The sequence below is a fragment of the Vicugna pacos genome, chromosome 3 (genome assembly GCF_048564905.1).
Source record: "Vicugna pacos chromosome 3, VicPac4, whole genome shotgun sequence".
Taxonomy (NCBI): Eukaryota; Metazoa; Chordata; class Mammalia; order Artiodactyla; family Camelidae; genus Vicugna; species Vicugna pacos.
The window spans coordinates 57,501,880-57,790,237 of NC_132989.1; the positions used below are offsets into that span (position 1 = coordinate 57,501,880).

At 38.1% G+C, this 288,358-nt stretch overlaps 3 protein-coding genes and 1 long non-coding RNA gene across 7 annotated transcripts in view; 3 read left to right on the forward strand and 1 right to left on the reverse strand.

Annotated features, from left to right (window-relative positions):
- ARB2A (ARB2 cotranscriptional regulator A) overlaps positions 1–55,268 on the forward strand; it is a 366,466-nt gene extending 311,198 nt beyond the window's left edge. For all 4 annotated transcript variants that reach the window (XM_072958400.1, XM_072958398.1, XM_072958401.1 and 1 more), the window contains one exon: positions 49,263–55,268. In XM_072958400.1, coding sequence (XP_072814501.1) covers positions 49,263–49,405 — 143 coding nt within the window. In that variant the 3' untranslated portion in view covers positions 49,406–55,268. The remainder of the gene's footprint in view (positions 1–49,262) is intronic.
- A 20,795-nt stretch (positions 55,269–76,063) lies between these two features.
- On the reverse strand, positions 76,064–85,473 carry NR2F1 (nuclear receptor subfamily 2 group F member 1). The gene is made up of 3 exons (XM_072958397.1): positions 84,583–85,473; positions 81,645–82,172; positions 76,064–76,589 (listed from the first exon to the last, which is right to left on the reverse strand). Exons 1-3 carry the CDS (start codon positions 85,040–85,042, stop codon positions 76,309–76,311), a joined length of 1,269 nt encoding a protein of 422 aa, XP_072814498.1. The 5' UTR covers positions 85,043–85,473; the 3' UTR covers positions 76,064–76,308.
- Positions 82,081–84,055, forward strand: LOC140695628 (uncharacterized). Its single transcript, XR_012071326.1, has 2 exons — positions 82,081–83,003; positions 83,365–84,055. It is a non-coding gene; the product is annotated as an uncharacterized lncRNA (long non-coding RNA).
- Positions 85,474–86,893: 1,420 nt separating the features above from the next.
- LOC102545999 (uncharacterized) lies at positions 86,894–208,907 on the forward strand. The gene is given in 8 exon segments (XM_072958931.1): positions 86,894–86,978; positions 88,446–88,611; positions 88,844–89,035; positions 89,071–89,110; positions 89,113–89,335; positions 112,467–112,587; positions 113,598–113,699; positions 208,581–208,907. Coding segments are annotated over 7 exon segments (828 nt in total). The 3' UTR covers positions 113,599–113,699; positions 208,581–208,907.
- The last annotated feature ends 79,451 nt before the right edge of the window (positions 208,908–288,358 follow it).

A 288,358-nucleotide genomic window follows, 5' to 3' on the forward strand; every position in this document is an offset into this window, starting at 1 on the left:
AAATTGAGTTATGCATCTTAGAGTTAAATACGTAATCAGGAATACTTGATGTGAAATACAGTTTAAATTACAACATATTAAGCTTTTTCTTTGAATTTTGGGCAATAAAATTGTGCATGTAAATCATGCAATATCACATTTTTTGTATGTGCCCTTAAGGCTTTTTTATGTTTTCTTCACATAGTCCCCTCATTTACAACTTTATCTTGCTGTGGACTAACCATATGGGAAATCCACTATTTTAAACTTAAGCTATTTTTGTGGTGTTACTGCATAAGAAAATGCCTTTAAAGTAGAAAAATTATATGTATATATTTTTTACCAGATTATATAAATAAAAATTAATTTTTTTCTAGTGGTCATTTCTTGGTTCAATTCAAAGTATGTGATTTTCAATCCCTAATTATCTCTAGAAAGTCTTCATTGCCATGGCCAAGTGAAAATGGAAGATAATAAAGAAGTGCCATGAGACCTGGCCATTTTCAACATGTTGAAGATTTAAAATTATGTGTAATTTACATGAGACATATAAATGAAAGGATAGACTTCAGCAGGATTTTTTTTTTTTTGCTTTAAAAATAGGGTATTTCTCTCCTGCAGCAGCATCTCACATCTCATACATATGTGCATATTTAGTTTTCTGTGTGGCATTCGGTCCCAAGAACACTAATTATAATTTTAAATTATCAATAAGATACAGGCTTAAAGTACAGTAGATGTTAAATTTCATATCTCTTGTAAGATTTCCTATCTAAAAGCAACTATGTTTTGCCTTTATTTTCATTTTTTAAAAATTCTTGTGAACTCTATAGTCACATACTTTTCCTTTTAAAAGTTAAAAATGCTCATTGAATTTGTAGTGTGCAAATAGGTAGACTTTTTTTTTTCATGTCTAAGAAAGCTATCACTGATGTAATCATCAGTACATCAGGGGACAAGTGAAAAACTAACACATAGCCCTCAGTTCACATTGACCCACCTACAGGTATTTCCCTGAGGCCCCTCTTGGAAGTACTCACAAAATGATTTGCCACCAATTTGTTGGTATGCCTGCTTCTATTGTTTACCAAAAAGCTTTGGTTACACTGCGTTTAGGTTTTTGCTTGTTTGTCTGTTGTCTTTGAAATAGTTTCTCTGCCCACCTTGATTATGGTTGCCACTGCAAAAGTTTACCACACCGTAGTTCCCCAGGAATTCTGCAGTTGTCCTCTTAAAAATCTCCACCCTGACATTTATATTTTTGTCCTATGGGAAGGCTAACTATATTCTGTAATTTCAATGTCTTTTATATACAGTACAACACAGGCAATCATGATGAAACTTCTCAGAAACGAGAATGTAATTTCTAGAGCAGGTTGGGAACCATATACAAATGTAACACTTGTCTATAGAGTATCATTGTCTGGGGTTTGGTGCCGTATTAGAACCATCTACATCAGCCAGCTTCCCAAAGAATATTCTGCTCTTTTTGCATAATGGGATTATTTCTGGAAATAACTCTCTTGGCCCAAGATGTGCCACCCTCTCAAATCATATTTGGGTCCTTTAAGCGTTTTCAGTGCACTCTGCAGTCATTTTCATTCATTATCCACTCAGTTGTTCCATCATCACTCTCTGATGTACACAGACATTTGGCTACACAGTGGTTAAGAAGTAGAGGTAGGACTGAAAACCCTGGGGCAGGGAGCAAGGCCCAGTTGGGTCTCTCCTTGGCTACATTCCATTTTGAACAGCTCATTGTTTCTCTTTGATGTGGGGGGCATAATTGCTTATCTCTAAACATAAGGCTCAATTGGTGGGGCTTGTGTGGGGAGAGCCATTTGCACTTTCCTGAATTACAAGACTAAGTAAGCATCATTAATAGTTTGTTTTCCATAGAGAACCGTGCTGTAAGTGTGGAATAAAAAATGTTATTTTTGACCACACAGTTTTGCCCAGGCTAGTCTCTGATTTATGTCATGACCTCAGCATCTCCTCTCGTGCCCGCCTGGCCACAAAGCTTGATTATTTTGTAATTTGATCTTAGTGGGGATTCCAGCCGTGCTTCCGTGCTCGTGGGCAGCAGAATGTGGCAGCAAGCCTGCTCACTTGCCTGAGCTGTGATCAGATTATGCCTGCTCAGCATTTCTTACATTGGCTGCCTCCCCTGAAGTTCAGAGAAGCTTGAAGTCAGCCCACTTGAGTTTCACAGCCCTTAGCAGAGACAGAATAGAAACTACTCGAGTGCTCGTGGAATCTCAGCCTCACGTGTGTCTACTGTTAAAAGAGAGTCAGAAAGTCACTCCACACTGAGTATCTCTATCGGCAAATTTTTTTTAAGTGAACTTTTTTCATCATGCAATTTCCGGGGACCATTTTTCCAACGTTAATGTTATTTTTAGAGCTATCAGTTGGGTTTTAACTTTCAGCTTTTTACACATTTCCATAACATGGGAAGGATCTTCAGAAAAGACAGGAAAATTCTAATTTTTGTTATTTGTTGTTAATAGCACATCATTACAAGACATCATAATTAGCAAAGCTCTCTCCTCTCTGTATTATTCTGGCAGCCAAGTATTTATAGAATGATGATATTTGTCAACATCTATATGAGATAACATGACTGCATCCTGCCGAGGTTACAGAAGGAGAACACAGTGCCCAACCTGGCACAGTGACATGACATGGAAAATTCAGAACCCATACTGCTTCCATTTCCTTCATCCAAAATAGTAATTGGGCACCACGGATATGGAGGCCTTCCGTGAGGCTCCGGAGATACAGTGCTAAGATAGATATGGGTCCCTGCCCTGCTGAGTTTACAATTTAGTCTTGAAAAGAGAAGCTTTTATATAGTAGATGCATTTAGAAGCTTTTAAAAATTACACCGTAAAATGTATTACTCCAGATTTTGTAAAATGTGAACAGAAAGCGAGCAGTGGAAAGGACTTTGGAGCTAATTTTACAGAACCTCCTTCCTCATACAATGCAAAAGCCCCTCTGTGGTGTTTGTTCATAGGAGTGAACAAAATATGCAGTGCATGTTTCGTTGTTCACAAATGAAGAAATCATGATTATTGGTTAAGATATAATCTAAACTCCAGCCAAAGCTCGATTAAAACAGTTTTGTTTTCTGACATTATCATTCATACGTTCAGTGGACCAGCAAGAAAGCTTGGAAAATGAAGCATAAACAATGTGGTGCCAGTTTGCTTTAAAATCCCTAATATATGTTTTGTCAACAAAGCTTATAAAACTTACTACTTTACTAATTAAATAACAAGAAAGATTTTATGAATACATGAAAAGCCAGAATTTAAAATGCCTTCGGGGGAACAGGTGCTGTAATGACATCACTGTGTGTCACACAGATTTTTTTTTTCCTTGATACTTACATTTGGTCATAATGGAAAGAAATTGATTCCAAATGTGTTTTCTTGACCTCCTTCTCCATTCATGTTAGTGCCTAACCTTAAATGATGTTTCTACAATCTCGGTTGTATTTACAGTAATTATATGCATAATGTAGCATATTATTGTCCGGACTTCCTGTTTAATCAGTACAGAGCTTCTTACAAGTGCAGCTGAAAAGGGCAAACAAAATTAAAGCTTTATATACCAAAACAAGTTTGATTTGCTAAGCTCCCAGCATTCCAAAGTACACAAATTTGTTCCACTAAGTTTTCCGATGGCTTGCAGATGGGCAATGATTAATCAGAGAGCTAACTGTGAAGTAGTTTGCAATTAAACTGGAAAGCTCTGAAGCATGCTAATTGAATCAGAAAATTAGAGACACTGAACAGTAATTGGCTATTTCTCATGCAGCAGGTGCCAGGCCACTCATCTGTGGAACAAGGTATTTAAGGCACATTAGCACTAGTAAAAATACTTCTTGATATGGAACAGTTAGATTTTCTGCTCATTTTCACCACGGATGTCAAAACATACAGCTGTGCTATCTGGTACTTGCAATTCATGTTTGAAGAATTTAAGTTAGGTAAACATATGGGAGAGAAATGCCGGGCAACCTCTGAGTGCACAGGAAACATTTTAAGAAGTGAAACCGAAAATGAGGGGCTGAGGTTTTGTTTTTTCAACTCAATCACTTTTGCTTGCTTATCGTACAGATTTAGAAGCTGAATTTTCTGTTTAGTGTTAGTTTAAAGCAACAACAGTATAAATCTCACACTGCTGTGAGCTTAGTAGATACATAAAGCCGATTCATATCATGTCTCAGCATGAGTTTATCTCTTCTAATTAGTACCACCATTTTATAGAGTGAGCACATGCTATGAAAGTTTGTTTGCCATGCCAACAGGGACCAGGACAAGCAGTTTTTCTTTAGTGGAACGATCTGCCGTAGGATCGTGAACAACTGTAACCTAACCAGTGGGTAACCAGGCAAGAATGGGGTTTAATAATTTCAATTGTAGATATGTTTTTAATAATAAGCATTTTCGTATTACCAGGGGTGGGGCAGATGACTTCTGTTTCCCATTGCTTTAATTAGAGTTCAGTGTTGTTATTAGAAAGTGAAAAGTACAAAAGAAAATTAAAATATACTAAATTCTACCATGTCGGGAAGCAGAATATTACAATATTCACATGCTAATCTTATTACTTAGCAGATGACTGCAGAAAATAGTGAGTTTGAACCAAGAGACATAAATTATAAATTATAAAGTGTAAATAGTACATGGGGGATATGTTATAACTGTGTCTCATTTAAATTGAGGCAGGGAGTTTGCTCTGCACAAATAATGTTCCTTCATTAAGTTGTAAAGTCTCTTTTATAATGTTTTATTAAGAACACTTGGCAACATGTTACCAAAAAAGGCTTTAAGTGGAACACAGGTTTTTAAACGTACAGCACACTGCAAACATATACTTTATGTCTCCAAGCTACAGATTTTTTTTTAAGTTAAAGCAAATGCTCCTTTTTGGTTGGCCCCCTTCCCCACCCCCAATAAGCCATGTACCTTTGGCATTCTTTAGCTTGAAAGCAGTTCTGAAACATTTACATGATCAATGTCTTTTGCTTGAGGGATAAAGTTTGCTCTTCCATGGACAAGTGAGAACATATTGATCATTTTATTCTATTTGCTATTTCTAAATTCAATATACCTCTTGAGTCGATAAGCGAGATCGAGAGCATATTCTTTTTTTGTGTGTGCCTGGTTGTAGCTTGTTCTCAAGATCCAAGATACATTTTTGATTAATCACGAATGCTCTGAGGTCATGGAGAGCAAATGTGTTTGTGGAGTGTCAGCTGATGCTGTCAGATAAATGTCTTAAGCTTAGCCAGGGTTCATGCCCCAGCTTTAGGCTGTGCCAAATGTCTCCCCTTGTTGAGGAAGATAACAGCCACACTGGAGGCGACTGAGCTGTTTGTTCACTGAAAGGGCTGACCTTGCCATATGGGGCTACAATCAGGTGAAAGAAAGAGTGTAGATGTTTTAATTGAAACTTTACAAATTTAAACTTTTCATTTGATTCAGACAATCTTGGTATCCACTAATTTACATTCTAGACCTTCTATCTGGTCTGATTATAACCACATTTCCTCAGTGTTTCTGATTAGCCTCCTTGGGATGAATAATTTCTCCAATATTGTTCTTGGTGTATTCTGAGAGTATTTTGGCACCAGCAGTGTGTTATTAAAATACTGCAAAAGCATGAAAATGCTTATTGGGATAAAAGAGATCTGTCTCTCTTTGGATATATGTAGTAGAAATTATTTGTGCTCTGTAGTTTGTATTGTTTTGTGTTTTTTTTTTCCAAATCCACAAAATAAAAATATGATCTGGGCAAAGAAAGGTCACCTGTGTTAATGACCCTTGTCCATGTACCCTCTTATCTTTAGAGGACTCATTTAATCACATTTACCCCCACTTACAGTAATTTGTCTTCTTTTACTAGACAGAGTCTATAAATAGGAAATAATGACAAACCTAAGCTAACACCTGGAGAGTGCTTTGCTCTGTTCCAAGGTTTTCTCTGTTTGAGACTAAAGGCAATTGGATTGATCATACGGTGATGCATCAATAAGTGAACTTTCTGAGCCGTTTGTGGGCATTTGCCACAAAATACTTGGTAAAAAATAAATAAATAAGTGCCTTCCACCTGATCCCAGTTTATTCTTTTCTCTAAAGAAGCTGGTCTACTTTTCTTTCCTCGCAGTAAGTTCATACTGCCATGGGTAACTCATCAGTGCTAATTAGACAAAATAATGCTGTTAAAAAAAAAGAAAGGGAGAAATAACACATCTATCATGAACTCCCACCAGAACTCTTGGAAATGAGACATTTTAAATATTTTATGGTGAACACAAAATATCTTGAGGAAATGGCTTTATATTCAGTATCCAAAAACAAAATATCAGTGTCAGAGAGCAGTGCCGCTTAAAAACAATCCATTTTAAATTATTGTATTTAAAATACCCTCACACTTGAAATGTCAGTTCTACTGGCTATGTATAAAAATCCAGACTATAAAGTAGAAAAACTTAATGGAACTAGAAGAAAATGAAAGATATTCTTTTAATTTTGAAAACCTTGCCTTTATCAAGTGATAGAAAAATGTTACACTTCAGTATCTGGAGACAGCTATTTTTCGTATGTATTTGTATTACTGAATAAAATGAAGTTTGGTTTGGTTTGCTTTCTGCTGTGGCTAAAATGACAAAGACCATGTAGAAATGAAGGAGACTGAGGTAATGTACATAGTCACACATTAAGCTTCTTGTAGTGTGACTAAAAGAGTCAAATCAGATTGTGATTTTCTGTAGGTTTATATTGAAGATTAGTAATAGCTAATGCCCAACGTCATACACGCAAATTATAGTTTACTTGTAAATAAGGAGATTTTTAAATTCTCTTCTTCAAAGTTAAGCCCAGTTTAATCCTAGACTAAATTTTGTGGTTATTATTGTGTGAAGTATTCCTGAGCCATCATCCTTGTTTTTTCTTCTTTTCCTTATTATCTTGAGAAATGTTTTATACGCACTAGAATATCAATGATGCATAACCACATTTTTGTCACACCTTTTGCCAAAACTACTGTGCAAACGTGGTTAACCCTTTAGTTCATATTGTTCTGAGTTCCATCATTTAAAAAAATTGAATGTTGTCATGCCCAATCCAGATCTGGAAAATAGCTTGGAACTATTAGATTTTTCGTATGCATGTTTGTAATTTAGAACCAATAGTTAATAATGCCATAATGAAATACTTCCTTAAGATTCAGAGATTATTTTCAACAGGACTTAGACCCACCTGTGCAAGAGAATAATAAAATAAACTGAGCTTCAGCAAGCCTCACTCAGCTCTTCCTCAAAGTGACTGTCTCCTTGGTCAATGTTTATTACTGTGCCTGCATACTTACCATTTCTATTCTATCCACTGAAATAAATACGATTTAGTACATCTGTAACATTTCTACTTTTTTCACACTGCCTTCTCCTTGACCCTTTTCCAAACTAGTTCTTTTCTTTCTTCCCTTTTAGAGTTTACCTTTAAATGATCATTTGTTTCAGCTACCAACCAACCAATCACTTTAAAAATTAAAAAAAGGAGTCCAGGCATTAAAGTGGTATCTTTCCTGAGCTTTGAGTCTCTTATTCAGTATAAGAGCTTGTTTGAAAAGTTATGGAAAATTCTGAGAAGAAACAGCTACTACAAGTCCACATTTTTTTTCTATAAACCAAATTTTACTTAATTTTTTAATAGCATATAAAGTCTAATGGTATTTTCAGTTTCTGATTAGAGTTGTAATTCATCCTTTTTATTGATCAAATGTTGGAGATAGTTTTAATTATACATAAAGGTTTCTACAGAGATGAGTCCTCAGCTCCTACTATTTGCCATTTGGAACAAATTCTCAAGTAACATTCTAATTCTACGGTAGTTCACTTTATCGTCCAAAATTACTTTTTTACATTTAAAGTTTTGTCTTTATTCTTTACTTCACATAGCGAAAATTTAATTTGCTGGGGTTTTTTATTTCTCTATTATGATTCTTTATATTCTGTACTTTTTAGTTGATTAAAAAACTATAATAAAATTGTTATTGACAGTTATTACCCAGTAACAATTGATACAACAGTAATAATGACAGTCTATATTCATTTTCTTAGACTAGTTCGGCTTCTTCAAGATTCTAGAGGGTTTGAAATTATCAGTATCCTGTCAGATAAAATCTATGCAAAATACCTTATTTTAAGGGTTTATAATGCTTCCCATACTAATAAGGAAAACAGTTCATCATTTTCAAGTGTATAATCAATGTCAGCATTTTGTGTATCACAATGAAAGTCCTGAAACACTGGCATTCCGGATGCTCCCATAAGGAGCCAAAAGAAAGTCACTTTCCTCTTATAAAGCACTTTTCTAAAATTCCAAGTAAGAAAAATATTTAGTACAATTATTTAAAATAGTACAATTATAAATGAAAGTAATGCGGATCTTTTCAGCCTTATAAGGTGTACAGTCACCCTTGTATTTATATAAACAGAAGTCTTACTGTAGTTCTTGAGAAAGTCTGTCCCTTTCTAAACTCATAATTTTTACATATTTAGAAATGTACAAAACACATGTTTACAGTCTTCCATTATTTATTTTATATATCTGAATACAACCAATAAAGAATGAAATTGGGCTTAAAATTGTTCTAGTGTGAATATTCATTTTGTGGGAATTAAAATAATCTGCTGTTTTTGTAATGACACTGAGGGCGTTTCTAAGTGGAACTAACAGGTCCTGAATTATGCTAAGTATATTGCCTTTACCCTGAGAAAAGGCTGCTGAATTTACTTCAGCCTTGAAGATCCAGATTTACTCTACACAGACCAAGGAAACAGAAGGAAGGCAAGTGCTCCTAAAGCATGTAGAGCAAGGAGGAGATAAAGGCAAGGGCCAGGTTGTTCAGGGACACATAGACCTGGAGCCCATATTTCTGTTTTGCTTTGAGTACAGTGGGACGCCACTGGAGGTTCTCAAGTTGGAGAGTGATAGTATCTGACTATAGAAAGAAAATGGATTGGTAGGGAAGCAAGAATGTAAGCAGCTGACTGCTTAGGGAGCTATTACTATAGCCAAGGCAGAAGACTGTGGTGACTTGAATGATCATAGTAGTGGAATTGGGAAGTGTCTGATATGTCTTAATCCTTTGGATGTGGGAAGTGAGGGGATAAAGGCTGATTCCTAGATTTTTACCTTGAACATCAGAGTGGTGTCATTTACTAACATGAAGAAAGTTAAGAAAGGAATAGGAATCCAAACTTTTATCTCTTTGAGGACACTGAAAGTGACATTTGATGCTCTTATGTCTAATTGTCATGTAATTCATCTCTGAGTGTGAAATAAGTGTTATATGAATTTACCTGTAAATTTGCTCAATAAGCCAGTGAATATCAATAGCAAAACTGTGGCTTGACTTTTGAAAATGCATTAAGAGTCCTCAACAGTAGACCTTTCTCAAGAATATTCTTTCTTTTTTGTATCCTTTTACCAACCCCTCCCTCTCCCCCCACCCAGCCCCCAGCCCCTAGCAACTCACCCATTTCTTCTTTTTTAAGATTGGTTAATTTCACTCAGCATAGTGTCCTCCTGGTTCATCCATATTGTCACAAATGACAGGATTTTCCTCTTTTTTGAGGCTGCATAATATTTCATTGAGTATGTATAACCATTTTGATGGACACTTAAGTTGTTTCTATGCCTTAGCTATTGTCCATAATGCTGCAGTAAACATGGGAGTACAGATATCTCTTCAAGATAATGGTTTCCATTTTTCCCAACACTGTTTGTTAAAGAGATTATTTTTCCCCATTGTGTATTCTTGGCTGCTTTGTCAAAAATTAATTGACCCTCTATACACGGGTTTACTTCTGAACTCTGTTCTGTTCTATTGATCTATGTGTTTGTTTTTATCCCAATACTGTACTATTTTGATTATTATAGGTTTGTAATATATTTTGAAATCAGAAAGTGTGATTCCTCCAGCTTTGTTCTTCTCTCTCCTCAAGATTGCTTTGACTATTCAGAGTCTTGTAACTCCACACAAATTTTAGGGTTGTTTGTTGTATTTCTATGAAAAGTGCCATTGGAATTTTGTTAGAGGTTGTGTTGAATCTGTAGATCGCTTTGGGTACTATGGATGTTTTAACAATAGAAATTCTTCCAATCCATGAACACAGAATATATTTTTCATTTTTTTGTGCCTTCAGTTTCTTTCATCAATGTCTCATAGTTTTTAATGTATAGATCTTTCACCTCCCTGGTTAAATTTATTCCTAAGTGTTTCATTCTCTTGGATGCTACTGTAAATGAGGTTTTTTTCATAATTTCTCTTTCTGATAGCTTATTGTTAGCATATGAAAAGGCAACTGATTATTGTGTTTTGGTTTTGTATCTTGCAGTTTTACTGAATTCATTGATTTGATTCTAACAATTTTTTGCTGAAATCTTTGGAGTTTTCTATATATAGTATGTCATCTGAAAATAGGGACAGTTTTACTTCTTTTCCAGTTTGGATGTCTTTCATTTCTTCTCTTGCCTAATAGCTCTGACTACGTCTTCAAGTACTCTATTAACTTAAAGTGTCCAGAATGGGAATCCTTGTCTTGTTCCTGATCTTAGAGGAAAGGGTTTCAGCATTTCACCGTTCAGTATGATGTTATCTGTGTGCTTTCTTATGTTGAGTACATCCCCCCATACCCAGTTGATTGCGAGTTCTCAAGAATATTCTGAATGGTTAACGCTGTCTTAGGCACTATAAAGGGTTATAGATTTGTGGAAATGGTAGGTATGATTCTCACCCGTTGGGAGCTTACAGTTTAAGGAAAATTCTAATGTTGACTTCAAAAACTACTAAATACCCAGAAGCTAGGGAAATAAATAGGCTACTGGGAAGAGAGATAGAGCAAAAGAGAGTTTCAACCAAAAGGAAGAAGACAGAATGAGAAAAGAGCAAAGGGAAGCAGTTGAAAGGGTAAAAAAACTAAAAAATAAAAAATAAAAAACTAACGCTGTAACAAGTAGAGAGAAACAAATAGTATCAAAAACCTGTTCCCTGCCAGTTCTATACAAGTAGCTCATCCCCAAGGACTGATATGACTTAATCCCATAACTTATGTTATTTGGGGCATTGTCTCAGAGGACAGATTGTGGTATGGAGTTTTCAGATCGTATCTGGACTCTAAAGGAATAAGAATTCAAATTTTCCTTTTATGAACCACAAATTATACCACATTTCCTATGTTCGCAACTCATGAATAAACTTTATTTTAAAGATTGTGGCCCACCATTGTGCATTGGCAGTCCATGTACATAATTAGCAGCATTACTGATGGTCTTCAATTTCTAAGCACCACACCGCAACTGGAGCTTTAAGGGAAAGCCTACTGAATAGTGAGCTTTGAACCACATTTGAAAGAAAGCAGAGAGACATGTTGTTGAGTAGGAAGGTAAGCATTCCAGGAGGCAGACGGAATATGGCAGGCACAAAACTATAGAAGTGATGAGGGGAATGAATTTTATTGGTTTAGTCAGTACCTGTCATTTGTTAGAAGATCTCGTAATCATCTTTGGAATGGCCTATTAGCACAAATTTAATAATAAATCTCCTTTCCTCCGTTAAATGAGCCAGAGCAAGTATTGTTTATTATGTGTTCTTGTAAGAGAGGTTACAGCAATATTTTGATAGTTAAATGAATTTGTAAAAGTTGACCTAAGTACCATGGGTTCTGGGTTGAAGAAAAATATACTGTATACATTGTTTTTTCCTTTATAAGTTTCGTGGTATAAACTGTGCACCCAGTTTTTCATGAAAAAGCCTTTTTTAATCTAAAGCATTTAATTTAAATGATGGATTTCTATCTCATTATCAAAGTGGGCACTGTGCCCTCCACACGTCATTTCGACGTTCACGTGGCTTAACTGTAGGTCCTCTGCATATGATCTGGGTGCAGAGGATCCATGTGTCTACATGTATTCAAATAAAGGTTGAAGTCTTTAAAGATACCCGCCCTGGCATCTTGTGTAATCTTCTATCGGGATTGTATCTCCATTTCAGTTTGTATGACACTCCCTGTTTTGAATAGGATAAAGACTCATGGTTACTGTCAGGCCTGTTTTCAGACTCAATATTCATCTGGTCCTCTGTGGCTGCCATTTTTATCATGCATCCAGAGCAGCTTCCCTTTGCTGATCTGCCATTTTCCCACAAAGCCCTGTTTCACTTGTGCGATTGCTAGCGAGACAAGCTTGGGCCTGGCCGCCTTTTTCTCAGCAGCAGAGAAGAAACGTCTCTGGTGCCTGCGCTGCGAAGAAAGTTGATTCATGTGTAAATCATCGTTTGGCCTTTGTTTGCTTGGCCTGTGGAGAGCGCACACGCAGATAAAGGCGCGGGGGTCAGAGCTCAGGACGCGCAGGCTTCTCCCGCCGCTGCAGGGACGGTGTTCAGTTGTTGTCATAGATTATCAGACACGCCGTGATCTCTTATCAGTATTTATTTGCAGTTTTCTGAGTAAAATAAACTCTAACACAGAAGATGCTTCTGTAGTAATAGGATACCATGTACCTGCCCCTGTTTGTTCTCTCAGCTCACACTGTAAATAATAAAAAGTGGTTTGTGTTTCCTTGACATTAGAACTGATATCTGTGTATTTCTGCCATCCATGTTTCGTTTCCAGCGTACCTCCCTCACTTTCTTCTATGAGTGCTTTCATGTATTCAGACTTGGTTGTTGTCCAAGTTTGTTGTGAACCATAGATATTATCTCAGTGACATTGTCTGTTATTCAAGGTAGATGTAAAATGCTGTTGGGATATGTATAGCGATGTCTGAGCACTCTGCGGAATTTAGATAAACTGCAGAGTCTGTTATCTGTGAGTCAGTTGGTTTTCTTTAAAGTGGAGTTACTTAACATGCATTCATTATATCTACATTACTAAAAGAGCTAGACAAAGGTTTAGCCCTCTTTTTAGTAGATTACATCCACTATTTAGTTGTATAGCTAAGTTTAAATTTATAAGGTAATTCTCTGTATCATGCCACTAAGAGGTGCATCCCAAAATGATATGATGCCTTCAGTCTACTTTTATTGTGAAGGTTTTATAGTATGTGTCATAGGGGTAGAGCTGATATATCTATTTGTGCAACTTCTGTTTACTTATTTGTATAATTCATATTATGTGTATGTATTTTCATCTTGTGATCCGTGTTATTTTTCAAAGCATGTTAGAAACCCGAGAATGTATTTTATAACACCTACTTTACTGAATTGATGTTTATAAGAACACTCTTGATTCATGACCCCTTTGGTAATCTTTCCTCTTACTATAGTAAAATTAAATGAGTTTTAAATAATGCAGTTAGTATTATAAAATACTATCATTTCTTTCAAAAAGTTTTCTTTGCTATTGAAATTATGTCTGGAAACAAATTCCTTTCACTTGAACAAAAAGGTATAATTTTTCATTGCAATGTTTGCTTTTCCATTGGGAAAGCAACCCACTGTTTATTTTGAGTGCACTTGTAATTACCCACATGTAAATTACCTTTAGTTCATTGTCACCAAGGCCTGAACTTTCACTCTCTGCTCCATATCCTACCATTGAAGCCCAGCTGTGATCTGAAAGGAAGACAGTACCCCTCTTTTGTCGTGAGTGCCCTTAGACAAGTTTTTTCTTGCACAGTCCATCCTTTTGCATGAAACAAGAGAGAAGAAGCTGGTCCTGGTCTCTATCCCCTTACCAGTTAAAATCACTTCTTTACTCATTTTCTCCTGTTTCTTTCTCATCTCCTCCTAGGCTGAAGCAATTTACTGAGTTTAGCCCAAATGGAAAAGGAAAAACCAGGAGGAAACATCTCCCTTTCCTTACAGGGGAAGGGGAACGCTAGTTCAGCTACCTTACCCTGAGTCCCAAATAATAACTTTATAGAAAAGTTCATATTTTTAGCCTATATAGATTGTTTGGCATAGATAAACTAATTGTTTTATCACTTGATTGTTCATAGTTTGGTCTCAACCAGGTAAAGGACTGGAGAAAGCACAGTTGAGGGAAATAGAGGAGACTGGCTGACAGAGTAAGAAGAGAGTACAAGTAAGATTCAAAAGATGAAGTTATCAAGAGCCGACTTGTGTAATCCCACCCAAATCTACCCAGTGAGACACTCGGGAGGCAGTCGGGGAAGAGACAGTAATTATATTGGAGATCCTCATCTCAGTGCTCCTGGCACGCATGCAGGATTGTGAGGAAGTCAGGTAATTCTGTTTGCACAGTTGTGTAATTGATGTCTTACCAAGGACATTAGTGAGGTGTGTATAAATATATTTCGTGTATATGTGGATGGTATACAGCATACAAATATAACACTTGAGTATAAGTATCAACAGTTGTGGCAGTTTTCCTAAGAATATATCATATGCATCTGTGTTGAGAAAGGCATGCTATAATTATGACAATTAGAGACATTTAAAGGTAGCAGACAGATTTGTTTTTATATATAATAATGTATTTACCCTGGTAGCTGAACTCAATACAGTACCTCCTTTTTAGTTTACTTTTATCCATGAAGGGATGATGTGTTTTAATTAAGCCCTTTTTGTCTATAAGCAATAGAGACCCACTCAGCTAACTTGGATTGAATTTCTAGTTTGTCTCCTAAAGAAGATTCTTATAGAAAATATGAACGAACTGAACCCTATGCTGAAAATTCAATTTAAGCCATTTAGACTTTATAATGCTGCTCTAATGTGAAATGAATCCAGTAAGGGTTATTGTGAGGGTACTCATCATCTTGTGATTGAAACATCATTTACAAATAATATTTCTGTGTCAAACAGCTACTCTTGCCAGTTGCCTCTCATAAGGCATATTTCTCTGGAGGAGTCTCTGTTTGTCTCTGTAATTCCTCTGTTCACTCTTTTTTTTTTTTTTTCCAAGCTTCTTCCTCTTACTTACTCTGTCTGCCCATTCAGAACTTTGGCAAATGTGTGGCCTCCGGTTCTCTCCAGTTCTCACTATACTTCAGCTGCAATCCCCCACCAAACTCTTGGTTCCTTCCATTCAGAAATTTTTTTTTTCTCATCTCTTCGCTTCAGACTGTAAATGATGGTCCTGTGAGTTGGATGCACTTAGATTAGTAGCCATTCCTGGCTCACTCAACTATGGATGGGGAGGTGCCAGGTCAGGTGGTACAAAAGATAACCCCTACTGCTGTCCCTTGAAACAGGTCTATAAGTAATGTCATTTCACTAAAAAGAGTGGTTGGTGAGCAGGTATTAAGATTGGCACTATCTCTGATATGGGACACCAAACTCTTAACATGATCTGTTGCTTAAATGTCACTTCCTCATGGAAGTCCCAGACTAGACTGTATATATGCTCCCAGGACATATTTCCATAACACTCTGTATTTGATCATCATCATAAACCTCATCGCTGTTACTGTAATTACTTATGTGATGCCTGTCTGCTCTCTGTGAAAACAGTGACTGTATCTTTCTTGCTCACCATTCTGTCACCTGTACCTGCCCAGTTCCTGGCTTGTAACAGCATCCAAATGTTCATTAAGTTATTTGATTACTAAATGCCTTAAACCTATAGGAATCAAATGTTTTAAATTATAAGTTACTAGTCTTCCAGGTACCAACTCTCCTTCCTAAATATCCCCATTTCTGACAGTGACATTATCAGCATCTGACACACAGAGACCCTCTCTCCATCATCAAGGTAGTCATGTTTGTTGGTTCTTTCTTTCTCTTTCATCTGTACCTTCTGCTTTCCTGCTTCCACCATCCTAGTCCAGCTCTTCTTCACCCCCACCTAACTGGGCATGTGGTCCCCACCCTTTATTGTATCCTGCACATCTTTCTAAAAAGCAGCTTTTCACACCTCTTTCTCTATGGAAAAAATGAAAAACTTTGTTGGCTTCTCTTCTGCATAAGGAATGAAATCCAAACTCTTAAGTTCTTCACTTTCTTATTCCTGGTAAATCTCTAATTAGGTTTTCTACTACCATCCTGCGTGAACTCTTCTATTCCATCCAAACAAGTCCAATTCTGACCTCCAAATACATTATTAGCATTTCTACCTACTTTTTTTGCTCACCTATCTTCTTACTTCCTCAGTACTCAGCTATTCCTATTCTACTTTGAAAACCCACTTCAAGTTCCACTTTCTTCATGGAGCTGTCCCTACTGCCCAGTCCTCAGTAGTCACTTCTTAATCTAACGTTAGAAGACTTACTATCACTGTCATTCAGCTGGCCTGTAACATATGCTGCCTTATAATGTTTATTTTTCTTGAATGTACATTACGATACAGTGTGAACTGTTCAGATCCTGCCTCTACAAGTTGCTCTGAGTGACTAACCTCATTACTTAACCCCTGTAAACTTTAGCTATGTCATCTCTAAGATGGGGACAGTAACCATGCATCCATATCATGAGAATTCAATGTAGTAAATGCATCTAAATTTAGCATAGTGAGTGCTCCATAAATGTTTTCTATAAAATTATTTGCACATTATTGATTAACTGACTATTTGCAGATACCTGTTATGGGCTATACACTGTGCTAGACAGAAGCAGTGTAAAGAGGTTAGTATAAAAACCTCTGATAGCGAGAAAGCCACCTGTGTTCTGTCTCCCTGTTAGACCGTAAGCCCCTTGCAGTCTCATTCATAAAAAACCATACGTATTTACTGAGTATCTGCTATCTTCAGAAACCCCATGCCAGGCAAAGAAATTTCAAGGAGGCAGAATATAAAGTCTGTGACCTTCAAGACCGTAATAACCAAAGCCCCTGTTACTGCACTTTGCACATGGTGAGAGCTGAATAAATGTTTATTGGCATCAGTGAGCATGGCAGTGATGATGAGGACTCCAGAGCACCACAATTTCTAGCCTCTCTTTAGAGCTGTTAACTTCGTTTGGCTTCTTCGTGTCTTCATTTTCCACTGAATGAATGCCAGAAAGTCTTTTTCAATTTTTTTTTTCTCTCTGATCAAGACTTAGATAATGTCTGCTTCTTTTGGTAGCTAAATATCCCCCAAACTCAGTTTCATGCTTCAGTGAGAAGATATTATGGTATTGCCAATGGAAACCACTTCACATTTGGGCAACATCATGATGTCTAAGTGGCTCAGATTCAAGTTTCAGTATAGATTCTGGTTCCTGCACATTTGCTGTCAAAAACCACTTTGTAGGAGCCAAACTGTGGAATCCTTCCAAGTGTTAGGCACTATTAGAAGTACCATTAAAGTACTGCAGAGTCTCAAAAGATTATGAAATTCTGGTTTCTTAATGTAGTGTCTTCTATGGTACTTCCATGAAATTTTAATCAGTCCCTTGTTTCTGTCATGGGGCTAAAGGGGATTAATATCCCTATTTTTTTGTAGCATCACAGGTTTTAGAGACAACTCCAAAGTGGAGACTTCTAAAATAATTTTATACTGTTTTATACAATATGGATATGTAGAACAATTCTGATTTTCAAATAGAGCTGTGAAATAAAACTTTAAGAAGACATAATTGTTTTTTACTTATGCTCTATAGCTGTGTTCCCTCCCCATACTCTGTTCCTATTTCCTTGGTCAGCCTACAGGAAATAGGATATATAAGACTCAATAGTGAAAGATTTTTACAAGATAAGAAACTGTTTAGAGATAAAGATACTTGTCCACCAGCCTATGATGTGATTAATTTATCATAAAAATTTATGTCTAGCTTCCTTACAGTCAGGGAAGAAAAGTAAATAATAGCTGACAATATCTTTCTCACTTGAAAAGCAAAAAGCATAAACATTCATCTGAAGAGATATTTGCCTTGTATAAATACCAAAGAAATCATCGCATATTGTTTATTTGTAACCAAGCAATTATTAGTAAAATTATTTGTTTAATGTGTACTTCTCCCATTATATTGTGTACTCCTTGAAGTCAGTGACCACATCTGTTGGAATAACCACCATGTGCCCTGCTCCTAGCAAAAAAAGTTGGTTGAAATCAAAGTGAAATGAAATCACATGGATTCTTATTATAAAACACTAACTGCATAATAGACTGTATATTCCATGGAAGTATTGTATAAAATAGTTAACATTTCTTATACTGTTAATTTTATAATGTTTTATTTTTTCAATTTTATTAAGTTATAATTGACAAATAAAATTGTAAGCTCTTTAAAGTGCACACTATGATGATTTGATATACATACACATAGTGAAAGGATTCTTCCCATCTAGTTAATTAACATATCTATCACTTTATCTTTTTTCTCTTTTTCTTTTTTTTTTTTGGTTATACTCTCTTAGCAAATTTCAATTACACAATACAGTGTTATCAACTATAGTCACCATATTATACATCCTACCTTACTCATCCTAAAAGTCTGTACTCTTTTACCAACCTCTCCCTATTTCCTCTACCCTCCAGGCCCTGGCAACCACTTTTCTTCTGTTTTTATGAGATGAGTTTTTTAGATTCCACGTGTGATACCAGGCAGTATTTGTTGTTCTCTGTCTGGCTTTTTTCACTTAGCATAATGCCCTAAAGATCCATCCGTGTTGTTACAAATGGCAGGATTTCCTTTTTTCTCATGACTTAAATGGTATTCTGTTGTGTGTGTATATGTATATATATACATATATATGTATATATATATATATAAACAGATACACATCTTCTTTACTCATTCATTTGCTCATAGATGTTTAGATTATTTCCGTATCTCGGTTATTGTGAACAATGCTGCCAGTGATCATGGAAATACAAATAACTCTTCGATACCCTGTTTGCATTTCCTTGGCTATATACCCAGAATTGGAATTGTTGGATCACTTGTAGTTCTCTTTTTAGAACTGTTAGATAGCCATTCTAACAGGTGTGAGGTGGTATCTCATTGTTATTTTGATTTGCATTTCCACAATGATTAGTAATGTTGAGCACCTTTTCATGTACTTGTTGACCATCTGTATGTCTGCTTGGGAAAAATGTCTATTCAGTTCCTCTGCCCATTTTTTTAATCAGATTGGGTTTTTTTATTTTGTTTTTTCTGAGTTGTATAAAGTTCTTTATGCATTTGGAATATTAACCCCTTATCAGATACATGATTTGCAAATATTTTTCCCCCATTCCATAGGTTGCCTTTTCATTTTGTTGGTGGTTTCCTTTGCTGTGCAGATGCTTTTCAGTTTGGTGTAGTCCCATTTCTTGATTGCTTTTGTGATTTTGCTTTTGGTATCAAATCCAAAAAATCATTGCCAAGACCAGTATCAAGGTATTTACTCCCTGTGTTTTCTTCCAGAATTTTTACAGCTTCGGGGCTTACGGTCAACTCTTTTTTTCTTTTTCTTTTTCTTTTTTTTTTTTTAATTGAAGCATACTCAGTTTACAATGTTGTGTCAATTTCTGGTGTACAGCATAATGTTTCAGTCATACATATACATACATATATTTGTTTTCATATTCATTTTCATTATAGGTTACTATAAGATATTAAATATAGTTCCCTGTGCTACACAGAAGAAATCTGGTTTTTTATCTATTTTATATATAGTAGTTAATATCTACAAATCTTGAAGTCCCAATTTATCTGTTCCCACCTACTTTCCCCCATAACCATAAGTTTCTTTTCTATGTCTGTGAGTCTGTTTCTATTTTGAAGGTAAGTTCATTAATGTCTTCTTTTTTTTTTTTTTTTGCAGTCAAGTCTAATCCATTATGAGTTGATTTTTATGTATGGTGTAAGATAGAGGACCAGTCTCATTCCTTTCCTTGTGAATGTCCAGTTTTCCCAACACTGTTTATTGAAGAGACTATTCTTTCCCCATTGTATGTTCTTGGCTCCTTTGTTGAAAAAAACTTTTATGATAAATGCATGGATTTATTTCTGGGTTCTCTGTTCTATTCTACTGATCTATGTATCTGTTATTATGCCAGTACCATACTGTTTTGATAAGTATAGGTTTGTAATATATTTTGAAATCAGGAAGTATGATGCCTCCAGCTTTGTTCTTTTTTCTCAAGATTGTTTTGGCTATTCAGAGCCTTTAGTGATTCCATACAAACTTTAGGATTGTTTGCTGTATTTCTGTGAAAAGTGCCATTGAAATTTTGATAGGTATCTCATTGAATCCATAGATTGTGTTGGGTGATATGGATATTTTAGCAATATTAATTCTTCCAGTCCTTGAGCATGGAATATCTTCCTATTTATTTGTGTCTTCTTCGTTTCTTTCATCAGTGTCTTATAGTTTTAAGTGTATAAGTCTTTTACCACCTTGGTTAAATTTATTACTAAGTATTTTATCCTTTTAGATGGGATTTTCTTCACTTCTTTTTTTTATATTGTTAACTTTTTTACTGATGATCAATAAAAGCCTGTAAGCAGGGAGAAGAGAAAAGAGATACAATACAATAAAACTCTAAGATAACATTAAATCATGACTCAGGAGAGTCCTACAGAAGATCACATTAATTTATACCATAACTTACTATAACTTTACTATAACCAAAGATGGAAAACTCTAGAAAGTGGACCATTTAAATGTGCCTTAAACATAGCTCCTAAATGTCATTGTCTCAAACACATTCATGGCAGGAAGTGAATGTTAGAGAATTCAAAGCTAAAACCTCTGATGAGAGTCTTTTAAGTGGCCGTTTTTATGTTATTGACTAAAAGAGATACCAGACAAGCTACCATACAGTTGATATTCCACTGGAAACATGAAGAAATCTAACTTAAGATTGTATAGAAGAATGTTCAACCTTCACAGAGAAAAAAGGTATATGGAGCCTTATACTTACCTAATGTAGATACTAGCCATTTATTACTAAAACTCTGAAAAAATAAGCATTGTTTTAAAGAAAACAGTACGCATGTAGCAAATGCAGTTACTATTGTTTTTAGCAGAAGAGTATCTATATTAGTTTACTTTGCTAAAGGTAGAATATAGTGGAAATAGTCTGTCAGTTCCACTGGAAAGTTTGTAATGCAGTGTCATTTTCATTATAAGCAGAATTTATGTATCTGACTATGACCTCTCACATAACATTGGCATTTTATTTTAAGGCCATTTACTCTAAAGTACAATTTGGAATAAGGCAGGTGTGTCTGAGATTTCTCTCCCGGGGGGCGTCAGTAGTGTAACCTCAGGGATGAGCCCTGAGTCGTGTTTTTCTTTGTGGGCTCACTGCCCATCAGTGTCTGGTGTATACAGAGCACTTAGGAAGTGTTTGGACTAAAATGAACCGAACCCTTATGAGGTCATTCCTCAGCCTGTTTTCTTCAAGACAGTGTTATATTTAGACTACAAGGCACTAATTTGTTTTTAATTTAACATCTCTGTCTTGGCAAGTAATCATCATTTCTATTTGTATTATATTTTTTTTGTTGATTGCTGACAAAGTATAAGACATGTCATGAAAGATCAAATATGACACATCTAGAAGAAAGGCAGTAAGGCCCAAGGAAACTTAACATCCAGCTTCCTTCATACGTGGTTAGTAGCCTAATGTATTGATCCTGCTAACAATAACTATCCCCCAGTTTTCCCACTTCTAGCACATTCTTTCAGAGAGTAGTAGCAGGCTCCCAACATATTCAGAAAGATGCAGATTGGTTGGGAATTGCTACTATTAACTGTGGTCAGAGAGAGGCCACAGTTTCTAGGGTATCAATATTCCATTTATCTTATCTCAGATCTACAGATATTGGAGAGTGTTAACTTACTCCTGTATCCAATTCTCAGGCTTCTCCCTGACATATGGAAGTCACACCTTTTACAGAAGCTCATCTTCCAGATCCGTAGTTCACACTTACTGAGACATGACGTGTGCAAATAGTCAGCAACTAACCCCTGGCTGGGGGTAGGGACAGCTTAAAAAAATGAAAAAAGACATCCATGGTCCCAGACTTTAAGAAGCTTTAACTAACCAAACATATAGCCCTGGTAAGCTTTATTGAAACACAGGGTCCCCTCAAAATTAGGGTTTTTTTTTTTCCTACCATGTAAATGATTATGCAAGGGCCTAAAGCTGCATCCCTGAACAAATTTCAAAAAATCTGCTGTATAGTGTTGTGGATAGTTTTGGTCTTCCTTTTTTGGGTGGGAAACAAAAATATGTACAGTGTTGCATTTTGTGTTTGTTTCTTTTAAAATTTATTTAGATGTGAAAATATGTTGAAAATCAAAATAATGAACAGTGTCTTATTTCTTCTTTTTACTATACTTTTCCAAAATGAATGTGAATTGTACATGAGTCCTGAAAATTATTTCTGTGGAATAGAAACAGCTCTTTTTAGTGAGAATCCTGTTAATACCAAAGCTGTAAAGTGGTATTGAATTCCGTTTTTAACCAAATCCACAGTTTAAATTATGTGTCTTGTATTTCCAGAAGCTTTTACAATCATGTTTTTTATGATCATTTTACTCAAATGATTAGGATACTGAGAGTAACAGGCACATCAGCAGGTTAGAACCAAAACGTGCATTATCTTGTCATTTTTAGTATTTGGAACTTAGCACCAATAGTTTTTGAAAAGCATTTTTGAATTTTTGAATTTTTTCATAATAGTATATTCCTTTCTGTGGAAAACATTTGATGTTAAGTACTTAGCTAAGAAAATATCTGTATTTCACCTTTAAAAATTCAGTTCAACATTTACTGAGTTCCCACTATTCAGAAGACTTTACCAGTCAGTCATTCCCAGGGCTTTATCTCATGCCTGATGTGGGCTAGGCACCCTTCCAGGCAACAGATACAGCCGCAGATGGAGCAAAGTTCCTGCCTTGAAGGAGCTTACGTTTTTGTCAGAGCAGATGGGCAATTAACAATCTAGTAAATAAAGAAACAAATAAATCATTTCAGATGCTACTGAGTGTTAGGACAAACACTTAACAAGATGAAGGGTTAGAGAGTGACTGGGCCGGGAGTGAGGGGAGTTCTCCTTTAACTAATTTTTCTTCACACTTTGCCTAGCCTTGCTATGGCTACTCCTTAAACTACTTGAAGACAACGTGCTCTTTTTGTACCACAGAACAATGTGACATCACTGACTGAGTTGTTTTCTCTAGGAGAAGTGATGCAAATATACTTGTCCAACCACATTCCTTGCCCCTTTCCTTGTGCATTACTAACTGGTTGTAAAAGGTGAAACTTCCCACCCATCCCCCCACTACCACCTACGCACCATGGTATTCGCAAAGGCATGGAAGGAGAACCAGATGCTGGGCAGCAAAAAAACAACCACAAGTGTCCACTTTAAGTGTTAAGTAGAGAATATCTGATGGTGTTACCAGATTTAAAGACTCACAAACTTCAAATGATAGAGTCACTGAACATAAGAAAAGTGAGGAAAATGGATGGATACGAGGCAAAGCGGTAAGTTTTCCTTTGCTAGTGTATTGTAACTAAAGCTGTCCTATAAATTGGTTCAAGCCAGGCTCCACTTTATATATATACACACAGTCATTTATATGCAAATGATAATATAACTAAAAAACAAGCTCTTAGAGAGAATGTATCTAGAGAGTAAAGAACACAAAAATCCCATATATCTGAAACTGGCAAATGATACTTCCATTTAGAAGTCACTTCAAAATGTATAAAGTACTTTCACACATAACATCTCATAGAGTCGTCAAGAACAGTGATGTAAAGTAGGTACTATTATTATCTGCATTTTATCCATGATCATACTGAGGCTCAGCAAGATGATTTACACAGAATCATAAAGGTAGAAAGTGTTAGAACCAGACATCTCACCCAGGGGTTCCGTCTCTATGTCCGATGTGTTCTCCACTCCACTGCAGCTACAAATAGATGTTTTCAAGAGGAAGCAGACACAAAAAGAAGTAGTCATAGAGATGACAGGATTGTGAATCTGTAGCTACGGCTAACATATCAACAGTGTCTTTTAGCAACAGAAGACTGCAGGGATAAGAACAGGAAATGGATCTCAGGTTCAGCCAGAGAACTAATCAATGATTTCTAAAAGGAAATTTTCTAAACAACAGAGTGGTGACGATAAAAGTTTTGCAGTTATTAAGTAGGAATTTGATTTTTTTTTAATAGAAGGTTCTTAACCGAGAGTGTATTCAAATAATTCTATGAACAAACAAGCATCAACAGTCAATATATAGTCCAGATACATAACACATTTGAAAAAACATGACCATGCTAAAAGGAATGAGGACAATAGAATAGAAATATAAAGATATCAAAAAAGGAAAAATACATTTTTATGTGGTGGTCTTACAACTAGACATTCTAAAGTAGAAAATGCATTTTGGTGATATGTTGAGAGAAGAAGTATAGACACAAAGAAAGGAGGGTATTTCAAGCTGAAAATTTAGAGAAACCATACTGAATGCTTCCACAGCATTCTCTGTACCATTCTCTGCATAGAGAGGACCCCAGGCCTCACTGTCATTGAAGGAATTCTTCAAATTTTCCTTCTTACACAAAGCCCTGCTATGGCCACCATGAAATCTCTCCTGGTGGCCTCTGGGGAACTAGATGCTGTTAAGCATTTCAACGTCATTACCACAGAAAACTGCTCACCTGTTTTCTTTTTTCCTTTCTGTATTCTGATTTTCTGAATACCATTAGATTATAAGCTTTTCAAGGACAAAGACAAAAATGTCTCATTCATTTTTGTGTCCTCACACCTAACAGTGTCTCACATGTAGGAGCAACTCAATAAATATTTATTGAATGGAACTAAATTATTTTAAAATGCAAAATCAGGGCAAGGGGAATGGGGCTGTGGCCCATCTGAGTCATTCATTCATTCATTCAGATATTCAACATACTGACACTGAAGCCAAAAACTTGAATTTGAGTCCACACACTGCCACTTGCCAATTCTGTGACTTTGGATAGTTCATAGCTTACCCAATCTGGGCCTCAGTTTTCATATCTGTGACTTAGGGATAATAATTTCTGCCAGCCTCACTGGTTTATTGTAAAGACAGAATCTGATAATACATTTGAAGATAAACCAGAAGTTATCAAGTGCTATACAAAAAAAAAAAAGGTATTTTTCTGTGGCACTAGTAGTGCCAAGATGCTCTAATGGGAAAAAGGCTTCGTATGAGCAGGTCTTCTCAGGACCTTTCACTTGGAAATTAATTTTGTGAAAGTACAAGAACGGGCTAGAATGGGAAGGAACGTCTTCTTTTTCTGTATGACTGAAAGCATCCAGTTCATACAAGCTGTATCAGAATACTCAAATAATAATAATTGCTCCTACTGTTCCAGCAGGGCCACGTGCTGGACACTATACTTGCACTTTACATACGTCAGCTTAAGTTCTCAGCACAAACTGCAATGCACGTATTAATGCTGTTCGTCTTATTTTTACAGATATAAAAGGAGAGGGATTAAGGTTACAGCTAGGAAATAGCATTTTACATTTAAGGAAACTAGCACTGAGAAATAAGTGACTTAAGCAACATTTACTCTTTCTCACTTTTATTCTACAACTCTGGTTCATATCTATATTACCTCTAGACCAAAATACTCCAAAAAGTATTTTGTGAAATAAAATCCATGAAATTCTCCCAAGAGAAACCACTGGTCAGAGATGTTTGGGAGGTGGGACACATTGAAATCGTCCATTCTTGTGTCGCAGTGCACATTAGCACATTGGAGCCTCTGGGAAAAGCTGCAGTAACAAACTTTGCTAAACTTTGAACAGAACCTAAAATCAGCAGCTCTCAACATCCCACAAAGCCAGAGGTCCATGGGGTGAACTTTAGGAAAGGTTGACAGTTGAATAAGTTAACCAGCAAATGCAGTAATCATTATGTCAGTTCCTACCAACAGCCATGGAGCACCATCTCACCATAAAATATATGTTAAGTTGTTGGAAATGTACAATTGATCTGATAATTTTCCTAAATGTGCTTGACCAATTCCCTAAAGATTCTTTAAAGTAATTTTTTCCTAACTCTGATGGCAACTGAGACTATAACAAAACACAACATAAACTCAGATCATTTTTTCATGTGAGAAACTGTACGCTAATAGACGGTTGGATTTATGTGTTGCTGAAAATTATTATCCTGATTATTAAACATTAGTTTAAATCAGCAATTTTAAGCCAGCGTAGTAAACATTTCAAACTGGAGGAGAAGCCAGTGATAGTCAGAACTCTTTCTTCCCATTCCCTCTTCTAACACCAGGAGAAAAATGAACAACATGAATTTATTTAGTCCTGTCAGACCAGGATCCTCCAATTACTTTGGAGTCATTTAAAACTTCTTTTGAGTGAGGAGAGCTTGATATCAGACTTTATTTGAACTTCAAATACTTTTTGAATCAACTCAAATAAAAAATACTTTTGTCTCTTTTTATTCTTGGAAAACATTAGGTACATTGCCTGTTTGTGTTACTTCATTGTCATATATTTTGTTAAAATGTCATAGATTTTAAATTACTATTCTGTGCCCATTAGTTCTGCTGCCTTGGGATGTAATGACTCATATTAGTAGTCTATGTAATAAAAAGGGTTGGTGAATTTTTACTGAACTGTCCTTTTGGGACTATAATTTTTAACATTCTCTGGAAGCTTTGCACATCCTTTAGTGACAAAGTGCTCTTACACTGTCTTTATCATTGGCAATTTCATAAGGACCAGAACTGTCTGTTACGCGTAAATGTTGAACCCAGCACCGTGTTGATCTGACAAGTTCCTTACTTGGAGAGTCACCAAGGATACATGATTAGAATGTCACCATCTTATAGGCAAATAAGGTGATTTTGAAAGTCTCGTTAGCAATAATTTTGGGGGTCTCTGCAATTTAGTGGATGAGTTCATCTTTTTGAAGTGGAGTTACCAAACACATCTAATTACTATAGATATATTCTTTTGCTAAATGTTAAATCATAGAGGACTACGGAAGAACAAGGACTGATATAGACTGACTAGCTCAGTTGCTAGTACTTTCAGGAGGATTTAATCCCTGGGTGGGCCAATGATTTTACACAGAGATGAAAAAATATGTCCCTGGGCAATAAGTTTGATTCAGTGATGTAAATTAAATATTATTATGTTTGTATATGAAGTATGGTACCTTTATTATTGTTGTCTATGAAGTATGTTTTGAAGTATATTTAATTTTATTTTGATTTCTTTTCTTAATTGTAAATTTTGCATATAGTGAAATGATCAGATCTTCAGTGTACAAATTGTTGCGTTTTGAAGTGTTTATATGCATTGTAACCACTACCCTTATAAAGATATAGAACATTTCCATCATCTCCAAAATTTTCTTCTTATATCCTTCCATTCAATTTTCCTTGCCCTCCCCTCCTCACCCCTATACCCTCTGTTCTAATTTATATTTCCAGAGTCTTTTTTTTTTTTAACCTGTTTGTAAATGTCACATAAATGGCATACAGAGCATGTACTCTTTTGTGTTTGGCTTCTTTCACCTAACATAATTTTTTTTAAGATTCCTCTAAATTGTTACGTGTATCACTAGTTCATTCTTTTTAATTGCTAAGTAGTATCCACTTTTTGACTATATCACAATTTGTGTATCCATTCTCCTGTTGGTGGACATCTGGGCTGTATCTGATTTTTGGCTGTTCTAAATAAAACTTCTATGAATATTTTCTTACGCACATTTTTATAGATATGTGTTTTCTTTTCTGTTGGATCAATGGCTAGTAGTAGGAGAGCTGAGATGTGAGGTAGAGATACATGTTTTATTACAAACCACAGTTTTCCAAAGTGATTTTTTACACTCCTGTGAGTAATATATGAGAGTTTTAGTTGAGTTGCTGCACATTCTCACCATTTGTGTTGTCATGTTTTTCATTTTAGTTTTAATTGGAGTGACTAGTCCTTTTAAACTTCATATAATTATTAATATGATTATATTTATATCTACCATTATGTTATTTGCTTTCTGTCGGTCCAGGATTTTTTGTTGTTCTTCTGTTTCTCCTTTTCTGCCTTCTTTTGAGTCATTTTTTAAATTGCTCTAAAGTCACTTAAGTATATATTTTTGTATTATTATTTTTTAGTGGTTGCTGTAGGGATTAAGGATTGATGGATGCCTTCTAATCAGAGTCTACTCAGAGTTAATATTGTACAATTTCATACAAAATGTAAGGAGCTTACAGCATTGTAATTCCATTTACCCTCCTGTCCTTTGTGTTATTGTCATAGATCTTAAATTCACATACCCTAAAACTACATACACAATACACTGTTACAGTTTTGGTGTTAAAGATTCATTTGGGTTTTTTGTTTGTTTTTTAATTAGCAGAAGAAAAAAATGGTCTTTATTTTTGCCCTTATGTTTAAGGGCATTTTCAGTGTTGTGCATGTCTTTTTTTTTTTTTTCCCATGGGCGTGTCTTCTTATAGACTCAAGCTTCATCTGATACCATTTCCCTTCAGCATAGAGAACTTTCTCCTAGCATGTCTTCTAGTGCATGTCTGCTGATAACAAATTCTCTCAGTTTTTGTTTATCTGAAAATATCTTTATTTCACCTTAATTTTTAGAAGGCATTTTTTTCTGATTGGAAATAGAGTTCTGGATTGATGAGTTTTTTTCCCTTTTTCGTTTTTTAAGATTGTCATTTCATTGTCTTCTGGCCTCCACTGTTTATAATGAGAAGTTGACTGTCATCTCTATCATTGTTCTGCTGTATGTATTATGTCCTTTTTTCCCATGGCTACTTTCAAGATTGTTTCTTTGTCTTTGGATTTAGTAGTCTTACCATGATGTGCCTAGTATGCTTTTCTTTGTATCTATCCTGTTCAGCATTTGCTGAACTTCTTTGATTCATAAGTTAGTGTTTTTCACCAAATTTGGGATTCATGGATATTTTATTCAAGTATTTTTGCTGCCATATTCTCTTTTTTTTCTCCTCTGGGACTCCAATTACACATAAATTAAATGGTTTATATTGTCTCACAGGTCACTCAAACGTCTTTCGTTTTTTTCCCAATCTTTCTTCTCTCTGTTAGTTAGGATGATTCCTGTTGATCAGTTTACAGATTCACTGAGCTTTCATCGGCCATCTCCAGTTGGCTATTACGTCCATCCAGTGAATTTTCATTTCAGGTATTATACTATATATAGTTTTAGCTTTTCCACTTAGTCCTTTTTTAAGGTTTCAGTTTGTCTGCTAAAACACTCGTTCACTCAGTATGGACATCTTGTTAAGTCCTTAAACATATTTATAATGGTTGATTTAAAGTTTTGGTTTGTTAATTTCAACATCTAGTTCATCTCTAAGTCTCTCTGTTGTTTTCTTCCCCCCACCCCACACTTCACTTTGGATCACATTTTCCTATTTCTCTGCATATGTAGTAAGTTTTTATTGTTATGTTGGATATTGTGGATGACGAGTCGTTGTCTCTGGATTTTGTCTTACTCTTCTAATGAGTGTTGGCTTTTCTTCTAGTGGACATTTAAATTACTGGCAGATGACCTTAAATTTGTTCAGATTTTATTTTACACTTTGTGATGTTGAGTTTTGCCCTTATTTTTAAGGTAAATCCTTAGACCTGAGACATCATCTTTACTCCTAAGGAATAATTCTTCTGGGTTTCAGTGGAAAGGAATTTATATACATATTTGGAACTTTCCCCCTCTGTGAGTGGCTACTTCTTTTCACAAATTTTACTTCCTAGTTTTCAGCTGTTCTGGCATCCCTGAACTCCATCTTTTGACACTTCAAGCCAGTAATTACAGCCTTTGGGTTCTAGCCACTCTGCACTTGTAAAAAGGAGAATTTTCTCAAGTGAAGAACCACACAGTGCAGATCTTTTCTTTGGGTTTAATCTCCTATGGTTCATACCTTCTCCAGAGCCATCAAATAGCTGTATGTTATATTTCGTCCAGAGTTTATTACTGCTACCAGAGCAGGGTTACCTGATTATCAGAATAAGAACCCTCAGGATAGTATGTTTTTAATTGCATTTGAATTGAAATATGGTTAATTTTTCCGTTCTTAAAATAATGCATTTTTATAAATGAAAAAGTATATGTCTATGTATAAGGAAAAAAGTCTGAAAAAAATATATTTCAGGTTATTTCTGATTAGAAGAATTATTGGTGACTTTAACTTTTTTCTTTTTACTTATCTACATTTTCTACTTTTCTGTACAACAACTGTAGATTGAGCATTAAGTCCTTTCTTTGCTTTCCTAGGCAAACTGTTTATGATGACTCTTTATAATAATATGTGTTTGTGCTTCTTTGATGTATTTTGTATTATAATTTCTCTAGGTTAACTGTCTAATAAAATCCTGTATGGTAAACAATACTCTTTCTGCTTTTAGGAATAGATAATTTGAGACAAATCAAAGTTAAACAGCTTACCCAGAATTTCATGCATATTGATAAACTATCCAGAAATAGATCTTAAATTTTAAGTCCCTCAATTCAGCTGTGTAAACTATTTCTAAGCCATCAGCAACAGTGTATGCAGTTGATTCTACATTTTCTAATGGGTATGGAAGAAAATTATCATAGTTAAATATAAGCCTCAAATATTTTAGAAACTTCTCTGTAGTCACTGATTTTAATCTCTTCTTCGAATCTTTTACTAGAACTCCTAGCAAACTGAAAACTTGACTGATTTTAATTTTAAATCAGATAACCTTCCAGGGGCTAGCAAGAAAATGGCAGGAAGGTACACACTGAGATAGTCAGGAATTTTCTTCTTACTCGAATTGCAAGTTTAAGAAATAGAATCAAGTGGATATCTGTTACTCACTCTTAGATATGTAAGCTTAACCAGGAGTATTTAAATCACTTTCTTATGTTTTTACTAAGAGTTCACTAAAAATGTGATAGAACTTCGTGTTGTCATTCTGAAGTTTCAACCTGAAGATGAAACCAAATAAAATTACCTTATAAAAGATACCAAATGAAACTATCTTTTAAACATCCACAAAAATGGGTGAAAATAAAAAGAAATAATTGTTAAATATTAATAGTTTTCCCTATGTGATCCTGGATTGGATTCTGTACTGGAAAGAAAAAATGCTGTAAGGACAGCTGGCAAAATTAGCATACAAATGGTAGAGTTAAAAAGTATCCTATCAATGTAAAATCTTCTGAATTTGATTCCTACAGTTACATAACAGAATTTCTTTGTGATTAGGAAATATATTCTAAAGGGCATGATATTTGTAACCTACCCTCAAATAGTTCAGAAAAAAATAACACGTGTGTGTGTATTTTTTTTTAAATGAGCGTGTACAGAAAGTGAAAGAGTAAATGATATAATAAATGTGACGTATGTTTTTAAAAGCTGGTGAATCTGGATAAAAAGATATTCAGGATTTAAATATATTATTCTTGTCGTTTCTTTGTAAGTCTGAAGTTATTTTTAGAAGAAATTTTATTTTTATTTTTTTAACATTTTTTATTGATTTATAATCATTTTACAATGTTGTGTCAAATTCCAGTGTTCAGCACAATTTTTCAGTCATTCATGGACATATACACACTCATTGTCACATTTTTTTCTCTGTGATTTATCATAACATTTTGTGTATATTTCCCCGTGCTATACGGTGTAATCTTGTTTATCTATTCTACAATTTTGAAATCCCAGTCTATGCCTTCCCACCCTCTACCCCCCTGGTAACCACAAGTCTGTATTCTCTGTCCATGAGTCTATTTCTGTCCTGTATTTATGCTTTGTTTTTGTTTGTTTGTTTGTTTTTGTTTTTTAGATTCCACATATGAGCGATCTCATATGGTATTTTTCTTTCTCTTTCTGGCTTACTTCACTTAGAATGACATTCTCCAGGAGCATCCATGTTGCTGCAGATGGCATTATGTTGTCGGTTTTTATGGCTGAGTAGTATTCCATTGTATAAATATACCACATCTTCTTTATCCAGTCACCTGTTGATGGACATTTAGGCTGTTTCCATGTTTTGGCTATTGTAAATAGTGCTGCTATGAACATTGGGGTGCAGGTGTCATACTGAAGTAGGGTTCCTTCTGGATACAAGCCCAGGAGTGGGATTCCTGGGTCATATGGTAAGTCTATTCCTAGTCTTTTGAGGAATCTCCACACTGTTTTCCATAGTGGCTGCACCAAACTGCATTCCCACCAGCAGTGTAGGAGGGTTCCCCTTTCTCCACAGCCTCTCCAGCATTTGTCATTTGTGGATTTTTGAATGACAGCCATTCTGACTGGTGTGAGGTGATACCTCATTGTAGCTTTGTTTTGCATTTCTCTGATAATTAGTGATATTGAACATTTTTTCATGTGCTTTTTGATCATTTGTATGTCTTCCTTGGAGAATTGCTTGTTTAGGTCTTCTGCCCATTTTTGGATTGGGTTGTTTGTTTTTTTCTTATTGAGTCATATGAGCTGCTTATATATTTTGGAGATCAAGCCTTTGTCGGTTTCACTTGCAAACATTTTCTCCCATTCCGTAGGTTTTCTTCTTGTTTTATTTCTGGTTTCCTTTGCTCTGCAGAAGCTTGTAAGTTTCATTAAGTCCCATTTGTTTATTCTTGCTTTTATTTCTTCTAGGAGAAAATTTTGAAATGTATGTCAGATAATGTTTTGCCTATGTTTTCCTCTAGGCGGTTTATTGTATCTTGTCTTATGTTTAAGTCTTTAATCCATTTTGAGTTGATTTTTGTATATGGTGTAAGGGTGTGTTCTAGCTTCATTGTTTTACATGCTGCTGTCCAGTTTTCCCAACACCATTTGCTGAAGAGACTGTCTTTATTCCATTGTATATTCTTGCCTCCTTTGTCGAAGATGAGTTGACCAAAAGTTTGTGGGTTTATTTCTGGGCTCTCTATTCTGTTCCATTGGTCTATATGTCTGTTTTGGTACCAATACCATGCTGTCTTGATGATTGTAGCTCTATAGTATTGTCTGAGGTCTGGGAGAGTTATTCCTCCAGCCTCTTTCTTTCTCTTCAGCAATGCTTTAGCAATTCTAGGTCTTTGATGGTTCCATATAAATTTTATTATGATTTGTTCTAGTTCTGTGAAATATGTCCTGGGTAATTGGATAGGGATTGCATTAAATCTGTAGATTGCCTTGGGTGTGACCATTTTAACAATATTGATTCTTCCAATCCAAGAGCACAGAATATCTTTCCATTTTTTAAAGTCTTCTTTAATTTCCTTCGTCAATGGTTTATAGTTTTCTGTGTATAATTCTTTCACCTCCTTGGTTAGATTTATTCCCAGATATTTTATTACTTTGGGTGCTATTTTAAAGGGGATTGTTTCTTTACTTTCTTTTTCTGTTGATTTATCGTTAGTGTAAAGAAATGCAACTGATTTTTGAACATTAATTTTGTAACCTGCTACCTTGCTGAATTCTTCAATCAGCTCTAGTAGCTTTTGTGTGGACCTTTTAGGGTTTTCTATATATAGTAACATGTCATCAGCATATAATGACACTTTTACCTCTTCTTTTCCAATTTGGATCCCTTTTATTTCTTTCTCTTGCCTGATTGCTGTGGCTAGGACTTCCAGGACTATGTTGAATAGGAGTGGTGATAGTGGGCATCCTTGTCTTGTCCCAGATTTTAGTGGGAAGCTTTTGAGTTTTTCACCGTTGAGAACTATGCTGGCTGTAGGTTTGTCATATATAGCTTTTATTATGTTGAGATATGTTCCCTCTATACCCACTTTGGCGAGAGTTTTTATCATAAATGGGTGTTGAATTTTATCAAATGCTTTTTCTGCATCGATTGAGATGATCATGTGGTTTTTGTCCTTTTGCTTGTTGATGTGATGTATTACATTGATTGATTTGCATATGTTGAACCAGCCTTGTGTCCCTGGGATGAACCCCACTTGGTCATGATGTATAATCTTTTTTATGTGTTGTTGGATTCTATTTGCTAAAATTTTGGTGAGGATTTTGGTGTCTATGTTCATCAGTGATATTGGCCTATAATTCTCTTTTTTTGTAGTGTCTTTGCCTGGTTTTGGTATCAGGGTGATGGTGGCTTCATAGAATGAGTTTGGGAGTATTCCCTCCTTTTCAGTCGTCTGGAAGAGTTTGAGAACGACTGGTATGAGTTCTTCTTTGTATGTTTGGTAGAATTCCCCGGTGAAGCCATCCGGTCCTGGACTTTCATTTGTAGGGAGGTTTTTAATTGCTATTTCTATTTCCTTTCTAGTGATCAGATTGTTCAAGTGTTCAGTTTCTTCTTGATTCAGTTTTGGTGGACAGTATGTAAAACAAATTATATTTTTAAATTTAATACTTCTGGGTTCATTTTCTTAGAATACACTTAAATCAGCATTTTCCATATTTCAGTCTGAAACATCAAAATCACATCACTATACACGATTTACCACTAAATTTTTTGATATTTTAAAAAAGAAAATTTGGAACTTGAGCTACTAACCAAAAGAAAATCTTCATGTTTGAATTCATTTGCAAGAATTGTGATGACCTTAGATAAGAAGAATTGTAGGAAAAAATACTGAATAAACAGAACAATTTTATTAGAGAATGACATAGTTACAAATGAATTTTATTTCCAAAGTTGTTTTAAATGATAATTGTTCATAAAAATATCCACTCACAATGTATATGTTTTGCCACCATATGTAACACTGTAATTAGGCATCTGTCAACATTTCTAGGGGTGTTAAATTTGTAGAATCTTGCTCTGGGGCCTAAAACTTTAGCACTTAGAAGGTTTTACCAGAGACCTCCTTTAAAAAGCAGGATTTTTTCTTTCTTTTTTCTTTTTTTTTTTCTTTTTTTGGCATGATAGGTTATTGAATAATACAAGAGTGACTGTAGCTGTACACATTAAAGGATGTGTAGATTTTTATTTTTCTACTTGTGAAAATCTAAAATAGTTTTCATCTGAAATTTTTTATTTGTCTTGTGAGATTATTCCAGTCCCTTTTAGAGATTTTTTTTCAACTGAAGAGTTACTGATACTTGTAATAATGCACCTTCTTTGCCTTATTATAAAACTTAAGTATATAATACTCTTTTTAACTATATAGTTAGGCACTATTATGACTGTCCGTGAGGCTGCTCTGAACTCTGTGGTATGAGAAAAAAAACTTTAAGTCCAAAGTTATGAATACTAAAACTCACTTTCCCATGAAATCCTTTTTTCTAAAACTTCTTTCTCCAGTTATAATTTTAGTTTTTAAGAGACTCACTTTTCTTAGTAAGTTAGATATTTCCTCTCTAGTCTTAAAACTTGAACTGCTATATATATTTGGGTCAAATGCAATTCTGAAATAAAGTGTGAAATATTATCAATTAGAAAGTAAATACAGTGCTTTTACTTGCACATATAAAATATGTTTAAATTTCAAGCAAAAATTATTCCCAAAATTTCAAAGAACGTTCTCTAAAAATTATGGTAGGTACTACATTTCAGTGTCATGGGGTTGCATCATACCAGATTTTTAACATCTTCTCTATTTCACTTTTAAAGATAAGAAACAAGATTTTTACAGTCCAGCGTATTTCACTGAGACCCCAGCCTCCCCTCATCCTGTTGGCTTTTCTTTCATGTCAGGAAGAGATGTGCGTTATATAAAAGTGAGAGTGTTGCTTTCTACGTTAAAGTCTACAACAAGCTTATTGCACTGTGTTGGAAAAAAATCTTCTTTTTATTAAAATACTGATCTGGAATGGTTACACAGAAACCTCATGTTTAGGAAATGACCTATTGACTGGCTATCTAAAGTTAGAAGCATTGACTTTGAGGCTCTTTTTTCCAGTATGTTTGTGTTCATGGCTTATGAAAGATGGTATCTTTTGTCAGCTGAGAACAAATACTCATCTTCCCACACTCAAGACACATTCAGGGTGCTGTTTTAGCAAAAATAATGGTCTGGATATAAAGAACGAATATGCAGATTTTTTAGAAGTATCATGTTAATTTATGATCTTAATAGTTATTTTCTGTATTGCATTAGTTGCTTCCATATCATGCCACTGTGGCATGGGTCATCATTTTATCTGGGGACATGACTACTGTGCAGAACTTCTGTTTAGTGTTTAGTGCCCACCTTTAATATGGGTCTAATTGGAGACCTCTGTAATCTATTCACATATCCAAGTGAAGTCAAAATGATTTTTTTTTTTTTACAAAATTGTGGCCCTTCCTCCCCTAGGCACTCCGTTTGTCCCCCGTTTTGTCAGTAGAGGAGCCAGCTCTTGGGGCACATACACATCCTGCCTAGGCGTCATAATTTCTAGCGCAAATGTTAAAGCACACTGATGACCTCAAAATAGCAAATAATCTGTCATCCAAGTTCTTGCCAGAGAAGGTAACCTCACACTTTCTGTTGCTCAGTTCTTACGGGGCAAAAATAAAAAATAATACAATCGTCTAAAATAATATAATTGTCTAAAGGAGATGAAGACCATCCATTCCTTTAGACGTGCTTGTCTCTTGAGCAGACCAGAATATCACAGACTGTCGGGTCACCTGAAACACATTATCTTACTGTCCCCTGAGTTACTTTTCCCAAGCGCAGCATGTCATAAGTCTACACTAAAGACACAAGTCTAAAAAACAACTGCTCTCCATGACTGGTTTGCTCTTTATCCCCTAGATGCAGTGACCCATAATCAGCTGTGTTGTCCTCTTTGTCAATAGGAAGCTCGGTCAAATTTTTGGCCATCATCTGGCAATTGTACAGTCCTTTGTATTAGTCATCCTTATGTGTTCATCTTACCCTATCCCTGCCTTTATCCTATTTCTCTGCTCCTTTTACTCTTCATTTATTTCTCTTAATGTATGCATAAGCCATCTCAAATGCTTTTTTCATTGACGATTATAAGTAAATATTAAACAAGCAAAAATAACTGCTACTATATTCTTAATGATAGAATTAAAATTTTCACTATTAAATCACTGTAGTGTTTATATAATTTTTAGCCCTCTTTTTCACATTTTGTAAATATATCTTTTCTAGTAAATGAGTTATAGCACTCTACTATTGGGATTCTTGAAGTAATTTTGTCTTGATATGGGTTTTCTTTCATTTATAACTTTTCTTAGGAAAGTTTTCAACGATCGATGTATCTACTAATAGTTATAAACGGTTGCCCCCAGAGCATTGAAGTCTGACTAACTGAAGGCGCCTTATTTTCAGTAACCAACATCTTCGTTTTTCACTGTGCAAATTAATCCTCCACCTTAGTTAACCTTGCAAGTAGATTCAGTGGCTTTCCCATCAGTATGACTTTTTAAATTTTCTCTGTGGAATAGAAATAAAATAATAGATGCCATTCACCTATAGTGATGCCCAAAGGATATATTTAAGATTCTTTGGGAAATAATTCCCATCCATTGCTTCTTTAACAAGATCCAAGTAATAATTCTCTGGTTTTAAAATCCTTAGGGAAAAGGGGGACCTTTTTGGCTCTATAATTAAAATGTTTCTTAGAGCTGATATACCAAGCAAGGAAGTGGGAATAATATGTAGTTGCCAAATTTTGTAACACATGTAAAATATACTTTACATTCATTACAGTATCTCACACTCCAGAATTGCAACTATTTACAAACTCAGAAGTAAATTTAATTCCAGAGAGGAAAATTTAAGTCCTTGAGCAATAATGAAAGATTGTGACTTTTCTGGACAGGTGCAGAAAAGCCTATATGGAAAATCCAGTTAGAGTTTTGAAATGTCTTTTTGGGACAAAGCTTGGTACAGATGCAGTAAAGATTATAATTGTAAATAATTTTCATAACCCTTTCTCGTAATTGTTTAGCCTCACCTGGTTCTGCTCAATCTTTATGGTAAATCAGTCCTTAGTGGAACTTAGTTAATTTAAGTGCTCATGAATTTTATCTGTCCTCATACTATAAAATATTATCTAGTATTGAAGTAATCAGTTATATCTAATATGTTCCCTGTCATTTTCTAAGCTAGTCAATAGTAGGAATTTACGTTTACATGACATACTTGTGAATATATGCATTTAATTTAAAATCAGTCCATTATTATCTTAACGGCAGATGTTATTCTATATGTATTAATGGTGTTATATAAATAAGTTCAGGATCCTTTAAGGATTCTTCCCATTTAGAAGGCAGTTGCATTATGGGATTTTTTTTTTTTTTTAAGAAAAGACCATTCAGAGAGGAACTGCTTTGGGAAAGAGAACTGGGAATAAAATTAAAGTAGTACCAGACAGGTGAGGGCAGCTCTAGACTTGGAGACTGAATGTGATAAAAATTGTCTCTTTCTGCATTACCTTAACTAGGATGAAAAGAAATCACGGTGTTAGTAGCATAAGTGATACTCTAGAAGCTGTCAGTGTCTGTCATAAAGTGACAGGGAGCTTTCATGACCAGTAGTCAGCAACTATATTGACAGTACCTGACAGAACTTTTTTGTTCTTTTCTTTTTCTTTTTCAAGTGCATCATCAAGAAATCAATCAAAATAGAAAATGTGGCAACTTTATGCCAGATTTATGTTATTCATAATAATTTGCTTTACATGATATTTTATTTATTTCAAGAATAAATGGTATGAATACATTTGAGGCTGTTTTGTTTATACTTTAAAGTTTTCTTAAATTTATGGCTAGAAGAAATAAAAGCTGTAAGAATTAGAACAGAGAAAAATAGAAATTATTCACATATGATATGACTGCTTATGTAGAAAAATCAAAATCTACAGACAAATTTTTAGGATGAAAAGGATAATTTTGCAAGGTTGCTGGATACAAAATCATTATACAAAAATCAGTTGCATTTCTATATACCAACAATAAGCAGTTAAAGATCCATTTATAGTAGCATCAACAAACATGTCATACTAGAAAAAAAATTAAAAACTAAGAGACATATCGTGCTCGCAGATTCAGTCACTCAACATAGTAAAGATGTCAGTTCTCCCCAAATTGATACACAAGTGTAACATAATCCCTGTCAAATTCCTGGCAAGGTTTTTCTTGCAGATATAACTTTCTGAGGTCTCCAAGACTATCCTCACTTCTAATACCAACTGCAAGTAGGTGTCCCTAAGACCATCTTCAGGTTTGATCACTTTCCCAAAGGACTCACAGAACTTACTGAAAGCTGTTAAATTCTTGGTGACAGTCTAGAGCAGCAAAAGAGTGTAGATTAAAATCAGCCAAGGAAAAGCACAGAGGGCAGGGTCCAGGAAAGCTCCAAGGATGAATTTCCAGTTGTCCTCTTCCAATCAAGTCATGGACAGTGCTGCCTTCTCCCAGCAATAATGTAGACAAGTTTCTTCTAAAATTTATATAAAAAGGCAAAGAAACTAGAATACTTAAAACAATTTTGAAACAGAGGAAGAAAGTGGGAAGAATCAGTCTCCCCAGTTTCAGTACATTACTGGCAGAGATACAGAGAAACTAGATCACTCACACATTGCTGGGAGAAGCATAAAATTGTACGATGACTTCGGGAAACAGTATGGCAGTTTCTTGACAAACAAAACATGCAAGTAATATACAGCCCAGGATTTACACTCTCGGGCATTTACCCCAGAAAAATGAAGATTATTTTACACAAAAATTTGTACATGAATGTTTAGAGCAGCTTCATTTATGGTAGCCAAAAAAACTAGAAACAACCCAGATATCCTTTAAGATGGGAATGTTAAACTGTGGTACATCCATATCATAGAATACTATTCAGCAATGAAAAAGAACAAACTATTGATACACAACAACCAGGATAAATCTCCAGAGAATTAAGCTGAATGAAGAAGGCCAATCCCATGAAGTTACACACTGTGTGATTCCCTTTATATAACATTCTTGAAGTGACAAAAAACACAGAAATGAAGAACAGATTAGTGGTTGCCAGGGATTAAGGAGGGCCTGGAAGGGAAGTGGCTGTAGCTATAAAAGGGAAACATGAGTGATCTTTGTGGTGATGGAAATGTCCTGTATCTTAACAGTAGCATATCAATATCCTGATTGTCATATTGTACTATGGTTTTACAAGGTGTTCCTCTTGAGAAAAATTATAAATGGGACGCAGGATCCATCTGTGTTACTTCTTACAACTGCATATAATCTATAATTATCTCAAAAGAAAAAGTTTAATTATAAATTAGTGAATAAATGAATGAATCTCAAAACTGCAGTGCAAATCCTCTGTAGAGAAAGTGATAAAACTTTATTAAGAGGCATTAAAGGTGATCTAAAAAAATGGCAAGATATATCACATTCATTGATTGTAAGACTCAGTATTGTAAATATATCACTTCTCCCCAAACTGGTCTACATAAGCTTCAGTTCTTTAACAATTGTAATCCATTTCTTCTCCAGCTGGACTTCAGAATCACCAGAATCACAGATGTCCAGCCCCTGAGATTTTGAAAAAGTTTTAAAATTGTTAATTGGCCAGGGCCTGGGAGAATAAGGGATACTTCTAGAAGAAGAGTTGAGGGATTAAACCCAGAAAAGAAGGTTGGGTTCAGGGAATGGAGGGCTTTAAACCATATTAAGGAATTTCTACTTAATTTGATAGATTATGGAGCCCATTGGATATGTCTGAGCAGAGAAAGAGGCCTATGACACAAATTGTACTTTAGAATTTTCCATCTGGTAGCAGAGTACAAGATAGAAGAGAAGAGGCTGAAGGCAATGAAATGAGATAGGAGGAAGTTTCTGGATTCTAAATGATAGGTCATTAAATCTAGAGTGGCAACAGGAGAATGGAGAGGAAGAAAGAGACTGGAAAAACTTCGCTGAGTTGTAATTGTCAGGATTGGGCCACTGATTAGATCAAGAGATGGCAAACGAGGGAAGAGGAAAATCAAAGATGACTGAGAGGCTTTGAGCTGGTGAGTAGCTAAGAAAATATTGTGTCGATTCCAGAAATAATGAACTCAGTGGAGAAGCCTGCCTGGAGAGTAAGTGCACCAGTTCCCTGGGTGGCTTGTAGAAATCAAATGCTATGACAGCAGGGTCCCCATCCCAATACCTTCGCACTACACACACCAGTCATTCTTAGGGCTGAGAAACTGGAGGTATCAGCATATATAACAAGAGCAGGATTGTTAGGAAAATGCTGTTTCTAGTTCAACTCCATTTTTTTTATTCACTACTTTGAAATGTCTTTTTTTTTTAGGTGCTCTTTCAACTCTTACTGCATATTACTATTACTCACTTTTATTTATTTGTGTGAACTAGCAGGGGATAGGTTTTTTAGAGAATGGTTTATAGAGGTGGGAGGAGTTAGTAAATGCTGTCAGGAAGAGTTAAATCCATCATTCCACTCCTCCATCATGTACTCACCATTTACCATTTACCATGTACCAACTAGTATACTCTTCTAAAATGCAAGTCAGATTATATTTCTCCTCTGCTGGAAACTCTGCAAACAGCTCTTCTATTGCGCCTGGAATAAAATTCAAACCTTTCACTGAGGCCTGAGAGACTTCATGTGGCTTGGAAGCCGCCCACCTCTCTGAATCACCTTGTACCACTTTTCCCCCCTCCCCCACCTCGCTCCAGGCATCCAGCTCTTTAGCTCCCTGATGGCAACCAGCTCGTTCCTCCTCAGAGCCCCTCCTTCCCTTTGTTCTTCCAGAACTCTGCCTGCAGGGCTCTCTCCAGACCTTCATCTGGCTCCCTCTTGGCACTCTGGTCTCAGGTCAGAAGTCTTCTCCACCCAGTCTAACTGACAGCCACCGCTCCTAGACCCGCCTCCTCCTCCTCCTCCTCCTCCTCCTCCTCATTCTCTTCACATCCCCCTGTTGTGTTTTCTTCACAGTGCTTCTGACTCTGAAATGATCATGTTCATTGGTTTGTTTGTTTATTGTCTCTCATCCCCACTAGCACTTGTGCACCAAGAGCAGAGTCTTTATATATTTTTTCTCGCCACCGCATCCCCAGCCCAAGGAAATAGCGGGCCTGCCGTACAATAAATACACACATGAATGTATAAATTAATCGCTCACAGGACCTCTGGAAAAACTGCCCACAAAATCTGTCCTTTAGAATAGAATCCACAATTGAGCGAGGAGGACCACAGAAGATTCAGATATTTGAACTAGTAAATGGTTTTGTCTTGTTTTGAAATAAGGAGAGTATTTTGCAATTCATTCTCTCATCTCTTCCCTTTCAGACTTTCTCATTCTCTCTCCCTCCCTCCCCACCTCTCTCTCTCTGCCCCCTCCTGTCTGTCTGTCTCTCTCTCTCTCTCTCTCTCTCTCACACACACACACACACACACACACACACACACACACACACGTGTCAAACTGGCAGCCATAAGCCATAGGTACTAGCTAGGAACACAGAGAAGCTGGGAGAAAAGGGGAGCCTGACGAGGTATCTGCAAAGCTGCAGCAGCCCTCTCAGTCAGTGTTAACGTTAGAATGGGGCCCAGTAAAGCTCGTTGCTGGTTGTGTTGGGAATGGTAGGATCAGAAACCTGTACTTATGGAAGTAACTTGTTTAGTGCTTTGTGCTCTTAAGATCTACTGGTAATGTTACTTTTGAAACTGACAAAAGGAAACTGGAAAAAGAGAACTTTTGCCCACATCTGGGCTCAAATTTTAAAGGGAATATCCCTGGAGGCCAACCCTTGTGGCAACAATAAGAGTAGTTGTGAAACAAAAATTAAAACCAAAGAAAGCACTTCTACACCAGCTGTCTGGGTTTGTTAGGCAACTGAAGCAATAAAAATGTGTCCATTTTTTACTAGTTGGAAGAAGGTTGATTGGAGAGGTCTGCCAGGTTCAATGTCAGAGACCCAACAGCTACTGCAGGCTCTCTACTCTGCCGAAGTTTACCTCCCAGAGATGTCTCTTGGGTCGTAAGCTGCCCAGTGCCCCAGCCACCCCCTCACTCACCTCCCATAGATGAGAGATATAGAAAAGAAGCTAGAGGAAAGGACAGCCTTCCCCAGAAGCTGCAAATGACCCAGAAGTTTCTACCACTGATTTTCTGTCTTTGTTTCAGCCTCTTATCTCTGGTCAAGCTTGATGACTTGCCTTTGGGGTCTCAACACAATCTCAGCTTTAATGGGTTTGCAGCAGTGTTAACAATGGAAAGAGACTTGCCTGTATGTTACACAAGTAATTGAACCAGGCCCTGCAACCTTGGCACTTCCCTCATGCAGTCCCGATGAACACCCCACCCTACTCCGCTTACTACCCTCAGTGTGGCTGAGTCTCACCCTTGTGCTTCTAACTTGGAGCGTCTCCATTAGGAGCGCTTCTTCGTTCAAATGTTACTAAGTTTATATTTTTGTTAATGATGTTCTCCTTAGAAGCTCTGGAATTCACTTTAAAATGAATTTTAGTAGTTATATTTTCTTTCTTTTAGAAGGCACATTATTTTTCTGTGCCCTATTATGTCTCTAATTCTTTATAACTTTCTAAAAATAACTGCTAGTGAGCTCATAAATTCATTAGTTAATCCCACTGGGACTCAGTAATGCATATTACAGACCTCCTGATTTTTATATATTAGATTTTCTCAAGAATTCCCTTACCTGTTATTATCAACATAGCTATATTGACAGGGTCCTCATTATTTCTTAATTGCCCATATTTCTTTTTCTTGTTAAAGATCAATTTTTAAAATCAAGCTTTGTCATTTTGAAAGTACCATAGACATGTTATCCTGTTAATAGTAATGTGTTTCAGATCTTTCTAGTTTTTCTTCTTTCCCCTTTATCCTAGGAAACTTATAAAATTTATCCATTACCTTTTTCTTTCAAAACAAAGTCTTTTGTTGCAGGGGAAGGGAGTTTTAGTGAGAGGGTAGGGGCACGTGCTAGTTTTTTCCCCCAGAAATAAAATTAAAAAAATTTCTCATTCACAAAGTCAAAAGGTGACTTTGTGAACAGTTATATTCCCTATTCTAAATCAGACCCCAAAATGTAGTAAATTATGCATAGATTGTCAAAATTATTCCATGACCTTTTGGTCTAGGACCATGTAAAATAAGATGACTAGCAATAATTAGAATAGTAAATGACTGACCAAGAAATTCCTCTAAATTATCTTTTTAGTGAGACCTTACTCAGACTGTCTATCATGTTGTACTAGTAAACCTCATCTTGACAAATCTGATTATGTGTATGAGAGAGAGAGAGAGAGAGCGTGTGTGTGCGTATAATATCATTTGAAGAATGATTATTTGCTTTCCTAGGGAATTCTTCACTCTGTTAAAAGATGCATTGAAGAAGTAAATAACTCACTTTTTCCCTTAAAATTACCCTATTTACAGAAATTATATTTACCTATACTTTTTAAGGCATCTACTGCATAAAATGAGGTACAGCTTCAGAGTAGTCTACATCTACCAAAGTAAACATCAGGATTTTGGCTGCTAACTCAATAGCATATTTTGGCATAGTTTTTGACAGAAAAAAAAAAAAAAAACCTAAGCACTAAGATCAAGTGAAGGGGAGTATGGACCAAGTAGACTTGTAAGAGACATTTGGATTAAAGTCATCACAGGAAGAAGTAAGGGGAATAGACAAGACAGAAGATACAGCAATGTTTTTGTCTCTCTTATCTTTTTCTTTGAGCATTCTACTCTCAGAGCTATTTCCAGCCATTTTTTGTTTAATTTCTAAATGCTATTACATAAATGTAGCCTCCCTCTTTCTCAGTTCCATTACAAGACACTTTTTTCTTAAATACATAGTCTTTTGGGAAAACACATGATACATTTTAGCAATTTATTCTTTCTCACATGATTTATAGTCTCATCCTTTATACTTAAATTTTCTAATCTTTTTGACCATTTGTGCTGTCTCCCCTTTAAAATTTGCTAGAGTTCATTTTTTTAAAACAAATGAACTATAAAGGATAAATATTCATTCAGTGTAGTATTTTTATTGGAAGATCCCCTGTCCACTGCCTTTTAGTTATTTCACAATGAAGAAAGAACATCGTTGACAAACAGTATTTGTGGAAGAAACATTAAGAGAAGCAAAAGGCACCTTCTACTCTGCATAAGGATAGAAGAGATAGCTATAGTAGGTTTCAGATTATAGGGAAAATTAATCTCTAATGTAATAAAAAAAAAGAATTAACTTCATTTTTATTTAAGCTGACCCTTGATCATCTAAATACCTCCCGTTACAACAAATACTCCTCAGTGCTTTTACTATCTTGAAATAAATTCTAGAGATAACATAATTCACCTACTTACAAGATTGCTAAATTATTGTCTTGCTCTAGTTAACAGACAGAAAGAATAAAAGAAAAATAACCTTAATAAAAATCATACACATATGAATATTTAAAGCACTCAGGAAAAATCTATGTGGGTCCTGCACATAGAATCACCATGAATTCCACATCTACAAATGCAGGCTGATGCATGTGTGCTTTTTGGTGGCTCAAGCACTGTGGGCAGGGAGGCCATCAGTGATGAGATTTTCTCATACGGTAAACTACTCTCGGTAATATTTTGAGCAACATAAAGTACAAAATTCCTTCAATTTACATGGTAGTTGGATTCCTAGAAAATTCCACGTATATTAAAGTCATGCCAAAAGTACTTTGAGATTATTTGTTAAACAGATCTAAATTCTAAGTGCATATAATTATAAACAGGTTTTTCAACTATGTGAATAGCTGGTGAAACATTTGAAAACCATGTGGGATGCAGAACAATTCTTCATCATGCTGTAATAGCACTGCAAATTGGTGAATGTCCATATCCGTGGCCCTTTCGCATTAAATGCCAATAGCGCCTTCCAATCATCTTGACCTCCAGAATTTCTCTACAAATTTCCAAAATGCTCCAGAGGCCTCTTCCTTGATCATTAAGAACCACTGATTAAGACTGAGCAAAGGTACTTTTATGTAATAAAGAACTGAGATCCTGCACATTTATTTTGAAACTGAATTTATTTTATGAGTTAGGAAACTGAATTTGCCCCAAAGGTGAATTATCTAGTAAAAACAAGCCTGACAAGCCAAAAGAATATGAAAATCATTCCCTGAGAACATGGCAGATATTTAGCATGGAAAAGCCCTTTGCTTTATTTCCTATATTGTGGAAACCACTTAGATTAGGAAAATAGGGGTTTGAAAAATGGAGTGAGTTCACAGGCCCTAAAAAAAACAGCTTCTGATATGGATGAAGTAGTGGTAGAGGAAACACCAGGCCCTGATTATAAAACCGTGTTTATCTCCTTCAAATAACATAGTGCTAAATGGACTGGTTTCCATGTTACCTGCACATCATTGCAACTTATTAATAAATGGCTACTTTTTTGACTGGCCTAAACGTTCCTCTTTCAAATCCTTTTATGAATAGAGAATGTAATGGCCTAGTGTTTCCATTCTGATGGAATCATTTCCCCTAAAGTGGTATATTTTTTAAATACTGGAAAGCTGCTGTCAAAAGTTCCCGTCTCTAAGCATTGCCATGGGTGGGTATTTATATTAATATGTGAATATTTTCATTTAACTTTGGTCCTGAATTTTCAAAAATGTGTATATGAAGCCCCAGATGGACATGCAACTACCTAACTTCCAAATGCTACTTTAAATATCTACTTTCAAAGATTTAGAAAAGAAAGCCATTTTTGTATGATTTTCCTGTTAACACACCTTACTTCAGGGAGAATTCTTCCTCCCCCACTCCATTCTCTATAATTGTTTCTAACCCACCTTGCTTATTACTTTACTCCTAGCAATTTCCCTCCTCTGAGCACATATTCTCATTATTTATACTCTTAAATTGGAAGGATAAATGTTGAGAGCCGATGCAGCTCCTCAGTTATCTCAGGGACTTTGGTCTTTTCAGCCCAGGACTAATCAAGCAGAGACTCATCATAAGCTAAAACTAAAAAGCCTTTGTAGTGATTTTTATCACCAGGGAAATTTGTTCATCCTTCAGAAAGATTGTCACAAAGAAAGAAAAAATAAAGGAGTTAAAATTGCGTCAGATCATTGACTCCTTAGGTCCCTCTAGATTCATAGATTGAATTGGGGTGGGATTTGTTTTCAAAGGCTGGGAGGAATTATGAGAAGAGTTTCCTGAGAAAGCTTACAAATTGATCATAGCCTTGGTAACACTAGTAAGTGTTAAGTGTGATCACTATGGAGGAAATGCCAAATGAGCCTGGAAGCATGGGAAATGAGAAGGAAAAGATACAATTAACACCTTTTTTTCCCCATTGTGTTTGGGAATGGGTGTTTCCATGTAGTATGCATCTGAGAATAGTCAATACAGTTGACTTTATTTTATCATTATAAGTGTGCAATTAGTAGTTATTACTGAAATGAAACTAGAGTTGCAAGCACTATAGAATCAGGTATAGGCATTCCATAAACCTATCCGGAAACTAGGCCCCTTCTAGATATACCAACAAAATATTATTTAAAGTAGGTATGTCTGATCATATCGAGAACTGCTCACAAACTTATTTTGTGTTTGGAGAATATAAATGCCTCCCTATTCAAAAGAATTTTTTAAGGTTGTTACCTGAATAAATCGGTGAAAATTATGTAATAAAAATGAATATGTGAATGTCACATATATTTTAAAGAACTTGAAATTGTACACACTTATCAGTGCAGGCAAGTGTGTGTATGTATGTGTGTGTGTGTGTGTGTATGTGTGTGTGTGTGTGTGTGTGTATGTGTATATATATATATATATGTTTTTTCCCAGGAATTCTGTTGACACTGGTCAAAAATCCAGTAAGGCACTTGAGGATTTGCCAGGATAAACCTACATTCATCTCTCTCTTCTAGTGAATAACATTGAATTTTGCCCAAAATGAGTAAGCAAACAGAAATGACCTTATTTTTCAGTCTGAACACAGTAGTGTTGGGGGATATTTCTCAAGGATATGACTTTAATACTAGTTCCAGATGCAGGTTCATAAGGCCAGTCTGCAGAGGAGAAGAGGATAGAGAGCCTCCTTCTGAGGGCACCTATTAAAAGAAGGGGGTTCTCTCTCTAGTAAGGCCAGCTCCCACAGCTAAGTCACATGCACGGACTGTAGCTTTCTGCTCTCTGGTCGACGGCAGCCATAGCATCCTTATTGTTGTAACTCCCAGATTGTGATACTGTCACAAAACTGTTGCTAGGCAACAAATGTGGTTACCAGGTCTCAGCGAATAGCTGAAGGGGAAAGCAAAGTGTTGCACCATTGTAGAGTAACCATAGCAATGACCTACTATTACAGACTAAAGAATTATCATTAACAATGTTAAAGTATCAGACAGAGGCCCTCAATCCAGAGACTTCCAGGCAGTGTCTCTCTGCATAATAGAGTGATCTAGGGAGAGATTTCAACTCTTTCAAGGCTATTCACTCATTATTTCTATGGGAGAGGCTTTGTAATTTTTCTTATTTTTTCGTTAAAAAAATGGTTCCGTTTGAAACTATTAGTAAAATGATATAAACTATCACAAGAAGTCAAAAACAGATTAATGTCCTCATCTGTTCTTACGTCTATATCAATGTTATTTCTTGCCTGGCTTAAACAGAAGATAGATTTTATTTGAAAAATAGTGTACATCAGTATTAAATTGAAGCCACAGAAAGAAGCTGTAATAAAATAAAATAACCCCATAAACTGACAACTAAACCTGCAAATTGGATTCCTCCTAGGTGCTCTTGTAGTAGTCACTGCTTTGAAACATTTTAGTTTTTCTAAAACTGTTCCCTTAAAATCTGCTTTTTAAAAAAAGATGTAGCCTGCTAGGACACTCCTAGGTTTCGTCTCTTTTGAACCTGGCCTTCCATTAAACATCCCGTATAATTGGGTCCCAGTGACCTCGCTGAGGCAGTCGGGTCTCACGGCACAGCTTCTGAGAGAAGCAAAAGAAATCCGATTTGTTTGTTTCTCGGGAAGCAAAGAAACGCGGGTGCTCCGCGCCGGGTGCAGAAGCCGGAGTCCGCGCACAGGGGAAACCAATCCCCGCGCGCGCGCCGAGCCTGGGTAAGTGGGTGGTTTGGAGGCGGGAGAGGGAGTGGCCCTTCCCGCCGTGCGCCTCGATTGGCCCGGAGGGGCTGAGGCCCCGGGGGCCGCCGGCCGCGCCTCGGGCGGCCGCGGGGGAGTCCGGGCCGCGGCCGCGCGTCGAGGGCGGGCTGGGGGCTCTGGCCGGAGGCGGCGGGCGGCAGCCTCCCTCGGAGCCCCGGGGGCAGAGTGGACCGTCAGGTACAGGTGTGGTGCGCCGAGGCGTGCCCGGCCGGGGGACGCGCGCCCTGGGCCGGTGGGGGCTGGGCTCCGAGGCGGGAGCGCGGGCGGCCGGGGCCTCCGAAGAACCCGGCGGTCCTGTCCCACCTGCGCGGGACCGCGCGAGGCCACCTCGTAACCGAATCTGTGCTTTTTTGCAGGCACCGACCGTCACGAGCTAACTTCCTGGAAGAGCTTCCCGTCTATTTTCAAATTCTTTACCGAAGCCTCTGAGGCCAAGACCAGTTCCCTCAAGCCGGCTCTGACGCGGCGCTCCCACCGAGTAAAGCACGAGGAGCTGTAAGGGGAGAGCGAGCGAGACGGGGGAGGGGAAGCCGAGGAAGCGCTCTCGAGCATGCATCCACACGTCTCCCCACCGCTGGTTGTCGGCGAGCAGACTCCCAGCCCCTCATTAGATTGTTTTCTTCCTAGAGCACAGGGTCGTGATATATACATCTAAATAGCGTTTTGCATTATTTCTAGATGAGTGCAACTGTCAAAGCAATATGGGTTCACTGGTCGTGCTTCCTGCGGGCTGAGCTCGGGCTTCGCGCTGCCCGTCAGCGCGCAGATTAAGGCTGACAGCGCCCTGCCCGGCGTGGCCGGCGCGCCTCTAATTGCCCGGACGGAGCCCGCGCCGGCGCTGCGGGGTGAGCGGCGTCCGCGCGGTCCTACCGCCCGCAGCCGCCGCTCCCCCTGCCCCGGTCCTCCTCCCCTCGGAATAATGGCCTTTTCTTCCCCCCTTCTCCGAACAGAAGCAAAGTTTTATTCTAGGCTTCAAACTTCCATTTTAAGTAGGTTTTTCCCTAAGGGTGTCTTATGCCTTTTTTTTTTTTAAGGAAGTTTCGCCTCCCCCACCCCAAAAGCCAAATTTAAATTCAGAACATGAATGCCATAATGTGCTCTGTAGTTTGGGGAGGGCAAGTTGTTCTCTCCCTAAAGATCTGTTTTCATTTCGAGACCAGAAGAAAAACTTCGCATAAAAATCTATAAAGTACGGGTCCAGGTTATCTTTGAAAATCCTTGCCAGTTGAATTTGAGATTTTACCAAAGTCTCTAATTTCAGAAGAGGTTGTTTAAACCAAACCATAACAATGAGCAAATCTTTTAAGTGCTAAAGATTTCATTGTCAGTGGAATTTCCGACTTTATCATTAGAATTAACTTTACTTTTTAAATACGTAATGTGTATTGAGTGGTATTGTAATTTAGATAGCATACTTCAGCTTTGCTTTTTAAATCTTATGTGGAGGAAGTTTGTTGTTAATCCTAACTAGAATGGTCAATTCTGAGCTTTCATGGAGTTAGACCTTTTTAGGGATAGAATTTTTTTATTGTCATCAGGAAAATGAACCTGTGTGCTCTTGAGCCTTTTCCTTCTAAAAGGCTAGGTGGGGCTAAAATGATTATTTTAGTTTTCTGCTCCAACAGAAAGAGAAAAGACCTGGTGTGAAAGACATTCTCTCAATCCAGTGGTGTAATTTGTAGTTGTCCACTTTCTCTAAGGTTTTGCTCTACAGTTTTAACAGTTAAGTGTTTTAATCCAGCTAAGATCTGGCCAACACTGTGAAATATGAGGTAAAATAAGTTAAGATTTTACTGATTTTTAAATTCAAATATTAAATCTTAACATTACCAATTTTTAATTACTGGTAGCATTTAATTACTTAGTGACGATTCTAATAGATGAGGTTCTGGATTTAATATTTTTTCATCATTTTTTAGTGTATGCAACAATTTGCCTGCCTTATTTGAGGACATGCTAAAGTGTACCCAAAACGACTCGGAACTGTCTGACTCCTCAGAAAAATAACTTAAAATAACCACCTCATGGGTAAAATGTTTTTATATTATGAACCAATTTCAGCAAGTTTTAAAACTGATAATATATGTTTGGTACACAAATCCCTTAATCAGCTCTCATAGTTTTAATGATGGTAAATTGAAGTGATCTTTTTTCAGTAGTCTTATATGCTTATCTTTTGATGTTATTTTAGCAAAAACAACATAGGAGGAAAAATCAGAACATCATTTTTTCGAACTCGTTGAGTGGCTTACCTTGCACAACCCCAACAACGTCAAGCATGTTGGTCTGCGGCTTTTCTAGCTTAGAAGCAATAGTGAGCTGTGTAAAATAATGGTACCTTCCATTGAGAGGATATGAGAATCGGTGTGGATTGAATATATTTTTCAAAGTGTTACAAATCATGTGGTGTTTTCAGTATATGAAAATGTTCGCAGGAAACTAATTTTAGTGCATTTTTTTAAAATCAGCACTTGTACAGTGCTCAACTTGTGAAGCTTCTGCAGCTGAATTAGAGCAAAGTAAATATGCTCAGCTTATAAACCAGATTACTCCCCTCCTTCTTCTCTTCAATTTCTCACCTCTCTTCTTAAAAACCTTTACTTGTAACTAAAGTAAATCACTGTTTAATTGTCTTTAATGCTTAAACTACTGGATTGTTAGGCCTTGTCTAACTATCTATGGAGAGCTATTTGCAAACTTAAGTTGTGTAAATGTAATTTCTACTTGTGGATCTGCGCTGTAGCAACCGGGAGAGAACTAGGCAAACCATCCCAGACCTCCAACTGATAACCGATAAGATTCCTTATAATGTAGAATATTTAACCTGTTGATTATGGGTTTGTGATATAGTGTAATATTATCCTATTCACCTCAATTTTCCTGGAGTAACCACAATCAACTGGTAGTAGCCTACCTGTTTGGACACAAGTGTTAATAATATTTCTGCTCTGATCATCTCCCATTTTGGTTTTTTTAAACAGGTTTTCAGGAGAGTAAAGGTGTAAAGTTAGGAAGTGGGCTTTTTTAAAGTATATAGTGAGCTCTTAGAGCAATTAGAATGGGAAGCAAGGAGCTGTTGATAAATCTACAGTTCAAAATAGTCCTGTTCAAACTTAAAAGCCAGATACTGGCTTTGGAACTTTCCAAAGGTACCTACACAAGCAGCCCTTAAAAGTTTTCATGGATATTTGCATGGGGCAGGGGGACATCTACTTGTAATCATTGTTCTTTTTTCAAGTTTCTGCTTTGTGCTTCAACTTGGATTGCGTTATTGTTTATACCAAAAGAAAAGAAAAAACTAAAAGCAGAGGAGTTTCCTATATATTACATATTTCTGTTTACTATTTTAAAATAAAAATGTTTTCCCCAACAAGCGGCAGCATATGATTCTTGCTCAGAAGTTTAATCATATATAGAGGCTAATGAAAGCAGAAACTTAAAAAGAATCATAGGATAGCATTTATCAATACTTTAAACCTTATAGCTGCTTATTACGATGATTGTTGCTGTAAGGCAGTATCCTAACATTGATTTGAGTCACAGTTTGGCTTAGAACTTTCACAGAACTAATATTTTATAAGACTTTTTTTTAAGATCTAAAACATCTCCTTAGCTACAAGGAAATTTGAACCCATTGTTAAACTATCGTTTTATAAAACACACTTTACTACATACGGTAAACAAATATGTTTTCCAAAAGGAGTCTGATGAGATTAAATTACTCCCAGATCCCTATACGGGTCTTTGATGTATTACATCTAATCTAGAAATACCTTGTTTACATTTATTTTACAGCTTTTCCTTCTTTAAAACTTGTAATTCCTTTGAGAGAGTGTGGGTGACAAAACTTGTTAACTATATTATCAGTGTTAATAAGTTTAGTTGTTTTTTTTTTTTCATTTTTATCTGGATTATCTGGAGTTCCAATCCAGACACATGGGTGTCTCCTGTTATAATCATAGTTTGTAACTGTAAATCGACAGGTTCCTTTTGGTGTCTGTAATCCTGGTTCATTTAAGAAAGGTTACTATTAAAGAAGGTCTAAAAATTTCTCAAAAACTTTCCCTATGCCTCTGTAGAGAAAAATGTCTTTAAATAAATGTGAGATGTTCTCATTTTTGAAATATGGGTGGCAAAAAAAAAGGTAATAGTGGTGGTTATTTTATGATTACTTATTAGGAGCTATAATAATATAAAATAAAAGGCTCCAGGAGGTACTCCCTTTCAAAAATTGAATACTTTCCTTCCTTCCTTCCTTGTATAGTGTGACTGAGTGGGAGTCTCTTGAATTGTTCGTCTTCCTTTTATCTAATATTCTATTAATCTCCAAAAAGATCAGTTTGAGTCTGGGAAAGGGTTTTTAATCAACACTTCACAGAGCTTAAAGCTACCCTACCTAAAGCGTGAGCTTTGTTAGGCGGTTTTAGATTTAAAGCATTGCAACTGTCATGCACTGTACAAAAAGTAAAGAATGTACACCAAGTGGAAGATGTTGAAAAGGGGGAAATAGCACAAAGTCGATTAACAGAGATTCAAGAATAGAAGTAGCCATCAAAGCATTCCAGCGTTTATCTCGAAATCTATGTAGGGTTAAGGGAAAAAAAGCAACAATGATAGTTTTAAACCTCACACTTAGGAGGGATGAATGTTGATTTAATTGATTCATTTGGATCGATGTTTTTAAAGTTTCACACCACTGATCTTTCATGTAGTGATGTCTTTAGCAGTCAGTGGTCTGACATGAGCCTTCTCAGATTTCATCAGCGAGACTCTCCATGACATCTAAAATTATGCAACAGCCTGTGCAGTGATAACTTTGGAATTGGGAGACCTTGATGCCAAAGAGCATGGTTAGATTGAAGAACTCTTGTTAATTCTTAGCACAAAGGTTTTAGAGGAGTGGTAATTATAAATGAACCATAAAGGTTAAAGTCACCAAATACTATGTAGTGGGCTTTAATTGCTAGATGGGAGAAAATCATCCTGAAATTTTGACCATTAAATGGATATCACGCAGTGACCAGTATTTTCCCCTTGAATGTAAAAAAGCTTGAAAATGGAAATTTGACTTAATCCAAGAGGCCTTCCAGGCAACTTTTCCCCATCCTTTGCCCTGAGATTTGTGAGAAACCTTTCACTATATTCTTTGTATTGTTGGAGTTGAGTTCTGTTTGAAACAGACATGAAACATGTTTCTAGAAAGAAATCTGGAGATGGCCTGCATCTTTCTTTCCAGATCATTCCACTTTTTCTTCCTTGGCTAATACATTGGGTAATATGGGAGACTGTCATAGGGAAAATAATGTTGAACTGTACTTTGTAGCCAGCCTGCAGTACCAATACAAAGAATCTGAAATGAAAAGACAACCAACACCCCAAGAATAATATGTCTCTTTTTAAAGTTTACAATTTGAATAATGAACTTGGATAGAAACTTGGCAGGAAAACAAACCATGGCACCATCACATCACCAACCATTTTCACTTTTCTGTCCAATTTCAGAGTGCATGTGTTTGTGAGTATTTCACTAGATCAGTGACAGCTCTTTATTTGCATAATTATATGCTCTGGTCTGAAGAGAAAACTAACCCCCAAATTTCATGGGTCACCAAACTGCAACAATCAATGTTTTATCACGTATGCTAAGCAAAATCTAAGAAGCTATATGAAGTTTCTTGGGGAGTTTTTACTCCTCAGAAAATTAAAGAGTTTTCCTCTCCTGAATAGATTCAAAATCTTTCCAAGTTCTTTGTAACTGAATTCTGTTTGAAGGCAAAACTAGAGATTAACATGTAGATCTGGATCTTAGACTTACCAGCATTACTTCAAAGTGGCTTAAGAAGAGCAGCATTTTTGGAACACTGAACTTTTAAATTCTAAGTACTGTCCTTCATGCTATCAGGAAAAAAAAATTATTGGTCAAATTATGATTAGCCAAAATGAAGTTTGAATTACTACAATTGAATATAAGGTTCATTTTCTTCTTTGCAATAACTCAGGGTGTTTTTTTAAAGACCTAATAGAAAAAATATATATATATGCATATATGTCTGTGTGTGTCTACATACATACATATACATACCCATCCATGGGGTAAATATGCTCATTCCACCAGAAGAGACAACATATACAGTATGTATATACCTTTCCAGTGCCAGTAACATAGTAGGTACTCATTATGTGTTGGTCACCAGGATTGTTTGTAAACTTACTTTCTTTTAAATAAATTTTTATGTTCAAATTTTGCAAGGCATTGTAATAAATATTTTTGAATGCCTCAACTTCATTTGCATCTGTAAATTCTCTGTATGTAATGTGTATTTGTGTTTAAGGTTGGTTTTATTTCATTAAAGAAAACTTGATTTAAACTGTTGGTGTCTTTAGTTTATAGGCAATCTGCCAGACTTGAAATACAATAGAACATAGAAACATATGCAGAGTGTTTGTTATGGAGTTATTAAATTCCTGGAAAATATACTTTTACCTAGGCTCTTAAGAATATTCTAGGTGCATGATTTAATCATACTGCAAAAAGACTTAGATATGAATTTCATTTAAAAAGTATGTAATACAATGCCTTTTACTTAAAGTGATCTGTCGGTAATAGTATATTAACAGTTTATCATCAGGTAATTTACTGTCATCAAAAAAAAGTTAGAAAAAAACATTGAGCTAAAAGAACTTAAGAATTGCATAGTTTTGAAGTATTTCATTCTCTACCTTGGAGAAGGATGAAAGGTCTTTAGGTGAGGCATCAGAAATTTCTTAAAATGTTCCTATTATTTCAAGTGAAAAACCGTTCTCTCCCAAGTTCTTAATTCAAGTTGAACTGTAAATGGAAGACACTCTCTCTTTTAGTGCAAAAACTTAATCTGCTTATCATTAATGCTATCCACAATCACCACATCTCACCTTGTCACTGTCCTTTCTGAAATGTTCATCTAGTTAGACTCCCTCTGCACCAACCCCATCATCTACTTCCCCAGAAACTGATGTTGGGACTGAAGGTCGTGGATTCCTCTGAGTGAAAATTCTTCACAATTGAATCTGTAAAAACAAATAAATACAGGTTTAGCCTTTTTTTTGTCAAACAAAATGAGTTCATACGCAAATGAGTTGCTGTTGCTGTCTGACTAAGCATGAAAGTCTGAAAAATAAAGAGTAAAACCCTTCTAGATTACCATTTAAAGATGTATAAGTTGGTGACCCATGTGACTCTGAGATCAATTTGCATTTTATTTTTAATGTATAAAGTCTTAAAAGGAAAATAATAGATAATACATATACCTAATTACTTTTTTTCTCTCTCTATTTGACCTTTCTGGGGACCTTGCTACGAGTTTCAGGTGGGTTCTCAGTTTTCTCCTCTGCCTGGGACACAGAAAAATTTCCCACAGAATTCCACACATGAGGCAATTGACCCTATACCTGAAAGGGCTAGGTTTTCTCTCTTTTTTTTTTTTTTTATCATTTTCATTTCTTTTTGCTCAAGTGCCACCTAATCCCATTGTGTGAAAAAGATGTTTCTGATGCAGCTCATCTTCATGTACCTCCAAATAATTTTCCAAAGGCTTATTTTCTTCTTCGTTTTTTTTTTTAACCCTAATTACACAAGTGGCTTTTTTCCAATAAATGTTCACACCTTCTCTGGGCATTTAGATAATCAGGATTTATCAACTGAAGAAATATTGATGGTTTGTTGTACTGGTTTTGGTTTGGGAGGTTCTGGGAGGGGTTATTTTATGTTATTTTTGCTTTTGCCTCAGTAAATTACTTCATATCATCCCCTAGAATAGCCAGCTCTAAAAATAACCCTAGCACAGAGTGTCACAATTTGGCTTTCATACAGTTTTGAAAGAAAAACCATTAAAATTGCATTGATCTTGCAAATATTGATCTAGTGCTTGATATCAAATATCAAATGAGATGCTGTCAGTTGCTGCTGATCATTGTGTCAGCTGTTTGAATTCTTGTTCCTTTCCTTTTTCACTGTCATTTGGATTCAAGTTGCTGAGACTAAGACTTTTCATGATTAACACAGTTAGGATAAATTCTTTTCTTGTTTTTCACATTTCGGGTTTGACCAAACACAGTTAATATTCTACATGAAATTTTTCACATGATTTCACATATGTAAATACACACACATACACTTTTTGTAAAGAGAAAATATATATATTTCACACACGTGGCTAAAATCCTACATGTGTTTTCTTTTTTCTTTTTTTTTTAAACAAACTATGATTCACCTAGTAGGTAAGCTATGTTTCTGTTTAGTTCTGTAATCCTAATTTTAAAATAATTTATCTTCATTTTGCTTTCTGGGCACCTGTCTTTTAAGAAATCAAATTTGTTTTAAGAGAATACAGTTGTTAGATTACCATTTTAGAACTTACAATGAAATCAGCCATTTCAAATTCACACACACACTACAATAGAAAAATTGCTCCTTTAATTCTGGCTAACAAAAAAATACAACTGCAGCATTTGGCCAGCCAGTGTGGAGTTTAGAGAATTATTTAAATAAAATTGGATTTTTTTAATACTTTCTCTTAATAAACTCATGTTATCTAACAGGCTAAGTCTTGCTGTGCTGGTACTTCCTACCAAACCTGGAAATGGCTAAGTGCCTTTGGGTATGTTTAAAGTCTCAAATCACCTTTTTTCTTTCTGCCTTCCTCTATACTTTGTACGTCAAGACCTGATGATTACGTTACCTTGAAATATTAGAACACTTTAAGGAGGAAACCATCCTATTAACCAGTTAACACTGCTGTCTGACTAAGCAGTACAGGCTGGGAAATAGGGTAGAACCATCCTCGTAGAGGACTGTTTAAACTATACATCCATGAGCGTTATTTTCCATATTCACGGGGAGAAAAAAAATTCCCAACCGAAGTTCTCGGTTTCTCTTCCCTTTTTTACACCTGACCTCGGTTTGGGAACAGCGAAACGAAGCCGCGTTCTTCCCAGCACCATGGACAGCACTCAGCGCGCTCCCTCCCTCTCCCCTCGGCAAGAACTCCGAAGTTCCGGCCCTCGCCTGATTCCTCTCTCCGACCACTCCCTCACCATAGGAAACTGGCACTCGAAATCTTAGGACCCGAGCCCAAAGCGACAATGGATTTCAAAAGTATACTGTCTGTGGGTGGAGAGTCTTGTTTGCTCCATGCCGGGTGTTAACCATAGCGCCCTAGAGTTGACACACCATTTGCCTGCTCCCCGAATTTGCGTCTATTTTATAATGAAAGCAGCGCCACTCTCAGTCATTTTTGTGGTAGAAGTCTTAACCCCACAACTTTTCTTTGGCCAACTTTTCACCATCACCCCCTATCTGGCCAGAGCTGTATGGGCACCGGTTTAAGAGCTCTGAATCGTGAGCCCATTCTCCCTGGGCTGGTGATGTCAGCCGCGAGAGACCTGTGATCCAAGAGATGTGCCTCCAGATCCCCCGGGCCCTGGGTGCCACAGCTCTGTCCGTAGCTAGAGCCGTCTCACCGATCGAGTGCGCCCAGGTACTGGTTAATTACCGCCGCGAGGCAGGTGGCTGTGCAGCGAGCGCCCCGCCGGCGGCTCGCTAAAGAGTCTGACAGCAACTTATCTGACAGCACTAAAAAGGGGGCGCATCTGGCTCAGTACCGACCACCACCTCTTCTCCTACTTTCAGACCTTAACTCCAAGCTCCAATTTCCGTACTTCTCCCTCTCTTCTTTACCGGCTAGGCAAAGTACAATAAAGGAAGATCACTTTCTTGTGGTATCATTTTCATTCATGGTCTCCCTGCAACATTTAAGTCACTAATCTTAAGACAAAACTAGTTTTTAAAGATTTCAAATTACATCTTGCTTTATTGAAACTTGCCTCACTTGTTGGACTTTGAATGAAATCTTTTCCCTCCCTCTGGAACCCTATTCTAATCATCTCTCTCTCGAACCGACCTTGAGGACGAAAGTATTACGTTTAGAGCAGGCAAGACGACTAAAAACAAATTTCTATTACATATCGATTGTACAAAAATAGTTTCAAGTCAACTTAATCCAAACTTAACCAGAAACGTCCAGTAAAGTGAAAAAGAGAGAGAACACTGGTATCTTAAGGTAAAGGTTTCTTTCCTATAAAATAGCCTCGATAAACCGATTTCAAAATTACTTCTGTACAGTAAGATGGATAACAATACATTTCAGGATAAAATTATTTTCTATTTGGCATGGTATTACAATGAAAAGTTTCCATGAATTCCTCAGTTTAGCAGTAATTCTGCTTCAAAACACCCTATTTTTCTATCCTGTAAGACACACAAATATCTTTTTAAATATTTTATATGTTAACAATTTAGTCTGCTTTCTCATATACTGCTGCTTACACCAAATTTTTGTCCCTTTTTTAGTGTGAAAAGTCACTGCTGTGTTATCCCCAAAGATAATTTTTTCTCATAGTTTGGTTATTTTTGCGGTCTCAAGAGTCGTTTTGCCCAAATACTAAGGCAAGTCCGTGCTAGCAAAGAAACTCGGCTATGCCAGGAGCTATTTAAACTAGCCTCACAACCCTCCTGTGAAAACTAGGGGGACGGGAGATGCTGCCTGGCAGCTGAAGCGTGCAGGGGAGCAAAGGGGACCTGTTGAATAATAGTAACTTGGAGACTCGCATATGCTAGAATAGGATGCACCTCTCAGTTGTTGAAACTACAGCTGAAATATCTCCATGGTATATTTTGGGGGAGCTTATTCCATGAACTGAGCTTCTATCTTTGGATAAATGAATATTTCATTCTTACCTTCCGGAGGTTCAGGAGCAAGAAATGGGAATCAGGTGTGGGGAAGGACGTGGGGCTTTCCCCCGTTGGTGCAGGGAGTTGTGGAGATTAGGGTGGAATAGACAGCAGTTACTGAACTCCTGGGTGCCTAGCATTCGTTCCCTTAACCTGGCTTTTGGGCAATTTCTTTCCTTCCGTGGGGATATCCCTTATGACCTGGGCACAGGGTGGCTAAAATCTCTATTTAATTAATCAGGAACTTTTTTAAAAAAAAAAAAGTATTTTGACACAGCTTCAGAACGACTTTTCTGGGTTATTCTAAGTAAATCAGAAACTCCCAGACCCAGGTGGGACCACTTTGTCAGAGAAAAATGTGGAGAAGTACAGGAAAACTCATTTTTAAAAACAGATCAATCAAGACACTGAGTGATACTGATTAGGTCCCCCTGGAAGGAGCTTCTCCAACAAAGTTTGCTCATCATCTGTGTATATTGGAAGAAACTTTAAACCATTTTACAGTATGGATAGCCATCCCTACCCCATCCAACTTTTTCTTTAATTCCAGTCCCACACTTGTATAGGAATTCTGTTGTCCTATCCTTTTTTTCCTCCTTCAAAGTCTTTTGAAATAAGTTTTCTTGTCTCTTACCCATTTGTCAATGTCAAATGTACACTGCCTATTTAGTTAAAGAAGTGTGTATTTCATATGTTATAAAAGAACAGGCTTCTTTATTTGGTTTCTTGGAAATCAATAATCTCTTAAACACTTTCCAAGACCCCTTGGGGAAGGGAGAAATGTATACAATAACTACCAAATGTCAACATGACAATATTGGTTAAAATCTGCAGGATGATCATTCGAATACAGGTAGATAATAGGGAACGACTTTGGGTTCCCGAGATGACGTAGGAAGGGACCCAAGGTGTCTGATGCCAGGCTCCATCCTCTGCAACTTGTCTGGGGAGCTAGCTATCTTGAAGAATCGGGAGTTAATTCTAAACTTGCTTACAAGACATCTTAATAGCCAGGCTGGTCTTCAAATAATTCAGCTGGGAGATGGCTGGGTGACCACAGGGAGTTTGCAAAGGACAGTTACCCCCATTAAAAGAAACATCATGATTTCAGTCTTTCCTGACATAATTAAAGGCTTGGGTAACACTCTCTTATTTTGTCTCATGCTGTGGGGAAAAAAAAATACCTACTCCTCTGGCGACTAAAACTTTAAAGAAACTTTAAAATAAATCCAAGAGTTAAATTTCTGCTCTTTAAAGTTAGTCTGTAGGTGACAAAATAGACAAAGCGTTAAGAGCAACTGAGATACACATTAGCTACCTAGCAGTCTCACATTACAGAGGAGAATACGCCTAGGTTTCAACTTACCCAACTTTTAAAACTATACATGTCCCTAGAATATAATACCTGATTGGATTAAATTTGCAGGAGATTCTAAACTAAGCTCTCAAGAAGGTAATAAAATATATGAAATCTCTTGAGTAAACGGTTGGGAGGGATTTGTAAGCGTTTCAGGATCCAGTGATCCACTGGAAGCACAGCACACTCAAATTTGACTTTTTATGATCAACTTTCAACCCTGAGAAAACGAGAGCCATTTGCCTAACTTAATCTAGAACATATGTTTGCACCAGTAGCAGGTTTTTTTGGTGTGTGGCTGGGGCTGATCAAGTTGTAAATTTTCCGCTTTAGGTTTTCAGCGCCTGCTAGTTTCAGCCTAACACCTAGAGAGAGACTTTGCGGAGTTCTCCACCAAAGCAGCCAAGGTTCGACAAAAGGTTTCCCAACCACACAGCTCTTTTCCCAAAGATGGGACATTCTAAACAAATTAGTTCTCTAAATCCTAAATGCAAGTAGCAAGTTAAACTCTCTTTTGTTCAATTGTTTGTAAAATATCTATACAGAAACTTTTTTTCCCATCTGCCTTCCTCACCTGCAACCTATTCCTTAAGGGACATACGATGGTATGAGAGCGGTGGGTGCTGTGAAATTGACATCTTCATTCGACAAAACAAGATACATTTTCTTTTGGCTCATCTTAATTTTTTTCCATCAGAAACTTAGAACTACTGATGTTCTGTCTCTTTATGCTTCAGCACAAAGGATTTTTAAAGAAGTATTTTGAATATCTGGGAAGAATCACCTAGTGATTAAAATTATACATTAGGATCCACAAGTCACCCTTCACCAGGTTTATGGTAGCTTTTATTACTAATATTAAAACACATTCCTTTGTGGACATGAATTTTAGTATTTGGGCTTTAAACAAATTGTAATACTTTTCAACCAATGAATGACATACCATAATGATAAATGAAAGTAGTAAGTTCCCTAAGATTAGCTGAATTCATCCTAAAATGGAAAAGGGTAGTGGGGGGGGGGGTCGGGAGGTGGAATCTTGGTGGTAAGCCTCAAGGACTGTAAATAACCATCTGGATCTGCTGATTTATCTTTTTCCTGAAAACCTCAATCACATTACTGGAGGAAAAGTTACTAACGTGCTTTTTGAAATGCATCAGAATGAGTAACTGAGCCATAAATGTGCCCTAAATTAAGGTGCAGAGTTTCACTCAATTTTATTATTCTATGGATTAATGTGGGCAGCTCCCACCTGGGCACTACCTTAATCAAAAAGTGAACAAGGGTGACAAAAACAAGGGCAGTAACAACATTACCAGCACTGTGCTAATCAAATGCCCACAACTAGTTGAGAACGGTGCTAAAAGCCGTTTTAATTCTGAAATGGAAAGTCCTGAGACACCGAGCGCCATCTAGCAAGCAAAGTTAGAATCAGAGTCCAGCACAGAGCACAGAGCGACCAGGGAATTGGGAGGTAAAGGAGGACTTCAAGATGCACTCGCTACGACTTGACCACTGGCCCAGTCTCACCTGAGCCCAGCACTTCCTGCAGGTTTCTGCTCTTCGCCCCACCAGCCAGCTCAAACAGACTTAACTACTGAGGTGAGACCGACCCTTTCTGCCTCCAGCTAAGGCTAAAGGACAGCTCCTCACAGGGTTGCTTATTGTCTTTAATTAGAACAAGCTGCCTCTCCCTTCCCACCACCCCCAGCTCCAAAACCAGCGCAGCGTTTACCTCATTCTGCACCTTCTTCTCCAGATGGGGACAAAGAGCGGTGCCTGAAAGGCTCACCTTGGGCTGACATGACTCCCAGAGCTTCAGCGCAGAGGAAAGCACATCGCTGGGAAAACCTAGCAGGATTTGAGAAGTCATTCTGAGTTTATGTCTCCTGACAGGCAATTCGAGCTCTCTCTGAGTGGCATAAGACACACATTTCCTTAACAAGCCACGGCCGGTCACAGAAACTGAATGCTGCCCTCAAAATATAAATAATATAACTTTATTCTTCCCCAGGCAACCGGGTCTTTGATAATTCCTTTGGCTGAAGAAAAGTCAAAGGTAGACAGCCAGGATGCTGCCAAATATCCCTGTTAGTTTGTAGCTTAAAGGGGAAAACAGCACTTTTCCCATCTTTGGGGTTTGAATGAGGTTCCCCAATTATATGAATAGTCTGTGGAACTGGGCTAACAAAACAGCTTCTGAGACTGATATGAAGAAAATAAAGAACAATTTGCTGGTTTCTGTATAGGCAAGAACCCCATGTTTTTCTTTTAAACCAGTTGATCTGAATTCAAAAGACTAAGGGGTCCATCTCGGTAATACATACGCTTTCAAAGTACTTCTGTTGAGTCTTTCTGGAATTTCACTTTAAGACTGGTGGGGGGAGGAATCCAGTGCACGTTCATGTTAGCCTTAAACTACTCCTAATTTCCTGCTATTGAATATTGTCTTTGTAATAACTCATTGATTCACATTGTTCTTAGAATACAGAGCCAGAGCTTGTGTTTTCTATTGTTCTGCCCCCTACCCCAACCCCACACATACAAAGTTTCCCAATGAAATGTTTTGTAAAGAAAAAAATAATTAAAAAACCAAAAACCAAAACAAAAAACCAAGCAAACAAAAAACCTTAGAAAATGAATATTAAAATATCCCAGTTAAGTGCTACTCCAATCTCAGGTTTGCTTCTCAGTGAAAACAAGCATAATAGATAGGAAATAACAATTCTCCTTATTTTCTACTCTGCTATTTACCGTGCAAAACCACCACACTGAGAATAAAGAGATAATAGGCTCAATGTGCTCATTAAAATATCTCCACAGGTTATAGTAGTTACAGAAAAAAATCCCACAAAAACCATAACCCACCCAAAACCCCTAAGCCAATGAAGAGAGGATGTCAGAGCTTATCCAACAATTTACAAAACATCTAAAACATTTCTATGGAACCTCCTTGTCTCCTTCTGCCTGAAAACATATGTAAAGATCTGAGGGTGGAAAGTGGATACACTTCACACTACCTCTCCTGCCCCTCTTCCTCTCTGAAGTTCAGGGAAGTTCCCAGGCCAGTCTTGCCTCGGATCACAATAAAATTTTAACTTTTTTGTTGGTGGTGGTGTCTGGTTAAATAGTACATTTCTCCCATCAAGGTCTTCTTAAACACAGAAACTTCGCCTAGACAGGGTACCCAGCTGTTTAATTTAACATTGATTTATTGCTTTTAAAAGTAAATTTACACACATGCCAGCAGCGCTCCGTTTTGTTTCCCCAGACTCTGAGATTTATTTTCTACTTAGCGCTTGTCTGACAAAACAATGTCCTTTAACTTTATTACACATCGATGAGGAAATCTGTCTTATTTTTGTTCAGATTTATTGCTGTGTTGCTTGTGGGGACTTTTGTGATCCAGAAAGGCTGGGGTCCGAAAATAAATAGAAAATTAAACAGAGTTGCCCACGAAGTAATAGTCAAAAACCTAGAATATGGCCCAGCATATTCTGACCTGCTGGGGGGTGACTTGGGCTGGAGGATGGTGAGCACAGTTACTCAAGAAGAAAATTAATTATTTTAGTGGGTAAATAGCATTTGAAAGCAAAGTGGTCAAACCTGGGTTCTATAAGGTCTCCAAGTTCTTGGTTAAAATGTATTTGGAATTAGAGGGCAGGGAGGTGCAGCTGCAGGAGCCCCAACCCACGGCTGCCTTACCTCCATGCAGAACTCCCAATTATCACATGTTTGTGATGACTGAGCCCAAGGGAATTAAGATGGACTTTGAAGCAGCTTTTACGGTACACTTCATCTACATTTGGGTTTTCTTTAGTTCTCATTAAAAGGGCCACTTTCTTCTTTTCATTGATATACTGTCTTTGTGTCCTTCATTTCACACTCTAAAAAAGTTCTCTCATCAGATCAAGTGCAAAAAAGGAGGGATGACATAATAACCATCATAATCATGATAACAACAACAAACAACTGGTACCGTGGGTTTAAATCTTTTTTTTTTTTAAAGAGGAAGGTATTCTCATCTATAAGGCATGGTCCAACAACAATTTTTTAAGACCTGGGGTTGATAATGCAGATAACAAAAGTGTTTCTAAGATTGAATTATAAATACAGGCAGGCTTTAAAAACGTGTGTGTGTGTGTGTGTGTGTGTGTGTGTGTGTGTGTGTGTGTAGCTTTCCTCTCCCAAGCTTATTTCTCAGAGGCATCTAACACCTTAGAGGTGTTCATAAGGACACTCCCTTTTCTAGTAAGAAGTGAAGATGTGATAGGTTTTGTTATTGGGGTGAGGAAAAACTTAGTAAGATACTCTCTCTCTTTCCCTCACAAACATATCGTCTTTAACTGAAGACCCCCTGTCTGAGAGCTTGACTTACCACTCTGGCCAGTGAGTCCACAAAAACCTGTTAAAATGTTTTCAATTATTTTTACCAACCCAAGGAGATTTCTTAAAGTTAATGGATCATTCTCTCTTGAAACACATCAAGACACGTTTGCACACGTACTTCCTACCTTAAAAAGAAAGAAAGAAAAAGACAAGAAAAAAGAAAGATCTGTCTTTAAAGGGGGGGGGAGGGGAGTCACTCTGCGAAACCTTGAAAATTCTCCTATTCATATTAGACGCTCCCCTCCTCAGCCCGTTTGCTCTTTGAAAAGGACTCCTGTCACTCAGAAAAGAGCTATTTCTTCGACCTCCTCCCCATCCACCCACAGCCGGCCCCCCTCAGCCTCGCAGCCAGGCCCCGGCCCACCCCGCGGCCCTCCCCGCGCACACAGTTTCTTCCAAGTGCTTTTCAAGTAAGAGCTGGAGAGATGAGAGGTGCGGCTTCCCCAACGCGGAGCCAGACAAGTACTTCTGTGCTCCTCCCGGAGGAGTGCGGCCCGGCGCAGCCAGCGCGAGGCCGGCCGCGCTTTTTATGCCCGGAAGCCACCCGGCACCCTGGGTCGGCGCCCCTCCCCGCGGGACCCGCGCCGCGGCGCTCGGGCCTGTCACGTGCCCGCGCCCCGCGCCCCACGGAGCCCTTTGTTCAGCCCCGGGTGCCCACGCGCGGCCGCAGCGGCTGGGCGGTGCCGCCGAAAGGATGCTCCGGGAGGACTGCGGGGCCGGCCCGGCTCGGCTCGGCCTCCGCTCCCTGGGACGGCCCCCAAACACCTTGGGCGGACGCCCCGGGCATTGAGCAAATCAAGACTCCCGGCACTTTGGGGGAAGCGGACCCGAGCTACCCCCCAGGTTTCAACCCAAAGGCAACAAAGGAGGGTGGGGGGCCCAGGGAGGGCGCGCCTCCGCACAGGGGTGTAACCACTGCACTGACTTCCCTCCTCCTTTCCATTCCGCCTCAGCAGTTTCTGGTCTTTTTTTCTGCTCTCGTACCCTCTGCCACGCTCAGAGGCTCAGTGGGTGGGAGTGTGTGTGTAAAGGTAGTTGTGTGTGTGTGCAGTTAGGTGGAAATTTCATAAGAATTTGCTCGACACTTACAAACTTGCCAGGATGGGGGAGTATGCTCTCGAGTAAATGCACTGGTGGGAGAGTTTAAGCGACTTATTTGGGAGGAAATAGGGGGTCAGATTTGGTCTAAGTGGAACATCTGCAAAACATTCAAGCAGCTTATTCAACAAAGAATCTAGCCATTTATTGTAGAAATAATAAAAAGCCACTAATGATTATGGTTCCCACCCCTTCCCCCAAAAGGCCAAATCCTAATGAAATAATTCAAAGGTAGGCCTCATTTCCTAATAGTGGAATTAAACAACAACAAAAAAGAGCCCAGCTAAACTTTCCAGCTCTGCCTTCTTAAGGGCCTGGGAACCTTGCTGAGAAATTAGGTAAATAAAAGGCAAGTTGGAATTTCTCTTGAGCTCAGGCTGCAGCGCCTTGATTTGCACAGAGTTATGCCTAGATACACAATTAAATTACAGTAAATTCCTCTTTAAATAATAAAATTTGGAAGACTCTTCAGAATTCGAAGATGTCTGGGGTTAAGTAGCTTTTAAACCGTCAATTTTAAATGGCTTCTGCAATGAGTACGCTACCTTTAAATCCTAAAACCATTATAAATATGCTATACATCTGGGTGCCAGTTTATCTCTCCATATTTCTTTTTAAAATGAGAAAAGCATTCATAAAAAGCTACTTGGCACACTTTATTTTCGGAAAGCAGATGTTAATTTTTTCACGTATCATTTTATGACCAAGTACATGTGTAACGTTGGAAAGCATCCAGAACGCCTCTATTATTTGCTAAATGACTGTTAGTTGAGGCACATTATCCTCAGCCTAACCACGGTACAGGTTATATCAATAAAGTAAACATCTGTGGGGTTTTTTTTTCAAACCAGGGGGTGGGGGTTTAAAGAGTTACTCTAAACGAGGGAGGGAAGAAAAAAAGAGTTTGGGCAGGAAGAGCACACCTGCGTTGTAGCAAATAGGATATTTATATTGTGCGGTGCAAAACAAAGTCCCTGAGTCGGGCACTCGGGGATATTTACATGGCGGGAGATAAAGTTGAAAGCCTTTCCTGGTGTGCCAAATGGGATTCTCCCTGTGGCCTTCTGCGTCGCAAGATAACAGGTACTGAGCACTCCTGGCGGCGTCGGGCCTCCGCCCGCCTCACCACCCCCCCTCCCCGAGCCGGCCCCGGGCCCAGCCCGACTCGAGCCCGGCGCTCGGGCTCTAGGAATTCCCAGGCACTGCGGAAATTTCAGCGGGGTTCCCAGCCTAGAAATCTGCTCGCGAAGCGTCCTCATTTGCCCTGCGTCGCTCGAGGACTCCGGCGCCCGGGATAAGCCAGTGGCGTGATAATTAATGGAATACAATATTTATGGTCGGATGTATTGACTCTGAGGCAAGCGCGCCGTGTAGACAGTCCGTGGGGGTCTGACAAACAGGGGGTGAGTGAACAAGCATAATGACCGCAGCACTTCTGTCTATCCGGTTTACTCACTTAAACCCGAGGTATGTAACGTCGTGATAAATATTAACATCCGCCCAGACAGCCCTGCCGTCCTCCTCAGCTCTCCCTTCCCGAGCGCTGCCCTTTTACGAAAAGGCCAGAGAGGAGGGCTTTTTTTTTTTTTAACATAAAATGCTGCAAATATGAAAAATAGGTCACCAATAAAATTGGTCTCAGCATGGAGCGTAATTGCAACAAAGTGCCGCCGAGTAAAATCGAGGAGTGAGCTGGCTGAGGCGGCACAGTCGCGAACCATCTGGTGTGTATTAAAAGTGGTGCTGTAAATATTGCTGAGAGCTAATGCATTATCGGCTCCTATAAGTGCACAGGGCCTGTAAGCTTTCCATATGTTAGAATATGTAGATCGGGGGAGAGTAGAGAAAGGTGTCCTATCAATCACCGGCTTCCAAAGCATTGTTTTGCCCACTCTTCATGGAATTTTGGCCAAAAGTGTAGAATATTGATTCTCATCCTCTCCTCCCCACCCCCTTCCCCTATCCCTCTCCCTCGGCTCGCTTTTTCTCTCTTTCTCCAGCTCTTTCTCCCAGCTCCCTCCTTCCATCCCCTCCTCCTCGCTCCCTTCTCTCCAAGGGGATAGGACGGGAATTGCTGACGTCACTTCACATCAGTAAAAGAGAGTAACTGTTTCAGAGAGAGGGAGAAAAAATTCATCTGTTTTTCATCAGGGCTAAAGTTTTGCCTTTTTAATAGAAATGAGCTGCCCAGCCTGAGTACTCCTTCTGTTTTGAAGCTTGGAGGGGTGGTGGTGGAAGAGATTGGGAGGTGTTCTTCATCTCAGGAGCTGAATCATCCCATAAGTGGTTCTAATGCCAGAATCAACTCAAATAGATGGAACTAATTAAAATAAGATGCAAAGATGTGTCTTCTAGAGAAGATTTCACATCCACACCTCTTAGGCAACTTTTGCCAAGGAGGGTGGAGGGCTTCTGGCTCCCTGACATCTCTGCTTTGAGTCCTGGAACTTCTTCCCTCCTCACTGGTTCCTCTTTTCATAATTCCACCCCCCACATACCGAAACCGCCACACACAGCACAGCTAATAATTTTCCTGCTGTCACATTACTTTTCTAGGGAAAACAGTTAAGAGTCCTCCTTTTCCTGGTGATACCCCACATTCAAGAATTTACTATAATTACCCCTCATCTCCTCTGAGTACCCTCCTCCCATATCTCTCAGCTACAAATTTTCACTCAAATCTTCTGCAAGGAAATTTCCTTACATTGTGCCACAGATCATTTGCTCTCTCCCAAAGTTGTCCTTGTCTCTTCCATTCTTCCTATTCCATGTCATCCTCCCCTTCCCCTTCCTCTCCACCTCTCCCTCTTGTGCACACACAGTACAAACCTCCAGCACTTCCAGTGTGGATAAACTTGCTGGTCATGACAACCCAAGTTCAATCAGCAAATAAACAAAACTCTTACTTTTCTTTTGGCTGCCGGCTGCATTCCCCCTCTGGCCGTTGCCTCCTTTAATTATAGGAGCTATATTTCTTCCCTGGGAGACATTCGAGGGGATTTTTAGTTGGAAACTCGTTTCTGCTCAGTTATTTTGGAGCCAGGACCAGTGAGTGAGTGGCCCCGTACCCAGAGGCTTTGAGTGAAGTGCAGATTGAGACATATCGAGTTCCCTCTAAAAGGATCATTTCATGTGGGAGGTTGGACACAAAGTTTGCACTCGTGACTGGCATTCCAGTGAGAGACATGCATATTTTAAAACAACAAAGCAAGCTAGAAAGGAGGCTTAGGGGAGGGGGAAAAACTTGGAAAGAAGTTACTAAGTGACAAACATCTGTCAACATGGGATAATTTGTACACTCCAATGTAAAACTATCTGCCTCGTTTGATAGAGTTCAAGGCACTGGATCTAGGAGAGCAGAGTGGATGCCTATTTACCCCTGTGAGATATGGTTAAGAGACCCCCCCCAATAGGTGTAAGGTGATTAAAGTTGCACAAATGACTATAATTTTTAACTGTTTCTTAGAAGAGTGTAGGCCTTTAAAATTGCTTATTTCTGATAGTTAATAGAAAATTAGATCCCACTTAATTTTGAAAGATGTGCTTTATTCAAACAACGAAGAGTGATTAAGTAATAAGCAGGACATTTATTACAGAAAATAAAATGAGCTTTATCATGATAAAAACAAAAGCAAGCAGAAAAAAGAAGAGAAAAAGCTCAGACAACCCCTGGTTGCTATATGCTAGAAATCTTTAACTACAAGTACCAGTTTTACATGTGTATGTGAGCCAAACATATAAACATCCACCTCGCTGAGTGTCAACAAGGAGAAATGGCAAAATATTTTCAGAGGATTTTCTCTCTCATTTAAGCTTGGAGTTTCAACAAGCATATTACACTTGGAGAAAGAAAATCAAAAAAGTTTCTTTTTTAGGAGGGAAGTTTTTAAAAGCAGAGTAAGAGATCGGGCAAGATCCTGGAATGTTTTTGGGTTTTCTTTTTTGTTTTTGTTTTGTTTGTATTTTTCAATACCCTGAATCTCCAACAACCACATGGAAGTTCAGGACCCAGCTTCCACCCGAGAAATCTTTTTCTCCTCCAGATCTGAAGACAAAAGGAGAGGAGGCCTGGTGGTGAGCGGGATATCTCTGTTAGTTGTCAGCGCAGGTCCATGGGTTAGGAATGCTAATGAGCCTCTTGGCCAGCTGAAGACTTGGTTCTCTCTCGCACACCCTGACGCTCACACACACTCAGGCTCATGCATGCCGACTGACAAGCACAGAGACAGAGGCTCATGCACGACCCTGTGTCTCTCCTTTTTCCTCTGAGCCCAGAGATCGATCGCTGACCCCACAGTTGGGCCAACGCTTTATTTATCTGGCTGCGCAATGATATTATCAGCCTTAAACGTTATATACAGCAAATGTCTTCCTAAATCAACACAATAGGATAGCTTGCAGAGACCAGCCTGGTCTGTCTTAAAGAAATCTCCCACTATGTCTCTCTCCCTCCCCTCCCTTACAGACACCCCTTCGCCTTTCTATCTTTGCAACTGGGGCTGTTTTATACGCTGGACTTGGGGATTTGATCTCTTGCTTTCAGCTTGGTTGGAGGAGGCCTTAGCCGACTAGGAGATGGATAGACACATTATCCACCCATCACTGTGATCTCCATCAGGGGTTCCCTTGTCAGCCGGATCCAACTGCCTAGACCTACTCTATTCACATGATCCGGATTTCTCAAAATTAGGGTAGAAGAGAAGGCGAGGGGTGGCGAATCAAGTGTGCAACCTTGCACCGTGTTAATTGTTTTCTTTCCTCTCAATTACATTCATAAACCTATTTTCTGCATTGCATGTTATTTCTTTGTGCTTCAAAATTGAAACCACGTGCAGCCTTCTCCCCTCTGCACACACAATAAATGCGCTGCCTCCTCCCCCAACCCATCACACAACTATTTACATCTTGGTTACTCACTCGGCGCTCCGGCCCGGAGAAGAAATTGGCCCCATGAGACTAGGTGAGGCTTTGTGAATGCATCTCTCAAATCCGTATCTCGGGCCCCCATCTCCGAAAGAGGCTCCTGGACTCCTCTCTCGGACCTCCTCCCACCCCCTCTTCGCACAGGTGGTTGTGGCTTACTCTGGGAGAGCTAGCGGGGAGGACATCCAGGGAGAAAGCCAGTTCCGCAGGGTCCGGCCAGGCCCACCCGCTGCCCGCCCCACACCCTGGCCGGCCGGCCGGCCAGCTGGGGTCAGCGGTGGCAGTGGCGGCGAGCTCGCCTCGGCTGGACCCTGGTCCACGCGCCCTGGGCGCAGCAGAAACCGCGTAGGGAGCGACCGCTCCCCTGGGAGCATTCCAGACCCAGGTCCTCCCAGGCAAAGACGTCCCACCATAAATAAATAAATAATGTCCAAACGGGGGAGGGGGAGCTGGAAAATGGATTCGCTGACAAGGAGAGATAATAAATGAGAGGCGCTTTCAGATAGATATCTCAGACGTGAAATTGCGCCCAGCTGGTTGTGTAAGCAAACAAATAGTTTCATGTTAGGAACTCTCAACTTGTGGCTTGATGAATAGAACACGACAGAGGTAAATGGGTCTTTAACTCATTTAGGAATACAACTCTTTGGCTTTCCAAGTAAAAGGCCCAGTGACGCCACGGAGCCTGAGCAGGCCCTCTAACAAGAGTTTTATTAGTTCCCACTTGTGTCTCCCTGCATACCCTCCCCACGCTCCTCCATCAAGGTTTCCCACGGCAGAGGCATTCAGGTGATTTGTTTTGAGGAATCCAGGAGCTTATGGAGGTGAGTCTGCCACTGCAAGGGATATAAGGACTGCCTGTAAGCGGAGGAGGAGGAGCATTTTAAAAAATAAATTTTGCACGCTCCAAGCAGACGAGCTCAGGTAGGCTTGGATGGAGGGGCCTCCAGACCCTCAGTGCAACTGAGCGCAGAGCTTGGTGGAGGGGTTCCTAGGAGCGGACTAAGACCCTCGGTGGCTGCCAGAGATCGAGAGTCTGAACTATTCCGAGGGGCAAAGTCCCGGAAGCCCAACGTTGTTCTGGCGGCAGGGAGGGAGGCCCTTCTCCATCTCCGTGCTTCCGCCAGGCCCGGTTGCAGGTTGGGATGTGCGCGTGGGGGCAAAGTTCGTATTTTAACTCCCTTGCGCCAGTCCTTGTCCCTTCCGTGGCAGATAAGGCTCAGCCAGGCTCCCCAGAGATTTCCAGGGGAGAGCAAGTCCCGAGACAGCCTTTTTGATGTTTTCAGCAAGACTGTGGCTAAAGTAGTTTAAATCGACTTCAAAGCCCCTAAAATTCTAAGTCGCCCAGCAAGTGTTTGGGTTAGAAATGGAAACGTTTGACTTTCATATGTCACAGGTAATTTCCAGAGCGAAGTCACCTTGTGTGTTCCGCTCTCCAGCTGTTAAGATGTATTTTCTCTGGCCCTGGGGGGGCCCGTCGATTCTCCCCCGCCCAGTTAGGCCAGCCCTACCCTGCCGAGTCCTTAGTGCTGCGTGCCCCCAGCTGACTGTCAGGCCTACCCCTTCCTGCCGCCTCATACCCGGGTCCCAGGGCTCCCCCTGGCGCTTGGCTGGAAGGTGGGCTCATTGCTCAGGGGCTTCCGGGCGGCCACCCAGGCAGAGGAGGCTCCCACCTGCTTCACATGGCCTTCTGCCCAGTGGCTCCTAAGGTCTGAGGAAGCACAGGACACTGAGCGGTGTAGGGGGCAGCCCAGCCTCGACTGGGGCTGCTCCTCCGCACTGCGAGGAGGCCTCAAGCCGCTCCGCCCTTAGTGCTCTGGCCGCAGCCACTGATCAGCCCAGCTGAGGAGTTTTAGATGGCCCGGGGCAGAGACAACGCTTCCTGGTTGTCAGGAGGCTCAAACGTGGCTCAGATACCTCTGTCTCAGTTGCTAAACCTTCCCTTAGAGCGAGCAGATTCACGGGGCCGACTGCGTGCTCTGAGAGTGGAAAGTCTCAAGTCGGATCGCGGACAGCCTCTCCTTCTCTGCAGGGGCGCTCATGGCCCTTGAGTCCCTGGAAGGCTCCGTCTCTCTGAGACACACAGAGCCCTCTGAAGCTGAATGTCTCTCTGTGGATAATGCATGTGAGACTGCCCCAGCCACTACGGAGACAGCAGAGGAGAAACCCATTGCCTGCCGGGCTCCAGAGGACCCCGCCCAGCTCAGGAGGAGCGCATCTCTTGCCCTTCCCTTCTGCTCAGCCCCGAGGCCTCCTGGTTCCTAGACCAAACCTGTGAGGGAGTCTGTGAGGCAGTAGGAAGGCCTGGTCTTCTTTTGCTGTGCTAATCACCCCGGTCTTAGGCCCAGGTTTAGAAAGGTCGCTGGGATTTCTCAGGCTGTGGGCAACCCTCCTGACCCCTTTGGGCAAGAGCCCAGTTAGCACTGTCATCTCTGGGCCCTGGAACAAGTGCCAGCCCTCCCATGCGCGGTGCCTGGTGCTTGGGCCTCCATATTGAAATTAATTGAAAAATACGTTTCCGACCTATGAAAATGTTTATCTGTTTTCATCAGAGGGATCACACTGTAATGAATATATTTACATCTCATTTCAAGAAAGGCAGGAAAGATCGGTGAGCGCTTGGAGGCAGCTCAGCTCCCCTCCCCCCGCCTTGCCCCAGCAGCAGCCTACCCCACCCCAATTCCCACACTCCCTGGGAGGGCTTCCAGAGACTTTCTGGGAGGTGGTTAGCAGTTAAATATGAGTTCTTCCTGCACTCCTCCAGCCTTGGGTGCCCAATCTGCAAGGAAGTCAGCCTAGGATCAAAACCGTTGCCCCTGGGTGTGGTGCAAAGGATGAAGCTCAGGGCCAGGTGGGATCTGCTGGAAGGCAGGAGAGCCCCAGCCACTGAGGGGCTCCACACCTTATACCCTCCATAGCCCAGCCACCCTATGGTATCAGCCCAGTTCCCAGGCGGACTTGCAGGGCTTCTTCACAGAGAGCATGGCATTGCCAGGCTGCACTGCTCCCAGAATATTAAAACTTTAGGTGGGTTAGAGCTTGTTAATGTATTTTTTAAAAGGTGGGGCAACCTGGAAACTTCTAGACAGCAAATTGAGAGCAAAACTTTGCCAACGACTTCTGAAAGGGAAGCTCTTGCCTTATCCAGACCTATTTGTGGCTGGGGGAGGGGGAAGAGGCGAGAGGTGTTATTTTAAAAGATCTGGCTTTATTAGTATGTTAAGGAAACGCTCCCTTGGCAGTATGTGTTCTCTCAGTGCTGACTCGGATCCTATAAAACATTCATGCTCTGAAAGCTGTTAGAGAGAGCAGCCCCCCACGCAAACCCAAGGAGAGACCTCAGTGGGAGGTTTCTGCCCTGAAAGGGCCACTAGAACTCAAATGTCACTTCTGGAAAGAATCTGCTCCAGCCTAGCTCCTCAACTCCTAGGTTCTAGGTCCATACCCCTAAGTACCATAGTGGAGCCCTTCTGGCCACTGTGGGCCCTCCAGGGAACCCCTGTTCCAGGGTCTGCAGTGAAAAGCAAACCATAGCCAGCTCCCAGCAGCTACCTGGGGAGCAGGGGAGCAAAGCCAGGGCTCGAAGCTCTGAGGCCTCAACTCCTGCCCAGAGCTGGGGAGACTCCGACCTTCCGGTCACAGGCAAGGTGCAAAGAAGTCTGAGTGGCCTTTTCCATCCTGAAACCCCCACGTCCAGGGCTCTATGCCTCTCCAGCCAGGCAAATTCCCACCTGCAGTCACTGAAGCAGGCAGCGCAGACTTGGTTCACAGGGCACCTACCCCAGCCTCGGGCCCAGCTCCGTGCCAGCTGCCTACCACCTACAAGTTCACAAAAGCTGCCTCCAGCAACAAAGTGCCCTGCCCTCCCTGCTCACCCTGGCCCCCGAAGAGCCTGGCCCTGTGAATTTACAAAACCAAGACAGCTGCTTGGTTTTAGGAAATAAATCTAGCCAACTTGGTAACGGACCTTAAGAGTCCTCCCACCCCAACTTTTCCCATTCTAATAATTATTGGGGTGGAAATTGGAGGGTTTTCTTGCACTGATGACATCTGTCAAGCAACCGGACACATGGGTTTTGCTAAATTCTTTTATTTTTTTGTTTAAATTTTCACTTCAATTTTAATTCTTGAAGAACAGCCTTGACAACATATATCGCACTCATTATAAGAAGCAAAGGGTTATATCAAAAATTATTAGTATAGAATCACAGGAAATCTGGTTTGGAACCAGAAAAAAATACAAAACAGATATAGATACATAGACACAGGACAATTTTTTATAATTATCTGGAAAATGTTATTTTCCCCTAATTCTTGTTTCTTTTTTTATGTGCATACGATGTTTAAATTTTACAAAAAAATGAAAATAAAGACTAGTATTTTACAAAATGAATAACAATGTTTGGGGGGGTGTGTGTTTGTGTGTGTCTGTGTGTGTGTGTGTTTCTACATAGGATTCAGTCCACCTCCATGTGTGTTGTTTTCTGTACAGAATATATCCACATCCGTCCACAATAAATCCTGGAAGGTCCATTAGTCTCCTTCTGTTTTATTAAAATTTTCATGGTCCTGTCTTCCAAAATCGTTTTTCTTTTCCTCACCAGACACAAGGTCCTTTTTTCTTTCCTTTCCAACGTGTTCACAGATCTGATCCTAAAAAGAGTCTTTTTCTCCTGGTTTGCAGCTCGGGTTGCATTTGTGCAGGGTGGGCTGCTCCTGTCGTCCCGGCCCTCCTCCCCTCTGCCCGGCCTGCCCGGCCGCTGCACCCTGCATCAGCCGCCCGCTGTCCCTGCGGCTTTGGAGTCCAAAGCCCCCGCCGTCCTCTGAGTCTCTAGGGGGGCGGGGGCAGGTGGGAAGCGCCCGAGGTCTAGGAGCACTGGATGGACATGTAAGGCCAGTTGAAGCTGCTCCCAGACAGTAACATATCGCGGATGAGAGTTTCGATGGGGGTTTTACCTACCAAACGCACGAAGAAGAGCTGCTCGATAACCGAGGAGGACACGGTGCGCAGCGAGGGCAGTCGCAGAAGCAGTTTGCCGAAGCGGCTGGGCTGGTTAGGGTACTGGCTCCTCACGTACTCCTCCAGCGCGCACTGAGACTTCTCCTGCAGGCTTTCGATGTGGGCGGCATCCGACAGGCCACAGGCATCTGCCCGAGCAGCCACAGGAAGGAGAGACGAGGGGAGGGGTTACACCGTTAGGTCAGCGAACAGCGAAGTCACAAACAACGAGCCATTAATTTGTTTTTTCTTTTAAGGAGCAGAGGGGAAAAAAAGAGAAATAGAAGAAAAAAGAAAAGAAATCCTCCCGTCCGTGCCTCCCTACTCCTTCCTTACCATTTCTTCTCCCAGGCCCCAATAAAATAAAAGCAAATCAAACCCCACCAAGCCTAGGGGAGATGGAGAGAGGAAGTACACACATGCAGAGGCAGCAACCGCTCTAGTCCCTTTGTTTTTCCTCTTTCACCTTTGGATTAAATAATGTACGATGCTGGAGCCATGTTTGCTATGCGTAGCAACCTGTCCTCCGCCTGCAGGGGAGCATCTTTTCCACTGTGCTCATTAAAGGGAGGACTTCTGCCCCCTTTGCCCCTGGTTTTGGTGTGTTCAGGAGCCCTGAAGAAATATGCAGCCTGGAGGCGGTTCTAAAAGGCTTCTTAGAGTCCCCCTCTGAAACCCAAATGACCCCAACCAGAAACCTCAAGGAGAACCTGGATTGTATAGTGAACAGACATGGGAGGGGGTAAGAAATCATGGGCTGGAGTGCCTGGAATCAGACCAAGCCCAAGCTTTAGCAGTACAGGATTTGTGATCCACTATCTATGCAAGCAAGGACTCTGCAGCACGTCCTAAGTAAGGGTATACACTTCTATCTGTGCCTTAGATCAAGTAATTGAAAATTGGTCACATCTCTGTAAGCTGTATAATAATCAGGAGGAATATGGCTCAGTTACTCCAGGCTGCAGAAAGGAGACGTCTTCATGATCAGACACAAAGCTGGGCTGCAGGCAGCCGTTGCTGCTTGAGAACCGAGAGGTGGGGAGTTGAGGGAGGACTTGGGGAGATAGGCTTCCTGCGGCAAGACCAAGGGAGAAAAAGGCACCTGTACACCATCTCAAAACATCAACCAAGGCTCCTTCTTGTTCTCCTTAAAATATTTCAAGACAGCAGTTTATACTCTATCAACTAACCAGAGGCAAGCAAATGAAAAGGAAGGTGGAATCACAGGAATGAAGTGAAGGCTTCCTCTCCAAGTTCAAACACCCGCGTTGTTTCTTATATTAATAATAAATATTTTTAAAATAGGAAGATCACAGAGGATCCCTTAGCCAGTCAGGAGGTTGACTAGAGATCAAAGGCAGAGTTTGCTAATATATAGATCTGGGAAGAAATTCATGCATGGCAGTGCCCCCAAAAGGGCATTATATAATTGAGAGTGGGCAAGTGTGACTCTAAGAAGACACAGCAAATGATTCAAAATGAAACGTGTGTCTGCTAAGTTTCTGAGCTTTATGTCTCCATATTTCAAGAACTGGGATTTACAAAGCATTCTAATACCTTCATCTATAAGGCTATGGCCTTGAGCAAAAATACAAATAAACCTAGTGATAATTCAGGAACTTCTGAGGCAGGTCTCCTTTGACCCCAGATCCAGACTGGGTTCCTCTCAGATGTATAATTACTCTAGCCAGCCATTTATGTGCATCCACACTCGCTTGACTTGGGAAGTCAGTGAGATTTTATGGCTAGCAGGGTGAAGGCACGAGCACTTTGGGGCCTTGATACTTAGAGAGGGGACTGTGAGGCCTGCCCTTGGCCTTGCATGCTAACCTGGTCTTGCTGAATGACCGCCATACAGACTCATATTTACTTATATCTTACTTTACATGCATTATCTGCCCATAATGCCACAGAATCCCTTTCAGCCTTAGACAGCGCAGTATGAAAGGGACCCATTGCTGCCCCAGCAGATTTTTTTTAAAGGACCCACATGGCATCTCTTCAGGTCTGTAAAATATTTATCTGATATTCACAATTGGGGCTCCCAGAGTGCAAGGTCACTACCTTCTCCCAGCTAGGCTACACCGAAGGAAACAAGCCCAGGGGAGGCATGCCTGGGTCCTGTGCTGGCTGTGTGAGTTCTTCACTCCTTCGGAGGCAGAATGCTTGTAGCTGGGCCCGGCTGCAAGGTGTCACCCGGCCAGCCTGGTGGCCTCCCTCAGGCAGGATCGGGCCTGGCTTCTCATTCTAGATATTCCTTCCTGCTCTGGGTATCTCTGCAACAGGATTCCCCCAACTGTGGACAGACAGTCTGAGCTCCCAGATCCACTGGGTGGTTGTGGTAGCAAAACAAGGTGAGCAGGGTGTGTGATGCAGAACCAAGTTACACTCCGGGAGTTCTATCCCAGATAAGAAAAGGAGGCAGAACGTGCAAAATTCATGTCTCACTTTTTATACAGTAGTGTCAATATGGGAACGCTCAATATTTCTTCTACAGTATATGGAAAAGAAATTATGTAAATAAATAACCACTACTGCTCGGGCCCTCCTGGCCTAGCCTTTGTAGTGCACAGAAAGTATTTCATGTTGTGCATTCAGAAGAGTTCAGTGTTCAGGAAATATAGATGTAATCAGCTGCCATAACTGGAAATCAAAGTTATTATTGTGCTGAAAATGGATTTATTGTATTTATGTTAACTAGATGGCTTCTTTCAGGGAAAAGTCTCATTTATTTGAGGGAATATTTAGGTGTATGAATTAATGAATTTTTTTTTTAAAAAAAGTAAGTTCAGGTCATGACCTAGTCGTTGGATGCTGTCCAGAATATTAAGGATTAAACATACCATCCGGAGGCCAAATGTGAAAACCACCACAGGGAACCCCCGTGCCAGCTTCAAATACTTAGCCGGAGCAAACTTCGTTGGACAATATGTCTAAAACTGTCTTTTCCATCATTCAAAGTTCACTTAAAAGTTGGATGATTTTGAGAAGGCTTCCCATGAATTCCCTTCTGGCTAGCAATCAAAACAAGTTTAGTCAAAAGTGGAAATGTGTTGTATGGAAGAGGGGGGTGAATTACTACTGACAGCTCTATTTCCATTTTCAGATATTCTGCTTGCAATTTTCGAACAAAATAATGTTATTGTTCACTTCTCGGCCTCCCTTGCACCTTGAAGACTTGGTTCAAGAAACTTCTTTGGGGAAACTTTTTTTTAAAGGAACACTTTTCCCAGGGACGGTTTAGGGTGGGAAGTTGAAAGAAAAGCATGAATAATTCCACAACCTTCCCCGCAGCCTGCACAGTCCTTGCCTCTCTCTGGGAAAGGGCATGAGATCAGAAAAGTCAAGGGGATTCAAAGAACCTTAGGGGGGGACAAGGAAAAGGAAGGTGAGACTTTTCTTGAGAAGACCTCTGTCCAGCTCCAAGTCACATTTCTACTTCAAGACACCTCACTAGATGAGATTTTAAAACTCCAGCTTCCCTGACACTGGCTTGCTTCCTGATTAATTTGGCTAAAGAGCCCGGTAGTGGAGAGCCAGCCAGGCCCCAGGCCTGCCAGAGCTAAACCAACCCGGTCGCTGCTTCCCAGGCTCTTTGTCACTTTTGAAAAACACGTTTCCATCAAGAAGACTTATTAAGATAAAATGCATTCAAACACCGAGGAGGCTATTCAATAAATCTTCCATTTGTTTTAAGTTCGCACTTTATCCTCTTGCAAAGAATAACTCCCTCTCCCACTAGCAGACCTGCATTTGCACTGAAAGTAAAAGGGGGGCAGTCCAAGTCCATGGCTCAGGCCACCCTGCATACAAATGAGATGCTCTTGTCTAAATAAATTATCTGCTGTTCAGATCGATATTAATACTACATTTGCTACATTACAATATTGTGCAAATTTAAGAGTCATTTTAATACAATGTAAATACGATTCTTCACGCATGAAAGCCAAGAAATATTGATAGATTATACCACTGCTTACTGTTCAACAAGGCCTTGGGAAAGGAGTTTTGCCATCTCTGCTCAAGAATGGTTTTAATTTGGCCTTTGGAGGTCCTGGCTCTAGGATAGATTTATTAAGATGGTTTATTTGTTCTCTGAATGGAGGAATTAAAAACAATAGCGCCAATAATGGTGGTAAAACTGCAACTATCCCTACTCACAGTGGGCAAGGCCTGAGACCCAGTTTGAGCAGCTCTGTTCCCCACCAGCGTCCTTTCTGGCTTTGTTTATATTGCCCCCCATTACCTGCTGTCCTGGGTGTTTATATGTTTCCCTCTTGCAGGTTACAATAATAAAAGGCGGGCAGTGTTCTCAGAGGCTCAGACCAGAGCCTTCAAAGGCAACGTTAATGCACTTTCCTGGAAGTTAATTTGAACCATCTATCATAAGAGAAATTGTTAACATGCATGTTACCACTGCCCACATTTAATTTGATATTTTTAAGGCACTCTGTTAAATTTCCAGTGTTCGTGCGTTTTGCATGCCTATGAGATTTATCCCAGGGGTAGGAATCCTTCCATACTTGCGGGTTCTACAGGATTGCTTTTGTTTTTTATCTTTCTTGTTTAGGTCGAATCCGCTTTTTACGACCCTCAATAACCTCAGCAACTGCAAACATGAATGGTTTCCGATAAGGGAAAATCAGGCAGCAATAAAGCGGGATTATTTATGATTTATTTGCACGTATTCTTCTCCCACCTCTCTCTGTTTGTCTCACTGTGTTGGGAAACTCAGCCGGGGAGCGTGCCACACAGAGGAGAAAGCCACATTCCCACGTTCTCTTCCTTCCTTCTCCTCCCCCAGAAACGCTAAGCTCTGGCACACACGCGCACGCACATCACACACACAAGCACACCGCACACACACGCAGCCAGACGGATCCACGGCACCGCCACCCCGCCCCCCACCAGACACGCACCGGCCCCCGCTGCGGCCGGGCGCGGGGGTCCAGGACGCTGGGTCGGGCCACCTCGCCGTCCCCATCCGCGCCGCCTCAGCTCCCGCACCGCCACGCTCCCAAGATGGCAGCGGCGCCACCGGTCGCTTCCCCGCGCCGGGGCCGCCGGGGCCGGCCAGGCCCAAGGTCGTGCGAGGGCCCGGCCGCGCCGGGCGCGGCGGCGCCGCGCAGGAGGCCGGGCCCGGGCGGCGCGGGGCCTGCGGTCGCTCCCGGCGCGGCCTGCCCTCCCAGCGGCCGCAGCCTCACCTGACGTGAACAGCACGATGGCTTTGAGGCAGCTGTACTCGGCCGAGTCGACGTGCAGCGCCTTGAGCTTCTCCACCTGCTCCTGGAAGATGCGGATGTGGTCCATGAAGGCCACGACGCGGTCGGCGGACATGGGCGAGGCGTGCAGGCCGGCGGCGGCCAGCAGCGGCGCCACGTGCAGCGGCATGGAGCACTGGGCTGCGTTGAGCACGAACAGCTCGCTCCAGGTCAGGCGTAGCAGGGACACCTGGTCGGTGATCTGCAGATCCGGGAAGAAGGGGATGTTGCGGGCCCACTCGACGGCGCTGAAGAGCAGGCGCGCGGCCAGCTCGCAGATGTTCTCGATGCCCATGATGTTGTTGGGCTGCATGCATTGGCTGCCGTAGCGCGACGTGGGGTAGGGCTCCGCGCGCAGCAGCAGCGAGATGTAGCCGGACAGGTAGCAGTGGCCGTTGAGGGGGTCCCCGTTGGTGAGTGCGTACTGGCCTGGATTGGGTTGAGTTGGAGGCATTCTTCCTCGCTGAACCGCTGACAAAAAGAAAGAGAGAAAAGAGGCAATGTGCATCCAGGGGGCTTGCGAACATCGCCGTGCCGAAGCGCACCCGACACAATGCAGAGCCTCTTCCCGAAGCCAAGGGCTCCCGGCGCGTCTTCTTTCGCTCTCGCTCTCACTCACGGCCCACACCGGGAGGAAATCTGGGGCGAAGCCCTCCAGCTCCGCGGCTCGGAATGCCCAGCCATCTCCTGCGCCCCTGGCCTTCCCAGCCCTACCAGAACTAGGCCTGACTTCAAGGCCCCCAGCCCGGCATGGCCAAGAAAGTGCTACCCACACCTCCACCACCACGGAATAACACACAGATTAATGAGATCCCACTCACCCCTCCAGAAAGAACCAAATCAGGGTAAAACAAAAACAAAAACAGGCGAAACCAGAGAAGGGTTGTGGTTCTAGGCAAACGCCTAGCTGCCTCTTCATTTGCAAGCAAGGAGGTTTTGCCCAAAACGTTTCCATAGTCTCTAAAAATGCTATAGAATTATCCTTAAAATAGATACAAGTTACATACCCTACTAACCACTTACAACTTTTGAATAGAAAACAAGTATCCAGCACCCCTCCCCTACCCACTCCTCCCCATCGCCCCACACACAAAGTTCTCACTGTTAAAAGCAACAGAAAATTGAAAAATTTCAAGAAAAAGTTCAACTTACAGTAGCCAAACATTATTGAAAAAAGTGGGAAATATAATTAATGTCTGTCCTGCGCGGTGCCACTGCAACCTGCAGCCAGCTTTTGCCCAGTGAATGCACGAGCTTGCAACTGCAAAAACACTGGATTCATTAACCATCTGAATGCAAAACGTAAGCATGCTTTGAGTTCTTAAAGCTGACCAAAGTTTTTTTTTTAATGTGTATGTTTTACTTCAACAATGCCAGCGTTTTAAATTGCCATGTAAACAAAGACAACTTTAGGAAAAGTTAGGGCTACTAAACTCTCCCCCCCAACAAATTAATATAGATATGTCCATGTACACGTAGTTATCTTACTTCAGGTTGTACACTATTTCCTTAAGTTTACGTTGATTCTAATTTTAATGCATGCCCCAATGAAATTTAAGTTCTTGAAACATAACAGCTAGAATACTTTTTTCTAATTATAGTTTGAACTTGTCAGTTATTTTTCAATTAAATGAGAGTACAATTCAAAGTTTTTTTTTTTCAGATGCCTACAAAATCTCCCTGGAGCTAGAAATGAAGTCGTCATATTTGTCTCCTCCTTGAGATCTGAAGGAATTCAATTTCTTTTCTTGTGGCATATAAAATATAATTTTAAAGTCAATTACAAGAAGGAGTAATCTGCATTCTGCAAAATTGACTGGTTCACTAATTTGACTATAAGACATTTTTAATGATTGTCAGGAGATAAACTTTAACTGTAAATGGCTAAATATATTTATAAGAAAAGTACTGCATCTCTTGCCACATGAACATGAAGCATATCTAAATACAACATCAAAAGTTGTGTTAAGAGAAACCAAACCCATACAACACAGGGATTAAATGATGTGGAAGCTCCTGCCAGCTGCAGCCTATGCATTATAGCCAAATCAGAAGGATCGGTAAATGCCGTTGTAAATTGTAATTTGTATGCAGTATTTAAGCAGAGGGTGGAGTTTGATGAAGAAATAAAACGAGTATCATGCTTTAAAAAAAATGACACAACTATGAAAGCACGGTTCAGTCACAAACTTTCCTTTCAAAGTAGAGGGGTGAAAACAAGGCCACAGCTCTGGAGGAGGCGGCCCCAGCTCGGTGAAGAGGAGAGGGAACCAGTGAACAAGCCAGAAGCCCCCCCTTCCCCCCTAATTAGACCTACAAGTGCAATAAATCTCACTCCTCTTTTTCCAAGCTAAGCTTCCAAAAGGATGATGCAGTAATGAATCTATGGTTCAGAGTACTCTAGTTTCCAGCCCTCCCCCATTTTAAATAAAGGGCATGAAGAAGTGGAGGGGAAAGTGGAATGAAAAAACACAGAAACAGTTTTCTGGGGGAAATAAGCACCGCTCCCCAAGTTCATGCCAGCACAGCCCCCAAGCATCCTCACGCACACGCGGGAAAGGGACACACACACCGAGCACAGAGAAAGGGGATTTTAAGCCACAGCTCACGATCCCAGGGACACAATCCTGAGCAGGCAGCGGGCGGGGTGGAGGAGCCGGGGAGAGGAGCGCAGGCCGGGAGGGGGAGGCAGCGGCAGCGAGCTGGGGAGTGGGGGGGGGGAGACGCTGGGGGAGGAAGGCAGCGGGGACAGGGGAAGCTGGGACGGACCGGGACCGCAGGAGCCCCAGCCCCATACAGCAGCCACCCCCGCGAGAGAGAAAGAAAGAGGGCCGGGGAGGCGGGCAAAGCTCAGGGAGAGAAGCAGAGAAGAAATATTCACCTTCCCGCCTCATGCCCACTTTGAGGCACTTCTTGAGGCGGCAGTATTGGCACTGGTTGCGGTGGTGCTGGTCGATGGGACAGTTCCTGTTGGCACGGCATGTGTAAGTTAAGTTCCTGCGGACGCTTCTCTTGAAGAAACTTTTGCAGCCCTCGCAGGTGAATTGGCCGTAGTGCTTGCCGCTCGACTTGTCCCCGCACACCACGCACTCGATGTGCTGCTGGCTCTGGCCCGAGCCGGGCGGGCCCTGGCCCTTGTCCCCTGCCGTGCCGGGGGTGGCGGGCGCTCCGGGCTGGCCCGGGGTCTGCGGCGTGTGCGGCGCGCCCGAGCCCGCCTGCTGCTGCTGCTCGCCGGCGCCGCCGCCGCCGCGGGCCGCCTGCGCTGCGGGGTTGGGGCCGCCGGGGTTGCCCCCGGCCACGTCGTCCTGCGGATCTCGCCAGCTGCTAACTACCATTGCCATATCTTTGGGCCCGGGGAGCGCTGGGGGGAGCCGAGCTGCTCGCCGAGGGCCGCGGGGCGCGCGGGCGCGCCGGGAGGGGAAGGGGAAGGGGAAGGGGGGAGGGGGAGGGGGCGGGGGGGCCCACCCGGCGCCCCGGGGTCGCGGGAGCCGAGCCCGAGCCGGGCACCGGCCGCTGCCTCCGCCGCCGCCGCCGCTGCCGCCGCTACTGCCTCGGCCGCCCCGCTGCTGCTGCGCGCCCGCCCGCCCTGCTGGCGTTTTGTTGTGGTTCCTGCTGTTTTCTTTCTCTCTTTTTGCAGCCCCCCCAGGCTCTCAGGCTCCCCCCCCAACACCCCTGCTCCCCTCGCCCGCTCCCCCCGCTCTCCGATCCTGGGGGGGCCACGCTCTCCTTCCCCCCCCTCCCCACCCCCCCCCAGCGAGCAAGCTCCCTTCTCTCGCTTTTTTCTTCTTCCCCAAGTTGCAAAATCAGAAATGGCACAGGCGGCAGCCGGGAGCGGCGCGGGGCGCAGCGCCGGGGGCGGCGGGCATGGGCCACGGCGCGCGCACACACTCACCCTCCGCCTCGCCCGCACCCCCGCGCACACACACACTCGCACACACACTCGCTCACCCGCGCCGGGCGCCCGCCCGCCAGCCGGCCGCTCGGGCTACGCGCTGCGCGCCGGCAGAGCAGACATAGAGGAAACCGGCGAGGGCGGCGGCGGCCGCGGTGGCGGCGGCGGAGGAGGTCGCGGCTGCAGGCGCCTCTGGAGCCGCCGCCTCAGCTGCAGCGGCGAGTGCCGCTGGAGAAGCCGGGGCCCGGGCCGGAGTCCGAGCTGGAGTCGGAGCCGCAGCCGGAGCCCGAGGCCGGGTCGGGGCCGCCCGCGCCGCCGCCGCTGTCCCGGCTGGAGCCCTCGCTGGGCTCGGGATTGAGGGGAGCGCGGCGAGCCGAGCAGGGCGCAGGGCGCAGGGCGAGGCTGCCGGCTGCGATCAGGGAGCGCTGGTGTCGGGGGGCCAGGTCCAGGGCCGGACGCAGCCAGCCATTCAGGAAGGCAGCGCTGGAGAGCGGGAGGCAGCCAGCGAGGAGGATCACACACTTTGCTCTTTTTGTTGTGCCGGTGGCGCCGGGCTCTCGCTGCCTTCTTCTTTCGGGAGGTGTCGGAGGGGGAGAAAAATACAAGATAATTCACGCCGGCGACGAATTCACAGCGAAACAGAAAAAATAAAAATCAGAAGAAAAAGAATTGCAAAATAAAAAAAGCGACAGAGACATCCAAAGTAGGTCGAATAAATAATCCTCTTCTTTTCCTCTTTCTTGCTCCTTCTTCTGCTTCTTCTGCTATAACACACAGAGCTAGTTAAAAAAACCCTGGAGATCGCCCAAAAATGTTCTTTTTTTAGTATTTTAAATAAGTGCTCTTCAGCCGGGAACCAACACCCTCCCTCCAAAAAAATCGTATATGTATAAAATAACGATAAGAAGAATACGAAGGGGGTGCCTCCTCCTCCTTTTTTTTTTTTTAAGTTTAGCCCTCACTCTTTTTCAGGAATGGAGTGAAAGAGACAAGGAAGAAGGAGAAAAAGGATAGAAAGAAGAATACGAGGGAAACAACTAGTAGTATATGTAAGAAAAGAGGAGGAGAGAGGGCGAGAGAAGAGAGAAAGAGAGATTGAGAGAGAGAGAGAGAGGCGGAGGAGAGAGACAGAGAGAGAGAGAGAGAGAGAGGGAGAGGGAGAGAGAGAGAGAGAGAGAGACCCCAAAATTGAATGCGTTTAAACGGGAGGACTCGCAGAGCAGTGTTTCCGAAAGGGGGATCTGCGCGAATGTCTGTATATAGTGAACTTTGACACTACTATTGAAACTGACACGTTTCTATGGAGATCGCTGCCTTATATGGAGCTCGTGTCAAGGAGCCAAGAGAAGGGCTGCTGGCAACTGATAATCAAAGGCGACTGACTGGTCAGAGCCCTGAATCGGGGGGGAGAGAAAATGGGAGGCTAAGGTTAGCCAAGCCTCCCGCACGCCATTGGTTGGAGAGCCCCTCCCCCTCCTCTTTTTCTTTCTTTCTTTTTTTCCCCCTCCCTCTTAGCTACCTACTGACGGGGATGGCGAGGGGAGGAGGAAAGAAAGTGAGGGAGGGGGGTGTGCTTCTGACAAGCGCAATTTACATTGAGATCGCCCTGCGCTGCTATTTACTCTGAGACCTGATTAGTATGGGTCGTCTGTGGTCACACACACACACACACACACACGCACACACGCACGCCAGAGGGGGAAGGGATGGCGAGGGGAAGAATGCTTTGCAATAGGTAAAAAGAGAATTAGAAGGAAATTATTTTGATTTCTTCTGAAAAGTTTGTAAAATTAGGTTCTATGAGCGTGAAGAGTGTCATTGAAAATGTTAGGAACATTTTAAATGGGAATTAAACTCTTACCATTGTAATGATTCGTGAAATATACGGGGTTTGGATTGTTTTCCTCTTTCATATATAAGTGGATTCTGCTCCCTTTATATTCATTTAAGAAACAAAGTAGGGGACTCCGTATTTTTTGGTCCAAAGTATATTTTGGTTTTAAAATTACAGCTTTAATTACAACAAAACGCACTCCTGGAATTTGCAGCTCTTGCCACCAAATCAATCCGAATCAACGGTTTCTCTTCATCCCAAAGATGATCTTAAAAATAAAGTTTTCAATCAATCTGATTTTTCCTTCTTTCTTCCTTTCCCCTTACTTTGGTATCTTCAGGCTGTTCCAAACTAAACAACGCTTCAACAATTACTAATAAAACAGTAGTAAGTGCTGCTTATATTTTTTGGGGGAGGGGGGTTAGTGCAGTCAAATCTCAGTCCCACAAAAAGAGGAAAGGGGGGTGCGAGAGGGAAATAAGATGGGAGATGGGGGAGGGGAGGAGGGAGAAGGAAGGAAGGCAGGAGAGGGGAGAGAGGAGAGAAGGGGGAGGGGGAAAGGGGGAGGAGGGGGAGGGGGTAGAGAGAAAGAAAGGAGGGAGAGAGACAGAGAGAGGAAGAGAGAGAGAGGAAGAGAGAGAGAGGAAGAGAGAGAGAGGAAGAGAGAGAGAGAGAGAGAGAGGAAAAGAGAGAGGGAAAGGGCGAGCGAGCCAGATACCCCAAGGCGATTGGTCGCCTGAGGAGGGGAGGGCGGGAGGAGCGGGTCCCGCCGCGAGGCCTGCAGGAATAGCTGGCTCCGGCTGCCACCTAGCGGACGGGAGCCGCGCCCGGGAGGCGCACAGTCGGGTCCCTCCTCCCCTCCCGGCAGGCTGCCTGTGCCTTTTCTCCAAATGAAGACAGCACTTTGAAAATTCTTTCAATGGATTTTTTTTTCCTTGAAAGATCGTACTGGGGGAAAATGATACTTCTATTAGTTACATATTCTCCAATCGCACACTCGCACCCCCCTCGTTTTGAGATCGCTCCCCTAGGCAGGCTCAGGCAGGCGTGGAGCGGCGCGGAGTGACAAAGCCGCCGCTGCCGCCGCCGGGGGTGGGAGCTGCGCCGGCCCGCCCGCCCCTCGACTCGGGAGAGCGTAAAAGTTTGTCTCAGCTCCAGCATCCCAAGCCTCAACACGCCCTCAGGTAAATGTGGGAGTAAATGGCCACGCTATATTGACAGAGGTAGGGTTTTGTTTTATTTAAATACTCGTTCTCACTTTAAATTTCACCAGGGAGGGGTTTGGGAAGCGCTGCGTGTTTGGGGTGCGTTTTGTGCTTCCCGGGTTCTCTAGCCCACAAGTCAGGAGGCGACCGCTTAGTGACGAGAGACGGTTTTAAAGAGCAGAATAAAGGCTTTTCCGTGTCTGCCCCACAGCCCCTCCAGCTCGAATAATGAAGAGACAGTACACTCTGCAAGCGGCGGCCCATTGTACGCAGCTGATGGAGAGGAGGCGAGGGGGGCCGGCAACGGCTCCTTGCTCTCTCCCCTCTCCCCAAATAAACGCTCTCAGTTAAAAGGTGAAATGAACACGATTAAAAGACGGACGAAAGAAAGAAAGAAAGAAAAGAAAGAAAGAAAAAGAAAAATTGATTAAAAGAACGGGCTTTCTATTTATAAATTCTAAATTTTACTCCCCAATATAGTACAGAGGCAGGCAGTGGAGGGCAGAGGAAGCAGGCAGAGAGAGGGAGACAGGGAGAAGGGAAGAGAACGTGGAGAGAGAGCCAGTGGAAGAGGAAGCGAGAGCGAGCGCCAGGGAACCGGAGGCCTCCTGGACACCCGGCCCGCGGGCCCAGACGCCCTCGGACCCTGGACCGGGAGTCGTGGGCACCAGATGCGAGACTCGACTAAATCCTGCCCCACCAGGCAAGTACCGCAATGATTATCGTTTCTTTTGAACTCGGGGTTGATAACGCGGACAGGCCGGGAGGCAGCCTTTGCTCGCATGGCCTCTGCAGGCTGCGGCCGCAGTCCAGTCAGCCGGTTCAGGATGAAAACAACTTTCTGCTGGGCCTGCTCCAGAGACCCTCACCAGCCTCTGTCCCGCGGCAGCGCGGAGGCCAGGATCGCGGCCGCGGCGCCGCCCTGGAGCTGAGGATCCTACCAGTCAAAAGTCAGTCAAATTCAAAACAGGTCTCCCGCACTCGCATTCTCTACCCCCACCCCCCACCAGCGGGAAACCGCTGCGGGGCTTCCAGCCTGGGGGCGGAAGATCCGGGGCGGCGGATCCACAGGTTTGGCACCCGCGCCGCCGCCTCCACTGGTGCCGAACCGGAGCCGTGGTGAAGCCGGCTGCGGAGTCCGCCAGGCTGGCCCTGTTGCGCGGGCCCCGCCTGGCTGCAGCCAGGCCCTGGCGAGCTCGGGTTCCTGCCGCCCACCTGCGGATGCCGTTTGTAACGGGATCCCCTAACGTAACGCGATCGATGGCTGCCTGTTTGATGTGGGCGATAGTGTCAGCGGATTAAAAAGGACACCAAACCGCTCTCCCCAGCGGAGAACACGCGGCGGCGGCGGCGGCGGCAGCTAGGCGAGAGAGCACCAGCCCCGCAGCCCTGCCAGACTCCTCGCGCCGCAGCCAGAGGGCTGGGGGCGGGAGGGGTCACTTCCCAGGGGTGAGGGCCGAGCGGGTGTGTAAGAAGGGAAGAGCTTCAATTAAAGCCAAAGAGAGCGCTCTCCTCGGCGCTGGGCAGGGGCGCGCGTTTGCGTCAGAGGGCGCGCGGGGCGGGCGCGGGGGGCGGGGGAGCCGACGCCCGGGGCCGCGCCCGGGGGCTGGGTGGGCGCGGGAAGGAGCCAGCCAAGCAGTGCTGGCCTCGGTTCGGCCTTGCAGACTAGGGGCAAGGCGTGGCAGAGGGCGAGCTAAGACTTCACCAGAGTGGCAGCGCCCACTCACCCTCACGTGGGCTCTTCATGCCAGCCCCCACCTTCAGCTTCCAAACTTGGAAGAGGCCCCTGGGATCGGGAGTGACCCTGGGGATGGGAAGAAGCGGAGCCCCTGAGAGGTCTCAGGCAAAGCCGCCCGCGTCTCCGGAAGGGAAGGAGGGGGTACAGCCCCTGGCCTCAGTCCCGGAAGTGGGGGGGGGGGGCTCTGGGTGGCGGTGCCCGGAGCAGTGGAAACCCTTCGCTTTGCGAAGCAGGAGAACAGAGCGCGTTCCTGCAGCGCATATGCTCAACTTTCTGTCGTGAGAGGAAACAGAAAGAAACCAAGGCTTTTCGGGGAGAGGCGCTGTCCCCTTCTTGGACTTGGCTAGCCCAAGAGGCACTCTGGGCTCAGTTTCTCTTCGGGACCTTCTTTCTGTTCCCCGACCGCTTTTGCTCATCCGCAGAGTGCCTCCACTTGTGCTCACAGCTCCACCCCCGGCAAAATGGCTTCCGTGGAGGGACCCAGGGGTCAGCTCAGGTCCTGGGGGAGCTGTGGCTTTCTCTCTACGAGGCTGTCGTTTGTTACTGGTTCAACTTGGCACACTGGTCCTGAGGCCTGGTGTGCCCCACCCCCAACCAGGAGATAGTATCTATTGTTGGGGAGGGCACCTAATAGAAAAGTGATCATATTTTGCGGTACTAAAACTGAAATTTCACACATGCGTCCAGGCACGATCAGCTGCAGAAGCAGAAAAACAGTTGGAATTCCCATCTTTCTTTCATTCATCCTCTCTTCTCCAGATCTCTCTCCGTCCCTTCTGGCCCAAGCCCTTGTTTTCTGGGACTTGTAACTGAATCTCAGTGCGTAGACTTGGCTCTTGGACCCAGATCCACTGTGGCCCTCGCTTCAGCACCCTACTTGAGACTGTGGGCATGGTAGCCATATATACGGCCCTCTCCAAGGTTTCTCTCTCTTGGTTAGGTCAATGTAGAGACAAGAAAAGCCTCGCCAGGGCCTGGACTCCGACTCACTTCTCAAGACTTTGTCTGCCCTCCTGGTCCCCATAGGCCAGTTTAGTGCATGCACAGTCTCCACCGTGGGTTTCCCAAAAGACTAGAGAAGGTACCCCTCCACTTGGGGAAGAGGAATCAGTCTGTAAGCTTACAATACCCCTTGTGGTTTGCTAGCATCATGGCTCAGCCTTAATCACTTTTTAAAAGCCTTCCACACAACACTTGTTCTTTCCTAGCTGGACAGCCAATAAACAGTTGTGACCTGGTGGGAGAAGGAGAGAAGCAGAGATCTGTGGCTGCACATGCAGTATGACTTGCATTCCAGGTACCAGAGTCCATTTCCAGGCAGACTTTCTAGTTAACACCCCCTCCTCACTATCTTTCTTTCTACTAAGGCTGGAATCATTCTTCACTAATCCTATGACCTCTTTAATATTGGCAATTTGCTGTCTCCAAACTCACCAGAACATTTATTTTGGTTTTTTGGTAAATCACAGTGAAAAAAAGGTGGCTTTGTAAAAATGTTTTCTAAATTTGGCTCAAGAGCCATGAGATCCTACAAATGACCAGATATGTGCAGAAAATTCTCTCCTATACCACTTTCTTACCCCCTAAATTGTTAAAAAAATAAAGTATTATTCTGTTTAGAGAGACCACAGAACTAACCCTGTTTTATCAAGCCCATCTGGAGAGATGAACATGCCTTCAGTTGTTAGGAGAAAGGTCAGTTCTTCTGATCTTATTGCAGACCTTTCCCAAAGAGCTTATTTTAAAGGTGCCGAATCAATTAGTCTCCCTTGGTATGAGATTAAGGCTGTGAAAAATGAAGTTGAAGAAGATGTATTTAAAATGGTCTTGCACAGATCTTTTGAAGAAAAGGGTGGAGGGCGGCACAGAAATGCCTGCATAATGTTTTGTGATTATTAAAAACAAGACCCCAAACAAACAAACAAACAAACAAAAGCCTTGCCTATGTCAGAAACCACCCCTTTTTGCAAGGCTGAACTCAGTCTGAATTGTGGCTGCCCAGCTGTAAAAAGTACTGTCTTTGTCAACATGAAGACAAGAGTGGAAAGGCCAAGCTGGGGGCTTCTGCTGGGCTGCCCGCCCTCAGCCTGCCCATGCAGTGGGAATTTGGGTCCAACAGGCTCTCGCACTCACTATCACTTTGCTGTAGCCTTAGCTTTTCTTCTTTGTCACCTTGGGGGTCGAAATGTCCAGAGATAAGTGCTTTACCGTAGAAAGCAGTTTAGTTTTCTATCACAGACTGGCCAGTTAAAGCAGGTGTTTTGGAAAAAGAGAGGTAAGGGAAACACTTGCCCTTTCTGCTGGGGCCCTAGTTAGAGGGCCCAGGAGTCGCTGTGGGGAGAGGAGAGCAAGTGTTGACGTTTGGATGCAAATCAAGCCTTTTAAGGGAAGAAGAATGACAATCATTCTCAGCACACACGTGAAGCCCGGGTCAAATATTTACTTTTCGGAAAAATCAAGCCTTAGCTATCAAAATGCATTTATGCAAAAAGAAAAAACTGAAGACTTTTGCATTACAAAATGTCGTTCTTTATTTTAAATGTTTAATTTGAGTGAAGAATAACTGGCTCTTCTTCCGGAGGAAAATGAGTTGAGTTTGGATGAAAAATGGAAGTTTTGAAATGAGTTTGAAGCTTGTTAAAGTACCTTGACAATACCACCAACTACAGTATATAATAATTTCCCTTAATAGTTACCTGTCAGAGCACCTATTTCTTTTACTACCGCATTAGCCCATTAGAAGTGGATGTGAGTTGGGCATTCACTGATTAAAAAACTGTTCCAATATACTTAAGTCTTCAAAGCCACTTTCTTCACTGCCTATAGAGTAAACTGAACTAGTGGAAAAGTATTGGCTGATGAAGTCAGCAGATCTGTTGGTAACTATGGTCATGCTACAATCCTATTTTACCTATCAGAAGTTTGATGTAAGTAATAAACCAAACATTTTCTTCTAAACTATCAGTGTAAAAATATGATTTTTACAGTGTCTTCCATCAGCAGGGGAGAGGGAGACAAGGCAAAGTTTAAGTGAAAAAGAATGAACATAGTACACCACTGATACAAACCACATGGAGCAGTAAATAATTATGCTCTCTGATGTACTATGTATATTTTATTTACCCACTTCAGAGTTGGACAATAAACCTCACCCATCTATGGGAAGAGTTAATAAAGTATTCCAAGTGCATGATCTAACAAAACTCAGCAATAGTTCTATGTTTTATTGTTAACCCTTTGCATGAAATCTTCTGAAGCTGAAAAGAAAAAGGAAAGGGCTTTTGTGTTAGTTGATCCTTGGCTATTCTAGGGCTCAGGTTGGTGTGAAAGGGATGAGGAGGTCACTTGAAATCTCCTTTTATCTACTCTTATTTTCTCTCTGGATCAGCAACTTTGAATAGACATCATCTAATCGCTCTTAATGGAAAGAAACTATGGGAGCAATGAAAATGCCTTTACTCCAGAAGTGAATACATGTGTGCTGTGCGGACAGCTAGCTGAGCTTGCATAGGACTACATCTCTGCACACATGTGTTTAGAGATTTTTCAGGCTATGTGGATGTTCACATAAATGCTTCCCATACATTCTGGGTTGGGGATTGATTGAGTGGGTTATTTTGCCTTTACATGTAAGTTTGCACACACACTCACGTTCGGATTCTCCACCAAGCCCAGGTGATACTTTTAGCTGACTCTTTTTTCAGCTTTTTCTTGCCTCCTCTCTCTGGGATGTCATATTTAAGTCCTGAAAAAAAGCAAATAATTGAAGACATGATGGACAGCCTTTTAGTGAAGATGTCTTATTTCCTTTCCGTTTTCAACTGGAAGCCACACTGACCGGAGGATTTCTCTTCAGAGGGAGGAGATTGTGTGACAGGTGGGAGGTGATGGGGTAAGATGACACCATTACTTTCGATTTCTCCCCAGTATTTTTTTCTTTTTGGTTTTTCTTGGAATTAAATTGATTAAAACACAATAAATAAGTGGAAAACAAGAGCCTGACATTAGGCAGTTTAAAAGTTTTTCTTGCTATAGATAACATATCTTTAAGTCTTTGAAGCTGAGTAATTGATTATAATTTGTTTTGAAGTGAGAATTATTTTAGTATGTCTCATATCTTGACTACAGTACCATCTAAGTTGTCTTCCTTATGCATTGTTGTATGTGCTTCATAAAGCAGAAACAGCCCTCAGATTTTTAGGTATGAATGGCTATCCAGAAAAGGACATTTGGTTTCTAGGACTGAAAGCACTGGGCTTTACTCCCTAGGAAGCCATTCTCCACCCCCACATCCCCCCCTCCTCCGCCATCCCATGTTCTTCTAAATAAAATTCACATTGCTCCCAGAGCCTGGGACACTTCGCTGTAAATTCCTTTAAGGGAATACTCGGTTACCAGGGCTACAAGTTCCCATCTCAACCCGCCAACCTCCCCGCCCCTTGCTCCAGATCCCGGAGACCCTTGGCTGTCAGGGCTGGGACCTTGGGCCCCCTCCCCTCCTACCCCCAGCCTACCCGAGATCGCAGTTCCAGAGTTCGAGGTTGGGTGGGAGAGGATTAATCCCTCTTTAACTCCTCTCCTTCCCGCCCTCAATTCTGAACCCCAACGAATCCGTTTCCCGGGGTTTCCTGGTGAATAGGAGCGTAGGAGCTGCCCTGTCCAATAAAGATTAAATTAAGTAGAAGAATCCCAGCCGCTGGATGTTTGGAAGCTTCGGTGGGGCGTCAAACCATCGTTTAACACATTTTTTCCACTCACTGTGCACAAATCTTGGACCTGTTTGGCTTAACTTTAGAAAGAAAAGAAGAAAAAAGACAAGGAAAGAAAGAAGGGAAAAAATGAAAAGAAAAAGCAAAGAAAGAAATTCACAGAGAAAACCTAGTTTTAAGGGGACAGTGGCTGTGCTGGGAGAGGCTGAAGGCAGAAGCAGGGCTTCCTGACCTTTCTAGTCTTTTCATTTTCTGAACCACTCCAAGAATTGGAAGCTCCCTCTCCAGGCTGTGGGCTCGGAATTCTGCTGTTTTGGCATGTCTGAGTCTACTTTTACGCCTTAGAGACATCTCAGTGGCCCAGGGTCACGATTGGGAGTGCAGCAGGAAGGATGTACTCAGAACCCAGTTGCTCCTCTATGCTGATTTTTTTTTCTTTTACACTAAGGTTTTGGTGGCACAAACTGAGAACTGAGCAGTTTTTTTTCCCCTGGTTACTGCCCAGCAGGAGAAACAATGGCTTTTTCTGTCCCAGGGCGCTTAGCGCCCTGGACACTGACCTTGAAGCTGAAGCCAGGCCCCGCGCTCCCTCCCCTGGGAACCATCCTGGTTCCAAAATATTGGCCTCTCACTCCCACCTGCTCTTCTGGTCCCAGGGCGCAGTCCGGAGGGGCAAAAGGCAAGTCCCTGCATGGCAATGGTTCGTCTGTGCAAATAAAACACTGAATAAATTAACCTCAAACCAGCTAGTTAGGGTGTAGTAGTTTAGCAGGACTAATTGCAGACAATGGAGCTGAAATGACTTTTCCAATTAGCTGCTGGTTGGAGTTTAGTTGGAGGAACTGTCAGCTCCAACGATGGGTAATTGCTTTATTGCTCACAAAACTATCATCTATTTAGAACATATGTGCTAATTACTCTAGATGGGCGTCGAAAAAGAGACCATAAATCTAATAGCACTTTAAAAAGTCTTTGGTGCTTGTAGGCAACCCCAGCCCCTTGCACTTTTTCTCCTGCTCAGGTTGGCGTGATGGATGGCTGTCTTTCAGAAAGGCGAAGGTTTGGGCTGGAGGCACCGACGGGATGCTCTGGTCAAATCGCATGCAGGATAGCGAGTGACCAGCGCATACTGTGCTGAAGCGATAAATCACTGTCATCAAAACCAGTCCCCTCTTTAGCCGCGCATTTTTTTTCGTAAAAGATTACTTTAGAAATCTTTTAATTGGATTATGCTGGGAAATTAATCTCCTTTAGCCTTGGCTAAATTTATTGGGGCCACTATTGGGAGGAAAAGCCCTGTAACTGCAGCGGGGGCCACGTCTCCTTGCTCCCTCCTTATCTCGGCCCTCCAGGGTTTCCCAGTTGCGTGCCACAGCCCTGCTCCAAGTCCTCAGGAGTGATATGTGGTGAGAGGGAGTGGAAAGTCACATCTAGGCAGAAGGCCGTGGCGATCTCTGGTGAATCTTCTTTGTCCTAAAACGCCACGTTTCTGTCTAGGATTCCCTAGCTCCATATCCAGTGTCTCCACAGCACCGCGCCTTCCTCCACAAGGGGTTCTGGGGGCCTGCTATCAGGGAGGAAGGAGGCTGGAGTGGAGGGAAGAGGAAGTGGGGTGTGTCGCTGGAGGGTTGCCAGGGAAAGTCACTTCTTTGCCCTCTTCCCATACCTCCCCGGTCTCCCTTCTGGATCTCCGGCAGGTTGCTAGGGCATTTCGAAATACTCTCCACTTTACTTTCCTGCGCAAAGACGCACGGCTCGCTCTTGGCGTTTCCCCTGGCATAACTCTGGAGACACTTCTCCTTGATGTGCACAGCAGTTGAGATTCGAGAGCTAGGGCCCTCCTCTCTCCTCCTGGCTCCTGGAGCACCAACTAGACGTCAGGAGGGGCCTCCCTTCCAGCCCCGCGACCACAGTCCTTAGCCAGGTCCAGCACAGCTCTGGCAGCTGCGGCAGCTGCGGTCGGGTCCCGCCGGCCGCTTATCTCAGCAGGAGTTGACAACATCTGCCTGAAACGGGATACCCACTTTTGCAGCTCAATTTAGCTCTTAATAGCAGCCCTGTGAGGTGTGGTTAATTGATGGGGATAAAGGCGTAATGACTTGACGGGGAGACGCCAATGATCCTTTAATATACTTTTAGAAGAACAACAACCACCCCAAATACCGGCGAGTCACTGCTGGGTGGGAGGATAAGACCGGGATCAGGAGGCCAGTAAAGTGACACCGGTGCTGTTTAGATAGAGGCTTCAGTGAGGTGTGAGCCCTGGCGCTCAGGGTTGGGGCACCCGGGAGCCACCAGGGCGCGCAGCTCCGGCTGGCAGGGTGTTGTCGCATGGTCGCAGAGAGCGGGGCAGGAGGACCTGGCAAGCTCGGGATGACAGGTGACCGGACCTAATGGCGAAGAGGAGCCCTGAGCCAGGGAGGACGTCGCCCCTCCCCGGGCTCTGACACTTTATCAGCTCTTCCCCAGCGCGGGGATGGAGCCCCACTAGACAGGCACCTTCGTCTGCCCTCCAGCCCTGGCTAGAGCCACACCAGCGAGAGTGAAATGGTCAAGTGGTGGTGCTCGGCTGGAACTCACGGGGTTCCGCTGTCTGGACAGCCTCTGAGATACCCCAGCGCCAGGAGTGAGGGGCAGGCGCCGGGTGTGTGTGTGTGTGTGTGTGTGTGTGTGTGTGTGTGTGTGTGTGTGTGTGTTCGCGCGCGCGCGCGCGTTCTTGTAGATGGCCCCGAATCGCAGAGCCAGAGCACAGCAGCCCCAGCACGTGGCCGTATTTCTGTGGGGGCCAGAGCCTTGGGGCCGGGCGTTCGGGGACTCACCCGCGTGCGTCTGGGTCCCGCCGCGTGTCCCAGCCGCCCCTGCTCACCACCCACCCGGACTTCTGCCCGCCACTCTCTCTCTCTGCTCAGCGCCTTCCCTTTCCCTCACCTGATTTCCCTCGCTCAGTTCTACTTTAGTCTCCAGAGAGCCAGAGGAATGTATTACACTACGCAAGTCCCCAGCTTAGGTTCACATGAACATGACAATGAAAAAAAAAAATCAGATCGCGTTTTCTGTTTGCAAAGGGGAACCCCCTCCAGGTGCGGGCGGTGGTGTCCCTAGCTGGTTTTGCGAGTATACTGTTTACACTTAGGAGAAGGATAACCTTGAAGCTTCAGGTTTGAGCTCCCTCTGGAAGCGGAAGGAGAAATGACTCCAATCACCGTCCATATTTTATTGTATTGAGAGATCGCAGGTGTTTCGGTTGCTGTTATTGTCTGCTTTCCTCCCTGAGTCCACATAACGGGGATGAAAGGGTCCCGAGAAACTTAATTTCCCCAAACCCTCTCGAGCAGAAGGCGTGCATTGTCACAGGACGAAGCTTTGGGGTAGAACAAGGAAAGCGATTCAGTGTCCCAACTCGCAGAGTGTGTCTGTCTCGGCGTGGTTCTGTCGTTCCACCGTCACTGTCTAATCTCATCGACTGTGATGTCTGAGAATTCAAGACTCACAGTCGCTTAGCCGTCGAGCCTCCCACCCCGCCACCCCGACCCTCTGCAGCCCCAGCCAGGGAGTACTCCAAGGCTATGGTCTGGTCTTCGGGAGCCTGAGCCACGGACAGGGTCCCAGGTCCATGCCCTGGTCGGCGACTCTCGCTTAGGAGCTCCCTGCCGCGGATAAAGTGCATGTAGCCTTCGGGTTTGTCGCCTTCGGGCTGCCGGGGTCCTGAGGTGACGGTGGCGGCCACTTGTCCGCCGACGCCCTCTGATCAGCATGGCCCTCTGCGCTGCGGGCCCGGAGGGCGGCCAGGAGGCACCTGCCCGAAGTGCGCGCCGTCCGCACGGCAATCAAGGGCCCTCACTCCCGTGTCTCCTCACATTCCTCACCCCACCAGGGCGCTCGCTTGCGAACGAATTCTGCACTCTGCGCACCAGTTTTCCCCACTGGGGCGCCGGGGCCCCTCCCACTCCTTCCCTCGAGGCCCAGGAACGCACGCCCTAAGCGGGGCCCCAGGGAAGCAGCGCCCGGAAGCGAGGCTCACATCCGGGCACCAAGCCTCGCGCGCGGGGTTGGCGTCCAAACGCTCGACGCAAGCGTGGCGCCCCGTGCCGGCGGAGGGGCCCGGGCCCAGGGTGGGCGCTTGGGGCCCTCCGCTGACCACTAGGGCTGCGCCTTCGCTGGCCCTGAAGGCCCTCACCCCCCGAGCCGCCGTAATGTCAAGGTCCCGGGCCTGCGCGGGGGAAGATTCAAGAAAGAAGCCGGGCCCGACCGGGGGGCGGCGCGCGCTCCTCGAACCCAGGCCCGCGGTCGGCATTGCAGATTTGAGTCCCCTCGAGTCGGCGCTGGAAAAGCTCTTTGGAACGGGCTGGGAGGCAGTGAGGCGGCCTCCGCCCAACTTTGTAAGGTTCAGAGACCCGCCGTCGAGCGAGACCGCTTTTGCACGACTGACCCATTACACTTCTCTCCTTTCTCTGGCCGGAGCGCTCGGAGCCTTGCGGTCTCCTCCGGGGCCGCCCACTAGTTCGCCCTGTCTTGGGCAGCTAGTCCTCTTCGCGAGTTGGGTGGAGAGGGGGTAGGGGGAAGGCCTCGGGCAAGGCTGGGAAACCTCAAACCCGATTTTCTAGTTGAAGGAGGAGCTTGATTTTAAGAAGTTGGAGAGTCAGTGGGGGTTAACTTTGTGGCCTTTGGCATCTTTGAAAACATCCGTCTACAAGGCGGGAACAGCGCAGAGAAACTGCTGTGTAGTTCATAAATTTATTTTTGGAAGTCCGTTTCTGGAGAGTTTTCCCAGAGATTGTTTTATTATCTCTCAATTTAGAGGGTTGCTATGTATCGCATCACTAGTGCACTGAATAGTATCTTCCTTCAGACAGGGATTGAGAAACGGAAATACCACCACCCTCCAGTCAAACTTGTGAGGACTGATTGCGGGGGAACTGGTGCTCCAGATGTTGAACTAGAGGCGCTGCAAGTGTGAGCAGGTAATGTGGAGAAGAATGACATTGTTAACAGAAAGCATCTAATTAACAATGACTTCATTTGATTGGAAGGATGAAAAAGCCTTTTTAAATCAATCCAGATTCACTGACCTAAACTCAGCCAATTTATGAATATGGAGCCTGACTGGGGTCTGCTTTCTTTCAAAGATGTCATCTTAGGGGTAATAGCATAGGTGAAGTCATTTGGTTACACTGTGGAAACTTTTATAGTGCCTTCCTTGGGAATTTAATTCAGTGCTTCTTCATTTTATTAGGAACAGACTGACTCCATCAACTGTGCTCTCCCTGTTTAGAAGCAGGACTGCTTGAAGCAATTAGGTTCACCAATTAGCATAGTTTTACTGACCCCAGCAGCAGCACCGCTCCTTAGATTATCCATTTCTTCAAAGTCAGGGAAAAGCTGGAGCAAAACATGCTTCCCAGGTGTCCAGGTTGGAGAAATAAGCCCACAAGCAGGGTAGCACAGCAGTGTAGAACACTTTCTAACACTCCTCAAGTGTTTGTTTCAGCAGTTTGGGTGGATTTTTCTCTCCTTCTCTGATTCTGGATCCTATAATACCTCCATCTTTTGATATAGCCTTTAAAACCTCTCTCCTTTAATTGTATTTTGGTAGAATTGTCTTTGAGAATGTGAATTTTCTCTCTTCTTTTCTGTCTGCCTGCATTCTAATGATGCTGTGGACAATGTTAGGGTCCAGAGAGAGGAGATTGCTGAAGGGCTCCTTTAAACCCTGATAGGTGGCAAGGTAAGGGCTTAGATCTTTGTGTGTGTTTGTGTGTGTGTGCATGCATGTGCACACATGCCTCAAAACCTATGAGGAGAGGCAGAGGGTGGATATTGGAGATAAGTCATTATTTCCCCTAGTATTAAAGGTTTACCTGCAAGGCTTTCTTGCAGTCTCTTCATTGTGAGACCAGTTGGTGGCCAACATTTTTAATACATGTGTGGAGCCCAAAGCATTCTGGGAAAGAAGGGGCTTTGCTTTTGCCACCATCATGGGTAGTGGAAGTATTACCTTTACAGAGCTATTATCTCTCTCTCTCTGTGTCTCTCTCTCCCCCTCTCCTCTAAAATATATATTCCTCTGTTAGATTTCACTAGATTAAATTGCTGACAGTTCATCAGTAGCAGCAACAATGTAATGCCCCTAACCTTATTAAATCAATAAATACTAGATCTATGCATTGAATTAAAAATGCATCAGCATGGCCAGGAATTGCAGTCTTATGGCCATGGACCTCAGAATCGAAAATGCCACTCAAAAATTGACTAGTTAGCATTCATTTAACCTTTTTCTTTCTGTTTTGGATCTGTGGTTAGATATTCTAGGGTTTTAACATTTCAGGGACCAATGGGACAGGTTTGTTTTTGTTTATTTCTTGAAAATTCTTTTCTTTCACTAATTCCTCACATTTAACCATGAAAAAGGTGCATGCATTTAACAATAGTAATACTGTATGACATTATAGTTCTTGTCATTAGTTTTCATCTAGGGAATATACTTTCACTCAGAATACATTACTCTAGAAAGACATACTCCGGTGCATAAATTTCTACATAAGCACAAGTAAATTTAGAGGCATATGTCTTTCTACATGTATAAATAAATATACTTAGTGTAAATGTATTGCTGTACATTGATTATAAGTTTACTTTTAAAAAGAGAGCACATTTCAGTTTATCTTTCAGCATTGTCAGCTATATTTTCAGCCAAAGAACTATTTATGATTTTAAAACAAGTTATTTATTTAATCTTGTTGAAATTCATGCCACAAGAGATGAAATTAGTTTTCAAGTTTTTAAACTGAACATAGTACTTAGGAAGTTATACATATCTTACATGGTTACATTTCATGTGTGAAAAACTACCTCAAGTGTGGTTTACCATGAATTGGTCAGTTAAGTTGTAGATTAGTAGGTGAACTTACAATTAGTCCCAACTGAAAACAGAGAATGTTTTTAACACCTAGAAATTTAATGGAAAAAGTAATATTACTCTAGCAAGATATTTGTTCATACTGATTAATGATGCTAATTATTTTAGAACATTCATCCCTTATTGATGTCAGCCAATATACATGGTACTGAATTCCAAAGATATAGTCATTGGGCCTTGGGTTCACCACACTGTGAAAGAAAAAATCTTTATTTGATGAAATAGGGAATCAACTGAAATCTATCCTCTTTAAATAAACTGATTCCTTGTATTTTCCCAGTGTTGGTGTAAGTTGTTGTCTGTGATGTCCCCCAGGGCTCTTTCTTCTGCTCTCTGATTTGGTGTATAAAAGCAGCTCTGAATGATGGATTACTGTGTCATTGCAGCCTGCGAAGGATTAATTTGTTTCATTGATTTCTCTTTAGGCAGATTGCCAGAATTTGCTGCTTCCCACCTTTCCTCAAGACTTCTAGAAGTAATAGACAGTAATAGCCTAAGACAAATCAGCTCCTTGTGAAAACAGAATCATGACACTAGGAGTCCTATGAAAGCTGGGGCAAACTTTTTATTCACATATTGGGAGAGCAGTTTAATAGGCTACTTCATATGCTTTAGACATTTTTAATTGAAAAATTTCCTTGATTTCATGACTTAAAACTCGTCATATTAGTAGCTCTTAAGTGGGCATTTATAATATTTGTCCAATAAAAATTTTCTCTAATTTTTAAGAATCCTGCTTAAGAAAAAAATGTGTTGTCTTTGTGACTGACAAATTACTTTTCTTTCTATGGCAGATTTTAGGGTCAAATAGCATGTTAGTGTAACTAAGTCCTTTACTTATAAATATTTATAAGAGTATTTGACCCAAAGAATTTTTAGAAACTTTGGACAAGGACAGAGTATTAGAGCATGGATATAGAATTAACTGTTTAAATAAAAAATATCCTTTTCTGATTAAAAAAGTAATATCTGCTCATAATAGAGGATTTGCAAAAGTTAGAATTGACATTTTGTGAGTTTTTTTCTAAGACTTTTTTCGTCTAAACACTTCAGATTTATAAATACGTTATAATTGTATATATATTTAAACAAACAAACAAACACACTGCAGGTATAAACTGTGTCCTGCTTTTTTTCCAGTCAGCATTACACAATGAAAACTTTCCTATATAATTAAAATTATTATTAAAGTGATTTATATCACTGTGTATTGTTTTGACATAAGCAACAATTTAATCATTGTTCTACTATTGGAAAGTTAGAGTTCTAATTTTACCTTATTAGAAATAAAGTCATGATGAATAGCATTTAAAATAAATCTTTTATCATCCCTCAGGTTGTTTCTTTGCAATATATTATTAGAAAAGAAACTACTTGGACTGAGGGTATAGACTGTTTTTTAAGATTCTTGGTGTGACTGCTTTTCAGAAAGGTTCTTTTAGTTTATACTAGTACTGTTTAAAATTTTTGTCTCTGTAGAGGCAGCATTCTAATTCATGTTACATGAGCAAAGAAAGCAGAACAACACTCTTTTCTTGTGTTCTGAAAGCAGTGGTAGCATTTTGCATATACTTAATCTCTTAGAAAAATTTTCCCAACTGCAGATGTGAAATAGGCTGGTTATACAAATCTATTTGTTTCCCTTCTGTACTGCTGAAAATTATATTGATTTAATGATCTCAAGTTATACTTTTTATGCAATTAGTTGTGTAGTAAAAACTAATATTGTCATGTGCTAATGTCTTTTTTTCCTCTGTTGTGCTATGGTGGTAGTCCATGCAGTATCAGCAAGTTTATGCTTTTCCTGTGCTTTGCTGAAAGGGAAAAGGAACATCTGTTTCCATTATATATCTGCATCATAATGATAACAATTAAATAGCTATTATGGTAGTATACAGTAAATATATTTTGCTGAATGACCTATACTTTCTTGTTGGAAAATTACAGAGATTTCAGAGGCACCAAGTTTTTACAGGTAGGTTCCATGCAGAGGTTTAAAAAGGCCTTTGCTTACTTTTGGTAAATCATTGCAGTTCCTATTTGTCTTAGGGAAAACTAGTAAACAATGAACCCTGATGATTAAACACTAGGCTCTCAGATGAGACTTTTGAATATATTTCTCTTAGGCTTATGTTTAGAGAGCAAATTGTTAGGTATTTCTCTCAGTATTCTTAAATGGATTAATCATGCTGCTAATAATACAGTTCATTTTTGTTTTGTGTCATTTGTGTATTTTTAATATTTTACTAAGCTGGAAGTTGAGAATAATTATATATATGTGTGTGTGTGTGTTTGTGTGTGTGTGTGTACATATATGTATTTGTAGCCTCTACTACTCTTTCTTTTCTTATATTAGGAGACATAGTGATATTTACCTTTAAGCTCAGCAGGAGAATGTTTGAAACCATACACTATTTCCATTGACCTTTAAAATTCCAGAGAAATATTTTCATTTATTTCACTCAGCTTTTGGTTAAAGATGTCTTGGTGGTTACTTAAAAAATGATTAGAAAATATTTCAGACAGAAAATGGTATATAAAGAGAAACAGACATCCAAATACTCCAAACTCAATTTGAGAAATAAAATGTTACAAGAACAATCAAAACTCTTTCTGATTGTATTCAGTTATGGCTTCTTGGGGAGTTATTTATCATCCTAAATTTGATAGTTATCAATCATTTTGCCTTTTATATACTTTAAAAAATATATTTTTTATTGAAGTATAGTCAGTTTACAATGTTTCAATTTCTGGTATACAGAACAATACTTCAGTCGTGTAGGAACATACATATATTCGTTTTCATACTCTTTTTCGCCATAAGTTACTACAATGATATTTTATATAGTTCCCTGTGTTCTACAGTATAAACTTGTTGTTTATCTATTTTATATATATTAGTTAGTATCTGCAAATTCTGAGCTCCCAATTTATCCCTTTCCACCCCCTTCCCCCCATGCTAACCCTAAGTTTGTTTTCTATGTCTGTGAGTCTGTTTCTGTTTTGTAGTTAAGTTTGTCTCCCTCTCTCTTTTTTTTTTTAAGATTCTACATATAAATAATATCATGTGGTATTTTTCTTTCTCTTTCTGGCTTACTTCACTTAGAATGACATTCTTCAGGTCTATCCATGTTGCTGCAAATGGCATTAATTTGTTATTTTCTATGGCTGAGTAGTATTCCGTTTTATAAATATACCACAGCTTTTTAAATCCAGTCGTCTGTCAGTGGACATTTAGGTTGTTTCCATGTCTTGGCTATTGTAAGTAGTGCTGCTATGAACATTGGGGGCTTTTACATACTTTTTAAAACATGGTCCATAAATTTGACATAAGTGACTTGTCATTTTAAATAATTTTTAAAATGCTGGAGCTGTGACAACTGTTAGAACCTTTTTAATCTAGTCACCTGTGACTAGGTGTACTTCTCTGCTTTACTGTTCTCATCTGTGAAGTTGGGAATAGGTCTTTCTATTCTCTGATACCTTTTCTAGCCATAATTTTTAAAAGGTTTTGGATTACCTCTTGTTTTCCATGACAAAATAAAATAGTCAGAGGCCCAGAGAGGTTAAGTAACTTGCCCAAGACCATGCAGGTAAATCGCAGAACTGGGAATGACACTCAATACTCCCGACTTCCATTCAAGCACTCTTTTCCTCAGTCAACGCTGTGTCATCTTTGGGTACTGGCTGGCTGCTGCTCTAGCCTGTGATTAACGACTGTCCAAAGGCATGTATGATTTTGTGATTGTGCATGTGAGAAAGTTCTCTTTCTCATAATATCTTTTCTGTAGGGAATAGCATTGAAGCCATAGCAGCCTGAAAACTACTTACAGAATGAGAAGACTATGTGTCCTGCAGAGCCTGTGATTCCCTTCTATATTTTCTGGACTTTCTTAGACAAAATGACAGTTTGGATATAATGAGGCTTGCAGTAGGCTTCTTACCCTACAGTTAATTTTTTGATCTTTTCATGATAACTGGACCAGGAAAACAGGGAGGGGCACAAACACAAGTGTCTCATTACATGTATGTTTATCTAAACTTCAGTATATTTTGATAGTCAGGATTTTAACAAATTACTTTTTTCTTTTTTATGTAGCTTATGCTATGGTCAAATCACAAATGAGTTTCTTTTTGAAAATAGGTTTGTTTCTTGTTTCTATTTAGCAGCCAACTTACCAGAGCACTAAAGTGAAAGTAACACAAATAGAATAGCGTGGAAACATGTTTTTAAAATCTCTTTGGAGAAAAACCCCCATTCTAAAAATGGCAAATTAGAATTACATGCATGTTCATTCTCTTTCAGGTTTTTACTCTGTCAGATTTATTTCATTCTTAGTTAAGATGAGTAAGCTTGAGTCATAATATTCACACAGACAGTACCATGCCTCTCCTATAAAAAAATAGCAGTGTAACTAGAAGTGGAATTATGTGTCCTACTATAAAACCGCCTTTCTCCAAATCTGTTGCTTCAAGACCAAAAAGTTGGTTTCATAAATTGTTTGCTTCCTTCAGTAAATACATACTTGGAAACTTGTAATAATAGTAATCATTCTTTTTAGGGCAGATGAAGCTACTAATAGTAGCTTTCTCAACGTGTAAATATTCTCAAGATAGTTGTGTTTTAACAGTAAACCAGATAACACATTTTTCTCTGAGGATTTTAAGGTCAATTAGCTTATGTGTTCAGCAGTTCCTAGTAGGAGAATTTTCCCTGTCATATGAGGTTGGGGAGGAGAGACCCAATGTAATCAGATAGCAGCATTCAGTACCCCTTTTATTTAGCCATTGCTTTATTTGCTCACACTCACTGAATATGATTTCATTCATTTCTGTCTGGAGAGAAAGCTATGCGTGTGTATATGTGTGAAGTATTTCAAAAGACAGTTCTTGTCTTGTAGAAAGTTCTGGTGAGCATCTAGAGTGTGTAATATAATGAGTTTTCTACACTGGTTACATTTCCCCATATTGCTCCAACAGGTAGGTAAAACCCAAGAGAAAAGGTATAGGTAAAGGAAACCAGCCCCTGACTAACTTGTTTTCTCCCTGACCACAATATGAATCTGGACAATGGTGGTGAGTAAAGGGAACTTTGACCAACAGTGCTAAAATCAGGGATCCCAGTGAGACACAAGAATCCACACGTTACCTCACTTTCTTAGTTATGATAGCTTTTTGCAAAAAGGTGGTGTGTTATTTTCAGAAACAACAACCAAATGTAAAAAGATAATTTTCTTTTGGCCACATATACTACCAAGATTATAGGTCCTTCAGTGTATACACTGTTTCTACTCAGTTATTAATGACTTCACTTTAGACTGAGTTGAGATTATTTTAAAACCTGCATTAGCTATGTATTTTCTATTGACACAGCCAATGTACACTTTCCACCTGTGACCTTAGAATTTGTTTATGGGTTAAAAAGGATAGAATTTTCTTCTACTAATGTTAGCTTTACATGTTGTAAAATTTTGTTCATGCATCTTGGAATTCCCAGCTTTTTAGGATTTTCCTATTATTTGATTCTTAGGAGAATTATGTTACTGGTGTGCTTATTCTTCTTAAGGTATAATTAAAACTTATTTATTGAGTTCTTGTCATGCTTAAGGCATGTGAAGTAGATAAAAGCATAGTCCTTAGAATTCAATTCAAGAATTCAAATTCTTAGAATTATAATTTGAGCCCAACCAAAGTGATATTATTCTTTTTTATTATATGTTTCAAGTGTATGGCACTGTAATTTACATCTGTATACACTACACAGTGATCGCCACCACAAGTCTAGTTACCATCCATCACTGTGCACTTGACCCTCTTCATCCATTTCATGTCCCCAACTCCCTTTCTCTGTGGTAACCACTAATCTGATCTCTGTATTTATGCGTTTGTTTTTGTTTCATATTGTTTTTTCATTTGTTTTTTAGATTCCACTGTGAGTGAAATCATATGATATTTGCCTTTCTACATCTGACTTATTTCACTTAGCATAATACCTTCAAGTTCCATCCATGTTGCAAATGGCAGGATTTTATTCTTTTTTGTGGCTGTATAATTTTCCATTGTGGCTTACTATTTCTGTACACACACATGCACGCGCACACACACACACACATTTTTTTAATCCATTCATACATCAGTGGGTTCTTGGGTTGCTTCCATATCTTGGCTGTTGTAAATAATGCTGCAATGAACATGAGCATCCATACGTATTTTTGAATTAGTGTTTTTGTGTTCTTCGGATAAATATCCAGAAGTGGAATAGCTGGGTCATATGTTAGTTCTATTCTTATTTTTTTGAGGGATCTCCATGCTGTTTTAATATTTTGTTGTTCTTAATATAGTATCTTGAATAAATAGATAATGGCGTTTGCTAACTTTAAAGCAGTTTTTTAAAAATGTAAGATCTAAGAATTTTTCTTCATACTGTATTTTGTTTAAGTATGCCGATTTAATGATCTTTCTGTAAATAGAAAATAATAACATAATTGTGTTTTCTGAAAAGTGACCTTTATTTTCCACACTTGGCAAGAAGTAGATTCATTAAAAAAAAAAACTCAAAGTCTATGTGAGTTAAAGTTAGGAAGTACACTAAGTATGAAGGCAAAACATGTTTTCATAAATGTTTAGATAAATACCTATGTTTGGTCTTGACCCCACATTACCTTTGATGCTAATAATACTGGATTTATTATAGCATTGAACTTATTTTTATAGTTCACCAAAGTTTATTAAAAGTGCTAAGAATAATTTACTATTTGGCTTTCTCACAAGGAGAAATGGGTTGTTGATACATTTTCTGACAAATTTCACCAATATAGATGGCTGTTTTAGATTAAAAGGTTGACAAAAAATACCACCATTCTCTCCCTAATAAATGCAATCTTTTTGGACTTAATTATGTAGTTTCTTCTGCTTCTTTAGCTGTAGTTGTAGATATAAGTTTTTATAAGTATTGCAAGGAGCAGTGAAGGTATAATTTGTGTCTTGCATAGAGTGCTTGCATGATATAACAAGGTCCTTTTCAATTTTGGTGATCAGTTGGGTTTTGCATTATTTACCTATTTCTCAATATGAATATACAAATTCCAAAATAAGTCCCTTTTCAGTTGGTTACCTTTTTGGCATGTGTATTTTATATTTAAAAGATTTATATTTAAAAAGAAGGAAAAATCACATGAGTAATGCCTGGTAGAAGGTTACAGTGGATTATGTCATACTGTTAGAATTAACCTGATGTCAGTATAAGTTGTAAAGGTAGTTTGTTCGTTTGTTTGCTTTGTTTTTTGGACTGGCTAGAACTTAGTGACCTAAGGGAATAAAGGAGTGGTACTGTACAGCTTTGAAAGCTGCATACCAACTGATCTCTGTGACAGCCAAAAGTCACCAAGATCCTGTTTGTTACCAGTTCTAATGTTAATACATTTAAATGTGTTTTGAGTTTTGACAAAGTTTTAAAATTCTAAAAGTCCTACATTTTATAGTGAGACACTAGCGAAAGGCAGTATTTTTATGCATAGTACATATGATTAAGACTTTTGTTCTTACATAAACTTGCCTAATTATTTGTCTTACCCTAGAGAAGTGTAAAAAACCTTCATATGTGCATTTTTCTTATTATATAAATAGTAAAGCCCTATTGTCATCACTATATGCTAAACACATTTCATATATTATTCTCATTTTACTGATGAAGAATTTGAGGCTCAAACATGGTTAAGTGTTTGCTTAAGTCACATAGCTTATGAGTAATAGAGCAAGAATTTAATTGAAGTCTGTGTCATTCCAGAGTCCATTCCTGACCTATGCTCATTTCATTGCTCCTTATCAAGTAACTCATTATACTACCTTTGATTTTACTTATGGGTCAAATCGTATCCTCACAGGTACATAAAAATACATAGAGCAACTCTCTTACAAAACAAAGGGTAGTCTATATAATCTCATGTTATTCTTATGTCATGATATCTATAGAATGATAACACTCTCCAGTGTTTGATTATGTGATGCTATAGGTATAAATGGTACTTATATAAGATGTAGAATGAGTCAGATCCCCTTAAGAGTTTTTCAGCACTAGGTTGGCTTAGCTATTAAATAGCATTTTTGCTACAAAATTTAAAAATGAATAGCAAGAAATTTCATTATTTCTGACTTACAATCTTTCTTCTGAATGTTTTCATCTTCAGTGACTTTCAGGAAAAGCAATCATCATTTCCCTTGGTGGGTGTATGGTCTCGCTGTAACAGAGCACCCCAGGCAGGACAGCTTGAGCAGCAGCCATTTACTGTCTCTCAGCTCTGCAGGCTGGACGTCCGAGCGTAAGGTGCCGGCAGGGTTGGTTCCCCCTGAGGGCTGTGAGGGAAAGGGTCTGTCCCAAGCCTCACGTGGCTTGTGCTGGTGTCTGACAGTCTTTGGTGTTCTTTGGCTTGTAGAAGCATCACCCTGATCCTTCCTTCTGTCTTCATGTAGTGTCCTCCCCATGTCTGTTTCTGTCTCTGGGTCCACATTTCCTCTGTTTAAAAGGACGTCAGTCATACTGGATTAGAGCCCACCCTAGTGGCCTTATTTTAACTTAATTATCTGCAAACCCCCTATTTCCAAATAAGGTCACATTCATGGGTACTGAGAGTTAGGACTTCAACAACTTTTAGGGGGACACAATTCAACTCATAATAATAGACAGTTTTTTCTGAACTAATAGATTTGAAAACTCTTTTGGAGTGGTTATATACATAAATTTGCAGTTTATCAAGTCATCGGTATAATTATATACACATATATCCATAAATGAGTCATGTTTGAATATTTGTTTTGGAATAGGACTGATTTTGCACTAGCATTCTTTTTCTTGCACTAGTATTCTTCTAAAAATTGTGGGAAGAACGCACTGGAGGACTATTCAGGGAGGCTATCAATTAAATGATATGATTGGATGTCTCAATGTGTGGGGCAGATAAAGAGCTATTGGTAATGCATGCACGAGATCGTTATACCTGGTGGTATGAGGAGGGTGGAGCTTAGGTAGGCATTCGGGACAAAGCATGTTACAGAAGCAGAAAGGGCATGGATTTAGGTTTGATGTAGGAATGAACATTTTACATATAGTGGGCAGTGGTGGTGAAGGGAGGCTTTGGAGCCATTTATATTGTCAAGGAATCCTGGGTCTGGCCTTTTAGGGTTAATGCCAGTTATAGCTTTTAAGTTTCAAGGAATTGCTCTATGACTGATCTTTAATTTTATTGTGTAGAAAATTTCAAATATGCCAGTAACAAGAAAAAAATAGCCTGTAATCCCACTACCCAGAGCTAGTCATTATTAACATTGTGGTGACTTGATATGATTTCTTTGAAATTCCTGTTGTGCTTTTCATTAGGATTATGTCACATAAACAGTTTCCTAAAATAAATTAGAGTCTGAGGTATTCTCTAAATATATTTCTGAATTCAAGATTCACTGGGTAACAGACCTGATGGTCATTGGTGAATTGGGTCACCATAGTTCCAGAAACTATTAAAGTCAAGTCAGCTTTGACTCATGTGATTTGGTCCCATGCCTCCAGTCTTGTCTTTCCTCCCATCTTTCACATTTCTGCCAAGGTCTTTTCAACAATCGTATCATGCTCCTGGCTTACCTCCTTTGGTCAGGACAGAAGTTCAGCTTTTTAGCATAATAAGTCACCTCTGTGATCTTTCTTATGCCCTTTCTTCCTCATCTGCTCCTTTCCCCAGAGCTTCTTCAAGTTCTCAGTATATTGTGCACCCTTTTGCATATCTATAATTTTTTGCCTTTTCCTTTTGCTGAGAATTCCCTTTCTCTGTTTGTCCCTCTGTTCAGCAGCTACTCTTTCTTTAGTACTCAACTCACATGCTGTTTTCTCTCTAAAGCCTTTATTCTAAGCCAGTTTCCCTCCCTTTTAGTATCTGTAACATTTTCTACAAAACTTGCAAACTGATTTCAGGGTTATTATGGCTATGTTCCAGCTTTATCCTTCTCATTAGACTGAGTTATTTAAGGGCAGGGGTCGTGTGTTATTTACACTAGTATCCGTGGAACTTAGTGTGGTACTGACTAGGTGTTTGAGCAGAATGTTTGTTGAATTAATAAATAATCTTGTCTTTTCATCTAATACTGTCCTGCCAAGTATGGTGGCTGTAGCTAGAATGAGTGATAATTTTGGGGGTGACAGGTGAAGGAGTAAGATGACTACTAGTTCCGTTCAACTTTTCAAACATTTATTAAGCATTCACAAATTGTAAGGTATGCTGCTAGGCATTGTGGAAATGGAAAACCAAAATGAAAAGGAATTTTAGGAGTTTGCAGCCTAATTCCCAGTTTTGATGAGTTGCTAGGGGATGATGGTCAGGAATATAATGAAGAGTTGAGAAGGAGAATGATCTTTGAAAACACAATTGTCACTGTATAGAAACATTTGTATAGTGCCTTAAAATTAACACAGTTCATTTGTTTACAGGTGGCCACAGACCTACATCACAGGTTGTAGCAGATGTTCTCAACATTTCTATTGAAATTTTCTTATCTGCGTTTGCAAGAGGAGCCTCAGAGCCTCGTTCCCTGGTAGCTACCGTGTTCTGGTATGATGCTGTGCTCTTCCACTCCATCATCCTGTGCTAGCAGAGGATCTGGGTTAGAATTTAGCTGTTTGTTATTACAAGCAGCTATGTAGAGCTGAAAGTAGAAGGTTTCAATAATACTGATATTGTGAATTCTTTGAGATTGTGTACCATGTCTTGTTGTTTTTATACCTGTCACAAAACCTCAAATAGTGAGTGCCTTGCTCCTCATAGGTACTTAGCATTGTGATTTTGTTTGAATTGTATCGAGTTGTTAGCTGCTTCTTACTGACTTTTTAAACAAATGTTAATCTAATTTTTTACTCCCTTAAATAATAAAGAAGCACATAACAATACTTTTACTGAAAACTGTGTCTTCAGTAATGTCTAACCAGCTTCTTAGCTCTTATGAAGGAAGTTCAACTGGCAACTGATAAAATTCCCTATCAGGAATATTTGATTACAAAATCTCTGTTCTGCATTAACATAAATGAACACTGTAGCTAGTAACAAAAGTATTTTTCTCTTCATAAAAAAATAGAGGATTTTTCAGAATTCTGGGAAATGTCAAAATAATTTTGGCTGTAGTTATGCTGCATTGAATGCTATTGAGAATATTGCTAACATTAACAAAAATATTCTATAATTTCCTCAGTTATTGCTACTGGTGATGAGGGATGTAAAGTTGGCATGCTTTCATGTTTTGAGCATTTTCATTATACACTTTGGATTTTACATGTCAGAAGCAATTTTTGTTTTAGTTAAGACAGCTGAGAACATTTTCACTTAGGGATAGTGGTCAGGCTCTGATTATTTGTATTTTTAGGTCAGTGATACACAAAATACGATTAATGTATCAGAATAAATGCATATATAGTTTTGTATGTATTATACAGTATTTATATATTTCTGTGACTTTATTTTTAGTTCATCAAAACATACTGGTTTGAGAGCAAGGCATAGGTTTCATTTTTATATTGATCATTTAATTTTGTTATTGTTTGTGACCACTGGTAACACTCATCTTGCAGATATAAGCTGTTATTCATCAGGGAGCTTTGGCAAGAGAATGGCTAGATCAGCAGGTCCATCTCCGCTGTGGAAAAACAACTTGAAGCTCATCTCTGTTGACGGTGAGTCAGTGTCATCTTCAAACAGGAAAGATCATGCTTGCATTATGTTATGTTTTCAGTGCTATCAAACAACAGTTTGGTTTAATGTTTGTCTTATGAGACATTATTAGAATGCTGAACCATAATGCTTCGTTATTTCAGTCTAAAGGATTGCATAAAAGTCAGCCTAAAGGTAAAAAGGAATGAAAGTAATAATTTGGTATTTATGAATATGCCTAAAAGTAGCTTGATTAGTCTCTCTCTGTCATCTCTATTCTTATTTCCATATAACACATGGTAGCTAACTTCTAATTCATGACTTCTTTTGAATAAATACTGGCTAGAACAGAATTACATCTATTACATACTTATTTTAAAATATATTACTTATTTTAGGAAATTTCAGGATAACTGCAGTGTCAGTGTATAGATTCTTTTCCATTTTCCAATACATAAATTATTTGGTCTTTCAACTGGTAGCCGTTGTTAATGCTTGCTGCAGGCTTGCTATCCCAGACGTGCAGTGGATGACTACATATATACAGTTAACATTATTACAAGAGTTAGTTGTGAATTTACATAGCAAGCTGTAGTTCAGGTTAGTATCATTTAATGCATACTTAATAATCATAACTTCATTTTACTGTGCTAATTACATTTGTGACTTGACCCAACCTTAATATGAATGTGTGTGTATGTGTATATATACATACATATATGAATGCGTGTATGTAGAAGTAACTTGATAGTTACTCATATTGTTTTGGACCTCTTTATTCTAGTTGTTTTCATTTGAGTCATCTCCATTGTCAAATTGTCAAAGTAAATTTTCTGTTACAGTCTTACTTTGCTAGTATTCTGCCTTTTTTGTTGTTATTGTTATTTTTTTCTTTTTTTCTTTTGGGGTATAAACAAATCCCAAAGTCAGAAACTGGTAGGACTGATGCTCACTAAGTCAAAAGCATGGCCTAACTCTAGGGAGAGGATCCTTACACTACAAGTACATGTCATTACATGAGTATAACCAGCCTTACCATCTGTACTCAATTTTTTTGTAAGAGCCCATGAAATAAAAAAGTAATGATATGGCACTGTATTTGGAGAATAGGTTTGATTGTACAATTTTCTATTTCTCAAAAAGGCTTTCAGTATTCCTATTGTAAGATTGGACTCTTCCTTCCCATGCTCTGTAAGTTATTAAGTGTAACTTGATACATTTTTCAAAATTTTTTCCCTTGAAAACATTATTTTTAGACAGTTTATCTCATATTAATATTACTATTTTCACATTAAGCCTACATCAAACATTTTCAGTTGGACTAGACTTTGGACATTTCTTTAATAGTATAATGCAAGTCAAATAAAATTATTTAGTGTATAAACTTGAGTTTATCATAACTAGAATAATTTCTGTCATAGCTATAATAATATACTATTTATTGAATAATTGGTATTTGTTTAGCTCTATACTAAGTACTTTCTGGATCTTATTGTATTTTCACAACAGTGTTATGGAGCAGGAATAATTATCCTAGGTTCATAGATAAGGAAACTAAGACTTAAAGAGTTCAATAATTTGTATAAGGTCAGTGGCTGACCCAGGATCCAGCCCCAGGCTGTCTGACCTCAGAGCATCTGTCAGAGCTCCTGTTTATCAGTGCAGTATTAAGCTGCAGGAAGCTGTTATGTATGCAATTCGAGACTAGGCTGCTTCACTTTGAAGCGTAGTCTGGGTAGTTCACAATGATTTTATATGCCTGATTGAGGTACACCAAGATGTGTCTGTGTGAAACATTCGGTTTTGTGACTTTATGTGGACATAACTTTTGACAGTCTGTCAGTATGTTATGCATACTTAATGTTGTGTGTGTATGCATATGCACATATCCCAGGTATGAATTCCTTTAGTAGGATCATGATGAGCTTCCTTGGTAAACGTGGTGTATCTTTACTGTCTGCCCTACTCTTTAGGTAGTAGACTTGCTGTTTAGTTCACAAGTTTGCTAGAGGCTGAGTGCCTTGTTCTGGGAGATTATTTACATATGACTATAAAACAGGGATGCTAACATGACAATATTAGTTCTCTAACAGATACATAATGAAATGTGAATTGTTACTTTGACCATTGTTGAGGAAAGCCAAATGCATAAATTATTTAGACATTATGGAAACCTATGGTCCTATGATTTTTATGCTTAAAATTCTTCAATGATTTCTATTGTTTATAAGGTGTATGTTATATTCTCTTTAGTGTACATATTGATCTTTTGTTATTGGGCCATTGCATGTGCTTCAGGCTTACCTCTGGCAGCCCTCTCCATTGTCAGTCAACATCATATATACTCCTTACATGCTGACCTCACTTCAACTGAACAGTTTGCTAGTCAGCCTACCATAATTAACTATTTGGCACTTTTTCTTCATTCATATTTCCCTCTTACCATTGTGATCTTTCCTCCTTGCTCCCTGGTGAATACCAACTTTTCATTCAAGATACAGCTTTGCTGTCTCTCTGAAGCCTTTCGTGTCTACTGACCTCTGTTGTTGAACCTTATGTTCTCTGAGTCTTTCCAGTACATAGTTCTAGAACCTGTATTTTATTGCACTTATTTACCTATATGTCTCTTTCTAGCTTGACTATGGATTTCTTAAGGGCAGGTACAAAGGCTGTGTGTCTAATTCACTTTTCCGTCCTCAAGTTTTTAGCACAATATCTGGCACATAGTAGATGTCTAATAAGCATTTGTTGAATGAATAAATGAATGAGTGAACGAATGGTTAATCTAGGAAAGAAAGGAAAAGAAAAGGTAGGAAAGAAAAAGATGATCCTCACAATTGGTGTGATAATGGTGATAAAGTGAATTCCACGGTAGAGTGCTGTTACACTTTTCAGGGAACATTCAATCTGGAAACAGTATCTTTTCTGAGATCTTACCATAATCATACTGGCTTCTTGGAGTCAATATAGTGTACGCCTGGAGTTTTGTTATCTTGAACAACCTAATGTTTGTTATTGGAAATTAACCCACAAAACTTAGTTGAGTTTTTCACAAATATTAGATTTCAGTGAGTACAATAGACCTTGACTTAAGAACTTATTACTTTCCTTAAGGAGGGCCACATGTGCTCTGGTGTTACAATCCATCTAAAATTGGATTAAGACTTTTCTGCTGGAAAATTATGAAAAGTAAGTCAAAGAATGAACCTACTTAGTATCACATTTAAAGTTCTGTTTGCTTTAAAACTGTAACTCTTACATCATGCAATCCTGATTAAAATGCTAATAATGGGCAGTATTATCAGAATGACAAAGTCTTACATAGCTTAGCAGTTTTACATTTTGAAAAATATGAGTTTATCATATTACCCCTTTAGTATTATGCCAAACTTTAAGTTGTTATAATGTAATAAAATTGTGTTAATTATATATATATCTGTTGTCTAATTCAATATGATTATATATTATAATTTAATAATATGTACTATGTATGGTTAATAAGAAATACATATTACTTAATAATGTATATTAGAGGTCAAATGTTCTTTGGCCATCAGCTTATAATTTTAACTGAGTAAATAGTATACAATGAAATTATTAAAGGGAGGTTTAAGGCTTTTGATATTAACTAGATTAGTTAAATGATTTTACTTGCTTTAGACTAGAAATAGCTTAGAAAATTTGGAATAGTATAAGCTATGCAGAAATAGCATATTCACTATATAATTTAAATAAAATAAAGAGAGTATTGAGGGGGTTGTAAGGAGTGAAATTTTCTTTGCTCAAGCTATAAACACTAAGACTTTTAATTTTGTAGGAAGACATTAGATACTTTGGTCATTCAACTTGTATATCCTTCAGCCTGTTTAATAGGCTATTAATAGTCAAAAACTTCTAAGTAAATATGTGCGATTTAATTTGTCATGCTGAGAAACAGTGATCAAAAGTGGCAATAAAAGTCACATAATGAAATAAGAATACTAAAAAAATCCAGGGATTTTACTGTGGCTCATTATTCATTCCATTTCTGGCAGCCTTCATGATTACAAATCACTTGATTGACTAACTAGACATTCTCAAAGTGAATTATGAATCAGGTTCATTTTTCCTGGTTGATAGTTGGCACATGCTGTAAGTCTTATACTTTGTGATATATCAAATTCTTGTAACAGTAATAAGAGATATAATCAACTCTTTATTTCAGGAAATCTAAATTGCCTTTTCAAAAAATGAAATGCGGTTGCTAACATTTTAACAATACAGTGTAATTCCTGCCTTTGTATCCCAGTGTGGAATTCACAGTGATGACGTTATTTTTGATTCAAAAAAAAAATCTTTGGAATGATTTTCCATCAAGCATAAAACTCCTATTGATATCAGTCCTATAGGTTGCTTGGGCTCAGTTGGCTGAGCCTAGATTGCAAAACAGTTATGCTCCTTTTCTTAGTATTTGAAAAAAAGTGCATGATGGAGGAATTGTATGTTTTTAACATTTTCCTTTGAAGGAAGTGCAGTTTTCCCTGAATACCTAATTTGTAATGAAGCCATGATGTTGCAGACTTTAAAATGTGAAGCATTTTTGATGGTTAGTAATAGAGAGGATCTCTGTTTGAGTAGGGAAATGGGTCCATAGTGGCTTGAATCTTGACTCTTTCCATTCCTGAAACCTGAATCAAGGAGATCAGTTCTGCTTTCAAATGCCTTTGTTTCTCTTTTGACTTAGTAAGAATTCTTCATGCATAACTACACTGGCATTTGAATGGCAGAAAATTCCTATAGTAAAACTGCATTTTCTTTGATCCCATCCACCCAAGCAATTGAAAATAAAATGGGTGCCTTTAATGTTTTTAAATTTGAGAATCTTGCACAAAATTCAGTCATTGCTGTAGTAAAAGTGTAGTAAAAGCCTACATCTGAGGCATGGGAGTGTAGGGCCCCCGTTGTTTAACAGTATTATTATGAGATCCTCTTACTAATAAAAATATTATATATGATAGATTAATTCTATTACTTTTAAAGGCAAAATCATCAAAGTTAACAGAAACTTGGCATGTATAAAGGTCATATAATTGCACTGCCATCATTTCCCTTGATGTAAAAGAAGAGGAATTAGTATTTCAGAGTCCCACTGCTTTTTAACTTACCTTCTTTGCTTTCTTTTATGAATAAGATTTATTTATATTAGAATCAAAAATTGTTTTATTGCTATTTCATTCTTTTTAAAATATGTTTTACAAAAGTATTTTTTCTGAATAATATTCTCCTACTATATTAATTTATATGAAAAGGTGGAATAGTAACTTATAATTACACATAATTTTATAAACACAGTTACAAGCTGTTTATTTTAGTGTTGTGCTCTCTCTAAAATTTTCTAAAGTTCTTGAATTTATGCTTTAACTACCTTGAAATTTAATTCCTAATCCCCTAATACCATTAACTACCATGTGCCTAGTAGTTAAAATTGCTATTAAACATCTTTTATGGGATTAAAATTTTATTCCTGATTAGGCGATGAATTATATATATGTAATCAGTTATTACATTCATTTAAAAATTATGACCAAAAGATTAATCCTCCAAACGTGTTTTTAACAATATAAACCATTCTAGTAGAATTGGAATTAAGGAATTAGAAATGGTGAGACAAAAGGATCAATTTATTAATTATAGAAAAAAACTTTAAATCTTTTATAACTTTGGTAGATTTTGTGAAATGACCATACACTAAAGTGGGGCCATAAAATGCTGCCACTTTCCAGCCTGGCTCTGCTTTTTACCTCTGTGATATAGCTGTATGTTTGGAATCTAGAAGGATTATTACACTTCTTTAAGTATGCTGAGGTAGGCAATATATGGTAAAATGGGCTTTTGTTGCTGTGACTTGACCATAAGACTTAGGAATAGAGGAAGACTGGGTTGGAAAGGAGGAGACAAAAAATATTTTTTGAGGCTGAACTGAATAATTTTGATCATTTGTTTAGGTTGACTAAATAAAATAGATTTGTAGATTGTCTCCACTTTGTGAAGTACAACTTGATTGCTTCCATTAATTGATTCCCTTGAACAGTTTAACATTAGTATAGTCATTGTGAGAGGGAATGGAAGTATCTGGAGATTATGGGAAAACTGAGGGAGAATATTCAAGAAAAAATTTCTGGTATTTGCCTTTGTAGGTGAGTGTTTAAAGGGGTCAGGATGTCCAGTATAAATAAAGTCTGCCAAAGGCTTGTATTCCAGAGTTTACACTTTAACTCTTGACATTTATTATCTGTCCCTTTCCCACTGAAAGTACAGGAAAATAAAACATGCATTTTTGTAACATGGTCCAATTGTCTCATATTACATAAAAATTTTTGCATTTCTCAATGTCAGCATTACATTGGTGTACTTCTAGTTTTGTACAATAAAAGGGACATTTTCTATACTGGTGATATAAAGTGAGTTTTCAAATAGCATCTGATGTATTAACATTTATGGCCCTTTTGAATGTTTGGTTAAATCCTTGGCATAGATTGATAAGCTCTTTATATCTCTTGTTTAGGCATATGCTAAAGGGTAGAGCTACAGGTTAATAAGTGTAGAGTACACAATTATGATATTTTATTTTTTATTACATGAACACTAATATGGTATAAGTGCGCTCTGTATGATTTTAGGCCTGTATGCTGTTGATGTTATGGATAATCTTTAAAAGAATTTTCTTTTAGAACCTCCTTTTAATTGGATTTGATGATAAATGGTTTTGTTCCCAAGAAATCTCTATATTATTATGCAAAAAGATTCAAGCGACATGAATTTTAAGGGTGATAGATGCTGGTTGGAATCAGTAATTTAGGATTGATATCAAAGAAGAGCAGAAAAAAGGCATTTTGTTTTAGTTAAAACTGAAGGTCATAAACAACATATAATATTATGTTGGTGTGTTCTACTTCATATGTCTACTTAGTACCTTAAAGCTTCAAAACAGTCATTGACTTTAGTTGGTACATTAGTCAGGGTTCCCCAGAGAAACAACCAGTGAGATAACATATAACATATGTGTATACACGTGCACAGTTGTGACTAATTTCAAGAAAGTGGCTCACATGACTGTGGGGACTGGCAAGTCTAAAATCTGTAGAGTAAGTTGGTGGTCTGTAAACTTAGGTGGAAGATAATGTTGCATTCTGGAGGCAGAATTACTTCTTGTCTGGGACCTTCACCTAAATTAGTGTTTAATTAAATAACTGGGTATGATAGCATAACCAATATGACACATAAAAGTAACCGTCACAGTTGGTCATTAAAAAGGTATTTATGTCACAAGGCACAGAAATACTTAGGGTCAAACTATCAAACTCACTACATAATGTATTAGGCAGCTTTCTTGACATGAAAACTATCCGTTCCAGAGAGAATAGCTGATACCCGTTTGTTCATTAAAAATATTAATTGAGTGCTCTGTATGTGCCTGTACGGGGAAAGAATGGCATGCAAAACCTGGCGTCTGACCTTCTTTTGAAAGTAATCTTTTTCTGCCCCTCCCCACATCCTACCCTGATTGCTTTTAAGATCTTTCTCTTTCCTTTTGATTTTAAATAGTTTCATGATGATGTGCTTAAGTGTGGATTTCCGTTTATTAATACTGCTTGGAAATTTTTGGCTTCTTGATTATGTGAATTGATGCCTTTCATCAGTTTTGGAAATTCTGTTGATCTCTTCAAATACCATTTTTCATTGACTAAAATACCATCAGTTTTAAGATACATCATTTATGTACCAGTAAAAGAGGAAAAATACTAATTCCTTAATAATAGTGTATTATTTAATGTTTGAATTGGTCATATTGACCCTGGTTGCTTAACAATTTGTCATTTTCTCAAAGGATTTGACAAGCATTTCCTCGGTGGCATTGCTTGATATATAGTCTTTTACATGTGTCTCTGTAAGAAAGCCTATCACAATTTCATATACTTGTATTTTTCTTTCTTAGATCCTGTAAGTGGTTAGCTGCTTTTTCAAGGTAACTGAGTCAGTTCAGACTGCTATAACAAAATACCATATTTTGGGTGGAAACAGCAAACACTTATCTCCCACAGTTCTGAAAGCTGAGAAATCTTAAGGTCAAGGTGCTGGCATATTCAGTGTCTGGGAGGGCCCTCTTCCTGGTTTGTAGATGGCCACCTTCTTGTTGTATTTTCACATAGTGGGGAGGAGGGATCATCTCTCTCATGTCTCTTCTTATAAGGGCACTAATCCCATTCATGAGAGTTCCACCCTCAAGATCTAAATTACCTTCCAAAGGTCCTACCTCTAAATACATCAAATTAGGATTAGGACCTCAACATATGGACTTTAGGTCTATTCTGCTGATAGCACAAGAGTATAATGACCACTTATTTGTGGCCATTATTTCAGTTACGAATATTTGCTTCACTAATGTCAGATTGTGTGCCTCTATATACACAGTAGCTTTTAAAAAAGTTTTTCTTAAGTATAATATACATCACAATAACTTCTCAGTGGCAAATCATAGTTTTTAAAATTTTACTTTTTCAAGGTGTACAGTGTGATGATTTAATATACATGTAAATTGTGAAATGATTACCATAATTAAGTTAATTAATGATCCATCACCTCACTTAGTTACCATTTTTTTTTTTTGTGGTGTGAACACTTAAGATCTACTTTTTTTTTTTTTTAGCGAATTTCAAGTATACAAGGCAGTATTTTAAACTATAATGCTATAAATTAGATCCTTGGAACTTACTCATGTTACAACTGAATTTTTGTACCCTATGGACAATGTCTCCCCATTTCCCCCACCCCTTCTCCTGGCAACCACTGTTCTACTGTCTGGTTCTATGAGTTTGACTTTTTAGATTCCACATGTAAGTGAGATTATACAGTATTTGTCTTTCTCTGATTTATTTCACTTAGTATAATGTCCTCCAAGTTCATCCATACTGTTGAAAATGACAGAATTTCCTTCTTTTTGTGGCTGAATAATATTCCATTGTGTACACACACACGCACACACACACACATTCACACATACATATGTATATACACGTATCTTTATCTGTTCATCTGTTGACAGACACTTAGGTTATTTCCATACCTTCACTGTTGTGAATAATGCTGCAGTAAATGTGAGCACGTAGATACCTCTTTGAGTTAATGATCTTATTTCCTTCGGATATATACCTAGAAGTAGGATTGCTGGATCATATGGTAGTTCTGTTTTTTAATTTCTTGAGGAACTTCCATACTTTTTTCCAAAATAGCCATATCATTTATATTCCAACCAACAATGTGCAAAGGTTCCCTTTTCTCCACATCCTTGCTAGCACTGGTTATTTCTTGTCTTTTTGATAATAGCCATCTTAATAGGTGTGAGGTGTTAGCTCATTCTGGTTTTAATTTGCATTTCCCTGATGATTAGTAATGGTGAACACCTTTTCATACACCTGTTGGCAATTTGTATGTCTTCTTTGGAAAAATGTCTATTCAGATCTTTTGCCCATTTTTTTTTGCTATTGAGTTGTAATAGCTATATATTTTGGATATTAATCTCATCATATATATATATGATTTGTATATATTGGGTTTTAAATTTCAGTCATTGTATTTTTAATGTCTAGAAATTATATATGATTCTTTTTCAGATCTACTCTTTCACTTTTTATAGTTTCCTATACCTACATATATTTTCAAACATGCTATTTATTTATTTTTAATGTAGTAAGCATAGTTTTGTAATTTGTTTCTGATAATTCTAGTATTTGAAGTCTTAACGGGTCTCTTTCAGTCGTCTTTTATTTATGCAAGCTTTTGCCCATGGTACCTTGTTTCCTTGTGTGCTTGGTTATCTTTTTCATTGCCCTTGCAAAATTTTTTGGAGAGTTCTGGAGACATAGAGGATAGCTACCTTCCTATAGGGAGGATTTGCATTTGATTGTACCAAAGAACCTAGTACCATTTCACCAAAATCACAGCTTGAGATTTCATACTCAGTCAAGGTAATGAGAACCTGGTCAGCAGATGCCTACAACAAGGGCCAGCCTATGGGCAAAGATTTTCACTAGTGGAAGGCTTAGAGTTTTATGGTTTCAGGTTTTATATTTCAGTCTTTAATCCATTTCAAGTTAATTTTTGTGAGTGGTATGAGTTAGGGGTCCAATTTTATTCTTTTGCGTCTGAGAACAGAGATCCCCCTCTTTTTCCTTCTCTTTTTACCCCTGCTCTTAGTGCCAAAGCAACCTTCATTGAAGGGGTGGAGTTGGGCATGGCAAGGACCGGTTTCATTCCAGGTATTGCCTTTTAAGTCCAACTTAATATGATGAGTTTTCTATTACCTACTCCACCTTAGGTAAGGCTCTTCACCTTCAATGTTTGAAAACTGAAGCTTAAATTTGCAAGTGAGCAAATGTCTTCATAGGAGTTGATGTTTTGCTTACTAGAGAGATAGCATTGGGTTTATATTTCACTCAGCATTTGGCCTGACAGTTCCCCATTATCATGTCAGCTCAGTGCTTTAAGTTGATGGCATTTAAAAAAATTCTTCATTTTTAGTTTTCAGCAGGAGGGATGGTCTCAAGTAGTATTCTTAGTTGGGGATGATTTTGTCCCCTTGAAGGACATTGGCAATGTCTGGAGACATTTTTGATTCTTACCCTTGGGGTTAGTTGAGCCATGGCATCTAGTCAGTAGAGACCAGCAGTGCTTCTAAATATTCTACAATGCATAGGACAGCCTCCTGCAACAAAAAATTATCTGGCTTCAAATGCCAATAATGCCAAGGTCTAAATAATTTAGACTTCCATTACTGAAAATAGAAATTCAAGAAGATAGTTTATAATTTAAAAATTTGGAGGCTTGAATAAACTATTGTACTTTCACAAATTTTATTTCATACTAATGTATATCAAATTTCATATTCCAACTACAGAAAATTTCCTAAAACAATTTTTATTCATGAGTATTACTATTAAAATCACACTTTAATGTGTTTGTCCTAGTACTTGTTGGTAGGGTTGAAACTAGGGTAAGGTGAGCAATGCACTTGCCTTAGGCATGAAATCCATGATGCTCAAAATATCAAAATTTTAAATAGAGACAGAACCACTAACTATGTTGTGCTATATTGGAGCTTGAGGCAAAAAGAAAAATCAGTAATACTGACTATGTATGATTTTAAAATTTTCAAATTTTGTGCATCATAAATTTTTGCATAAATTTTGATAATTTAAAATAAGGCATTAAAATATTATTTATCTTGATTGGTGAATTTTTTGGCACCCTCTTAAATTTGCACCCAGGGTGCCTACTCCTCTTATTTAAGTCCTGGCCCTTCTTGTTGGTGAGACATTCTGGCTAGGTAGCTAACATAGGATGGAGGGACTGGGGCTGACAATAGACTATTTCTGGGCATGACAGGTACTAGGATTGCTGTCCTAATATAAGAATGCAGGAGGGTTTGAGGTGTGATGTTCAAGTTTTCATTTATCTCTAGTTATACTTTGAATAAAGATTCTTGTTCAGGGGATTCAAGGTAAAGTTGCAAGGGCTTCATAGGTATACCAAACATAGCAGTAAGAAATTGAGTTGGTAATTCCAATTTAAGAGAGCAGGCATATAGGAAGTAGTTGATTGATGTCCTTAAAAGAGGAGGCATAGCAACCAGACTTAAAACCATAGCTATAAGGATTAGGGGTGTGATTTCTACTGAGGAAGACTGAAAATTCATGGCTTACTCTGCTGCTCCTAGAAAAAGAATAATGAGAACTCATTATTTCTAACTAGGTTACATTAGAGGTAAGGGAAGCCTCAAAAACTTGGGTTTGGTAGCCCTGTTTATCACATGGGAGGAGTGAGCCTTCCAGAAACCATTTGGTCAGCCTTTACCATCCTCACCTCCTGTGCTCCCCCTGCTTAATGTGGTGAATGACTAAATGGTAAGAGGTGCTAAGTTTGCACTCAAGAAGTTTAGGAATTTCTTACCTCAGTCAAAATAAACCCAGATACAGGGTAAGGCATAGCCTCAGGATGGAGGCTGAGGACAATGGTGTACCCCTATGGGGAGCTGGGGAAGCCTGAGGCGAGAGAAGCGAATTGAGAGCTAATGTTGGAAAGTGTTTTAGAGCATTATTTCTAAACTGTTAATGTGTAAAACCCATTTTTTTCTGTTAAACCAGCCGTTTGAGTGTCATCAGTACAATGGAATTGTGACTATCTTTCTTTGTTGATGTTCCCATGCTTTTTACCCCAGAACCTCTCAATTCCAGTTGTATCACAACAATTTTATTGTATTTTTTTTCAGTGGGCAAAAAGTGTCCAATTGTGTGTGTGTTTTAAATTCTTTTAAAAGGAGGATTTTTCTTTATCTCTGAATGCTTATTTGTAGGATATATTTTTATTTTAGATCTTAGCACAACTCAACTAAAACTTTAAAAGATCGTTTTTTGAGTTGTGTCAAAAATCATGTTAAAACTATTGTCTATTTGCTTTACAGAGGAAACACCGAGGGCTTCACAGCAATTTTTAGTGATGGAATGTCAAAGAAGTAAATGAATGCTAGCAGTCAGATAGGATTCCAGAAGGACAGCTCCTTGAGCCTGTTTGGTAAAGCATCAGAGCTCCAAAGAATGATGGGCTTTGGAAGCAGTAGCAGAATGGGCTACAGCATTTGAAATAAAAAGAAATGGAATCCAGCAGCATCCTGATGGAGTATAGGCCTCAACACTACTCTGAAAGATCTTACCTTTTTTTTTTTTTCTTTTTAAATAAATGGCACACACTCATCAGGCATATTCATCCTTGGTGGAAGAGGATATTCAACATTGATGACTTCCCTTTTTTTTTCATGGCACAATTATTTCCACCCCTCCCCAGTCCCCAAAATATCATTCTTGCCTGTATATAAAATCAAAGAAGCTGTGATATATTTATACAATGGAATACTACTCAGCCATAAAAAATAAAATAATGCCATGCATTTCAGCAACATGGATGGACCTGGAGAATGTCATTCTAAGGAAGTAAGCCAGAAAGAGAAAAAAAAATACCATGTGACATCACTTATATGTGGAATCTAAAAAAAAAAAAAGACAAATGAACTTACTTACAAAATAGAAACAGACTCACAGACATAGAAAACAAACTTATGGTTACCGGGGGGAAGGAGGTGGGAAGGAATAAATTGGGAGCTCAAGATTTGCAGATACTAACTAATATATATAAAATAGATGAACAACAAGTTTCTACTGTATAGCACAGAGAACGATATTAAATATCTTATAGTAACTTATGGTGAAAAAGAATATGGAGATGAATATATGTGTGTTCCTATGTGACTGAAGCATTGTGCTGTATACCAGAAATTGGCATAACATTGTAGACTGACTATTCTTCAGTAAAAATGTATTTAAAAATCAGTGACAACTATAATATATATATATTTGAAATAATTCCAGTGATGATTTTAAAACATTTGAAAATAAACTTATCATAGCAATTTAGTAAGTTAACTGTCATCCCAGAGTTCATTTATGGTCATGAGGCATATGCAAGAAGCTCTTTTGATTGCACATGATAGGCTTGCCAAAAAAAGCTTATCATGGGCTAATCCATACAGGTCTTAAGATCCTTTGATGCTGATCTGCTTGTAAATAAATTGCTTTTTGTTTTAATCTTTTTTGTCTTTCTTTATTCCTTGTTTCTTGCAGATTTATTCTGTTATATATATCAGCTTGTTAACAGTGTTTTAAATTTTCATGTTGTCATGTTGTGTTCTGATTGTTTAAATTTTCCTGTTAATTTATTATAGAAGGAACTCTCTTTCTCTCTAAGGACTTCTATTTTAATTTTTCTCTTAAAATATTTTTTTAAAAAAAGTTGAAGTATAGTCAGTTTACAATGCTGTGTTGATTTCTGGTGTTGAGCATAATGTTTCAGTCATACATATACATACATATTTTCATTTTCATATTCTTTTTGATTATAGGTTACTACAAGATATTGAATATAGCATCCTGTGCTATACAGTATAAATTGTTGTTTACCTATTTTATGTATAGTAGTTAGTATCTGCAAACCTCAAACTCCCAATTAATCCCTTCCCACCCCCTTCCCTGACTGGTAACCATAGGTTTGTTTTCTATGTTTGTGAGTCTGTTTCTGTTTTGTAAATAAGTTCTTTTTTTTTTTTTAGATTCCACATATATGATATCTTATGGTAGTTTTATCGGCATTTATCCAGTATTTATCATTTGTAGACTTTTTAATGATGGCCCTTCTGACTGGTGTGAGGGGACACCTCATTGTAGTTTTGATTTGCATTTCTCTGATAATTAGAGATATTGAGCATTTTTTTATGTGCCTATTGGCCATTTGTTTGTCTTCACTGGAGAATTGCTTGTTTAGGTCTTTTGCCCATTTTTGGATTGGGTTGTTCATTTTTGTATGAGCTGTTTGTATATCCTGGAAATTAAGCCCTTGTCAGTCACGTCATTTGCAAATATTTTCTTCCATTCCGTGGGTTGTCATTTTGCTTTACTTATGGCTTCCATTGCTGTGCAAAATCTTATAAGTTTAATTAGGTCCCCTTTGTTAATTTTTACTTTTATATCTATTGCCTGGGTGACTGCCCTAGGAGAACAATGCTAAGTTTTATGTCAGAAAATGTTTTCTTCTAGGAGGTTTATAGTGTCTTGTCTTATATTTAAGTCTTTAAGCCATTTAGAGTTTAGTTTTGTGTATGGTGTAGGGGAGTGTGCAGTTGTCCAGTTTTCCCAACACCATTTGCTGAGGAGACTGTCTTTTCTCTATTGTGTATTTTTGCCTCCTTTGTCAAACATCAATTGACTGTTAGTGTGTGGGTTTATTTCTGGGCTCTCTATTCTGTTCCATTGATCCATATGTCTGTTTTTGTGCCAATACCACACTGTTTTGATTATTGTAGCTCTGTAATACTGTCTGAAGTCTGGGAGGGTTGTTCCTTCAGCTTTGCTCGTTTTCTTCAGTATTGCTTTGTCAATTCTGGGTCTTTTGTGATTACATATATAAATTTTAGGATTATTTGTTTGAGTTCTGTGGAAAATGTCCTGGATAATTTGATTGGGATTGCATTAAATCTGTAGATTGCTTTGGGTAGTATGGCCATTTTAACAATATTAATTCTTCCAACTCAAGAGTGTGGGATATCTTTCCATTTCTTTAAGTCATCTTTTCATTTCCAGTGTTTTGTAGTTCTCCATGTATATATCTTTCACCTACTTTGTCAGGTTTATTCCTAAATTTTTTTTGATGTGATTTTAAAAGAGATTTTTTTTAAACTTTCCTTTTCTGATATTTCATTATTAGTGTACAGAAATGGAACCGATTTCTGTATGTTAATCTTGTACCCTGGTAGTGCTGAATTCTTTTATCAGCTGTAGTAGTTTTTGTGTGGAGCCTCTGGAGTTTTCTATATATAGTATCATGTCATCTGCATATAGTGACAATTTTACCTCTTCTCTTGCAATTTGGATCTCTTTTATATCTTTTTCTTGTGTGATTGCTATGGATAGGACTTCCAATACTATGTAGAATAGAAGCTGTGAGAGTGGGCATGCTTGTCTTGTTCCAGATTTTAGCTGGAAGGCTTTCAACTTTTCAGCATTGAGTATTATGTTCACTGTGGGTTTGTCATAAATAGCTTTTATTATGATATGTTCCCTCTATACCCACTTAGGTAAGAATTTTTAACATAAATAGGTGTTGAATTTTAGCAAATGCTTTTTCTGCATCTACTGAGATGATTATGTGATTTTTGTCCTTTCTTTTGTTGATGTGATTTATCATGTTGATTGATTTGCGTATGTTGAACCATCTTTGTGTCCCTGGGATGAATTCAACTTGATCTTGGTGTATTATCTTTTTATGTGTTGTTGGATTTTGTTTGCTGATATTTTGTTGAGAATTTTTACATCTATGTTCATCAACGATATTGGCCTGTAATTTTTTATTTGGTGGTGTCTTTGTCTGATTTTGGTATCAGGGTGATGGTGGCTTCATAGAATAAATTTGAAAGTGTTTTCTCCTCTTCAGTCTTTTGGCAGAGTTTGAGAAGGATTAGTGTAAATTCTTTGTACATTTGGTAGAATTCCCCAGTGAAGCCATCTGGTTGTGAACTTTTATTTGCAGGGAGGTTTTTTACTGGTATAAAATCTTTATTTCTTACTTATTGAAGAACAAATATTAAAAAAATTTCCTCATGTATTTATTTTCATGTTATTTTATGTATTCCTTTTTCTACCTTCCCTCTTATATTTTTCTTTACCTTTTTTTTTTTTTTTGGTAATAGCTGCAGCTATGCTGCATGCATGGCTAAAGAGAGAATCTATCACAAATGAGCAAAGTTAAGGCCTTATTCCTTCGATTTCTCTCTAATGGATCTCTCAGTCAGTCTGAGAATGGCCTCCTCGTAACACTCCTTACTCTAGTAACATGTAGGCTAACTTTCCTTAATGTACTTTCTGCTCTGCAGATGTCATACTCAGTCTTTTGGAAAAGATACTGCTTTCTAAAACTGTATACCATCCAACTTTTATAGGCATCTGTTTTGAAACCTTAGATTGCTGAAACACTTGTTGGCTTTTGGACAAATAGAGAATCAAGAGTTAGGAGAGTCCCTCTTGGGAAATGATCTTCCATGTCATATGCTTAGCCTAATTTTGCTGATAATCCAGGTGATGGTGAACCCTGCTAAAAATGTTCAAGGGAGGAGGCCCAGTAGAGGTTCTAAGTCAGATTCTTGGTGTAGCTTTTACACCAGCCTGGTTCTAATTTAGTTATTTTCTGGGTGATCTTCTCTGCATGATAGGGTTGTAGGAGTATCCTTAGGATATAAGGCTCTCCTAGCCCTTTTCCCTCGTTATTTGTACTGAGAATGTATTTATGCTTAGTAAGTAAGGAATGTGAACGTCTTGTTACTAGGGATTACATAATTTTAAAGTGTGGAAATGGGATTCATTTTCACCAAAATGTTTCACTATAATACTGCTTTATTTTAATGTTAAATTGAGAAAGTCTTTAGTTTTTGTATTACTTTTACTGGAAATCCTTCCTTCTACTTGTCATTGAGTGAGTAAGATCTTAGAAAAGATTTCATTGTGAAATAAGGAGAGTCATTATAATAGGAAAAAAACTAGGTATGGTATTAAAAGACATGGATTGACATCCTCACTCTATTATTTATTAGCCAAGTGACTTCGGAAAAATTACTTTATCTTTCTTACCTTTAACTTCTTCATTTGTAAAATAGGACTGAAATTACCTCACAGAATTATTATGAGACTCAGATGAGATTTTTTGAAGGTACTTTATAAAGTACAAAGTGGTATTTACAAATACTATATTCTAAGTAATAACATGTTATGTTACTTCTGTACTTGGTGAGTTATTTTCTAAACGTCATGATCTAAGAGGCAGTAAAGTTAAGATATGTTGTTTAAGTTTAATTTCCAAGTCTTCCTCTTATTAGGGTGTGGCCTAACCTCTCTTAGTCTCACTTTCCTCTTCAATAAAATGAGAATGATAATGGTGTCTTATCTCATAGGGTTGTCGTAAAGATTAAGTGAGCTAATCCACGTCAAGTACTTCCAAAATTCAATAAATGCTACCTATCGTCATTATCATTCTTAGATTAAAAAAAGGAGGTCTTTTCCTAAACTAAGATCATATTTACCATTTATCAAGTGGCCACTCTCTATTGTGAAGCATCGAAGCAATTTTTCTTAGTGGTAAATACACACGTAAATAAAATGTTACAGTTTTCCTCAGTTAAGAAAACTCAGTAACATTATTTCAGATGGTAGGTATTCCTGATAAACTGTGTGCATATAGTATTTTGGCAAATTTTGTTATATTTGGGGTACAGTGAGGAAATTCAGAAAATAACTGCTGCAGATAAATGCATTGAATAATAAACGACCCTTTGAAATGTGATTACTCAGTAGTATATTCATTCTTGAAGTCAGTTTTCACATTAAAAAGAAATCTGGCTATGTTTGTACTCACTAATAATTTGTGAGACTTAATTAATTATATAATCTATTTTAAGGGAATCACCAAAGTGATCGAAGCAGCAGCCTTGAGGATTAGTTAAAACTTGGTGGAGATAGTGAATTTAATGAAGTAATTTCTTCAGGTAAATGCCTAATGTAACATAAAGACTGACTAAAACAAAGGTAGAGTTTTGAAAATACGTGAATAACTAAAAGATTGTGTGATTTTTGCTGTGTACTGATAAATTTAGCAAGATCTAGGACGGTGTGATAATTGAGACTCACTTGTAATATTCAGGTTAAAAATGTATGCTTTTTCTCTCTTCCATGAAAGGCATGACTTATACCATTTGTAGTTCAATTATGATGCTTTCACATTTTGTGTGTTAATACTTTGGTGAAGTGTGCAATATAAAAGTGAGTTAAATGATTGATGATTGCTACACAGTCCAACACTGATTTCAGCCAGTCAGAATGTTGCAGTTTTGGCTTAATTACAAGAGGAGCCTGAGTCTCATGGTTTCTGTGACAACGCAAGGTCAGGTGACCTGGATATGTCCTGCCAAGCTGTTCCTGTGGAATAAATAGGCTGTTTGTAAACAGGATGGCTAAGCATTCTCTCACAACTTTTCAAGTTCAGAAAGTATAAGGCAGCTGGGTAAAAGGTCAAAGGTTAAAGGTAATAAGTCATTTTGGGCCTGTTCTTCTGTGGAGTCTTTGGCTGCCTTTCAGACTGAGGTCTTGGAAATGGTTCACACAGAGGCCTTTTGCCAAAAGACTACTGAGAGTTGAATCAAGCAGGATTCTATTACAAAATCTTCTCCCTCTCTTTCTCCCACTCTCTTTCTGTCTGAATCATGCTGTCTGAATTTTATAGAAATCCAAGGAATTGAAAAATAAAACTAAGTCTATAAATGAGGCAATCAAATAAATTCATGTTTTACATAAAATAAATCTAGAATGACTCTTTTTTGGGGACAGAGGTCCACAAATTGAATTTATTATGATAAATACTTGCAAAATTGATTGCAGAGTACATTTTAGAAAAAGAGTGAGTATATCAAAATAACAAGAAGATTAAAAATACTGGCAAAAAAACTTGGGGCAATTGTAGGTTTTTTTTAAAGAGGCAGTGTGTGTCTGTTCCACCTAGGCCACCAGAGGTAGCCTTTAAATGGTCTACTGAGATATGTTAGTGAATGAGCTCATCTATTATCTGTTATGCTGTTGAGTATTAAGATTTGCTCTGTATACAATAAGGAAAAAAGGTATAATTAGGCTTCCTCAAAATTTCTTGCCTTCCTTTAGATTTATTGCTGTTGATGTTCTTGCTCAGAGTGGGAATTCATTCCAGGGATAGAAAAAACAGTAAAGTGAATGTTAGATTTACCTTCTCTGGCCTTAAAGCTTGGCTTGAAGAAACTTCTTCAGTTCCCTGGCTGTTTTGTTTGTCTGCATTACTAATTTGTTTTCTACTGTTTGTGCACTACTACCGAATTACAACTTCTGTCTTGGTCAATTTTGGTATGTTTTCATCCTTGTATTTGAAATGCTTTGTTTATCAAGATGTGGGCACTGGATATTCTTAAAGTAGAAAAAGGTAAGGTGAGGGACAATAAAAAGACGGCAAAAGAACCATTCCCAAACACAAAGTATAAGCCATAGGCCATTTTAACTGTAAACACACTTGTGGGATGGTAGCAGTTACAAAGAAATCACCCAGATAAAGGGAAAAATAAAAACATTTCATTAGGAAATTTAGTGTAACTCCTAGTGGAAACCAAAGCGTGTAGTTTGGATCATGACCAGTGCTACCTTGGCTTTCATTATTTATTGTACTGATGAGGACAGGCGTGGGAAGGATGGGACTTTCCAGTGTGTTTCATTAACCTGATTTCTTTTTTCCTTGTAGAACCATGAAATAAACCCATTTGTCTTTAAACAGATTTTTTCTGAGAATATCTGAATTCACAGGTGTTCTTGTCTTTACTCTTTCCAGAAAATTCTAAAAGAAAAAATTTCCCTGAAGTTTGGGAAGCCATTTGTCGTTAATTTTCTTTCCTTGAATTTTTTTTGATATCAGGAACACTGCTGCAATGTGAGGTATTCCTTATGTTAATAAAGAACTTCCTCTTCTCTGTTTTTTATTAAACAAATGACATGTTTATTTTCCTTTATTTATTGACTTCCAACTAGACTGTGTTGGACAAATTAGAAAATGGCAACTTTTAAAAGAATATATTTAATAACTTTGGGCAGATCTTTACCTTCTTTTTGCCATGTAAAGGTTGTCAGAGAAAATCTTGAAAAATGTTTACTCTTTATAAAAAATAACGTAAGACAGGTAATCTGGGATAAGTCACTGAGCTTTTCTGAATCTGTTTTGTTATGGAGGCTAGAACTCGATCTTAAAGGTTTTTCCCAACTCCAAGCTAAGTTGCATATGACCAAATGTTTCTAGGACTGAAGAACTCTCTGACTTGCTAAATTTGGTATTTCTGTCATTTTTCCTCTGTGAATAAAATGTTAAGGAGAAAGTAAATCAGGACCTCGAAGTGTGAAAGATACCGTGAATCCATTTTCAGAGGGCAAATAGCATTGTATCCCCTTGATTGCCTGCTTCCCTTCGCCACTCTTTGGAGTTACTGCTATTGGTCCTGCTGCTGCTGCCTCGGATGAGAGGCAAAGACCTAGGCTGACGAGGCCAGCAAGTGGGACTTCTCTAGGGCCTAAAGGATAGGGCTAGGTGATCCCTGGTGGAACCAGAGATTCATATTTCTGGCACAAAAATCTCTAAGAGTCATTAATGAAATGATCATTTAAAACCCTACAAATCAGGTAGGACCTCTGATCTAAATTAAAAATACAGATGTTAGGTTGTTTCCATATCTTGGTTATTATGAACAGTGCTGCAAAGAATACAGGAGTACCAAATATCTCTTCAATATCCTGTTTTCATATCCTTTGGATTATATACTGAGAAGTGGGATTACTGGTAGTTTTAACTTTTTTGAGGAATCTTCATACTGTTTTCCACAGCACCAATTTACATTCTTACCGACAGTGTACAAGGGTTCCCTTTTTTCTACATCCTCACCAACCTTGTTATCTCTTGTCTTTTTGATAATATCCATTCTAACAGGCATGAGGTGATAGCCTGTGGTTTTAATTTGCATTTCCCTGATGATTAGAAATGTTGAGCACCTTTTCGTGTACTTGTTGGCTATTTGTATGTCTTTGGAAAAATGTCTTTTCAGTTCCTCTGCCCATTTATAAATCAGATTTTTTTGTTGTTGTTGTTCTTGAGTTGTATGTATTCTTTGCATTTTGGATGTTAACCCCTTATGATATGTATAATTTACAACTATTTTTTTCCCATCGTGTTAGTTGCCTTTTAATTTTGTTCATAGTTAACTTTGCTGAGTAGAAAGAAGCTTTTTAGTTTAATGTAGTCCAAGTTGTTTAATGTCGCTTTTCTTGCTTTTGCTTTTGGTGTCCAATCCAAAAATTATTGCCAAGACTGATGTCAAGGAGCTTACTTTCTGTGTTTTCTTCTAGGACTTTTACGATTTCAGATCTTTGCTTGTCTTTAATACATTTTGAGTTGATTTTGTGTATGGTAGAAGATAGGGGTCTAGTTTCATTCTGTGTATAATTTTGTGCCAATGCCATGCTGTTTTGATTACTGTACTGCATAGTTTGGAATCAGGAAGTATGATTCCTCCAGCTTTGTTCTTTTTTCTCAAGATTGATTTGACTATGTGGAGTCTTTTGTGGTTCCATACAATTTTTTCCCAGTTCTATGAAAAATGTCATTGGTGTTTTGATAGAGATTGAACTGAAATCTGCAGATTATGCAGATTGCTTTGATTAGTATGGACATTTTAATATTACTACTTCTTCCAATCCATGAACACAGAATGTCTTTCCATTTTTACCTGTCTTCTTTAGTTTCTTTCATCAACGTCTCATAGTTTTCAGTGTATAGATCTTTCGCATCCTTGTTTAATTTTATTCCTAGATGTTTTATTCTTTTTGATGTGGTTATAACTGGGATTATTTCCTTAATTTCTCTTTCTGATATAAAAAGTTAGTGTGTAGAAATGCAACTGTTTTTTGCATATTGATTCTATATCCTGAAATAGTACTGAATTTGTTGATTAGTTCTCACATTTTTTTGGTGGAGTACTTAGGGTTTTCTAAACGTGATATGTCATCTACAAACAGACAGTTTTACTTCTTTACAATTTGAATGCCTTTTTTGTTCTCATTCTTGCCTAATAGCTCTGGCTAGGACTTCCAGTATGTTGAATAAAAGTGGCAAGAGTGGGCATTCCTGTCTTGTTCTTGATCTTAGAGTAAAGTTTCAATTTAACCACTGAGTATGATTTTAGCTTTGGCTTGTCATATATGGCCTTTATTATCTTGAGGTATGTACCCTTTATATCAAGTTTCTGAGAATTTTTACCATGAATGGACATAAAATTTTTCAGATGCTGTTTCTGTATCTATTGAGATGATCATCTGACAATTTATTTGTTTTGTTCTTTATTTGTTCTTAGTGATTCCCAATATTTGAGGATGTGTAAATATCTGTTTTGATGTGGATGTTTGCTTGCTGGCCTGATATATGTGTCCCAAGCTAGCTTCTGAATTTCTTTCAGAGGGAATTTTTTGTGTATAACTGGATTTGGTGTGCCCATGGAAGGAGGTGACTTAGGGACCTCCTAGGTTGTCATCTGGGACTGGAACTCAGAAACAAGTTTTGATAGAAATTTTAAAGTAAGGGTTCTGAAATCATCTACATGATATACAACTGGTACCTCAACCTGTTTCCAGCTCCGGCCAGGTCAGTTCCTCTGTAGCACAGAAAACATGGTGGCTATAATGACAAAGGTAAAGCTTGTACAGCTGTAAATGTAAAACATGGGGACTATAGTTGATAACCCTTAAAAAAAAGGACAACTATTAACAGATATTGGAATCTGAATTTCAGACTCTCAGTTATGATCTATGATTTATTTTGGGGCAAATCATTTAACATGTTTGAGCCACAGTTTTTAATTTGTAAAATGGATATAGGTCTAAGGTATGGAGACAATGAGTCAATTTATGTGAAAGAACTTTGTAAACTGTAAACTTATTACAGAAGTTATCCACTGCTTTTGCTGAGTGTGACAGTTTTGAATATTTGTACAAACTAAAAGAAAATAACTACTCCTTTTTCTACAACATAGCAATTCATTGCTTATATTTTATATTAACAGATCTACATGAATAAAAGTGAGGTTCAAGTTTCAGTGCAATATTAGTTCTGAATTCAGAGCTAGGATTTCTGGATCCTCAGTATCTCCATAATATAAATTATTTTCTGTTATTGAAAATTATGTATCATGTGATTAAATAATTCACCTATGACCACTTTGGCTTTGACTCCTCAGGAAAAGAGAAGAAGAGAATTGTAGGTACTTAGAAGTAAATAAACTATTAAGGAAAGGAAAGAAGATTTAAAAATTTTTGGTACAATTTCTGTGTCAATTAAGATAATTGCCACATTTTTCACTATTTCTATAATCTAAGTGTTACTGAGTCAGTGGTAGGCCCCAATCAGTTTTAAGCTTCTTGATGCCTTTATCTTTCTTCATGTATGTGTTGGTATTTGGCGCCTTTCAGCTTCAGTGTAGTTACCAGTAACTTTGGTAAGCCCTGTACCTTTGATATGGGACTGCTTCAGGAAATTTTATTTCCTTATGTCTCTAACACTAATAACAGCAGCTTTCCAAGTCATTTGCATTCTGTAAGAAATAAATAGTTTTTAGCATCACTAATCCAGGCTAGCCAGCATATGTTGAAGAAGGCTACACATACTACACAGCACACATACATACATACATACATTCATACATATAATTTTCTTTTTCTTCATAACTTATATTCTATTTTGAATTTCACTAAGCAAATAATAAGAATCGCCTTTCATACTGTTTATTTTTATTAATAGCTATATTTTTAAGAGATGGAATTAGTTATATCTTTACTCTTTAAATTCACGTATGAACAAAGTATAGAACGTTGCAAATTCATACTATTGCACTGTTCCTCTCAGGTATTTAGGGGATACAAAATGTGTAACATTTTTGTAAGTATTATCACCTCATGTTTTTATTGATGAAGCATTCTGACATTCCCAAATGCTTGATTTTATAATTTAAATTCTTAACTTTGGTCAAATAAATGTAAGTCACAGCTTTTTTTTTTTAGATGAGGAATATGTGGATTAGATGAGGAATATCTGGAAGCTTTATTTTACCATGAAACGGGAATACAATATTATTATGAAGTTTCAGCCTTGACCATGATCTAATTTTGCTCATATGAATACTTTCCTTTTTTTTGATGGAAGATGAGAACTGATTTGGGTTCATTTCAGTCTCCATCATATCTGGTGCAAATCCATTTAAGAATGAGCTGTGTTACTTTTTAAAATGTTCTTGAGGTTTATAGATTGAGAATCTGGTCCTGGATTAAATACTTTCTAATTTAGATTATGGCATTCTTCATTCAGTAGAACCTGCATATTTCTTCTTGTTGAAAGAAAAAAGGGAATATTAATATGGTAAAATTACTTTTTGCTTGATCTCATTAAACTTTCAGTGGATAATCTACCTGTCTACCTTTTTCTTTGGATAATTGAGTGTGGTAAATATGTGAAAATGATACTGTAGATTTGATAACATTTTCAGGTAGATTTGGCATTCTTTCTTCAGAAAATGAGAATATGGAAGTGTTCATAGAGAGTGGAGACTAATCAAAGCAAAGCTATTTCCAACTTAAAGATGCAAAAGTAAACAACTAAAAACTAAAATTTTAAACAATCTTTACTTTTTGAGCATGTGAAAACTTTTATAACAATATGTATATATGTAGTTCAGTTTTTAAATGGGTAGACTACATTTTTCTTTTTGAAACACGTGATTTACATGGAATAATAGGATGTATATATTACCATAAAGAACAGTGAATGTGAATTTGTGTTTTAAAAACCCTATGAATCTTAACATTAAGACTTTAGGTACAGTGATGATCAATCTATCTTTCTATAAATAGGCTTTTTAAAAACTAAGGCTGGAGGTGTCAATTTGTACTTAGTCATTGCTGATGAATAATATTCTGGCAATTTTTCTCTTAGTTTAGACTTCTTAAATGTTATTTTAGTCTTATTTTTCAAACATGTATTTTAAGTGTTATGTTGAACAAAATATGTAGTAGCAGTTGTTGTGGAATCATTTTCTATAAAAGATCACACATTTCTTGTAATCAAGGTGGATGTTTTCCTTTATGTCAATCATGAATTACTGGGCAGTAGCAATAAACATGAGGCTCTTAACATGCATGTCTAAATAGAAAGCATTGTTTTAGAGGGTCTTCCTTTGGAAAATATAATATATGTTTATGTATACTTCCATATTCTTTAATGGGGATTATATATAGACTAACAAGTTATTACCAAAATATATAGTGTAGAAATAAAAATTGAATCCTCTCAGCATCATCAAATATGGACAGTTTTTTTTGTATATCATTTCCATACATATGTGAATGTTAGTGTGGATATATACTTTCATGTTTTCTATTTTGGTGACTTCTACAGCAGAGATATATCATACAATTACCTTACTTTAATACATATATGGAGGTTTAGCCAAAAAGTAAATTAAAATATTCTGCCCAATAAATATGAGTTGAGAGTGAATGTGACATGTAAATCTTTTCCTGTCAGTCTCAGTTCTTTTGTGTGTGTTGGGCTGAGTGTGGTTCTAGGGTTTAAAGATATGTATATATTTTTAATATAATATGAAATGCAAGTTGACTAATTCATACGGTACTCAACTAGAGAAAAAAGATAACTGGCTATGAGTGAAAGTATGTCCACCTTCAGTGCGCCATTGCCCTAAATTCGGATTTTGACCATATGCGAATTTTCCTTATAGACTCACTTTAGATCCTAATCCCTGAGAAAGAGGTCACTTAATTAGTGATTTTTTTGTTTTATATAAAATTTTAATAGTTTACTAGACTTTAATCTGCTTTAAATCTACTTAAATAGCTTTCTGCTCCTGCCTCTAGCATGATGTTTTCTCATATGTATATTGTAGGGAGCCTGAAGAAGCATGATACTGTGGGTTAAATGATCAGTTCTGACACTGAACCCCTTTAAGCCTAGACCAGTTTCTTTACTGCTATCACCCTACATTTGTGTATGGGCATTTTGTTTTTATTTTTATACAGTGTCCAAAGTACTTTCAACATGCATGTCACTTAATCTTGCCTGTCATATAATTGTTAATTTTTGAGGAGTAAATGAAAAACCATCACATGGATGTAACTGTAAAATCTACTGTAAATGTAAAATCCCATTTTAAAGATAAAAAAGCTGAAGTACAGATGAAGACAAATGTATCATACACATTGGAATTAAAAGATCTGGGTTCATATCCCATTTCTGAATTATGTGGATATAGATTTAGAAAAAAACCTGTCTTTTGAGGCTCTGTTTTCTCATCTGTAAAATGGGGTTTTGAGGGTTATTGGGAGGATCGAATGAAATCACATATGTGAAAATATTTTAAACTGTAAGGTTCCATGCAGATTTGAAGTCAGGATTACTGTGTTCTACTACACTACAATTGTAAATTCATCAGTTTAATAACTCACTGGAAAAGAATAATTCAGTGCCTTTTCAACTATTTCCACACAGCTTCAGGGATGGAGACACTAGATATACACTACTAGGTCTGTTTCACATTCCTGATATTTATCATAAATGTAGTTTTGCAAAACCCTTATTCAAACTTCAAAGATAATTTTATACCTATAATATATTGTAGAAGTCCTTTGAATGAATGTTACTTTTCTTTTCCCCCCAGTTTACATTTATTCAGGTTTGTAAACTACAAAGAGAGTTATGTAATAGATTACCCACACGGTTTCATTCTTCCTTCTTTAACCCAGTCTTTCCCAGAATACTTCCTGACCAGTTTGTTTATTGCACTCTTCTCTCTGAAAAGAAGAATATAAATTTGATAAGCTATGACATTCAAGTTTTATAGTGTGAGTTCATGAAGATGTTACCTAATTATCATTGCCCAGTAACATTCTAAATCTATAAGAAAATACTTTGTACTTCTTAAATATGTTCTTTCTGATGAGATTTTTGAGGATATTTTGCAATTACACAGCTGATTTTTTTTGGCCTTAAAAATCCCACTCAGTGTACTTTGAAACAATGGGATTTATACTCTGAAACCTACAATAAGCAAGTAAGCTAACAAAAATTAAACCATCACCGCAGAAACTGTGAAATGGAAATATGTAATTGAATAAATGAAAAAAAGTTTTGTGGATTGTAGAGGACTAACAAGAGATATCATCAGTGTTTCTAACTTGGTGGTGGTTTTCTTTTAGGAAAAATCTTATCAGCTGGAGAGAGTTGCTCTTTTCTTTGAAGCTAGCTCTGGTTTCTCTGAAATCAGATTTCGTATTCCCAAGGCTCCACTCTGCAATGCCAGCACAAACATACATTAGCAGCTGTACAACACTTTAAAGTTAGCAAGAAGGTATCAAGCAATTACTCCCTCTGTTTTAGAATCTTTAGAAGTTTTTAAGAAACTTCTGAAGTTTTAGGGAGGGGAAAAATAAGACAGAGTAAATATACTTCTTGAAAATTGTATATCAAATAATAATGTGAATTAGTTGAAAATATTGTATTCTATCAGAGGAAGATTCAGGAAACTATTTTTATTATAATTTATAAACAAAGTACATGATTGTTTGTATTAACTGTGTGATTGAGTAAATCTACTACCAGGTTTCTTTTTCTTGTTTAGTAGATTTGTGCTATTCTAGTGAATCTTTTTTAACTAATGCATTGTACAGTGAAATAAATGTAATTCTAAATAAAATAATGAGATGTCTTTTTTTGATGTTGTGAGGGTTTCAGATTATTCTGTTCTAGTTTCTCCACAAAGGTATCCTGCTAGGTTAATACTTAGTATTGCTGCAATGAGTTTCAAGTGTATTTACATTACTGTTTGTGGTGCAATGAAAAGATGAAGAGTCAGAACATCTGGGTTATAGTCCTAGCTTTTCTATTTATTAATTTTGTATCTTTGACAGTTCACTTACCTTCTCATGCCCTTAGTGTCTTCATTTGTAACTAGGGCTAAGAGTACTTACTCATGTAACTCACAGGGTTGCTGTATAGCTCATATGAGAATTTATATTAAAATGCCTTGTAAATTGTAAAGTGCTATTAGACATATCACCGAAAATACTTTCTTTAGAATGAGAAGGGGTATAAAGAAAAATGTACAAATGTAAAGTATTATTATTATTTCTATTTAATAACATTCACACGAGAGATACCAACCATAATCTTTATTAGGTAGGGTGAGAATACACCAGAAGGGCCAACTACTTTATCTGTTGTCAGTAGAGGATTAGAGAGAAGTTTAATATGGACATAGATTTCAGGTCATGTATATTCTTATTTTTAAAGCATCTTTCAGCTCTAGAATCTTGTAGTCTTTCTTTTCACAACTTTGTTGTTCACCTGTATACCACATATGAAAATACTCTGTGTGTGTGTGCATGTGCAGTGTATTTACATGTAATGCATGTATACATTGTGTCTGTGTGTGCCAAAATACTGCAGTAGTCACACTAAAGATAGTTCCTTTTGAGGAGAAAACTTCATTCTTTTTTTTTTTCCATTCATCTTTGTGCTGTTTGTGTCAGGTATGAGTTATTTGCCCTGGCTCTAGTATTTGACTACATTAATTATGAAAATGTGGCCATCAATTTGTTAATGGTATGATTATTGATTTCTCTTCATATTATGTGCCTTTTCAACAGATCCTAGAAATCACTGGATGTAGATATTAATAAGGATACATCCTTTAATAAGGATTTATTTGAGGATTACCTTAAATTTAACCATAAAGAAACAAAATTGGCATACAAAAGATATTAAAAATGGTATATTTCTTGGATATACAGCTGTACTTTGAGAGAGGTCTTCTCTTATTATCTCCATTCAGTCACCTATATGTTGAGGCCCAATTTAATACAGCAGATGGAGAGATTTTCTAAAAGTGAAAGAAACAATATTTTGTTCTTACTATCACCTTTGATTAACACATTTATTGATCATTTACTCTAAGTCAGACACTATGCTGGATGCTGAGGATAAAACAGGAGCAAATTATAATTACTTGTAATCTAGTGGAGGAGATAAACACTAATCAAACAATTTCAGAATTAAATTTAAAATTACTAAAGAGAGGCATGTGGTCATATGAGAACATACAACATTTCAGAGAAACAGAAAAAGTAACAGGTACATATCTGAATGATAAAAAGAGGTGAGAAACTACTCTTAGTAACCAGTAACAATTATTACATGTATCTTATATATCACAGAGTTCTAGTGGTAGGAGTTCTGATAAAATTATGGGTGGAAGTAATTTGACATTGGCGAGATGAACAAACAATTTTGATTTTATAAAGAATTATATGAAATAGATTATAAAAGTAATGTTAAATATAAAAACTGGACCATTAGGGAAAAAATCTGATGGTTTTCTTTTATATACTTGGAATTGGTACAATGCTAAGTTATTTCACATCCTAAGTTATTTCTTTATACATGCCACTTACACGCAGTATTTCTTTGCTTTAAAAAGTAGGAAAATATAACTTTGGAAACTGAAGCTAGCCAAATAAAATTCTTTTTCTAAGATTTTAATGGGAGCATTAAGAATTTATATTATTTTTTCATTGATGTTTTAACTTTTTTGAAATTTAACTTTATAAAGGGAAGCCATTAGTTTCACTTTAAATTTGTCAGTTTTGCTTTTTGATGTGAACTATTTATGTGGTTTGAATTTCACAAATTATAAGGAATTTAAAAAATTAAAAAAAGATTTTTAGTTTTATAAAATAACATTTCTCTTCATTTTTTCATAATCAAAGCCTAAATCTAAGCTTAGAGTTCCTTAAAAGTAATTATTCAGCATTTTGAAATCCTAGTTACACTAGTGTATAATGTTAGGACTGCTTCCCTAAGCATTTAATTCAACATGCTAACAAGAATTGCTCCAATTAAAATATTTCTCTTGCTGAAATGCAATAAAAGAGATATTTTAATAATATTTAAGTTCTTATTGATTACTGAATGGCAGGTAATTTACAAATAATTTCAGGACTTATACACTATCAGCTTTTCTTTAGTTTGCAGGAAAACTGGCCGGACTTTACAACAGCACCTTTCACTTTATCATGTGAGTTCCCTGAATGAATTTTAATTTTTCACTGCGTCCTGGAGGTAAAAATCACTTGACGGGTTAGAAGTTGGGAGGAGAAAAATGCATGCCTTTGGATTGTATATTTTAATCATGAGGATGGTGCTGCTTATGTTCCCCTCTGCCCCGTTTGTCTATTTACAATTTAGGTTTATTGAAGAGTAGCAACTTACTGAGTGCATAGTTTCTGGTATAGAATATTTAGTACTGGGTAATACTAGAAAATATCAAGCTCAAGATACATGGGAACTATGCAAAAGTTTTAAATTTTTTTAAGTTGAATAAAGATTCATATGAGCAAAGATGCAGCTTATATAGAGAATCACATTTTCTGTTGAGGATCTTTGGATCCTTGGATAGCCACAAGAAAAATCAAGCCTAGTAGAAAAGCTTCCAGCTTTGAAAGATAAGGGTTTTTAAGTGCCATAGGTCACTGACTAGCTGATCTTGTATTTACTCTCTTCTTTTTCTACCTATTTTATGGACAACAAGAGGTAGAATCAGACAGCAGTAAGGGAATTTGGGTTTCAGGTGTGGAGATTTTTGACATTTTGATACAAAGGAATGATTACTCTAAATAAATTATCAAGTACGTATTTGAAAGAAGAAAGGAAACTTAATTAAAAGTTCCAATCTAAAAAAAGTTGACAGTTAAAAAAAAAAACTAAAAAAGATTACAAACAATATACTTTAACAGATCCCATATTTTTATGATTATAAAACTAGTAAATGTTTATTGTAGAAATTTGAAAAAAATAGAAAAGCTTAAAGAATAACACTTAACCTATTATCCTGTCACTTAGAAGTAACCTCTGTTAATGCACTTCATCAAAAGAAATAAATGAAACCAGTATTTCAGCACCCCTCCCCAAAGAAAAAGTGGTTAGTGATTTAGGAGACTCTTTAGTTCATCCTGTACAAATGAGGAAACTTACCTGAATAGAACACAAAAAGTTAATGTAAACTGGTACTAGAAAGTTAATGCTCTGGCCACTCCTCATCCAGTGCTATTTTCAGTATTTTATTCACTGTATTTACAATAGTTCTAATTTATCCATAGGATTAATGCATGATTTTCTCCATTTGTTATATACAGAGTCTAAGTAAAATAACACATTTTTAAAATATCTTTGTTGACAATTGAAAATTAACTGTAAATATTATGTAAGTTAGGAACTATACTATGTCAAAGTTTTTCTCTGTTGTCTGCTTTTTTTGTTGTTATATGTATTCATTGAGACTATACATACGATAACTGATCTGGATTTTTAGCTTTCTCGGTACGATAAAAATTCAAATTTTGTTTACTTTCAAAAAGTTTTTTAAATTAGTAAATATTTCAAAGAAACTAAAATGAAACATTTAAATTAGGGAATCTCAGAAAAATTAAATGGGAAACTATTTCAAACATACTGCAAGATCCGACTAATCAGGCTCATCAGTTTTAACAAATGTTAGTATTTTGACATATTTGCTTTATATATTTTTGTTGTTTTAAAGAAATAAAAGGTCATTAAAATACATTAAATTCCTCAGAAGCACTAGCCGCATTGCAAGTGTTCAGTATCCACATGTGGCTTAGGCTACTGCATTAGATAGTGCAGATATAGAACATTTTCATCACTGCAGAAAGTTCTGACACAAACCATTGTTAGCATGTTCTTGAACTTAGTACAAATGGTATCATACTACTCATTTTCTGGAGCTTATTTTCTTCACTCAGCATGTTTCTGAGATTTATCTACAATGACACACTGATTTATGGACGTTTAGGCTGTTTCCAGTTTTTAAAGGTTGAAATAATCTGCAGTAATCCCTTTTATGCTTGTTTCTTTACATACATGTGTGAAAGTTTCTTTAGGGTATGAATTTGTTGGTTATAATCATCATCAGCTTTACATAATGTGGCCAGCCCATTCCCTAAAGTAGCTATAGCAATTTATGCTTCAGCTGGCAGTGCATAAGGTTTCTTTTTCCTCACATATTTGCTAATACTTAAAATTATTAGACTCTAGTGTCAAATGTTATTTTGTTTTAATTTGTATTTCCCTGATATTTAGTGAGGATGAACAACCTTTCACATGTTTATTAACCATTTCAGTTTACTTTTCTGTGAAATGCCTATTCATAGTCCTTTAAATTTTTTTTTTTGATTTATAAGTTCTTCATATTACTTCATTTTTAGTTATATGTATTATAAATCTGTCCCATTTGTGGCTTGTCTTTTTACTTTGTTTATGATGACTTGGTGTATAGAAATTTTAAAATTTATTGTGTAAAGTTTTTTAGCCTTTCCCTGTAATGTTTGTACTTTTTTGGGTCCTATTTAGCAAGATTTTCCTATTTTGTTGCCATATGGTTAATTTCCTGCTGTTTCCTCTAATAGTGTTATAATTTTGCTTTCTCGATTTAGGTTTTTTAAAATCCACCTGGGACTTATTTTGTGAGACAGTGATCTACTTTTTTCCCCATATATATAACTAATTTTCTCAGCATCACTTAAAAAAATAATTTCTCCTTTCCTCAGTGACTTATATTGCTAACTTTTTTTGTCTCCCAAATTGCCATATTTAAATGGATCTGTTTCTGGACTCTTTATTCTGTGTGGTTAGGTTTGTTTATCTCTGTGCCAATATCACGCCACCTAGATTATCAGAGCTTTATAATATGATGATAGCTGTTAGGGTAAGCCTTCCCACCTTGTTCGTATTCTTCCAAATAGTCCTGTTTTCAGTCTCTTTTCTCACATGTGAATTGTAGGGTCATACTGTCAAGTTCTATTAACAGCCCTCATGGGATTTCTATTGGAATTGAATTTATAGAGTCATTGAGTGAGAATAGACCTCTTTATGTAACTTAGTCTTCCCATCTACCAACATGTATATCTTTACATTCATCTAAGTTTCCACTTACGCCTAACAATAAAGTTTCATAATTTCCTTTAGAGGGCTTACCCAGATTTTGTTAGATTTTTTTTCTTAGGTACATTATGATTTTTTTCTATTGTGAATGAAATCTTTTATTATATTCTACTTGATTGTTCCTTGTGTGTAGGAATGCTGTTAATTTTTTGCATATTGATCTTGTGTCCAGTAACTTTGTTGAAATGTATTATTAGTTTTGACAATTTGTAGATGTTTTTGGACCTTCTATGTAATCATATTATTTGCAAATAATGACTGTTTTTTTCAGTCTTTAAGCTTTTAATACTTTTAAAATTGATTAAGATATCCTGTACAAGGTTGAATAGAAGCAGTAAGTAATAAACGTTTTCATTTTGTTTCTGTCTTTAAATACTTTAAAAATTTTACTATTTGATATCAGATTAAGAAACTTTTCTTGTATTCTTAGCTTGCTAAGAGGTTCTTAATAAAAGATAATATATGGATGTTGAATTTTTCCTTTATCTTTTTAAAAGATCATATAATTTTTTCATTAATACGTTGATGTGACAAATTACATTCATAGGTTTTTTATAACCTTTTTAAAAATTGAAGTATAGTTAAATTACAATATTATGTTAGTTTCAGGTATACAGCAAAGTGATTCAGTTATACATATATATATTCTTTTTCAGCTTCTTTTCCTTTATAGGTTACAACAAGATATTGTTTATAGTTCCCTGTGCTATACAGTGGTTCTTGTTTATTTTATAAATAATAGTTGTATATGTTAATCCCAAACTCTTAATTTATCCTTCCTCACCCCCTGCTTTCCCCTTTGGTAACCATAAATTTATTTTCTATGTCTGTGAGTTGGTTTCTGTTTTGTAAATAATTTCATTTGTATCTTTTTTTTTTTAGATTCCACCTGTAAGTGCCATCATGTATTTGTCTTTCTCTCTGTAATTTACTTCACTTAGAATGAAAATCTCCAGGTCCATCTGTGTTGCTGCAAATGGCATTATTTCCTTCTTTTTGGTGGCTGGATAATATTCCGTCGTATTAGATACCACATTGTTTATTTAGTCGATAGACATTTAGATTGCCTCCACGTCTTAATATTGTGAATAGTGCTGCTATGAACACTGGAGTATATGTATATTTTCAAATTAGTTTTCTCCAGATACATGCCCAGGATTGGGGTTGCGGGATCATATTGGTAAGTGTGTTTTTAGTTTTTTAAGGTATCTCCATTCTGTTCTCCATAGTGGCTGCACCAATTTATATTCCCACCAACAGTATAGGAGGATTCTATTTTCTCCACATCCTCTCCAACACTTATTATTTGTGTACTTCTAAATGATGACCATTCTGACTGGTGTGGGTTGATTCCTCATTGTAGTTTTGATTTGCATTTCTCTAGTAATTAGTGATATTAAGCAACTTTTCATGTGCTTGTTGGCCATCAGTATGTCTTCTACGGAGAAATGTCTGTTTAGGTTTTCTGCCCATTTTTTTATTGGGTTGTTTGTTTTTTGATCTTAAGCTGTATGAGCTGTTTATATATTTTGAAAATTAATCCCTTGTTGGTAGCATCTTTGCAAGTAAATGTTAGTCTTTCCTTGAGCTGATCGTGTTGTAGTTATGTAGATACATGTATATATATAGACACACATGATGTAGATAGACACACTCTACATGATTAAATTGATTAAATTTACTCATATTTTGTGTAGAATTAAAAAAATCTGTATTAGTAAATGAGACTGGACTATATATTTTTCTTTTATAAAGTGTTTGTCCTTTTGAGTGTTAAGATTATACTAGCCTTATAAAATGAGCTGAATAGTTTTCTATTTTTCTGTTCTCTAAAATGTCTTGTTTAAAGTCAAGTTTATCTGTTTCTTTAAGATTTGGTAACACTTGTCTTTAAACAGCCTTGGACTGATGCTTTCTTGTGGATAGGTATTTGACTGCTGATTTAATTTTTGATGTTCATTAATGTATTCAGGTTTTTTATATTCTTCTTGAGTCAAATTTAGGTTATTTATATAGCATATCCCAAAAGTCTTAGTGCAGTTTTAAATCTGAATGACTTCAGGAGATAAATGTCAGGGTTGTACAATTATTTAGAAGTTAATTTAAATTGAAGTTGTACAGTTTTTTAATCACAAAATTTTTTTCCATTAGGGTTTGTAATCTTTAATCAGAGGAACTGAAACAAAATAGTAAAATTTCACATTTATTATTAAATTTCTTTACAGATTTTCCTTCCTTTTTTTCTTGTGCACTTTATTTGTTGAAGAATTCAGTTTCTTAATCTGTGAAGTTTCCCACTGTGTTAGGGTTTCCAAAGACCACTTCTAGGTTCAGTGACTCACCAGGGCGACTTAATAGGATTCAGCATATTCATGGAAGTGACTTATTATAGCAAAAGGATACAAAGTAATAGTAGCAAAGGGAGAAGACCAATGGCATGAAGCATGGAGGAAACCAGCTGCAAACCTCTAAGAGTCTTCTAGTAGAGTCACACAAGATGTGCTTAATTTTAACTCTCACAAATGAGTTGTGACAACATGTGTGGAACGTTTAAAAGAAAAGCTCATTAGGGATTTAGTATCAGGGTTTTTATTGGAGGCTGGTTATGTAGGCACCCTCTGCCTCTTGTGCCAAAATTCCAGACTCTCAGAAGGAAAGCAGATGTTCGGCATAGACTGCAGTGTACAGTTTAGGCACACTGAGTACTCTTACCAATTCTGGGAATGGTGGGAACTCTACTGAAATCCAAGTTCCCAGACACCAGCCAAGTGTCTACCCTTGTAAATAGGCTTTTCTAAGGATAGCATTTTCAGGCCTTCTGTGTTAACTCTTTTCTGTACATCAGGATTTTGCTGATTGTATCCTAGGTGTTGTTAAATATGTTACTCTGTTTCCTGTAGATGGTAGTTAGATATAAAGGCTTATTCAGGCTTGATTCTTTTTTGGGGGCAAGAATATTTCATAGGTGATATTGTATACTTTGTATATATTGCATTGATGTATATATTGCATCACATCAGGAGGCATATAACACCTGGTAGCTTTTTTTTATGTGTGTGCAGTGTTAAGATTGATCAGTAGTTTGGGTATTGTCAGCCTGATCCATGCATTATAAAGTTACCCATCTGTTGTTTACCTAATGATTTTAGCACCTGTTGATGAATCTGATTGGTCAGAGCTATTCAGAGTTGTAAAATCTTTCTTTTTTTATTTATTAGCTAGAACTTTTCTATAAAGAACTTGATCTCAACCACTGTTCAGTTACTATGAGGTCCAGTAAATAAAGAAAAGGTAAGAAAAATGATGCATGATTCTTGCCTTTTATTTACCAGTTTTCACAATAAGTTGGTTCCCTAGCATCCTCCAAAGGCAGTATAAGTTCTAACTTTTTATTATTGTTATGAACATATGGATTTTCAACATATTTGGTATTTTAATCCTTTGGAATATTATCTTTTTCCCAAAATTGTTTCATCTTTTACTATCTCTTTAAGTTAGCTACTGAGCCCTTTTGACACAGTACCATTAGCCTTTGGTTACCTTCTTGTTTTCTGTATAGTAAGATATTTCAGGCTTATCTTGTATGTTTTCTACCCTAGAATTAGCTGTTAATAACCCTAGTTCTTTTTAGTACAAAATGGTATTTAGAGACCACAATCTGGATGATGGGTTGCTCAGTGCCCTGGATTTGCCAATGTATCTTGGCCTTTTTAGTGGAAATATGAACAGGTAGGCAAGATGAACTTTTTTTTTAGGAAAAAGACCTCATGAATTAATCCTGATATTTTTTATTCAAATTTGGATTACAGAGTTAACCTTTTTTGTTTTTGTGCTTGTATTTTTTCTCATATGCTGACAACATTGGTTCCTAGTGACATTAATATAGTTATTTACTCTCTATATTAATCAGTATAACACTACCAGTGCCATTACTAATAATATGGTTACTGAAATCATTTAAAATTTCTTTGCTGTTCTTTTGATCTTTGCTATATTCCCACTAAAGATATACTCAAATTATTCTGTTTTGGAGTCACTTGAAGTAACTGCTCTCTGTGTGTTTAAGCCATCAACTTGATATATAGATTAATTTATTTCCTTTTAGTTTCACATTTTTGGGAATCACTTTTAAAATTCTTGATTCAGTTTTATTTTATAATTATGTAGATGTTGACATAGTTTCAAAGTCAAATCTATAAAATAAGATAAATTTGGAGAAGTCTAGCTTCTGTTCTTCTACTTTCTCTCCTTTCCCACAGGTAAGTAATTTAATTAGCTTTTGATTAATCTCCTTTTTTAGGCTCTATTTTTTATGTGGCATGGGATTACCATACCAAGCATGTAATATAAATTTGAACCCCAAAACTATCTTTAGGCTTTGCTCTTTCATGGGAAACTTTTTTCTTATCTATGGCTTTTGGCAGGGAACCAGCTTCCTTGCTGCTCTCCTGAGCATGTGAGCAGAGACTGTTTTTGTTTTTAATGCCCTGTTTAATGAATTAAGCAATCTTTTTATTATCTAAACTTTTTACTCAGGTGTCTTAGTTATTTTCTAACTCCCTTACTTGTGCGGACCCTAAACCATATATTATATCCTATATAAGGACCTTGAAACCTCAGTGACTGGCTCCTAGGCCCTGCTGTTTCTACTCTGTACTTCCCTAAGTTGTCATGCTGTCAGCTTATACTCTTGTAACTCTGGCTTTGAGTTCACTCTTTTCTTCTTGAGCCTGGGTATTTCTAAGCTATGTATTACTGTTATTCTTTGTTTGTATTTTATCTGACATTTCTTTGTGTTTGGGACAGGAGTAATTCACTTTGTCGTATTGCCAGAAGTAGATCAACAGCATTTATTTTCTATCACCCATGTCCATCATCCCTTTTCTTTAATTAGCTGACTGAAGGAAAACACATTCACACGTATAAAACAATGATATAAGATATACCTCATAGCTAGAATTATGACATTTCCTATCAAGCCTTCTCCTATTCTTTCACTTTTTTGAAAATATTATTGATCTTCTGTAATAGCTATTTTAAGGTGTTTTTAGTACATTCTCTTCCTTTTTTCTCCTCTCTGCCTTTCTTATTTTCTTCTTTCTCTAAATCAAAGAAAATTTTATGTAGGGAAACCTAGGTCAACTAACTTAGTGTTTCTTTCAAATGATCATTAAATTAAGTCACAAGGCTTTAGAACACCATTATAGTGAATGTAAATTCTTTTTAACAAAATAGAAAAAACTACTTAAGTATAATTTGTGGACACTGGGGCAGATTATTGATTCAAGGTATTTCTTAAATCTTCGAAGAATCTATAGCTAATGACATTTATTCCTATTTGATTTTATGTCTTTGTTTCACTTGTCCTGCTCTCTAACTTGTGTTTTCCTTATCACTTTCTTTTACACTCCTCTATTTGCAGGACAGTTGTTTTATTAAAACTGTATCTAATATTAGCATGTCACATAGAGGAACTTTTGTATTGCATACATTTCAACTTGATCTTTTGCTGTGCATTTTTATAAATTAAAATATGGGGGGCATTAAATAGTTTGGAAATGTACAAGTCCTAGTTAAATCTTTAGATCCCTCAAAGAGATCTGTAGCTTTCAGAAAATTCTCCTTTGGGAATGACACATTTACTTGGAACTTTGAGCAGAGGTAAGAATTTTGCAAAAGTATGAGAAAAATTGTTTTAACAATCTTCTAGTATCTTTTTCTTTAAAAATTAAAACAATTCAGTGATAACAACATACAATATTATATCAGTTTAAGATGAACAACATAGTGATTTGATATTTTTATACATTATGAAATGATTGCTGCAATAACCAGTTACCATCTGTGACCATACAAAGTTGTTACAGTATTATTGACTAAATTCCCTATGTGTACATTACGCCCTCATGACTTACATTTTTATTGCTGGAAGCTTGTATCTCATATTCCCCTTCACTTATTTCTTCATCCCCCCACTTCTCTCCCCTCTGACAACCACCAGTTTGTTCTCTATATCTGAGTCTACTTCTGTTGTTGTTGTTGTTGTTGTTGTTGTTGTTGTTGTTGTTGTTGTTGTTGATGTGTTTTGTTTTTCAGATTCCATGTATAAGTAAATTCTGGAACTTAAGCCTTTGCCAGTTACGTCATTTGCAAGTATTTTCTCCCATTCCATAGGTTGTCTTTTTGTTTTGTTTATGGTTTCCTTGGCTGTGGAAAATCTTACAAGTTTAATTGGTCTCATTTGTTTATTTTGGCTTTTATTTCTATTGACTTGTTAGACCACCCTAGGAGAACACTGCTAAGATTTATGTCAGAGAATGTTTTGCCTATGTTTTCTTCTAGGAAGTCTATAGTGTCTTATCTTATACTTAAGTCTTTAAGCCTTTTTGAGTTTATTTTTGTGTATGGTATAAGGGGGTATTCTAACTTCATTGATTTACATGCTGTTGTTAACTTTCTCCAAACCACTTGCTGTTTCTTTAAATGTGCATTAGATTTTTTTGTTTGAAATTTCTCTTGTTTCTTGAGATAGAGCTGTATCACTATGAATCTCCCTGTGATAGTTGCTTTTGCTACATTCCATAGATTTTGCACAGTTGTATTTCCATTTTAATTTGTCTCAAGGTATTTTAAAATTTCCTCTTTGATTTCTTTGTTGAAATTGATTTTCTAGTAGCGTGTTGTTTAGTCTCTGTGTGTTCATGTTCTTTCCAGTTTTCTCTGCTAGTTGATTTCTAGTTTCATACCATTATGGTCAGAAAAGATGCTTAATGTAGTTTCAGTAGTCTTAAATTTATTGGGACTTGTTTTATGGCTTCACATGTGATCTTTCCCAGAGAAAGTTCCATGTGTACTTGGAAAGAATGTGTATTCTGCTGCTTTTAGATGGAACTGGGGTATTAAAGTCCCCTAGTACTAGTGTATTGCTGTCTGTTTCTCCCTATATTTCTGTTAATATTTACTTTATATATTTAGGTGCTCCTATATTGAGTGCTAAAATGTTTACAAATGTTACATTCTTTTGCTGGATTGGCTTCCTTTTCATTATGTAATATATTCCCTTCTCTTTTGATACTGTCTTTGTTTTAATGTTTATTTTGTCTGATAGTATTGCTATCCAACTTTCTTTTTGTTTCCATTTGCTTGGAATAACTTTTTTCATCCTTTCAGTTTTAATCTATGTGTATTTTTATTTTTATTAAAAATTTTTTTCTATCTTGATTTTTATTATGCAAATTTAAAATATATGTGAAAAGAGAGGATGGTATAATGAACCCCCATATACCCATCACCACTTTCAGTGATTATAAATGCATTACCTATTTTGTTTCACCAATATCTCTTCATACTTCCATTCTGACACAGGTTATTTTATTTTAGTTAAATTTTTTTTCCATTTAAAAAAAATTGAAGTATAGATAGTTTACAATGTTATATCTATTTCTGGTGTACAGCATGATGTTTCAGTCATACATATACATGTATATATTCTTTTTTCATTATAGGTTACTACAAGATATTGAATATAGTTCCATGTGCTGTACAGTATAAACTTGTTGTTTATCTATTTCATATATAGTAGTTAGATCTGCAAATCTCAAACTCCCAGTTTATCCCTTCCTATCCCATCTTCCCCCTGATAACCATAAGTTTGCTTTCTGTGTCTGTGAGTCTGTTTCTGTTTTATAAATAAGTTCATTTGTGTCTTTTTTTTTTTTAGATTCCTTTTAGATTTTTTAGATCTGAGATGAGTCTCTTGTAAGCAGCATGTAGATGGTTCTTATTTTATATCCATTCAGCTACTGTATGTCTTTTGATTGGAGCATTTAATCCATTTATGTTTAAAATCATTATTAATCATTATTGATAATCATTAATAATTAGTGAATTATTGCTATTTTGTTAATTGTTTTGTGGTTTTCTTATAATTTTTCTTGGTTCCTGTCTTTTTTATTTTTTTTCCTTGTGGTTTGATAGATTCCTTTTGTGTTATTTGTATTCTTTTCTCCTTATTTTTTGTGTATCTTTTGTAGGTATTTGGTTTGTGGTTACCATATGGCTCATATAGGTTGACCTGTATATATATCCATTTTACGCTGATGGTCACTTATGTTTACAGACATTTTAAAAATACTACATTTTTAATACCCCCATGTTGTATGTTTCTGATGTCATATTTTACACCTTTAAAAAATTTTGTGTATTCCTTAGCTACCTACTGTAATTATACTTGATTGTACTACTTTTGTCTATTACTCTTTATTCTAGCTTTTTACATAGTTGATCCACTGCCTTTACTGTATATTTGCCTTTAGCAGTGAAATTTTTCCTTTTGTATATTCTTATTTATAGTTGTGGCCTTTCTTTTTTGCTTAAAGATGACCCTTTAACATTTTTGGTAAGTCCAGTTTAGTGGTGATGAACTCCTTTAGTTTTTGCTTGTCTAAGAAACTCTTTATCTCTCCTTCAGTTCTAAATGGTAACCTTGCCAGATAGAGTATTCTAGGTTGTAAGTATTTTTCCTTTCAGCACTCTAAATTTATCCTGCTGCTCCCTTCTGGCATGTAAAGTTTCTACTGAAAAATCAACTGGTAATCTTATGAGGGGGTTTTCTTTGTGTGTGATTAGTTGTTTTTCTCTTGCTACCTTTAACATTCTCTCTTTAACTTTTACCATTTTCATTATATGTTTTGGCATGGATCTCTTTGAGTTCATCTTGTTTGGGACTCTGGGCTTCTCTGGGTTAGGAAAGTTTTCAGCCATTATTTCTTCAAATACATTTTCTGTCTCTCTATTTGTCTCTTCTCCTTCTGGAACACCTATAATGCAAATATTAGTATTGCTTGATATTGTTTCAAAGGTCCCTTAAATTCTACTCATTTAAAAAAATTCTTCTTTTTACTGTTCTGACTGGGTGATTTCCACTGTTCTGTCTTCCAGATCACTTATCAGTTCTTCTGTATCATTTAATCTGCTATTGATCCCCTCTTGTGTATTTTTATTTCAGTTATTGTATTGTTCGGTTCTGATTGGTTCTTTCTGATATTTTTTAAGTCTTTGTTGAATTTCTCACTGAGATCCTACACTCTTCTCCCAAGTTCAGTGGGCATCCCTATCACCGTTTCTTTGAATTCCTTATCAGGTAAATTACTTATCTCCATTTCATTAGGATTTTTTTCCCTTGGATTTTATTTCATCTTTTTTTGAAACATATTTCTCTGTCTCCTCATTTTGTTTGACTTTCAGTTTTTTTTCTGTGAATTAGGTGAGATAGCTACCTCTCCTGGTCTTGAAGGAGTGGCCTTGTGTGGGAGCATCCACTGTGTCGACTGCTTGCACCTGACAGCTTTGACAGGCTGGCTGGAGCTAGAGTGGCCAGGGGCTAGAGGCAGCCCCTGGAGAGCACTGCGTCTGAAGCTGACTTGGCAGGGCAGCTGGGGCCAGAGCAGACTCAATTTGAGGTTAGCCCTTGGGAAGTGCCATGTTGGTGGGGTTGCTAGGATTGAAGTGTGCCCTGGCTGGGAGCAGTTCCTCAGTCAAATCTGTCTTGGTAGGGTGGCTGGAGCTGGAGAAGGCGTGGACAGAGAAGTCCTGGGGGGTGGGTACTCAAACAATGGCTCCTGGTGCCTCAGATTCTAGAGAGGGCTTTAGCAGTTCTCTTTCAATTTGGCAGAGGCTCTAGGATTAGTAAATGAATTCCTTTCTATACAGTCGACGTGCCCTTTAAACTGCTGTTTTTCTCAGTGTCTCTCGGGGTGTGCCATTCTACTCTCAGGCCCCTTAGCAATTTTCCTCCCTACTGGAACTTACTGTGTCAGGGGTCGGGTTCCTCTGGATCCTGTGTCTCTGTCTCTCCTACCCATTTCTGTGTGGTCCTTTTATGTTCAATAGTTATTCAGTTAGCCATTAGTCGTCTTCAAGAGGAGCTGCTCTATATGTGGGTGTGGATTTGGTGTGTTCATAGGAGGTGACCTAAGGTCTTCCTTTACCATCATCTTGGACCTCCTAATCACATTTTTGAGTTTCTTAAGAGATAAAAATAATAGGAATTTTATTCCTACTTATTTTTGTAAGCTTTTATCTCGTATTATGTATAATGTTTTTAACCAGAGAAAAATATAATGCAAGAAAGACAATGAAATCTTTCTTTAGATTACTTTAAGTGACTCCAAGATACCCCAAAATATATTATTATTATGGTTTTATTTTTTGTTGTATGTCTTATTTTTTTTAAATTTTGAAACATAATACTTCAGTTATTTTTTAAAAGAGCACTTAGAAAATCTAGTGCAAAAATGGCACACTTCTGTTTAAACTTGTACATTAATCAGCAAACTTAAAAGTGAAATATTTTCTAATTGAACCTTGACTGAGATCATGCAGTGAAGACATTTACTGACATGTTTATTGAAAGAGTGAGGAGTGTGAGAAAATTAATGAGGATCTTAACATTGATTTTTCCCAATACTTCAGGCTATGACATTCACCATCATTTTCTTCATACATTCATGATGTCTTCTGTGTCAAAGTTCCATCAACTTAGATTTATAAATATATATTACATTAAGTATACTTGAGCATAGTATATACATTTAATATGAATTTATAGGTGGAGATAATAAAAGACACACTAATTAATAAGAAAAAAAGGGTTCAACAAAGTAACAATTCAAGGTCCTGTAGTTGTCACTGTTCCACAGTAATGCTGAATTAAGAGAGAAAGCTCAATTTCCTGTCTAACTGAATTTGTAAGAACTAGGTCTTTAAAACAGGAGCATGTCTTTTCTTGGAACCTGTAAACCAACTAGTTGAAAGATGGACAGCTGAGTGAGAGAATACAACCTTCTATTTGGTTTCAGGCAGCTGGAGTTTTAATCACAGCCCTAGTGATGAGGGGAGAGGGAAGGTCTGCCTTTCACACAACAGCTTAAGCAAACATAGCATAGTATCTCCATTGCTGTCCAAGTCATTTCCTGCTTCAGCATTCTTCAAGCATGCCCTGCACATCACTTTAATAGAAACTCAGCCAGAAAGCCGGGCTTTTGAGTTATTTGGTATTTATCACAGTCTACAGGAAAGACTAGATAAAGCTACTACTAATTCCTGAAGTATGTGGAAGAATTGTATCTTTTTAAAAAAAGTACTCTAATGAGTGTATTACAAAAATTTAAGAAAAGGCTACATTTTGAAAGTCCAGTCATTTGGACAGAGCACTTCAGAGTCATTAGGTTTCTTCTCATGTAGTTTTTTCTGTATGAAAGCTGCCTTATTGAAAATTGGTACCATTTAATGCAGGTAAGTGTATTCACAGTAAAGAGGAAGCTAACTACAGCAAACGCTTAGAAAGTGACCTAAGTACCTGCATAAAGTATGTCTTTCTTTTGCTGGCGAGGAATAGACAGTCCTCTATCATGCACTCAGAGATCTTGAATCCTATGGAGGGATTAGTTTTTGGTGAAAAGTTGTTGTTCTTTGAGATACCAAGGATGAATATTCAGTTAACAAGAGGAAAATATCACAGAAGTTATAGTATGTAAATTAAGAATGCCTGAAAAAAATTACGTTAGCTGGCAAAGCTAGAAACACATTAAAATTACTTTGTATTTCTCTATTTTCAACTCATCAACACATAAATGTAGAAGGCATGATTAGCTGTTTAACAGTGAAAACGGTTTCCATAATGTGTATTTTAAAAGAAGATGCCTAATTACTTCAAAATACTCAAGGTAGGGAGACATGGTAGAAAGAGAAGGGAATAATTAATAAGAAGTATTTGAATAAAAGCAATTCTGAGAAAGGGGGAGATTTCTTCTATCAGGGCCAAGCTATGCCATGTTCCCAAATCTGATTCCTTGAGTAGACTTCATACATAAAACTCTAGAATTTATAGGATGGGCTCAGTCAGCATTAACAACACAGGAGCTTCTTTTCCTCATGCACAAGCCTTCTTGATCAAAGCAAGACATAAATTGTTAGAATGCTTTGCTAATTATTTACATAAAAACAAAGATGAAATGTGGCTTTTGTGTTTATTTCATATTACTGTCTATGAATGAATAAAGGAATTCAGAGGTTCTTTTTGTTTGTTTCACTTTGATTTTATTAATTTTCAAAGATACCTAATAATATGTGAAAAACAGATACTTAGTCTTGGAGAAGTAATTCATTAATTTATTTTCTTTTAATCTTTCAGCATGGGGGTACTGAGTTTCTTCTTTATGTTCAGATCATGGTCATGATGTGATTTTAGCAATAATCTTCTAAAACAATTTTGAGAAATATATACTGTAGTTTATAGTATCTGAAAAACATTCTTTTCCTGGTTTTAATGTAAAATTCAGAGAATTTGAGGAGAACATTTACAAAATAATTTATAACTAGTTGAGAAAATAATGTTTTGAAATAAATCTATTTTCTCTTAAATTATATGTCCAATAATAGCCATATTTGTATATATAAATATAACTTTTATAAAGATTTAGGAGGGGGAGGGTATAGCTCAGTGGTAGAGTGCATGCCTAACATGTTCAAGGTCCTGGGTTCAATCCCCAGTACCTCCATTAAAAATTAAAAAATAAAAACCTAACCCCCCAATAGTACACAGTTATGTATTAAATATATAGTACACAGTCATATATTAAAGATTAAAAATGTTTGGAATAAATTATTTTTTTTTCAAATAGAAAGTGAAGATAGGTGTTATCTTAGGATTTCTAACTTATTTCCATTACCTGGTCTTGACCAAGCTTAGGTTCTCCCATCTCTTGGTGAAAAGTGTGTAAACATTTACATTTCATTATAGAAACTGCATTTTAAAAGCTCAATATCTTACTTAAAATTTTGTTTGCATTTTCTCCATGTACTTGGTCTTATTTTCTCACTTTGAAATAACTAGTTTAATATTAAATTTGGTTGTATAATTGTACTTTTTATTAATGAGAAAAGATAAAAATCAATCATTAGAGAAGAGATTAAAACAGAAAAAGTACTGAAAAAGAAGAGGAATATATAGGAAGTCCTGTAGTGAGTTTAGCTTAAATCAATGTAAATCATGTCACTATTTGAAAAATGTATGGTGTTTGAAAGGATCAAAGAAAACCACACTAGAACTTATAAGCAGTTATTTAAGTAGACTGTACAATATGTGACCCTTTGTTTCTGCTTTCTTTCACTTAACATAATGTTTTTGAGATTCATCCTAGTTGTAGCATGTTATCAGTACTTCATTTTCTTTTTATGGCTGAATACACACACACACACACACACACACACACACACACACACACACACACACACACACACACACACACACACACTCTCATACATACCTCAACTCATTTATCCATTTATCCACTGATGGCCATTTAGGCTGTCTCTATTGTTTAGCTATTTATGAATAATGCTACTGTAAACATTCATGTACAAGTTTCTGTGAGGACATATGTTTTCATTTCTATTAGGGATATACCTAGGAGCAGAATTTCTGAGTCATATGGTAATTCTGTGTTTAACTTTTTGAGGAAAACCAAATTGTTTTCCATAGTAGCTGTACTATTTTACATGCTTATCAGTAATGTACAAGGTTTACTAGTTTTCTGTATCCTTGCCAACACTTGTTATTTTTTATTTTTGATTAAAGCTGTCCTAGTGGATATGAAGTGTTTTCTCATCATGCATTTCCTTAATGACCAATGATATTGAAAGTATTTTTCTGTGCTTGTTGGGTATTTGTATGTCTTCTCTGGAGAAATGTCTATTCATTTACTCATTTAAAAAAATTGGTCTGTTTGTCTATATGTTGAGTTGTAAGAGTTCTTTTTACATTCTGGGTATTAATCCTTAATCCAGATAAATGACTCGCAAATTTTTGCCTCCATTCTGTAAGTTGTCCTTTCATATTCTTGATAATGTCCTTTAATACACAAAAAAATTTTCATTTTTATGAAGTCCCCTTTACCTATTTTTATGAAGTCCCCTTTATCTATTTTTATTTTTATTGCTCATGCTTTTGGTGTCAAGTCTAAGAATCCATTGTCAAATCTGAGGTTATGAAGATGACCCTTGTGCTTTCTTCTGATAGTTTTACAATTTTAGCTCTTACATTTAGATCACTGATTTATTTTGAGTTAGTTTTTGTATAAGAAGTAAGGTATGGATTCAGCTTCATTATTTGTATATAATTATCCATTTTCCCTTCACCATTTTTTGAAGAGACTCTTTTTTCCTGTTGAATGATCTTGTCAAAAATCAATTGGCCATGGCTGATTTAATTTATTTCAGGACTCTCAATTCAATTCTGTTGGTTTCTGTATCTATCTTAAAGCTGATACTACACTGTAGCTTTGTAGTAAGTTTTGAAATTGAAAAGTGTGAATTCTCTAGCTTTGTTTCTTTTTTTCCATATTGTTTTGTGTATTTGAGGGTCCTTGCAGTTCCATATGTAAGTATAAGAAATTGTAGTTTACTTTGGGGAGTATTGTTAGCTTAACAACATTAAGCCTTCCAATTCATGAACATGGGATATATTTACATTTCTGTAGGTTTTCTTTAATTTTTTCAGTGTTTTATAGTATTCAATGCATAAATCTTTCATCTTGGTTAAATTTATTTCTCAGTATTTTGTTCTTTTGAATGCTATTGTGAAAGGAATTGTTTTCTTAATTTCCTTTTCAGATTGTTCATTGCTGCTGTGTAGAAACAAAGCTGATTTTTGTGTGTTGATTTTGTATCCTGCAACTTTGCTGAATTAATTCATTAGCTGTAGTAGTTTTTCTTTGTGGATTCTATGGGATTTTGTATATATAGAATCATGTCATCTGCAAATACAGTTTTACTTCTTTCTGTTTCTAAAAGGCATCATCAGTTTGGATCCATTTTATTTCTTTTTCTTGACTAATTGCCCTGGCTAGAACTTTGGTACAGTGTTGAATAGCAGTGTTCAAAGTGACATCCTTGCCTAGTTCCTGATCTTAGGGGAAAAATTTTCATTCTTTTACTATTGAGTATGATGTTAACTGAGTCCTTCATAAATTCACCTAATCATGTTAAGAAAGTTTCCTTCTATCCTAGTTTGTGAGTGTTTTTATTATGAGAGAGTGCTGAATTTTGTGAAATGTTCCTTCTGTATGTATTGAGATACTAATGTTTTTTTCTTCATTCTCTTAATGTGGTGGTGTGTATTATATTGATTCATTTTTATAAGTTCAACCATCATTGCATTCCTGAAGTAAATCCCATTTGGTCATGGTGTATAATTTTCTTTACGTGCTGTTAGATTTGGTTTGCTATTATTTTGTTGAGGATTTTTGCATCTATATTCACAAGAAATATTTACCTGTAGTTTTCTTATTATATCTTTGGTATCAGGTTAATGCTGACTTCATAAAATGTGTTAGAAAGTTTTCTCTCTCTGCGTTTTGGAAGAGTTTGTGAATGAATGTTGTTAATTCTTCTTTAAATGTTTGATAGAATTCACCACTGACGCCGTATGGTCCTGACCCTTTGGGGAGATTTTAATTACTGATTCAGTCTCTACTTGTTACAGATCTGTTAAAATTTTGTACTTCTTCTTGAGTCAGTTTCGGTAATATGTGTTTCCCTAGGAATTTGTCCATTTCATCTAGATTGCCTAATTTGTTGGTGTAATGTTGTTCATAATATTTTCTTAGAATCCTTTTGATTTCTGTGAGGTCAGTAGTAATGTCCCTACTTTAATCTCTTATTTTAGTTATTTGCATCTTCTCTCTTTTTCTCAGTCTAATTAAAGTTTTTCATTTTTGTTGATTTTTTTCAAAGAACCAATTTTTTGTTTCATTGATTCTTTCTATTGATTTTCTTGTCTCTGTTTTATCTCTGCTATAATCCTTATTATTTCCTTTTGCTCACTTTGAGTTTGGTTTGCTCTTCTTTTTCTAGTTCCTTAAGGTGTGAAGTTAGGGTCTTGATTTAAAATCTTCTTTTTTCAATGTAGGTGTTTTATAGCTATAAATTTCTCTCAGAGCACTGCTTTTGCTGCATCCTGTATGTTTTGGTGTGTTGTGTTTTTTTTTTTAAATTTTTTTTATTGAGTTGTCATTTTACAATGTTGTGTTAAATTCCAGTGTAGAGCACAGTTTTTCAGTTATACATGAAGGTGTGTTGTGTTTTTATTTTTATATCTCAAAGTATTTTTCTAATTTTCCTAGTGATTCCTTCCTTGATCTATTGGTTGCTTAAGTGTGTGTTACTTAATTTCCATGTGTTTGAGAGTTTTCTGGTTTTCCTTCTGTTATTGATTGCTAGCTTTGTTCCATTCTAGTCAGAGAAGATATTTTGTATAATTTTGGTATTTTGAAATTTGAAACTTATTTCATGGCCTAACATATAGTCTGTTCTGGAGAATGTTCTGCATGCAGTTAAGAAAAATATATATTCTGGCATTGTTAGTTGGTATGCTCTATATATGTCTGTTAGATGTGGTGATTTATAGTATTGCTCAAGTCCCCTATTTCACTGATTTTCTGTCCATGTGTCCTATCCATTATTTAAAGTGGGCTGTTGAAGTTTCTAGCTGTTGTTGAAGACTGTTTCTCCCTTCAGTTCTTCACTGTTTGCTTCATATATTCTGAGGCTCTGTTGTTTGATGTGTATATGTTTATAATTGTTATACTGTCTTGGTGAATTGATCCTCTTGTCACTGTAAAGTGTCTTTGTGTCTTGCAACCGTTTTTGATGTAAAATTAATTTTGTCTGGTATTAGTATAGGTAGTCTTGCTTCCTTTTGGTTACTGTTTTCATGGAATATCTTTTTCCATCTTTTCACTTTCAACTTATCTGTGTCTTTGGGTCTAAAATGAGTCTTTTATAAGCAGCATATAGTTGTATCATGTTTTTTAAAAATTATTTTGCAATATTTGTCTTTTAATTAGTGAGTTTAACACATTTACATTTAAAGTAGTTACTGGTAATGAAGGATTTATTTCTGCTATTGTACTATTTGTTTTCTGTGTGTCATTTTTTTGTTTTTCAGCCTCTCCAATACTGACTTCTTTTGTGTTTAATTTTTTTCTAGTATACCATTTTGATTCCCTTTCCATTTCTTTTTACATATATTTTTAGTTGTTCTCTTAGTGGTTATCACGGGGATGGCAGTTAACACCCTAAATTTATAAAGCTCTAGTTTGAATTGATACCAACTTAGCTTCAGTAACATACATTAACTCCACTCCTATCTAGCTGTGTCTTCCCCTTTATGTTGTTATTGCCACACATTGCACCTTTATGCATTGTGTGCCCATTAACCTAGACTTATAATTATTGTTTTATACATTTTATAATTATTCTTTTAAATGAAATAGGAAATAAAAGAAGAGTCACATACAAAAAATACAGTAATACTATGTTTTATATTTATATAGTTACCTTTACCGTTGATCTTTAGATTTATTTACATGGCTTTGAATTACTGTCTAGGATCCTTTCATTTCAACCTGAAGGACTCCCTTTAGCATTTCTTATAGAGCAGATTACTAGTAATGAATTTCCTTAGCTTCTGTTTAATTATGAATGTCATAATTTCTTCTTCATATTTAAAGGATCATTTTGCTGAACACAGAATTCCTGATTGATATGTTTTTCCTTCCAATTATTTAAATACATTGTTCTACTACCATTTAGCCTCCATGGTTTTTGATGCAAAGTATGCTGTTAATCTTTTTGAGGATTCCTTGTATGTGATTAGTCATGTCTCATTGCTTTCAAGATTCTCTCTGTGTTTGTCTTTCAGTGATTTGATAATAATATGCCAGATTGTGGATTTCTCTGAGTTTGTCCTGCTTGGAGTTGGTTGAGAGTCTTTGGTGTATGTATTTATATATTTCATCAAATTTAGAAAGTTTCTTAATAATATTTACTTAAATATTTTTTTCTCTGCCTTGTTTCTTCTCTTCTCCTTTTGGGACTCTCATAATGTTTATGTTGCTATATTCGATGGTGTCACATAGGTCTCTTAGGCCTTGTTCAGTTTTCTTTGTATTCTTTCTATTCCTCAGACTGGGCAGTTATAATTGTCCTATCTTCAAATTTGATGATTCCCGCTCATATCTGTTGGTGAATGTCTCATGAATGCTTAACTTTTATCTATTGTACTTTTCAATTGCAAAATTTCTAGTTTGATCTTTTTAATAATTTCAGTCTCTTTGTTGGTATTCCTTGCTTGTTCATAGTTTTCCTAATTTTCTTTAGTTCTTTGTCTGTGATTTTGTTTAGCTCATTAAGCATACTTAAGATAGTAAATTTAAAGTCTTTGTCCAGTAAGTTCAGTGTTTGAGCTTCCTCAGGATGGTTTCTGTCAATTAATTTCTCTTTCTTTCTCTCCTTCTCTTTCTTTCTTTCTTTCTTTCTTTCTTTCTTTCTTTCTTTCTTTCTTTCTTTCTTTCTTTCTTTCTTTCTCTTTCTTTTTGTTTCTTTCTTTCTTTTTCTATCTTTCTTTCTTTCTCCTTTTCTTTCTCTCTTTCTTTCTTTCTTTCCTTTCTTTGTTTCTTTCTCTTTCTTTCTTTCTTTCTTTCTTTCTTTCTTTCTTTCTTATGAATGAGTCATTCTTTCCTATTTCTCTGTGTGTGTTTTGTAATTTTCTTGTTGAGATCTGGACATTTTAAATATTGTAATGTAATACTGGAAATCAGATTCTCCCCACTACACCAAGAATTATTGTTGTTACTTGATGAAATCTGCAGTTGTCCATTTGTTTAGTGACTTTTCCAAATTGTTTTTTGCAAAGTCTGTATTCCTTGTCCTGTGTGGTCATTGTCTATGATTTATTATCTCTATGTTCTGTTATCTCTGGTCAGCCAGTGACCTGACACATTTCCTTAGATGCCTGGATACAATAAGAGAAAAAAACATTAAGGGTATTCTGTCTCTTTAACTTCCTTTAATGATGCCAGGGAAGCAGTTCAATCTATTAGGGTTGAGCCAATGGCCAGCTACTGTGCGTGCCCCTTAGTGATCTGCCAGATAGATCAAAACACAGAACTCTGGTTTTTGGAGGAGAAGATGCCTAATGTCCACCTCAATGCCAAAAAGTTCTATCAGGAATTCAGGCCATCATCCCCATGGTTACTTTCATTGGTGCTTGAGGATTGTTGCTGTTATGCATAATGGTAACATTCACCAAAATTTATCAGCTTCTTTCTTTGTCAAGCACTTGCCTGGATGCTACAAGTTTTCAACTAGATCCCATAGTTGTGAAATACTTAATTCTGACAGTTCTTACTAGCTCAATAGTTTTTTTGGTGTAGGGACTGACACTAGAGCTTTATACTCTGTCATCTTGTACAAGATGTCACTCCCTTCCATGTTAATTCTTAAAAGTGTTCCAGTTTGGACGATAAGTTTTACTGTCACCCATTGGCAATTAACTGACAGGAGCAAGAGAAAAGATGAAAAGTTCTTACAGAAAAAATAAAGTATGAGGATCATCAATAAATGTGGACTGCTTGAAGAGTATAAGCTGTCAGATGAATGCTGTAGGGTTTTCCTAGTTTTCAGTTTAATATTGTTTCTCCCCTTTAGGAAATTTTTGTACTAGTCTAGACTTGGTATGTTGAATGCCCATGTTGGAAAGGTTGACAGATCACATTGATTTTCATTGTGAGTTTAGATATGGGGTATTGTCATTGTAACATATGAATTGAGAGGTGGAACCTATGGAACAGCCTTATCTCTTGTTGCTGACATGGGTGCCATATTGTCTTCTTCTACTTGCTTCCCCTTCTGAAATCTGTGGGTGGGTCATGAACAATTGCTTCATGGCTGTGTGCAGTCTGCAGGCCTTATGTTGTGTAGGCCTGCTATAGACAATGCTCTTTAATTGGGCAGAAAAGTTGCTACATTGGCTTCTCTCCCATTTCAGAGAGCTGAGTACATGCTGCTACTGCAGCATTTCCAGTCAATGCCAGCTCGAGGAGCAAGATCCTAGCATTGAAAGTCAAACTAGGGGCTTGACATGGTGATGAATAGCACTGCATTTTGAGTGTTGAATCTGATTATATTTATAATGTTAGGATGTGCTTTTTTAAACATGGATTAATATGCATTTAATCATTCTGGAAATTCACTAGACTTCAGATGCTTTTAGATTTTCACTTAAGATGATTTTCATGAAAGTTTTTGGTAACTACTCAGAAAAGAGTAATAGAGTATATCTGAGGAAAATACTTCAATAGGAGATCTTTGGTTGACTTCAGGCTCTCTCTCCATCTCTTCCACACACACTCAGAATGCTACAGGTAACAAATGTAATGTTTTAAAAATGTAAGTGAATGAAAGTGGAAAAGTGGAAATGACTTGTTTACTTTTTCCTTGATCTGTATTAAACATGAATTTGTTTTGGTAAAATTAAGCAGAACAATTTCCTGTTTCTTTAAGTAGCCACATTTTATGGTTAAATTTTAAACTCTGGAAAAAAGAGGGTTGTGATGGAATGCGTATTGAAATACTAGCTATATCATATGAGAGGACTGTGTATAGTATCTTGACGATATGAAAACTTTCTTTAAAAATATTTTTATTATAAAATATTTTTATTATTTATTATATCTTGACGATATGAAAACTTTCTTTAAAAATATTTTTATCATAAAAATATTTTTATTATAAAAATACCTAAATTATAATCATCTACTAAGAAACAAATAGTTTTAATCTTTTCCATAGTTCTCCATGTGATGTTAATGCTGTGTACATTAGTATTGATGCTTGAGTTTAAAATTTCTTTCTCTAGTATTAAAATTGCTAACACCATAGCTTTGCTAATGCACATTTGAATATTTAATTATGTTGCTATAAACAGCTTCTCTAATGCTACAGTTTCAATGAATATGATGGGCCTTCTGTTACTGCTGGCATTTAAGCAATCTTGCTTTCTATTTTTCTGTTATATACACAATGCAAATCCCACCTGAGATTTCCCCAAAGTTTTACTCGAGAAACAGAACATGATTTGAAAGATGTTTTCTGTTGTATGTTGCTCAAATCAAGCTTTGCATTGAATCAAGCCAAATGACAAAAACATAGTCCAGCCTTCTTTCCAGCAGAATGCAATTACCTCTAAGGCCTATAGTAAAAAGACCAACTAATTGAGAACACTTGTCTTTGTTTTCAGTTAGCAAAGATTCTTAGTAAGAATGTCCATTTTTAAAATTCGAAATGGTGGTTTTATTTTTAATGAACTAAGAGTTGTGAGCTCTGAAAATTAAAGCATGTGCAGGTTATCCTCTTCCTCAAGGGGACACATACTACTGCTGTGCTCGTGTGAAGTAATAATGAGATACCATAAGCAAACAGTAGATGATTCATATCAGATGGTTCTTCAATAACGTTAGGGGGGAAAAAAGCAGCTGATGTATGGGATATTGAAGGCAGATTAAGTTGTTAATGTATATTAGTATATTCTTAATTTCCTTTTAATTGAAAAAGACATATTGACTTTAATTAGAACCATTTCACAGGAACTGTCAATTAGCACATGTCAAACTAGTTAATTCAGAACAGAATTCTTTTAATTAGGGTCTGCTTTCCTTTAACTATGGGGCCAATGAAATCAGCCTTTCCTTATCTAGATTTTAAATGTCTCTAAGACATATAATACAAATGTAGACTCTTATCTATTATTAGAAGCCCATATGGATAACATTAAAATGATGATGCTGGCATTGTTCATGCAGCACAAATCAGAGTCCCTTTATGACTGTTAGAAAAAAAATGGCTTTGAACAAAGACTATTTTAAATACCAGATTTATCCTTCTTTAAAGAGACTACAAAATTTATGACATGCATGTTCACATTTAAAGTATTATTTAATACGTCTGCTCAAATAAATGGGCCTATTCAAACGTTTTGTGTGTTCCATCAGCCGAAGACACATAAAACATTGTCAAGCTATACAGCAACATTTTTCCCTTAAATGAACTGTAATCAAAAAGGGAAAACAGACTGAATGATTTTTTTTTGCACAACATAAAAATAGCATTGTTAACTTTCATTGCATCCAAAGATTTAATACCAATAGTTGATACAGTGGCTAAACCACTAGTAGTGAGCTAATGTGATGTTAGTAATCAGACAGTGTAAAATCTGCAACTTGGCTCTTGCTTAATGTAATGATGTGGAATTATAGCATTTTAGTTACAGTTGGCATGAGGATCGGCACATAGAGTGAGCTTGGTGGGGCAGGTCTGTGTGGTGTTCACCTACAAAACAGGTATTCTCAAAACTGATAAAGAATATTTTAAGTTATATATAAAGAGAGAACAAATGCGAAATCTAGTTTACTTTATCATGTCAGGTTTAGTCACTGTTTTATTGAGTTAGAGCAAGCAAGGATTTCAGAAATAAATAAAAAGAATATTTAATAAGCTGAACTCTGGATTTCAAAGAGTATTATCTGGTAAGATATTTTTTATGTAACTTCAACTTGTTCAACTTATTGTAGGTGCATTTAACTTAGTAACAGTAGTATACCTTTCTGAAGTGTATTATACTGTGACTGTATCAGTGACTGCATTTGTGCCAGTTAAATTAAATGAAGAATTTAGTGATTTTCTAATTTTGGTTAACACAGGCAAAATAACAAGGGCAACAAACAAGCAGATAAAAAAAATACAGCCAAAAAAATCCCATTCTTTTTCTTCCAGAGCTGACCTTTCTCTTCTGAACTATTTCTAGAGGTGCCTTCCTTAGCTCTCTACTCTGTGTTTGGGAGTGACAGCCTGCATTCAACATGTCCATATTTTGTTTAGAAATCATTTCTATGTAGCTTTTAACTTTTTTGATGCCATTTAGGCATTTGAATCTGTGGTGAAAGATACCAATCCTCTTGCTAGAAAAATCCACATAGGCATACATGTGACTAAAGTGTTCAAGATGGGAAATCTTAACTTCTTAAAAAATAATTTGGCATAGCCTGCTGAAAGATGTAAGCTCAGTTTGATATAATTAACTATTTGTGGTGTTGCAGGCACTACACTTGGTTCTGGGAGTATAACAATGAGTAAGATGAACAACCTTAGCATCTGAGTCACTGTGACAAATTATTATCACATTTTCAGAAATTACTATGTGATTCTTTTTTTTAACCTATTTTGAAAACTCTCTGCACTGTTTAAAATTTGATCTGTATTTACAAATCTTGTACAAGTTACCAATCTGTATGTATATATGTATGTATATGTATGACTGAAACATTATGCTGTGCATCAGAAATTGATACAACATTGTAAACTGACTGTACTTCAGTAAAAAAGAATGCATATAAAAACTAAAGTTTTATTAGAACACAAAAAATTATACTATATATACACACACACTTAGTGTATTTGTTTAGTGTGTGTTATTTTAGTCCCAGTTTGCTCCTTACTTGTTTGTAGGAGTTTAAATTCCCTTTTCTATTTTAACTTGTGAAAAATTTACCCTTGGTTCATTTGCCAGCAACAAACATTTCGACCTTAGGAAATTTATGGAACACATGAGCCTTAACTTAGTTTAATCACCTAATGGTATAGATGGTAGAGGTTTTATATATTGGTAAAAATAGGCAAAAATTATTCAGTTTATGTGTTTGTGAATCAAAACCATAACCATTTAACTCTCCCTTGGTTAGCAGAATTTTAGTAGACTATTAAAATTATTAGAGGCTATGATTTCAAATAGTTTTATCCAAATACGAACATTCTAGAAATCCCTGGAATGTTTCATTTAAAGGAAGGTAACTTTCAGATTAAAATTTTTAATGGTTGGATTTTAAGAGTTAAAATGGAAGCTTTCTTTCTTATTTCATCTACTTCTGGATCCTTAATCAGTTTGCATTAATTTTATTAGGGACTAAATACACTACTCTGTGTGTGGGATTTATGTTTTCTCCGTATGTATGTAACCCCCCTCCTCCATTTTCTACCTATGATCAATAGTTGTGTAACATATCAATTATATATTATATTATAATTTAATAAATTTAATGTTTTGTGTCTTCACTGAGACTGTGTTCATATAGCTTTTAGAAAGTGATAGGGAGATATTTATTTGTTTCTATTCTTATTTTCATTAGCCAGTCTCACGTTAGTTTGGTTCAATACCACAAGTATTTATTAAACACTTATTATTTCCAGAGACAGTTAACATTAGGCATTATCATGTTGAACGTTAGTTAAAACATTTATTTGCTTTTATCTTGACTATGTGGAATCTATTAAGAAGTATTAATGATCAGTAAATTAGGAATTGCCTTTTTCAAAGCTATTTATTTATTTAGTGCTTTAGAGTTGAAGTATTTTCAGGACCATTATCTTATACAGGATGAACAATCCCATCATTACAGGGATTAGTTTAATTTCCTTCACTGATATCATTAGGGGTTCTGCATATGGAAAAGCTGGGTTCAAACTTCAGTATCACTGTTTACTAGCTTTGTGAACTTAGATAAGTTTCCTAACCTCTCAAAGCTTCAGTTCCCTCCTCAGAAAAATGGGAAGAATAATAACTACATTATAGTATTGTAAGGATTACATGAAATTTGTAAAGCATTTAGCATCATGTCTGTTATATACTCAGTAAATATTGGTTTCTATCCCTTTTTCAAGCAGTTTTGTTGTACTAACTGTCCTTACTGGGAAATGCAGCCATTTGTTAAATAAATTCACCCTTAGATGGAAATATAAATTGTCAACATGAGTGTTCTGCTAATTTGATTTTTGATGGATATTAGCAAGGAGGAACTGTGCCACTGTCTTTGGTGTGTCAGGAGAAGCCAGTTAATGACAGTCATCTACTTTTGACCCGCAATTTTTTCTTCACTATGTGTATGAAATATTTTATAACTATCACTCAATGAAATAGCTTCTAACAAAACCCCTTTGTTTATGATAGTTCAGTGTAGAATATTAAAATATTCTTGAATAGCAGTGTTAGCTCCTAAAAATGCAAAAAAGATATATAAAAATAACATAATTATACCAACCAAAGGAAATCACTGTAAATATTTTGGTGTGTTTTATATTTGTGTTGAGAATTTTATTAGGTCATTGCATTTTATTCATAATTGTGATTTAAATAGCTGCATAGTATTTATTTTTAAATCAAAGCTTTTTTTAAAACATTTTTTATTGAGTTATAATCATTTTACAATGTTGTGTCAAATTCCAGTGTAGTGCACAATTTTTCAGTTATACATGAACATATATATATTCACTGTCACATTTTTATCTCTGTAAGCTACCATAAGGTCTTGTATATATTTCCCTGTGCTATACAGTATAATCTTGTTTATCTATTCTACATTTTGAAATCCCAGTTTGTCCCTTCCCACCCCCTGCCCCCCTTGGCAACCACAAGTTTGTATTCTATGTCTGTGAGTCTGTTTCTGTTTTGTATTCATTTTATTTTATTTTTTTTTAGATTCCACATATGAGCGATCTCATATGGTATTTTTCTTTCTCTTTCTGGCTTACTTCACTTAGAATGAGATTCTCTAGGAACATCCATGTTGCTGCAAATGGCGTTATGTTGTCAGTTTTTATGGCTGAATAGTATTCCATTGTATAAATATACCACATCTTCTTTATCCAGTCATCTGTTGATGGACATTTAGGCTGTTTCCATGTCTTGGCTTTTGTAAATAGTGCTAAATCTAAACTTCTTTTGAGGTTTACATTTTCTCCTTCTTCTCCAGTAAGTAATGTTGGAATGCACATCTTTATATATAAAAACTTTATTTGTAGTTCAGATTATTTCCTTAGGATAATTCTTAGGAGTAGAGTTACTGGTCAAAGAGAATGAACATTACTATTTTATATATATTACCCCAAATTGCTTTCCAGAAAAGTATTAATTTATACTCCCAACTAGCCTAAAATGTGACTTTGTGACAAAAAGGTGAATTGCTTTTTGAATATACAGTTTGGCTAGTAGTTAAGTCAGTTGATTAGTGTATAGTTTTTTGCTAATTGATTCTTGTGTAATTGATTCAGTTTTGCACTAATTTAGGAAGAGGCCAAATAGCATTCTAATGACCCATGTGATCTTGCCTGGGATTTTCAAAAGGATAGCTTTCAATTTAAAAGTAATGCTTAAAGTAATATTTAGTGTTAAGTGGTAACTGGTATGCAAGTTTGACAGCCATATCTTGATTTTTGTATGTGTTATAAGGTCTCTTCAGGGCTAATTTCTGCAGCAATTTTTAGAGGAAAATGAGATTCTTCTAATGTGCAATTAAAATATTTGCATTATTGGCAATATACATTATAGTGAAACTTAAGGGTAAAATCAGCTCATTTTATGTTGTAGTATAATCAGAAATAGGAAAAATATGCTAACATGATAATATCTAATGAGGGAAATGTTCTATGCAGATGTCTGTTTTTCTATTAATCCCTAAAATGACTATATGCTTTTATTTATATGAGTAACATCAAATATGAACATGTTGCTTGGAATATATATCCACTTACAAAAAAATAAATACAATATGAGTTTAGAATTTTAATAAATTCTGTTTCAAAGGTGATTTAAATTTTTAGAGAACGTAAGTTTTGAGATTTCAACAAAAATATAGTATCTATGTATGCCACTTCTAAGAGTTATTTAGCTATTTTTCTCTTGTTTCGCTGTTTTTAGTAGAGCTTCTAACTTGGGGAGATGAGAACTGGGTCCTGTATGATGGATCTTTGGTGGGGCTCAGGGAAATATAATTTTACTTAGTTATTTTTGAAGCCTCCATCTAGGCACATGGGCAGCCAATTTAACTTTTATTATAGTATGTAGATAACGAGGTCATATGCTCTCAAGCTAACACAAAGGACATATGAAAGGAAAAGAGGAAACAGTTTTTGTTTTTGCTGTTGTCATTAGGGATTTTCATATTTTCTTTGTACATTGGACACGTTTTCATATTTATTGTATTATGCTGATAGCAGTGTTGCATTTCATTAAGTTAACACCAAGTTAATGAAAATGAAGAGCAGAATTTTTTGCTGCTCTTACTGTTGTTCTAGATTTTTATCCTGTAAATACCTACCTTTTATGGTTATGAGTTGCTTCAGAATGGGAATGCCTTAGGAAGATGCATTTTGTTTTAAGCCAGATTAGGCTGCTAACCTAAATTTGGACCTATCCCTTCTCTGTTGGTAAATATGTTGTGGTACTAATATAGACAAATATGAACTGTTGTTACAGTCTATGCTATTGAATGTTTATGTCATTGAAGGCACAGCTTTGGTAAGGGGTGGGGAGATATAAATATATATATGTATATATATACACACACATATATATACATACACACACACATATACATGCATACATACACCCTTTTGCATTAGAATTAGCGTTCTTCAATCCTGTAACTAAGAAAAACAAATAATAAAGTCACACTGGTATCTATACATATTTTACACTAACCCTATGAGACTCAGTAGTACTCTAGATTTGAATATACAGTGACAGAGACAGGGAGTGTGGGTGGGGAGAATTGGAAAGACGAAACAGGGAAACATGTAGAAGAGATTAATACTCTGGACTTTAGATTTTTAATTTGTAGAATTAACTTTTTTTCTCCTTAAGTCTTGAACTTAAGATTGTAATTGGAATTAATTTAAGCACAGTTACCAAAATAATGGAATAAATCATTTAAGACTGGCTATCTTGTTTGTTATTGAGTATATTGATTAGTTCTGAGTAGGTCATCATGTAGTTTATAAATCTTAATGCCTTGTCACTTGTAAATATGCTTGATATTAAAAAAATAAATCAGTTTCTCCTTGGTTTGATTTTTCTGTGGTGTCTAGGATTAATGGGCAAAACATGAAGTTCACTATGAATTTTTTCCTAAAATTTTGATTTACAGTTTACTTTCTCAAGGCTCATTTTGAATTACAGAGATTGTGTTCTACCTGTAACCTCTTATGGGAGAATTTAAAAATGAGTAGATGACGTTCTGGAATATGATATTTTGGGAGGTATTTAACTGAAATTAATAGATATCATTATGTTGGCTGCTGCTAATATATGAGAAATTACTCTTCAAAGAGTCCTTTTGAACACCAAGCCCAGTGTCATTTGATGAGGATTGGGATAGCCATATATACATAAACAATCATTTATGAGTCTGATGAGGCTGCTTGTCAGTTTTCATTTGTTTTAACTTGAATAAGCATCAGAATAAACTTAATGAAAAAGACAATGCCAGGCTTAGGATTTTAGCAAATATACTTAGTAGATGTGTCATGATATTTTTAATGGAATGTGAGGATAAAAGTCAAAGATATTGATTGTCTGTTGTACAACACAGTGCCTATAGTTAAAAATATGTTATTACGTACTTTAAAATGTGGAGGATAAATCTCATGTTAAGTGCTCTCACAACAGAAATTAAAAAAAAAACACAAAAGAATGCAAGGAAAGTTTTGGAGATTGTAAATATGTTTCTAGTACCTTGATTGGTGATGTGATAATGTATGTACATATGCTCAAACTCATCAAAATGTATATATTAAATATGTGCAATTTTATATATATCAGTTATACCTCAGTAAAGGTAAAAAAGATGTTGATTATATTTTAAAGATATATTCTGGAGAAAGAAGAGAAGAAAATTAAACTGTTGAAGGCATAAAGCATTCAGAATTCTTGATGTAGGAGATGAAAGAGAATGGCTTCATGGTTCTTTTTTTCCAGCCTGTTGAGTTCATGATGAGTACTTAATATTGATGTTGATGATTCTGTTCTCCTTGGCATATGAGGAATATAAAATATACTCTTTAGAGTTTTTCATTAGAGAGCTTTTTTCTACTCAGAATACTGATTCACAGGAAAAAAAACTCTTTGAAGGTAATATATGAGTGTAAAACAAACAATTTATGACAGAGGAAGCAAAAGAGAAGGAGGAAGAGAAATGGCAAAAGTGGGTAGATATTACTAGAGGAAATGTGACAGGAAGGAAAATGAGGGAGAGTGCATGGGATAGCAAAAAAGATTTTTCTCCATTCTTCTCAGGCTTCAACCATCTGAGGTCTAGTCTTCCTTTTGCTTCCATCCTGCCTACTGTCCTTTAGCTGTTAACATTTTTACTCTAATTCTGATACTAATCCCATTTCTTCAGGCATTTACCTTTTCCATCTGCAGGTATTCTAGATTCACATGGCCACCATAACTATCACTGGTCTTCTTACTTGTCATTCCATTGTCAGTAGCATTTGCTGAAAGCTTTTCTTGAATATTCAAAGCCTCCAACTTAGTTAATTCCAAAGATTCACTGTCAATTATAATTCAGTGTCACTTTATACCAGGTAATCTGCTAGACCCTGGAGATACGATAGTTAATGAGATGAAGTCTTGATCTTCATGGAGTTTACGTTACAACAGATGAATAAATATATATTTGATTTGCTATGGGAAAAAACAGATTAAGGGTATAGAAAATAACAGAGTGTGCTACTTTAGAAAGGGCAGTCAAGAAAGTTTTTTCTGTGGAGGTGATATTTAAGCAGATATCCAAATGAAGTGAGGGAATAAGCCATATGAGTTTCAGGGCAGTGTGTGTTGGCAGTGGGATGAGTCAAGGGCAAAGGCTTACGTTTGGTGTCTTCAAAGATCAGAAAGCAACACAGTAGATGGAGGAGGAGAGTGGTAGGAAATGAGGTTAGGAGTTAGGCAGAGGCAGATCATGAAAAGGCTGATAGGCTACAGTAAAGTCCTTCGATTTCATTCTAAGTGTGATGGCAAATCATTACACTAAGAGGGTTGAGAGCAGCAAGGCAATGTGGACTCCCTTCGCTCTAGGAACATTTCCTCAGATGAAAGCAGAGCTGCAAGTTATCAGAATTCTTAGGCACTTACCCACTTGCATTTATTAACATATATACTTTGGTAGGAGTGGGAAGTGGTTGTTCAGGGACAGCTTGCACTGGATGACTCTACTCAAGGTCTGTTTACCTTTGAAAGAGCTCTTTAGTACCATGATGGAGCAGGTGACTATTTTCCTAGAAAGATTTCATTGATGATTTCATTGATTAACACTTCCAAAGGCTGGTGGAAGTGAAATCAGTGGTGGCTAATTCAGTGAATATTTTTGTGGGCTTATTATATTATCCATACTCTGTGCTAGATCTTTTTGGAAATGTTAGGCTGTGCAGGTACTTGTTCCCATTAGAAAACTGAAGTTCAGAGGTCCCATTGTGCCACAGCTTGATTAATTATCTGAATATTCACACTAAAGTAGGCTCTTTGCCTGAATTACTTGGACAATTGCAACAGTGTAGATCTGAGTATTAATCATGTTTAATCAGGTGATATGCTGTTAAATTTCTAAGAATGTATCAAAGAGGTAATTAAAAGACATTTTAAAACACGTACTTTCTAATTATTTTCAGAAATTAAAGGACTATGTGGTCATTTTAGAAAAAATAGAAAATACAATTTTTGTACACACATACAAACACACATTGTGACAACCTCTGCTTTCTCCTTGTTAATGCCTTAGACCAACACTTTAACCAGTGTAAACCAGTGAATTCTTGTGGTATTGTTAATGTATTTACTTAATAGTTGCAGAATGAGTAAGTTTTACTCACTTTGTCCAGTGTTACCCATCATTTAGACTTGCCTTAAGACAATTTATTACTTCAGATGAGTTTTGGGCACTTAATGTGTTTGATAACTCAGTACCTCCAGTAAAGTTACAAAGGTCTGAGGAGCTTAGTTCTATAGTATATTGAGCAGTAGTGGATCAAAGTCTTATGCTCTGGTGGCCTAACTGTAGGATATAATACCAAATCCAATATTTATTTGGCATAATTCATCTAAAGGAAGTAAAATAAAATGCTCCCCCTTTCCCTTGATAACTTCCTTGCTTGCAGCTGATGCTTAAAAATTCCTCTCAGTCTACAATGTCAGGTGTTTGAATACTTATTGTTACTATTTTCCAGCTCAGTTTCTACTGAGCCCCTATTCTGCCTTCGTGGCTGAAATTTTAATATTAAAATTCGGGTTATCCTACTGGTGCTCTGCTAATTCTTGGGTGGGGTGATGGGTCCTACTAGATATCATCATCTTTCTACAGTGGTGGCATCTATAGAAATGTTTATACTTCATTTTGTTTCTGAAGTTAGTCAGTCATCACAGGTTACTGTTGATTCATTCTTCATTCCTGTCCACAGAGTTTTGGCTGGTAAAGCAACTCTTTCTGCTAATTCCATGCTATTGATAACACTGTAATCTTTCTGTGGTCCCCAGACTCCATTAAAACTTGATGAATTCCTTGAGGCTGCCACTTGTCTAGCCTCTCAGGGCTGCGTAGAGCCTAGGAAACTCTTAAGAGGCTAATATGTTGTTTGCCTTTCGCATTAGCCATCCAGTTCTTTGGGATCTTCCACCTTCCAGTCTGTACCTAAGAAATGTGACACAGATCGTCCCGTTCTCTTGTAAGAACAATGTATTCATTGATCCTTTGACTCTTCTTTTCCTCATTCCAGGGAATTTTCGTCAAGTCTGGAGGGTGAAGAAGTTTTGTGGGGTTTTTTGTTTCTTTTTGTTTTTGAGGTGTTCTAAATCTGTTTTCTGTGCCAGATATTAAAAGTCCATGAGCTGAATTTGACTCACAGAAGTGCTTTTCTGCTTGGGAGTTAGTTCAAAAGTTGGGAAAAATTCAGGTAAAATCTGAATTTCCAGATTTCTTTGGGGGGAAAACAGTCTGGCAACACCGGGCCCACATTTCCATGTGGTAAAACTCAGCTGGAGCTGCATAGTGACTCCTTATAACATTGGGTTGCTCACTCTAGTCTCCAGATTCCCTTTTGTTTTATATTATTTACCTGCCTGGCTTTGGTAAACATATGTTCTGAGTTCTTTCCATTTTTCTCAAAGTCCAAGATTTTAAAATTCATAGGTTAGGAAAAAGACTCTGTCTTTCTGCTCTCAGTGCTTTCCCTGAGGGAAGGTGAGCCTATCTATTGCTTGAATGGAGGAAGAACCAAAGAACAATAGATGGAAAAATTGGCTAGTATTTAAAAAATATTAGACCACTACAAGATGCTACTAGAACTTTGACTAATTTCAAAATGGTTTGTCAAGTTGATTTTTAAAATTCAGTTTTTTTAGGTATAAATTATAGATAATTAGGTTTACCAATTTCAGATGTATAATTCAAAATGTTTTCCAAAGTGATTGCATCATTTTATAGTCCCACTAGCAACGTATGAAAGTTCAGTTGCTCCTCCATCTTGTTATTGTTGGTGTTATTAAGGTTTTAATTTTAGTCACTCTAGTGGGTATGTTGTATCTAGTCATATCCCATTGTGCTTTTCTTAAATTGAGATATGGTTGATGTACAATATTATATGTTTCAGCTATACAACATAGTAATTCACAATTTTTAAAGATTATACTCCATTTAGTTATTATCAAATATTGGCTATATTCCCTGTACTATACAATATATCCTTGTAGCTTATTTGTTTTATAGGTAGTAGTTTGTACTTCTTAATCCCCGTCCCTATCATATCCCTCCCCACTTCCTTGTCCCTATGTAACCACTAGCTTGTTCTCTCTGTCTGTGAGTCTTTTTTGTTACATTTACTAGTTTTATTTTTTAATTTTTTGTTATATTCACTAGTTTGTTTATTTTTCATACTGCTATGATTTATGTCACAGTGTTCTGCCTATGTTTTCTTCTAGGAGTTTTATGGTTTTTGATCCTACATTTAGCAAATTTTACCCTACAATATATAAAAAGGATAATACATAATGATCAATTAAATTTTATCCCACAAATGCAAAGTTTAACATTCAAAATTAGTCAATGTAATTCACCACTCATATTAACTAAAACCAAAACAAAACAAAACAAAGGAAACAAAAAACCACACACACATACTAAAAAAAGTTTTGATTCTGTTTTCACCAGAGAACTTCACCACACTTCTGTAGATTCCTATGATAAGGAAACAATGAGCTCGGCTAGATAGACTTAGATAGTTTATTGCTCAAAGCAAAGTAGACAGCATGATCTTCATGTTCATATAGGTTCCTCAAGTCCCGTAATACAGAATGAGGCCCAGATAGATGCTGTGCACACAGTGGATCTGTGTTCTCCCAATCTTGTAAGGGCCTAGTAACAAACCTGCCCAACCTTTGTCTTGGAGAATGACATTATTTTTATTATCCTTGTCAGGGAACAGTTGCCCTCTAACCTGGAGGGATATGCTGTTTCTAGTCTGAGACACACAGAAACGTCGTGTAGATTTGCTTCCTAACAGCAAGGTAATGATTCCAATATTGACATATTCAACTTAAAATGCCTATTATATCTAAATAGAGATACTCAGTAGACAGTAAACTGTTCATAAGAATATTCAGTATAGTATTTATAGAAATGAGGTAATAAAAATAAAATCTATAAACTTTAGCTATGTCAGAGTAATAGTATTCATAGTCATTTTTAAGACGCTTACAACAGGCAACAGGTAGGTTGCCATGTTACCTAATTAACCACCATGATATCATTAACATGTGTAAGATTTTTATTGTATTCATTGCAAACTGAGTTCACCTAGACTTGGTCTTCTGTTACTCATGGGATTTGATGATCTACTAATAACCTCAAAAAATTAGAAAGTAGTTTGGTTGCAGGATATTTATGACACACTATGGAACTGGCCTCATAATTATGACTTTTGCCCACTTTACTCTAGACCAGTGTTCTCCAACAGAAATAAAATGTCAGCCACATATGTAATTTAAAATGTTCTAGTAGCCACATTAAAAAAGTAACAAGAAACAGATGAATTTAATAATATATTTTATTTAATTCAATATATCAAATATTTCAACACATAATCAATACAAAATTACTAGTGAGATATTTTACATTTTTTTCATATTAAATCTTTGAAATTTAATGGGTATCTCAATTTGGACTAGATACATTACAAGTGCTCAACAGCCACCTATGACTGCTGGCTGCCATATTGGACAGCTTAGGTCTAGATCTCAAGAACAAGGAGTTATATTTCATTATACGTGATAAATATAGTTCTTCATATATTAGAAGACTAAATACTGTGGTATTTTCTTTATCTTAGATGATTGAATACTACAGGATAAGTAACATTATAATGAAAAAACAAATGGTCACTGAATTTATGTGGTATTTTTTTGGAGATTATGTGTTTCACTTAAAATCACCTAGTTCTTAACAGTGCCCAAAGTAGACACATTTGAAAGTGAGTTAGGCCTTTAGATGTATTATTGGTAAACTATTCAAGGATTTCACTAAATGGACTAGGTTGCCAAGAGATTTAAGGTATAGTTCCATGTGCATCACTTACTTAGGTTGCATGTTGGTAGAATTTCCTCTATTATCTTATGTAAGGAGGTGTCTCATCATTTTGTGGCTTGTAAAGATTTACTTGTTTACAATGTTGACAGATATATTGATTCCGCTGTGCTGAAGCATCTTGAAAACCTAAAAAATGTCTGTTATGTAATTTAATGAAAAACAGACATTGAGGGGAAAAGTCAGCCACCCTAAATGCCCTCAATACAGAAGTTGGAAATAGTATACTTTTTCAAGTTTGAAGTATGAAGCATGTTAGTAGTTTTATAAAAAGATGAGTTAAGTAGTTTGACGCCATTTGCAGCAACATGGATGCTCCTGGAGAATGTCATTCTAAGTGAAGTAAGCCAGAAAGAGAAAGAAAAATACCATATGAGATCGCTCATGTGTGGAATCTAAAACAAACAAACAAACAAACAAAAAAACAAAAGAACACAAAGCATAAATACAAAACAGAAATAGACTCATAGACATAGAATACAAACTTGTGGTTGCCAAGGGGCAGAGGGTGGGAAGGGATAGACTGGGATTTCAAAATTGTAGAACAGATAAATAAGATTATACTGTATAGCACAGGGAAATATATACAAGAACTTACGGTAGCTCACAGAGAAAAAAAGTGTGACAATGAGTATATATATGTTCATGTATAACTGAAAAATTGTGCTCTACGCTGGAATTTGATACAACATTGTAAGATGATTATAAATCAATAAAAAATGTTAAAAAAAAGATGAGTTAAGTAGTTTGAAAAACTTAAGACCTCCTAAGAAACTGATGATACATAGTTATGACTTACTGAGTTTGCTTTGAGCAAGCCCTGTAAATCATGGAAGTTGCTGTGTATTTTAGCAAGGGCACCTTTAACCCTGATCTGTGAAATGTAGTCACACTGAGTTGTATATTGATGCAATGTGCTCAGGGAAAAGTGAGCTTTTCTACTGAAATTGAATGCAAGCACTTGACTACTTGTAAAGCCTTGGGTATCTCTTCGATGTTATTATCTGTGATTCTTTGTTGAGGATTTTTTGTCTGTTTTTTAAAGACTTGCTTGGGATTAGCAAATATTAAGTATTAAATAGTTAAGTTAGTAGTTAATAGTTATTCCTTTAGAGAGTGTTCCATAGGAAAGACAAATAGTTCTACGTTATTCTTGTTTATTGATGCTTTTTTTAGGAGCAAATAGTTTTAAAAATTAGACTAATTCTTAGTAAGGTGATAGAGAAGTGGGTATGCTGTATGTAATAAGGAAGTCAATTGAATAAATAATCAAATAAGGAAGTTAGAAACAGCATTGTGGGTAATATCTATTTTATTTCCATGACCCAGAGGGAAACACTTTAGAAAATTTGTCAACCCACTGTGGTGAAATAAACCAGTGTAAAGATCATGTTTCTTCTGACTTAACCATTCATGGGTTAAACCTATTGTCATTTTATATCTTGCTTTGAAATGAAACTTTGGGTATGAAGGGGTTATCATCAAAGGGGTTTTCAAAGGGTACTTTAAGAAGTTTGAGAACCATTGTACTATTATAATAAAAGTGGTCAGGGGAGGCCTCCCTGAGAAAGTGATGTTAGAGGTATGGCTTAAAGGAGATGAGGGAGCAACTACAAAGCTTCATGGGGAGGAGGTTTCCAGGTCAAGGACACAATGGATGCCAAGCCCTTAATACAGGAGCGTGCCTGCCAGGTTGGAGGGACAGTATGTTGGCCAGTATGACCACAGAAACAAAGGGGTTACCATCATTTTTTCTCAGTCTTCTCTATATTCTGGATACTTTTTATACAAACCTGACTTGAAATAAGGAAAATTGGAGAAAACAGTGTTATAGCAGAACAATGGGTTTCAAACTTTCAAAAGCATTGTTTAGAAACAAATTCCAAAATATAAAATAAATAAAAGTGATGTTACAGTTCAAATAAATGATAGGGACATGTCAAAAAGCCCTGGTAGTCAGATCAAAGGGACTCCCACTGGCCAAAGCTGAGACAATTTGAACTTCAAAATAACTAGGGCAATAAATTTTAATCCATTAAATTAAAAAAACCCCATGAATCCATACTTATAATAAACAAACAAATAAACAAGGGAATAGGATACCATCTAATAAATGTAGAAGGAGTGGTAGTGTTAGAAAAATAACCATTTTGCAATCATTTTAACCATAGAGAAGAATCACCAATGAATGCTAAAATCAGTGGTTAAGAACTGGATGTCCATCAATTACTCTTTAATTACAAAGGAAAAACAGAACTGTTGCAGTGGAATAACCTGGTAGACAGGTTACTTTACTACTTAAGTAATTAATGAAAGTCACTTTCACCAGTGACTGGACAAACCAGTATTATGTGCTTTCTGATGTGATACAGTGAAAAGAACATGAATCATTTATATAGTATTCTTACCAAAAATGTATAATCTAAATCTAATTATGAGGAAATATTAGACAAACCTAATTGAGGGATTTTTACAAAGGAAATTGTTTGTACTATTTATTAGTGTCAGTGTTATGAAAGACAAAGGCTGATTCTGGGCCAGAAAAACAAAAATTATTATAAAGGGCATTTTGGAGACAATTGGCGAAATTTAAATAAATTCTATAGATCAGATAACAGCATGATATCAATATTAAAGTTCCTGATTTTGATTATTACACTGTGATAATATAAGTGAAAATTCTTGGGAAATCCACCCTGAAGTATTTAGAGGTAATGGAACAAGGTTTTGTAACTTTCAAACAATTCAGAAAATGAAAGAAAGAAGAGGGAAAGAGAGGAGGGGGAAGAGTAGGAAAGAATGATAAAGCAGTTGTGGCAAAATGTTAAAATTTGGGTTAAGCACATACAGTAGTTGTTTGTATTATGCTTGTAACTTTTCTGTGTGTTCAAACTCATTTCAAAATAAAAAGTTGTAGACAAAAAGTGGTGGTGTGCTAGATAAATCGGGCCGGAGCACCGTCTATTTGGTGTCCCCCTTCACTTACTTTCTTCTAAAAAGAACCCCTGAGGCACTGCTGAATACAATTTGAGAATCACTGCTCTAAAGTGATCGTTCCTTCCAGCAGTGAAAAGAGAGAAAGCAAAAAGTTTTACATGTAATAATGATTTTATATATGAAAGGAGATGTCTAATATTTCACTAGCTGTAAGAAGAAACTACTTACCCTTTTAAATATTGCTAATGAGAAGAGATTGTTGGTAAATATTGATCGACACAAAACATAACATATGGAAAAAAGTTAAGCACTAAGGCAAAGCTTATTTTTGGCCCAAGGGATCAAGGAATTCTAAGAGAGACTACTTGTAAGTAGTTAAAAAGAAAAATTTTAAGGTAGCTGCAGTAAAATTTAGATTTTCTTTAGGTTTATATGTGCAACTGGAATGAGGCGTAGAAAGGAGGAGAGTGTGGAAATTCTAGTTTATGTTTATAATCAGGTAAGGGTGGCTGCTATCACTAAGGTCACAAGGTCATAGGGAGCTTTGTAAGTTAGAGGACAGATAATGAAAAATAAATGATTCAAGATAGATAAGAGAGCAGTCAAAGGATCAGCATTAAAGGTATCATACTTGTGACCATGTCAGCAGTTGTACTGAGTCAGTACTATCTCTGTACTTCTTGGAAATAACACCTGTAATGTCAAAAAGGAACCCTACCTGCCCGGTGTCATTTCCATGTGTTTCCTAGAGTTAACAACATAATCCCTGTGCTTACATAGTACTTAAGGGTGAACAGAATTTGAAGGTCTAGAAAGCATCGTGGAACTACTGAAATTATGGAATCATTATAGGATGTGAATAGCATATAGATCATTTTAGTTCTGGTGCAAGGGAATTCTAGTTTTCTTAAAGGAATGAAACAATAACAAAAGGGAACAAAAATTATCTCCTTTTGACCTAGTTTGTGAGGTAAACACTAAAAGCTCTTTAAGAGATGAGAAATAACAAAAGAAGGAAAATTAGTGTGTAAGATGTGAAGGAATGTTGTTCCCAGAACTGCCACGATATACTGAAATTATAAGGGAGGTAGTTATGGCATAGAGAGCAGATATAGAATGAAAATAAACTTCATTAACAGTTAAATAATTCATATCTCAAAATGAAGAAGAGGAGGAGCAGTAATGTGTGCAGAACCTGTGATTTTTTGGCAATTTGGAAAATAATAAAACAAAAAATGGCTTCTTATGGACAAAGATGATGAAGGAGTAAAAAGCATAATTGGTATAAAAATTACCCTTTCTTAGATTTTAGGAAAAATGTGAATTAAAAAAGGGATGTTAAATGGAAAATAATCTAGGCATGGTATGAAAGTAGGTAGAACTGAATTAATGAGGAAAGTTTGTTGACAAAAGGAGCTATAATTGTTGGCAGTTATAGACAGGGTGTTTTGTAAAGTTCTGCCACAGGACAGCAGTGAAGCTTCAGTGGTAACTGGAATAAAAGGATAGGAGACTGGATAATATAATGACCACTTCTAATAGTTAGTACCCCCTAAGATAGGATAAGGGCAACCAAATCCTGTGCTCCAGGACAAAAAGTGATTGGCTGAAGGGGTCGGAAAGAAGTTTTTCTAGTTGGTGTACCCTTGCTTAGCAGTTCAGGGACCCCCTTTTCTCCAGTTATTACCTACTGCTGTCTGTAGAACTCAGACATGGAGGGCTAAATAGTCTGCTTGTCTTTAGAACATCTTGTATTTTAATGATCATGATAAATGCTTGGAAAATATAGAAATATCAGTGTTTTTGTAGAATTAATGACCATATCTGTCTTTTGATTGGTGTTTTCACTTCAATCATTAGGCCCTGTGATGATTCCCCAGTCACAGATTTTATTAAAGAGATTGACTGTATATAACATCTGACATTTTGATTCTTAAAATGGACTAAGTTTTAAGCAGTGGAACCACATTTATGCCCAGTGAAAAGCACAGGTGTTCTGACAAGCAATAATAACAAATAAGATGTGGTATTTTTATTTTATAAAATAGTATGCACACATATAGTACACACAAGGATCTAGAGTAGAAGGCTGATTTAATGGCAATCAAATTTTAGTAGAATTTACTTGATTGTAACATCTTCCTTTTAGGTTGGGATATGGTATCTTAAGAAGATCAGACACATTACTCATTCTGAGAACAAAGACTTTGAAAGCTGTCAGCTTACTGACAGTTATGATGAGCATTTATTTCAGGCTTATAAAACATATTAATCAAACTTGTTCACAGCATGGTGGTCCAAAGAGGGTTATTTTATTTTTGAGAGATACTTTAAATAACTGAAGAGCACTGGTAGCATATTCTCCATGAATACAAAGCTACAGTGTTTTTTTTTTCCTTCAAAATGAGTCAGTACTTTTCTCAAGCTTAAAGAATAAGAAGTACTGCAGGAATCTGTTTATTACAAGACTATTTGCAAAAGACCTATGCACCATTCATTGAACCTTGAAAAACACTTGAAAATATGGGTTGCATTTGCAAACTTCAGTGCATGACATGGAAAGCTGGCAAGCTGCCTGGCTTCTACTTAAAGGATTGTCATTCTGGGAAAAATAAATTTCTCTAACTAGACAAAAGTCAATGTTTTCATGTTTTACTGCAATCAAACTGATAGAGCTGACAATTTAATGTCTCAACACTTAAAATATCTGTGGATAATCAGTTACCTCAATCAATCATAAACACAAATCCTTCTATTTTTGAAGCTTGTGTGTCTGTGACTAAGATATGAAACAGTTTGGTGAGCCCCTACCCCCACAACACTTCCTCTTCTATCCCCATCATCCTCCCAATATTCCTGACTTTTCTTTAGCTATGCAGATATTTGTACACATTATGCATCTAGAAATAACTTTCAACTACTCAAGTACGATCAAATTTAGAAACTTTTCTTTCACTGTCCTGTTTAATTTTTACGGGTAGTTTATAGACTGTATGCCTGTCAGAAAAATGTGGAAGTATGCTGGCATTCCAGCTCAAGACATCATTACGAGTGAAAAAATGCTCAAGGCTTTTTCAAAGTGGGTGCTGAAACATACATTTCCTTTCTCTGACTCCGGGGGATGCTGGTAGCTACCCCAAACAGACAGGTATTCGGGGGGTCAAATGGTGTAGTGCCGAGCCCTTAGGATTTCCTGGCAAGCGCACTGAACAGCTCACTTCTGGAAGCTAATCATAATGATGATGATGATAAAGCAAGGGAGGCAGTGACAACAACGTAAAGAGCCGCCCGAGGAATTGGATTCCAGGTAGCTCTAGAATTGGCAGAGCTGACAGTTTCAGTTCACTAAGCTTTGGTATTGATAATGACAGGAAACTTCAGACAGTTTTAGAAATCTGTTTCTATTAAACTATGCCATGGTGTTTCTGTGACTTGAGGCCAAGTTTACTAGGACACACCATTCTTCTTTCAACATAATACTTGATGTGAGTGGTGGTACATTCCTAACAGATAATTAACTCTGAGGACTCAATAAGCCAAATTTCTTGTTTGAAGTATTCTTTTATGTATTTTTAATGTATGGTGTATATATGGTTATATGTATATATAGACATATACATTCACCTTCACTGCCTTTTTGTTTCTTTGATTATTTGGGGCTTTGCAATCAAACTAAGCAGAGTTTTAAGACCCTTGGGGCAGCATCTTTTAGTTCCACGTCAGGCTGCATTGCAAAACAATCAATCTTGCTCTCGCACTCACTTGGCGGAAGTGCCACGATACGAATTGTGCAGCGCTTTGCTCTTGCCATGAAGCCTGGGTGACAAAAGTTTTTACAAGAAGCTGACTGTATTTGAGGTTATGAATATGCAATGACTCTCATTAGTATTGAAGCACCAGAGCAGGGGCTGACATCCCCCGCCACTTTGAGTTGCTGCAGAATTGGCTAATGAATTGTCTTGCTCTTTCACACACACAGTCTTCTGTTGTGGCTCCTAAGTTCCAAGGGGAGTTGCCCAGTTTGAGTAGACCATTGACTGCAGTTACTGTCAGGAACTACTCTTGATTTTGTGAAATAATATTTAAACAGTGCTTAGATTATCAAAACAGAAAAGCATTAAACTTTGAATAAAATAATATCATGAATAGGAAAATTTAGAAAGAGACATGAGAATGTACATATGTTTTTATATACACCACTGTGTATAGATATGTTTCCACCCTGGATCACTGTACAGTAAGTATATCTATATATAGATGAAATCAAGTCACAGAAATCTGACATTTTGTTGGTTTGTGTATTATACTTCCAAACAGAACAAACAGAGATGATAGAAAATTCCCCCAATTCATAGGGTTGACACACAAAGATATTCCATCAACTCTTTTCCACATTCTTTTTTTCCTTTTTATTCCTGGGTCTCTGCCAAACATTTTGCAGCTCATACACATACCATCTTTCATGAATATGTTACTGATAAGGATATGCTTCTAGCCACTGATTAAGATATCTGAGCTGATTTACAGTGTGTAAGGAGATTCAGAAGTGTTCAGAAACCATCTAGAATGGTCTTTTTTCAATAGGATAAATTAAATGTGTTTTTCCACACCCCTCCTCCCTTAAAATTTCCTTTCAACTAAAAAAGAACTTGCTGTAGTTTGGCTTGCTGTAGATTGTAAAGAATGGACTGAATTGAAATGGATAATACATGCTAAAAGGTAAAGGGATATGTTAGCAATGAACAAAGGGTAAGTTCTTATATTAAAGTACTTTCTCCACAGTCATTTATTTAATCTACAGTGGAAAAGCATCCCTTTCTAAGAAACAGATATATGTTGTTTTTGTACAGCTTTAGAAGGTAGTGTATGATAATTGTCATATCTGTTTGACCCATCACTAGAAACAAGAAAAACGAAAGCCCAAGAACATACATATATATATATATGTATATGTATATATATATTTATATACACACACACACACCAAGTATGAGTATAACTTAGAATAAATGCAGTCTGGCAAAAGTGACTCGAGTATCACACATCAAACACTTGTTACCTCTGCCGGCCTTAGTGACTGCACATGACTGAGAACAAGTCAGTGATAACTTCTCAAGAAAAATGAAACCAGTCTTGGCTTTTGCAGACTATCAGTCATTCCACAGAGCTGTGATATTATTTGTTCACATAATCCTTGGCTTCCTATTTAATGGACATAATATAACATTAGTTCCTAGACCAATGCCAACAGGGGAAATCTTTTTCTTTTTTCTTTTCACTTGGACACAGAAAGGACCAATTAGATCTGATTCCATAACAAGCTATTAAATTATTCAATCTCATTCCTAAATTTGCATTCTTGTTGTATTTTACAGTCAGTTTAGGGTTTAAAAAACTTACTGTTTTAAAGTGCCTATATAATCAGAAGTAAAGCACTTTTATAATAACTCACAAGGATTTTCTGATTTATCTATGTTGTTCTAGGTATCCAGGACATTTTTATTGTAAGAAAAGGTTTAGTTATATCAAAATAAGGTATTCAATTCATACAGAACACACTCAGGTTTTAATATATATTAGGTGGAAACAGTTTAGCTGAAACAATTATATCTAAGCATAAAATATTCAAATTTAATGGAGGTATTAACCAATATCTGTTACTATGAATATGAATATCAAATTATTATGTATTATATATTTTAAAAACTATGGTGGTTTTGCTTTGGCTCTGTAATTATTATCTTCATTCTAGACTTTGTGATGGCTATGAAACATTATTTAATGAAAATTTATTCAAATATAATCTGGTGCTTATTTTATCAAATATAGTTGTCTAATGAAATAAAATGCGAAGAACTTGTGCTTCTGAGTCTTTGCTGACAGTCATTTATTGCACATCCTTTTCTGTGCACAACTGCAATACAATTATAACAGCAGACAAAGTAATATGTTATATTGTTTCTATTCATAATATGTTAAGCTGTCCTGCTACATGTCTGCAGTAGAATTTGGACACTTGTAAGAATTCAGCCTTTGATGAGCTTACATAAAATTTTGCCAGCACAAGTTATTTTAATTTGAACAAATACATGAGTTTTGTGCTTTCTGCTTTAGTAATATTTTTATTTTGATTTACGTTGAGGGGACAGAATTTTTTTCGTCCTTAAGGTCTCTAGAGGTCTTGATCTGAACTTGAATGGACCAATGAATTTGCCATCAGCAAATGCTACTTACACATTTCCTTGTCAGACATAAATTAACATTTATTGAGTACAATCTGGGTGCTGGCAGTGAGGAGAGGTGGATTAGGAGAATCCTGCATATCAGAAAGTGTACAGTGAAGCTGCGGTGGAAGATAACAGGGAAATGGAGGTTCATTTATAGGGCTAGATACCCACAAGTGTAGTATGATCTAGCGCACAGTAAGTGCAGAAGTGTTCCAGAGCTGCCACTGGCGTGTGAGAATAGCTTCAGGAGGGACAGTTGTAGAGACTTCTTATAGGATTCAAGTTCCTACTCGGATTTTGAAAGTTTAAAGATTTTATTAAACTGCATTAAATTTGGCTTAACTTTGAAACAGGACTTCAGTGTGTCTAAACTTGTTTTGTAATGATTTTAATGGTAACTTTTTCTTTAGAAGTGACATAATTTGAAGTTTAGAATTGTGTGTAATGTGCTTTTCGTTTTTCTCACTTAAAAAAAAATGTTTCCTTAGGTGGGGAGAAAAAAACTTGTTTACAACAACTACCCCTTTTAAATGTAAAAGGGAAAAAAGTGAGGAAATTAAAAAGATTAGCATAGTATCCTTTTAAACATCCTTTTTTTCCCCTTAACTCTCTGCCCAGTAGTCTTGCCTAAGCATATGTATAAATGTTGATTCCATATTGATGTCCAGCAAAATTATACAGAAATTCCTAAGTCCTGTTATCACCAGAGATATTCACTGTATACCTGGAGGTGGGAGGGAACTTTTATTCCTTGATGGGGTCACTGAAAACTGATGTAACTGTTTAATTACTAGCTGCAGGCTTGGCTCTTGGTAAAATTGTGAAGTTGTTTTGACTATTACCCCTTCCTTTACTTCCACATTGTCCTTCTTCTTACCTTTTGCCCACTCTCCTCAGAAGTTAATGATAAAGGCTTGAATCCTTCTCTAATAGGAAATTCTGGGGATTGATGTGTGGTAGGTGCATGGCAAGTACTGTGCTAAGTGCTTTGCATATGTTATTGCAACACATAACTCTGTACGGCTGTAAAAGAGTGGTGCAGAGAAATGTATTAAGTAAATTGTTAGGATCACACAAATTGTTGGTTTTTAGTCCTAGTGTTTCAGACTCCAAAGCCTATGCTCTTTGTAGTACAGCAAAACATTTCAAGACCTAGAATAATCTGTGCTGGAAGTTCAGACTTTGTGCCAGTGCCGCAGGAAATATGTTTTTGGCTGGGAGCATTGACCTGGTGCCTTTCAAATTAGATGAGGTGAATCTAATTAGTTCTTCTAACTCGTAAGATCAGTTTTGTATAGTCGCACCTTAAGTCTTTACTTAAATGTAGTCTTATTTGAAGGAGATTTTAATCTTTGTCTTGAACGTTTTCATTTAAGTTCAACTTAGTGAATGTTTATTCAATGCCTATTCTTTGCCAGGCACTGTGCTAGATGCTGATGGTACAAAGACAGTCCATTAGGGAGACATTATAAATAACTATAATTCAACTCATTGAATTCATTAATAAATGCAAATACAAGGGACCATGGAAACATATGACAGCATAATTAATTTGAGGGACTATGTCAGAGAATGCTATATTTGAGCAGAACCTTGAAGGACAAGAAATAAGAATTTGCCAGAAGGACAGAAGGAAGTTGATAATTCATTTCAGGTGATGGGAACAGCATGAGCACATGTATGAAAATGCTTGGCATGTTTGAGAGGTGGTAAGAGTGAGTGGTAGATTGTAAAAATGGTCACAAATGCTTCCCTTTACTGCATCCAACTCCTGGCAATGTGATATTGAAGATCTTTCCATTAACAAGTGGAGTCTAGTTCCCCATCACTGAATTTGGGTTGACGTGTGACTTTGGCTGATGAACATTAGAAAATGTGAAACTAGCAGAGATTTGAAAAGTGCTTATGCATTGGGGGTTCTGCGCTTGGAACCCTCAGATCACATTGTGAATGAGCCCACGTTATCCTGCTGGAGGATAAGTAGCCACCTGCAGGAGAATAGAGTCTCCGGCTGACAGTATGCTGTCACTAGACATGTGAGTGAGATTATTTTAGATCATCTAGTTACCAGCTAATCCACCACTGACCACAGACACGGGGCAGAGTCCATGGAAAATCTGTTGTCAGCCCGGACAGGATGACTCAGCTGAGTTGCACAAATGTGAACTAAATAAAATGTTTTAGCCACTAGGTTTGGGACATTTTGTTATGTAGCTAAGCAGATACACAAATGGTCAGAGTAAAGTGCAGGGAATGTAGGATGAGAAAGTGACTGAAGATGGCATGTAATGTTTGCAATATTATGTTAAGAAATTTGGACCTGTTTTGTAGGACCAAGCTTCCCAAAGTTCATTTACTGATGTACCACTTTTATCTTTTTAAAAAAATCTGTGTATTCCCTGAGTTAGATTTTTATTTATATTGTCTAATTTTTGTAAAAAATTATTTAAAAAGCAAACAATGTATTTTTTTCTATTTTCTATCACTTTACATATTTATTTAAAAAACTTTTTATTGAAATGTAGTTGATTTATACAGTGTTAGTTTCAGGTGCACAGCAAAGTGATTCAGTCATACATATACATACATACATATATTTTCTTTTCAGATTCTTTCCCATTATATGTTATTACAAGAAATTGTGCTATACAGGTCCTTGTTTTTTTTGTCTATTTTATATATAGTAATGTGTCTCTGTTAATCCCCAACCCCTAATTTACCCCTCCCCACCCTTTCCCCTTGGGTAGCCATAGTTTGTTTTCTATGTCTGTGGGTCTGTTTTTGGTTGGTAAATAGAATTTGTATCATTATTTTTTTTTAGATTCCACATGTAAGTGATATCATTTGATGTTTGTCTTTCTCTGTCTGACTTATTCAATATGATAATCTCTAGGTCCATCCATGTTGTGGCAAATGACATTATTTCATTCTTTTTTATGGCTGAGTAATATTCCAGTGTGTGTGTATGTGTGTGTGTGTGTGTGTATGCAACACAACTTTACCAGTCATCTGTTGATGGACATTTAGGTTGTTTCCATGTCTGGGCTATTGTAAATAGTGCTGCTGTGAACATTGGGATGCATGTGTCTTTTCAAATTACAGTTTTTTTCTGAAAATATACCCAGGAATGGAGTTGCTGGATCATATGGTAAGTCTGTTTTTAGTTTTTTTAAGGAATGGAGTTGCTGGATCATATGGTAAGTCTGTTTTTAGTTTTTTAGGAACCTTCATACTGTCCTCCATAGTGGCTGCACCAATTGACATTCCCACTAACAGGGTAAGAGGGTTCCTTTTTCTCCACACCCTCTTCAACATTTATTATTTGTAGACTTTTGAATGATGGCCATGCTGACTGGTATAAGGTGATACCTCATTTTAGTTTTGATTTTCATTTCTCTAATAATTAGCAATATTGAGCATCTCCTTATGTGCTCTGTTGGCCATCTGGATGTCTTCTTTGGAGAAATGTCTGTTTAGGTCTTCTGCCCATTTTTTGATTGGGTTTATTACGTTTTGATATTAAGCTGTATGAGCTGTTTGTATATTTTGGAAATTAGTCCCTTGTCAGTTGTGTCCTTTACAAATATTTTCTCTATTCTGTAGGTTGTTTTTTAATTTTGTTTATGGTTTCCTTTGCTGTGCAGAAGCTTTTAAGTTTAATTAGGTCCCATTTGTTTATTTTTGTTTTTCTTCCCATTATTCTAGGAGCTGGTTAAAAAAAATGTATTACTGAATTTCATGTCAGAGTGTTCTACCTATGTTTTCCTCTAGGAGTTTTACAGTATCTGGTCTTACATTTAGGTCTTTAATCCATTTTGAGTTTATTTTTGTATATGGTGTTAGGGAATATTCTAACTTCATTCTTTTACGTGCAACTATCCAGTTTTCCTAGCACCACTTATTGAAGAGGCTGTCTTTTCTCCATTGTATATTCTTGCCTCCTTTGTCATGGATTAATTCAGTCTAAGTACGTGGGTTTATTTCTGGACTTTCTATCCTGTTCCATTGACTTATGTGTCTGTTTTTGTGCTGGTACCATACTGTTTTGATTACTGTAGCTTTGTAGTATAGTCTAAAGTCAGGGTGCATGATTCCTCCAGCTTCATTCTTCTTTCTCAAGATTGTTTTGGCTGTTTGAGGTCTTTTGTGTTTCTATACAAATTAAAAAAATTTTTTGTTCTAGTTCTGTGAAAAATGTCATTGGCAATTTGATAGGGATTGCATTGAATCTGTATTGCCTTCGGTAGTTTGGCCATTTTAACAATATGGAGTCTTCCAATACAAGAATATGGTATATTTTTCCATCTGTTTGTGTTATCTTCAATTTCTTTCATCAGTGTCTTACAGTTTTCAGAGTACAGGTCCTTTGCCTCCTTAAATAGGTTTATTCTTGGGTTTTTTTTTTTTTTTGATGTGATGATACATGAGATTGTTTCCTTAATTTCTTTTTCTGCTATTTCATTGTTAGTGTGTAGAAATACAACTGATTTCTGTATATTAATTTTGTATCCTGCAACTACTGAATTCATTGATGACCTCTAGTAGTTTTCTGGTAGCCTCTTTAGGATTTTCTATGTATAAGTATCACATCACCTACAAACAGTGACAGTTTTACTTCTTCTTTTCCAATTTGAATTCCTTTTATTTCTTTTTCTTCTCTGATTGGTGTGCCTAGGACTTCAAAATCTTTGTTGAATAAAAGTGGTGAGAGTGGACATCCTTGTCTTGTTCCTGATTTTAGAGGAAATGCTTTCAGCTCTTCCCCATTAAGTATAATGTTAGCTATGGGTTTGTCATACATGGTCTTATTTTGGTTGGAGCATTTAGTTCATTTACATTAAGGTAATTATTGACATATATGTTCTTATTGCCATTTTGTTGGTTGTTTTGGACTTGTTTTAGTAGGTCTTTCTCTTGCTTTTCTTCTTTTGTTCTCTTCTCTTGTGAATTAGTGGCTCTTTTGTGTTATGTTTGGAATCGTTTTTCTTCTTTGTGTGTGTATCTAGCATAGATTTTTGATTTGCAGTTACCATAAGGTTTGGTATAACATTCTGTATATATACATGATTGCTTTAAGTTGCTGAACCAACCCCCTCGGGTGAGCCACAGCCGCCCCATGCCTCCCCAGGAGACCCCCCCAAGCCCCACAGGTAGGTCTGGCCCAGGCTCCTATGAACTTACTGCATTTGTCCTTGGTCTCAGTGAGCGTGAGGTGTTCTGTGCCACTCTTAAGCGTGCAGTCTCTGATTTCCCCAGTCCTGTAGAGCTCCTCCTCAAGCCCCACTGGCCTTCAAAACCCAATACTCTGGGGACTCCTCTTCCTGGTGCCAGATCCCTGAGCTGGGGAGCCTGATATGAGACTCAGAACTCTCACTCTCGTGGGAGATCTCTGCAATATAATTATTCTGCAGTTTGTGGGTCTCCCACCTGGGAGTGTGGGACCTGATTATACTGCGAGTCTGCCCACCTACTGGTCTAGTCGTGCTTTATTCTTTAAGAAGATCCTTTCTGGTACTTTCCAGTCTTTTTTTTTTAATCACTAGTTGTTTTGTAGTTAGTTGTTGTCTTGGTATGTCTGTGAAAGGAGGTGAGCTCCAGCTCCTTCTACTAAGCAAACTTAATGTTAACTTAAAATCCCAGTTTGGTGTATTACTTCTACCTTTCTCAGCCTATTAAAATATATAAATATTTAAAAATTGGTCTGTTTGGTATTAAAAATCATCTTGTATATTATGAGTGCTGCAGTGTAGGATTTCCTGTTGTAATAAGTAGGAATCAGGATCATGTGGAGAGTAACGTGAAGTGGAGAGGCTACTGGTGGAGGGGGTGGCGGCGAGGAGGCTACTGCAGGCATCCAGATGGGATGTGGCACATGGTTGACAGGTGCAAGATGTGTTCCTGAGGAAGAAGAGAAAGGACCTGGAGACAGGTTTGTTGTACGTGGGGTGGGAATGGGGATTGTGAAGTATCCACTAAGTGGATACTATTAAGAAAGGGAAAAGAAGAAAAGTAAAGATAATAATCTGATGTTGCACTTACTGAGTTTGAGTTAGGAGGTCATTTGAAAATAGAGGTCTGCTAGGCATTTATGTATGTGGCTCTAGGCTTAAAATGTTATTTTTGAAATCATCAATATATAGGTGATAAAATCATCAAGAGGAAGTGTTATTATTAGTACAGTGATCTTCAGTTTATTTTTGTTTGTTTTTTTCATTCCCCGAACTCTTAAGAGATATGATTTACACCAAGTAGAAATAGTGAGTGGTTTATATAGGTAACGAGTCTCATATGGGGTTGGAAAATACCTGTATAGTTTGAAAAAATGTCCCCCCAAATTTGAAGATTTTCAAATACTTCCCCTCACCTCCTCTTAATTAGAGTGAGATGAGGACATGGCTAAGAAAGAGGGATTCGTAGAAAGGAACAGAATGATCTGAGACGTTGACTTCTCTACGAGGAAGAGAACTTTTACGTCTGTGAAGATACTTTAAGGTGAAAGGTCAAGCCACAGTGGTACTAAATTCTGCAGAGAAATCCAGTAGTATGAGGATTATGTTTTAAGCAAAACTGGTTCATATAGTACTTGGCATATAATAGAAACACAGTAAATGTTTGGGTGAATGATTTATGTAGAACTGTTTTGTGTTTGAAACACTTCACAAGCCTTAAATATTCAAGTCAGGATGTGTCATTGTAGTGTTTTGGGCTCCGAAATCAGTGTGGGTTTTAAAAATTTTGTTTCTCTGTCCATGGTCAGTGACTTAGAAATGTGTCTGCTTGAGCACTATTAGTCCTGATCTCATGTAAGGCAATGTTTGAGGCTGTTTTCAGGAAATAGTGTCGGTCAGCATCCTTGTGATAGCCACTCCACATGTGGGCCTCCTAACCTTTACCACCCATGGCTCCTGGGAGTAAGTTATTTGTCTTATGTTGATGGAGTGAATATACTTGACTGGCAGAACAGGAACTCCATCAGCCTGTCTGGTTCTTAGGTAGTTTTTACATTCGTAATAGCAACTTCTTTTATTATTGTTATTATTTTTAAAGTGACATAAATTTCTGCCGGATCAGGACAGCAGAGTTTCCTCAAACCGTGATCTGATGCCTGTGCATCCTGCTCAGAGCTCGCTCAGCAGCACACACTGGTTTGACATCTGGCATCCATGACTCCTGTGAGATGGCTTCCCCCTAAATGTGCCCTGAACACATCCCTGCTGTGCCCCTTCTGTCCAAGTGTAAACACATCACAGGAAATGAACAAGGAAAGGCCCAGCTTTTATGGAAGGAATTGAGACCCTCTCGCCCAGCTGGAAACCTGGGCTTAGTGTCCAGCTTCAGGAGATTTTGCCAGCTATTTGGGTAGAGGCTGTTGTCTGTGGTACCTTAGTCCCATCCTCCTTCTAAACTCCCCACAGATTGTCCATAGCCTCTGTTTGAAGTCATCTAGCTGAGGAAAACTGCTTTAGGATCTTTAAAATGTGAAATAAGGGTTGTCTTTTACTGTAAATTCATTAGTGCAGCTGGATTTAGTTATTTACAGTTGTAAATTTGGCACTGTATTTACTGAGGTAGGGGACTCATTTTAAAATAATTGAAGCAGTCTATAGCTGAACCTTTACATAATTATTCATTCCCACTTGTTTTAATATGAAGATTAAAATATTAAAATGATTCAAGAAAATAGGTATATAACAAGGAAGTTAAGCAACCAAAATAAAAGTGAGAGGAAAGCCTTTCACTTTTCCCTTGGCACTGTCTTCCCAATTGCAGTTTTTGTTCCAGTCTAATGAATGCATTTTAAATAAAATTCACACACTGTCTTTGCTCTCTGTCTTCCTACTTCTACAAATATCAGTTCAGCCCCTCTTTCAGATCCACTTCAAGGAAATGCAGACTTGAAGACTCTCCCGCAGGGTTTTGTCTGAACTGGCTGCCATTCTGCAGCACACGTTGGATCCAGTAGCGGGAGTTGGGGGACCCGAGAGGTGAGCGAGGAGAGCGACCACTTAGCTGAGTGAGTCAGGCGGGCCTGCGTGAAAGGATGTAGGTGAGCCAAGACTAATGGGGAAAATAGGGGGTCGTCTCTAATTCTGATGCGGGGAAATCTGAAAGGTTCTTCCGCTTGCCAGGGTATTTGAATACTTGGCAAACAGCTGGCTGGGCTCTGGGAGAGCGCCTCTTGATTTTGCCTCATCAGATGTTCAAAGATAAAATGAGGCAGCCAGCATGCCAGCTCATAGCTCATAGCCTTGCAGTCAGTTTTGAATTTAGATTTGAATTGTGATATCAATGTCATGGTGGCACATGCTTTGAGAAAGTACTTACAGAGAATAATTGAAAGATTCAGTGTGAAGCTTCTGAAAGTCATAATTTAAAGTTCCAGAAGCCTCCATATTACTCTCACCATTAAAATTTAAAGTGACAGAAGTCCAATTATGTATGGTTATTTTCTTAAATAAAATTGTATTTCTACCCCAAGTGAAAGATTCATTGCTGCCCACTCATCTCTGTCAGGAGAACCAATCTCGGTCGCGTCCAGTGTCAGCATCGAAGATGGCTCGCTTTATCCTGGGGACAATGAAGGGACTCTGGAAGCAGAGCTGGAAGTCCTTCGGAGGAGCTAGACTAGCTGGAGGCTGATTTGCATGATAATCACCATTACTGATCCTCTGGTGCCAGCCTCCACACTTAACCAAAAGCACTAAAACTTTAACAGCAACCCAGAAGCCCAAGTAAATGTGTCTGTAGCACACATTTTACAAAACCTGAATGACGTCAAAAACTGCTGATTAAAAGGGGGCAGGCAGCTGGTTGTAAAACTAAACCACACCAAGGAGTGGAGACTTGGGACATAACTTTAAAACCTGATAAGGGATATAATTTCGGGGACTGTTGAAAGATATGAAGCTTTCGCCTCTTTCTTTAACTCACAGAAATCTGTTTACCAGAAACCTGTTTACCAGAAGAATCTGTTTATCAGAAGGACTTCTGTGGCCACTGAAACCATGGCATGAAAATTGATCAGTGGAAATACAGAAACTTGCAGTACAGAAGTTTTAGTCTCTATCAGTTAAAAGTATGGAGCCAGACTTCTAGACTATAAATCTTTCCACCGCTTTCTTCGGTCTGTTTGATTTTACTTTATACTGCACTGTGATTTGGGGAATATGGTGTAATAGTAGCCAGAATTGCAATGAACAATTGCAGGAGGCCAGTCAAGCTCAAACCATTGTTATTTATCAAAACCTTTATTCCTTAGCGTTCCCAGGGACAAAGGAGCATGTGAATCAACTAATATTATGATTCATGATATTGAATGATGTAGACTGTATATACATCAGTACTAATCTCAGCAATGTCTTATAAATAATAAATCACATAATTTCTCAAAAGTTTCACAGTATGATAAAACATTTACAAGTAGGTCTTGGTTCTTCTGAGTTTTACTATGACTTTAACATAACCAGTCCTGTGGCAGTTTGCAAGTTTCATTTTTGTTGTGTGGCTTTAGCCCTAGAATCTATCCCCCTCTTTGCAAAATTGAGCTCATGATATGAACTCAGTTTTCTCCCTTCATCTCTGCCTTGAATCACTGTAGCTTTTCCTGTAATTTCCTGTTCTTTGTGTTTCAGCAAGAGATGTCCGACTTCGCTTGTGTTCATGATTACATTGCTGTGCTTAGATTTTTACTGTGAATTATTTTGACTCTTCTGCTCTCCACATCTGACATTTTGTTGGCCTTGTCCTTAAAAGAACCGTCTCCTCAATTCCCTACTCTGTTTTCTTTCTTTCAGTTCTTCCTGACTCATCTACTTTCTTGCTTCTGCCTTCTCACCACTGACTCTGTAACCTGTTGTGAGGTAGATTGAGCTGCCACCAATGCTACTTCCTCAGACCAAGCTTTTACTCCTGTTTGACAGATCAGTTTTCTCACTCTGCCCTAGAGGGAGAGCAGCTTACCTAACTGGTAAATTTAGAGGGAATAAGTGAGCCAGCTCAACTTACTGTCTCCCTCCTACCACCCCTGGGAAGGTCCTGCCTGCTGAGAGCCACATTCTCCCTGAGGCTGGGGGCCCAGCCCAGCCCTGGCCTGGCTTCTGGAGATGGCCTCATTCTGTAGTTTAGACAGCCAGACTTGTTGTGGCTTTCCCACTGAGCTGCCTCCTTCATTCACCCTGGTCTCAATCAGTAGTGAAGGTTATATTCTAGCCTCTCATTTATTTTATTTTTGTATTAATTCTTAATTTGTTCAGAATGCATGAGAAGGAGAGTGTCTCAATTTTTGGAAATTGCTTAGAAATCTAAATAAATATAGTAGTGTGTACAAGTAAAAAGTTACAGTCCTCCCTTCCCATCTCACTTTCCAGAGGGTTGGTTTCTCTCTCTCTCTTTCCCCACTTTGTAAAGCTACAGAAAGGGTAGCTGTCTATAAGCCAGGAAGCAGGATTTTACCAAGAACCAAATCTGCTGGTGCCTTGATCTTGGACTTCCCAGACTGCAAAACTGTGAGAAATAAATGTCTGTTGTTTTAGTCACCCAGTCTGTGGTATTTTGTCACAGCCCAAACTGACTAATTCTTCCTGATTTTTTTGTGTGTACAGATGTGTATATATATAAGTATATAATATAAATATTTTAACTTGAATGTGACATTAACATAAATATATATAACTATGTATTTATACTTAGACTCTCTAAAACATATTTTTGTTTCATATAGTCTTTCTATATTCTCCATATATACATTAATTTATATACATACACAGTTGTATTTTTTCCCCCGAACGGTAACACACTGTATATTTTATTCTGCATCTTTCTTTTTTCACTAAACACATTTCCATGTCAGTAGAGACCTATCATATTATTTCTAATGGCTGCACAGTGTTCTGTGGTTTAGATGGTCCTTAATAAACCATTCTTCAGTCTGGCCATTTAGATCAATTTACATTTTTCAATTACAAACAGTGCCTTAGTGAACATGATAGTGTTTTTATTTTTATAAACTTGTGTTAGTGTTTCTGTAGGAAAGATTCCTAGAATCTCCTAAGATTTAATTGACTAATGACAGAAACTTGTAAATTCGGAAAGATTCTGAGAGAGCTCAGAGTTTGTCCCACACTCTCAGGAAGGATGTTTTCTTCTCATTCTGACTTTGAAAAGTTCAGAGAATAAGACTCCATGTTCTTGTTCCATAATGCCTTATAATGACTTGAAATCAAAATAGACTATTAAAGAAACAGTAATAAATATGGTGCTCTGGCCAAATGGGTGGCAAGTGAAAGTGTGAGACTGAATCCTAAGTCTTTAGTATTTAGGACTGAATCCTAAAATACTTCAGTCAACCTGGTTTGCAAACCAGTCAAGCAACACAAGATTCAGGATTAGCCGAGTTATGGCAGTTTCAGATACTTGGATCAGTTAGCATTCATATAGTAGGGAAATTTATACCTTTATCCTTCATATAGAGTAGCAATGAAGATTAGTTCACTCTGGGTATCCAGTACTGCAGACCTATCCCTTAAGACGGCCCTTAGCTAACTGGCTCCCTTTAAGCTCGGCTATCATTAGGAAGCAGGTGATCTGTTGAGAGTCTAGCCAGACCACACATGATCTTAAACCTGGTTGCACCATCTACCGGACAGTGCATCAGACCTGAACAGATAATTGGGCTGCTCTTCACCTAGACTGTTTCACTTGTGTCCCAGGGCTATTTCCCTTGAGGGGCATGTGGCAGCTCTTTTATAAGCTGACCTAAAGAAAAGAAAAAAAGAAACCATGGTGTAACATGACAGAGCTGTGGGTTCCTGACTGTTTCAAATAGTCCCCTCTGAAGTGGGTAGAATTTGTTTAAAATCTTTGCAACACCGTGATGACCTCTGTGGAAAAACCCTGTGTATTATGGACTTGGCTCTCAGAGTAGACATGTGCTTGACTGTCACACCTTGTACATTTTCCCGACTCAGGGTGCACATGGAAGCGTGTCTTCATTAGAAACAAGTGTGCAGCGTGAGTAGTGAAGATGACCATGTTAAACAGCTAGGAATTTTCACCTAATTGCACATTTACACAACACTGCAAAAAAGACCAGGCAGCCTGGCTATGTTAGATCATTTTACTGCTCACAAAAGAGGTTTGAAATGGACTTTTAATTATTATTGCCGATTTGCTATGGCTATATTCCTTAATATGAACATCTGATTAGGATTAATTTTCTTTAATTGATGAATAGAGCACTTAAACTTGCAGGGTTGCATTTGCTGTTACATATTGGCATATTTACTGTTTTGTGGTATATGCAAATGTTATATATTACAACTTTTTGCTGGAGTACGAATTATAGGCATTTTTATCTGTTTTAGTTTTGAGGTCACTCTTCTTCCTTCCTTCACCTTTGTGTGGCTTTTTAGATTTGTTAATGGAGATAGAGCAGGGCTAAGTGACTATTAAACTCTTTTCTATATACAGTAAAACCCATTAACATGGACCCCACTAAATTTGGAATTTATGATAATGAGGGCAGGGCCTGGGTTAAAGTTTACTTTTGCATTGTCTCTGAACTAAAGCTTCCCTGAGCTAATAAATAGTGTACAATAATCACAGGGGCTTGGCACGCTTCCTTTTAAAAGGAGCCTTTTCTAGCACTCTGGAGAAGGGTCTTGCAGGAGAGGTAATGAGGTAGTGTGGAGACAACAGAATGTAAAGGCTGTGCCACGTACTAGCTATGTGACCTTGGACAAATTACTTACCTTCTCTGAGTGTCTTTTCCTTCATTGTAAAATGGAGATGGTTATTTAATTTATGGGCTTGCTGTGAGGGTTAGATTTAATGTATAAAAAGTGCCTGGTAAACAGTATGTACTTCATAAGTGACAGGTAATTATTACTGATCTAAAATAATTGGTGAGCTAATTTCACATACTTCTCATTTTTTTTTTTCAGTAAGGAGTTCCTCGGCACTTTTGAGTTTTATTAACCTCATCTGAGATATTACTTTCTTATTATTGATTAAGGGAAAACCCCAGCAGGTTGGTGTGGGGGTAGAGAACACGAGCTTTGAAGTCAAACTCATGTTTGAAAATATCACTCATCAGCTATGTGGCTTTGGGAAAGTGACTTACTACCTCTTAGGCTTTGTTTTCTAATTTGTAAAAATGGATTGGTAACACCTACTCCAGGACTTCCGTGAGAACTCAATGAGATGATGTGCGTAAAGTGTTCAGCCCAGTGATTTTCACGTAGTAAACTCTGAAACGTCAACGGTTGCTATTATCATGATCTTTTAAACAATAGTTCATAGTTTAGACTTTTCATTAATTCAGACTTGTCTTATTCAGTTCACCTAATTAATGAATTTCATTCTGAATATAATCTCCATTCTAGATGAAGATTTTAAGTACGTAAGACAGTTATACGGAAGCAAGGCTAAATACCTAGGATGAAAAAGGAAAAAGTAATATTTTAGAAGTAGAAACACAAGGTCTCAAGTTAGGTTTAAATGACTGAATAGTCACTTTTGTGCATAATCTTTGTGTTCTTTATGCAAGGTCTTTATATTAGCCAGAAAGAAACAGAACTTACTATGTGTGTAGTAGGAAGTGTGGACTGGTGATCGGCTCACATCATTCATTGGAGAGAGAAGCAGTAAGCCCATGTTCAACTTTATTTCTATCTTCTTGCTTTCTGCTTATGTTTCATAGGCTGTATGGGTGAGAAATGTAAGCACTGTAATGTCCTGCATGGAGACTATAATCTGTTCTCCCCTTAATGACTGGCCTACACAGTTTGTCAAAATCTATCACCTCAACAGATCAGACTGAATTACTTTGACGACTGGCAAATGGTACCTCTTGTGGTGAAATGCAAGCAGCCAGGTGTGTGTGTATTAAGTGCTCTTCAATAGGAGAAATGTACTTTACTGAAAACTCTCATCCATGCTATTTTTGTAGAAGCAAGAAATGTCCATATTCCTTGGGGAAAATCTAAGAATTATTTTTTGGAGATTCTGAACTATTACAGTATAAATTCACAATTATAAGTGACTTATAAAAATCAGTTTTTTTTGTGCATAATATGCATGTACAGTGAAACCTTGTAATAAACCTGGAGGGGACAGAACCAGTAATACTGTTGGGGCTATATGCCTTTGCCTTTCCAGGGCTGTCCCAATTTAAGCAGGTAATTTTAAAAAATAAAGTCATTTCATTAAGTTGACAACCAATGGTTTAACATGTGAAATTTTTCATAATAATAAATTTACAAGTCAGGACAAAACCCTTTTGTCAGACCGTGTTTCCTAAGTTTGGGTCAGAAAGTGTGATTACTCTAATTCACTCCATGCTGATTAGTTGTATTATTTCAGGTCTTCATTGGGAGTACCCAGTGCTTAGTTGTTGAAGTATGGCATTACTCGTCTAGATTTGGCATAACAATAGGAGCAGCAGCAATAACTAAATTTTATTGAATGCTTGCAATGTGCAGACACTGTGCTAGTAGCTGGGGATGTAATGGGAAGCAAAAAAAAAAAAGACACAGCCTCATGTTGTTAACAACAACCTATGTAGTAGGTATAGATATAGAAACAAGTTCACAGAGTGTAAATAATTTGTTCATAGGTGGCTAGCTAGTGGCAAAGCTAGAATTATAGTACTGTATTTGTTATAGCAGCCTAACCTATATTCTGGTTAAGAGACTCCAAAATATAGCGGTTTGAACAAGCTAGAAGGAGCTTCTTGATACAGTGGAGGTGCCATATCAGCTTTAGACTGTTTATGCTCAGACATTGGGCAAGGGAGAAACAAACTTCTATCTTACTTCTCTGCTATCCCTGGGTGTTGGCCTCATTCATATGTCTGAAGATTCATAAGCTTTCTCTTTAAAGGCATTCCCTAGATGTTGTACCCCTAACTTCTACTCACATCCTACTAGCCATACCTAACTGCCAAGCGGGCCTGAAAATAGTCTTTATGGTCATGTATCTCTCAAGTTCAGGGGTTCTATTAATAAAGTGAAAAGAAGGGAACAGGTATTAGGGGACAATTGGCAGTCTCTGTATCATATGCTAATTAAGAACATTGTTTCAACGTGGAGTTTTGGCCACAGACTTGGACAAGTGACAGATGATCTCATGACTTTGGAATATGCCTACATTCATTTTCCATTTCTTTCCAAGTAGTATATCGAAGTTATGTATACAGCATGAGTATGATATATTTAAATATTCAAAATGTGTGAGATATCATGAATATTACATGGTTTGACAGTGGACTTTATCATCTGTAAGTGCTAATTCAACATTTCACAATGGAAGAAGCCCCATGGCTTTAATCTTTGGTAGAAATTCTCAAAAATCCCCAGGATTTGTCTTGCTTGTATCTAATTAAGCCTGCCCTAGGCCTTATCTGGGTGTATTGAGGGGGTGGTGGTTGGGGAGCATGTCTGAAGTAGGAGGCAGTTCCAGACCTGTTTTGCCTCACTGGCCACATGGAAGTAGAGAGAAGCAATCTAAAGAGAGTGAAAACCCCAAGAGACAAACTCTAAAGAAACCACAGAAGCCTACAGATCAAAACTTTAACTTTTCCTCTCAATCCACCAAAAGTTCCACCTCCTTTTAAGAGGTTTAGTTGAGTCCAGTAACTTGGCGGTTCTCCGTGGTGGTGGGGCTGAGGAGTGGAGTAAGGATAAGGAGAAGATGGAAGTGGCGCTTTATCCTCCTGCTAGAGGTCACCATCAAGTACTTCGGAGGCACCATAACAAGTTCAGGACATGGCCTTCATCTCAGTTCTCACAGACTGATGGTCTATCTGGGAAGTTAATGTATGTGAAACATTTAGTGCAAACCAAGCACTTAAGCTATGTGATATTGATTATCCCAGGGGAATCCAGATAAGGGATAGGTCAATGTGGATTTGTGTCTTGGGGAAGGCTTAGATCGTGTCACGAGTGAGAGGCTAAAGGATGAAAGGAGCTAATTAAGAAAGAATAAAAGTGGAGGTGAGCGAAGATTCAGAATGAGCTTATAGGTCAGTAGACCTGTATGCCTGAAGCAGAGACTTCATGTTGGAGACCAGAAAATGAAGTGGAATAAGGAAGTGGAATACTTCAAAAATCAGGCAGGGATTAGGCTATAGATGGTGTGTGAAGTTTTTCTTTTCCTATTTTTAATCTTAAAAAACCCTCATTTTTTTTTTAATGGAATGAAGTGAGGATAAATTAGTACATGACTGACTAATTGAATTAATGAATGAATAAATGAAAGATAGATATCTAGGCTGGGAAAATGGGGTTCTTATGCAAAACCTCAGCAACATAGATTGTCAGGAAACAGGAGGAATTCAAGACTAGGTATTTCAGGGTCTGGGAGCCTGCAGTCCAGTCCTCAGAGTCCCAGAGGATGTCATGATCTTGGGAATGGTTCAGGGAAGGTGTTGGATCTGAGGAGATCCAGTTCAGCAACTGGAATTTACATAGAAGGTGAGAGTCAGAGTCAGGAATGGTGGTGGCGTGGCGCTGGGCAGTCTAATCTCAGCTGGACCCCAGCTAGCAGCTGGAGTCCTGGAATAGAATCTGAGCAGAGGCTGTCCTTGTCAAGCAGGTTTGGGTTTGGGGCAGGGCACAAAACACTGTCAGAAATGGGGAAGTTACTCAGTGCAGAAGCCAGTTCTGAAGACTGGGCCAGTGTGTCTGGGGTTCGTAGGGAAACACAGGGAGAAATGATGATGAAGCAGTTTAGAGTAAACTCAGTGCAGTTCAATGCATTTATGGCCAAAAAGGAATTTCAGTCCCACTGTCTAGTGGGCTGGGGTTGCTTCCCTTTTGCCTGCCTGATGATGGGCTGAAGGTCACAGCTACGCAGAGCCTCTTAACTGGAGATTTCAGGGGCCTCAGCTCAGAGGGATCTTGGAAAGAATGGGTGAGGTGGAGGTCCACCCGTGGAAGGAGCATCACCTGGAAGGCATTGAGACTACGGTAGAGGAGACCTAGGCGCAGCTAGGAGGCCAGAGGCTGTCATAGTCCAGGCTGAGGAGAACAGGGCCTGACAAAGGAGAAGTTTTAGTAGCAGTTCAGAAGAAAAAGGGACTGCAAGAGACATTTCGAATTGAGAAGTAATAGGCTTCAGTGACAAGTTTGATATAATGGACAGAGAAGGAAGAACCTACAATGATTCTCGTGTAGTATGACATTTTTGCTCATGAGCTGAAGAGTGTTTTAAACATACATGCAATCACTTTTGGCCAATTAAATAAATAAATAAATAAATAAAATAAATCAGTTGATAAATTGTGTTAAGGCCAAACTTACTTGAGTGTTTTTTGACTTTATATCCCACGGTAGTGGGACAGCTTAAAGGGACAATAGCTCTTGAGCGTGTGGATGAGTAACGGTGTTTCTTGCAAAGATGTCTGCCTTTCCTGGTCTAAGATAGTGTTACTAATATCCATGCGCATGTGTGTGACTGAAAAGCCTACGGTGGGACCTGCCTGGATCCTTCTGTGCTGCTCTCATGGGGCCTTTGCCGTGGAGCTGATGTTTGATGTGTTCACGCATTCTTCTTTTACCCAAACAGTTAGTTCAGAGCCTTTGCTGAAGAAAGTGTGCTCCAGCCTGGCCAAATTGCTTCTCAACAGGCTTCTTTATCTGTAGCTGTTGTTTTCCAGCCAAACACTTTGGTGCTGCCTGTTGGGACACAGGCAGAAATTGTGCTGTTCACGAAGGGGTGGGGCTCAGAACCTCAGGAGATCTTTTATTCCTATTTACCAAGGCAAAGAAACACACACAGAATCCCCACCTGGGTAGGGAAACTCTGTTTTCAAAATGCACAGATATGTGGTATTTCTGATTTTATTAGGCTTGGATCTGCACCTGGGGATGGCATGGATTTCAAAGTCATTATTTAAGGTAAGGAAAGAAAACTTTAAACAACATTATCACCATAAAAGATCCTGGTTTTGTTTTTGAAATGTTGAACTAAATAAGTTTAGTGATTAGTAAAAGACCAACCATTGTACTTCTGAGAAGTTGTTCTTAGAAAGGTTTAGATTAACAATTTGTTTCCATTTTGTTCACAGACGTACTCTCTGTAGGATGGGGGTTGACCGAATACCTGCCTCACTGAATACCTGCTTCAAATCACCTTTCACGTTTTCTTGTTGGAAAGACAACCATTGGAGAATCATCTTGTCACCATCAGCAAAAATGGAAACAAATCAAGATATTAAGGATGCCACAGTGGCCAGCAGTTAATGATGCCAGTGTTATGCAAGCTTTGGCAAAGGAATTTTTTAAGACCTAGTACCTGACTAGCCAGAAATCTGGAAAGGTTGAATCTATCTTTGTTGTCTCAGCTGTTTCTGAAATCAGCGCAATGCCTCTGAATTAAAGTGAATTGAAACATGCATTGACTTTTCAATTTAATTGAGTATTTACTATGTGTGAATCACTGCACAAAATAGGGGAGGGAAAATGAGGGAGACAAATAAGATGTGGTCCCTGCCTTCAGTGGATTTACAATTAGTTTCAGAGCACATTTTTTTTTTTTTTTTGGTCTTCTGCTCTTAAGTGTGTCCCTAAGCTGGGAAATGAATGGAAAAGTATATTCTGTATTTTAAGTTTCTTTAATACAAAACAAAACAAAATAAAACAAAACTCCTGATGTGGGTAACTCAGAACATCTTAATTCCATTTTCTGGACTTCTGATAATTAGGATCCATTTTATTGATTCCACATACATTCAGTAGGCTTTAGAGATATTACATATTCCAGTTGGAGTAAATTTGAATAAATTCTTTTTTCCCTCTTAGGTGTAGCTTGTATGTTGGAAAAATACATTGTGTTTGTACATTTCTTTGGGAGTGGGGAGGTGAATTCACATTTTGTTTCCTTAGGCTTCTGCCTTCCATGCCCAAGCGGCCTGTCATTCTCAATGAGTTATTAGCATAGAGAAGGGGAAGGTTTGGATCAGCTTGTGGGTGTTGCTGATGGACCCAAGAAAGTTCAAGGAAGGAGCAAAACAGACCTGAGCGATGGCTGCGTATGAAAACCTGGCTAACTATTTTAGTATTCATTGTTGTCCTCTGTGTTCCACAAGTTGAATGACTATACAGTTTTTCCAAAAAATTATTTCTGATCTGGAAATAATTAATGATTATTAATTAATAATTTTAATTAATTAATAAATAATAATTAATGATTAATAATTAATGATTTTTCCAGTGTTAAGACACTAACATGACTGTGGACATTAGTCATTTCATGTAGTGTCTTTGACACATTTTAGTATGTATGAGCCAACAATAGACATGTCTTTGTCTTGAGTAGTGTCCATCTGAACTGACAGTGTGCCAACTGTTTTTTCGAGACATCATCAACAGACTTCTTAATTAAGCTGCCAGTATATACTGCCAATAGCACTGTGTGCTGTTTGAGAAATGAACTGTGTAAGTGCCGTTTCCCTCGTATTGAATAAACAGTATTGTTCCATATAAAATAGATTTAAAGTATTCTTTGAGTGGGGCATTATGTTGCTCCCTGAAGAATTTGAGGAGCATTCTCAAATCATTCCTTTTTTAAAATTTTTATTTTTTTAAAGTTGAAGTATAGGCAGTTTATAGTGTTCTGGTGTACAGCATAATGTTTCAGTCATACTATACATAATTCCTTTTCATATTCTTTTTCACTATAGGTTACTACAAGAGATTGAATATAGTTCCCTGTGCCCTACAGTAGAAACTTGTTTATCTATCCTACATATAGTAGTTAGCATCTGCAAATCTTGAACTCCCAATTTATTCTTTCCCACCCCTTTTCCTCTCCTGATAACCGTAAGTTTGTTTTCTATGTCTGTGACTCTGTTTCTGTTTTGCAAGTTAAGTTCATTTGTGTCTTTTATTTTTTTTTTGATTCCACATATGAGTGATATCTTTCTCTTTCTGGCTTACTTCACTTAGAATGACCCATCTATCTCCAGGTTCATCCATATTGCTGCAAATGGCATTATTTTATTCTTGTCTATGGATGAGTAATTTTTTTTGTATATATATACACCACAATTTCTTTATCCAGTCATCTGTCGTTGGAAATTTAGGTGGTTTCCATGTCTTGGCTCTTGTAAATAGTGCTGCTGTGAACACGGGTGCATGTATCATTTTGAATTAGAGTTCCTTCCAGGCATATGCCCAGGAGTAGGATTGCTGGATCATATGGAAACTCTATTTTTAATTTTTTAAGTCTTCTCCATACTATTTTCAATAATAGCTGCACCAAACTGCATTCCCACCAGCAGTGTAGGAGGGCTCCCTTTTCTCCACAGCCTCTCCAGCATTTATCATTTGTGGACTTTTGAATGATGACCATTCTGACTGGTGTGAAGTGACACCTCATTGTAGTTTTGATTTGCATTTCTCTGATAATTAGCAATATTGAGCATTTTTTCATATGCCTCTTGGCCATTTGTATGCCTTCATTGGAGAATTGCTTGTTTAGTTCTTCTGCCCATTTTTAGATTGGGTTGTTTGTTTTTTTGTTATTAAATTATATGAGCTGTTTGTATATTCTGGAAATTAAGCCATTATCAGTCGCATCATTTGTGAATATCAAATCATTTCTTTTTATTTAATTTCTAAAAATTTTATTTTGCTTCTCAGTAAGAAATAGCTCTAATTTGACCAATGACCTATTTATATGATTCATCCTTAATAGGATGAATTGCGTCAACCCCAAAGTCCTGATGGTGTTATTGGTTATTTGTTATGTCACTTTCAGTTTGTATGAAGTAGCTTCCAGGAAGTCTGACTTAGGAACCTGTATTGTATTAAATTGTAGGTATTTATTTACTCTTCTGGGAAATTTTTTGGAGGGACCCCCTCTATATTCCTTGTACCTAGTACAGTGCCTGATGCATAGTAGGTATGTATTCAGTAAACATTTGATGATCAAGGCTTGTAAAAGTAGCTTTTTTCATCTGTGGTTCGTAAGGCTCTGTAAAGGACAGACGGGTCTTGTTAACAGAGTAGCACCTCTATTGGTTAGAGGTTTACAGTTAATCTGTCTAGAAGAAGTCCAGATCAACTGGGTATTTCATATATAATCTAGTCCCCTTGGCCTCTTAATTGGTGTCTTGAATTCAGCGGTTCAGCCCTGTCATTTGTACCAGCGTCCATTCTGCTTCTGCGCCTCCCCCTACTCTGCACAGGGACGGGGCTTTGGCTGGGCTGCCCCGCTTCTCCTCTGGCTTGTCCATCAGTAGAAGAGCAATCACTCTATTCACTGGGTACTCATGATGTGCCAGGCGCTGAGCTCAGTGCTTTACACATATCCTCTCACTTAATTATCTCATTTAAACCACACAACAACCATTTGAAGTGGGTATTATCCACTGCAGAGACATGTATCTTGCTTAAGTCATGGGGATCTAAATCCAGATCTCTTAGATTTCAGAGCCTAAACTATTAACCCCTACCCTCTGCTGTATCCCAGGAGAAATTCTTACTGCCCGAGGGTGGGGGAGCAGGTCAAATCTGGACATAGTCCAGATTAATTGCATTTAGTATTCCTGAACAGCAAACTGTCTAACAGATAAAATCCAGCAAATCACCGTTGTTTTGAGAATGGGGGAGGGAAGAGCAACTGGGAGAAAGCAAAGTTGAAAACAGACCAATTTGAGTCAAACCTTTAGCCTTTACCTCATAATTTTTTTTTTAACTTTCTTTTTTTAACATGGCCTAACATCATATGATAAATCAAAGCCTGATGTAACCGACCCAGAATTGATCCCCAAATGTGTTTTGGGGGAACATGCTTTAAGTCTGGTTGTTGATTCTGAGGAATAATTGCCACCCTAGGAAGGTAATTACATATGCCATTGTTTATACACATAATAGGCTCAGAATGCATGTTCTGCACAGAGGGGAAGAGACTCCTGCTTGCACATTAGGGGTGTGTGCTCTGCATTGTGTCAGAATGCCACAAATAGCATTTGAACTGTTCCCTGTTACTGCTGATTATCCCCCATGTGTGTATGTGCATGTGTGTGCATGTGTGTGTGTAAGGGAGAGGTGGGGACCAAGGAAGGGAATGAGCCATGGAAGGCTATTTGTTGAGCTGAAATGGCAGGGATTTGCTTTTCCTTAATTTTTTAGTTTACCAGAACATTTTCTGGATCTGATTCATTTAGCTCGGGCTGCTAAAAAGACTGTTTTCTTCCTGCTTGGCATATGCTTATTAATGAGTTCTCATATTTCTTTCCATCCAGGGCTGTTTACTTTGTGGAAGTAAAAAGTGAGAATCCTTCTCCACAACATCCTCCTAAATGCTCTGGTTTTGACCACCCCTTTAAGTACTCCAGTCAGCTGAGAGAGCAGCCAGTGCCTTTCCTCTCTCCGTGCTTTCTGGTAAAACAGAAATGGGGTTTAAACCACAAATGATCAATTAAAGCACTTCATGCCTTTTCTTTTAGCCCTAAGACAGTAGTTAGCCTAAGTAAATACAACAAACAGGCTATTTTGTGGTCGTCTAACTCTAGAAACATATTTTTTTTTAAAATCGAAGTCTTAAAAAAAAGTCATGACATTTTGTAGAGCTGCACAATGAAAGAAATACATATGTATTCCAATCTGGAACTGGGCATTGTTTGAGGCCGAAGCAATTCATCCTGGGCTATTCTCTGCCGCAGTGTCCAGCAAATTGCATGACCTGCTTGTTAGGCTTGACAACAGTGTTTTACCTAACAAAGGCGTCTGCAGCTCCGAGCAGCAGTGGAATGTCGGAATGAGCACATTTCACACACAGATGTGCAGCTATAATGGCCTATAAGGAGATGCATGTGGCAGGGAGCAAAGGGTGGGGGTGGGTGGTTGGAGAGCGTGGTGTGTGAGTATGTAGGTTGGGGGCCAGCGGGAGGGGGAGGCCAACAGTTAGCAGTAGGGACGTGGCCCCACTGACCACATTTAATCAGCCCTCTGTAAACAATTCAACATTTTCATTGTTCTCTAAAAACTAATAAAGAGAAACAAGCACTTTTCATTCATCTTGAAGTAATTTTCTGTCAGGTTGGAGCCCCTCGTGGCCTCCAGCTTGTGCAATGCTAGCTGTGTGATACAACAACTATTGCAATTTATTTTACAAACTCTGGTCATTCACATGTCAGTTAGTGTTCACCAAGCCGGCATCTGAAATTGTGCAGTTAACGAGTTTTACAACATTTCTATCAAGAGAAACTGTTTAGCATAACTGACTCTTAAGGAGTTATTATACCTCTAAAAATCCATTTTAAGGGGCATTATTTAAATAAAATAGAAAAACGGTTCACTGCCTTTTAAAGGGGCTACAAAAAAAGTCCATCAGCTCCAGTGCAGTAATCCTCAGCTTAAAGCACTCTTGAGAGCACTTCTGGGAATTGTCAGCATAATGAAATGTTTTGTGAAATGTCCAGATAGATTCCTCTACTCAACAATTTTACTGCACCATATTTATTTTCCTTCCAGTTTTTAAAGAAGTGAATTACTTTTTGAGAGGATGGCTCTATGTTGTATAGATTAACTGAGCACATTATTACCCAGGTTGTAGCAAAAGAGATGGTTCTGTTTGCAGTGTCTTCTATATGCATGTTCAGACGGGGGCAAAGAAGAGAAAGGTGGCTGGTCCCCCTTAGTGCTTTGGCTCCAGAAGGGTTAAGTCACAATGAGGCTTATAGAGCTTTGCATTTTCCTCCTGCCACGTTTTCTTCAGACTTTTAAACAACTTTGGTACACAATGACGTCTGTAATTACTTTCTTTAAACTTTACAAAATAGTCTGTTTTTTCATCCTAAGTAAATAATTGCAGGGGAACTCATACACATGTACGTTGGCACATGTTGCTTGATACATGCTGCTTGAATCTGACCCATTTCAACAGGAGATGCTACTGAGCATTTTACTTGAAGGAGAATAGATTCCTCACGTTAACTGGGGTGACCGATGACCCCAAGCCAGTTAATAGCTAGAGCCCATAATGGAGCACTGTATAGCATAGCGGCAAGTTCATATAGCACGTTATATTACCTAATAGGAGTAGAAGCCACCACTTGTAATGTAAATGGCTTAATGGTTCTTTCTACGATGACCAAGACCAGGAGGAAGATTATGTTTTGCTGTAACAAGAGATATTCCATTTCTTTAGGAGATGTGTCTATAACACGGCACATTGTCATTTTGCCACAAACAGTTCCCTAATTTCTTAGACTGCTGTTTGTGCACACGACTTTAATTTTCTGAGGGAGACAGGCAGGTGTTCTTTGCCTGTTAGCTGTATCTGCCCATAAGAAGCACAGTAGCATCCATGAACCAAATACAATTTGACATTATTTATGCCTTTATTACCTCCTACAGAATGATATTATTTCATGCTGGCACATTAATGTTTTCAGCACGATACTGTCATTCCTGGAAATTTTACCTTCTGAGGTTCAATACTGAGGAATGAATATTAAAATTTTCTAAGTGCCTTAAATTTAGTGAAAATGCAACTTATTCCAAGGTCAGCCTTTTTACTCTTTGTTTATACTTGGTGGCACTGCAAAATCATATCTGAAAACTCTTACCCCTTCTTGGCTGAAGAGCTTGTTCCTATCTATTTCTGTTCTTGCAAATACTATTTAATCAACTTATGTCATGATTCGTTTTCCTAGTGATGTACACTCAGGAGATATTGGCCAAAAACTGTTTAAGTGATTGCAACTTGAATCCATTTGCTGTAGTACTTAGATCTGTTCTAATATGCTGGCATTCAGAATTAGTTAGGGCAGATGGAGTGTATATGTTTCTTATTGCTGCTATAACACATTACCACAAATTTAGTGGCTTAAAATAACACAGATATAGTATCTTACAGTTCTGTAGGTCAGAGGTCTCACTGGGCTAAAATTACTTGTTGACAGAGTGGCATTCCTATTGGAGGCTCTGGGGGAGGATCCTTTTCCTTGCCTTTCCTAGCTTCTAGAGACTGCCTGCCTTCCTTGGCTTGTAGCTCCTTCCTCCATCTTCAAGACTAGCAATGGGGAGTTGGAGTCTTCTCACATGGCATCTATCTGACCCTGTTCCATTGTCATTTCTCTCTCTCTTACTGCAGCCAAAAAATGTTCTCTATCTTTGAAGACTCGTGTGATTAGATTGGGCCCACCCAGATAATCCAGGATAATCTTCCCATCTCAAGGTCTGTACCCTAGGTAACATCTGCAGAGTTTCTTTCACCACCTGTGGTATCATATTCACAGGTTTGGGAGAAGAGGACCTGGAAATCCTGAGAGAGAGAAGGGGGCATTAGTCTGCCTACTACATGGAGTCTCTGAGAGTTCTTTCTCATACCAAATTTGAAGGATTAATAGCAGTCATCAGCCTAGTAGTCTCCAAACTTTAAAAATCATGCATGAAAATAGTTTAAAAATCTTGAGTATTCACCCTAATATATGTACATTTCCTTCTAAACTTCACTGTTGTCTATATTAATAGTATATGTACAAGTAATACAGCTTCATTTCTTTTTAATGTATCAGCAGGCAAAAGCTGATCTTCTAATCATTCTGTGCCCCAGTGCGTCACTCTGTGTGCCCCTAGGGCTCTGTGCACCTTATTCTGGAGAGGAAGGGGAGTTTGGATTAACTTGTGTAAATGTAGCTTTTGATTCTTCCAGACACATAAGGGCTTCAAGGTGAGGAAGGGACTTCCTGCAGACTTTCTGGTAGTGTCTGATAGTTTCTGAAAGTGAGAAAAAAAGTTATTTGTTTTGCTTACACGATTACTGCTGTTTGTAGTTACAGAGTGTAACAGTATAGAGTGTAATGTGCCCAAAACTGTCCTGAAAGTTGAGAGCTGCAAATGATAGAATTAGGAGACGAATGCTTTTTTGTAAAAGACTAGAAAGAGGTTGTTTACTGGAAAACTCTAAAATATGAGCTAGTTACTTATTTAGGAAAAGGCCGTATCTCATCAGAACAGCTACCCTTGTCAGTGTACTTGAAAATTCTAAGAAACCAGTTGCTCAACGAGCGTTTTGAATACTAGCAGCAAGATCCATGTGAAACTGGGCTGAGAGGAAAAGTGGTTCTGTGAGGTTTACTTTAAATCCTGCTTCCAACTTAAAAAAAATCTCTATTACACCAGCCACACTTGATCTCCATGGTATGTAGGCTTATTACAGTGTAGGAAACCCAGACATTCTAACACGAGCCGACTATGTAAGTCCTCTTGTGTTAAAATTTGAGATATTTTCAGAACAGTCATCCTAGAAAATGGGATCTTGCTAAGACATGCTGACACACCTCTGAAATCAAAAAGAGCTTCTGCTGGCAAATGAAAGTAGGTTGCCACAAAAATGCACATCAGTTAGGAAACAAGTCAGTGAATGTTTGCCAACTGCCGTAAGTGACCTGGAGGCAGTCTGGGCAATGTATTTCTATTTGATTTGCCCCAGGCCACTTCCATTCCCTTCCTGAAAGGTGGACAGGTAGGCTTCTTTAATCCCTCACCGACAGTTTCCATCAGTGATCTCCAAATGTAACTGCTAACGTGTCACTGATTACTGTACAAAGAAGTTAACCGTTACAGCTAAATTTCCCCACTGAAACCCAATCCAGGGATTAGCAACAATAGGGAATCTGTTTTATTTGCATTTAATTTGTACCTTCACACTATTATCTCCAATGTTTTAGTTTCAGGAAATGTGGTCTCAGGCTATTATAACCACATTTCATGCTGCTGTTGCACTGTTATTTGATCTCTATGGTTGGAAATGACTTACTGAAAAAATAAAGCGAGCGTACTTTATTTTAATTATACCAGTGCAGTGTCTAAATAAAAAATGTACTTTATATTTAATGTGGAGCACAGATTAACAGTTTTATGGGACATAAAATCTATCTAGATCATTTTCTATTTACACATCGGTTATATATCTTTCTCTCAGCAAAACAAATGCCTATAGTGTGAAAACGAGGAAGGAGAGCATCGAAGTTACAATCACATGGGCAGTAAATAACATCTTAATTGGTCTGGAATGCCGGAGTTTGATTTTTTTTTTTCCGCTTGGCTTTTATTTATTGATCTCTATAGCTTATTTATCTTCCTGATGATTTGTACAAGTCCATCTTCTTTCCTCAATAAGCCAATCTATGGTGGTTTTATATTGCAAATCCCATCTGGGGAAATGGTCTAGTGAGAGAAGTGTAGTTGCTCCTGGAAAAGCCATTATTTAAAAGCCTTTGTAGAGGTAAGGGTAACATCTCAGTTTTTGCACTTTGTCTTCTGGGAAAAAAGGAGGAAAGGAGTGCAGCTATTATGAAGTTGCCACCCAATGTATGTTTCAACAATTCTTTACTCTGCACTTGTTTGGCAGCAATAGGAAAACAAAGAAGGACTGAGGGTACACTGGGAAATGTCTTTTAATTTTTCCTGTACATGATTTAGCTCCTAGTGAGGGCAGCAGACAGGAATGGATTGTGTATGTCTAATACATCATATGTAAACCCTGGGTTTTCTTCTGTATGCATTTCTACAGCTCCATGGCTAATATCTTTTTTAAAACAGCACTTTAGGATAAACTACACTTCAAATGACACATTATGCTCCACAGTGCAGTTGAGAACTGGCAAATGTAACCATTCTCAGGAAAGCTAGTTGGCAAAAAACCCACTACTTTTTCTAGTATACAGATATCCAAAGCTGAAGTCAACCCTGGAAAATCAGAGATTTTTTTTTCTCCTAAATCAGTGATGCCCTTGTTCATCAAATCAGCCCTTCCAGTGTTTGTCGTGATCCTGTCTGGTTGTCTTGATCTCACAGAATATCAGAAGAGTGCTCTGAAAGATTTCCTCTGTTGATAGCTGAGGGAAAAACAAGTTTACAGATGGCAACGCTATACTTATGCTATGCAAGTGATGCTTTGCAAAGTGAATTTATAAACATATTCCAAAGAAGAGACTCTGATATCCAATCATCACCCTAATATAACCTTAACTGCCTTTAAATGAGCTAATGGAAATTTGGGACAGGTCTTTAAGAGAATGCATTTACATTTGACATAATTAGTGGTAGGCAGATCTTGCTGCATCCAGGGGGAATCTCGAGACAACTGCTTGGTCGACGATTAGTGCTTAATTTCTGAATGTCAAACCCTGCACATCTTAATTTCTAGAGAATAAGCTCAATTGAACTTGCTCCCAAGTTATGCAAAAACCGCTCAGATAAAACCAAGTGGACACCAATGTAATGAATGTGGTTATTAAATTGTTTCAATTGAAAGAACCCTATTCTTACACCATCATAATGGGAACAATTTATCCCCACTGATCGGCCTGTCTCTCTCTTTCTCTCTCTCTCTCTTTCTCTGAGCTTTCTTTGATCTTGAGGCATATTGCGGTGGTGTGTCCTATTGAAAAGCGAAACTGGGGCAATTTTAATGCTTTTGTACCTTACCAGTGCTCTATTTTTTCGCTGTTTAAAAATAGCTGTTAATTATAAGTGCAGTTTAAATGTCTCAAGTGACCCAGAAATGCAGGTTGGAATGAGACAGATTGTGTGTCTCATATGAAACAGATGTACTTCCACAGAGCATTCTGAATTTGGTCTTCCCTCTGTATCCTCCTCTTGGGTTATTTCAGTCAGGTATAGAGCTGGTCTAGCACGGTGCTAGAAAATCCCAAACATTTGAACAGGGTGAAAGAAAAGCAGACTTACTGATTTTTGTTTGTTTGTTTTTTGCGTCACAAAGAAAAGCTTTTTCTGTATACCCGTCCCTACTATGTGGATAAATGCTGCACTCTTGGTGTTGGATAATGGGACAAGGGCCACTTTCCTGGCCAGGAATTCATATGATTTTCTAGAGCTCCAGTCTGCCTGTTTCCCAGGTCAGGGGCTTCGTGTTAAAAGAACACCTCAGGAGTGATAAACATATTCCTTGAGGTCCTTCTTCAGCTTGATTCAACAGTGCCTGAGGGCAAATTAACCTCCTGCTAGATTTTCAAAGATCTTTGATGCTTCACTGATTGCAAAAACTTGTGTTTTAGCTCCTTGCTAACATAACCATCCTGGACATCGTTACACTGCTGGTGATGTTTTAGAGACCAAGGCTCTAATAAGTCATACACTAACTCAGTAAAACCACACGATTGTTTCATTCTGCTACAACCTGAAGAAATCTGGTACTTACCTAATTATATGTGCTTGTATTCTGCAGGTTTGAAGGTGCTCCTATTTAGTGCAGTTCCAAGAAGTGATTTCAAAGCTGAATTTAGAATAGCGTGCATTACAGTGGTTTGATGAGCCTTTCCAAGTTTCTTAAGATCTTTGGTACATATCCCAAGGCCACCTGAATCTGGACAGTGAGGGAATTCAAGACTTTTCCCCCTTCTTCCACTTGGGATTCAGATCCGTGGTCCAATCTCCTTCCCTACCTGGATGAAAGTATGTCTCAGGGTGAGGCGGGCAGTTTACGTGCATTGATTCCCTAACTGCTTGTGACTAGAAATGCCCCATTGAGGAGTTCTTCATTGCCATGGCAATGACATTGAACGTAGTCGTGGTGTGGGCTCAGGGACTGATTTTTTTAAAGTTCTTTCTAGAAAACTTAAAGATGTTTTAGTCAAATTCTAAATGCAGGCACTGATTTGAACATTTTTCATAGCTAACTTTTCATTTTAATCAGTAATTTTAACTTACTTAATTTGATTCTAATATAATAATTCTAATTCTAATCATTCTAATTAGTCCAGATTTATTCCATTTAGTGTTTATAATCTTGTAAGTGACAGCCCAAAGCACTTGGTTAACAGTTTCATGGTGAGTTGATGGCTTATTTTCAGGAAAAGGGGAAGGTATGGCCTCAGGCAAGTTTAAGAGAATCCGTATCATACAGAATTGTGCTGAAAACAAATACAGAAAAACATTCTTTAAATTCCACTCAGGGATGATTACACATTTAAAGACACAATACAAACAATACATTTCTATGTAGAGGAACTCTGAAAAGTAGGCCTGTTGGGAAAGGCCGTCTCATATGTGCAGTCTCTGGGCCCCACTCCTCTTCATGAGCGTGGGCCACGTGGGGTCTGGAGCCTTCCTTATCATGAGGGCCTGTGCTGGACTGCTCACCTTGCAGGGGTGCAGCTCTCTGTTTCATGCTCCATGTGTGCTCCTTTGGTCTGTGTACACGTGTGTCATGTAGCGCCGGGCCAACCCCACTACTGTATCAGTCCCTGAAGAGGATGGGGTCCTTCATTTTGTGGGACAAGAGGGGTGCACGCGGGCCAGTGGCCCTGCGACTGCTGGGAATAACCATTGGCTGTGGGGGACCAGTGCTCACTGCTGAAACTGATGGTGCTCTGCCTCTTCTTTATGTGAGTGAAGTAGTGTTCCTTCTGGTGCCTGACTACACTGTGTTTTCCTTGGTGACTTAGGTACCAAGATGTAGCGGGCAGCAGTGTTCTCATCTCTCCTGGTGATAGGAAATAGATGCCGCTTCTCAATAAGAACAAAGTACTGTATAAGATTTATAGATTTGGAAATATGTGTGATCCTTAGTTTCTAACCAGACTTTTGGCAGAAGTAGCAAAGACTGGTGTCAACCCAGGGACATTGGTAGCTACTGATTGTGGACATTGAAGAGCATTGGGACTGTGAAATCCAGGCCTGGAGAAGAGCCTGGATAGATGGTAGGTTTGGGGATGCATTAGATTCTGGTTAAAATCTGGTTTTGAGAGGTCAGCAGGCTGGGGATGTCCTAGTACTGAAAGCCAGGTGTTAGAATTATCTATGGAAGCAACAAAAGAGTGAGGATCAGAGCAAGTAGTGAGCTGGAAGCCAGTAGACATTTAAGAAAGATGGAGCCTCTAATTCCAGATGTTCAAATGAGGAGGTGGTCCAAAACCAGGCAACTGCCAGCAACCCGGCGCCTGGGGAGCTGAAGAAGAATAGCCTAACAGGCAAGAGCACAGGTATGAAGCTTTGGAAACTGAAAGGACTATGATGGATGAGGCAGCTTTCTGGCTTCAGGTGCCAGAGGAAGGGAGGGACCTCAGTCAGATACCCAGATGGAGCAAATGGGGAAGGAATTGGATGCTGGCTTTGCCAAGGTGAGACCTGACTTCTGGCAGGCAGATGTTGAGGACTAGTGTGTTGGAGACTGCAGGAACTACTCACTAGCTTCATGCTCTGGGCCTTGAGCCCTGTCTCCCTCACGGTGCTTGTCCTCCAACTCCCTCTGAAATTTCCCAGTAATAATCTGATTTAAGCCACCTTGTATAAAGGCAAAGAGGCTGTACATCAAAATATATACAAAGGCTCTGGATGATTATGAGTGCTTTTATTTTATTTTATTTTTTATATCTTACTTGTAGTCTCTACAGTGATCCTTTGTTACCTTTGTAAGAATTTTTAAAAATTCAAGTTAATTTTTTAATGAAATTATTTTTTGCAGTTTTATTACTTGACCTATAACATTGTGTAAGTTCAAGATGTACAACATAATTATTTGATATATGTATATATTGTGAAATGATTACCATAGTAAGTTTAGCCAACATCCAACACCTCACAGAATTATGATTTTTTTTCTTGTGATGAGAACATTGAAGATCTACTCTGTTTGCAACTTTCAAATATATAATACAGTATTGTTAGCTATAGTCACATATTATGCAATACAGTCCCAGAATTTATTTATCTTATAATTAGAAGTTTGTACCTTCTGGCCATCTTTTATCAATTTCCTGCCCTCAACCACTGCCTCTGGCAACCACCAATTTGTTCTCTGTTTCTATGAATGCTTTTTTTTTTTTTTTAAGATTCTACAAATAAGTGAGATCATATGGTATTTGTCTTTCTTTCTCTGACTTATTTCACTTAACATAATGCCCTCAGAGTCCATCCATGTGGTCACAAATGGCAAGATTTCATTTTTCTTTTATGGCTGAAAAGTATTCCATTGTATATATGTGTATACTATGTTTCCTTTATCCATTCACCTGTTGATAGGTGCTTAAGTTACTTCCATGTCTTGGTCATTGTAAATAAAACTGACTGCAATGAACAGGAGGGTGCAGATAGCTCTTTGGGATAGTGATTTCATTTCCTTCAGATATATACTCAGAAGTGGAATTCCTGGATCATGCGGTGATTCTATTTGTAGCTTTTTTAAGGAAACTTTCTAATGTTTTCCCTAGTGGTTGCACCAATTTATATTCCCACAAACAGTGCACAAGTATTCCTTTATCTCCACATCCTCACAAACACTTGTCATCTCTTGTTTTTGATAACAGCCATTCTGACAGGTGTGAGGGGATACCTCATTGTGGTTTTGATTTGTATTTCCTTGATGATTAGTGTTGTGCACCTTTTCTTGTACCTGTTGGCCATTTGAAGTCTTCTTTGAAAAAAGTGTCTATTCATATCCTCTGCCTATTTTTAAACTGGATGATGAAGATGATTATTTTGCTGTTGAGTTGTATGAGTTCTTTTTAAATTTATTTTTAATTGAGGTATAGTTGATTTACAATATTATTTTGGGTTCAGGTATATAACATAGTGATTCAAAATTTTTATAGATTAACTCCATTTAAAGTTATTATAAAATATTAGCTATATTCCCTGTGCTGTACAATATGTCCTTGTAGCTTATTTATTTTATGCATGGTAGTTTATACCTCTTAATCTCCTACCCCTATCATGCCCCTCCTCCCTCCCCTCTCCACACTGGGAACAGCTAGCTTGTTTTCTATATATGTTTATCTGTTTCTGCTTTGTTATATTCATTTGTTTGTTTTATTTTTTGGATTCCATGTATAGGTGATAACATACAGTATTTGTCTTTCTCTGTCTGACTTATTTCACTCAGAACAAATAATTTTAATGTTTGTGTGGAAGCATAAAAGACCCTGAATAGCCAAATCAGTATTGAGAAATAATAGAGTTGGAGGAGTCATTCTCCCTGACTTCAGACTACACCACAAAGCTACAGTAATAAAAACAGTATGGTACTGGCACAAAAAGAGACATGCATCAATGGAAGAGAATAGAGAGCCCAGAAATAAACCCACACACTTACGGTCAATTAATCTACATCAAGGGAGGCAAGAATATGCATTGGGGAAGATAGTCTCTTCAATAAGTGGTGCTGGGAAAACTAGACAGCTACATGTAAAATAATGAAATTGGAACATTTTCTAAAACCATATACAAAAACAAACTCAAAATTGATTAAAGACCTAAATGTAAGACCAAAACCCATAAAACTTCTAGAAGAAAACATAGGCAGAACACACTTTGACATAAATCATAGCAATATCTTTTTGGACCTGTCTCCTAAAGCAAAGGAAACAAAAGCAAATATAAACAAATGGAACCTAATTAAATTTAAAAGCCTTTGCACAGCAAAGGAAACCACTGACAAAATGAAAATACAGCCTACTGAATGGGAGCAAGTATTTGCAAATGATATGACCAATAAGGGGTTAATATCAAAAAATACATAAACAGCTAATACAACTTAACGGGAAAAAGCAAAACAAACAACACGATTGAAAAATGGGCAGAAGACCTGAACAGACGTTTTCCAAAAAAGACCTACAGATGGCCAACAGGCACATGAAAAGATGCTCAAAATCACTAAGTATCAGAGAAATGCAAATCTAAACCACAATGAGATACCACCTTAGACCTGTCAGAATGACCATCATCAAAAAGAACACAGATAACAAATGTTGGCGAGGATGTGGAAAAAGGAAACCCTTGTACACTGTTGGTGGGAATGTAAATTTTGGTACAGCCACTGTGGAAAACAGTGTGGAGGTTTCTCAGAAAGCTGAAAATAGAACTACCATATTATCCAGCAATTCCACTCCTGGCTATAAAGCTGAAGAAAACAAAAGCACTCATTTGAAAAGATACATGCAACCCAATGTTCATGGCAGCATTATTTACAATAGCCACGCTATAGAAGCTGCCTAAGTGTCCATTAACTGATGGAGCAATAAAGCTGTGATATATACATGTATACACACACACACACACACACACACACACACACACACACACACACACACACATATATACAGACACAGCGGAATACCATTCAGCAATATAAAGGAATAAAATTTTGCCATTTGCAACAACATGAATGAATCTGGAGGATATTATGCTTAGTGAAATAAGCCAGCTGGAGAAAGGGTTCTTTATGTATTTTGGATAGTAACCCCTTATGAGATGTGTGGTTTGCAAATATTTCCTCCCATTCTGCAGGTTGCCTTTTGATTTTATTGGCCTTTGTTGTATAGAAGCTTTTTAGTTTGATATTGTCCCACTTGTTTTTGATTTTGTTGCTTGTGCTTTCAGTGTCATATTGAAAAAAATCATTGCCAAGACTAATGGCAAGGAGATTTTTTCCTAATGTTTCTTCTAGGATTTATATCATTTCAGGTCTTATAGTTAAGTCTTTTAATCCGTTTTGAGTTAAACTTTGTGGTTCGTGTTTAAAGGGGTCCAGTTTCATTCTTCTACATGTAAATATCCGGTTTCCTCAGAACCATTTGTTGGAGAGATTTTCTTTTTTTCCATTGAGTATTCTTAGCTCCTTTGTCAAATATTAGTTGACTCTATATGCATGGGTTTATTTCTGGGCTCTTGATGCTGTTCCATTGATTTATGTGTCTAATTTTATGCCAGTCTTGTACTGTTTTGATTACTATAGCTTTGTAATATGGTGTCAAATAAGGAAGTTTGATGGCGTCAGCTTTGTTCTTTCTCTGGATTGGTTTGGCTATTTGAGGTCTTTGTGGTTTCATATAAATTTTAGGATTCAATAATTGAACAATTTTTTAAAGTAACGTAGTGAAAAGAGTTAGGACTTCTGAGTCAGACTGATTTCAAATCCTGACTTGTCTTTTACCTCCCAGCTTTATGACTTGGACAAGTTACTTACACTTTAGAACTGCAGTTGGCTTGTCTATAAAGTGTGTATAAAAAGACCAAAGTGGTTTTTATTCCCCACTCTTCCATACAGAGAGGGAACTTGCCCTCCCTAGGAAAAAGAGGAACTATTCTTCGCACATATTTCCAGCTGGAACAGGGAATCATTTATTGATTAAGTAGTTTGCTTGATCTCTCTCCCCTTCTCTCTCTCCCTCTTCTGGAGAATGCAGCATCTGTTTTTTTTTTTTTTTCCTCTGCTCTGAACTAAACTTACAGGAATAGGTCTTACACTTGTGGAGGAAGCCATCCCTTTTGGAGATGTACAATAAGAACCCCATTTGACAGTCACGTTGTCTAGTTTTGTTTTTCAGGATTAAAACTGACATTTTAATCTACATTGGTACTTGCGTCTTATTTCTTAATTGGCTTTAGACTGAGAGTGACAGTAGCCAGTAAACGAGACCAAGAAATAATACCACCTATCTGTCCTTTGAGCACTTCGTGGCTGTGAGGTTGAGAAATCATATGTGAAGTGCCTAGCACTGTGCCTGGCAAACAGTGGTAATTAAATAAGTAGAAATTAATAATAATGATCATTTTCATGGTTGTTTTCTTACTGTCATTACTAACAATCGTTCTGGGGGCATCATTATTCCTATTGAATGACAGGTTTTTTCTTTCCTCTACTACTGTGGACCAACATACTCTTCCCAAAGATCCATCCTTCCTGCTGTGTTACTACCACAGCTGTTTCCTTACCTTGTTATCAAATGCCATTTTTCATCAGAGGATGCAGAGGACGTTTTGCTGTTTTCCCAGGGCTCTGTGACTGCTTTAGGACTCCTTAGGTATGTGGAAGAACCAAATATTAAGAAACTTTATCCCTGACCTCAGAAATAGGAGAAGAGCTTTGTAACGATCCCACTCCCCTCCTGCCGGGCCCTGCTCCAGCTGGCAGAACTCATCCTGACTCTGTGAAGGACAGTAAGTATCTGGCTAACTCAGTACTAATTTCCCCCAGACTGCTGGACCTGTTTTGCCCAAAAGCCCACCTTTCGGCAGTGGATTCTTCTTTGTCCTACTGCCAAGCCTTCAGTTTGGTCAGCAGCTCCGTAAGCTGTTCACTTCCTCTCCCCCATCGTCCTCGCAGTGCGGGGGCCTGGCCTCTGCTGTCCGTGCTCCTGCCCTCCTGCACTGCCCCCCGTGCTTGTTTAGAGACTCAGCACGGCCTCCCTGGCAGCCTGGCGGCCCCTCGTTGATCTCGTCCTGCTCCCTGCTTGACTTGCACCTCTCGCCCTCCGTCACTGTCTGGCTGTCTTTCCTCCTCCCGTCACTGAGTCAACAGGGCTCCAGTCACCTGCCCCAGCCTATCACTCTCCCTGTCCCTCAGGACACTCAACCACTGCTCCTCCCCCTCACCTCCGCCACCTCCCTACCTTAACTTTGCGCTTGCTGTCTCCTCAGCCTAGAATACACTTCCTCCTGAAAGTCACAAGGTTGACTCCATCATGCCTTTCAAGTGTCCATTCAAATTTTAACTTCCCAGAGAAGCTTTCCTGGACCACTTCCCCATCCTTTCCCACTCTTTATGCCTTTCTCAGCTTCATATATTTTTTCATTGCATCTTTAGCTACCAGGTCTTAGATTTTAATTTGCTTGTTTGTTCCTTATGTCCCTCTCTCCACCCCAGCCCTGCCTGCTCCCTTCCAGAATTTAAGCAAGCCCCGTGAGAGCTGGATTTTAATGTATTTTGTTCACCAGGTACAGAACCTAGAATAGTGCCTGGAACATAGTAGGTGTTCAGTGGATCACCCTTCCCTTTGATAACACAATTCCATCATTCTTAATAACCTTAATTGGCTATTAATAAAGTTATATGTGTCAGGAATAAAAGGAAAAATGTTAATTTAGAAGTACAGATTTATAATCTTTTTTGCAATTTTGAAACTACCAAAGCTCTGAAAACAAAAATCTTTTCTGGCAAATTTACTTGCCCCAAACCTGACCTAAGCTCGTATAGTCTATGTGTGATACTTACTTAACGCACTTAATATGAATATTCATATATTTCACTGCCTAAATATTAATGTGCTTAATTTCAGGATGCTTTTCCAGGCACTGAATTTATATGTAGTATATGCATCATGCTAAGCTTAAAATTTGAAAAGTTCCGAGTTTCTGAATACATCTGGCTTCAAACATTTCAGACAAGGGAGTTCAGATCAGTATGTGCAGTCCTTTCTCTTTTGTTCTCTTCTAAAGAGGGTAAAGATGGAGAGAGAAGTAAGGAGGTGAAGAGAATTAGTCCCAGGGTGAGATGAGGAAGTAGTCTGGGCAAATTTGTGGAAAGGAAGGAGGGGAGAGGGGAGACGGAGAGGACAGCTGCCTTTAAGAGTGACTTTGGGGTAGGTTAAGATTTTTACGAAATTAGGTCTTACTGCATATTATATAATGCAATTCCCCTATGCTACTAACTCAAGTAAAAACTACCATTATTTTTAAGTGCTTCACATGCTTAGATTTTAATTTTGGATGCATCACTGTGCTGAGCTCGAGTTCAAGGCACCCAGTACATTTCTGGTTCCATGAACATTCATAACAAAGTGTGTATTTGTTACCGGTTTACACTGACTGAAATGTGAACACCTCAGTGTATTCCTGTTCTGAGAGTTCTTTTCTTTTCAGAGCACAAGAATATGGATAAGTCTTAACAGGATATTAAAAAAAACTATTTCGATGGTTGTGAGATTAATTATAAATTAATGCAGCAGACATAGGATAGCAGGTTAAGGATAAATTTGGGTTGGTGTTCAAATATTATCTGTTAAACAATTATATTAGGTCCTATGCCAGGAACTTTCACATATGTCAAATTCTAAATTCTAAGGGAATCTGTGCTGATATTTATTTCCCTGTTGTGTTTTAATCAAATGTTAGCATATGTTCTCATCCCCATATGGTGTTATCTCTTAGCATGGAGTAGAATTGAAGGGTCTTTGTTTTGTTTTGGTCAGTGAGAGTATTTCTTTTCTGTGGAAGCTGGTGGCATTTCAGGATGAGTGCAAGAGTAGGGATTCTTCAAACAGAAGTGAGCGGCAGCGCACTGGTCCCCTCTGCTGCCACCTCCAGTGTCATAATGGTGGCACGGGACAGTGTGGTTTGAAAACGAAGCATTACTTTGTCCATTGTTTCGACTGAGTGCAAATAACAATATTCATTTTGCTTTAAATTTTGTAGAACATTAAAAGAACGCATGTAAAGTTGGAACATATCAAAGGAGGGCATAAGTTACAAAAATTTGAAAAACACTTCTCCAAAGAAACTTCTCATTCCTTTTAGATTGTTTTCCTTCTACTGATTCACTAGAGGCATATAGGTTAGACTTGCTTCCAGGATGAGTTACTGAGAAAAACAAGCCTTTCACTTATTATTTTGTAAGATAAAGTATGATTTTAAAAAGTTAATACAAAAATCGATAGTTTTCCCTGTAACCAAGAAATTCGTTTTGAGACTTCTAAGCACAAATAAGGAAAGTTCTAAGGTAAGATGTTATCTGAGCCCCCTGTAATCAGTAGTTTATTTGGACCTTCCTGTGAACACTTGGGTCATTTTCGTGGTGTTTGGTCAGTTCGGTATTTTCTGTTTATTATAAGCTACTGGTAACAGTCCAATACACCCCAGGCATTTACTGCTTTCAAACGATTCATGATTTCTTATAGCACAAGGCAGTTAATAGTGGTCAGGTGTCAGATTTCTGCATTAGCTCTCAGATCTTGTCTGCTGTCATGTGCTAAGTCTTGATGTGTACACTCACCTTCCTTTCCTCTTGTGGGACTGAGCTGCCTTTCATAAAGTGGAGACATCTTATAAATAGCGCCATTGCTGCCCTGTCACTTCTAACTCCAGGGCGTTTCCTTCACACTGGGATATCACCTGGCTTTTTCTAAAGGGATCCTGCCTTCTAGTCTTCAATTCAGAAGTAAAATAAAATATGTGAGCGCCATGTAATTAAGGAGGGGGCAAAGGAAAGAACTGACATTTGCGGGGCACCTCTGATGTCTTGCACACGGGCTGGGCTTTACGTATGTTATCTTGTTTGATCCAGAGAGACACTGGAAGCACTAGGTCCACTGCCTTTATATTATGGTAGTGATGGCATCGACTCAGTTTCAGGCTCTTCTGATGGCCTTTCTGTTACAAATTTTTGTCATTTGTTTCGTGTATAACTGAGAGAGAGAGAGAAAGGGTATGCTTGTTGTTCTGGTCGTGTTACGTGTCGACAGATCATGGTTGGTTAATGCAGTGGAGAGTGAGGCTCAGAATGTCTCCAGAACCCATTTTTTTTTTTTGGAGGGGGTATTTATATGGTGAGGGCCATGTGGCTGGCATATGGAAACCCCAAGGCAGCCTAAATCAGCTCTCAGCTTGGTGGGCTGTGCTTTGTGACTGATGACACATTGAACTGACAGCAAATCAGATGTTTGAATCACCTTGTTAACTAGATGTTATCTTTATACTCCTTAATGTCTTTCCCAATATCAACTATTGTTTCCCTGAAAGGCTGTTTACCACAGCACCAAGTTAATCCAACTCAGTTTGACTTGTCACTATGTATGGGTCTCAGGAGGCAGTATAGTATAGCAGAGGGGTTAAGTGTGCTGACCCTGGAGGGAAGTTGCCTTGTATGAATCCTGATCCTATCACAAACTGCCTTTGTGACCTTGGATAAGTCATTTAACCTCTCATAGTATCAGTTCTTTCCAACTATAAAATGAGTATAATAGTAGCACGTACAATGCACAGTGCCTGGCACATTTTTAATGCTCACTTGTCGTTGCTGCCATAATAATAACAATAACGATATTATTGTTAAAACAAGAGCCCCAGTAAGGATAAATCAACTTCATGACTTCAGGGAAGCAAGCACTATTAACACTGTGTGCTCTTAAATTTCCATATAGCGCTAATTTATACATTTGATAATCTTAATTGTCAGGAAACTTTTCCTCCTTTTTAACCTAAATCCTGAATGCTATAGATAGGTTCTCATTCCTCTTGGACTACCCATGGAGATTGTTTTCCTTAGAGTCTTCATTTTCTATAAAATTTTCTCCATCCTTCCCAGAGGCCCAAATTTCATTAGATTTTTGGAGGACATGGAATATAAGTTTAACCCTTGAAATAGCCTCATTTTCATCTGCTTCGTCACCTCAAATAAATTCTTTGGAGAAAAACTGTATTCTTTCCGTTCATTTTTCATGGCCATTTCATAATGGAATGAGCCATATGGATTTAAGTGTATCACAAAATCATTCTTTGATAAGGGTAGTTTGAAAAACAAAGCTAAATCTATTTAATGGGATATTTTGGAAAAGAGAAAAAGAAAAAGCATGTTGATCCAAGATTTTGTTTTGGGCACATTTGGGCAACAAAGTTATTTTATAGGAACTGGTTTTATTTTCCTTACTCTTTCCTTAATGTGGCTGCATAATTCATGTTCATGTTAAGTGTTATTAAAATAAATGTAACTATTTTAAATTTGATAAGCACATAAATTCTTTTCTTTCAGTGGAAGCATATATGGCGTGAAAATTTCACTGTTGGACAATTCATATCAGTAGAGACAGATCTTATAAGATGTCGTCTTATTTCAGTCACAAATCAGAAGGGTTTCATGCTATACTGCAGGGAAGACGTGCACATGCATTATAAATTCTCCTTCACATTCTAGAAATTACAACCAGGAACTCCAGGTAGCTTTGAAGGCTCTTTCAAATTATCACATGCTATCAACCAGAACTTTTCAAGTTTTAATATGTGGAGGAGTCACCGGCGGATCTTGTTAGAATGCAGATTCTGATTTAGTAGGCTTGGGGTGGAGCCCAGGATTCTGAAATTCTAACAGGTCTCAGGTGATGCTAGTGCTGTGGTTCTGGGCCACAATTTGGGTACAAGACTGGAGACTTCCTTTCCTCTTGGTGACCTCTACCTGTTTTAGAAGCTTTACAGGGTTTCTGTATCCAAACAGTGGGGAGTAACTGAAATCACTTTGTAGGGATAATGAAATGAATCATCACATTGGTAAATATGATTCTTACAATAAGCACCTGAGTCAGGGTAATTCATCGTCTCTTGGGACAGCAAGTGGGTTTGAGTCCACTCTTTTGCGTTGTGGGTCTTCTCCCAAGACTCATTATTCACTATTATCATTACCATTACTTTGCCTTTGCCATTATGTCTTGTTTCCTTTACAAAGAATGAGAAGACAATGCAGTATGCAAGATCCAAGGAGGTTCTGACCTCAGAGAAAGAAAAAGATGTGATCTTCATAGGAAAGTAGGTATCTTCCTTAAAATTTGGTAGGATCACTGCCATGTTTACAGGCAAACATTACCTTCTACTCTTCTTAAATACAACAGAGTGCCTAAAGTAATGTCAGGCACGTTGGAGGTGTTTAATACGGAGCTTGATCGCCGAATTCCACAATGGTGTAAGAATGGTCATTTGCACTAGGGAGTGATTCTGAATGAAGATCTGATGCCTGTGCATTAAGAGGGGTAGCATTCTGCCCATCAGGGGAGAAGTCGGGTGGCATGGTGCCTCACTTCTCACCCAGCAGGCCTTGGGGATTGTCGAAGTTTAAAAAGTTACTGGCCCACTCTGTCCTTGATACTGAAGAGAAAAGCTAAGTTGAGAGGTATTAAATATCAGAATTAGTTACCAAAGGCAGTAACCCTGGAAAACATGAGAAAACTACTGCATAACTCTGTTTAAAAAGAAAAGAAAAAAACTTTTGCTTGGTTCAATTTTGTTGAAAGTTTAGAAAAAAGGTATAACCTCTTTAAAAGGCTTACAAGAAGTTTCTAGGGAAGTTAATTAGTAATCTTTACTGTTATGGGAATAATGGTAACTTTTGCAGCTTCAAAGGGTTCTGGAATGAATGATTAAAAACTTACTGTCCGGGGCTCCGCTCGCTGTTTGCAAGAGAGGCGGCCGTGCTTTGGCACAGTGTGCTGGGCTGCTCAGGGGGTTGGTGGAAGACTGTCTCACAATGTTCTTTGTCCAATTGAAAGGGAGCTGCTGGTAGTCAAGCCATGTGAAAGAAGTGTGTCTGTGCAAAAAGAGGCACAGAGGGACGTCCATCCAGGAAGCTTAGGCAAGACTCAGGGGACCTTAAGGCCTGCCTTTCCTTCACATGAGAGAGTATGAATCAAAACCTGCTGTTTTAGTTTCGTAGTCCAAGATGGTTGACCAAGTTGCCACAAACCATGAATCTCTAGACAAGTAGTGTGTCTTGTTATTGTTGTTACTTTTTGTTTGTTTGTTTTAATATGGAAAAAACCCAAGTGTTTTTCTTAATGAAGCATAATATTAGATTAAGAACTGCTCGGTAATGTTAGTTCGGGCTGATATAACAAAAATACTGTAGACTGGGTGGCTTAAACAACAAACATTTATTTCTCACAGTTTTGGAGGCTGGGAAGTCCCAGATCAAGGCATCAGCAAATTTAGTGCCTGGTGACGGCCCGTTTCCTGGATGATAGATAGCTATCTTCCTGCTGTGTTGTCACATGGTAGGAGGGGTGAGGAGGTGCTCTGGGATCTCTCTTATAAGGCACTAATCCTATTCATGAGGGCTCCACTTTCACGGCCTAATCACCTCCCAAGACCTACCTCCAACTACCATCACATTTGAGATTAGGTTTTGACATACACATTTTGGGGAGACACAAACATTCAGTCTATAGCAGATAATATTTAAAGGCCAGAAAATAACAAACCCAACCCTTAAGAATTATTTCAACCTAAATTTATTAAACAAAAATTAGTATTTGTGTTCTATCTTTAATATACGTTTTCATTTATACGTGTTTATGATTAAATAGGATGACTTCCTGTTTCTAACTTTCATGCTTCCTGACCTCTGAAATGGAAGCTTAACCTCCTTCTTCTTTTGGTGGCATTGCCCCTAACTGAGGCATGGAACTCAGGGGAAGTAATCACAGAAGGAATCTCTTCACCCCAGACAGTTTTAAGCAGAGTCTTGGCAGAAGGCAGGAATGAGTGGCCTATGAGCTAGAGTTCTTTAGTTGTAAGCAACAGAACTGATCCTGGCTGATTTAGGCAACAGGGAATTTATGAGAAAAATGTGAGAGAATGCTCAGGCTCAATAGGAAGTCTGGAAATCCCAAGCTTGGACAGGGCAGCTCTAGGAATTCGGGTTGCAGTCTCCTGGCATCAGTGCTGGGACAAATGAACCCAGCTGACTTCATTCCTTACATCTACCTGCTCAGGACTGCATTCCTGCAAAAAGGAGCAGGTCCTAAGCTAAAGATGGAGGAAGACACTTTGTTCACAGAAGACTTTATGCCTTGGGGGTTGTTTCCTAAAGTAAAACTCAGGCGCAGTCATCGAAAAAGGAGGAGAGAGGTCAAGTGGGCAAGAATAACAGATGTACAAAATTGGAAAGAATAAGGAGGGGCTGAGATTCTTCCCCCATTCTTCCCATCACAGGGTAGAGTTGAGTCTATGATTTAGTTGTTTGGCTCACCCTGACCCTCAGCCTCTAACTCTGTTGCTCACATGCTCAGCTTTAGCAAGCGTTACATTTCTCAGTGGGTACACTTGCTGAGGGGATGCTGATAATTCATTTATTTATTTGACTTTATTTTGTATGTGGAAGATCTGCCACACTTGTAAGGAAAACTACGGAAAGCTGTCAATACCCAGTTTAACGCTCCAATAAATAATACCCTATTTGTCATTTCAAAACCATTTCTTTCTCCTTGCCCCACCTTTGTATTCACTGACGTGTGTGTGTGCACGCACACACACACACACGAACATTTCTGGAAAGTAATTCCAGACACATGATGGAAATGGTGAAGGCGATGACAGTTAGGAGTTTCCCAGGTTTCACAGGTGTATTAGCCATCAAAGGGTAGGAGGAAAAAATTTGAATTTTTGTGATTCTTGACCCTTCATTCTCAACTGATTAGTTCACATGAATTTAGCATGATTGCCCCTGCTGTTAGTCTTCTAAATCTTTTGCTCTGTTGTTGGTGATAAAGAGAAAATGCTTTTTTACTGAAATTCATACACTTCATTACTCTAACCTAGTCCACAGGATACATGCAGTGTGTGATCACATAGAATCCTTTTTAAAAAGCAGCAAATCCTCTTCTTTTAATTTTGTGTAAAGAAAATTCTAAGCAAAGTTTAATTTTTTAGCTCAAAACAGAATTGTGGGCTAGTTGTTGTTGTTGTTGTTTTTGCAAAGCTTGTGGCAGTACACGCCAGCTGAGAATAAATGGTATAATTCTAAGGGTATTTGGGGGATATGTAATCTCAAAAATTTGAGTTTCCATTATTCACTGGTGGCTGCTTCCCTTAGTAACAAAGGTTAACATTTATTGAGCAGTTGCTAACTGCCAGGCACTATGCTAAATGCTTTTCATGAAAAAAAGTTTAATTTCCACAAAAATCTTAAGAGGTCTGTACCATTGGTCTCTCAGTTTTACAGATGATGCAACTGAGGTCCAATGAGATAAAGTAATATTTAGCAGTGAAGCTTGGATTTAAATTCAGGAAGCTGACAGACCTTTGTTTAAACTCATAACTAGTACACCTCACTGTATTTCTTCTCTTGCTGTGGGATAAAAGTTAGGGAACACATTAGCTTTTATGTTTTTTTTCCATTGCTTTTTATCACCTGGTCATTCTCCCATTAAAGTTGGAATCTTGCAGCACCTGCTGCTTGGGAAGAGGTCTTTATAGTAGAACCCTCCATGGGAAATTAGGTAAATTCTTGGTTTTTGAGTTTCAGAAAGATGCAGGCATTGGATAAGAAGATGTGGAAGATCATCTAAGGATAGTTCGTTATCAGAACCCAGATCCTCCCTCTCTTATAATGTTTGCTGGTGAGGGAGGGGCCATGTCTAAAAGAGAAGAGAATCAGGCTGAAGCTGGAAGGGTGTTGGTAGGTCCTGAGAAGGGAATTTTTGGATTGAGTCCTAATACAGGGATGAGAGCCATTGATAGATTGCCCAGATTTGCTACTTCATATAACAGGAGTTTAAAATAGAAATTAAGCTCTATGGCAAGTGGAATAGTTTTATCACCCGTAAACCTGAGTTTTGCTGGAGGTTTACTCCCTCTAAACTCCAAAAAGCCCATCAAGCCCTTTTCTTAGAAGTTTTATAAATCCATTAAAGCAGAAAGAAAATAAATACCCAATGACTAAACTGAGGTCAAATCAAATCAGTAGGAAAACCAATTTTCTAAATACAGACAATCCTCACTTTGCATGGTTCAGATATGTGTGAATTTCAGTCACCATAGTTTAGTTAGGTAACACCAGTCTTCCAACAAAATATTCGAAATTTCAGTTACCACAGTGTACTAATCTTGAGTAATTATCTAAACACAAACTTTGCTGCTAGCTCTCCAGCCCACAAATCATGAAGTGAAAAACAAATGCTTTCTTTTTTGTGGTGGAGTCGTATTCCATTGTGTATATATGTCACATCTTCTTTACTCACTCATCCACTGATGGGTGCTTAGGTTGTTTCCATGTCTTAAGCTATTATAAACAATGCTGCAGTGCACATAGGGGTGCACGTGTCTTTTCAAATTAGTGTTTTTATGTTCTTCAGATAAATACCCAGAAACGGCATATTTGGGTGACATGGTAATTCTATTCTTTTTTTTAATTTTATTTTTGAGGAATCTTTGTACTGTGTTCCATAGTGGTTGTACCAACTTACAGTCCTATCAATACTGTACAGTGTTCCCTTTTCTCCAAATTCTCTCCAACATTTGTTATTTCTTGTCTTTTTGATAATAGCCATTCTAATAGGTGTGAAGTGATACGGTATTGCGGCTTTGATTTGCATTTTCCTAATAATTAGTGATGTTGAACATCTTTTCATGTGCTTGTTGGCCATCTGTATTTTTTTTTGAGAATGTATTTTATTTATTTTATTTTTAAACATTTTTATTGAGTTATAGTCATTTTACAATCTTGTGTCAAATTCCAGTGCAGAGCACAATTTTTCAGTTATATATGAACATACATATATTCATTGTCACATTTTTTTCACTGTGAGCTACCACAAGATCTTGTATATATTTCCCTGTGCTATATAGTATAATCTTGTTTCTCTGTTCTGCATCTACCTGTCAGTATCTACAAATTTTGAACTCCCAGTCTGTTCCTTCCCACCCCCTGCCCCCTTGGCAACCAGACGTTTGTATTCTATGTCTATGAGTCTGTTTCTGTTTTGTATTTATGTTTTTTTTTAGATTCTACATATGAGCGATCTCATATGGTATTTTTCTTTCTCTTTCTGGCTTATGTCACCAAGAATGACATTCTCCAGGAACATCCATGTTGCTGCAAATGGTGTTATGTTGTCAGTTTTTATGACTGAATAGTATTTCATTGTATAAATATACCACATCTTCTTCATCCAGTCATCTGTTGATGGCCATTTAGGCTGTTTCCATGTCTTGGCTATTGTAAATAGTGCTGCTATGAACATTGGGGTGCAGGTGTCTTTTTGAAGTAGGGTTCCTTCTGGATATATGCCCAGGAGCTGGATTCCTGGGTCATATGGTAAGTCTATTCCTAGTCTTTTGAGGAATCTTCATACTGTTTTCCACAGTGGCTGTACCAACCTGCATTCCCACCAGCAGTGTAGGAGAGCTCCCTTTTCTCCACAGCCTCTCAAGCATTTGTCATCTGTGGACTTTTGAATGATGGCCATTCTGACTGGTGTGAGGTGATACCTCATTGTAATTTTGATTTGCATTTCTCTGATAATTAGTGATACTGAGCATTTTTTCATGTGCCTATCATTTGTATTTCTTCCTTGGAGAATTGCTTGCTTAGGTCTTCTGCCCATTTTTGGATTGGGTTGTTTGTTTTTTTTTCTATTAAGTTATATGAGCTGCTTATATATTCTAGAGATCAAGCCTTTGTCGGTTTCATCGTTTGCAAAAACTTTCTCCCATTCTGTAGGTTGTCGTTTTGTTTTACTTATGGTTTCCTTTGCTGTGCAGAAGCTTGTAAGTTTCATTAGGTCCCATTTGTTTATTCTTGCTTCTATTTCTATTGCTTGGGTAGATTTTTGAGATGTATGTCAGATAATATTTTGCCTATATTTTCTTTTAGGAGGTTTATTGTATCTTGTATTATGTTTAAGTCTTTAATCCATTTTGAGTTTATTTTTGTATATGGTGTAAGGGAGTGTTCTAGCTTCACTGATTTACATGCTGCTGTCCAGTTTTCCCAACACCATTTGCTGAAGAGACTGTCTTTATTCCATTGTATATTCTTGCCTCCTTTGTTGCAGATTAGTTGACCAAAAGTTTGTGGGTTCATTTCTGGGCTCTGTATTCTGTTCCATTGGTTCATATAAGTGTTTTTGTACCAATACCATGCTGTCTTGATGACTGTAGCTCTATAGTATTGTCTGAAGTCTGGGAGAGTTATTCCTCCAGCCTCTTTCTTTTTCTTCAGTAATGCTTTGGCAATTCTAGGTCTTTGGTGGTTCCATATAAATTTTATTGGTTTTTCTCTAGTTCTGTGAAATATGTCCTGGGTAATTTGATAGGGATTGCATTAAATCTGTAGGTTGCCTTGGGCAGTATGACCAATTTAACGCTATTTATTCTTCCAATCCAGGAGCATGGGATATCTTTCCATTTTTTAAAGTCTTCTTTAATTTCCTTCATCAATGGTTTATAGTTTTCTGTGTATAAGTCTTTCACTTCCTTTGTTAGATTTATTCCTAGGTATTTTATTACTTTGGGTGCTATTTTAAAGGGGATTGTTTCTTTACTTTCTTTTTCTGTTGATTCATCGTTAGTGTAAAGAAATGTAACTGATTTTTGAATGTTAATCTTGTAACCTGCTACCTTGCTGAATTCTTCAATCAGCTCTAGTAGTTTTTGTGTGGACCTTTTAGGGTTTTCTATATGTAGTATTGTGTCATCTGCATATAGTGACACTTTTACCTCTTCTTTTCCAATTTGGATCCCTTTTATTTCTCTCTCTTGCCTGATGGCTGTGGCTAGGACTCCCAAGACTGTGTTGAATAGGAGTGGTGATAGTGGGCATCCTTGTCTTGTCCCAGATTTTAGTGGGAAGCTTTTGAGTTTTTCACCATTGAGTACTATGCTGGTTGTTGGTTTGTCATATAAGCTTTTATTATGTTCCCTCTATATCCACTTTGGTGAGAGTTTTTATCATAAATGGGTGTTGAATTAAGTGTCCTATGATGGATGAATGGATAAAGATGTGATATATAAATACAATGGCATACTACTCAGCCATAAAAAGGATGAAATCCTGCCATTTGCAACAACATGGATGGACTTTAATGGTATTATGCTCAGTGAAATAAGTCAGACAGAAAATGATAAATATTGTATAATGTTACTTATGTGGAATTTAACAAAACAAAACAAATAATATAAAACAAAACAAACTCATAGATACAGAGATCAGATTATTGGTTTCCAGAGGAGAAGGGGTTTCAGGGGTGGGCAAAATGGCTGGAGGAGGTCAAGTGTATGGTGATGATGAATGGTAACTGGACCTGTGGTGGTGGTATTCACTTTGTAGTGTATACAGATGTCAAGTTATAATGCTATACATTATATACATATGTACATATGTATGGCAGATGTACCTCATGATCAGTGACAGTCACATCACTTTATTCAATACTCATCAGTGACTGGTCACTATGCATCTGTTATTCAGTTCATGTACAGACAGCAAAGTGCTTGGTGGTGGTGTGTTTTGTCTCCCTGTGATGATACACTCACATGACTTTTTACAAAAATTGATTACTGAAACAGAGAATTGACTAATAAAGATGAAAGTGTAGCAAAGAAACAAAAGAGTGATGACTCTGGAAGTAAAATTGGAAAATGGCTGTGAAGAAAAGAATGAAGATGTCCCAGACGGAGTTATATTAGTAAAAAACAGAAACAAAAACCTCCATATTAAATAACTCTTAGAGATATCATACAATGTTTAAGTCAAATAACAAAGAACAAAATGTTAGAAGCTGACCCAAACTTAGAAGTGTGATGATTTAGTAAGATAGAAAACAAATTTCTAGAGGTCACAAAATAATCATAATTTCTCATTGGTTATTAAAATGACTTGCATGGTTTCAGCTTGCATGGTCATTTTTATGGTCCCACCCTACTGTGCAATGTGAAGGCTATCCATATCCAGAAATGCTCCTTTTCCTACATATTTAAAGTCAACCTCAGAATATCTCCATCTCAAAAAACTGCACACCGAAAAATTCTCATGCTGCTCTCAAGAGTAGTCCTGAAATTGGTGTTTTCACTGTGCAGATAAAGGAAGAGAAAAATGTGCTGTGAACTACGTCCTGAGGCCTTGGGAGTCCTCTAGGAGCAAGCTTAGTAAATGACTTCTCTCCAACAAGCGTTTTTGTCCACATGTCCCCCTCTGTTGTTTAATAGTCCTTTGTGGTTGTCATTGGTCACTTTGCTATTGTTAGTACGTTATTTCTGAAGTGAGCCTATGGTCATTGCATGGTATGTTTACAAACCCAGTCATTGCACTGTGGTCATTACTGCTCATTCTCTCTGTCATGTTTAATGTGGAAATATGCCTTGTGGGATATGGAACAATCAGACACTTATATTAACAGAGAGGATAACAGATGTACTCTTCTTTTATTTTCTCTGGGGTTCTATTAGATAATCTGAAGACTACCTGAAGTTTAAAAATATTTCACCAAAAATGCTTAATGCAAGAAAAAGTTTTATTTTCCACATATGATGTTTCTCAAGACAACCTTCAAGTTCTCTTAGAAAAAAAGGTTAAAACTTTTAAATAAACCATTTAATACATGCAAAAGTATTCTTGCCTAAAAACCCTTTAAATACAGTTTTATGTGTAAATATCAGTGTCTTTAAGAAAATGAAGAAAAGACAAAAAAGGAAATTGAGGAAATGGATATTTGTTAAGTAGCTTATAAATCCTAGTCTTTTGCAAGATTGGTAAATTTGTTTTATAATTTCATGAAAGGTACATACCAGGTATTGTATCTGTGTGTGTTCTTGAAACATTTGAAAGTGTGCAAGATGATTAACTATTTTCATTTTTTCTCTTTATCCTGTCCCATAACACATATTTGGAGTACTACAGTTTTTGAGTATGGAAAATTCTGTTTTATATTTATGGGACCGTTTCACTCAAGAAACCCCAGGCACATACCTAACATTCTAGACGTTAATCTACTAAATTCTCTATTAAAATGATGTCAACTTTTAATATTAAATGGAAAAAATTGGGACCATCTTAATTTCTACTCCAGCACAATGATGTAGGGGGTTTGAAAGAATGTTGCCAACTATAATGCCTATAAGAGATAGATTTATTTATTTATTTATTTATTTATTTATTTATTTATTTATTTAGCTTTTAGAACAAAATACCACACTTGTGCTAACTGGAAAAGTCAAGGTGGCAGTCCAAATGCCAGCACTAAATAAATCCACTTACGTGTTTATAGGGAATGAGGCTATGACTGGAGATATTCTCTAACATCTGAGGCAAGAGATTACTGAATCTTATGATCTTAGAAGAAGTAGATCCCTTCCAGACAACCCATAATTTTACAAGATGAGAAAACTAAGGCTGAAGGAGTGAAGCTGGACTCAAGATCATAAACTGATGCCTTATTTGGTGATTGCACTTCTATTTCAGGACATATTAGCAAAACTGGTATAAGAGTTAACTTTGCTCTAAATAATCATAAAATTGGAAAATATACATGAAGATACAGTTTTTAGGCATTTGGAAATGGACAGCACAAGACTATAATTCTTAGAATGAAGCCCAAGAGGTAAACTTCATGTTTACTCCAGCTTTCTGATTAGTGGCACTTTCTTTCTAGACTATGGTGAGGCTCAAGTGGAGAGTGTCAATCTTGCTTAGCTGAGAAGGCAGAGCTCAGAATTTAGGTATGCTAAAGTAGCTGGAATATGTGGGCCAGGGTCCTAGAGAGGAGGAGGCTATCAAGGTTGTGTATAGGTTCCGCTTGGGTCTTTTGCCAAGGGTTGGGCTATGCATATGTGGAATAAGACTCTAAGGCCAAGCAGAGAGAGACCAGTGGGGTCAGAAAGCTGATTGGAATTCTCAAAGATCATGCAATGCTGGAAGACACTGGAATTCTAGCCCAGTCAAAATGGGCTGACACTTAGTTGAGAACTCCAAAAGGCCGTATTTTAGGAGTAAGGACCACAACTTAGAGGAAGGTCACACTCCTAGTTAAAAAATACACTAAAATAGAACCATACTAACAAAGCTTAAAACCAAGTCTGACTGAATTAAAGGATGTGCCAGTAAATTATCTGACTGCCAGATAATATACTTTAATGAAGACAATATAATACAAACTTCCTACAAGGTATTATTCACAACACCCAACATATAAAAATTTATATTAAACATATGAAAAAAAAGCAGTAAACTAAACCACAAGCAAAAGAAAAATCAGTCATTCTAAGTAAACCCTGAAATGGCCAAGCTATTGGAATTGGAAAACAAGCATTTTATAATGGTTACTGTAAATGTGTTCAAGAGTTGAAAGGGAAGGATGGTCAAATTGAATGGACAGACGATGAATCTTAGCATGAAATGGAAAATTTGAAGAAGAGTCAAATGGAACTTCTAGCATTGCAAAATAAGATATCTGAATAAGATAAGAACTTCACTGAGTGGGTTAAAGGGCGTACTGGACAGTGCAGAAGAAAGAGTCAGCAAATCTTAAGATAAGTCAATAGAAGTTACTCACACTGAAGAACACAGAGGAAAAAGGATTGGCAAGGGGAGAATAGAGCCTCGGTGACCTGTGGGAAAATATTAAATAGCCTAAGATACATGAAGCTAGAGTTTCTAAAGGAAAGGAGAAAGAGAATAGGGGCAGAAAAACTATTTGAAAAGACAATGGTCCCCAGTTTTTTAAATTGTGTGAAAAACATCCATTTTTAGATCTAATTCAAGCAAGATAAATACAAAGAAAATTATACTTAGACATATAATAATCAACTTGCTGTAAGCCAGAGATAAAATATTGACCACAGCCAGAGAAGAAAATTTAAAGAAAAAAGAGAGACAGAGAGAGAGAGAGAGAGAGAGAGAGAGAGAGAAAGAAAGAAAGAAAGAAAGAAAGAAAGAAAAGAAAGGAAGGAAGAAAGGAAAGAAAGGAAAGAAAGGAAAGGAAGGAAGGAAGGAAGAAAGAAAAAGGCATTGCATGATGGGGAACAAAATAATGACTACTGTCTTCTTATGAGAAAGAATGAAAGTCAGAAAACAATTACATGAGGTCTTTTAGTTTCAGAAAGAAAAAAAATTGCCTATCAATATTGAATTCAATGTGTAGTGAGAATATCCTTAAAAATGGGACTGAAATAATCAGATATTCTTAAATAAATGAAACTTTTGAGACTTCATTGTCAACAGATTCATACTAGAAAAAATGCCAGAAAAGGAAGAAAAATTCCTCAGTGTGATAAACAAGATTTTAAAAAAATCTCTGCAGCTAACATCATACTTAATAATAAAAACTGGACAGGTTTACCCTGCAACAAGGCAAGGATGTCCACTCTCATAGATGTTCACTTTCATAAGTTCCATTCAACATTATCTTGGAGGCTCTAGCTAGTGCAATAAGGTTAAAAAAAGAGAACAAAAATGAAAATAAATAAAAAGGAATAAAGGACATGAAGAATAAAAAGAAAAAGTGTCAAGCTGTGTTTCTTTGCAGATGGAATAATAGTGTATGTAAAAAACTTTCAGAAAACTATATAAAAACTACTAGAACTAACAAGTGATTTAATAAAGTCCCAGAATGCAAGGTCAATAGATAAAATTATTTGTATTTCTATATTATAACAAGAAATAATTTGAAAATAAGATTTAAGAAAATAGTAACATTTATCAGCAAAATCCATAAAATAAATAATAATAAATTTAGCGAAAAATACTCAAGACTTCTATACTGAAATCTTCAAAACAATGCTGATAATAACTAAATAAAACGTAAATAAAGAAGAATTATATCTTGTTCATGGATGGAAGACTCAATATTGTTAAAATGTCACTTCTGCCCAAATTGATCTATAGATAGAGTTAACACAATTCCAATGAAAATTACAGTAGCCCCCTCTCCTTTCGAAGAAAACATCATTTATATAGAAATAAAAAAAGACCTAGAAGAGTCAGTTTTGGAAAAGAATAAAGTTGGAGGAGTTTACCTGATTTTGAGACTTACTCTAAAACTGCAGTGATCAAGACAATATATTATTGGCATTATGATAGAAAAATATATCAATGGTACAGAAGAGAGAGTCTAGAAATAGGCACACATATATATGGTCAATTAATTTTGACCAAGATGCCACTGCAATTCAATGGGGGAATGGAAAAGATTTTCAACAAATGATGCTGGAACAAATGGATAAACATATCGAAAACGTGACTCTCAATCCGCCTTCACACTAAACACAAATTAATTTGAGATTGACTATAAATTTGAAGGTAGAAGTATAAAGCTTCTAGAAGAAAACCTTGAATAAGACTGTACTATTGAGACAGGCAAAGATTTCTAAGAATGCAAAAAGCATGAACCATAAAATTTGTAAATGATTAAATTAGACCTCATCAAAATTAAAACTGTCTGATAATCAAAAGACACTGGTAAGAAAAGGCATACAATACGCTTAGGCATACAAAGGCATAATTTATTTGAAGAGATATGTCTACCAAGAGGTTTTTATCAAGAAGATGTAAAGAACTCCTACATATCAATAAAAAAATACAAGCAACTATCTAATAATGGGCAAATGTTTAGGTCACCTACTTCAAAACAAAGGCAGACAAATGGAAAATAAGCACGTGAAAATGGGCTCCAATCATTTGTCATCAAGGAAATGCAAATTAAAACCATAGTAAGATAGTCTTTCAAAATGACTGGTATGGCTTTTGTTAAAAAAGGCTTTAAAAACCAAATGTCTGTGAGATATGTGGAAATTGGATCTCCTGTGTGTACTGGTGGGAGTATAAATGGCATAACGAGTTTGGGAAACCGTCTGATACCTTCTTATAAAGTTAACCATCAATAATCTCTGTCTTTGCATCATTATATTCTAATGTTTTTACCCAAGAGAAATGAAAAGCCATGTCCGCAAAAAGACTTATCCAAGAATGTTCAGAATAGTTTTATTCACAATAGCCCCAAATGTTTATCAACAGGAGAATAAATAAACTGTTATGTATTCATAAAATGAAATGCTGCTTAGCAAAAAAAAAAAAAAAAAAGAAAAAGAAAGAATGAACTAAGGATGCGTAACTGTATGGATGAATCTCATTCTGTGGAGCAAAATAAGCCAGATTCAAAAGAGCACATGCTGTGTGATTCCATTTATATGACATTCAAGAAATGATAAAACTAACATTGCAAGATTTTGAAATCAGAACAGCGGTTGTCTTGGGGTGGGGGAATAGGGTAGAATGATGTGTGAGAAAACTTTATGGGGAGATGGAAATTTTCTGCATCTTTAGTTGTTGGTTACGTGGTTGTTTACATTTAGGTATTGAACTTAAGGATTTCACTGTGTAAATTTTACCTAAATAAAAGCAGTTAAAAATTTCATTGATTCAAAGATTTCAGATTTCTTATAAATAACAATTACTAAGAAAACAGATTTTAAGGATTAGTAATTGCTTGGTTCCTAACATCTGCTTTTATCATTTTATGAAGTTTCCCTGTCAAATTTAATCTCTGTGGTTTTGTCTGAGACTTGAATGGGATTCTTCCTAGGAAAGTATTTTCACCCAAAATGGGACTCTGGTATCAAACTGTGGACTGAAAATCAAGATAAAACAACATAATCTAAGTTCTTGAGCTGAAAAATTGGCATTTCTTTGAAACATTCGTAAAATATGTGAAAAAAAAATTTTGGTCTGTATGAACCTTACTGCTCACAAGCACTGGGTAGGGGCTGAGATGTAGTTATGGAATTTGTCATCTAAAAATGGTTACAGACTCAGAGCAACTATTTAAAGTAAGCATCCTTTTGCCATCCCACCCCTAATCTTCTTGTTTATTAGATCAGTGATCTTATTCAAAGGTCCAGGGACGTTTTCCACGTCAGTAATGAATCTGTGTTGTCCATGGTCCAATTTTATTTAATGTGAAAAAGGATCCAAGAAGGAGGAATAGGTGTGTGAGCACTACAAAGCGGACTCGCTCCCCTGGGGTGTAAAGAACAGAATGGCTGGAGGCCAGTTGTAAAATCTGTCTTACTGCTTGGCCCAAGCGAGGGAAGAAGGCTGGGAGGGAACTGGTGCAAAGAAAACTACCGCATAATATTTTCTAACAGCTAGTGACTTAGAAGACTTTCTAGAGTCTCACCATCTCTTATCTTTCTGGCCTCTTCTTCTACTCTCCTCCTCAACAGGCCAGGAGTGCTCTTATCTCAGTGCCTTTGCACCTGCTTTACCCATTGACTCGAATCCCCTAATTCCAGAGAACCACCAACCTCACTCTTCTACCTCCGTGAAGTCTTTGCTTAGATGTCATCTTCTTAGGGAGGCCTTCACTGACCCCAGTAGTTGAAGTTGAATTTCTTTATCTGACACTCCATATTCCCCTTTTCTCGTTCATGGTTTTTTCCCATAGCACATCACCTCCTCATATTTTATAACAGTTACTTAGTTTTTCAGCTCATTGTCTTCTCACACTACAGTGCCAGCTTCATAAGGATAAGCTCTAGAACAGTGCCTGGAACAAAGCAGCTGATCAGCACTCATCCAGTGACGGAGGGAGTGAGTGTGGAGGGGAGAGAGCCTGTGAGGAAGCCTGTTGGCTCCTGATCTAGACCATCTAGGCTGAAAGCTGACCCTCTGACCTTGAGCAAGTCACCTGAAGTCTCTGTGTCTAAGAGAAGTGAGCACCTACCTCATATGACTGTCGGGAGGATTTAATAAGTTAATTCTGTAGAACACTTAGGACAGTGCCTGGCATGTTTAATTACTCAAAAAATACCAGTTATTGCTGGTATTCAATAATCTATGAATAACTTTTCTTCAAGGTCTTATGTGCTGTTATATGGGGATTTAAAATGAGAGGTCAAACCTTCTGAGAATTTAGAATTGAATTTTTTTACAGGTCCATTTTCCCAGTAAGCCCTCTCATATGCTGCCTATTGAACTTCAGTTTCTTCTTTAAGATTCGGCTCCAATGTGACTTTCTTGGTGAGGCCACCCCATTTTCTCCACGTGGTATAAACTCTCTTTGCTCTGAATGCAAAACATTCATTTATTCATCTGTTTATTTTGCAAACATTTATTGAACATGTAATCATAGGCTAGATGAGGTGCTAGGGATATGGGGAAGACTAAGCTGTGGCTTTGACTTTGAGGCGTCTGTAGTCCACTAGCAGATGCAGACAGTCATAGAAATAAGGGCACGGTGGTGTCTTGTGTTCATTAGCAGGTAGAGTGCTTGTCAGTTTATGTCTGTCCCGTCTCCCGGATTGTGAATTTCTGTAACTGGAATCTCTACATTTCAGTTATTCTTTGTGTCACAGTTCCCTCTGCGGTGCTTGTCTGGCACGTGGCATGTCCTCAAACATGTTTATTGACATAATTGGGAAAAACAAGAAACGTGTAACAAAGAGACAAGTAAAAGAAACAAGGATGATGATATTAATGGCTGACACTTAACTGGGTACTTGCTGTGAGTCAGTTACTATTCTAAGTACTTCACATGTTTTACTTTAACCTGTGTAACAACAGAATAGCAAGGAATGACTGTTCGTATTCTGTGGATGAGGAAAGAGGCTCAGAGAAACTAGGCAACTTGTCCGGGGACAGAACCATGGTTACAACTCAGCAGTTTGCTTCCGAAGACTATTATTGTCTGCTGCTGTGTACAACAGTGAGATGCTGGGTGGTATCGTTCTGGAAACTTTTTGTGGTCAGCTACTTGTATCTGAGTATTTACTGTTTCTTCTCCTGCTATTTGTCTTTCTCCAAACTCTTGAGATACAGTTACGGACATAAAAGTTGTGGACACATGGCTCCGGGGAGTCATGTTTCAATTAGCAAAGTTGAGACCAGTGTGGTCAGCTCTCCGGCTTCTGACTTACTCCTTTTCTCCTTTTACTTTCTTTCGATGTGGTTTAAAATGTGCTGATAGAGAACTGGACTGCTGACGGTAGCACCAACCTACCCATCAAAAAGAAGGAGGCAGTGGGGAACATTTAGGAAGGACATAAAGATATTCCTTTCAATTTCTTAAAAGCCTTTACTGGTGGAGAGAGAGCCAGAAAGATAGGAGATGGTCCAAGGGGGCTTTGCCTTTCGTGAGTTGAAAGTTACATAGTATGGGGCAAAAAGTTATTTTTCTTTTTTGGCTTCTCTAAATAAGAACAGACAGATCATCTTAGAAAATAAGGGGGGATTCTGTTTCAGCATCTGATGCAGTGTTAGGCTGGGAAATTATTATATACCTTGATTTGTTTCAAGGAATATCTATTTAGTCAGAACTTACAAGGGGACTTCATGTAGTTTCAATGTTCACAATTAGGTAAAATCCCTATTCTTTTCCTTTTGGATGAGCTATTTAGGATGAGAACTCGAGTTTATTTTAGCAGACTTACCTCAAAAACACTTGGATCCCGAGGTGCCAGAGCACTTCAGTAGCGTGGCTGTCATTGGTATACACAGAAAAAAATAAGTATCCTCAAGGGTTTTTAGGGGAAAAATCAGCTAATTCTGTTGTATTAGTTAGGAACAGAAATAGTAGTATGTGACATTTTAAGCAACCCCAAGAATGGGCTTTTTGTGAGGCAAATGCACCATCATCTTACGTCAGATAATTACTCCTTCAGCTCCGACATGAGCAAAAAAAATCAATTTAGACCATATTCCAACAGTCAGTTAAAAAATTGTGTTCTTATTGTGATTTCCCCCAAGAAAAACCTAAATATATTAATATTAGCAGAATTACTGTAAGAGGACAAGTTTGATAACATTAAATGAAATGGCAGAGACCTCTGATAGTAAAATTAGAGTTATGCCTGGGAGAAGAGAAAGCAATTCTAATATAATGGCTATTAGAACATCAGGATTGCTATTATCTTAGAATGATATTATTACAGCAATTATATACTTTTTATAGCAAACCTTAATAAATTAAATTCTTTCAATTTTCTATAGTCTACATTAAACTATTTATGTAGTGTCTATGTTGAGAGACTTGTATTTATACTATTTTTATATATTTTTGACAATAAAAATTACGTTCTTTAACATTGAGTATAAACATCTAATTATATCAGCTTATATTAAATCCAGTTTTAACATAGTTTACATAGTTAAACTCTGACTTTGACTCTGATTTTGAGATTTCCATGACACTTTCTCCTAGAACTCAATTGATAATATTATTATATTGCTTTCCATTTAGTTTATTATTCTTGGAGCAGAACTATTTTAATTATTAATTATTAGAATACAAAAGTAGCATGAGATAACAGGAAAGAGAACATGTTATGTGTTTTTTTTAATGTCAAATAGAACAAGCATCCAATAATATTCACTGATTCAATGAATAATAGCTTGAAAGTGCATCTTACTATCTGTTAATCATAGTCATTATATTAACCAGCATTTATTGAGTACTTACCATATCTTAGGCACATTTGTTTTTTCTTTTTATACATCATTTAATCCTCACAAAATCTGAGATTAGTGAGTTTGCGTATCTTGTCCAAGTTCAGGTGGCCAGCAGGTGATAATCTCAAACCCACCTTCTCTTTCTCTGGGGTTTGCAGAAGCTACTGTCTTTCCCCTGTTCTGCAGGGTTTTCCCGCCCCTTTTTGTTCAGCCTCACCTGAAGAGTGAGCTCCATGGACTGGATTCTGTTAGTGGAGAGGATGAGTGGAGTGTCTCGGGCGCTGCTCTCCACCCCTTATGGGTGTCTGATCTCCTCCTTAGCTCCGGGCAGTGAGGTGGATTCATGGGCACTGAGTGGTCCTCCTGGACCTGGTGCTCACTAGCGGCCCCTCTGACCTACAGACGTTCTCTCCTCCTCCTTCCCCTCCTGTGGGTTGTTTTGTCTGCTGAGCTAGAGCCTCCCAAGTGACATGACGTTTCCAGGGCCCTCATCAGTGTTTTCACCAGATTAAAGGGAGACATTGAAACTGTTTGGCAAATACCATTTTGATTTGGAAGCCTTTTTGACTTTGAATTTTTAATTGTATTAACAACAATGTACTGGAGTAACATAGAAAAAGTTTATAACTTGGCCAGTCGAGGTCTAATTTACAAAAAAAAATAGTAAAAATTTAAATTAACATTCACAGACTTTTTCTGGATCAGGCCCTTTGCCCTTTGAGCCAAACAAAATCAGTCAAACTTCACAAAAAAGACCAGGTTTGAATTCTGAATCTAGAATGTTCTGAATTAAAAGAAATAACTTACTTGTTCATTTTTAGTCTCTAATCAGGGACCCACTTTTATGGGCACCAGATTCCAATGCCATTAACTTGAATGCGTGCTTTCATGCACATTTACTTACATGGTTGCCAGAGCATGAGGTATCAAACGTGGAGAAGACTGCCTGGGGTTATGTGACATAGCCACTGTCATGGCTTCTTGTCTTTGAGTTTCAGTGCATGAGAAAAACCTTCATCCCAAGACAGTATCGTCTAGTTCTTAAACATATCATACTAGTGATACATAAATACTTAGAATAAATATCAAAATGTGATATGAAACTGTTCACTTCAACACACTATCAAGTAATGAATGGTAAAGTTTTTAGTCTGTTTAATATAATCATTATGGGTAATTCTCCATTAAAGGATGAATTAATATGACTCCCTCCCAATTTTTTTTAACCTTAAGATAGAAAATACTTAATTTTAGATAGGGTTTTAGAGTTTTCCCTCCAGTTTGGATGGCACTGTCAAACTTACTTCTGGATTGACCATGGAAGAAAGAGAGGTAATTGGGTGATACAGCTACTCCGTGCATTGAGAAACATGTCTCAGCTGGGTAAATATTGCCAACTCAGCATTCCCTCCCTTCATCAAATTCCCTTTTCACTTGCGTGAATGAAGTCCAGATTTTTCATACCTCAAACAGACTTTTTGAAAATGGTATAAAAACACAAGCCTGTTGCCTGAGAGAGCAAGACCCACCCGTCCTGCTACGCCAGTCTCGGGCTGCCTGGAGTGCTGGACAGCGGTGAACAGGACTGACAGAGCCAGGCCTAACTGGTGTGAAGGCCAAGGGCGCCAGGCCGATGAAACACTGCTGGAAACGTGCCTGCTGGAAACTCAGAACGGCATGGGTATGGTTTCATGCCAAAGATTTTTGGGAAGGGGTCCAAAAACATCTTCTGTAAGAGGAAATGAAAGAGGAAATAACTTGTTATTCCAGAGGGATGAGAGGGTTGGGGTGAGAGTTGAAAGAAGGTCTGAAAAGAGAGAGAGAAGTGAGCTGTGAAGGTGAGGAAGTGCTAAAGAGGGGAAGTGAGCAGTCAGAGCTGGGAATTTTAATAAGCTCACAAAGATAAGGAGGAAGTAGGGACTGTTTGGAAGGTAAACACACCCTAATGGAAAGGGCAACCTTGCCAAGAATAACAACATCAGGATAATTAAAGGAAAAGGCCAACGTAACTGTGAGGAAAAAGAGAAAACGCTGAACGGATCTTAAATATAAGAACATTCCAACTCAGCACTTCGTAACTGACAACATAAACAGGAAAAGGAAAGAGAGGTACTTGACAGCTACGCACACAGATACCCCACACCCTGTGATATTTGTGTTAATCACTCAGTTTTTTGTTGACTCAGGTATAGCGGGATGCATTGGGTCGGGGGAGATTATAACCTCCATTGTTTATCTCTCTGCGACCCGTATGTTTTGTATGTTTGTCAGAGCAAGCCATGATCCTGGGATATGTAATGAATTTCGTGAGTTATGTTATTTTGCAGTGTTAATGCTTGCAATTTAGTAGGCAATAAAACCAAGTCGTGCACCTCCTTTATACATAAGATTTTTTGAGCCCTTTTCATGCTAACTAATGGAGCACCTAAAAAATAATTTTAAAAGATGATCAGACTTATTAAGTAGTATATTAATCACAGACAACATCACATTGTGTAATACCACACTCCATTCTGTTCTGTATGTGGCTAATGCCACACTCTAATTTGTGTTTTCTTTTAGTTCTTGGGCATTTCACAACCTTCTTTCTAGAATGAAACTGTTCAGAAGATGTGGCATATATACAGGGAGTTATACGGATGATAGCAAATAAAAATAACATGTACTTTTCAGTACAGAGATTCAAAGTAGATTTCTAATTTGGTCAAATGAAAGCTATATTGGAATCTCTTCCCTAAATTATTACCAAAATAGTACTCATATATAACTTTATTTATTGTGAGAGACTATACAAAAATGACCAGTATATATACTTATTCTTTTGACCAGTATATATATTTTTTCTATGTCATAAAATTTACCAAATCCAATTTTACTTCAATGTTTGTCTTTAACAAAATTCTCCCAGAGATTGTTTAATGTGTATCTAGATTTATAAGACTGGGTCATGCCATTCCAAAAATGTGCATCAGCCTATAAAACCCTAGGAATGACATGTGACTAACCAAACTAACCATAATTTCCTCTCTTTGGGGTGACTTTTTGTTAAGTTTAATCTCATTTTGTTCTGTAAAAATATTTTCATGAGTTGTTTTATTATTGGTACCGAGCCTTGCTCATACTGCAGTTTATAAAGGCTTAAAAGCTTGGCATGTTTCTCTTCTTTTGCCAGGAGCAATTGGTGACAAATAAAATAGAAACCTCAAACTTGGCTCTTTTACAAAACTATAGGAACTGGATTATTTACCAGTATTGTCTAAATGTTCTCAAAGTTTAAAGAGCCAAGAAAGATGACATTTGAATGGACTTTTTTTTTTTTAAAAAAAAGGCAAGATATCTATTTGCCTATCAGACAGGCAGGTGCACTGGAGCCCTAGAGATAGGTGTAGTTTAGACCTGGCTTTGTCACAAACTACCTGTGTAACAAAGAGAGAAGGAAGAAAAAGAAAGGCCGCTTTCTAGCAAGGCTGGGGAGATGAGTTTAAGGAAAAAGAAGGAGAACAAGTTTCATGAGGACACTAGGGACCGAGGAACACGTTATTCAGATCCACCAGGAGAAAGAACTAGGGAAGAAAACCTGGAATCCAGTTAAATCAAACAGAAGAAAAGGCAGCTGTGTTTCTGGGTCTGTGTGTCTGGAAAGGATAGCCTAGCTTTTCATGTGGACTCAATGCCGTTGCTGTTGAATTTTGGAATTAAGAGTGTAGTTCTCAGACACCAGGCCAGACTGATAACTACTAGAGTTTGATTCACCTGGTTATGGGTGCCCCCTGGAAGGGGATGTTTACTTATAATTTTTATTTTTTAAAAGAAGAACATTGGTCTTAGGGTTATTCTTATTGCATTTAAGGAAATCATTTACATATATATATATATATATATAGCTTTTGAACTGTGGTCTCAAAGAATTAAAAACCACTTTCAACATACTTGAAAAATATAGGTTAGCTCCCAATTATTTATGGTCTGGGACAGAGTGAGTCTAAAACTATTAATATGGGAATACCTGGGAATTTTGGATCTAGAAAAAGCTCAGAAAACTGAATCTCCAAAATTGTTGCCCTAATTCCTACTAGAAGAAGGGGGAGTAGAGGCTAAGGCTAACAGATAGAACCTATAATGCCCCCGTGGAAAACTGAAGTTTGAATAGAATATCCCTGACTATATGCTTACTTCTATGTTTATGTTGGAAAAGGTTGCTTTTAAGATCACTCAAGGCAGGAGGCTTATTCATCATTGAGTTTCACCTCCAATTTCAGCATCTAGCTTACTTTCTTGCACATTGTTGAGGCTCCATATTTTCTTGATGTATCAAATTGAAAACAGAGTTTAGATGTTTCTTGTGAGTCCAATCTCCTTATTCATGGTAAAATTTCAACTATAGAGAATTATGTAAGTAGTGGGTAAAATCAATTTTCAGTGAAGGTCTCTGGGATACATTAAATCCAAGTTGTAGCTTTCTTCCAAGTGGGGTCCGGGACAGACAGAGATAAGCACTTGTCTGGGCACATGGGCCACACGTCACGACACTTCAGGAAATGCCATTTACTTCCTGCCCAAGGGAAAGTTGGACTGTCAAAGACAGAGACCTCCACACTTTTGTGTTCTGGCCCCACCTTTAAGGCATCCAGACCCTCCTGGCAGAAGTACATTTTCCATGAGTTCCCTTAGGACGACCTGACAAAATTTAAATGATTTGTTTTTTTCTTTCCGGTAGCAGGTTTTTTCTTAGTGTCATGATCTTATTGTTCACCAACATGTCACAAGAAAAAACTATTCATAAAACCTTTTCTTCCTTTTACTTCAGAGTGTGATTGTCTGCCAGGATGCACAAGGGGAAGTTTGTGGGAATAGCAATTACCTAATAACAGCATCTTAAATACATCCTTATTTTATGGGTTGTGTTTGGAAACCACTTCCTTACACTGCAGGTTTTATTAGTGCTTAAAAGATAAGCTTGAATTTCCCTGCTTCTTGGGCAAATAAAAAGTGGAATCTTAACTTAGTCTGATTACCTTTTTATTGTATGTAAATTTTGAAATGACTATTTTAATTTCATTTGATTAAGAAGAACATGAAAACATTCTTGCTATTGCTAGCACACTCCTCTTCGACTCTCATTGAGAGGAGGTGGAATCATCCTCCCCTGCAGAGTCTGAGAGGATGCTCTGGGTTGGAGTAAGCTGTTGGTAGGTCCTCTCAGCAGATCCTTTACTCTGGTCCAGAACGAAAAGAGGATCAGTAACTTGATTTCTTCCTTCTTCTCTGAAAGGTAGAGGGCTTGACAAGTTGCCTTCTAAGTATGAGAAAGGAGAAAACAATTGTATGTTTCTTGTTGCCGCTGTAGTAAACGACCACAAACTTAGGGACTTAAAACAACAAAAATATATTCCCTTCCAATTCTTGAGGGCAGAGTCCGCAATCAGTTTCACTGGGCTAAAGTCAAGGTGTCAGCAGGGCCATGCTGTGGGGGGGATCTGTTTCCTCCCCTTTTCTAGCTTCTGGAGTTGCAATCCTTGGCTCACGGCCCTTCCTCTCTCTTCAAAGACAACGACTAGCATATGTTTTCTTGACCTGGCTTCCCTCTGCTTCTGCCTGCTTCTGCCGTATGGTCTTTTATTCTTCTGTAACCAAATCTGCCCTGCCTTCTTCTCATAAAGACACTTGTGCTTGCATTACGGGCCCACCTGGATAATCCAGGCTCATCTCCCCTCCTCAAGATCCTTAATTTAATGACATTTACAAAGTCCCTTTTTGCCATATAAAATCACATTCACAATTTCCAGGGATTAGGATCTGGATATTTTGAGGAGTCCATATTCAGCCTAACACAAAGATCTTTCTTTTCTAAGAATGTAGGGGGCTCCTCAATAATTTTTTGCTTTTGTGAAAATTTAGAAACTAAAAACAAATGTTTCAATGGGAGAAACAGAATTTTTGAGATCACAAAAATATTTGTTTCTCGTAGAGGAATTTAGGATATAAAGGTGTTTTTTACAGTTATAAGTGAATTATCAGAAAAACGAAGAAGACCTAGCTTTCAGGCATGGGAGTTTTACAGGTGAAAGTGAGGCATGGTGGGATTCCATACCTCGTCTCTAATCAGTCAGACAGGGAGTAAGTGAAGACGCTTGGACTCAAACTCAGAGCCCATGTTTTACCTACTGGACCAGAATGAGGAGGGGAGGGTGAGGTTCAGTGCTAAGGTGATAAGTGATGCTAAGAAGAGATCGGTATCAGTAGAGGTGGGAGGTAGTGTTGGCTTCTAAAGTCAGAGTCATAATCTTATGTTGGAAGGCAACTAGATTTACTAGATTTCCTGGGGTGATACCTTTCAATCTGGTACTTTGGGCACCTAGGATCCAACCTAGTTAGTTTTTTAGTTATTATTATTGTGAATAGCAGTCAGCCAAAAGCAGAATTTGGAAAACAAGGCTCCTGCCCGCTCACAGAGACAGAGGTCAAGTGAGGGCCTCACACCCATCCATTCTCACCTGCTCCCGCTCTTGTGCCAGCACTTACTTTCTTCTCATATCGTCAACCCCTCATTCTGTCCTGGTCCCCTGTGATCAGGCTGCAAACCTGTTTCAGTCTACCTCTTTAATTAATTTTGGCATAACCTCCCTATCATGCTGTTACTCAATTTACCACCAAATTTCTTGAAAGAATAGTTTAGTCTTGCCAAACTTCCTTCCTCTCTGCGCACTCACTTTTGCTCTCCTTATAGTCAGGGTTCCATCCCCACTGTTCTGCTAGAATCTCTCTTGGAGGTCACCAGTGTCTTCCTAGTTGCCAAACCTGTTGACCTAGTTCCAGTTCTTATTCTTAAGGACCTCTCTGCACTATTTGAGAATATTGGTTACCTGCTACTTTTTGAAATCCCCATTTCTGTGTCACTCCCTTCTGAGCCTTTCCTTCGTTTCTTTTCCCTTCCTTAGATGTTAGTATACTGAGGGTTCTGTCTCTGGTCCTCACCTCTTCTGCACCCCTTCTGCCTGCATCCTCTCATCCATTCCCATTGTGCCAGAAACTATGAATGTGAGGAAGATTTCCCACTACACCCCTGTAGCAAGACCCCTCTCCTGCGTTCAAGGCCTTCACTTCTAACATCTTCCCTATTATCTTCTTCTGAGTGTGCCCTGCTGAACTGCAAACTCATCATCTCAAAACAGGACTCTATGTGTTAGTTTCTACATTTGTGGTGTCTCTTCCATGATTGATCTTGTTTTATTTGAACACCATCTACCTAGTATAGCAAACCAAGAACCATGGTGTTATCTCCTTTCTTTTTCACATCTAATTAGTCATTAAATTCTAGGTCTTTGGCATCCTCATTACCACCTTCTTAACATGGGCCTTTATTCTTGCCTTCTCTGCCCCCAGTTCTCTTCACTGTCCATTCTGCTCTAAAGTGATCCATAAGCAATCACTGTTGAGAATGCCTTTTGTCCTTCACAAAGTCCATCCAAGTCTTTCAGACCCAGCTAGAATCCTTGTCTGCAGAGGAGAAATTGGCTGATCCTCATTTGTCATCAGTCCCTGATCCTGGTCGAACTGCCCACTACCCAAGTGGATTAAAATTATTCAAGGGCCTTGTGTTGGTATTCTCAGAGCCTAGAACAGGACCTGGGGCCCACGAAGTGCTAACCAATGTCTGCTGGATGAATTGCGGGAGTCAGAACAAGAAGACTGAGGGATGACTCAGTGAAGCTAGAGGAACATGATTTTCAAAATGAATGAAAGACACTTTTCTATATCATCTTTTCTTTCTTTTCCAGTTTCAATTTGGACTTCAGGGCTCATTAACCCAGACCATTCTTTTCAATACTACAGTAAGGAAAGAAACTTTTGGAGAATCATGTAATTGAATTAGAAGTCCCCAAGAACATCTTTTTTTCCCCCCTGCATAGGATTAAACTTTCACCCATTAGTTCCCAGACAAAATTTTCAGAAATCCTCTCTCAAACTTTGTTAATTGAGAAAAACACCTTTATTTGGCCTCTCAGTTACTCACAGGTGATTTGGGCTGTGTTTGTATCTTTGATAAGATATGCATTTATAGGTAGGGAACTTTTAAAGCATTTTGAATACCGACTGAGGTCCTCTATTAGAAATCTCTCCATACATTTTGAGAAAAAGGAGGCAGCTGTCAGGAAAAAAGAAAACTAATATTTACTGAGCCACAAATACTTGGCAAGCACTCTCGTAAGTGCTTTCACAAACTTCTCACATCTCCAAACAACTTTGCCTGGAAGGCAAGACCAGACTGAGATGTGCACCCAGGACCTCTGCCTTCAAGTTGAGATTCCCTAAATATTTAGTCACATTTATATAAAGTCTGGGCGGGCACTGCTGGTGGGAAGAACCGAGGTGGGAATGTCACAGGGGCTTAGCTTCCACTTTATTGTTCCTGGCAATTCAGCTCTGGCTGCAAAAAGCAAAGCAAAACACTGCATTGCCTAGAGTTTTCCTCCTTTGAAGGCAGTTTATGCTCAGTTATTATAACTTAGGAACACCTCTGGTGGTCACACCCCACTTTCCCACCCAAATGGAACTGTGTTAGTTAGATCACAGATGAAGCTCCAGAGACCTAAGATAGCAAGATGGCAGCCTGTCACATAACAGTCCAGTGTGTAAGCCATCCAAGCTGGTATGATATCTCTGTGGTATGAGGGATTCAGACTCCTTCTGGCTTGTTTTATGCCTTCCTTACAGCAGGATTTTCATATTCACGGTCTAAGATGCTTCCTACCATGTCCGCATATCATCCAGTGGGAAAGAGAAGAGGGATGGGGGAGGGAGAGGCCGCTGGGTATGGGTATGATCTGGAAGCTGCAGATATCACTTCTGCTCACACATCATTGGTCAAAACCCAGTCACATGACTACATGGAGCAACTGCAGCCTTCCCAGCCTGGCTATGTGCAAGGAGGGGAGAATGGACATTAGATGTCAACTATTCCTTGCCATAGGTTATTAGTAATGGATTTCAACTAAATGTGATGCTCTTATGGAAAGAGTTCTGTGTCTGCATTTCTCCTAGTTCTATTTTGAGAAAGCTGCAAACGTTATGGAGATTTAGTGTCGTTTTTAGTTTGGAACCTTTGGCCCCTGCCCTGATAGCCCAGCCCTTTGGTAGACTCAGCTGAGATGGTATGTCCCCATCGCACAGATGAGGTCAGAGAGCATTAGTAAGATGGGGGTGGGTTGTTTTTCTTTGGGTTTTCCCTGATTCTCTCTTATTTTCAAAACTTAACAAGATATAGGCTTTTGGCCATTTAAAAGAAGCTCTCAGACTCTGAGCTTAAGCAGCTCCTACAGTCACACGCTAATGTGGCCTTTATATGCAATGACTAATTCCTGGATTATTCTTACAGGAGAGCTTTCTGGAAGCTAATAAAAATCAGGAAATTCTTTCTGTTACCACAGATTAATCTTAAATGTTTAAGAATTGTTTTTTGTTATTATTCAGTTTCAGCCAGTTCTCTTTCCTCCTTTCCTCTGTATTACTGTCTACAGAAAAGTTCTGTGTTTGGGGGCTCTCAAGTAGTTGTAGGGTGAAGCGATTGAAGAAACGACTGCGTAACCATAGCAGTTGTCAGTCCCCGGGGACCCGTTCACCCTGCCCCACAGCTCCCATTCAGAAGCAGAGGCACCAAGATCAGACACTGCAGAAACCAAATGGCCAAGCATTTTCAAAGGCATGGGCAGCAGTGTTCGCTCCTTTCCTTTCCTTTTTTCCCCAACTCCTTGGTTTTTCTGCCGTCTCTTCATCTTTTCCTGGAGGGCTTTCTCAAGTTTGGATTTTCTGAGCCATCTGAAACATCTTTTTAATGTGCTAGCACTATTCTAAGAGTTTTTCCTCTCTTAGCCACTTAATCCTCACCTGTAATATGAGAAGTGTTAAAATTCCCATTTATTGGACAGGACATTGAGGCACAGAGAGGTTAAGAAACTTGTCCAAAGTTATGCAGTTCGTAAGTGGCAGGATTCAGAACCACGATTTGAATTATTAAGCAAGCTATGGCTGCTTGAGCTTCAGTAACTTTCCTCTGGCTGCACAGGTAGTGCACTCAGGATTCAAGCCCAGGGCTTGGATCCCAGACCTCCAGTTCTGCTTTTCCACCTTGCCGCATGTGAAATATGGTCCTGACAAGGCTGTAGCCGCCTAATGGGGGTGCAAGTCTCCTCATCTGTGGCGTGTAATTCTCCTAGAGGCCCCCCATGCTCCACCCCCAGGTCAGAAACACTGATTTAATCTCAGCGGAGCATAGAGGCAGCCGTTGCACACAGGCTGCCATGTGAGGCACCACAGAAGTATCACCTCTATTTCACATCCTTGTTCAAACCTCCACTCTCCCATTCACCTGCCAGCATGAGGAGTGTGATTTCCTCTTGCAAGAGGATAATCTGAAATGCTACTTTTGCATCAGGAAACTAAGAGGTTCATATATTCTGCCTGGATGGGAATGTTTTTCAGCCTGAGAGCCTATAAAAATGTTGTGGCATGAATAGTTCAGCTGAAACAACAGAATGCTGGAAAAAATGAGTGTGCAAAATGTACTTGAAATACCAGTCATCAGCATGGTATGAAACACCCCTTCTCCCAGAGAGAGAGGCCTGTGCTCGGGAGCTAAGTACACTTGCAGGACCAGCTGGGGATTGCAGGTTTCTGCTTTCCAAACTCTTAACTACTAACTAATGAAGATTAGAGACTAGGAAATACATTTCATTCCTTTGTGCTTCCGGAAATTTCCTCCAAGGTGATGGAAACAGAGTATCTTTGTACTGTAAAGACATTGGAATATATATATAAATATTATATAAAATTTATGTATACATGTTTATGTTTATACATTATATGTAAATATAGTAAATTTTGTATTTTCTATCTTAAAATGATATATGACATGTAAAATGTGATATAAAATATATATTTATATAATACAATATGTATTATAAAATTTATATATCATATTATACATTACATATAACATATATTTACATATTATATATCATGTATGTTATTAGATACATATTTATATTATATGTAAACATTGCTATATATTATATATTATGTATAATTTTTATAGTTCATATATAAATTCAATGTATTTTATGTATATTATATACATTTCATATAAATATATATAATATATAGTATGTATACACTATAAGCCAGTGCTGCAAAGTTTGTCTTTAACCTGGAAATAAAAGATTCAAACTAAAAATGTAAGTAAAAGGAGAAATACAAAAGATATTAAAGCTTGCTAAGGGCATAAACTTCGGTGTCTCATGGAGAAATGGATTTGGTGGGGGTGGGGGTGTGGCTTTCAATATAAATGATGACCAAAAATCTTTAAAAAAATATTCCCTTGAGGGTTTCTGCAGAATTTCAGCCCAAATTACCAAAGATTTTTGTTACTAGGGAGACTCCCCATCCTAATCTGCTTAAGCAATGGCTTCAAATTTCACAGCTGCATTTTGGACCCGGCGTTCAGTTTTCAAACATGCATTCTGATAGCCAGCGAACTGCCCTCTGCATGTCATGGGGTCACTGTCGGGGTGCCTGGCTGGGCAGGTGCGGTGCCGTCAGAACCCGGGTCTCCTCCCCGACCAATGCCTGGCTGCCTCTGCAGCAGCTCAGGAGGCTGAGTCAGCCAGTGTCCACAGCTCAACTTGCCTCACACTTTTTTCATGATATGGCCGTACTGATTTCTTTATATTCTTTCATACATTTGTGATTGCATAAATTACCTTTCAAGTTTTAGTCTGTACTCTCAAGCTGTATTCTCTTATTTTATTTCTTGTTTTTATTTTATATTTTAATTTTTATACGCCTTTAAAGGTTACTTTCCATTTACAGTTATTATAAAATATTGGCTATATTCCCTGTGGTTTACAATGCATCCTTGATCCTATCTTCCACCCCCAAATTTGTACCTCTCACTCCTCAAATCCTTATATTGCTCCCTGGCCCCCTGTGCCAGTAACCACTAGTTTGCTCTCTCTTTCTGTGAGTCTACTTCTTTTCTGTTATATTCACTAGTTTGCTGTATTTTTTAGATTCCACATATAACTTGACTCATTTTTATGATCATGGATTCAGAGAGCTTGAGTGAGCTGACAGCACCGGATCTCTAAAAGCCTTTTGAATACGGAGGATTGATGCTCTGCTTTAATTAGCAGCTTCACTGGCCCCTGAACTTCCCCACGTATTCTGCCATGGGGGGCATACACCTCATTTAAGTAAAGGGCTCCTTTGCAAGAGTCACTTGTTCCCCCAGCACACTTCCTTGGATGCTGGCCGTCTGGCTAATCGACAAAGGTGCCAGCATTTGGTTATTGCTGGTAATGGATTTCTGTGTTTGTTTTATGGAAATTTTCATTCAAATACTTTGAAGAAATTTGGCAACACTTAAGTGAAGGCAGCTTAGCATGTGACATGAGCTTAGGAGCAGCAATCCAGCCCGTGGTGCTGGCAGTCTTCGTGCTCCCTCCAGGGGCTGGTGGTGACTCAAAGTCCAAGGGAACTGGTTGGTCTGGCTGAGCAAGAAGCCATCCTGTCCCACCATGGGCAGCACTGGTGCCAGAGATATGGCCCTGCGGGATGGGCATTGCTTCAGGAGTCCTGGGCTGAGACTTGCTAGAGTTGCCAAGTGGAGGATATTGCCACTGAGGTACCAGAGGTGCCAGGGCCAAAATATATCCATCCAACAAACACCCAGAGGCTTTTCAAAATTCTGACCTAAGACCTAATGGCTGCAAGTCAACCCTGCAACATTCCCTCTGGTGCATCTTAGCGAGGGTCTGGTCTTGCAGAACGAGCACTGGACTGGGAGTCCTCAGGAGGCAGGAATCTGGTGCTTCCTCCACATCTACGTGGATGTGTGACCTTGTCCACGACCCTCTCCGGGTAGCTGTAAAGTGCAGCAGATGGACGGAAGGTTCTTAGAGTGTCTTGACCTAGGGACATGGGAACGGAGTCCAGGGGTGAGGAGGATTTCCACACGCGTCACAGCACCCCTGCGGAAGCCTGGTGAGCCACGCACTCCCCACACTCCAGAGAGCACAGGGAGGGACATGCACAGGCATGGCAGGCAGGAGAGACCTCATGGAGTGTGACAAATGAAAAATTTTAAAACGACATTTACTTTTACAAGTCAGACATTTAAGTGGGGCCTTTTTATGGGGCATTTTCAATTTTTATATCACCTAGGAGACTTTTGCATTTCTTACAATTCTTCTGCACATTAAAAATGAATTATAGTCTCATCCATTTTAGAAAAGAATTTGGGTGAATTTATAAAACAGACAAAGGCCACATGTGCCCTGAGACAGTCCAATAACCTGAATGAGTTTCTCCCTTTGATGGATGTACTAGTACCTGCGACTGAGGAAAAGACATTCAATGTCAGAATTTTAGTATGAACCTAGTGTTTGGCATCATTTGTGAGTACTTTTACTGTCTCTCCTATCATTTAGCGTGTTTCTTAATGTTTGTTTGCGGCCAGTCACGTGGACAGAAATAAGTAAGTAGGGGTGGAAAGTGCGGAGCCCGAAGTTCGCAGACGCGCCTGGATGCGTCCTGGGATCATTTGGCGGGGCTGTGCCCCGCGCTCAGTGCTAACTGATTCTTCTGTCCCAGCTGCTTTGATTCTCACTACTGCCCTGTGAGAAAGTACTGTTTTGTCTTCTGCATTTTTAGATGGATGCTCTGAAGGGTTAAGGAATGGGCCAAGGGGGAGGGTCAGGAAGTCATGTGTCCCGGTCCAGAGTCCTTGCAGGGTACCACGGTGCTATCCTGCTGCCTGGTGGGACTCAGGCTGGCCTTGGCCTTCCCCTCTGGTCTTTACCACATAGGGTCAAGACTGACATCTCGGCAGGCTCTGTAAACTATCCTATTAAGTGTTAAGTTTCTTGAAAAGAGGATCCAGGTTTGGTTAAAGGTACAAATTTTATACTTGCTGAATGATTGAGTTGAATTGAAAGGTGTGTCCTCTCTGCTCACTGCGCTCCAGGGGAGAAATTGAGAAGACCAGTTTTCCCCCATGGTATGCAGCACTAGCAGGTGCTCTGCCATCCTCCCCTGGCCAGATGAGGCACATCAGATTCTAGAATTTGGTCATCAAACGGCTAATCAGAGCAATGGCAATGGGCAGGGTAGGGAGAAAAGTCTTTATTTTGGATTTATTTGATTTGGGGTACAATTGCCGGTGGCTCCTGAAAATGGTGCTTAGAGCAGTTCTGGAGTTTTTTTTATCTCTCAACCCTGTCAGACATCTGACATGGGCACCCACAAGTCCAAGAGCAGCAGGAAGGCGGCAACCAGGCTTGGTGGGGTCTGGACACCATGGAACAGTGGAAGGGCCTGGGAGTATTTACCTTAGGAAGAGAAGCTTTTATTTGTGTTAGTAATATTGTCATTTGTGTGAGCTTTTATGAATAGGAAGTTAATTAAAAGAATATTTTGTGACAATGAATATATGTATGTTCATGTATGACTGAAAAATTGTGCTCTACACTGGAATTTGACACAACATTGTAAAATGATTATAACTCAATAATAAATGTTAAAAAAAACTAATCCTCAAAAAAATTTAGAAAAAGAATATTTTGGTTCACAAAGTTTATTTTCTTGGCATTCCCTGGCATATTTGAAATATGGGATAAAGCATTCTTATCACAGTTGTTTTAAGAAGTTAAAAAGCAAATACTATAAACCTATACCAATTCTCTACAACATGGGTAGGAATTTGATTCTCTAATTCACAGCTATTTTCCCAGCACTTAGAACAGCACCACGCATTGTCCAGGTGCTGGGAAATGTTTGTTGAATGACTGAATGAATGAAGTGTGTAGGTTGCTTAAAAACCCTGCCAGTTCCTGACAGCTCTCATCACCTTTGCTGCTGATGCTTTTAGTATTTTTAAACAAGCTTAAAACACTTTATATAAAACCTGAATATATAAAAATGAAATGTTTAAATTAATAAGTTCAAATATGTAAAATAAATTTCCTTGTTTTACAACTAGTCACTGATAACAATGAAGCTGTTACAATGACAAGCGAAACATTTGAAATCCAGGACTCTGACAGATACAAGTGTATATAGCAGTCTCAAATCCAGTTTTTTTTCTGTCTTCTCTTTGGCTTGCCTGATACTGTATCAGGAAATTATTGGTTCACAGAGAAGTAGTTTGCCTTGCAATCTCAGGATACTCTTCAGTGAAACTGATTTGGGAGCTTGAGAGAACTCATGGAAAATGTTTGTTTCAAAGTTGAATCATTAACAAGACAGTACCTATTTGCTCTTAAACCTCATCGTCAGCATGTCAGATTAGAAGGGCTGCAAACTTCACACGAGCGCTAAGGGTATCTGCCATATGGATACTTGCCAGGCATTCATTTGTCACTGACCGCTGGTCAGTTTGCCACAAAGGGAAGCTAGCTACCTGCAGGTGTGCCTGATCCCTGCCGTGGGTAATGCACGTGGATGTCTGCCCAAACTGAAGGCTCTCCTGTGTTTGCAGAACCTTAAAATTCTGAAGAATGTTGAGCGGACGAGAGGAAGAGGTAGGGAGGCAAGAAGGAAGCCTCATTACCGAATGGGACTTTGTCTGAATTAGGCATTCGCTCATTCATCCATTTGTTTGTTTCCAAATATCTTTTGAGTATCTACTGTAAATAAAGGGCTCCTCTCTTTACAGGGATTAAAAATCCAGCTTCTATAGATTTGGAATTGCTGTTGGGGAAAAGGAAATGCAAGAAGAGGAGGATAATGTCCTTCAGATCACTTTGAGGAAGTACGAAGAGAGTAATTGGTATGAGGTGGAGGGGGTTCGTAGAGGGTTTTTCTAGTTGCCAGTTCTTTGCATTGCTCTGTAACAGTTTGGAGGATGCTTGGCATTCACCACCTAGCTGTCCGTGCACATGCATCATACAGATTCACTGTTTCTCAGGAAGGAGTTAGTTTTTTTACAAACTCTGGCAAGACAAGAGCAACATCAAAGAACTTTCTTTGACTGAGATCTTTTGGATCAGCTTTCACCCCATGTCACCTAGTAATGAGTGACCCAACTTACTCTGGGTCAACCTGGAAACACAATTTAGGTCAGCTGAACGTTTTCCACACATTCTGAGTGCTCTGAGTTACGGATGGGGCACCCTCTCTTTTACCTAATAACTGTAGGTTTATTAGAATTTCAGTCGGCTGCCAAGTAAATATTTAAAGTTGGAGCCAAGGAAGCTCATGATGTCTGAAGGGCAGTGTGGCGTTTTTCTTCTCTCCCCGTGTCCTGAGAACACGGAGCTTACTCCGGAAACACGGAATTAAAAACCGAATTCGCAATAGAACAAAATGTTTGTTTACAGACTGAAGGCTGTGAACTACAACTCACTTTATTTGTGGATGTCAGAATTTTTATCCAGGAAGGAAAACACTGTCCTTTCTTTTGGTTCTTTCCACCTCCGTTTCCCTCTCCAGAGACAACTGTGTCATCACTGCTGCATCATTGTTACCGTGACTTCCAGGAGAAGAGAATTAGCAGCCACTTAATTACTAATCACCTGGAGTTGGCAGGAAGACTGTGAAATGTAAAGGATGAAGGGAGCGGATTAGCAGGAAGGGAAGGAAGGAGGGCTGTGATGCTGCTTTGGTGTTTACCCTCTAAAAAGCAGCTCCTTTGACCTAACTGTCGGCTGTACTTCTGCAGGGAGAAGGAGAGATACATAGGTCAAACTTGGTCATGGGAGGGGCGTTGTGGTTTCCTGGTCTGGCTGGAGGCGCGACTCAAACATAAGGTACAAGGTCAAGTCAGGTCAATAGGAACCAACCTGGGCAAGCTGCAGCTGCTCTGTCACCTTGAGTGCTTTTCAATTTGGAAGAACAGAGAAGAGCAGCTTCTCTCTGAATCACTGCTTTTCCAGGCTTATGAATTTCAGAACCTCTTGTACTTTCCATTGCTTTCCAAACACGGACTTGTTTCAGGCTTCCCTGCACACAGATTGCAGTGATGTGGGCAAACAATTTTGACAAGATATGCAGCTCTGAGAAAAAGCGCTTGAGGCTTACAAGGACATGCACTGTCGTTGGCCTCTTGGTGGGGGTGGTGGTAGGAGCTGCTGCTAAGCGTGTGAGCGGGAAACCCAGGTCTGGAGGCCCTCCCTTGCGGTGGGGCCCAGACAGCCGGTCAGCACATATCTGGCATTCTCAGCAGGGTTTATCATCAGATTTATAACCAACAGAAGGTCATTTTCTGTCTGGGCTCCAGGAAAAAGAAAGAACATCTCACCCAGGGCTTTTTACTCATACCTCTTACATCTGAGCTCCAAAAACATCTATTGCACACCAGCTGTGTGCAGAGAGCCATAGAAAGGTGAAGAAGAAATTAAAGATGGTCACTCTCTTGGAGAAGCTACCTTCTAAAATTGGAGCTAAAAGCTTGTGAAAGCTGATATAAATGCTTTTGAAATAGCAGAGAAAGGACAAACAAATATTTCAGTAAAGGAGGGGGATGGACAGGATACTCGGTGTCTTCTCACTCTGGAATGAAGGGGCTGTGGTTCTGCAGCAAATTTCCTTTGTTTTCTTTTTATAAGTTTTTTTTTGCCACCTCTTAATTTCCTGCAGCCTCCACTGGTAAATTTTATTCTAATTTAGTTTCCTTCTGGGAAAGAATGTGGGTCTAATCATTAACTTCCAGCCTCCATGCTTGTTGCCTTCAAAGAGTAACACCTTCCACCCAGATGGTCGATGGTGGGGAAAGAAATCAAATGTCTTTAAGTGCAGAGAAGAAAAAGTGAAGTGAATTTGAATGAAGCACTTTAAATTTAAGAGAAGAGTAAAATGATTTGTTGTCTGCTTTTAAATTTAAGGGTCCTATTTTATAAATGCACACAGCACTTTACTGAATACATATGACAAATGATAAAATAAATTTCAAGACTACGGTTTGCTCAATGAAAGGAAAGAGTGTACAGGAAATGTTTAGGTAGGGAAATGAAGAACTCAGAAAAAAGGCAGATCCAACCTTGGTGTTTTCAAAATTCTGATAGCAAGTTCTGTAATGCAAGGCGGTATGTGGAGCTCTGAGATAGCACAGTGCTGTGAAAGACCACAGCTTTGGGGACAGAGAGACAGGGATTCAGCCCAGGTGTTCTGGGTAACTGTCAGCAAATGACTTAACCACTTGCAGCCCCAATTGCTTCATTTGATTACAGATAAGCAATACGAATAACGTACATGAAGAATTTAGCACAAAGCAGGTCCTAAATAAATGTTAAAAACTGACCAGCTAGAGACTACATTTTCCAGCCTCTCTTGCAGCTAGGTGTGTCCACATGATTAAGTTCTGATGTAAGGGGAAGTGTTTTTTTTTTCACTGTTGAACTATTTTTTTAAACATTTTTTATTGATTTATAATCATTTTACAAAGTTGTGTCAAATTCCAGTGTTCAGCACAATTTTTCAGTTATACATGAACATATATATATTCATTGTCACATTTTTTTCTCTGTGAGCTACCATAAGATTTTGTGTATATTTCCCTGTGCTATACAGTATAATCTTGTTTATCTATTCTACAGTTTTGAAGTCCTGTCTATCCCTTCCCACCCTCTGCCCCCTTGGCAACCACAAGTTTGAATTCTATGTCTATGAGTCTATTTCTGTTTTGTATTTATGCTTTGTTTGTTTATTTGTTTTTTAGATTCCACATATGAGCGATCTCATATGGTATTTTGTTTCTCTTTCTGGCTTACTTCACTTAGAATGACATTCTCCAGGAGCATCCATGTTGCTGCAAATGGCATCATGTTGTCGGTTTTTATGGCTGAATAGTATTCCATTGTATAAATATACCACATCTTCTTTATCTAGTCACCTGTTGATGGACATTTAGGCTATTTCCATGTCTTGGCTATTGTAAATAGTGCTGCTATGAACATTGAGGTGCAGCTGTCATCCTGAAGTAGGGTTCCTTCTGGATACAAGCCCAGGAGTGGGATTCCTGGGTCATACGGTAAGTCTATTCCTAGTCTTTTGAGGAATCTCCACACTGTTTTCCATAGTGGCTGCACCAAACTGCATTCCCACCAGCAGTGTAGGAGGGTTCCCCTTTCTCCACAGCCTCTCCAGCATTTGTCATTTGTGGATTTTTGAATGACGGCCATTCTGACTGGTGTGAGGTGATACCTCATTGTAATTTTGATTTGCATTTCTCTGATAATTAGTGATATTGAGCATTTTTTTCATGTGCCTTTTGATCATTTGTATTTCTTCCTTGGAGAATTGCTTGTTTAGGTCTTCTGCCCATTTTTGGATTGGGTTGTTTATTTTTTTCTTACTGAGTCATATGATATTCTGGAGATCAAGCCTTTGTCGGTTTCATCGTTTGCAAAAATTTTCTCCCATTCTGTAGGTTGTCTTCTTGTTTTACTTATAGTTTCCTTTGCTGTGAAGAAGCTTGTAAGTTTCATTAGGTCCAATTTGTTTATTCTTGCTTTTATTTCTACTAGGAGAAAATTTTTGAAATGTATGTCAGATAATGTTTTCCTCTAGGAGGTTTATTGTATCTTGTCTTATGTTTAAGTCTTTGATCCATTTTGAGTTGATTTTTGTATATGGTGTAAGGGAGTGTTCTAGCTTCATTGTTTTACATGCTGCTGTCCAGTTTTCCCAACACCATTTGCTGAAGAGACTGTCTTTATTCCATTGTATATTCTTGCCTCCTTTGTCGAAGATGAGTTGACCAAAAGTTTGTGGGTTCATTTCTGGGCTCTCTATTCTGTTCCATTGGTCTATATGTCTGTTTTTGTACCAATACCATGCTGTCTTGATGACTGTAGCTCTATAGTATTGTCTGAAGTCTGGGAGAGTTATTCCTCCAGCCTCTTTCTTTCTCTTCAGTAATGTTTTGGTAATTCTAGGTCTTTGATGGTTCCATATAAATTTTATTATGATTTTTCTCTAGTTCTGTGAAATATGTCCTGGGTAATTTGATAGGGATTGCATTAAATCTGTAGGTTGCCTTGGGCAGTATGACCAATTTAACACTATTTATTCTTCCAATCCAGGAGCATGGGATATCTTTCCATTTTTTAAAGTCTTCTTTAATTTCCTTCATCAATGGTTTATAGTTTTCCATGTATAAGTCTTTCACTTCCTTTGTTAGATTTATTCCTAGGTATTTTATTACTTTGGGTGCTATTTTAAAGGGGATTGTTTCTTTACTTTCTTTTTCTGTTGATTCATCATTAATGTAAAGAAATGCAACTGATTTTTGGACGTTAATCTTGTAACCTGCTACCTTGCTGAATTCTTCAATCAGCTCTAGTAGTTTTTGTGTGGACCTTTTAGGATTTTCTATGTATAGTAACATGTCATCGGCATATAGTGACATTTTTACCTCTTCTTTTCCAATTTGGATCCCTTTTATTTCTCTCTCTTGCCTGATTGCTGTGGCTATGACTTCCAGGACTATGTTGAATAGGAGTGGTGATAGTGGGCATCCTTTTCTTGTCCCAGATTTTAGTGGGAAGCTTTTGAGTTTTTCACCATTGAGTACTATGCTGGCTGTAGGTTTGTCATATATAGTTTTTATTAAGGGGGAAGTGATCTCTGCAATCACTGCTTTGCTTGCTGAACAAAACTATTCAGTCTAAATGTCCCCTCTTTCTTGTTCCATGGGATGGAGACAGATTTGGAGGTAACCCCACTTTGACCAGGCAGATGAGGACAGTGATGATGCAGCAATGACAGGAAGGAGTCAGGGCTGATGAACAGTATTTGGTCAGAGCTGTCCCCTCAGCTGAGACTTGATGGAGTGTTACGTCAGAGAGACAAATTTCTGTAGCCGTAATATTGACTTGGGTTTTACTTTAATACAGGAGGATTCTAGACATTTTTTGTTGGGGTATTCATTGATCACCAGGAAGCTTTTGAAAATAGTCATTGTGGATGTTCAGAACCAGAATTCTGAGACACAAGCTACTGGGAGGTGTAGGTACTGAGCTTTGCCTGTTCCTGAAGATCCTCTACCTTGGCCTCTACTCTTTCATCATTACTCTTCCCCCCACCCCAAACACATACCTTCTCAGGTGACTCAGTGCCATGTCACAGTGCTGAGGTACTCATGGGGGCAGCTCCATGACAAAGATGTAAGTGGGAGAGTCTGACACAGAGTTGCAGTGGTAGCTCTGGGGTCCTCCTCAGCAGTGCATATCTTTGTGGAATTGTTAATATTTAAGAGGAGTGCCAGAGTTGGTTGTCCCCTGGGAGTTGTATTGCTTTCAAGGGCGTATCACAATTCTTGTCATCAAAATAATGCTAGGTAATAGTTTACTGTCTGAGGTAGGCAGGATAATGGCTCCCCAAAGATGTCTAGGTCCTAATCTGTAGGAGATTAGGACCTGTACATCTAATCAAAGAATCTGTGAATATGTTAAGTTACATGGGAAAGGAGCACTGGTGCCGTAGATGGAATTCATGTAGCTAATCAGCTGACAAAGTGATAATCCTGAGTTATCCAAGTGGGCCTAGTGTAATCACAAGCATCCTAAGGTGGAAGAAGGAACTGGAAGAGAGAACCTGCTGGGCGGCAGCCTGAGAACTTGATGTTGTTGGCCTTGAAGATGGAAGAGAGGGGCCAGGATCCCAGGAAAGTAGGCAGTCTCTAGGAGCTTGCTATGGTCTGAATGTGTCCTCTCAAAATTCGTAAGTTGAAATCCCAGTGCCTAATGTGATAGTATTAGCAGGTGGAGCCTTTGGGAAGTGATCAGGTCATGAGGGTGGAGCCCCCTGAAATGGGATTAGTGCCTCAGAAAACAGACCCCACAGGGCTCCCTCAACCCTTCTGGCGTCTGAGGGTAGGATAAGTCTGCAACCAGTAGAGACCCTCAAATGACCATGCTGGCATTTTGATCTTGAACTTCCAGGCTCCAGAACCGTGAGAAATAAAATTCTGCTGTTGACAAGCTATCTAGCCCGTGACATCCAGTATGTCGCATTTTGTGTAGCAGCCTGAATGGACTCAGATAGAGCTGGAAAGAGCAAGGACATGGATTCTCACTTTTAGCCTCCAGAAGGAGCACAGCTCTGCTGACACCTTAATTTTAGCCGAATGAGACTCACCTCAGTTCTGCCACCCAGAGCGATAAGATAATATGCTTGTGTCATTTTAAGCCACTACATTTGTGGTGATTTGTTACAGTTGCCATAAAAAAACAAATATACTCCCCTGATAATTAACAGGTGATTAGTGATATTTGGAGACTAGGTTCTCAGACTCGGTCTGGTCAGGGAAGGATAATTTTTCAACAGTCAGTTCTGGGAAGAGATCAGAACCAGACCTGGAGAAGGGCCGGGTAGGGAGAGGTAGAGGCCTGAGGCAACAGCACTGCCGCTCTGAGCGCTTTGCTGCAAATACAGCTTTTCTCCTGATCCCAACTGTTTCCTCTTTATCGTCTCTGTTTAGTTTTTCTCTCCTTGAAAGTAAATCACAAGGCTTTCCCAGAAAGGTGTGACCTTTATGGATACCTATTTACAAAAGTGTGGTGGGTTGAGAATCACGAAAATGCTATGGTAAACAAAAATCAGCATGCTTTAGGATTAGTCCAGCAAAAGTTAGTATGTTGACTAAAATTAGAATCAGTCAATTACTATAAGAATATGAAAAATAAAGAGATTTCATGTGGTAGCTTAACCCTCGAACACAATCATTTAAGCATATTTACGTCATTTAAAATTCTATGGGTAAAACATGCAAAAATGTAAATCTACTAATTTAAATACGTAATTTGAATGTCCACATCATAGGGCAGAGTTTATTGTTAATTTGGGAGCATACATCCTAACTATATAAGTAAGATGCTTGTTCGTCTTAAGTGCTTTAGTGAATGTTTGAGTCAGAGGACTGCTTCCATGAACCAAGGTTTTTATTAGGTTTTTAAACCTCAGACTTTTAGAGAGGCATGTATTTTGAAATGAAATAGTGGCACGTATTTTCCTACATTTCAGATCTTCTAACAACTAGAAATTGTTTAGGGAAGCAAATGAGAAAAGTAAAAGCACTGATTCTTACTATCCTGGGAGTTAAGTTCAAAGTTTCAGTCAAAGACGTGTGTTCAAGAAAAATACTAGTAAAAAACCAACGTCGTCTCCCCAACATGTGCAGCAGCTTAATACAGAAAGCTATTTTTACTGTATAAAGGGAAACATAGTTGTTTTGAGCATTTTCTTAAAGAGACCCTGTAACGAAAGAAAAATGGAGTACGAGGCACTGTGTTCAGTGACGCAGGCACAGCTTCAGGGCTCCCTGGATTTGGCGTCTCTCCACCTCCGTACACATTTCAGGGGAAACAATAGAGAAGTGACAATTGTGAATTTTGAAAAGAGAGTGAATTTAGGGAATCAGAACCGACAATAGCTAATGTCAAAAGGTGCCAAGGAAACGATCACATTTAAAAACTTGTTGCTTTTTAAAGACAGAGAAAAAGTGAAGAAAGAAACCCCCAAATCCCGCTCTGTTAGGCCTATAGTCATTTCATTCAAAAGTCTATCTTTGAAATTTTGGTATGTTTCTCATGCTCCTTGTAGTACTTACTGAGTTAAATGTCTGCATTTGTCTCTGGGATATACTAACTTCCCCAGGTCACCGAGGCAGTGATCTCATGCGTGACATTCGAAGTCTGAAAAGCTAAAGGATACTGCATGTTGACTTGCTCTTTGTTACTCTAGTTCATCCGGAGTTTACGGAGGGATCCGGAGTACCAGGCGTGCTGGTGGGGGTGTTAATCTGGCGTCTGAGACTGCCTATTCCGTTACATCTGGGTTTGCTGTTGCTGTTTTTGGATCCTTCTGGTTTGTAAGGAAGAATTTATATACTGGGAGACCCTAGATTACCCGCTCTAACAATTTGCTTCTATGCCTTCTAAGCATACAGAGCAGATAAAGACTGATTGGAGTCAGAAAAAGTAGGCATAATGATTTAAATGTTAAAAGAATATCTTTCCAAATTTGAGTTCCCAAGCTCATTTGGATCTCATTATTTTGATATCAGTAAATGCTATTTTATTTTAAATTAAGTCTAACATTTAGCAGGACTTTGTTTTTCAGACTTCTTTCCCTAGACAGTACATTTTCCCGGCACTGCCACTGACCATCAGAGTTGCTGACACCAGGCTTTTTTTCACTGTCTTTGATGTCTTCCATGACTATCAAACATCTCCTCCTGGACATGACAGTACCACCCAAACTCAGTTTGTTCATAACTGAGCTCATTATCTTACTCCCATCCCCACCCCTCCTCAGATTTGTTTCCCTTCTTATATATGCATTTACATCACCATCCATTCACTTTCCCATTCTGGAAGCCTGAGAGTCATCCTCACGTCCCCCTCCTCCTCCACACGCTCACTAAACCCTGTGGATCCCAACTTCTCCCGATCTCCTGTTTCACTCCCTCTCCTCTACTTCAGCTCCTTTGCTGCTGTCTTCACTCAAGCCACCCTTGGTCGTGCCTACATTCCTTGCCTTGTCTGCTTGTTCCCCAGTTTCAGTCTAACCCCCTTCCATTCTGCCATCCACCTGGATGTCAGACAGATCTTTCTGAAATACAGACGACATCACATTACTTCTATTTCTAATCCCTCAGTGGCTTCTCATTGCCTACATGACTTTGTTTACATTCCTTTACAGAGTAAAGAAGCCCCTTTAGGATTTGACCTCCATCTATTTTTCCAGCTTGGCTTCCATTCCTCCCACCCCTGTATGTTGAGGGAGCCATCCATCCATGTGGTACGGCTTACAAGTCCCTGAAGGTACCAGCTAATGTATATCCATGGGCCTTAGCACTCAGTATTTCCTCTGCTTGGAATAAATGCTCTCACACCCCCATCACCCCTCGGGAGCTCTCCCCCTTTATGTAATCATTGGACTTAATTAATACATGTACTTATTTCCATGTCTGTCTTCTCTACCACTTGATTATCTTTCAAAAGTTTTATCATTTTGTCTTTCTCCTTTTAGTCTTTAATCTACTTGGAATTCATTTCTGTGTACTTGTGATATAGAGGTTCAACTTCATTTTCTTCCCTGTATGGATAACATTCATTAAAATGTTTCCTTGCTGATCTGCAATGCTATAGCTTCATTACACAAGTTTATATGTAGGTGTGTGTCTGCCTCTAGATTCTACATTCCATTCCTTTATTTTTCTTTATTATGTACCAGTTCTACACTGTTAATATAATTCTATAGTATTTCTTTTTTTTTTATAACTTAGATACTTTTTTTTTAAACATTTTTTCTTGATGTCAGACAGGACAGTTCACTCACCTTATTCTTTGTCAAAGAGAGACTTAGCTATTCTTCCTCAATCCTTGATCTTCCATACAAAGTTTAGATTCGGCATCTGAGTTTCACCGAAAACCTTTAGGAGTTTGATTAGAATTGCCTTCCGTCTATAGATCAATTTGAGGAGAAATGACATCTTTATACTATTTAGTAATTCTATCTATGAACATGGCATGTCCCTCAACTCTTTTAGGTCTTCTTTGATGTTTTCCAATCAAGTTTAAGAAATTTCTCCATAAGGATTTTGCAAACCTCAATTTATAATTAAGTTTGAGTTTTCTACATACATTATATTATTTGTGAATCATGATAGATCTCTTTCCTCCTTTAAAATCCTTTTTATTTTTTTTCAAGACTTTTGACACACTGTTAAGTAGAAGTAGTCATAGTGGGAATCCTCTGGCTTCTCTTAAGATTTTCTTTGTCCTTGGTTTTCTGTAATTTGAAGACAATATGTCTAGATGGCTTTTTTTTGTTTGTTTTTGTTTTTGTCTTTTGCTAGTAAAAGGATAAACTTGCTTGGTGTTCTTTGAGCTTCTTGGATCTGTGGTTTGGTGTCTGTCTGTCATTAATATGGAAAGTTGTTGGCTATTATTAGTTCAAACATTTCTTCTTCAGTCTCTTTAACTTCTAAGTGTTTGTTACACATTTTGAAGTTGCCCTACTGTTCTTGGCTAGTCTGCTCTGTTTTTTCATTCGGGTTTCTCTTTGTATTTCAGTTTGAGAACTTCCTATTGATCTGTTTTCCTCAAGTTTGCTAATTCTTTCCTCATCCATGTCAAGTCTCCCGATGAACTCATCAAAGGCATTGGTCATTTCTTTTACTGTATGTACGTATAGCATTTGTAATGTAGAGCATTTCCTTTTTATCCTTTTTTAATGTTTCCATCTCTTTACTTACATTATCCATTTGAATTTCCATCTTGTTTACTTTTTTCATAAGAACCTTTAACATAGAAATCTCAGTTATTTAAAATTCCCTGTTTGATAATTCCAACAGCTGTGTCATATCTGAATTTGCTTCTGATGATTGCTTTATCTCTTCAGATTGTGGATTTTTCTTTTTTTTTCCTTTTGGCATCCTTGTAATTTTTTTTCTATAAGCAGGACAGATTGTATCAGGTAATAGCAACTAATTTAGTAAGTCTTTAGTGTGAGGATTTATAATAATCTTGCTAGGAGTTGGCCTGTGTTTAATGTTTGTTGTAGCTGTGGTCCCAAAAGCTTCAAATTCCTCTAGCATCCTTGCTTAGTCTCCTGTTTTTGCTTTGGGGCTTGCCTATGTACTGCTCCTCAGAGACAGCCTGTGTCTTACAGCTTTTTTTTTTTAGCGATAATCCATTATTATTATAGTGAAGCCCTGTGGGTGTGATAGTAGGGGTGGAGAGGGGTAGTACTCTGAACCTGATGGACTCTCAGTCTTCGGTGAGCCTGTGTCTAGTGGCGTGGGCTTCACAACTCTTTCTGTCCCTCCTACAGGGATTTGCTATTCTTTCCCTGTCGTCTGCTCTCTTCCTCACCTGCAGCACTTCATATTTGTTTCCTTGAAGCTCTGTCCCTGGTTCACTATGGTTTTTGTTTTTTCCCTTGAGTGAGACAGAAGGCTGGAGGTGGCAGGAATGGGGAGACATTCCTAACCCCTAGGATAAGGTTTCAAATCTGTGCTAAGGCAAAGTCGTTTGCCTTAGATAGCTAGCCTCTGAGATGGAGATGTCTCTGGCATATTTCACAAGGACTGTTCTTCCTGTCTCCTTGCCAGAGCTACAAGGGACTCTTTCTTTAGTTCTCAGATCCTCAAGTGAGAACCTGTTGGAGTTCCTGGAAGAGAGAAAGCCGTTGAAGATCTTCAGGGACCATTCTAAAACTGTGGCCCCAGGAGTTTCTTACTTTCATATTAGTCCACACTTAGTCTTCAGCAATTTTCAAAATTACTACTTATTTTTTCCTATCGGTTTCTGGCTCCAGCCACTTCTGCTGTTTCTTTCTGGATGTTCCTCTCTCCACATTTCGGGGTGGGGGGTAATTTTTCTCCAACTTTAGTTATCTGATAGATAAAAAAATTTTTTTTTTGATTTTCAGTTTGTTCAGCTTGCTCTTGTTGTAAGGATGGAGGGACTCCTTATATCTTGGAGCTGAAATCACAAGTCTCAACTTAGGTTTATTCTTGATAGAAACTAACTTGATGATAGTGTATTTTGTATACAGTGATTAATTAAGTTGACTAATATTTTATTTGGAACTTTTGAATCTATATACATAAAAGAGATTGGCCTGTAATCTTCCTTTCTCTTATTGTCCTTGTTTAGTTTTAGTAACAAGTTTTTATAAAATCACATAAAATGAGTTGTCCTTCCTTCCCTGCTTTTTCTATACTCTGGAATTATTTGTGTAAGATTGGAATTATTTGTTCCCTGAAAGTTTTGTAGAAATTGCCTGTAAAATTGTCTGGGCCCTTTTTTTTTTTTTAATTTGTGGGAAGATTTTTAAACTCTACTTCAGTGTCCTTTATGGTTATGGTACTACTCAGGTTAATATCTTCTTGAGTATGTTTTCATTATTGTTTTCCAGAAATTAGTTCATTTAGTCTAAGTCTTCACATTTATGATAGAAATAATATTACTCATTACATTTTCCTATTGGTGTATCTACTGTTTTCCTTTTTGGTATCTTGCTCCTGTAGTGTAGATCATAATTGACCTGGAGATAATTTTCTTTAGGAAACTTCTCTGATAACCCAGTATATGATTAGGCCAGGGCTGGGTTTTAGAAAATGTGCTTCCTACCACTTTCCAGTCAGGGTCATCTGTTAGCAACTCTGAAGAGTTACATCCTTCTCCAAGTGTCTTCTGTCATTCTGTGGCATATGTTGGGACTTGGCCTAGACTGTGTCTGTGTCTATAGGTTTAAAATGTCTTTAATAATTGGATCTTTTTGATATCTTAACATTTGATGAAGATCTCTGCAACCAATTTGGCTAGAGTCTGCATGCAGCAGTCCAATTCGGAGGCTGCATTTAGACACAGCCTCAAAATTCAAAGGAACACGAGCAAAGTCCTAGTCACGCCATAGTTTGTGGCTGCCAAAACGTGGACACGGAAGCAGTTATTTTAAAACTTGATAAGCAACACAGCATTTTGGAGAATTGTGGAATAAAATGAATACTTCTTGTTGCCCAGTTGGAAGAGCATTGGCATGATTATTTACATCTTTCACATTGAATGCCCTTTATCTGATCATAGAATATATGTTTTGGGTAAGAAACCTCTTTAAGCATAATTTATATTTTAGGTAAGAGAATTTTTTCAAGCAAGATTGATGTTCTAGAGACTTTTCTATGTTTAGTATTTTATTCTGGTGGGATTTAGTAATCTTTTGTTTAAAATGAGCTTATATTGCATTTTTATTTTTTAAATATAATTTATATAAAAGTGTAAACTATGTATCTATTATATATTTAGATTCCTAGATGCCTTTATATAATACTCCTGTATTACATTTTTTGGGGGTATAATTTATACACAAGTTAAATTGGGAAGTTGGAAACTTCTTCAGTGTTCATGTAATGTTTAATTTAAATTATTTCCAACCACAGCCCAAGTCTCATGCTGCTATGGACAATCTGTGTTTCTTGGTATATGTTCCAACATTTTATTTAACAAAATAGAAATAGAAGAACAAATATAAAGGCACCAAATGTGAAGTGTAGCTAGAAGGCTTTGACAGACATAACAGCGAAGCTACTTCATCTTTACAGTGTTTGATTCAGGGACATTGTAACTCAAAAGATTTCATCTTTGAGCATTTAATTCTGTAATTTAAAGAACAACTCAAAACAACATAAAAAAAGCAGAAGTGTCCAGTTCAGTCCTCATGCACATAAATCCGAAAGTATGACGTGACATCAGCTCTAGCAAATGCAATCTTGATTTGATTCTGATTGCTTCGAAGAGCCTCCAGCCAACGTCCTCATTTAGTCAAGTTCAGGGATACTAAGTCAGCTTGGAAAAATAATTATTAATGATTAAAAATATAAATGACATCAATAAAACATGATGTTGCTGTCTTGAGATCTTCAGGACACACATTTATACATGAAATGAATTCCATCAAAAGCTAAAATTACCTTCCATTTAGTGATTAAGACAGACATTAAATATTAGCAAAAAACTGTTAGATAATAAAAAAATTTGACCAAGGCAAGTATTCTTATTTTATAGTCTCTTTACGTATATTTTTTTAGAACACAAAAGATGACCGCTAATGGCTTATTGGAAGGTGTAATCTCACGGATTGTGTCACTGCTGAGAAGCCTTTAGATGTTTCCAGGGGAGCGAAGGAGATGTCAGTGTAAGGCCAAAGCTTCTGGGTGGCACCAGTGGTAAACCTAGGAGTGTAGATGAGAGATGGTTGTCCTGAGCTGAGGTCTTTGAGCACCTTTTTGAGAAGGCTGACCTGTGGAAGTAGCCTGAGATGTAGCCAAAGGAACATTTGAGTAAGTATTTTGGCAGTCCCCACACCCCTCCCCAAGCTCTTAGTGGACGGCATTATAGGTTGTATTCCCGCTGAGTCTGTTTCCCACTCATTTCTTGATTGGTTTCTTAACTTGGCGTATATTCTTCATCAGCTCATCTGTAGAAATTTAAGTCTTCTCAGAGCCTTAAAGAAATGGGAGCGATTCTGAAGATCCATCCATCAGCAAAAACAAAGGCTCCATCAGAACCAACAAGCGGACGTGGCAGAGTATGGGGAATAGCAAAAAATCAATGTTGTGTGATTGGAAGAGCAATCCACTGATTGACTGAATGAAGAGTTTTTCCTTTTTCATCTGTCTACCTGGCTTATGTCACGTAGATGTATTTGATACCAGGAATGTTATTTGGAAACAGTGTTGTAAATGGAAGAACCCTTTGTATTTAGCACCTTATTCTTTTTAGGATGATTTTGGAAAATTTCTCAGATTTTACATCTGGCTGCTTCCTTTCCACCTGAAAAAGATGTGACCAACTAGGTGGATAGTGAGACTAAGTTTAGTCATAAGAAAACAAGCCTTTGGCTTTTTTGAATTACATCTTCAGGGCTCTTTATGTTACCAGTATGTACCAGATAATGATTTATAAACCAACCATCACTGTTATCTAAAAATGCTTATTAATTGTTTATCTACAATATGTTGAGAATCTATTTCATCCTAATGAGTTATAGATCTGCTTGTGGAAGATAATTTAGAATAGAGTTTTTTTTCCTGTGCCCATTGGTAAATTTAATGCAGTCTATTAAATTAAAAAAAAAGACTTTTTCAATACTCACATGTTAAAATGTTACAGTAAAAAATTTTGGGGGGGGAAATTTATTGCTGCAAAAAAGTTTTTTTAAGTCAAGAAAAAGATACTTGTGGATAAGTATGGAAATATGGTCATCAATTGTGTCTGTAACTGTAAGATGTGGGGTTTAGAAGTGCCACCTTGGATAATGTGAGTGAATCACCAGTTTTCAGAGGAAACATCTCAAGCATCTAAGCATTACCAAATGACTGACATTATCATTTTGAACTTCAAAGAATGCTTTTGGATTACGATGGTAATTATTTGTGGAAATGACAGGAGTCCATATGATGCATGGTGAAACTGTAAAGTGCTCCCCTGTCCCTCTACTGATTCATACCTGCTCTGAGTAGATCTTTTCTGCTCTTTGGATGAAATAGGAGGCAGGTCCCATGACTTTGCCAGTTTCTCCCAGAAAATCCAAAGCTTTCGAGTCCCTTTAGTCATAAAACCCATTCTCTTTTCAAATCTCATGTGATAGCAAAATTTTACACTTTCTTTCAAGTTGAAGCTTCTGCCTTCTTCCAGCTTGGACCTGTTCAGGCTGGAAGTCGCAGGGGCAGGCAGGTATGGAGAACAACTCTATGTTCTTATGGTTTATTTATTCTCTCTTTACCCACCCCACTTGGCTGTCTCTGGTTCCTCCAGGCTTGTGAGGGGAATGGAAGAGAGGGAGTAGCCAGGAAATGCCTTTGCCTGGCTTTGGGGTTCTCTGGTCTTAGTGGTTGTTGAAGGCTGAGTCTTGAAGGGGCACTTTTGTGGGTTTCTTTGAAACTCATCCCTGTGGGCACTCCTGAGTCAGCTTCCTGTGACTTGGGCCATGACGCTTCTGTTTTCTGACTATTTTCAGTGTCTCCCTCAGCCTCAGGGCCGGTGGTAAGCCATCACTTTCACTCCTGGGAGAGGCACAACACCCTTTCAGGAAATCCTCTTGGGCAAAATTTAAAATGGTTCCAGGCTAGTTCTCTCCTTCATGGCCAGCATCTGGTTCCTGTAAAACACTTATCAGTGCCTCTCCTCCCTTGTTTGTTATCACAGTTTACTTCCGATACAGTTTTCTTTCTCAGCTGCCATCAGCCGCTTCAGCCAATTTCTCCCATGTGGACTTTGTGTGTGTGTGTGTGTGTGTGATTCAGTTACCAGTGCACTGGGGTCCTAAGCTCTAGGGGAGACTTGCCAAGTTCCTCCCACCGAGCTGGAGGTGAGGGGAAAGCAGTCTCTTTCCCTCGCCCCCAGGCAGTGGCGGTGGGGGGGAAATGCCACTGCACTCCTACACCTTTCTCAAGACATTTTCTTGAGTGGCCTTTTAACTCTCAAACTTTTTATTCCCTCAGTGGGTGGGCTAAGCGTCACAAAATTGGCTTTAGCCACTTCTTTTTGCAAGTCAAGATGCACACTGTTTACACACATAAATAGTACTGTACTCCAATCTGGCAACCAGGAATGTCTGTGATCTCTGCTCCCTGATCCGGACCAGAGACAAGGAGAGAAATGGTCCACTTTTAACATCTGAGTATACACAGTAGAACCAAGCTAAGAAACGCATAGTCCTATTCATATTTTCTGTTCATTATGTATAGATTAAGTAAAAATTGTGAAGTCCTAAAATCCATCAACAGAAAAAAACCCAACCCTGTATTTGTGTCTTACTGTATTATCAATTCAGGTTACATACTTCAAAATAATACCTAATAATAAATACTGGCTAAATAAAAAACTGGTTTTAATATTTATTCATCCATCAATAATCTTGGCTAGAACTCTCTTCTGGACCAGGCACAAGCTAGAGAGGAAGACAAATGTGAATGAGAGAGTCCTTATCCTTGTGGAGTGGGGCTAGGCAGGGAGATGGGGCGGGTGGTTGGGGGAAGAGGTGCCTGTGGGCCGCCAGATGGAGAAAGACTTGGGAGTTGAATATAGGAGTCTGGAAAGCAGAAGAAAGACTTGGCCTCGAGTTATAGAGCTGGAATAACTGAATGATTATCTTTAAGAGGAAAAGCTAAGAAGTAACGAAGTAAAATGTTTCCTTGCCTTTTCTTAGAATGACCTACATAGGCAGGACCCAAGTGGAAATCAGGTTGGAACTTGTAGTGCATTTTCCTTGGAAATAACTATGGGGTAGATTCTTAGGCCCCTCACAGCATAAAAACGACTCCATATAACTTTCTGTCTGTAATTTTTAGAATGAGAAAAACTCATTTAAGTTCTAATTTGGAATTCTAAAACTTACCTCCCCTGCTCTGACTGCAAAAGTGGGACTTGCGGTTCGTGAAAATCCTCTGTTCCTGTAGGAACTGGGGGAATTAGATACACCTGGGAACTAGTAACTTGTCAAATAGTGACATTTGTATGAAAGAAGGTTCTCTTGGGGTCAGTTTTCCCAGTTCTTCGTTGAGGGAAATGTAGCTGCTCCCTGGAGAGAGCAGGACAGCCGGGGCTGGGGGAGCTGGGCGGGCCGGTGTACGCGGGGAACTTGTGTGCACACTAGCCATTTATGTTCTTTGTCGCCCAGAATCCTCTGAGAATTTTTTAAATGAATAGATTTTCTTCACCAGTGAACACATACAGGTTTTACACAAACCCTCCGATGGCTTCTGGACCTCTTGAAGCCCATCTATGGGCCGCCTTTTGCACACTATAAAAATAGAATAGTCAATATGTTCTCCTAAAAGGAAGTGTAAATAACTACATCCAAGGGAAAAGTGCACTAGAATTGTAAAGGATAAAATTTTAAATATCTGTTTGTCTAAGACATACAGATAAAAGCATGGCAAGTGAAGGGTTTCCAGAAAAAGACCTAGGGGAAAAGAGATCCATGCAAGGTCAAAGTCAGTGTATCAATTTAAGAGATGCTGTAGAGAAAAACAACTCCACTGGTAAATGAAGGAGAAGAAATGAAATAAATAACTCCTTGAAAAACTTTCTCTCTAACAACAACAACAGCAGCAGCAGCAACAAAATAACGGGAATTTAGTCAACTGGAATGTACTGGAGATGTAACAAGAGTAGCCGTTTCCTAAGAGTGAATAAGAAAATAATTAAAAAACCCCTCTAAATCAATAGGTCTGAATACTGAATGAGTGAGAGAATTAGCTGTTATTCTTATAGAAACACTAATAGTTACTTTTGAAAATGAACTTTAGAAGCCAGTGTTTTGAGATTTATGCAAAATAATTATATTTTATGCTGATGAATATGTATGTACTATTTTTATGTTCTCCAAGGAGCCTAATCTTTCATTTATTAGTGCTTCCTCCTAGAAAACCCTATGAGATATAATTGTCATTGATAATGAAAATACTTAGACCCTGGCATTATGGCATTGTGTCCATTTTTTCTTTGCTCTGTCTAGTCCTAATGAATATGGAAGGAATCAAGTAGCATTGGAAATAGGCTCTTAAGGGGTTACTACCCAGATATGGATTTAAAAATGTTAGACATATTCAGAAGGAACATTAAAATGTGATCAGCTTGGATGGGAAACATAACCAAATGTACCTACCGTCTCTGGATTTCAATCACTTGAAATACAGATATGTATTAAAACGTAAGTGTAACATTGAAATCTTGGATCCTGGAGGGGAAATTTGACAGGCACTTATATTGTAAGTAACTCATCTCATTGATGTGCATGGTTTCAGGATCTGGACATTTTAGGGAGGTGTTTCCACACTAAACATCTAAACATGGAGGGGAAGTGATGGTAGTTTCTACAAACGAAGACACTTAGGGAGAGATAGAGGATACAGTCTATGGGAAAGCGTATTGCAAAGGAGACAAGGACAGGACCAATCTTAAACGGGGATAAACTGATAGTGAATCTGATATCTGTCAGTATCTTGCCTATGAAAAGGACAGAATGAACAAATGTGTTTCTAGTCTGATGTGAACTGAAAGATTAGTCACACTTCTGAAAATTCCTAAATACTAGAATTTGGTGTTTAAAGCAACATATCTTGGTATTTGTCAAACAAGATGAGATAGATTATGAATGTTTATCTCTAATGCCAACTGTCCAGACTGAAACTAGAAACATCTGTCAAATGATTTTCATTCTACTTTTTGCTATTTTTTTTTCTGTTCTGGTGTTTTTCCAAACACAACGTGACAGAATGTCAATAAGAAAATTCTTATATAACACTAGCAACATTGGATTTCTTGAGGTTGCTTTAGGGCTTGGAATCAACTATTCTGAGGTTCAGATATTATGATCAGGGAGTTCCAGATAGTAATCTTTCTCTAAACACTCTGAACTGTCTTCGTGATTTTGTGGTTGTGATGAATGAAGTTGAAGTTGACCTTGAAATATATATTCACTAAGCAAATTATTACTCCTGACCGTACTTGGTAAATTGAAGTATTTCTTTTATTTAATCTTAAGCCCAGCTGTCAAATTAGAAATTATGACTATCAACAGCTTGAAAAAACATTTCTGATAATCAATTTATATTTAATATAAAATTCTTACTGAACATATAAAGTTAAAATAAAAAATTAAAAATAACATAAAATTGAACAGATTGTTTTTTAAATCTTGACATGTTAAGTAACCTTTTGTTGAGTTAAAAAACCATGCAGTGATGTGATTAGACTGTTTCAAGTGTTCTTAAACAGAAGCTTTACGTACCTATGTTTCACCAAAATAACTCTAATCCATATAATCTTGAAAGAACCATTCAGCTTAGATTGAAATACTACTTGTCAAATATAAAAAATGAACAACATCCAATATATCCTAACTGGTAAATATCTTTTTTTTGTTTATGCTTTAGTGAAATATAGGATCATAACAAACTTGTACAAAATTCCAGAAAAAAAAATACAAAGCAAAATGTAGTTCTTCAAAGGGAACATGAGACACAGATTGCCCACGGCACAGTGGTAATCTCACCTCTTTTTTGCCCTGGTGTTTCCAGCCAATGAGTGTCTCAGTGGAGGCTGAAAAATATGGCATCTGTGGAGACTTGAAGTTGTAGAAACAGTCTAAATATTAATAGAAGATTTTTGAGTCGGTCTTGGACCTGCTGATGTGAAGTGGCAACTTTTGAGCTCCAGGCTGACTTGTTGCTGATTCTGATCTTTCAGTGATTAAAAAAAGGAACTTTTAAACCTTATTGCAGTTAAACATCTACATAGTTTCCTGCATGTATTAATCAACTGTTGTGAATGCCCCTCAAAGCAATGAGTGTTCTTCCTCTTATAACTATGAGTATGTTTTTTCTTCTTTAAGAAGAGAAAGATCACTGGGCGAGATTATTAAAAAAAATTGAAAATTCTTTCCATGGAGTTATTTTTGTACCTTAGGAGTAACAGGAGGTGGTTAATTCTGAACATTTATCTGCAACTTTACACCAGCTTTGCCCTGGGCGAGTTTGCAAATCTTCTTTCCTGACATTGGGTCTGACTGAGAAACCTCCATTTGCAGAACCATATGTGCAGTAACTGGTCCTTGGGGTCACCCTGGCAACCACACAGGCTCCTCATTCCAAGCCACACGAGTGCTTTGCCAATGAGAGGGACAAAACAGAGGATCCTCCTGTGATGCTGAGAAGGAAAAAAGACAATGAGAGAAAATTTTGAAATCAAGTGAGCTGATTTCATATCCCTCCAAGAAGACTTTGGTTAAAATGAAGATGATCTAATCAGAAATGGAATAGTTGTTTACTATTCCAGAAATAGAATAATAGAATGTAATTCTGTGGCAGTCTGTAATGAGAGGTAAAATCTAGATATGCAAATATGGAAAGGTCAGAGTAAACAGTATATCAGCATAGAAATCTGAACTCTTCGTGCATTTAAAAGAATTATTTTCCAGGAGTAGCAAGAGTGATTTAACTCATGAAAGCATTGTGTAAAATGCCTTCAGAAAGAGTTCTCAATTTTGTCCCTCCTCCCATGACACCTGCCTTCTGTCTTGATACGTATTTTTGTTCTTTCTCTTTTCTTTTTTTAACTTGGAAGGTGAAACAACAAATACCTGATGAACAGCACTTAGAAGCTGAAGAGAAGAATCTTAAAAAGCGTACAGAAATAAAAGTGATTTTGTTTTTCTTTATCTTAATGGGAAATATATTTTCGTGCTGAGAAAATACAGTTTTACCTCTCACTTTGACATTTTGCTTGTTAATACAAAATAGCACCCCTTGGAGAACCCGGTTCCTAGCAGAGTTCCATTAATCACTTGCAAGAGCCATTCTTTCAGTCTAAGGATGAGATTGTTGGTATTCCTGATTTTACACAGAGAAGGATATCTTTTGTAGACTGTAAAAGATCCGTTGGATCGAAAGGAAAAACACAAGAAATGATGGGAGCCTGAGTCTAGTCAAACAGTCTAAAAATTTATGTCAGCCGTTAAAGTAGAGTTTAAGGCATGTATGCAGTCAGAATTAGAGCTGTCAGTCACATGTTTATTTTAAAAGAGAATAACCTAAAATGTTTGTGCCTACCCAGATGTAGGCTCTGCTCTTTGCCTTACCAAAAAGGCCAGCAGTATTCTGTCAACGGGGTATTTGAAAACACATGGGGCTGGTTGCAATGTTTATTCCTATTTAAAGCTGAACTAATATTGTTGGTAATGTTAATGATAACAGCTTGAGTTTGAAAAAGGTTGTATTTCAGTGCTTTTTGTTCTGGATGAAATGCCAGAAAGAAGTAAAACATTTTTCTGTATGAAATTGTGATTTAAGCTTTACAAATTCAGGTTTGTGTGGCTGTGTGTATAGGAATCAGAGGAATGTCCTCACCAGCTCTAACAGCATCCTCTTGCTCTGACCTTGTCCCTTGACTTTCAGCATGTGGTTAGGGCTGGGAAACCGTACAAGAAAACTAGGACAAAAGAAGGATTTGGAAAGATGAAGGGGAAAGGATAGGACAGTAAACAGAAAGTCTGGGTAGCAGGGAGGAGTAAGGGAGTGGGATTAAGGCTGCCCATACCTCCACAACCTCCTTCTTACCACCCACCAGCCACCACATCACACAGTAATGGTCAGACTGGAAGAGGCAGGAAAAAGAAATAAAAAACCCCAATCCAGAAAGGTCACAGAATGCTATGTGGCTTATCGGTATTAGGAATGACCCGAATTTTGGTTCCTGTACAAGTCAGAAAATCTCCTATAACCCACAATTCTTTACATAAAATTCCTTGGCAGTTGCCACTGCAAATCTTCTGGTCTTTTCCTGTCTCTAAGAAGCAATACTATAAATGCAAGTGCTGTCAATCATGGAAGACTGCCTCAAGGTTACACCAGGTCAGATATGGAAACCCAAGGATCAGTGAGAGAGGCGTTGATGGTGGGGTGGGTGGCAAATATGAATGGAGAGAGCTTGAAATTTACAAGCTGCTGTCACAGGAAGATTAGGGCTAAAAGAAGACATAAGTTTGAGTGAAAAGTCGGAGTGAAGGAAGATCAGGAAGCAGAGGACTAAAGGGAAAGTGTGTTGTGGTTTTATTACAGAAAGCTTCTTGAATTTAAACACTCAACTAAAAGGTTTAATTTTATGGCATATACAGTTGTCCCTTATAACATGATCAAATAATATTCTGCCTTCCTATAGAATTTCTCCTTTATCTCGCGCAATTTGTCTGTTTCATGACATCCCTGTCGTTTCTCTGAGTTATATTTCTAGTCCATCTTAAGTGTTTCCCACCTAGATGTTTGGAATTAAATTTCCTGTTCATTACAACTGATTGGATATTGTTAAAAAGGATGGCAGTTAAGTTAGCTAAACATATAACTTTGACAGGGGAAAATGAATTGGATTGTATGTAAAAGAAGAGAGCTCAGCCACATCTCTCAGCTTTCCTGTTTCCCACACCCCTTCCTAATTCACATAGGGCTGCTCAGAATGTTCCAGCAAATCATCATGAAGTATTGAAAATGCTTGTCTCCTATCTGTTTGCAAGTCTTTAACGTATTTTGACAAGTTAATAAGTTTATACTGGGTTCTCTGGATTTACTTTTACCTGAGCACGATGATTTTTTTGGCCTGTAATTGACAAAATATAAACATTACCTATTTTTTACATGGTGAAAAATACTTTCCAGCAATTAAAAGAAGAGGTATTTATCATCTCTCTTCCTTCTCCATGAAACAATCATCAGGGTTCTTCAGTGGCAGTTGAGAATGGGTGTGTATAATTGATGCAGTTTGATAGTTCTATTTTTACTGTAGAATACACTTCAACAGACTGTCGTAATGTTCAGTAACTTAATGGCAGAATTGTCAACCAGATTCTTCTCCGTCCAGCTATTATAGCAATTCCATTTTTTAAAAAGATTTGAAAGCATCAGAAATTCAATTTACATAACTAAACCTAATCAGTCATCCTTTGGGACTGAAGCAGATAAAATAACATTGATAATAGAATGAAAAAGTCTAAAATCTATATAAAATATTATTAATATATTTTAGCCTCATGGATAACATAATCAATCTATTTGAAATATGCAACAGATGATTTCTCTCTTGTTATTGAAATTAAATGGGGCCATGAAAATAG

What these genes read in the sequence shown, in the direction of transcription:
- NR2F1 (XM_072958397.1), bottom strand. Translation starts at nt 85,042, where the DNA reads ATGGCAATGGTAGTTAGCAGCTGGCGAGATCCGCAGGACGACGTGGCC. An exon ending in AGTGGGCATGAGGCGGGAAG is followed by an intron (nt 82,173 to 84,582) that starts GTGAATATTTCT and finishes TCTTTTTGTCAG; the next exon opens with CGGTTCAGCGAGGAAGAATG. An exon ending in CATCGTGCTGTTCACGTCAG is followed by an intron (nt 76,590 to 81,644) that starts GTGAGGCTGCGG and finishes CTGCTCGGGCAG; the next exon opens with ATGCCTGTGGCCTGTCGGAT.